Source organism: Rhinoraja longicauda, chromosome 9, assembly GCF_053455715.1.
Source record: "Rhinoraja longicauda isolate Sanriku21f chromosome 9, sRhiLon1.1, whole genome shotgun sequence".
Lineage (NCBI taxonomy): Eukaryota > Metazoa > Chordata > Chondrichthyes > Rajiformes > Arhynchobatidae > Rhinoraja > Rhinoraja longicauda.
In genome coordinates this window covers 50,378,398-50,666,755 of record NC_135961.1, presented here as the reverse complement: position 1 = coordinate 50,666,755, position 288,358 = coordinate 50,378,398, and the positions used below count along the sequence as shown (strand labels likewise).

At 44.6% G+C, this 288,358-nt stretch overlaps 2 protein-coding genes across 8 annotated transcripts in view; both read right to left on the bottom strand.

Annotated features, from left to right (window-relative positions):
- Positions 1-101,030: 101,030 nt before the first annotated feature.
- Positions 101,031-236,845, bottom strand: adgrg6 (adhesion G protein-coupled receptor G6). Of its 7 annotated transcripts, XM_078405462.1 has the most exons (28): positions 236,373-236,640; positions 236,105-236,197; positions 204,358-204,458; positions 196,113-196,457; positions 193,834-194,457; positions 190,820-190,885; positions 186,149-186,223; positions 180,369-180,443; positions 164,367-164,458; positions 162,906-162,958; positions 159,011-159,073; positions 158,001-158,143; positions 156,899-157,013; positions 154,057-154,139; positions 152,471-152,675; positions 149,975-150,140; positions 146,290-146,433; positions 145,588-145,701; positions 141,873-141,918; positions 140,399-140,505; positions 138,671-138,798; positions 134,048-134,316; positions 127,438-127,537; positions 123,110-123,393; positions 116,551-116,652; positions 115,474-115,623; positions 112,045-112,097; positions 103,674-103,728 (listed from the first exon to the last, which is right to left on the bottom strand). In XM_078405462.1, the coding sequence occupies exons 3-27, from the start codon at positions 204,455-204,457 to the stop codon at positions 112,093-112,095; spliced, it is 3,654 nt and encodes a 1,217-aa protein (XP_078261588.1). In that variant the 5' UTR covers position 204,458; positions 236,105-236,197; positions 236,373-236,640; the 3' UTR covers positions 103,674-103,728; positions 112,045-112,092. The 7 variants fall into 7 exon arrangements, with proteins under 7 accessions (XP_078261584.1, XP_078261583.1, XP_078261585.1 ...); XM_078405458.1 differs by lacking the exons at positions 112,045-112,097; positions 236,373-236,640 and adding an exon at positions 236,715-236,845 and having other exon boundaries at positions 101,031-103,728; XM_078405457.1 differs by lacking the exon at positions 112,045-112,097 and having other exon boundaries at positions 101,031-103,728.
- Positions 236,846-273,833: 36,988 nt separating this feature from the next.
- Positions 273,834-288,358, bottom strand: part of vta1 (vesicle (multivesicular body) trafficking 1) — a 167,930-nt gene continuing 153,405 nt past the window's right edge. The window contains exon 8 of the mRNA XM_078405455.1: positions 273,834-275,206. Coding sequence (XP_078261581.1) covers positions 275,061-275,206 — 146 coding nt within the window. The 3' untranslated portion in view covers positions 273,834-275,060. The remainder of the gene's footprint in view (positions 275,207-288,358) is intronic.

Below are 288,358 nucleotides of genomic sequence, written 5' to 3'. Positions count from 1 at the left end.
CTACATACCTGTACGTCTTTGGAGTGTGGGAGGAAACCGAAGATCTCGGAGAAAACCCACGCAGGTCACGGGGAGAACGTACAAACTCCTTACAGTGCAGCACCCGTAGTAATAACTATGGTAACAACAGCACCTGTTGGTGATAACCATATAACAACTACAGCACGGAAACAGGCCCATTCGGCCCTACCAGTCCACGCCGACCACTCTGTCTGACCTAGTCTCATCTACCTGCTCTCAGACCATAACCCTCCAATCCCCTCTCATCCATCTACCTATCCAATTTACTCTTAAATAATAAAATCGAGCCTGCCTCCACCTCTAATAAGGGAAGTGCCTCTAATAAGGGAAGTGATTCTATGTTCAGCGAATGAGAAAGACAAGGAAAAAGAAACTGGCATTAGAAATATCGCAAAATCCTATCAGCTATGATGGAAACTGTTGGAAATGATCAGCAGGCCGGCCAGCATTGGCAAAGAGAGGACTATTGTAAATGTTTTGGGTCTGGGGACCTTTTGTCAGAAATGGAAAAATAAAAAAGACAAGTTACTTTTTAATATTGGAGAAGGTAGAGAAGGGATGATAGGAATCTCGGCACGGTGGCGCAGCGGTAGAGTTGCTGCTTTACAGCGAATGCAGCGCCGGAGACTCAGGTTCGATCCTGACTACGGGTGCTGCACTGTAAGGAGTTTGTACGTCCTCCCCGTGACCTGCGTGGGTTTTCTCCGAGATCTTCGGTTTCCTCCCACACTCCAAAGACGTACAGGTATGTAGGTTAATTGACTGGGTAAATGTAAAAAATTGTCCCTAGTGGGTGTAGGATAGTGTTAATGTGTGGGGATCGCTGGGCGGCGCGGACTTGGTGGGCCGAAAAGGCCTGTTTCCGCGCTGTATATATATGATATGATATGATAATATCTCTGAGAGAGCGAGATCAGGTGGAATAATTAATATCTGTGACTGATCGAAATCCCGCTGTATCTCAACAGCTTTCCTTGTTGTCTGTAACTTCACCAATGTTGCTGTCATCTGTATTTTTCCGAATGAACCCATCCATATTTAAGCCCAAGACATTTACATTGAGATGCATTGAAGGAGGTGATGTATTCCATCAAAACTTATTTTTATTTCAAGGCTATACTTCATGCATAATATACATGGCAAATATAATTAGTGCACAACTTTTCACCTCAAAACATCCTCTTACTATCCAATTATTGACTTATTATTGTCATGTGCACCAAGATAAAGTGAAAACATATGTGTTATCCAGGCAAATCATACATACATGAGTGCAACAGGTCATGCAAAAAAAAAGAGAAACAGAGTGCAGAGTTTTTGTATTGCAGCTGAAGAAAAAGTGCAAGTGCCGAAATGAGCTAGATTGGAAGATTGGGAAGTTCATCCCGACCTAGGAGAGGTCCGTTCAAGAGTCTGATAACGGCGGGGAAGAAGCTGATCTTGAATCTGGTGGTACATGCTTTCAGACTTTTATATTTTCTGCTCAGCGGGAAAAGGGAGAAGAGAGAATAACCAGTGTGATTGGTCTCTGATTATGTTGGCTGCTTTGCCAAAGCAGCATGGAGAATAGATGGCTTGATGGGTTGGGGCAGGGTGGAGGCTAGTTTGTGCGATGGACAAGGCTGCATCATTTTTGAACCACCCTGCACAACTCTCTGTAATTGTCTGCAGCAGTCTTAGGCAGAGCAGTTGCCAAACCAGCTGTGGTACATCCCAATAGGATGCTTCCTCTGGTTTATCTATAGAAATTGGAAAGCATCTTTGGAGACCTGCCAAATCTCCTCAGACTTCTGAGGAAATAAAGGCAGCAGTGTGCTTTCTTGGACCAGGCCAAATTATTGGTGATGTTTACGCCCAAGTGCTCGACGTTATTGACCATTTCAACCCCACACATGTTTCTTCCTTAAACATCACATCCGTGAAGCTTTGGAGAGGCAATTCCGCTGGACCCAGTCTCTCAGTGTCCAGTGATGGCAGGATCTTCGAATATGGTCCTTTCACACTGAGCCTTTGAAGTGACTGCACCAAGCTTCAGTGTGTCGCCTGGTGCAAACTCCTGCCCTCCTGTATTAGTTTAGTTTAGTTTATTATCACATAAATTAGTGCAGTGTATGTATTAGTAATAGTTCACGTAATACAGTGAAAAGCTTTTGTTGCTTTTCACAGTATGTGCCTAGGCAACATTTCCTTGCAGACAGTTCTGAGACAGGGCCGTCTTAACGCATGGGCCTGATGGGCACTTGCCCGGGGCCCCACGAGCATAGGGGCCCCATGCTGATCTGTGTATGTTAAGTGACTTGCAATAAATAAATACTACTTTAAAAATGTAGGTTCAATAAGTGCTTTTTTCGCAACATTTTCGGTCCCTAAGTGCTTCTCACAGCAATCTGTAAGCGCTTTTCGCAACAATGTAGCACCCTATGTCCATCGCTAAGTGCTTTCCGGTAAGTGCTTTTTGCCGGCACGACAGGGGGGGGCTGGTAGGGAAAGGGGGGTGGGGGAGAGTAACGGTAGGGGCCCCAGTACACTGCTTTGCCCGGGGTCCCATAATGCTGTAAAAACGGTCCTGTTCTGAGAGAATTGCTTATTTTGTAAAAGTGCCAAGAATATGCTTTATTCATAATATACACACTAAATACGATCAGGATACATAATCAGATTTAGTCAATAGACAATAGACAATAGGTGCAGGAGTAGGCCATTCGGCTCTTCGAGCCAGCACCACCATTCAATGTGATCATGGCTGATCATTCTCAATCAGTACCCCGTTCCTGCCTTCTCCCCATACCCCCTGACTCCGCTATCCTTAAGAGCTCTATCTAGCTCTCTCTTGAAGGCATTCAGAGAATTGGCCTCCACTGCCTTCTGAGGCAGTGAATTCCACAGATTTACAACTCTGACTGAAAAAGCTTTTCCTCATCTCTGTTCTAAATGGCCTACCCCTTATTCTTAAACTGTGGCCCCTGGTTCCAACGTTGGGAACATGTTTCCTGCCTCTAACGTGTCCAACCCCTTAATAATCTTATATGTTTCGATAAGATCCCCTCTCATCCTTCTAAATTCCAGTGTATACAAGCCTAGCCACTCCAGTCTTTCAACATATGACAGTCCCGCCATTCTGGGAATTAACTAGTAAACCTAAGCTGCACACCCTCAATAGCAAGAATATCCTTCGTCAAATTTGGAGACCAAAACAGCACACAGTATTCCAGGTGCGGTCTCACTGGGGCTCTGTACAACTGCAGAAGGACCTCTTTGCTCCCATACTCAACTCCTCTTGTTATGAAGGCCAACATTCCATTGGCTTTCTTCACTGCCTGCTGTACCTGCATGCTTCCTTTCAGTGACTGATGCACTAGGACACCCAGATCTCATTGTACGCCTCCTTTTCCTAACTCAATAGTCAACAGTCGTTTATTTGTCACATACACATAAATGTGTAGTGAAATGAAACATTACCCGCAGTTCAACAATAAGACCAATAAGAATAATCAATAAAAATGCAATTTCACACACAATCATAAACTAACACCAAACAAAAAGAAACATCCATCACAGTGAGTCTCCTCCAGTCCCTCCTCACTGTGATGGAAGGCCACAATGTATTTTCTCTTCCCCTGCCGTCTTCTCCCGCCGTCAGGCTGTTGGAGTTGCCACGTCGGGGGGGTCGGGGCTCCCGACATTGAAGCCCCCGCACCGGACGGTGAAAGGTCCACCGCGGGCCGACCCAATCCCCGCGATTCGGGGCGGGCGAAGACGCTGCCACTGCCGGAGGTCCCGATGTCGGCCCCCACCCAGGGGCCTGCGGGCTTCCGACGTCCACGCGGCCCGCGCCGGAACCTCCGGAGACGAGTCGCAGCCGCTCCCGCAGCATCCGCAGGCAGCCAGCGCCGCAGGTGGTGAATCCGGGCCGCAGGCTCTGCGAACCAGAGCCCCAGGTGGTTCCAGGTACATGGCCGGTGGTAGGCCGCAGCGGGAACAGAGACACGACACAGAAACAAAGGTCGCGTCCCCGTTCGGGAGAGACAATGTTACAGTTCCCGTTCCCTCCCCCCCCCCCCCCCCCCCCCCCACATAACATACAAACACTACACCATATTAAAACTACAATTCAGACAAAAACAACAAAAAACACAAAAGACAGACGGACTGCAGGCAAGCCGTAGCTGCGAGGGCAGCGCTGGCTCCTCCTTGACACCATTCAGATAATAATCTGCATCCTTATTCTTACCACCAAAGTGGATAACCTCACACTTATCCACATTAAACTGCATCTGCCATGCATCCACCCACTCACACAACCTGTCCAAGTCAGCCTGCAACCTCATAGCATCTTCCTCACAGTTCACACTGCCACCCAGCTTTGTATCATCTGCAAATTTGCTAATGGTACTTTTAATTCCTTCATCCAAGTCATTAATGTATATGGTAAATAGCTGCGGTCCCAGCACCTAGTCACTGCCTGCCATTTATCCCCACTCTTTGCTTTCTGTCTGCCAACCAATTTTCTATCCATGTCAGTACCCTACCCCCAATACCATGTGCTCTAATTTTGCCTACTAATCTCCTATGCGGGACCTTGTCGAAGGCTTTGTGAAAGTCGAGGTACACCACATCCACTGGCTCTCCCCTGTCAACTTTCCTAGTTACATCCTCAAAAAATTCCAAAAGATTAGTCAAGCACGATTTCCCCTTCGTAAATCCATGCTGACTCGGAACGATCCTGTTACTGCTATCCAAATGCTCCGCAATTTCGTCTTTTATAATTGACTCCAGCATCTTCCCCACCACTGATGTCAGAATAACTGGTCTATAATTTCCTGTTTTCTCTCCCTCCTTTCATAAAAAGTGGGATAACATTAGCTACCCTCCAATCCACAGGAACTGATCCTGAATCTATATAACTGGGTCACGTGTGGCGGCGCCTAACAGCTGCGGCTCGCTGGCAGTCTGTTTGTCCTTTGTCCTTTTTTTGTTCGTGTGTTGGTGTTGGGGTGTTTTGTTTTTGGTTGTGTATGTGGGGGGGGGGGTGTATGTGTGGGGGGGGGGTGTATGTGGGGGGTGGGGGGTGGGGGAAATCTTTCTTTTTTTAGGTCTCTTCCTCGGGGCGAGGCTTGGCCGCGGGGCCTTCCATCGCCCGGTGCGGCGTGGCCGCGGGACTGAACAGTGCCCGGTGCGGCTCGGCTGCAGGGCCTTCCATCGCCCGGTGCGGCTCGGCCGCGGGGCCTTCCATCGCCCGGTGCGGCGCGGCCGCGGGACTGAGCAGCGCCCGGCGCGGCTCGGCCGCGTGGACTTTCCATCTCCTTGCGGGGGCTGTGCGGGTCGGTCGCCTCGGTAGGGGTCGAGTTGTCAGTACGTGGGAGGGGCATGGGGGAAGGGAGAGGGGAAGTTTTTGGCCTCCATCACAGTGAGGGGGTGTTTGGAGTCACTGTGATGGATGTTTGTGTTGGGGTTGTGTCTTGTGTTTTTGTACTGCTGGCTAAGTAATCTCGTTCGGAACGAATGACAAATAAAGCTATTTTGGATTTTTTTTTTTGGAAAATGATTCATTAGCCATAAAGTGTTTGGACATTTTAGATTATTTTCTCTGGAGCATCGGAGGCTCAGGGGCATACTGATAGTAGTTTATAAAATGATGAGACAGATAGGTGGGATAGACAGTCATAACCTTTTTTTTCCTGGGCTGAAATGTGGAAGACTAGAAGGCAACAGCTTTAAAGCAAGAGGAGAAATTTTAAAGGAGATGTACAAGGCAAGATTTTTACATTTCAGACTGAAGAAGGGTCGGTCCATTTCATTTCACTGATGCAGCCTGACCTGCTGAGCTCCTCCAGCCCTTTGTTATTTACTGCGGATTACAGAATCTGCAGTCTCTTGTGCCTCGGATAAAGGTTATATGAGATTATGAGAGGCGCAGATAGGGTAGATAGCAGGGCTGCAGTGTAGTGCAGTGCTGCCAGAGCTCACTGGAGTGCCGCTCCAGCACCTCTGTAAAAAAATAAAAAATAAACAGCGGGGAATTTTAACAGCCGCCACTCCGGCACCAGTGACAGCTCCGGCACCTAGAAAATTAGAACTGCATCACTGGTAGATAGTCAGAATCTTTCCTGCAGTGTTAAAAACAAGACAGCACTGGTTTAAGGTGAGGGGAAGGAGTCTTTAAGGGGATCAAAGAGGCAAGTTTTTTTTAACACACAATATGGTTGATAACTTCCACAGACGAGTTGGTGGAATCAGATACAAACACCACAGTTAAGAGGCATTTAGACAGGCACTTTAATAGGCAAGGCATAGAAGGATACAAGCCTAATGTGGGCAAATGAGAATAGTACAGATGGGCAAAAAGCTTGGCATGGACATGGTGAGCTGAAGGGCCCATTTCTGTGCTGTACAACTCTAGAACTCTATGAGTTTATGTTGTTAAAACACAGTAGAAATTGAGAAGAAACATCTTTATCCTGGGAATATGAAACACACTTCAAATGGTGTGAAAGAGGTGGACAGCAGCAATGAATTTAAGATGAAGTGAGCTGTAAGAGAAACACAGGTGGATGTGCTGAGGGCGGAAGAGGTAGAGGGGAAGGTGGAGATTCAGACACAGTTGAATTATCCATTTTGTGATTGCAAGGGACTAGTCACTAAATCCACTGTTGCTCTGTGCTTTGATGGTAATGGTGTTCTGCACCAACACCTGGTGATAATAGCAAATAGTTTTCTGGGCAGAAATATCTGGATAAATAGCTGGGATTATTGGTCTCTCTCTCTCAGCAGAGCGTGCTTTGACCTCTCCTTAACACACTCCTCTGCCATGTTATGAAAACTGCAGCAACTAGGGGGCTGATGGCTCACATTTAACTGCGAGCTTTGGCCGTTTTATCTTCTAGTCCCCTGCTGGGCTGTTCTCCCTCCAGCCAAGTTCAAAAGCGTATTTTGGATGCAGATGTTGAAACCTAACGGAGTTTATTATCTGAAGCATGTGGATGGGAAATTGAGAATGGTGCTCGCACAGCATAATGCACAGTGCTCTTGCCCGGTTTTCAGGAGTTTCTCTACATGGCTCGGCGGTGGATTCTCAACTCGGTTTAGAACAGCAAGCTTCCATAAGTGCTGACCACTATCCTTCCACTTCCTTCTCCCCTGAGATGCTGCTTGACCTGCTGAGTTACTCCAGCATTTCGTGAATAAATACCTTCGATTTGTACCAGCATCTGCAGTTATTTTCTTACACTATCCTTGCACCAACACGTACCGTCCTCAAAACGCAGGACAATCCCCCAGTTTGGTCCATCAGTCCCTCCGAAGCCCCTATCCACCATTATCACACCACAGATGGGTCCCCTTCCATCCTGACTTGCAAATATACTGCAGGGTCTTCATCAATATTAGTACTAGATCCTAGCAAGGAGGGAATCCTTTCATTTAGAAAGCTGCAGATGTCAAGATGCAGCTCACCAATCCCTTCTCAAGGGCATTTAGAGGTAGGTTGCGAATACCAGCCTGGCCAGTTATACACATATTACATGGAGGCAAAAAGCTCCCGAGAGCAATTAAATAAATAGTCAATCAAGAATTAAAATCTAGTATTGGTAACCGTGAAATAAATGGAAGATAGACACAAAATGCTGTAGTAACTCACCGGGTCAGGCATCATCTCTGGAGAAAAGGAATAGGTGATGTTTCGGATCGAGACCCTTCTTCAGACAATTCCCCAGTATGCAGGTGAGAGGTAGAATCTGGGGCAGAATTGAGGAGAATGAAATGGGATGAATGTAGAAATAGTGTAAATGCTTGTTCTCAGAGGGCCGAAGGGCTGGTTTCCATGCTCTATAACTTTACATAATCTAGGTACATCTAGAGCACGCCATAACTTCAGTGAAAGTGAAAGCTGCCGTGAAAACAATGTGTTGTCACTGCCTAAGTAGCTGAGTGTATCTATGCATCTGCAGATACAAGAAACTGGAGCTATTATGTTGTGTTCCCCTCTCTCTCTTCTTCTGATCCAACGCTGGTCCTTACATTTTTCTTCCCTTTCTCATACCCCTCTCCAGTCTAATAATACCCATTTTCTTCCCCTTCCCCCTCCTGATTCCATCCATTTACTATTCACACACTTCACCCACCAGATTCACACACTTCACCCATTTGGTTCCCTATGCCCTTGAATGCTCCACAAATGATCCTGAACCGAAACATCTCTTGTCATTTCCCCCACAGATGCTGCCTAACCCACTGAGGTCCCCCAGCTCTTTGTGTTTGGCTCAAGATTCCTTGTAGTTCCTTGTGTTTCCCCTAAGATGAGGAAAAACTTCTTCAGTCAGAGAGTTGTGAATCTGTGGAATTCTCTGCCTCAGAAGGCAGTGGAGGCCAATTCTCTGAATGCATTCAAGAGAGAGCTGGATAGAGCTCTTAAGGATAGCGGAGTCAGGGGGGTATGGGGAAAAGGCAGGAACGGGGTACTGATTGAGAATGATCAGCCATGATCACATTGAATGGCGGTGCTGGCTCGAAGGGCCGAATGGCCTCCTCCTGCACCTGTTGTCTATTGTCTATTGTCTAATGGTTCCCATTATCATCTTCCTTACCTATCATATTCCAGCGCTGGCGACCTTTCTGTTCCTGCTTTTCATGCTCCAGCAACTCACTTCACCTTCACCCTCCCCTTCCTCACCTGGATCCATTTGTTTTATGCAGGAAGGACCCGCAAATGCTGGTTTAAACCAAAGATCGGCACAGAATGCTGGAGTAACTCAGTGGGGCAGGCAACATCTCCGGAGAGAAGGAATGACGTCTCGGGTCAAGTCCCTTCTTCAGTCTCGACCCGAAACGTCACCCATCCCTTCTCTCCAGACATGCTGCCTGTCCTGCTGAGTTATTCCAGCATTTTGGGTCAATTTGTTTTAGTTTAGTTTAGTTTTAGTTTGGAGACACAGCTTAGAAACAGGCCCTTTGACCCTCCGCGTCCACACCGACCAGCGGTTACCCATGTCTCGGGTCAGGTCCCTTCTTCAGTCTCGACCCGAAACGTCAACCACTAGACTAGTTCTATCCTACACACTGGGAACAAAGTTATGGCATATGGACAGCAAAGAAGGTTATCTAAGATTTCCACGGGATCCTGAACAACTGGCTCCTCATGGACTGAGGAATAACAAATAGAGTTTAAATCAGGTAAATGCAATGTGCTGCATTTTGGTAAAACAAACCAGGGCAGGACTTTGAGTAAATTGTTGGGCCCTGGGGAATATTGTAGAACAGAGTGATCTAGGAGAACAAGTACATAGTTCCAGTATAGAGTGAATATGGTGACATAGATATGCAGTTAGTCTTTAGACTTTCATTTCGAGATACAGTGTGGAAAGAGGCCTTTCATACCACAAGAGTCTGTGCCGACCAGCTATCACCCCGTACACTCACACTATCCTACACATTAGGGACAGTTTACAATTTTACCAAATCCAATTAACCTACAAACCGGCATGTCTTTGGAATGTGTGAGCATTCTGGAGCACTCGGAGAAAATCCATCCATGCAGTCACAGGGAGAATGTACAATATCCGTACAAACAGCACCCGTAGTCAGGATTGAACCCAGGCCTCTTCCGCTCTAAGGCAACAACTCTACTGCTGTGCCACTGTGCCAGCCTGTTACTTTTTCTCTTGTCTTCTTCCACTTATGTCTCCTAACTCCATTGAAGAAGGGTCTCAACCCGAAACATCACCCATTCCTTCTCTCCAGAGATGCTGCCTGTCCCACTGAGTTACTCCAGCATTTTGTGTCTATTTTCCGTCCCTTCCCATCCTGGCTCCTTTCGCCCATCAACACTCACCCTCTCCTCAGTCTATCTATCACTCACTGGCCCACGTCTCACTCCCCCCCCCCTACCCCCTACCCCCCTTCCTCATCTATCTTTTCTCTCCATTCTCAATGTTGCAGGTTTCCGACCAGAGAAGTCAACAATTCTTACCACCACCACCCATCCCCACTCCCCACACCCCCAACAGATGCTGCTTGACTTGCTGAGTTCTTCCTGCAGATTCTGTATTTCTCCCATTGTTATGCTTACTTTCTGTAAATCAACACCGAGATTACCCTGGGGATATAACAAATTAATGTCAGTTTTCATGCTCTTGCCAACATCAGCCGCTTTACACTACAGTTTGCCAAGAAGATTACTTATTTGCCCAATAGTAAGGACGCAGTTTCTTTAGCATCTCGAGTGCTCTCTGGTTGACTGCTCTGGTCATTGTTATGATATGTGCAGCACAACAGGGTGGTCAAAAAGGCATATGGGTTACTGGCCTTCATTAACCGGGGCATCGAATATAAAAGTAGGGGGGTAATGATGGAATTGTACAGAACACTGGTGAGGCCGCAGCTGGAGTATTGTGTACAGTTCTGTTCACCACATTATAGAAAGGATGTGATAGCTTTGGAGAGGGTGCAGACGAGATTCACCAGGATGCTGCCAGGGATGAAGGGCCTCGGCTATGAGGAGAGACTGAGCAGACTGGGGTTGTTTTCCCTGGAGCAGAGAAGGCTGAGAGGGGACATGATCGAGGTGTACAAGATCATGAGGGGCATAGATAAGGTAGATGGCGGGGAACTTCTTCCACTGGTGGAAGGTTCAACAACGAGGGGACATAGATATAGGGTAAGGGGAGGGAGGTTTCGGGGGGATGTGAGAAATAACTTTTTCACCCAGAGGGTGGTTGGAGTCTGGAACGCACTGCCTGGGGTGGTGGTGGAGGCAGGAACACTCACAACGTTTAAGAGGCATTTGGATGGGCACTTGAAATGCTACAACATTCAGGGCTACGGTCCAAATGCGGGAAAATGGGATTAAAATTAGACTGTGTTTGGTAACGGGCGGCGCGGACACGATGGGCCGAAGGGCCTCTTTCTGTGCTGTGGGACTCTAGGACTCTATGACTCCATGAATAGATAACGTACAAAGCCTGGTTCTGGGGATCAATTTTCAGCCAGCGAGAAAGAGTTGATAGTGAGAGAGAGAGCGAGTGAGCAAAACTGAAAGAGGACAAAATAAAGGGAGATGGAGAAACGTAGAGAGCCAGGTAGCAGGGGTTAGAATGATAACAGTTTACAATGTTAGGATGATTAATTCACACAAACACTTAAATCCCCGCAGTTAGCTTTCCTGGCATTCAAAAAACTTTGGAAAAATTGACCAGCTGCGTTGCAGGAACAAGCAAGCAGCACATTATTCTCTCAAGATTTGTAATTGTACATCTTTTCATTACATATTAATAGCAGGTTGTTTGGTTTCATTACACTTAAGATTTATATATTAAACCCATCTGCCATTCATTAGTTCCAATGATTAATATGCCCAAAGCCTTTAAATACTTGTTCCCCCCTTTGTATTTTTTGGTTACGGTCAGGATAATTGAAAACAGTTCACCACTGATGCACATGAAGGGAAGAAACACGTTTTGGGGTAAAAAGTTATGGATTATGAAGACAAGTTGTGATTGTTTCCAGCAGCATTGTAATGCCGGGCAAAATGTTTCTTTTGAATATTCGATGGCTGCATTTAACCCTCGATGAAAGCAGGAGGCAAGGCAACGGCAAACTCATCACGTACAGTAGATATACAGTGGTGATACAAGAAACCGCAGATGCTGGAACCCTGAGCAAAAAACAAAGTGCTGGAGGATGAAGACACAAAATGCTGGAGGAACTCAATGAGTCAGGCACCATCTGTGAGGGAAATAGATGGTAACATTTTGGATCAGGACACTTCTTCAGACTGATTACAGTAGGGGAGAGAAACATGGAAATATAGAAACATAGAAAATAGGTGCAGGAGTAGGCCTTTCGCCCCTTCGAGTCAGTACCGCCATTCAATATGACCATGGCTGATCATCCAAAATCAGTACCCCATTCCAGCTTTTTTCCCCATAACCTTTGATTCCCTTAGCCCTAAGAGCTAAACCAAAGGCTGCAAAAGAGCGGTGGAGGCAAGACAAAGACTGACAAGTAATAGGTTGACCTATTACTGCTTCTGCCACGCACGACCTCGCGCCAGTATGGATACGCACATGACTTGGCCCTACTGCACTCGGACAGGAGTTGGTCAAATGTTGAGGATGTGCTCTCGGCGGATATGGAACTTGTTGCAGGCTACCTTAAGACCTGGAGACTAAAACTGAGTGCGGTAAAAACCACCACAACAGCCTTTCACCTGAACAACAAGGAAGCTCAATGCCAGCTAACAGTCACCCTCAATGGGTCACCCCTACCCTACAACCCATTTCCCACATACCTCGGGGTGAAACTAGATCGGCAGCTGACCTACAAGCAACACCTTGAAGCTCTCCGTGGTAAAGTCTCGGCACGGAACAACCTCCTGCGTTGCTTGGCCGGATCGTCATGGGGCGCCAGAACATCTACTCTTCGAACCAGTGCTCTTGCACTCATGTACAGCGCCGCTGAGTATGCCCCCCAGCATGGTGCCGCAGCGCTCATACCAGCAAGCTAGACGCCACCCTCAACGACACCATGCGGATCATCACGGGCTGCCTACGCCCTACTCCGATGGATCTCCTGCCGGTGCTCGCAGGTATCGCACCCGCCAAGCTTCTCAGAGAGTTCTTCACTCATAGGCTGGTGTGCAAGGCCCCATCGGACGCTAAACATCCTTTGCACCACCTCGCCCAGGATTCATAGCAACTGGTACCTCAATGCCTGTCATTTCATCACCCTTTCTCCGTCATGCAGTGACCCTCTGTGGCTCCGGTTTCAACATACTAGGAGCATGGAGAACCAGCTGGGAACAGACATCGCGACCTCCTCAATTCACTGTCACACCGAACACCACAGCCCCACCCGGCTCGGACATGCCCCGCAAAGAGTGGGTCACCTTGAACCGGCTCCGTACAGGGGTCGGCCGGTTCAACGCCAACATGCATCGTTGGGGGTTGCGTCCATCACCAGCCTGCGTGTGTGGAGCAGACCAGCAAACAGCGCAGCTATCCTCCGCCCCCCTGGTGGAGGGGTAGACCTCACGGCCCTCGACAACAGCACATTGCACTGGCTACAGTGCCTGGAGGGCGTGACATAAAGAGGAAGAGGAAGAGGAAGAGGAAGAAGAAGAGGAAGAGGAAGAGGAAGAGGAAGAGGAAGAGGAAGAGGAAGAGGAAGAGGAAGAGGAAGAGGAAGAGGAAGAGGAAGAGGAAGAGGAAGAGGAAGAGGAAGAGGAAGAGGAAGGAGAAGAAGAAGGAGAAGAAGAAGAAGAAGAAGAAGACGACGACCTATTACTACCACACTTTGTCCTGCCTTTACCATTTCCAGTTTTCTTCCCAGTCAGTCTGCCGAAGGGTCTCCACCCCAAACCTCCCCTATCCATGTTCTCCAGAGATGCTGCCTGACCCACTGAGTTTCTCCAGCTCTTTGTGGCCTTTCAACTCAAACAGTCCCTCTGGGAATGAGTTCTGGATTTTGCCACCCCAACGGTAAACAAAAGACATAGAACAGTACAGAATAGGAACAGGCCCTACGGCTCACCGCGCCTGTGCCGATCATGTTGCCATGTTGCCTGCTCATGATCCATCCTCCTCTAATCCCTGCCTGCTTAAGTGAATGCCTAAATGCTTTTAAACAATGCCGAGAACCATAATTTGCACTTTGTATCTTTCTCTTTGCCCTACCTTGTGTGCTTGATTGTATGTATATTATCCGATTTGATTGGATTGCGTGCAAAACAAAACTGTTCACTGTCTCTCGGTCCACGCAACAATAATAAATCTAAACTTAAACCTAAACCTATAAATGTTGCTGCTAATTCTGCTTCCACCACTTCCCCTGCCACCACGCAACTACCAATCTCTGTGTAAAAAACACACATAAATATTTACATTTTCCCCACTCATTTTAAAACTATGCCCTGTTGCATTTGACATTTTCACCCTGTGAAAGACTATTAATCCCATCTAAGCCCCTCATAATTGTATACACATATCAGGTCCCTCTTCAGTCTTTAGCGCTCAAGTGAAAATGTGTTCACATTATTCCAGCCTCCCCTTATAGCTAATTCTTCAGAATTCTTCGTTGGATAATTCCCTGTTTATTTACTTGTTGTAGTTGTTGTGTCTACTGAGCCTGTAAAGCTGCAGCAAGTAAAAAATTAATTGTTTCGGTTCATATCAGGTGCATCTTGCAAATGAAAACTCTTGAACTCTTGATGATTGTCTTAAATGGGTTCTATTTCTGCTCATTCCAAAAGGTAGAGCCATTCTCTCTGTAGCTACCAGTCACGCCTTCCATCATTCTGGAGATCTTTTATCCTTTCTTTACAGCTAACCACACATTTACAAAACATTCCTCACAAATCACTAAACCCTCATCAGTACCTCTGAGGGCTTTTTATATTCTGGTTTAGTGGCGGCGTGTTCTATATGATTATATTATAACAATTATGGTAACTTGCTTCATTATGAACCAATAAATATGATCAACTAATTCTAATTAGGTAATTTCTAATCATTTGGGGGTTTAAAACCTGACAGGCCTAATGGACAAAGGAAAAATGGGCAGTTGAGTTCCGGATGGCTTTGCAAACACTTAAAGTTATATGAGGGATGTCAGGTTGTAGCGTCTTGGAATTGTCAAGCCTTGAGACATCAACGGCAGGGCGGAGGGTTTCAGTAACAGGGATGCTGGACGGGAATGGACTCAAGCCATGTGTTGAGGAGCACTTTGGGTCTAGTGATCATAATGCCATTAGTTTCAATATCATTATGGAGAAGGTCAAATCTGGACCAAGGGTTGAGATTTTGGATTGGAGAAAGGCTAATTTTGAGGAGATGAGAAAGGATTTAAAAGGAGTGAAATGGAAATTGTTGTTTTATGAAAAGGATATAATAGAGAAATGGAGGATATTTAAAGGTGAAATTTTGAGAGTACAGAGTCTTTATGTCCCTGTTCGGTGGAAAGGAAAGAATAATAATTTGAAAGAGCCATGGTTTTCCAGGGAAAATTGGACACTTGGTTCGGAAAAAGAGGGAGATATACAATAAATATAAGCGGCAGGGAGTAAATGAGGTTCTTGAGGAATATAAAGAATGTAAAAGGAATCTTAAAAAGGAAATTAGAAAAGCGAAATAAAAGATATGAGGCTGCTTTGGCAAGTAATGTAAAAGTAAACCCCAAGGGGTTCTACAGATATGTCAATAGCAAAAGGATAGTGAGGGATAAAATTGGTCCATTAGAGAGTCAGAGTGGACAGCTATGTGCTGAGCCGGAAGAAATGGGGGAGATATTAAACAATTTCTTTTCTTCGGTATTTACCGAGGAGAAGGATATTGAATTATGTGAGGTAAGCGAAACAAGTAGAGTAGTGATGGAAATTAGGAGGATTAAAGAAGAGGAGGTACGGACACTTTTGAAGAATATAAAAGTGGATAAGTCTCCAGGTCCTGATAGGATATTCCCTAGGACATTGAGGGAAGTTAGTGCAGAAATAGCAGGGGCTATGACGGAAATATTTCAAACGTCATTAGAAACAGGGATGGTGCCGGAAGATTGGCGCATTGCGCATGTTGTGCCTTTGTTTAAAAAAGGTTCTAAAAGTAAACCTAGCAATTATAGACCTATTAGTTTGACGTCTGTGGTGGGAAAATTAATGGAAAAGATACTTAGGGACAATATATATAATTATTTGGATAATCAAGGCCTGATTAGAAACAGTCAACATGGATTTGTGCCTGGAACGTCATGTTTGACTAATCTTCTTGAGTTTTTTGAAGAGGTTACCAGGGAAATTGATAAGGGCAAGGCTGTGGATGTTGTCTATATGGACTTCAGTAAGGCATTTGATAAGGTTCCACATGGAAGGTTGATTAAGAAGGTTAAATCGTTGGGTATTAATAGTGAGGTTGCAAGATGGATTCAACAATGGCTGAATGGGAGATACCAGAGGGTAACGGTTGACAATTGTATGTCAGGTTGGAGGCCAGTGTCTAGTGGAGTGCCCCAAGGATCTGTGTTGGGTCCACTGTTGTTTGTCATTTACATTAATGATCTGGATGATGGTGTGGCAAATTGGATTAGTAAATATGCAGATGATACTAAGATAGGTGGAGTAGTTGATAGTGAGGTAGATTTTCAAAGTCTACAGAGAGACTTGGGCCTTTTGGAAGGGTGGGCTGAAAGATGGCAGATGGAGTTTAATGCTGATAAGTGTGAGGTGCTGCATTTTGGTAGGACAAATCAAAATAGGACGTACAGGGTAAATGGTAGGGAATTGAGGAATGCAGTGGAACAGAGGGATCTGGGAATAACTGTGCATTGTTCCCTGAAGGTGGAATCTCATGTGGATAGGGTGGTGAAGAAGGCGTTTGGTATGCTTGCCTTTATAAATCAGAGCATCGAGTATAGAAGTTGGGATGTAATGTTGAAATTGTACAGGGCATTGGTGAGGCCAAATCTGGAGTATGGTGTGCAGTTCTGGTCGCCAAATTATAGGAAGGATGTCGACAAAATGGAGAGGGTACAGAGGAGATTTACTAGAATGTTGCCTGGGTTTCAGCACTTAGGCTACAGAGAGAGGTTGAACAGGTTGGGTCTTTATTCTTTGGAGCGTAGAAGGTTGAGGGGGGACTTGATAGAGGTTTTTAAAATTTTGAGAGGGACGGACAGAGTTGACGTGGGTAGGCTTTTCCCTTTGAGAGTGGGGAAGATTCCAACAAGGGGACATAGCTTCAGAATTGAGGGACAAAGGTTTAGGGGTAACATGAGGGGGAACTTCTTTACTCAGAGGGTTGTGGCTGTATGGAATGGGCTTCCGGTGGAAGTGGTGGAGGCTGGCTCGATTTTATTATTTAAGAGTAAATTGGATAGGTATATGGATAGGAGGGGATTGGAGGGTTATGGTCTGAGTGCAGGTAGATGAGACTAGGTCAGGGAGAATGGTCGGCGTGGACTGGTAGGGCCGGACAGGCCTGTTTCCATGCTGTAGTTGTTATATGTTATATGTTATATGTTGTCACTTATCACATCTAACTAGTTGCCATCTTAAGTGCTTGCTGAACCTGCATGTTAACTTTCAGAGATTAACGTACAAGGACACTCAAGTCACACTGAACACCTACACGTTTCAAGCTCTCAATTATGGCCTTAAATGTATACTTTGCCAGTGACACAGACATCCTGTGTTTGACTAAATGAGATAATTGTATGTAGCCTTGCGCAGAAACAGATGGCTCATTAGACTCACTGCACTCAGCACCCTTCAACCCTTCCAAAGGGCGGTATTCCAATCCACTGCTGTGAAATATAACAGCAGGTGGGAGCATGCTCTCCCACAGTATACGATTCAAGAACTTCTCAGAGTAAAGGTTATCATGAGGATGTGGTTGTCAGCATCACCAGAATACCTCACTGCATTCAGCCCTTTAATTATCAAAGGAAAATAAAAATTGGATAATAAAACAGAAATTGCTTTCAAGATAATTATGTGGAAGCAACAAACATAAAAAGATCAAAGGCAAAAACAACACTCATTTGATTGGTCTCTCATCCCACAAATCAACCCACAGTTAAGTTATATGATTCACCAAAATAATATAAAGTCAATCACCACATCCATAAGTCTACAGAAGAAACATTCTGAAGGATTTTGTTATCTGCAGGGAGGAACAGCAGACGCTGGTTTAAACCAAAGACAGACAAAAAACTCAGCGGGCCAGGCAACATCTATGGAGAAAAGGCATAGTGACATCCTGGGCCGAGCCCCCTCCTCAGGCGCCTGGCAACTATGGCCAGGCAATACATCCGATTAGTGGGCTGCTCATCGACACCTCTCATTCAACTTCTACATTTTACTGAAAACAATGTATGCCAATCCTTATAGGTGACAGGATATCTGACAAGTCAAATGGAAGAGCGTTTTGGATCATCAGCTTAATTAATAGAGGCATAGAATGACAAAGTATTATGAAACATAGCAAAAAATTGTTCAAATTGAAGTGCTGTACTTCACTTCAATAGGGATACAATAAAATAGGCACAGGAGTAAATCTTCAAGCCTGCTGAACGCAACATGAAATCTCAAATAATTATCAGCCAGGGAGTATTACAAGCAGCCAGCCAATCATCTATCACTTACTGTAGCTGCATTTTCCATCCTGTCTGAAATGTGCACGTTCTCTTACCATTAATTTGAATGGGATGAAAAAATACCCAAAATTCACACAAGCAAGTCTTCAGAGGCTCAGACATGATAGTTGAATGAGATCAAACCAAAATCAATGCAAGCCACACAGTTAATTGAAGACCACTTGATCCAGCAAAGACTTGGTTCTGCTCATCGGAACGGAGAAGAAGCTTAAGGCTCAAAAATAGTCTAGGTAAGCAAACAGAATCCTGATTCCCCATAAGAAATGACTATTTGAAATATACAAAAAACAGAATTTAAAAAAACAGTCCTGTGTCTTTCTGCTACAATATTGTTGATAGGTACTTCTGATATACACACCCGCCAATTCATTAATTTAAGCTTGTGTTAGCTGGCAGGTTATTTCACGCTCCAAGAAGTTGAAAATGAAAGGAGATGAGCTAAAAGTACGGTGCAGCTTATCCATTTAAAACACCTCTATACAGCAAAAGCAACACATTTAATATGATGCACTACATTGCACAGTGATGGAAAATTAAATTTTTATTCATCACAATTACAAAACCTGCACAATTTACATAACATCAAATCTGCTTCATGTAATGAGTCCTCAAATCAAGATTTTCATACAAGACAGTTTCCCAAAGCAGAGCCTGCCTACTTCTGAAGTGGAGGATGATAGAAGAGAGTGTAAAACTGAATTGTCATTCACAATAAAATGGCAGTGTGTTTTGAATCTTGCCTCGCCATCGTTGTGATTCAGACCACATACAGAATGGTTTTGAAGTATTTTGTTTTGAGGGGGGGAGGGGTGGGAGTAGATCACATATTCAAAACCATGTAGAAATGTTTGACTCACCTTGGTTCTTCGATCCAAGCATTCCTCACCCACTGTACTTCATTACAAAGAAAAATCTCATATACAAGGTAAAGGAGGTTCTGCTTTGTTCTCCCAAACAATTAAATGACACAATTTTGAGTATTTAGATAAAACATAAACTAAAGTGATGGCAAATAAGTTGAATTGTTTTAAGTTCTCAAATCAGATGAAGCCATTCACAAGTCAGTATTGCTCATGAAGACTTACTGAAGTAATAAATATAAACAAGAGGAATCATTTCCTCCGATTACGATCAAACTCATTGTAACAGGTATCCACTAGTGCAACCAGAACGAAGTGTCATCGTTGACCCTGTGCAATCTAGAACGGTCAACTGTCTGCATGAAAACAATTTAAATCCACATGTCATTCACCAAACACTGGTTCCATCGCAGTCAGGTGCACTGCTTCTTGGAAGAACAGCACAGACTCATTGATGGCACCCCGACCACTCACCATAACCTAAAGCTCCATTTTTCCTGAGTTCCATCTTAATAGACTAAAGATTCATATCCAAGCACTTCACAAACTCTAAAAATAAAATAAACTAATCATCTAACACCTTTTGGGACGGAAATGTGCCATGTTTAACTGGTCAACCCTATAATGTTATGCCAAACAGGCTGGCACAGGGGCTTCCTCTGGGTGCTCCAGTTTTCTCCCACATCTCAGAGATGTGCGGGTTTGTAGGTTTGTAGGTTAAAATTACTTCGTTTGTAAGGAGTGGATGCAAAAGTGGGATGACATAAAACTACTGTTGATAGTCGGTGGGGATTCAGTGGGCTGAAGTGCCCGTTTCTGTGCCGTATCTCTACAGTAAACTAAAACTAAAACCCTTAGCAAAGTGGCCCACTATTAACTGCCCTATGAAATAGTTTATTAAACCATTTAGGGCTACAATAAATTCCAATCTTAACAACAGTACTTACATTTTGTGATTTTTAAAAAAAATTGTAAACTCCTTGTTAAGCTAACTATACTCAAGGAATAAACTCTCCATTATATCTCGACAGTGCCATTACAATAAACTGTAGCCAATCAATGCCTTAACTTGTTAAGCTGCGGTTTAATTCCACATGGTTTCACCTTTGCAATACAGCAAATCTCAGGTTTGAAATTTGCAGTTGATAGAACCTTAGATTTTCTGCGCAGATTGCTACAGTTCTACTGATAACTGAAAAGGTGCTTCATGGAAACCTTTGCCTGGTTCTTTGTTCCGTGTTGGTCATAGTTCACGGGGCAGCAATCTTGCCCCAGAGTCAGAAGGGTGTTGGTTTAGGTCCGTGTCGCGAGGCTCCAGTACAAAAATCAAGAGTAATCCTCCAGTGCTGCACCAAAAACATTGGGTTAAAACCTGCTGGTTAACTTAACATCCTAACACTATTCTGAAATAATGGTGCAATTTTTAAAATATTGATCACTCAACCCTTAAGCATCTGCTCATCATATTGCTCTCCACTAGGTTTATAAGCGTTGTCTCCATATGACTAAGTATATTTCAAACGGTTTCATCAGCTTGAAAGCTTTTTGGGATGTCTTGAAGTGGAGATCAGTAGTATTATATTAGTGTACATTTTGTGATCTATTTTTATTCTAGAAGCCCTGCTGGGAAATTATTTTAACACTACAAAAAAGAGTTTAATGACTTAGGTATATTAACAAAGACAATACTTAATGACTTCCGAGTAGTGTATTGGAACCAGACAAGCTTTTGCGGAACATCCTCAGCTCCCAAGCCCAATATGTTTCATCAGTCTAGAACTTGCATTCAATCATTATAAGTCACTGATGGAGTCTCAGCTATGTATTCTGTCTACCCAAGCATCAGATTTAGAATATTTCAGGACTTTAGGAAAAGGGCAGATTTGCTGAAATAGTTCCAGGAACTCGGGAATTCAGTTACAAGGAGAGACAGGGGAAGCTGAGGTTATCCTCCCTTAAGAATAGTTGACTTTAGGTCTTATAAATTAAGGGTTATTTCCTCAATAAAAATAAAATTGCATTGTATTGTAGTTAATTTATTAGCCAAGTATGTAAAAACATAAGGAATTTGATTTGCCATACAGTCATACCAAAAAAGCAACAAGACACACAACTACATAAAAATTAACATAAACATCCACCACAGCGCACTGTGATAGAAGGCAATAATGTATTATCTTCTTCACTCCTTTCATTTCTCCCAGAGTCGGGGCAGTCGAACCATCCGCAGTCGGGGTGATCGAAGCTCCCGCAGTCAGCAATCGAAGCTCCGGTGATCGGAGCTCCCGAAGTCGATCCCCAGCAAAGGGACCGACAGTTCCACGATGTTAGGCTGCAGTGCGGACAGAGAGACGATACGGAAAAAGTCGCAACTCCGTCGAGGAAGAGATAAAAGTTTACCCCACCCCTCCCCCACATAATACAAAACTAAAGATACACTAAAACATACATTTAACAACAGACTAAAAACAATAAAAGAAGTAAAGGACGAGCGAGACAGGCTGTTGGCGAGGCTGCCATCGTACGGCGCTACCCGATGGTATAAAATAAATAAAAAGCAACTGTGGGAGGACTATCCTTAATGATAGGGAATAGTTTTAACTGGTAAAAAACATGGCAAAGAAGATTGTTTTTAAATGGTATTGATATTGCTTTATTATGGTATGAGCAGTAGACATGGTCTTCTCCCTTCGCCAGCTGCAGGAGAAGTGCAGAGAACAGCGGATGCCCCTGTATATTGCTTTCATTGACCTCACCAAGGCTTTCAACTTCGTCAGCAGAGATGGCCTATTCAAGGCTCTCCCAAAGATCGGCTGCCCACCAAAACTGCAGAGCATGCTAGAATCCTTCCACATCAACACGAAGGGGACAGTGCAGTTCAACGGCGGTTTCTCAGAGCCCTTCGACATCCGCAGTGGCGTCAAACAAGGCTGTGTCCTGGCTCCCACACTCTTTGGGATTTTCTTCGCACTGCTCCTGAAACATGCCTTCAGCATCGCAACAGAGGGGATCTACCTGCCTACTAGAACAGACGGCAGGCTCTTCAACCTCACCCGCCTCCGAGTTAAGACAAAAGTATGTGAATCTCTCATCAGGGACATGTTGTTCGCCGATGACGCAGCAGTTGTGTCCCACACCCAGCAGGAACTAGTCACTGATGGACCGCTTCTATCGGGCTTGCAAGGACTTTGGGCTGACCATCAGCCTGAAGAAGACGAACGTCCTGGGACAGGATACAGAGGCACCGCCTGTCATCATCATCGACGACTACAAACTCGATGCCATCCATCAGTTCACGTACCTTGGCTCCACCATCACCGACAACCTCTCCTTGGACACAGAGATTGACAAGAGGATCGGGAAGGCAGCTACAACTCTCGCTCGCCTCACAACTCGAGCGTGGACCAATCCAAAGCTGACAGTGAAGACAAAGGTAGGAGTCTACAACGCCTGTGTCAACAGTACGCTGCTGGACGGCAGTGAGACATGGACTACATAGGCCAGACTGGAGAGAAGACTCAACACCTTCCACCTTAGAAGCATCCGCCGTATCCTGGGTATATCCTGGCAAGACAGAGTGTCCAACACCGAGATTCTGTCTCGCGCTGGCCTTCCGAGTATGTACACTCTACTCAGGCAGCGCAGGCTGCAGTGGCTGGGCCATGTCCACCGCATGGAGGATGGCCGTATTCCAAAAGACATCCTCTATGGAGAGTTAATATCTGGGAGGAGAACCATCGGCCGCCCCCAGCTACGTTACAAGGATGTCGGCAAGAGAGATTTGAAGGCGCTCAACATCGATGTGGAGTCCTGGGAGAGCCTTGCAGCTGACCGTACGAGGTGAAGAGGTACCCTGAACCAACATCTCAAAACAGGGGAAGAGAAACGATGAACACAGCGGCAGACAAGCGGGCACGCAGACAGGAGGGCAGCAACTTCAACAAACCAGAGACCACACACAAATGTGACCTTTGCGACAGAGACTGTCACTCCCGCATTGGTCTCTTCAGTCACAAGCAACGCTGCTCTAGCCGAGGTGTGGAGCAAGCAGCCAACTAGGATTCATCACCCATGGTCAGCCATGACCTAGGGGGCCGAAGAAGACGAAGAAGGTGTGAGCTGTTAGGATTGGGGTTGTACTGTTCCGAGGACTGTGGGAACAGAATCAATATCATCAAAATGGAATGGATTTAGCATGCAAGGTGCAAAATTTTAAAGGATATGACGAAATAACAGTGAAGTGTGTTTAATTCCATCGTGCCAACACAAAGAGCCACCTCTGGCACATTAGACTTTCTTCAATCCACAATTCCATCGTCAACTTGCCAAATTGGTCAGTCAGATGAGGAGCACCATCACCAATATGCCACACATATTTCTTTGTGCATGAGCACAATAAAGCCACAAGCCACTCTCATGCCCTTATTAATGGGAACTGAAAAACAAAATACTACAGATGCTGTTCTGATAAAAAAGATCGTAAACATGAAATATGTAGGAAGGAACTGCAGACTGAAGAAGGGTCTTGACCTGAAACATCACCCATTCCTTCTCTCCAGAGATCCTGCTGAGTACTCCAGCTTTTTGTGTCTATCTTCGCCAACATAAAATGTTGGCTCTATTACTCTTTTCACAGGTCCTGCCTGGTCTACTGCACTTTTCCAGCATCCTCCTCTTGTTCAGTGAAATACTATCAGCAATTGGCTCTTAAAAATGAACCAAGTAAAACTCTTAGCTGGCGGAACAGGGAGAAACAAAGAACAACATTAAGTCCGCACACTGTATTCAGTCCTCATCCATGCAACTTTCCAGTTTGCAAAATAACCATTTCCAGACATCATCTGGGGCAACAAAAGCTTTAGAGTAAAAGAACAAGCAATAATTTTTTTTTATGGGGTGCGTGTTGAAAGCAGGAATTTATAATATAGGTTTGGGTTGCTAAGTAAGCACTTAAATTGGCACCGGAATCACATTAGCCAGCAACATTTTTATAATGTTAAGAAGTATTATCCAGCAAATACACAAGGCAACAAACAACATTAACAAAAACCTTTTGTTCCTCCAAATACACACAGCAACAAACTCCATCAACAAAAGCCTTTTGTTCCTCTGAAATAGGATGTTATACAGACAGATTAGGTAGTAGTAAACAGGAAAAACAAATCAGGTAAAGGCAATTGATAAGCTTAAAGCTGATGAGAAATTAAAATTAAAAAATTTAAAATACATTGTAAAAATAAATTGGTGGTTTTGCCAATGGAATAAATATCTGCCACCTTATAAAGAGGTTCTTAAGTCCTGGGCATTTTTCCAGAATTGTGGTTTGATGAAAATACCACCTTGCAGATGGACAAGAGGGAAATTTTTCCCGTTAACTTAATAAAAAGGTACAAAACAGAAAGTTGTGCAGATTTTACTGATCTCCAACAAAGATGTGGAAACTGATTCCCTATATGTGTAGTTTGGGGAATGGCGGGTTGAGGCACGTTTAAACTAAGGGAAAATAAATTAATCCTCAAGAATCTCCCCATTGAACCAGAATCCAATATTTGATACTGTGTGGGGATAATGGGCAAGAAAAGTACCAGGCCTAGTTGTGAGCTTTGATGAGTGAACAGCCCATTTTAGCATCGCGTGCAATGCCAGCTGCATGGACTCTCAACAGAAAGAGGACTTTGATGACTAAGGAACCTCATGGAAGCAAGGCCAATCAGCAGGTCTACATGTAAATAATCAAATAAATTACGTTCATTAAATAGCTAAGTTCAATCAAGACAGACATGGAAGAAGATGTGCTGCAGAAAAGCATGTGGAAGCTAATGGAATCTCTCAAGACCCTCCAAATCCCTTTTCCTGCTTCAATTCAGTAACCCATTGTCCTTTTTGAACTGAATATTTCTGCAGAGCTTAGATACACCTGAGTGCCTTTAGCTACACCTTACCCAGATCATTGGCTCCCTCCCTGATGCACCAGTATCTGAAACTTGGACTCTGCCGTTTGAGGAACTTCTGTTCGGAGGTGGTACCCAAGATTCAAATGCTTTGAATTTTCCTAGTGCAACTCGTTCCACACTAACAACTGTGAGAAGGTTTCTCCTGAATCCCCTGTTGGGCTTATTAGCGACCTACTTATATTTATGGTCTCAAATTATAATCTTCCCCATCTTTCCAATAAATGGTAGCAACTTTTTTGCAGTCAACAGAAAGTTTTACAGGCTAGATGGAGAGGTGATGGTTTTGTATGAAAGGTTATCAGGACTTTATTAGGGCATGTCTATCTTTGTAAAAAGACTCTCACCTGCCCTCAAAATGTACAATCTAACAATTTTATATCAATCGTACAGATTTCCATCTTAGCTCTCACACGATAATTAGCCCCAGTTCAGAAATGGCAGAATACTCATTGTCTACAGTGGTATGCACCAAGCAAGACCATAAAGGACAAAAATTAAAAAGGAACACAGGTGACTGAACTCATTATAAATGTGAAAAGGTCTCTTATATCTAGTGATCCTAACTATACCTGGAAAGGATATCAGATATCATTTAATTGATATGTGAACCTCTTTCTTTACTCCAATTTAACAATTCAAAACTTTGCCATTCTGTGTGTATCGTTGTTGCCCTGAACTTCATCTGCTGCTCCAAGCTATCGCCATACTACCACACCTCCGTTACTTCTGAAATAATCCCTTACACTATGTTCCATTCCAACTAGAATCATTTGAACTCTTCCAACATAATCAGATCACCTAATGAATTCAAAATTAAACAGAAACACACAATTGGAAAGAACAAATTGTGGATAGAATCCAAGTCTATTATCTCTATTTAGGATGGATAATTATTCTTACCAATTGTAATTACGAGGCTCAAATCCATGCAGGAAGAAATGATTGACCCGAGAGGTGTACTGGTGAAACAGGGGTGTCACTTGCAGTGGTGATCAATTTATTTTAACATTTTCCTTTGTTAAACAATTCTAACATTAAATATTACACATTTTAATTTATCATTTAAGTGTTGACCAAACATAAAAGGCTCTGATTTTTTTTTTACCCTACCATCATCAGTTCGCTAACTCAACGGATTTTTCATACTCTAATTCAAGAAAGGATTCGAACATGAATTCAGAAAATATAATTACCTATCTACTCACTGAACTAGATATGGAGCACAGCAGATGGGCTTAGTTTTTACAATTGGTTAACTGTTTGAACTGCCACATCCAGTAATAAGGGAGGAGGATGCAATGTCATTTGCACTAATTTCTAATTAAGCGCCGTATCAGTTGAGGTGCTTGTGCATTCAAGAGTTTCCAAGCTTCAAGTTGAAGGCTTTATAATCTTATTGCTCAGTATAGAGACGATAAACACATTCAGATTTTGTTGCTCTCCATACAATCTTGTTACTCACATTTATTGTAACATCCTCATTCAACCAGCTCCACCACCACTTTTGGCATTCAATCTCTTCTGCCCTCTGCACTCTCATACAGTCTGTCCACTTCTCCCCCAATTCTACACAATTTGTTTTTATTGCTTTCTCTAACTTTTCCCAGTTTTGATGGAAGATCATTAACTTTTTCCCTTCCACAGATTACTGCCTGAACTGTGTAGTTTTCCAGCACTTTCTACTTTATTAAATAATCCATTTGTATTTTCTTTTGAAAGGCAACCTCATCAATCTGTCCAACTGCCTTAGGTGATCAGTAGATATGCATCCCAAGATTAATTTGTTCTTCTATATCTTGTATCCTCTCAGTTATATTATATTTCCTTGTTTGTTCTCCTCTAACACATTACCACACCCTTCATTAGAATCAATTCCATTGACTTTTTCCTGCCTATTTGACACAGTATGCCTATTCTCCTCTCATAATACAATATCCCTCCCATTCTCCCACCTCATGCCAGGGAGTGAATCTGGTGAATCTGCATTGTGATTCCTCCTTTGCAAATAAGTAGAGAGATGGGATCTACACACAATAAGGTGTGGTGGTCACTTTGCGGAACATCTCCACTCAGTCGGCAGGGGTAGACTGTTGCCTATCACTTTAATTCTCAGTCTTTGGCTTCCTGCACCATTACAATAAAGCCCAATGCAAGCTTGAGGAACAGCACCTCATCTTCCATCTGGGCAAATTGCAGACTTCTGGACGCAATGGTGAATCTACAGGGATCCCTGCTGCGATCTCGATTGTTTGTAATATCTATAAACAACTTAGACGTAAATGTGGATAGATCGGTTGATAAGTGCAGGTGACTCCAAGATTGCTGGAGTTGTGGACAGTGAGGAAGGTCATGGTATACAGCGGGATATGGATCAGTCACATAAGTGGGTGAGGTAATGGCAGATGGAGTGTGAAGCTTGAGGTGTTGAATGTAAAGGGGAAAGTATGTAGTTAATGGCAAGACCCTTAACAGTATTGATGTACAGGGCATCTTGGGGTCTAGGTCCACAGCTCCCTGAAAGTGGCGACACAAGTAGATAGAATGGTAAAGGCATATGGCATGTTTGGCTTTATTGGTCAGGGCATTGAGTAGAATTGTCAGAAAGTCCTATTGTAACTTAATAGGACTTTGCTTAGGCCGCATTTGGAGTGTAGTGTGAAATCGGGTCAGGCATTATAGGAAGATCGTGGAGGCTTTAGAGAGGGTGCAGAAGAGGTTTACCAGCAAGCTGCCTGGATTAGAGGGTATTAGCTATAACGCGAAGTCGCACAGACTTGGATTATTTTCCCTGGAACGATGGAGGGGAGGACCTGATAGAAATACATAAAATTATGTGAGGTATCGATAGGATAGACATAGAACCTTTACCCCTAGGTTGAAACATCAAAGAATAGAGGGCAGAGCTTCAACTTGACAGGGGCAACGTTTAAATGAAATGTGTGTGGCAAGATTTATTTTACATGTAGAGTTATGGGAGCCTGGAATGCGCTGCCAGCGGTGCTGGTGGAGGCAGATGTGATAGTGGCATTTAAAAGGTTTTTAGGTAGGCACATGGATATGAGGGAAATGGATCACATGCAGGCAGAGAAGATTAGTTAATTTGACATCATGTTTGGCATTGTAAGCCAAAGGGCCTGGTCCTGCGATGTACTGTTCGATGCTCTACGTTCTGTAACTTAAGAAAACTTGATTTCTGTCCGTATCAGTCATCCACTTGTGAAATTTGCTCAGCTTGTTTGTTGTTTTCTATTTTTCCTTTCTTTTCTCTCTTGGAGTTGTAGACATGCCCAACCTGGCCTGCTGGTTATGTCTCCCTGTGTAGGAAGGAATGTAGATGCTGGTTTAAACCGAAGATAGACACAAAAAGCTGGAGTATCTCAGCGGGACAGGCAGCATCTCTGGAGAGAAGGAATGGGTGACTTTTCGGGTCGAGACCCTTCTTCAGGTTATGTCTCCTTGCTCTGCATTTCACAACTCTGAGTCTTTGGTCTAAGTTTTCACTGCTCCCATTCCCCTGTTATTCAGATAATGTTTACAGCTCACTCCACATACACACATCCATCACCCACTTCCCCATCCTCCCTGCAGTTTAATTCGTTTCTGACTCCTTTCCAATTCGGATGAAGGGTCTTCGACCTGAAATGTTAGCTCATTTTTTTCTTCCCAAGATGCAGCCTGACCTGCTGAATATTTCCAGCATTTTCTGTTTTTATGTAATTTCTCCAGCATCTGCAGATTTTTTTGATTTCCTCAATAAGTTGTTTTAGTCTCAAACATGATGTACAAAAGGATGCTGAAAGCAGATTTAGGTATACATTTTCAATGGGAGAATACATATTTTTAAATAATATTTTTGCAGGGTAATGGGAGGGTAAATGGAGGTAAATATCCTTGTTTGCACATGATCCCATTGCACGCCATCACTGCTTGCTGACCTAACACTGAATGAAGCAATACCTCAGTTTCATCCTTCTGACATATCCTACCCCTTTTTTCCCCTAGTTCTGCTTTTGCTTATCTCTGTAATCCTGTCCTGATCCACAATCCACTGATAGCTCATTCAAAGAGGTTCCACAGGTATGATAGAATAAATGGTCCCCTCCTGTGTCTTTCCAAGTATTTCTATATGCTAGAGGGAAGAGAAAATGTACACATTTAGTCACTGAAACTTCTAAGTCTTCAAAACACCAAAAGAAAATCTCCCACTACAGGGAAAACATGGCAAAATTAAGCTCCATTCAGAACGCATCTCCAACCGAGAATGCAATTTGCTTGGGAATGGGGAAAAGAACAATTTTTAAATGTAGCAGTCTCTTGCAAGATATTCAAAGGTGAGGACATGCTGTTCCACGAGTTACTTTACCGTTCATAAGAAAATATAAATTCATCTTTTGAACTCCCTGGAATTGATTTATTTCAAGTTCCCAAAATGCTGTTCGAATACATACTTCAAACCCCAGCTTTGGGGAAACATTTCTGCTGAAGATATCTGCTTCCTCCATATGTTCACAGTAATAAAGTCGGAACAGTGGCATGTGTAACAAAAATGCCTTAAATAATGTATACTTTGATTCCTGCAGTTGAGCTTATAGGACTTAGTATTACAATCCCTACTGTAATCGGCACCTTCTTAATCTCTTGAGTAGGGGTAGGGGTAAAGACTTAATTGGGGTCATCAGGTGGGCACCCTCTTTCCTTAGTGTTTCGTTGATAGGCTCACGACACCTCCAGAGGGCTCAACAGCGATACCTGGCGTCCCAGGTGCGCTCCCCTCCGTTTTTACCCCTGTTGCTGGTCATTTTGCAGCCCAGTTAGAGTCTTTCCTCTTCAGCCACAGCCAGTTGCTGCTTCGCTCGGCAGCCTCTGACAGCGACCTGACGGCTTGCCGGAAGGCCTATCCTCGGACTCCCATTCCCTTCAGGAGTCTGGTTGTTGACATGGCTACAAACCCTCTACAACCAACCTCTACAGGGAGCACCTGGGCACGCCAGCCGCATTGTTTTGCCTCGGCTGCTAAGTCTGAATACTTCAGGCATTTGCGTTCATGCGCTTCACCAACTACAGCCTCCCAAGGCACAGTTAACTCCACGATGTACAGGGACTTCTGTGAGGTTGACCACAAGATTAGGTCCGGCCTGAGATTAGTTGTGATGATCTCTGGTGGAAATATGAGCTTCTGATCTAGATCAGCCTGCATTTTCCAGTCCCAGGCAGTGTCCAGGAGGCGCTTGGTACATGCAATGGTTTAGGTCAGGGTGGTCATGTCATCCATGTATGCGCGAATAGGAGGTAGCCGCTGCCCAGACTGCAGGCGCTCTCCTCCTACGACCCACTTGGAAGCTCGGATGATCACTTCCATCGTCATGGTGAAGGCTAGCGGGGAGATGGTGCAACCTGCCATTATTCCCACATCCAGTGATTGCCATGATGTTGTGTATTCTGTTGTTGTAATATAGAATTGCAAATCTTGGAAGTAGTTTCTGACCAGGTTTGTAAAGGTCTTTGGCACATGGAAGAACTCGAAGGCTGTCCAGAGGAGAGAATGGGGAACAGATCCAAAAGCATTGGCTAGGTCCAGGAATAAGACGTGCAGATCTCTTCCTCCCCTTCTTGCAGACTGGATTTGATGCCATATCATGCTTTTGTGTTCTAAGCATCCAGAGAAGCCTGGTATACCAGCTTTCTGTACTGACGTGTCAATCAAGTTGTTCTGTTTCAGGTAGGTTATCATCCTTTGAGCTACAATGCTAAAGAAGATCTTCCCTTCAACATTCAAGAGATAGATTTGCCGGAATTGGTCGATGTTTGAGGCATCCTTTTCCTTGGGGATTACCACTCCCCCTGCTCTTCGCCATGCTTTTGGGATGGTTTATTTTTTCCATACCACCTTCATTTGCCTCCATAGGAATCGTAGGACATTTGGAGCATTTTTGTACAGCCGGTATGGAACTTCGTTTGGTCCTGGACCTGAAGCTGCCCTTGCCTTCCTTACGGTTTTCTCGACTACGTTCCACTTTGGGAGGCTGTCGTCCAACTGGTCTTCTGGTCGAGGAATGGGTGGCATGTCTGGAGGTATCCCCCTCTGTTCAAATCTTTGGATGTCTCTGTGCGTAACAAAAATGCCTTAAATAATGTATACTTTGATTCCTGCAAAACCAAGTACAACAGATAGGCTGCTTCTGAAGGGATAATATTGCAGAAAGGAATAATCTCAAAACCTGTTTCTCAGGTCACTGCAACAAAAAAAATCTATACATTACATTTTATTATTAGCATCCTCACACTTTACAAGTGTTTTTAAAATGTATGAGTACGTCTTAAAGTCTCGATCATTTGGCCTAACAAAAACAAGTTACTTTATAGTAATCTTTCAATATTATCACCTTCAAAGAAATACATACCATCTTTATAGGCAACTAATTTTAAAAAAAATCTAGTCCTGGTTTAGTTCTGCACCTTGGAAAGCAAAATTAAACCTACATTCATATAGTATCTTTAACAAAGCAAAATATCTCAATTAAGTACACAGGTGCTTGGTCAAACAACATTTGACACTAAACCATGCATGTTGGACAAGGATTCTATAATTTACACAAAGAGCGAGATGCCAAAGAGTCTTAAAAGGAGAGAAAAGAGGTAGAGTGAAAGAGAGATTTAGCAGGTGAATTCCAGACCTTTAAGACTTGGAGGCATTACCATCAAATCATTTTCTTTCATTTAATCAATGGAATTTTGATATCATTGACAATATTAGCATTGAACATAGTTAGTCACCCCAGATTAGAAGCAGCATACAAATGTCACTAACATTGGTGAGTCTCAAGCCATATAGTCCAGAGTAAGTTTTCTCTAAAAGGCTTTACTGGACAAAATGGATTTTTTAATGACAATCCAATGGTAACATAAATTATTGTTACTGAGAAAAGCTATTTATTTGAAAAACATTTACAAATTGATTTACTTGCTTGAATTTAAATTCTCTAACTACCATGATGGGATTTGAATCTCTGTATGAATCAATGCTCCAGATCTCCAGCTGGCTGTTGGTTTATTAACTTAGTCACTATGTTATCACACTGTAATAAAGAGACCAGCTTTGCAGGAACACTTATCAATAGATTGTGGATCTGAACAGGATTGGAGAGATAGCGAAAGGCAAAACTATAGGAAGTGTCCGAATGCTAAAACTAAGGTATTCTTCACTGGGAAGTAGTGATAATCCAGGAAATTATCGGCCTCTCATCTGCAGTCGGAAAGCTATTGGGAGAGGATTCTGCATTTGCATTTGGAAGGAAATGGGATAATTAGGGATTAATCCACAACAGGTCATATTTTACTAACCCAATGACATTTTTTATGCGGTAACGAAGGTGATCGATTAGAGAAGGGCAATGAATGTCCCCCATGATAGGCAGATCAGAGATTAAGATGAATGGAATTCATCAAAACTTGAGGCCACATTTGGAATATTATATGCAGTCCTGGTCGTCTCATAACTTGAAGGATGTAGAGGCTATGGAGAGGATGCAAAGGGGTTTATCAGGACATTGTCTTGATTAGAGGGTATTACCTACAAGGAAAGGTTGGACAAACTTGCATTGTTTTCACTGGAGTGTCAGAGGTTGAGGGGAGGCACAATAAAAGTATACAAAATGATGAGAGGCATAGATAGACAGTCAGAACCTTTTTTCCCCAGGGTGGAAATGTCTAACACTAGACGGCTTTTAAGGTCAGAGGGTGAAAATTTAAAAGAAGATGTGTGGAACAAGTATTTGTTTATATAGATAGTGGTGAGCTCCTGGAATGCCCTGCCAAGGGTGGTGGTCAATACAGATATGATAGTAGCCTTTAAAAGGTGTTTAGGTAGGCACATGGATGTGCAAAGAATGGAGGAATATGAATCACATGCAGGCAGAAGGGATTAGTTTAACTTGTCATCTTGTTCAGCACAGACATTGTGAGCTGAAAGACCCATTCCTGTGCTGTGCTGTTATACACCGGTCAGCCAAAACATTATGACCACCTGCCTATTATGCTGTTGGTCCTCTGTGTGCCGCCAAGACAGCGCCGACCCGCCGAGGCATGGACTCCACAAGACCCCTGAAGGTGTCCTGTGGTATCTGGCACCACAACATTAGCAGCAGATCCTTCAAGTCCCGTAAGCTGCTAGGTGGAGCCGCCGTGGATCGGACTTGTCGATCCAGCACATCCCACAGATACTTAATCAAATTGAGATCTGGAGAATTTGGAGGCCAGGGCAACACCGTGAACACTTCATCATGTTCCTCAAACCATTCCCGAACAATATGTGCAGTGTGGCAGGGTGCATTAATCTGCTGAATGAGGCCACTGCCATCAGGGAATACCATTGCCATGAAGGGGTGTACCTGGTCTGCAACGATGTTTAGGTAGGTGACACGTGTTAAATTGATGTCCACATGAATGGCCGGACCCAGAGTTTCCCATCAGAACATTGCCCAGAGCAGCACACTCCCTCCACCGGCTTGTCGTCTTCTCAGTCGGTTTGGACCAGACGGGATAGCCTTCGTTGTCCTCACGCGTCGATGAGCCTTGGGCGCTCAACACCCTGTCGCCGGTTTGTGGTTTGTCCCTCCTCGAACCACTGTCAGTAGGTACTCACCACTACAGATCAGGAGCACCTCACAAGCTTTGCCGTTTCAGAGATGCTCTGACCCAGTCACTGGCCATAACAATTTGGCCCTTGTCAAAGTCGCTCAGGTCTTTACTCCTGCTCATTTCTCCTGCATCCAACACATCAACTTCAAGAACTGACTGTTCACTTGCTGCCTAATATATCCCACCCCTTGACAAGTGCCATTGTAACAAGATAACCAGTTATTCACTTCACCTGTCAGTGGTCATAATGTTTTGGCTGATCGGTGTATGTTCTCTATTCTATGAGACGCCGCAGCGAGACTCCTGACGGGTACCCGTAAAAGGGACCACATCACCCCGATTCTGGCCTCTCTCCACTGGCTCCCTGTACGGTACAGAATCAACTTCAAGCTCCTCCTATTCACGTATAAAGCCCTAAATGGACACTCCCCCCCCTACATCAAAAATCTTCTAACCCCCCTCTCTAACTCCAGGTCCCTCAGATCGGCCGACTTGGGGCTATTCACTATCCCGCGGTCTAGGCTTAAACTCAGGGGTGACCGCGCTTTTGCGGTTGCAGCTCCTAGACTGTGGAACAGCATCCCTCTCCCCATCAGAACTGCCCCCTCCATCGACTCCTTTAAGTCCAGGCTCAAAACATATTTCTACTCCCTAGCGTTTGAGGCTCATTGAGGAGGCGCTGTGAACTGTTTGCGTGCTACTGTATGTTTTTGTTTATTTATTTTTTTCTATTGGAACCTAATCAAATGTACAGCACTTTGGTCAACGTGGGTTGTTTTTAAATGTGCTATACAAATAAAATTGACTTGACTTGACTTGACTATGAATATCGGTCAGCAAGCATAGGAGTGGTGCACGAATGGCTCTATGTGCGAATAAGGACAGAGGAAACATTAATTTGGATGACATCAAGTTTAGGGAGGATATAACAAGGGAGACAGGTCACGTCTCTTTCAATAGTCCACCATTGAGGTATCAAAATCATTGAGAACTTTTGTAACAAATGATCCAAGATTGACCACCGGGTGGCGCCAGCAATGGCTGCCTCGTCAACAGTCTGTCTGTCCTTTGTGTTTTAATTGTCTGTGTTAAATGTATGTTTTTAGTGTTCTTCAGCTTGTTTTATTTGAGGGGTGGGGGGGGGGGTTGGGGTTGGGGGAAACGTTTTCTAATCTCTTACCTCGAAGAAGATGCGATTCTTTTCCGTATTGTATTTCTGACCGCACTGCGGCCTAATGTGGAGTTGGTGATCTTTTCTGGAGACCGACTTTTGAGAGCTCCATCGCGGTTGCCTGTAGACTGACCATTGCGGAGCTCGCGATCCCTTTGCCAGGGGTCGACCTCGGAGCTCCAACCGTGGGTGCTTGCAGATTTAACATTATGGAGCCCGCGGTCTCTGGTCAGAGACCTACATCGGGAACTCCAAGCCGCGGGAGTTCCGACCGCCCCGACGCGGGAGCTTCCACTGCCGGCTACGGGAGTTTCGATCGCCACGACGGATGGTTTGACTGCCCTGACCGCGGGAGAATAAAGAGGAAGAAGTTTGGATTTTTTTTGCCTTCCATCACAGTGAGGAATGTGGGGGATCTGCTGTCGTGGATGTTTATGTTAAGTTTTATGTAGTTGTTTGTCTTGTTTTTTTCTCGTATGGCTGTATGGTAATTCGCATATCACTGGACCTTAATTGGTACATGTGACAATAAAAGACCTTTGATACCTTTGAAACCTTTGAAGATCCTGAGTGACAGGCGGTCTTTGTGATGGTATGGGAATGTGGTCCATAGCTCAATGAGTCCAAGGACTGTAAACAGAAATTTCCCAGCCAGAGATTCCCACCCAGCCACTTCAGTGGAGAATATACACACTTTCTAACTATAATGCTATAGTGTTCTGCACTCTACTTTTTTTCTCTTTGTGCAACTTATGTGTGGCTTGATTGGACTCCTGTGTAGTATGATTTGCCTGGTTGGCACATCAAGTTTTTCATTGTGTCTCAGAAAGTATGTCCATAATAAACCAATACCAAAACCCAAATATACCATGGCAGTATTTAAAGAGCAAAGCAGTTCCCCTAAAGAACTATCCATCAACAACATTTAAAAACATGTGCAAATGGACTGCTATATTACAAGAGTGACTGCACTTCAGTGCTTCATTAGATATTCTGTGAAAGGTGCTACAGAAAATCCAAGTGTTCCTTACAATATACAAGTCTCTCTTTTTTAAACCAATTCAGAGTTACTGAGGAAAACAGTGTCTATAAATCACAGACTGGGTGTTCTGCAGCATTGCCAATTCAACCTTTGGCAGCTCAATATGTTTCTGCTTAGGTTAATCAATCTCACTTGGTCTTGGAAGTCTGGAAAGGGCTATGTTTGGCAATAGAAGATAGACACAAAAAGCTGGAGTAACTCAGCTGGACAGGCAGCATTTCTGAAGAGAAGGAATGGGTGACGTTTCAGGTCGAGAACCTTCTTCAGACTCGATCCGAAATGTAACCTATTCTTTCTCTCCAGAGATGCTGCCAGTCCAGCCGAGTTACTCCAGCTTTTTGTGTCTATCTTCGGTTTAAACCAGCATCTGCAGTTCCTTCTTACACACAATGTTTGACAATGTTGGTTCATAATTTGGAACACTTGGATCTGTTTGTAGAAATGCTCAAGATATTCATGGAGGTAAAAGCATTTGTCTTGGTTAAAAAATAAGCTGACAGAGTTGAGGTAATGGAGAGATATTCCCACCGAAAGAATATGACTTATGGATGATATAAATCACCCATACAAGGGCCTCCACTCGTCACAATATTTATTAATAGCCTGGGGTCTAAATACAAAACAATATAGCTTAGGATAAAGATAGACAGTATTATTAGCAGTGCACATGGAAGCATTAAATTAAGGAGTCAATTAGGAGGGGCAAAAGGGAACTATGAGTTATTTCTGGCAGGTGGAATCCTGAAAGATTCTACTGGCACATTAAGCAGCTGAAGCGCTAATGGTTAACTAAGAAAAGTGTAGCTCCTTAAGGATCATTGTGGACCCATGGGAGATGGGCAAGATCTTAAGTGAATACTTCATGTCTGTATTTACCATGGAGAAAGACATGGAAGCACTTGAGTTCAGGGAGAGAATACTGATATCCTGAAGCATATAGGCATTACAAAGGAAGAGGTGTTGGCAGGCTTGAAGCATGAAAAAGTGGATAAATCACTGAGGCCTGACTTGGTTTATCATAGGACATTGTGAGAAGTCAGAGAAGAGATTGCTGGGGCTCTGGTTTTCATTACCATGGGCAAGATGCCAGAGGATTATGGGATGACTAATGTTGTGGCTTTAATTAAAGAGGGCCAGTGAGCCTTATATCAGTATGTTACTCAAAGGGATTCTTAGAAAAAGGATTTAAGTGCATCTGGAAAGACAAAAACTGATTAGGGATTGTCAGCATGGCTTGATTCATGGAAGATCAATTCTCAGAACTATGAAAAAGTTTTATGTTGAGATGATCAAGGGAATTGATGAAGACAGGACAGTGAATATTGTACATATGGACTTTAGCAAAAGGCCTTTGAGTATGTCCTGCAAGGTAGACAGATCCAGAAGATTAGAATACATGAGATTCATGGTGAGATAGAAAATTAGATACCAAATTGGCTAGGTGACAGAAGGTGAAGGGGGGTTGTGGAGGTTACATAGATACATAGACAATAGATGCAGGAGTAGGCCATTCGGTCCTTGGAGCCAGCACTGCCATTCAATGTGATCATGGCTGATCATCCACAATCAGTACCCCATTCCTGCCTTCTCCCCACATCCCTTGATTCCATTAGCCCTAAGAGCTCTATCTAACTCTCTTTTGAATGCATCCAGTGAATCAGCCTCCACTGCCTTCTGAGGCAGAGAATTCCAAAAATTCACAACTCTCTGTGTGAAAAAGTTTTTCCTCATCTCAGTTCGAAATGGCTTTCCCTTTATTCTTAAACTGTAGCCCCCGGTTCTGGACTCCCCCAACATCGGGAACATGTTTCCTGCATCTAGCGTGTCCAATCCCTTAATAATTTTATATGTTTCTATAAGATCCCCTCTCATCCTTCTAAATCCACTCGGGAAGTTAAACTAGGCCAGGATACACACAGTGAATGGTTGGGCTCTGTTATTGAACAGCAAGGCCTTGGGGTACAAGTAAATAGGTCCCTGAAATTGACATCACAGGTAATCAGAGTAGTGATGAAGACTTTCAACACACTTACTTTCAGCGGCTGGGGCACATGGTACAGGCGTAAGAACGTCATGTTACAGTTGGTCAATCGTTGGTTAGGAAGCATTTGGAATATTGTGCAGTTCTGATCACCATATTAAAGGAAGAATGTAATTAAGCAAGAGAGAGTACAGAAAAGAATCACAGGAATATTGCCTGGACTGGAGGGCTTGAATTATGAGGAACAATTAGATAGACTTTTCCCTGGAGAAAAGGAGGGTCTGTGACCACCTATAAGGTAGATGGTATTTTTACCAATGCAGGGAAGTCTAAAACTAGAGAGTTCAAGTTTAAGATAAAAGGGAAAAGATTTAGAGTTTGGAGGGAAAAGTTTCAGACAGAGAGTGGTGGCATATGGAACCGGTTTCTCCCATTCTTCTCTGCAGATCCTCTCAAGCCCTGTCAGTTTGGATGGGGAGCGTCGATGCACAACTATTTTCAGGTCCCTCCAGAGATGTTCGATCGGGTTCAAGTTCGGGCTCTGACTGGGCCACTCACGGACATTCACAGACTTGTCATGAAGACACTCCTGCATTGTCTTGGCTGTGTGCTTAGGGTCATTGTCCTGTTGGAAGGTGAACCTCTGCCACAATCTGAGGTCCAGAACGCTCTGGAGCAGGTTTTCATCAAGGATCTCTCTGTACTATGCTCCGTTCATCTTTCCCTCGATCCTGACTAGTCTCCCAGTTCCTGCGGCTGAAAAACATTCCCACAGCATGATGCTGCCACCACCATGCTTCACCGTAGGTATGGTATTGGCCAGGTGATGAGCGGTGCCTGGTTTCCTCCAGACGTGACGCTTGGCATTCAGGCCAAAGAGTTCAATCTTGGTTTTGTCAGACCAGAGAATCTTGTTTCTCATGGTCTGAGTCCTTTAGGTGCCTTTTGGCAAACTCCAAGCGGGCTGTCATGTGCCTTTTACTGAGGAGTGGCTTTCGTCTGGCCACTCTACCATATAGGCCTGATTGGTGGAATGCTGCAGAGATAGTTGTCCTTCTGGAAGGTTCTCCCATCTTCACACAGGAACTCTGGAGCTCTGTCAGAGTGACCATCGGGTTCTTGGCCACCTCCCTGATCAAGGCCCTTCTCCTCCGATTGCTCAGTTTGGCCGGGCGGCCAGCTCTATGAAGAGTCCTGGTGGGTTCCAAAGTTCTGCCATTTAAGAATGACAGAGGCCACTGTGCTCTTTGGGACCTACAATGCTGTAGAAATTGTTTTATACCCTTCCCCAGATCTATGTCTCGACACAAACCTGTCTCAGAGGTCTAGGGACAATTCCTTCGTCTTCATGGCTTGGTTTTTGCTCTGAAATGCATTGTCAACTGTGGGACCTAATATAGATAGGTCCCCCGGTGCAGCTCGGCCGCGGGACTTTTCATCGCTGGTGCGGCTCGGCCGCGGGACTTAACATCGCCCGGTGCGGCTCGGCCACGGGACTTAGCTGCGCAAGGCTTGGTCGCGGGGCCTTCCATCGCCCGGCTCAGCCGCGAGACGTTTCAGCACCCGGTGCGACTCGGCCACGGGGACTTCCATCCCCTTGCGGGGACTGTGCGGGTCGGTCGGGGACAAGCTGTCTGTCCGTGGGCGTGGGGAAGAGAGTGGAAATTTTGTTGCCTCCATCACAGTGAGGGGTGTTTGGAGTCACTGTGATGGACGTTTGTGTTGGGGTCATGTGTCTTGTGTTCTTTTTTTGTATGACTGCTATGTAGTTTCGTTCGGTACCTCGGTACCGAATGACAAATAAAGCTCTGTTATACTGTATGCCTTTCAAAATCATGTCCAATCAATTTAATGGTAGACTCCAATCAGGTTGTAGAAACATCTCAAGGGTAATCAATGGAAACCGGATGAACATAAGCTCAATTTTGAGTGTCATAGCAAAGGGTCTGAATACTTATGTAAATGTGATATTTCAGTTATTTCTTTTTCATTACTTTGCAAAAATTTCTAAACACCTGTTTTCGCTTCTTCATTCTGGGGTATTGTGTGTAGATTGATGATTAAAAAAAAAGAATTTAATCCATTTTAAAATAGGGCTGTAACGTAACAAAATGTGGAAAAAGTGAAGGGGTCTGAATACTTTCTGAATGCACTGTATTTTTTCCCTACTTATCATGGAGCTTCAGATTTCATATATGGCACCCCTTTTGAGCTGTATATACAATCTCAGCAGCAGCACATTAAACTCAAATTGTATAAAACATGAAGATTTTCACATTTTCAGGCATGTTACATCCAGTTAAGTATTTTTGAAATCCAATCTCTGTTCATCCAATGCAGTCCATAAAGCCAAAGACTTGGTAAACCCCTGAACGTGAAGCAGATTGTGCACCAGAACATTTTTCTAATAATAATGCGAATTATTCAAATCCATCCATGCTTGAAAATGTGTTATTACACAAATGTATCTACCTTCAATAAGTAACACTGAAAGGAAGAGAAATAAAATACATGTACCCATTTCTGTAACCTGAAATTATGATTACATCTGTGAAATAGCATCAGTATCTGATTTATCTCAGGCAGAAAACAATGGGCTTTCCTTCCCTACCTTTCCACAAAATTTTCAGCTGATCATTTGGCAGAATCACAATGAAATGAAAAGGGAAGAAAATTCTGCCTTAATATATTTTTCATTACAAATATAGATTACTCCCAGGTCAGACAATATAGGGTCAGCAATATTGGTATATTAAACATCTTTTATTTCTAAGTCGCTTAATTCAAATAATCTGACAATTCAATTTTGTTTTTGAGCATTATATTCTGGAAATTCTTTTTTTTTAAATTTAGTTTTTATATATGGTGTACAAAAAAAATCTAACAGACTGAATTCTCAGGAGCAGACACCATCTACTGTAGCTTTTATTTCTTAACTATCTCCAGAGACCTCTGAAAACTAATTTCTGTCTCCAACCTTATTGCTCTTCAGATACAGAGCAAATTAACCCAAAGGACTGGAGAGGGTGGCAGCATCTGGTCACTCAGCATTGAAATTACTTGCATTCAAAGTGCTCTATTTTGAGGAGAATAATACACTTTGGGGGACAAAGTGAGGGAGGCCGGGGGTCAAAATAAAACCAATTCTCCAACTTGAAGGGAAGGGAGAAATATTCTCCCAAGACCCTTTAAATTCGCAACGCTCAGTTCAGTTCAAATTAAACTATACTTTTGTGGAAAAAGTAATAAAAAGGAACCACAGATGTTGGTTTATACCAAAGGTAGACACAAAATGCTGGAGTAACTCAGCGGGTCAGGCAGCATATCACACGGATAGGTAATGTTTCAGGTCGGGACACTTCTTCAGACTCCATTAATATTGTGGAAATGAGTTTAATGTCCTTCATGACGCTACCAGGAAGGGATTTTGACAGATTTATTATTCTCCTTTTCATCTCTCCCGAATCCCTTTTATTACCACATTGGTTACTAACCATACAAACCACAGGTAGACCTGCACACAAGCACAAGCCAAGATTCTGCACTGCAGTGTAGTTCAGTTCGACTTCCCCCATACAGTTGCTTTACAACACTAACAGAACAGGATTGATGGACAACAAAATACATCAAATCATTCAATCAAACAGAGTGGCAAGCAGAATGCTGCAACTGAGTGGGGTCTGCAGAACAGTATAGGTAGCCCTCTACTAGGCCATTATGTCCCTTGATAGAGGATACTGACCATTCAATTTGTTCGTGCATTTTCTGTAGCTTAATCTTCAGAGATATGCACACCCAGGAATTTGAAGCTTTTGACTCCACCACCATTGTTCCGTCAATATAAAGAGGATTGTGGATCCTTGTTCTTCCTCTTCCAAAGTCCACAATCAGTTCCTTGGTCTTATTGCTGCTGAGAGCAAGGTTGTTGTTCTATATTAGATTAATTGATCAATGTCCCTTCTATACTCCGACTCATCATCATCTATAATTCGTCCAACAATGGCGGTGTCATCGGCAAACTTGAAGATGGAATTCAAATTGTATCTGGTTACACAGTCATGAGTCTAGAGTGAGATAAGTGACACATGGCAATAATTTAGGCTTCCAGCGTGGCAATAATGAACAAAATACCAAACTGCTACCCATGTCGAGAGTTCTCTCCATTTTATTCAACTTCATTTATTACCATATAACATAAAGCATTCATCAATAGCCAGTTGCTTTTCTCATGTCATTACTTCTGTTGGGGGTAGGGAAGAGAAAAAAAAAACACTGATCGGTTAAACAAGGGAGGAAATACTCAACTGTCAAGCACCACCAGACAATTGCTCAAAATTTCACTACCAGCTCCAACAAAGAAGTGGCCACATGGTCAATTTGGTTTATGACAAGATGAAAGCTGACCTTATTGTTCTGGATGTTGTCCACAAATGAATGGGGAAGAGTGGAAACACAGTTAACGTTGTAGTGATTGCATCTAGCCAGTGAACTGTTCATGATGAGTTTTAACATTGGAGGGGACCAATGCATGGCCTAAACTTGCCTTTCTCACTCCAGAGGATATGTTGAGTAACATTGGAACCAAATTCTGCTTTGTCAAAGCAAGACAAGTGAGATACAATGGCACAGCAAAGGCACAGGCATCACACAGAGAATCCTGTAAGGCTTAGAGCTCCATTATGTTCCACCTTAACCTTCATGGACACGAGAGATAAATTCATATACACTGTACTCTTGCTGTTCGGTCTGAGTTGGTTAAAAAAAGGAATGAAAAACACATATGTTCACCATCATGCACATCTTTGTTATGCATTGTACCATATAAAATTGTCTCTTTTGCACAACTTGAACTCTAGCTTGGAAAGGCACCCGAATGTCGCAGTTCCATTTCCCAACTTGTTAGAGGGGAGAACTGCAAATTAATCCAGTAGAGGCCCATATTATAATATTTTCTTCAAGCCAAAGGGGAGATATATTTAACCCATCCGTTGTAGTTTAAAATAGACCTTGAATGCTGAACTACTGCAACAGCCAATTCTAACCTTCTTCTCAAACTTCTTATCTTCAATTATCACGCTGGAAGCCTAAACCAATATCTACTGCCAATTGGGATTGTATGCCTGTGATTTCAGCCCAGTACTAGCATGTTTGACACCCATTCGTCAGTCAAAACATATGCACACTTACTCACACACAGGCGATGACATCTAGACTGAAATGCAGAAGCCGCCATTTACAATTAATCTATAAAGTTGGCGAGGGATTAAATTTACACTTCCTCCCAACACTGAGTGTGCTCTTAATAAAAAGGTGTTTCCACAGGCAGAGCCTTCTCTACTGTGGAATCTGCAACTTTAAACAGTATAACACTTGAGTAACACTGCACAAAATTAACAATAATTCCTTCACCAAATGATATATGCATTGAGGAACACGAGTCATCCAGCATCATCTGCAGTTCAATTCCCAAAGCAGGACATTTACATTCAAGACTAAAACTAAATTGCTTCAATTGTAAATAAACCTGTCAATATATGGGCACAGCGAATTACAGATGTCTTGGTAACAAGAGCACAAAATTAAATTCCCTCGGTTGGACTATTAATTAGCACATGGATGGAACCAGCCACAATCTGATGCATGTAACTCTTTGAAGCTAAATTGCTGTCCTCTATCCACAGTCAGACCAAATTTAACACAGCTGACCATTTGTGCCAGATGCTTCATGTCAAAAGATAAAAAAATTATGTCTTCAGTTTTGATATTCCTCCAAGCACATTTATTGGCTCATCTGCCATTCAAGTTAATTTGTCTGTTCGTCTGTCTCAAACTTGAGACAATGTCTGTCCAAATAATAAAATATATCCTAATTAGTTTGCGTATGCAGAGTGGCACCTACATTAAGTAAAACCCACCCAGAGCCTCCGTGAGACACACAAGGACTTATGCTGTAGCCTGTTGAATGAAAAAACATTCATTTTCCACAAGATAGAACTATTGCAGTCACAGAAAATACCTCGACTACTCAAGATCTCCCATTGTGACCCATTTGGTAGAAATAATTTTCACCTCAAAAGGCATTGAATCTCAAGAAGGTGGAATGTGATTTACTATCATTACAAAAAGAACATTTCTATTCAAAGCTGTCATCAAAACATATCAACTTATTACAAATATTTAAAATATATCAACTACCTATAGGTGGCGCAGCGGTAGAGTTGCTGCCTTACAGCCCTTGTGCTTGCAACCCCGATTCGATCCCGACTACAGGTGCTGTCTGTACGGAGATTGTACGTTCTCCTCGTGACCTGCGTGGGTTTTCTCAGAGATCTTCAATTTCCTCCCACACTTCAAAGACTTACAGGTGTGTAGATTAAATGGCTTGGTAAATGTAAAAATTGTCACCAGTGTGTGTAGGATAGTGTTAATGTGCGAGGATCGCTGATCGGCACGGACCGGGTGGGTCAAAGGGCCTGTTTCCATGCTGTATCTCTAAACTAAACCAGCACTTCAACCAGTTTCACAATTTGCGTGTGCGTTCTTTCTTATTAAATAAACAGCTTACAGATGTCAAAGAAATGCTGAAGGCCATATAATACCACAATACCCTCTGGATGGGCACAAGATCATCTGCCAGCCTAAATTATTAACACATCAGATCTAGAACTGTTGCTAATGTGAACATTTGTGAGCTTAAGCACAGCCACAGTTCAACAACCTTAACAGCATTAAGAAAGACTGCAAATTTCAGAGATACTGCGGCACGGTGGCGCAGCGGTAGAGTTGCTGCTTTACAGCGAATGCAGCGCCGGAGACTCAGGTTCGATCCTGACTACGGGTGCTGCACTGTAAGGAGTTTGTACGTTCTCCCCGTGACCTGCGTGGGTTTTCTCCGAGATCTTCGGTTTCCTCCCACACTCCAAAGACGTACAGGTATGTAGGTTAATTGGCTGGGTAAATGTAAAAATTGTCCCTAGTGGGTGTAGGATAGTGTTGATGTGCGGGGATCGCTGGGCGGCACGGACTTGGAGGGCCGAAAAGGCCTGTTTCCGGCTGTATATATATGATATGATATGATGATAAAATGAAAGGGAAGAGGTTGTAGACAGCACAGAGGAACACGAGTTAAGTTTACAAAGCAATAAGTAAATAAAACGTTAATAAAAAAATTTGGAAGTGCTTGCAGTCTCACTACAAAAATTACCTGCTGGTAAAACTATCAAATGTTAGTGTCCATGAGTTAGGTAGAGGGAAAAAAAGACTTTAATCTCACTAGAATTAGGAGTGCACTGAATAAAGATATGAAACTACATCATTCATTATGCAAAACTGAAATATTATCTCAAATAATAAATTCATAGAATTTACAGGATTTGAGAGTTGAAGAAACTTTCTCTGCTTCCCCAATAACCTGGCACAATTGGCAATTCCCACAAGTAGACATCTGCCAATATCCAACATTGTTCCAATGAGTTCATTCCAAAAGGAGTTGCCAATAACAAAACATTTATTCCACTGGTTTATGAAGCTCAAATGAACTCATTGATTGAACTCGAGTGCCATCTAGAGGCATCAGTAACACTTGCTCTAAAACATTGCTAATCCTCAAGGCATAACATTGAGAGTTTTCAGAACTAAATTTATGATGGTCATCATCTACATATTGTAGTCTTATCAAAAATGCTACACTGAGCAACAAATTGAAAGACATAACTAAAACACAATTCAAAACTAAATCATGTCAGAATTTCCTAGTAATGATTTTATCTATTATTCTATTTTTTTAGCTTTTCAACTTCAGAAAAAGCAAAACCTACTAAAAAATAAAACAAAGTTTCCGATGAACAGAACACATCTTGGATAATCCTAACTCAAGTCTAGTTTCTTGCCAACAACAGGCGCAATAATTTGGTGTAATTATTATAATAATCCACTGCACCACCACATACAGTATGACAGAATATTCTTAAGATCTCACTTTGTGCAAATCTTCCTGAGCAATCCTACCGGGGGGAGGGGAGGGGGAGGGATCTTGAGAGACTCGTTTGCGCTCCAGGTATGTGGGTTCTGCAGTGTCTCATTTGCGATTCACAAACACTGCCAGAGATGGGATGAGGACGTAATTTGGGAGATAGTGTTTTTGTATGTGTCTGACAGATAGACTCAAGGCTATAAACGCAGGCCTGAATACTCTTCCCATTCTGAATAATGCAGCCTTACCCAGTTGTACACATGCTGGGTTAAGATCATGGTTTTATATAGCAGCTTGTGATGAAGACCAACTTCTGCCAAGAGAGACAAATTTGTGAAAGAAGCTCCATGATCCTTCTGAAATGCTTTTCTAAGGTAAAAAATAACTCCATAATACTATTCTCTATATTTCTTGTGGAACTAGCATCTGACATGATGTCCTCTGAGCCTTTTGGTGGATGGAATTCTCTGCTACAATTAAGGGAGGAGCTCTTCAGCCACCATGAGGAGGGAGTTGCAGAGGATGCTGCCAAAGATTTTCCTTGTGACAGACAACACTGGGATTTGTTTTGTTTTTTTAAACACAAATACAGCATCTCTTGGGTCTTGTTCTTATCTGTTCCTGAAACCCTCAAGTCTCTGCCATATTCATACATGACCATTCCAATGTCCTCTTGATTGACTTTCCCTTGTTCTGTGTCCAGTAAATCCGAGGTAACCAAAAACTCGGTAAAACCTTGTCCCAACCTGCATGTCCTTTTCAATCATTGCTCGTGTCAATAGCCAAAAGGAACACTCAGTTAAATATCTTCTCCTTTCCATTCCTAAACCCTCCATTCGCTAATCTGTTCCTACCCCAAACTCAGATCCAGTGCTTTCCTAAATCACCCAAATACAAAAATCACACCACATATCATTGCTACACTAGATTGTGATGTTAATAATTGTAACCCTAAACTTTCAAGATGCCTCCCAAGACATTTCTAACTCTATTCTTCACTTGATTTGGGATACTCCCTTCCTTGATCAAGCCTTTGGTCATATGTCATCACATGTTTTATTGTAGCTTTATATCAATTTATCTTTAACTTGTCACTCTTGTATAAAAATATTCTAGCATCTTTAAAAAGGTCTAAATAAAAGGTGTTGTTACCATCCAAAATCACCTGCTTTAGTCAAACCTTAAACCCAACAAGCATGTTGCAAGAAGACCAGGTTCTTCAGAAACTCAAAATCTTCAATTTGTGGTATCTCATTCAACACACAAATCATAACGGATTTGTTAGATTGTCTGTAATTATTTGCCAAAGCAAATTCTAGTGAGAAGTACTCCCAACAGTGATACCACTGCTGTTATTGCCAACCAGCTGTAACGTAAAGGCTTGAGGAATCATTTGAACATTACTGGCAAAGCAGTATAATTGTATTTGAAGTACCAATAATAATAATCAGTCAAGTCCTCAAAGGGCATTTTGTAGCCAAAAGAATATAACAGCAATAATTGTAACACCAAAAGGACGGGTAATATCATTCCCGGATGTTCCATTTCCCCTCTGTAGGGAGCAACTCTTTCATTTGTGAATAATGATTTAATTTGCCAATGGACAATGTTAACTTCAATCCAATTACATTAATTGGCAGTCACCCATGTTTAACTATGTTGCAGAACTAATATTGCAATATCCATCTGAGGTTAAAGAAAATATTGTATTTTCAAGTAAATGAATTTAATTTCCATTGCACATTTCAGCCAAGTTCATTTGTGCAGGGAACCAGCATTGAACATTCTGACAGCATACCCATGGCATGCTTAAGAAGAAACCCAAGAGAGTGGGGAAAATAGGGAATGTCAAGAATGTGTAATCATAATAAACCCCAACACCCAAATCACAAAGCCAATTTTCTAAAAAATTAATTTTATTTCTATATTCCTCCCTACCCATTACTATTTAAAAAAATACTCACCTTCTTCCTTGAACAGTTTACGGTGTAGTTGCAGAGAATGGATTGCAATGGGATTCTAAGATTGCTGCCATTTAACTAAAACTCTGGTGCATGACTAGCAATTAAAATCAGCAAAGCCAAAGTGAATGAAGACCCCAAAACATCATGAGGGCTATTCCCAGTTACCAGCCTGTTTTCACAGGATACATCAGTCATTAACAATGTCCCATTGCACTGCTCCTTTCAGTGCCTTGGCAGTGGCTATGGGTCCAGGTAGACCATCATGGTATCTAAGAGTTTCCGTCTTCCTGCTGTCACTTTCATTTCCTCCCGCCTAGACTACTGCAACTCCCTATACACTGGGATCAGCCAATCATCCCTGTCCCGCCTGCAACTGGTCCAAAACGCCACAGCAAGACTCCTGACGGGTACCCGTAAAAGGGACCACATCACCCCGATTCTGGCCTCTCTCCACTGGCTCCCTGTACGGTACAGAATCAACTTCAAGCTCCTCCTATTCACGTATAAAGCCCTAAATGGACATTCCCCCCCCTACATCAAAAATCTTCTAACCCCTCTCTCTAACTCCAGGTCCCTCAGGTCGGCCGACTTGGGGCTACTCACTATCCCGCGGTCTAGGCTTAAGCTCAGGGGTGACCGCGCTTTTGCGGTTGCAGCTCCTAGACTGTGGAACAGCATCCCTCTCCCCATCAGAACTGCCCCCTCCATCGACTCCTTTAAGTCCAGGCTCAAAACCTATTTCTACTCCCTAGCGTTTGAGGCTCATTGAGGAGGCGCTGTGAACTGTTTGCGTGCTACTGTATGTTTCATTTTTTTTCCCCTTAGTACCTAATCAGATGTACAGCACTTTGGTCAACGTGGGTTGTTTTTAAATGTGCTATACAAATAAAATTGACTTGACTTGACTTGACTTGACTTGACTTACAGCGGCACTTCCAGTGCTCCACTGTTTCTGATGCCCACCTTGCTCCAGCTGAATGGAATGCAGAATGAAATGGTAACCCCTTTTAAGTTTACCGAAGACAGCAGAGCCAATAAATCACAGAGTCATCATGAAAAATTGACATGAAGTAAAATGTCCGTCTAACAATTCCACACATTCAAAGAAGTGTATCTTTCCAAGTAACTAATTGTGCCTTTACCTATCCCAGACTAATTCTGTCTTTACCTATCCCAGGCTAACCCTGGGAAGCAGCATTTGTCGCACTCAGGCAGACTAGCATGGACTTGCTGCCTAAAGATGTCACAGGACCTTATTTAAATTAATTTAATTTGGAGTGTTGGGAAACCTACAATAAAATCTGAGCTTCAGCTAAAAATCAGAGTCACCTCTGGTGGTTCAATTAGTAATTTGTGCTTATGCTTTTATCTACCATTCCGTAAACTCAAAAACAAACAAGCCAGCTGGCACATGAAAATAATCCAAAGTTTTCCCTGCAGTAAAACAATCCTTCATAAATATTTAATATTGCACAGACTTTTACTAATTGTGCTCCATTCCGATTTTTGGCATCTGTTCCTGCAACTTCAACATCAGATGTGAACATTTTGTGCTAAAACTCGATTATCATCAAATTGTAGCGACCATAGGGATTGGTCCTGAGAGTCGAACCCTCGGATTGGCCAGCAAGGTCAGGTGGTGGTTTTGGCACCCAAAACCAGTCAGTGGGAAGAGAACTTCGAAGCGAACAGTTTGATTTAGTGGTTGTCTGTAAATCCGTTTGTTATACTTTGTAATCGAATATTGCTGCCGCAATAAACTTCTTTAACAAAGAACAAGCTTCCAGACTCGCCATATTGGTGACCCCGACGTGATCTAGCCGATCATCTACCATGGATGAACAAGGCGCTCCTCCTGCGGCTCCAGCGCCCGGCGTACCGCAGCTAAACGCGGTCAGCGTTCATCTTCCTCTGTTTTGGGCACATCAACCCCACTTTTGGTTTGCCCACGCGGAAGCCCAGTTCCACCTAAGAAACATCTCGGTGGATGAGACGAAGTATTATTACCTGGTCAGCGCCCTACCGCCTGAGACGTCCGCGCGGGTGATGCAGTTCATCACTTCCCCTCCTGCAGACAGCAAGTACGAGGGGCTGAAGGTACTCATGCTTCGAACCTTCGGATTCAGTAGGCATGATCGAGCTGAGAGGCTTATGCACCTACCGGATCTTGGAGATCGGCTGCCGTCTGCCCTCATGGCTGAAATGTTGGCGCTGGCAGGTGAGCACAAGGATTGCCTCATGTTCGAGCAGGCATTTCGAGAGCAACTGCCAGAAGATGTTAGGCTTATGCTCACGGATTGTTCTTTTAAGGACCCCGTGGCATACGCGGAGAAAGCCGATGCGCTTATGGCGTCCAAATCGAAGAAACATAGTTCGATCAACAGGGTCTCGGCACCATCGGGCAGCCCGCAGCGGCACCAAGATGGTGCCGCGACTCCCGCCATTTCTCCAAAACCCCGCCAAAAGGATCCGCACAAGCGCGGCTGGTGCTATTATCATCTGAGATGGGGTGGAGAAGCCCGCAACTGCCGCTCGCCTTGCACCTTCTCGGGAAATGCCTCGGCCAATCGTACATAGAGGCGGTTGCGATTGGCCAGAACCGACGCCTCTACGTCCAAGATCGATTCACGGACACAGAATTCTTGGTCGACACAGGACCCATAGTCAGCATCGTACCGCCGACCGACCTTGAAGCACGATCGGGTAAGAAAGGGCCGACCCTCATCGCAGTTAACGGTAGCCCCATCCGCACGTATGGTACACGGGCAATGTCTCTGTCCTTAGGCACCCGCACGTACGAATGGACGTTTATCGTCGCGGAAGTCGGTCAAGCGATCCTGGGCGCAGATTTCCTCTGGGCCTTTTCGCTAGTTCCCGATGTCCGAGGTGAAGGCCTTCGACCCTCCGCTAGCAGCGATGAGCCCGCTGCTCCACTGCCGGCCACCCCGCTCAGCCCGACTGTCCAGGCCGTCGTCGCGGCCTCCGACCCGTATACTGCGGTCCTGACTGAGTTTCCGGAGCTGCTCGTTCAGCGTTTCAACGCCCCTTCTGCAAGGCACGGCATTGTCCATCACATTCCCACCGAGGGGCCCCCCGTTTTCGCACGGGCCCGGAGGTTGTCACCGGACAAACTCAAGGTGGCGCGGGAAGAATTTCAGAACATGGAACAAATGGGCATTGTCCGTCGGTCCAACAGCCCATGGGCCTCTCCATTGCATATGGTCTCCAAAGCATCTGGGGGGTGGAGGCCATGTGGAGATTACCGGCGCCTTAACGCCGTCACCACGGCGGACCGCTATCCCATACCGCACATCCAGGATTTCTCGTCCGGGCTGGAAGGTGCCGTAGTGTTTTCCAAAATTGACTTGGTGCGGGGCTACCACCAGATTCCTGTGCATCCGGGAGACATACCAAAGACTGCCATGATCACTCCGTTCGGGTTGTTCGAATGGTTGCGTCTGCCTTTCGGTTTAAAAAACGCGGCACAGGCGTTCCAGCGGCTTATGGACCGTGTGGGTCGAGATTTGTCTTTTGTTTTCATTTATTTGGACGATATCCTGGTCGCCAGTCGCTCGGTGCGAGAACACCTAGTCCATTTGCGGACGGTGTTCAAGCGGCTCCAAGACCACGGGCTCATCATACACCCCTCCAAGTGTCAATTTGGCCTCCCCTCTATCGATTTCTTAGGACACCGGATCACCTCAGCCGGCGCCACTCCGTTGCCTGACAAAGCGGAGGCTGTTCGTGCCTTCCCGCGGCCCACCACAGTTAAGGGGTTGCAGGAGTTCGTGGGTATGGTGAATTTCTATCACCGGTTCGTGCCGGCAGCGGCACGGGCCATGCGTCCACTCTTCCAGTGTCTCGCAGGCAAACCTGCGGAGTTGGAGTGGTGCGCGGCCGCTGAGACGGCCTTTGAGGCAGCTAAAGTGGCTCTGGCAGATGCCACCATGCTTGTCCACCCAAGCGCCTCCGCCCCCACGGCCCTGACGGTCGATGCGTCGGACGTGGCGGTGGGAGGGGTTTTGGAACAGCATGTAGATGGCAGTTGGCAGCCCTTGGTGTTTTTCAGCCGACAGCTTAACACGGCTGAGCTGAAGTATAGCGCCTTTGACCGAGAGCTTCTGGCTCTCTATTTAGCTGTCCGCCACTTTAGGTATTTTTTAGAAGGCCGCCCATTTGTGGCCTTTACGGACCACAAACCGTTGACTTTTGCTTTTTGGAAAGTGTCCGACCCATGGTCGGCCCGCCAGCAGCGGCACCTGACTGCCATCTTAGAGTTTACTACCGATGTTCGCCACGTCGCGGGTAAGCTGAATGCCGTTGCTGACGCCCTGTCCCGGCCAGCCATTTCCCCAATTTCAGCGGTGGAATGCGAGGTGGATTTCCAGGAGCTTGCGGAGGCACAGCGCCTGGCAGACACTGCCTCAGCATACCAGTCCACCACTTCGGGGTTGAAGCTGGCCCAAGTGGCTTGCGGGCCTGCGGGTACAAAAGTCTGGTGTGATGTTTCCCTTCCCGCCCTAGGCTGGTGGTGCCGGCCGCCCTTCAGCGCCGGGTGTTTGATGCCATTCATGGGCTGGCGCACCCGTCCATTCGCTCCACCTCTGCCTTAGTTCCGCTAGGTTTGTGTGGCATGGCCTGCGCAAGCAGGTAGCCGCTTGGGCCCGTTCCTGTGTTCCCTGCCAGACCGCTAAAGTTCACAGGCATGTCCAACCTCCGGTGCAGGAGTTTGAGGTCCCTGCAGTCTGTTTTTTCCATATTCACATTGATTTAGTTGGACCCTTGCCTTTCTCCAGGGGCTACACTCACCTACTCACGGTGGTTGACCTATTTACCCGTTGGCCGGAAGCTTTCCCGTTGTCCGACACCTCCGCCGCCTCTTGTGCCCGGGTCCTGGCCCTCCATTGGGTGGCCCGCTTCGGTGTTCCGTCCATTATTACCACCGACCGGGGGCCCCAGTTCACCTCTTCCCTTTGGGCTACGTTAGCGGAGCTGTACGGTTCCCGGTTGCAGCAGACCACGGCGTACCACCCACAGGCTAATGGGCTCGTGGAGAGGTTCCACCGGCAGCTTAAGGCGGCCCTCAGTGGGCGGCTGGACGGCCCTGACTGGGTAGACCAGCTCCCCTGGGTCCTTTTGGGCATCCGTACTGCTCCTAAGCAGGACCTCGGAACTTCGTCCGCGGAACTGGTATATGGCTCGCCACTCAGGGTGCCCGGGTATTTCCTTCCGGAGCCCTCTGGTCAGCTGCCCTCGGTTCCGTTGGTTTTAGCATCCCTCCGGGCGCGAGTGTGTTCCCTGGCTCCGGTTCCTACTTCACGTCACGGGTGTTCCATGGTGCATGAACCGACTGCCTTGAAGGACTGTGAATTTGTGTTTCTGCGTAGAGATGCCCATCGTTCCCCGTTACAGAGGGTCTATGAGGGACCGTTCCGCGTGTTGCGTAAAGGGACGGTCACCTTCACCTTAGATGTTGGGGGCAGGAGTGAGCTCGTCTCTGTGATCAGGCTCAAACCTGCACACTTGGATCAGGACCTCCCTGTCCTGGTCGGTCAGCCGCCTCGGCGGGGCCGCCCTCCTGCAGTTCCACCTGACCCGGGACCCCCTGCTCCTGTGGTGCCTGCAGCCCCTCTCCTTACTCGTTCTGGTCGCGAAGTCCGGCTCCCTGCTAGATTCCGTACCTCGGGTTCTGGGGAGGGTCATGTAGCGACCATAGGGATTGGTCCTGAGAGTCGAACCCTCGGATTGGCCAGCTAGGTCAGGTGGTGGTTTTGGCGCCCAAAACCAGTCAGTAGGAAGAGAATTTCGAAGCGAACAGTTTGATTTAATGGTTGTCTGTAAATCCGTTTGTTATACTTTGTAATCGAATATTACTGCCGCAATAAACTTCTTTAACAAAGAACAAGCCTCCAGACTCGCCATAAAATGGAACTCAAAGACAGCAGTACAGAAGTTACAAGTTCTGGTCTTGCAGTTGTATTCTATGTGCTGTGTATCCTAATGGACCTCAAATGTGCTGCATGGAATGCAGAATATAGAATAGTACAACTCAGAACAGGACCTTTGGTCCACGATGTCTGTATTGGGCATAATGTCTACTTCGATTAATCCATCTGCCAGCACATGTTCCATATTCCTCCATTGCCTGCATATCATGTGTCTACCTAGAAACCTCTTGAACACCACCATCGTATCAGTGTCCGCCACCACCCCTGGTAGCACCTTTCAGGCACCTCCTACTGTGTAAAAAAAACCTGCCAAACACATCTCCTTTAAATTTTCTCCTCTAACCTTAAAGCTATGCCCTCTAGTTTTTAGTTTTGGAGATACAGCGTGGAAAAAGCTCCTTTGGCTCACTGTGTCTACGCCGACTGACGATCACCCAAACACGAGTTCTACCCTAGACACTAGGGCCAATTTACAGAATCCAATTAATCTACAAACATACACGTCTTTCGAATATGAGAGGAAACCGAGCACCCAGAAGAAACCCAGACAGCACCCGTGGTCAGAATCAAGCTTGGGTCTCGGGAGTTATAATGCCACCTCTACCTCTGCAACACTGTGCCGCCGTATGTGACATTTCCACCCTGGGGGAAAAGGATCTGACCATGTACCCTATATAATCTCTCAAATATGGTTCCATCAGGTTTACCCGCAACCTCCAATACTCCAGAGAAAACAATTTAAGTTTATCCAACTTCTTCCTAACAGTCTCTGATCCAGGCAGTATCCTGGTTAATCTCTCCTGCCTCCACATTCTGCCTGTAGTGGATGACCAGAACTGCACACCATGCATCCTTCAGTCCTTTTCAGAATGGCAGGCAGTGGGGTGCTGCTCGATGCTGGGACCCCAGTTGTTTACAATATATATTAACGATTTAGACGAGGGAATTAAATGTACCATCTCTAAGTTTGCGGATGACACAAAGCTTGGTGGCAGTGTGAGCTGCGAGGATGCTATGAGGCTGCAGGGTGACTTGGATAGGTTGGGTGAGTGGGCAGAAGCATGGCAGATGCAGTATAATGTGGATAAATGTGAGGTTATCCACTTTGGTGGCAAGAACTTGAAGGCAGATTATTATCTGAATGGTGTCGGATTAAGAGAAGGGGAGATGCAACGAGACCTGGGTATGCTTGTACATCAGTCAATGAAAGTAAGCACGAAGGTACAGCAGGCAGTGAAGAAAGCTTACGATATATTGGCCTTCATTACAAGAAGATTTGAATTTAGGAGCAAGGAGGTCCTACTGCAGTTGTACAGGACCCTGGTGAGACTGCACCTGGAGTATTGTGTGCAATTTTGGTCTCCTAATTTGAGTAAGGAATTATTGCTATTGAGGGAGTGCAGCGTAGGTTCACCAGGGTAATTCCCGGGATGGCAGGACTGACATACGAGGCAAGAATGGGTCGACTGGGCTTGTATTCGCTGGAATTTAGAAGGATCTGATAGAAACATAAAATTCTTAGAGGATTGGACAGGGTAGATGCAGGAAAAATGTTCCCCAGAACCAGGGGTCGCAGTTTAAGAATAAGGGGTAGGCCATTTAGGACTGAGATGAGGAAAAACGTTTTCACCCAGAGAGTATAGAATATGTAGAATTTTCTGCCACAGAAGCCAGTGGAGACCAATTCACTGGATGGTTTCAAGAGAGTTAGATTTAGCTCTTAGGGCTAAGAGAATCAAGGGATATGGGGAAAAAGCCGGAATGGGGTACTGATTTTGGATGATCATCCATGATCATATTGAATGGCGGTGCTGACTCGAAGGGCCGAATGGCCTACTCACACCTATTTTCTATGTTTTCTATGATCAAACCCCAATATACCCAACCTGAAGTTGTATTCTGGTGAGGAGTAGAGCCACATTGCTGGAGATGCCACTCTTTGGACTTATGAAACCATAGTCCAGGTCAGTCGACTAAAGATTAAGGCGTAATGAGGGCAATAAGAGCTAAATAATCACAAATTGCTACCAGTATCTGCAGTTATTTTCCCCTGAGATGCTGCCTGACCCACTGAGTTACTCCAGTATTTTGTGATACCTTCGATTTGAACCAGCATCTGCAGTTATTTTCCTACACAAATTGCTGGTAACCTGTACAGAGAAGGACAGATAAGTGTATGTGACACAAATTGTTACTGAGTAAATTTTCTTTAAAACAACAGGGAGAATGAAACTCAATCACATCATGAAGATAATCAGAAGTCAATGAGAAAGGGGAAACATGATAACAATTCCCTACATTGGTATTAGTTCAGTGATTACTTTAGTGCAAGCCCCAAATAGGCCAAGCCAAAATTATTTCCGGCTTCCAGTATTGCTTTTATATTATTTTGTTGATTTTTGACCTTGGATTGAAAGCTCCCATATATTTTTATTTCTTTACACGGTCACCTCCTTTGATATTTATTTTCTCATAGCGTACACAGACCTACTTGTATTTTCTTCTCCCAACTGCCAATTTCTCTGCATTTTAAAACATGTTTTTTTTTTCTATTCACATTTCTGATGAAGGGCCATTTGATATGAAACATCAACTCTGCTTCTCTCTACACAGAAACTGCCCTTCCTGCTGAGTACTTCCAGCATTTGTATTTCAGATTTCCAGCGTGCACAGTATTTTTCATGATAAAGAAACTGACAATATTAAAAAAGATTCAACTTGGAAATAAGATAATTTTACAAAATTATATTCAAACAAAAGTCAGCAACATCAGATTCTTAACCTGCTGCCCTTTAAAGCACAGAATAGAATATCTATTTTGCTCAGATTGTAAATCAAGAATGCAGATGTTCCTGCGCAATTTGTATCTTTGCAGAGGATTATTAGTACGGACATACGGAGACCAGGAAACTAAAAAGCAATCAGAACTGCTTTTCGTGACGTGGTATGTATTGGAAAGGAAATGATCAGCATACCAAACACCTATAGCTTGTTTAAATTGCTGCTATGACAGCGTATTGTTAAATCCACCAGCACCCGGGTGCTTGTTTCTGGCAACTTGTTCTTCATTCAATCAAGCATTAAGTGACAAGCTGCTCACAGTCAGAGGGGCAAGTGATCTGTGACTTTGTGAGAAAATGAACCATTCACTTTGCCTGATCTTAGTCTCTGAAGTGCAATGCAAGATCAATGGGCAGAATATGTAAGATCAATGGGCAGAATGTACTTGGAAAGGTCAGTATTAATCCTCATTAAAGGAGAACTATTTCAGAACTCCAACACAATCGCAGAAATTCCAAAGTTGGACCCTGCGAGCAGTTTCTCTGTTGTGCTACAACACTATGTGGAGATGGAGTGTGAACTTTTATGCTGATCAGTAGGGCCAGGATGTTTAGGCACTAAATATCTCTGAAATAGGCAGGCAAATAGGCATAATAAAATTAGAAAAAAGGCACGAAAAAGGCATTTATTGACAAAAAAAAGCCATTAAAGGGCATGTATTTCCACCACCAAAATATGGTTTAAAATGTGTTTAGCTGCCTGTACATGTTGGGAGACGAAATATTTCTTCTCATGATTCACACTGCTTTCTCGCATGCTTTGCAAAACAGCACACAGTTGTCTGTAGAGAATATATCACTCCCATATGCTCTCACCAAATCGTTCAGTTTTTTACAAGGCGTTGACTTGACTTTAGGCATTTTGACGCTTGCAGGGTAGATCCTACAGGAGCGGGGATGCAAACCTCAATGGGCAGGCCAAGTACTAGCTGAGAAGAGGAATCAGAGCTGCCAAAGAAAGGTAATCTGAGAAGTTGAGGAGCAAGTCCTTAGCTAATGACACTCCTTCAGTTTGGAAGGGCTTGCAAGAAATCACAAGCTGCAAGAGGAAACCATAGAAATGTGGGAATGAAAGGTTGACAGGCGCTGTAAATTGTTGATGTGTGTAGATGAGCGATAGAAAATCTGGGTGAGAATTGATAAGTGAGCAGTCTCGGGTTGAGACTGAAGTCGGAAGTTCCAAGCTACACGAGGTTCGACAAGCTTCAAGCCGAGGTAGATCGCCGGGCACAGGGGAGCCGAGATTTCCCCCCCCCCCCCCCCCCACCGCCAATGCAGGAGCTTGATGGCCCCAACGAGGAAGGCCCGCCGCCGGCTACGGGAATTAAGACCGTCCCGTCAATGGAAGGTTAGAGGCCCTCGGCCGCTGGAGGACGAAGAAGGGAGAGATTGAACTTTTTCTCGCCTTCCATCAGTGAGGAATGCGGAGGAGTCATTGTGGTGGATGTTCATGTTAAAATGTATTTTGTGTGTCCTGTTGCTTTTTATTGTTATGACTGCATGGCAAATGAAATTCTTGGCTAATAAAGTATGATTGTGATTATGGGGAGAATTTTTTCAAAGGAATCAATGTATGAATAAAGTGAACACTCAGTCTTTTTCCCCAGAATAGACGATTCACAAACTATAGGATGTAGGTTTAAGGTTAGAGGGGAGAAATTGAAGAGAGACCTTAGGGATAACTTTTTTCATTTGAAGGATAGTCCATATCTGGAATGAGCTGTGAAAGCAAGCTATAGAAGTGAATGCAATTACAAATTTTAAAAGACATTTGCACAGAAATAAAGAGAGGAACTAGCCCAGTATACCAACTTGTTCTGCATGGATAAGGTGGGCCGAAGGGCCTGTTTCCATGCAGTATAGCTCTATGACTACAAATGGATGCTCCATTGTCAGCAACGATTCAGGTGGGACAGAGGGGCCTGTTTCAGGATGAGCAGCTCCATGATTGCATGGCAACAGCTGTATTCCAATGGCGCAGTTGGAAAATTATGAATTTGATCTGCAAGTAGACCTCAAAAATACCAGCTGTTAAACGAATATTTCATTTTTTTAAACTCTGGGGAGGGGTTCTCTCTAGTATGCCTGACCAGTATTCTTATCCAGAGTTACCAAAGGTAAATAGATTACCTGGACACGGTCACAGTGCTGTTTGGGGTGCTTGCTCTGCAAAAACCTATCAAACTTTCTCCACTGTAACAACGGCTACACTCTCTATCCTGAGGCTGTGGAAGTTGCTTTGTAAACAAAACTTTAGCAATTTAATATCCCTTCATTATTAGAATCAGATCTGTTATTTTTCCCCAGATAAAGTAGATAAATTCTGTTCAGCTCCTTTGATGACATTCAATGCTATTGGTGCTTGCGCATCATTGAGTCTGAAGAAGGTTCTCGACCCGAAACGTCACCCATTCCTTCTCTCCAGAGATGCTGCCTGACCCGCTGAGTTACTCCAGCTTTTTGTGCCTTTCTTATTGCACATCATAGTTGTTTTCTTTCTTGCACAGCAGAGTATTTAGCCTAAATTCACACATTGCTGAGCATAATAAATCTTGTTGACAAGGTGAACTGCTATCCTGAAACAATTTATGTTAGATGAATTCCACAGTGCATGATTGGATTCCCCAAGCAAGTACCTGTACTGCAGAGTACCTGCATCACTAGCTCTTACTGCAGCTGGTGATAGAGATACATATACATCCAGAGCAACAACCAAAAGAGAGCAATAGGAAACCGGGAGACTTTAATGGGCATTTTCTGAAAATATTAGCTGACTTTCCCTCCCAATAATTCAAGAGGTGTAAAAGCACTACAGTATTGCAATGATACTTAGCTGAAATTCCCCAGTCAATCCACTTCTAAGTATTAAAAAATATCTTCATTAATTGGCATTGTTAGATGCAGAATTGCAAATACTTCCACTCTGCCAAGTGGAAAATTAAATTAATTTCAATTTTGCACCAGCATTAGCCTGTCTGAAACTGCTGTTTTAACAAGCATACATGCTGAATAAACCACAGGCAGAGAGATGCCAGTCTGATCCAGCTTCAGACTATTCATTCATAGAGAACTGGGAGAGGAAGAGTTACGTTCTGCCAGAGTGGGGGAAAAGGGGCGAGAAAAAAAATGTGATATAAAAATTAAAACGGCATGGTGGAGAAGATTAAAAAAATATTTTAATGGTCTACAACTGAGAAGTTGTACTTAATGAAGAAAAACTGAATTTGATGAGCCTTTTATTTGAACAAAAGGTTTAGGGTCGATTTAAAGGAAGTCTTTAAAATCATAAAATGATTTGACAGGACACACACAAAAATGTGTACACTTGTCCAACCACATGATCATAGTAGAAGGTGTCCAATTAATAATGCATGAGAGTTTAGGAGAAAAATCCATCACTTGTCGCAAGATGAAGTACGCTGGAAGATTAAGTCTGAACAAGGGTCCTGACCCGAAACAGCACCTACTCATTTTCCCCAGAGGTACACTGCCTGACTTGCTAAATTACTCCAGCATTGTGTGTCTATTTTAGCTGGAAGATGTCTGTGGCACATTGACAGCATCAGGACCAGTTGAAATGAATGGCTTTATTGCATGTTGTACACTACGGAGATACAGTGTCAAATCCAACAACCAGCTGGATACCCTAGGCTGCAATTGAGAAGCAGCCCTGAAAAAGTACCTGGCTTCCAACGATAACTAATTTTCTCCCTCTGTTGTGGCTTGCCCTCTCCATATAATCAAGATGAGAACCTCAGCAAACAAAAGCAGTCTCCAGAAAATGACAACATACATCACATCCCACGAATACTCAAATACAACCATGAACTGTAATGACATCTACATAACACGCTTGTTCCAGCATGATAACTACAAATTGTTTCAATCAAGTTTTTCTCTATTACTGTGCTTCCTTCCCGAAAATATGCATTAACTGCAATGTTAGTCTGCTACAATAAGTTGTACATCATATTATCAGTCATTATGGAACAGCAAATTACAGGCTTATTGTATCTTTGCCTATTCTATGAAAAACATCCCAATAGCCCCATTAGGCTATTCTTCTCCATACCCACAAATTCCTTAAATTAAATTAAATTAAATTGGCCTCCTCCACCTTCCTATGTCCAGATCAACCACACTCTCTTCAGCTCCAACAGAGGAATGCAAAGAATTACGTTATTTTTGCATAGAAAAGACAAGCTACCCTATAAAACCAGTGGACTTGACAATTTCTACATTTTAATCCTCAAGAGATGTATACTGGGTCTCATTTATTCCTTCCACAAGGACAGAAAGTAGAAATGTTGACCAACCAGACTAGTAGGAGCACATGGGTAGACTGATGGGACTGAAGGCTGATAAATCCCCAGGGCCTGATGGTCTGCATCCCAGGGTACTTAAGGAGGTGGCTCTAGAAATAGTGGAAGCATTGGAGAACATTTTTCAATGTTCTATAGATTCAGGATCAGTTCCTGTGGATTGGAGGATAGCAAATGTTATCCCACTTTTTAAGAAAGGAGGGAGAGAGAAAACGGGTAATTATAAACCAGTTAGTCTGACATCAGTGGTGGGGAAGATGCTGGAGTCAATTATAAAAGACGAAATTGCTGAGCATTTGGATAGCAGTAACAAGATCATTCCGAGTCAGCATGGATTTACGAAGGGGAAATCATGCTTGACAAATCTACTGGAATTTTTTGAGGATGTAACTAGGAAAATTGACAGGGGAGAGTCGGTGGATGTGGTGTACCTCGACTTTCAGAAAGCCTTCGACAAGGTCCCACATAGGAGATTAGTGGGCAAAATTAGAGCACATGGTATTGGGGGTAGGGTACTGACATGAATAGAAAATTGGTTGACAGACAGAAAGCAAAGAGTGGGGATAAATGGGTCCCTTTCGGAATGGCAGGCAGTGACCAGTGGGGTACCGCAAGGTGCGGTGCTGGGACCCCAGCTATTTACGATATACATTAATGACTTAGATGAAGGGATTAAAAGTACCATTAGCAAATTTGCAGATGATACTAAGCTGGGGGGTAGTGTGAATTGTGAGGAAGATGCAATAAGGCTGCAGGGTGACTTGGACAGGTTGTGTGAGTGGGCGGATACATGGCAGATGCAGTTTAATGTAGATAAGTGTGAGGTTATTCACTTTGGAAGTAAGAATAGAAAGGCAGATTATTATCAGAATGGTGTCAAGTTAGGAAGAGGGGATGTTCAATGAGATCTGGGTGTCCTAGTGCATCAGTCACTGAAAGGAAGCATGCAGGTACAGCAGGCAGTGAAGAAAGCCAATGGAATGTTGGCCTTCGTAACAAGAGGAGTTGAGTATAGGAGCAAAGAGGTCCTTCTACAGTTGTACCGGGCCCTGGTGAGACTGCACCTGGTGTACTGTGTGCAGTTTTGGTCTCCAAATTTGAGGAAGGATATTCTTGCTATTGAGGGCGTGCAGCGTAGGTTCACTAGGTTGATTCCCGGAATGGCGGTACTGTCGTATGTTGAAAGGCTGGAGCAATTAGGCTTGTATACACTGGAATTTAGAAGGATGAGGGGGGATCTTATTGAAACATATAAGATAATTAGGGGATTGGACACATTAGAGGCAGGAAACATGTTCCCAATGTTGGGGGAGTCCAGAACAAGGGGCCACAGTTTAAGAATAAGGGGTAGGCCATTTAGAACGGAGATGAGGAAGAACTTTTTCAGTCAGAGAGTGGTGAAGGTGTGGAATTCTCTGCCTCAGAAGGCAGTGGAGGCCAGTTCGTTGGATGCTTTCAAGAGAGAGCTGGATAGAGCTCTTAAGGATAGCGGAGTGAGGAGGTATGGGGAGAAGGCAGGAACGGGGTACTGATTGAGAGTGATCAGCCATGATCGCATTGAATGGCTCGAAGGGCTGAGTGGCCTACTCCTGCACCTATTGTCTATTGTCTATTGACTCGCCTAGAAGTACAATGCTGTAATGAAACAGGAAGCATCATTCTCCTCACCACACTCTGCACTGCTTTCAATCAGTACAAGGTAGAGTTTCATACAAGGTGCACTCGGTTATCATTGATATCTATCTTTCATAAACATACCTTCAGTAAAACACTGATAATCCGGCATCCAATTGTTCGAAAACTCTGATGCTTTAGCATGTGGCTCATTCATTAATCCAGAACATGGTCTGAGGGTCCAGAGTGAAAGCAGGGCATGGGGTGGCCAGAGACAGGGTTCCGAGTGCAACCAGGCCAAGGTACAGACAGTGGGCTGGGCTTGCCTTTAAAGCTGGGATTGGGGTTTCAAACAGTGATCAAGCAAGAGCAGGGGTCTCAAGTGTACGAATATTGCCCGCTCCCTTTTAATCACCTTGTTCACTGAAATCGAAATCTAACTCCCGACTTACATATACAAATATAAAATAAAATAGTGTTAGGGTAGGAATGACCACCAATTGTCCAGAAAGTCTGCCAGTCCAGCACAACCAAAGTCCAAAGGATGCCAAATTACCAGAGTTTTATTGTAGATACAACAAAACACAGTATTATCCTCGGCTTGAAAACAACATTTTTTTGGGGGGGGACTAAAAAAACAATTCCAGGTTAGATTCAGTAGAATTGCCAGCACAATAAATTAGCAGGGTAAATGGCCAGAAAGATGCCAAAAAAAGGAATTCAATAACAATACCCCATTGGCACAGAAATCCAGGCAATGGAATAATTAAAAAAACAAAAAGTGCTAGAGTAGTTCAGCGGATTAATGCAGCATACCTGGAATATATGAAAAGATGATATTTTAGGTTGAGACCTTCTTCAGACTAATTGTCAAAGGAGGGAGAAAGCTGGAAGGGATGCGGGGGCAGGACAAAGCAAGGCAAGTAATAGGTGGATACAGTTGAGGGGGTTTGATTGACAGATGGATGGGCAAAGGCCAGAGATGAAAAGAGGCAGGATAGTGGGAGAAATGGGCCATATTAACCCCTTCCCATACTAACCTTTCTGTCCTGAGCCTCCTCCATTGTCAGAATGAGGCCAAACGGAAACTGGAGGAACAGCACCTCATATTCCCCTTGGCTAGCTCACAACCCAACCTTATGATCATTAACTTCTCCAATTTTAACCAACAACCCTCACCCCCCTCTCCCCCCACAACCCCCTCGCTTTCCTGAATCTTACCATACCCATTTCTCCCACTATTCTGCCCCACCCCATTTCCCCTTACCCCATCCCTCTTATTTTTAAGATGTGCTATGATGAAATTGAGAGCTAACCTTTGACTTGGATGCACAAGATAAACTCACTATTTTCAAACTGATTTTTTGGAATTGTTTATATCCACAGAAGAGGGAAGAAAGGGTTTATGTTTAACATCATATTTGAAAGTCAGCATCTACCACAGTGTACTGCTCCCTCAATACTGCATCAAACTTTGATAGAATTTTGCACTGGAATAGAACCCATAATCTTTCCAGCCAAAGGGTAAAGTACAAACCTTCCCATCCCTCAGCATCTCAAAATGTAAAAACCCCAATACCAAAATGCTGTGGTTGGGTTATGAGTAAAGACTGGATAGGCTGAATCTCTCTTCCCTGGAGTGAAGGAAGCCAAGAGGTGGCCTTAGAGATTAATAAAATCATGAGTGCCATTGATAAGGGCATCACAGTCTTTCTCCCAGTAGGGGATTTTAAAATGAGAGGGCCTTGGTTTAAGTTAAAAGGAGAACGTTTTAAAGAAGACATGAGAGGATTTTTTTCCCCACACAAAGGGCGGTGGGTGCTTGGAATGAGTTGCCAGAGGAAGAGGTAGAGATGGGTACAATTATAATATTCAACTAGCATTTGGACAGGGTCATGGATAGGAGATAGACACAAAAAGCTGGAGTAACTTAACAGGCCAGGCAGCATCTCTGGAGAGAAGGAAAGGGTGACGTTTCAGGTTAAGACCCTTCTTCAGAGGGAGGTTTGAAGGGAAATAGTCCAAATGCAAGCAAATGTGACCAAATCAGCAAGGTACCATGGGTGGGGTAGACCAAAAGGCCTGTTTCTGTGTTGTACGTCTCTATTACTCTAAAAATTAAGAGTTACAACCAAACAACCAATAAAGAGTCATATGTAGAAACAGGTCTGCAACATCTCAAATTCAATGTGTTATTTAAATGCATGGCCTCAAGTCAAGAGGACAAATGCTTTTTACCTACAACACATTTACACAAATTACCACAATCAGTATTTATAGCAGGATACTGAGGCAATGGTTACTAAAATAACTTGTGCTGTAAAATGTTTACTGCTGGAATTGGAAACCAATTATGGCTAAATTAACTGTAAGCAGTAAATTGCCTTGTGCAAGAATAAATTACATTGTTGGAGAACTTGTACATCCACATCTGTGAAAGTTTATCCACAATCAGTATTTATAGCAGGATACTGAGGCAATGGTTGCATGAGTGAGGTGCGGCCCATCGTTACACAGGAAAACGATGCATGGCTCAAACGTTTCAACAGACCATCAATGGGTTGATACAAGATCATTTTACCATAACAGACAAGTCATTACTGACCCATCTGCGTCACATCAACATCTGATAAAATAGTAAGATTAAATGAGAACTTACCAGTTCGAAGTTTGATCTGTATTTTATGAGGAGTTACGATGAGGGACTACGTGAAGACCCCGTCCAGCACGCATGCGCGACATTCTTCAAAGCAGCGGTGTGGATTCACAGAAAAAACACAACGATTGAAATAAATATAGTAAAGAAAAAATAAGAACTTGATTACCAGTTGATCTGTATAAAAGAGGGTGGGAGCGGAGGGCACGTAGTCCCTCATCGTAACTCCTCATAAAATACAGATCAAACTTCGAACTGGTAAGTTCTCATTTAATCTTACTATTTTATTTCGGAGTCACGTGAGTGACTACGTGAAGACTTCAAAGCTCTGTGATTCCGAACCGTGTACCAGCTCATGCTTCACTCACTGTCTGAAGACCTTAGAGGGAGGAAGTATGTTATCGCAATAAAGAGCCTGTTTGTGAACAAAAAAGGTTTATTAATGACAACAAAAAACAGAGAGCTCCCCAGGGCTCAAATTAAATATTATCTGCAGACTCTAAAATTCTGTCTGCAAATGTAGCAGGTTGCGCCAGCGGTTTATTATAAAACCTTTGGAAAGTTCTTTCCGAGGACCATCCTGCTCTGGCCAGAATATGGTCCATAGGCACGTCCATTCGACTTGCCGCCGACGTAGATGCAGCCCTGGTGGAGTGAGATTTGAAAACATTGGTATTGACTCCCGCGGACTTAAGCACCTGCTTGAGCCACCTTGAAATGGTTTGGCTCGTCACCTGACCATGAGGCTTCTTGTGGCTTATCCATAAGGCTTTTTCTCTCCCTCTTAAGTTGAGTGTTGTGTCTATGTAATTGGCGAGATGGGTCTTGGCACACAGCCGTGGGTCAGATAAATATGTGCAGAACTCCATAACTGGAGGCGTGGTACCTGGTCTAGTTTGTTTGACCAGTCCCTGAATGTGGAATGTGAAACAGTCCAATGACTCTGTCATGCTGTCCAGCCTCAGAAGGTGGAGGGATTGTACCCTTTGAGCTGACACTAGTGCCATGAGCATGACTGATTTCAGTGTAAGTTGTTCCAGCGTGAGTGCCCTGGGTGGTGGCCATCCCCTAAGGTGCGTCAGCACAATGCTGACATCCCAGATCTGAGTGTACCTTGGTCTGGGGGGGTTAGTGTTAAAAATGCCCCTCATGATTTTGATTACTAGTGGATGGGACCCCAAAGCCAGTTGTCCTGCTGCTGGAACCAAATAAGCTGACAACGCACTCCTGGCTGTATTTATGGCGCTGTAGCTGAGTCCTTCCCGATGTAATCCAACCAGGAACTCTACAACACTGGTGGGTGTTGCTGTAGTGTAGGTAGTTCCTGTTTTGGAGCAATACCGTTCCCATTTTCTTATGTTGGTCAGGTATTGTCGCCTGGTGGACTCCCGGTGGGATGCGGTCATCATGTTGATGGCGTCCTCAGACAGTCCCAGGCCCAGTATAGGTCTTTTCAGAATCTGCAAGCCAGGAGATTGACTCTGTCATGGCACGGGTGACTAATGCCTGACACTGGGTGGATTAATAATTCCGGACTGCTGGGGAATTCCAACGGTGTTTCGACAGCCATGTCGAGGGCCACTGGGAACCATGGCTGTGTAGGCCAGTCGGGTGTTATCAAGATTCCTGAAGCGGAATCCAATTGAATCTTGCGTAACACCCGACTGATGAGGCAGAAGGGAGGAAAAGCATAAAAGAACATTTTCCCCCAATACAGCGTGAATGCATCAACTGCTGCTGCCTCAGGGTCTGGTTCCCAAGCGACATACGTTGGTACCTGGTGATTCAGCCTGGATGCAAATAGATCGATATCTGGTGTGCCATATTGTTTTGTAATTTCGGCAAATACTTTGGGATTTAACATCCATTCGATGTTATCGTTAAATTTGCGTGACCTGGTGTCTGCCACTGTATTTTGCTTACCTGGTAGGTAAGTTGCTGATAACCAAGTATGTCTTTCGACACACCATTGCCAGATTATGTTGACCAATTTGTCACACGATTTTGACTTTATACCACCCATGTGGTTGATATAGGCCACCACCGTGGTATTATCTAATTGCAACCGGACATGTGCATGATGCGTATTAGATGAATATGCTTTTAAACCATAAAACGCACCCAACATTTCTAAATAGTTGATACCCCGTGTCTGTAGGCAAGATGATTCAGAATTAGTCCATCTGCCCCCTGTGCTGGATTGCATGTTAGTTGCTCCCCAGCCCAAAGCACTGGCATCCGTTTGAATGGTTAATACTGGGTTAGTGATAATTATGGGACTGGAACTGAGGCTAATGTTCCTTGTCCACCATTGTAACTCTGTAATGGATTCAGCAGTTAAATACATAGCTCGGTCAAAGTGACCTGAGTTTTGCTTTAGTGCGTGCACTTTTGCTCTTTGTAAATTTTGGTAGTGCAAAGGCCCAAATTGTACAGCTGGAAAGGCTGCTACCATTTTGCCAATAACTCTAGCTACCTGCCGTATGGTTGGTTGACGTTTATGCATTAGTTCGTGGCATGATAGTGCCAATTGTGATGCTTTCCCCTTTGGCAGAGTTACAACCATGCGAACAGTATCAATCGTAAATCCAAGATAGTCCATGGTAGTGGACGGTGTAAAATTGGATTTATCTGGATGTATGACAAACCCCAAAGTTTCAAACAAACGTTTGGTGGCTGCTACTGCCAAAATAGCTGTCTCCAAGGTTTTTCCTACTATTAAAATGTCGTCTAAGTACGCCATGACTATATGCTTTTGTTTTCTCAATAACGCCAAGGCGGGTTTTAAGATTTTAGTGAACAACCTTGGAGCGGAGGTTAGTCCATTTGGTAAGACTTTAAATTGCCATAGCTGTTTCATCCAGATAAATTTTAAGTATTTACGGTGCTCCTTGTGTATGGGTACTGAGTAGTAGGCATCTTTTAAATCAATGCCTGCTAGAAAGTAACCTGTAGAAATCAAAAGTCTGGCGGTTTCAAAAGTTTCCATCTTAAAATGTGTATACTTAACTGAGTCGTTTAACGTAGTTAAGTCAATGATGATGCGACATCCACCATCTTTTTTAGTTTTGGTGAAAATATTAGACACAAATTCCAAAGGTTCATGATTTGTTCTTTCAATGACACCTTTTGCTAGTAGCCTCACAAGTTCAGCTTGACCCTCTTGTTTGTCTTTGACTGAGAGGGTGAATACCCTTTGGGGTATGTGCTGAACTGGCGGAACGTTTTCATGAACAAAGTCAATTTTATAGCCATGAATGCAGTTTAGTATGTATTTGTCATTAGTAATGGTTTCCCATGCATCCAAAAACAAGTGCAATCTCCCCCCTGATAGTATAGAGCCCCTACTGCTCATATGCCGAGAGGTACCAGACCCACCTACCTCCATGGTTATTGGTATTAATTTTTCTTCCGCCTCTTCGCTAAACGATGAGGTGTCTGCTGGGCTGTAGAGGGCTGCTGTTGACGTTGATGTTGTTGTTGTTGTTGTTGTTGGCGCATTTTCCATGGGGTCCGCTCTGGGCCCTGGCCTAAAAAAGGCTTACGGGGAATGGTTGCGGACCCCGAGCTTTCACCAGTCCCATATGGTGGTCTATGACTGGTGGACGCCGTGAGGTACTGCCGCCTGGGTTTGTTGGGTCTGCTCGGTCCCAAACCTGCCCTCACGAGACCAAAGGTCTTGGATTCTTCCTCTAGGTCTTTCACCTTTTTTGGAAGATCCTTTCCGAAGAGCAGAATTGGAGGTTCTGAACCCGGTGTTTTGCAGAGTCCCGCAAACTTAGGGTTGAGGGCAGGCTTGATGTTTTCCTTCCGTAAGATATTTATCTGGTATTGGGTGGTACACAGCAGAGCTAATGTGTCTTGCTGGTTTGTGGAAATGTCCACGCCATCAATGGACCGAGCATATGATGTTATCCCTGCAGTCAGGAGTTTAAGGATCTTCTGGAGCTTCAACTCCAGGTTCCTGATATTCTGACCCAAATGTCCCCAAATTTGGCTGTTTACAGCTGGTACATTTAATGATGTACAATTTTGTGGGGCAGTGTATAGCTCAAGGGCCTCATTGACCACCCGTTCTTGTAGGGGTTTTGAGGACAGGTGGTCAATGCTGGCTGCAAGTTTCGGCTCTAAAGGCCGACCCCCTCGTGGAATGACCACGTAGCGGTTGACCACACCCAGCAGCTCTTCCTGATCCTGTACACTCTGCGTACTCCGGACATCTTCAGCCAACAACTCCTCTTCTTGACCAGCCCAGACCTGGTCGCCAATGCTGCCTTCAAAAGAAGGTGAGGCAATGGCCAGTGCCCCTAAAGGGCACTGCGGGAGTGCCTGGGCGCTCTGAGCCCTCCCTTGGCGAGTTTGCTGCTCTCTTAGCAGATCTCGCTGGAGCATTTGCTCCATAAGCCGTTCCATTCGGCTTAGGCGGCTGCCAGTGCCGCTCTGTAGCGGTGTGACATCTTCATCCGAAACGTCGGACACTACCGCCCGGTTCTGGCTGCAGGTACCTCCAGCTCGCTGCTCAGGCTGCACTAGCGGTGCTGGGCTCGGCTCGGTAGTTGCTGCCGCCTCTTGCCCCCCCTCCAAAGAACGTTCCTGAACGGAAAACGAACGGGGGCGAGCTGCAATTTTCTTTGCTCTGGTCTTGCTCATCTTGGGGTCACCAATGCTTCCTAAAGCAGACCACAGAGAAATACTCACGGCCACAGTAGAACTTACCTGTCGGCCCGACTTTTTAAATTGTAGCGGGAGCACCTTGGACTCCCGTTCGTCGCGGGTGCACTGCATGAACGCTAATGTCGCGCATGCGTGCTGGACGGGGTCTTCACGTAGTCACTCACGTGACTCCGAAATAAAATACTCTGGTGGAAAGGAGTGAAAGCAGCTTTTAAATTTATGTGGGAGAAAAAAAAAGCAAGTCAAGTCAAGTCAAATGAACAAATAACTAAATCAGTAAGAGGTCAGTCATGAACTAATAAAACGATGGAAGAGATAGGATCAAGGGGATGAATAGTTTCCTCCTACGATGATCAATCCACAACTGAATTGAACCAAAAAATACCCCCCAACAGTATTGTTTTCTGCTTAATAAAAGAGGGTACATTAAAGTTTCAAGTAGTTTGATTTCTCCATCAGCAACTTAACTAAAATTCCAGTGACACTTCTGGAAAAAGAGAGAATTTTTTTTTAAATAAGAATAATCCACATGATTTAAAACAAAATATTCTGTAGGGATATTGTCCCAGCAGTTAAATGTAACATTTATTGCCCCTCATTAATTACTCCCAATAGTTAGTGGTATTTTCAGGGACCACATTGCTGGGGGTCCAGAAACATATGCAGAGCCAGAACGGAATAAATTTTCTCCCATGAAGTACATCTATAACTTACAAAACTGTAGTAGTTTTTTGTTGTCCTCTTAACTAATGATTGGTTATATTATTTTATTTAAAAATTCTGTGTTGCTATGGTAAAATTTGGACTCTGGAATGCTAGTCTGCCCTCCTGGATTAACAATCTAGCAATTTAATAACAGTGTAACTGTGATCAAAAGGCTACAGTGCCGATATCCTAGATGCTAACGGAGCTCAAGAAAGTTATAGAGTTAGAGCAAGGAAGATGAAAGCAGACTTTGGAGAGTTGGGAAAACAGCGGTAAGAAGTTTACAAACATAAAAAACACAAGATGTTGTTTAACCAAGAGCATGACGGGCTAACAAATTGTGATGAGAGTTCGGAAACTGGCAACAGTGCTTTATGTGACCTCAGATTAATGGAGAGTGGCACAAGGGAAGCCAGTCAGAAATGCACTGAAAAAGTTGTGTCTGGACACAAGGTGTTTATGGGGAAATAGAACCTGCGAACGGCTGGGGTGCAGTTATGCAGATGGAAATATGCAAATAGAGAGGTGGCATGGAAAATAACACCAAAATTGAGAATAATCTGATTCAGATTAAACTGATAGCAAAGAAAGGAATGGAGTTGGGGGGGAGACACAAGAGACTGCAGATGAACAAGGATGTCAACCTGAAGCGTCGTCCATCTATTTCCCTCCGCAGATGCTGCCTGACCTGCTGAGTACATACAGCACTTTGTTCTTGTCCTCAAGATTTAATTGGAGGTGTTCTGCTGAACCATGCAGACAATCTTGGCTGCAGTTCACAGATTTTGAACAATTAACCGTTATTGAGCAAGAGGAAATAGGTGCATGACTACTGTGGGAAACACAAGGTCAGTGGCTTAGTGAGCAGAGCTGTTGACCCACAGCTTTAGCGATCCTGGTTCAATCCAACTGTTGGGTGCCAATTGTGTGGAGTTTGCATATCCTCCCTGTGCTTGAGTAGGCTTCCTCTGAATGCTCTAGTTTCTTCCCTCATTCCAAAGTCGTGTCAGTTGGTAGGCTAATATACCACTGTAAATAGATAGACCTGGTGTGTAGCTGTGCGGTAGAATCTGGGGGAATTGATAAGAGCATATGGAGAATTAAATATGGGATTGGTCAAACGTACATACAAATGGATGCTTGATGGTATGATTCAGTGGTTCCACACCGACAATGCTTCACTGGAGAAAACCACATACCTGTAAAAACTGAAAAATTCCAATTGACAGTTCAAAGGACTATGGCGTGTGGTAACTAGCTGAGCGTCTGCCCATTTCAGATAAAAATGGTGAAACTGCTGTCCTTAAATTCTAGATGCATTGCAAACAAGATTCAAACAATTCCATTATTTCTAACTCATGGTAAACGCAGATGCAGTCAGGCTGGTTCTCTACTCTGGATTGGAACACAAACAACTAAAAACTCATACATCCGGCTGGTGTTCATCACCTACAGCTCAACTTTCAACAACATCACGCCTTCAAAATTCAGTCAAACTCAGGGAACTGTCTCTCTCTACAATTGGATCCTCGACTTCCTCATTGGCAAATCTCAATCAGTATGATAAACACCATCTCCTCACTGACTATCAGCACGGGGGCATCTCTGGGCCACATGCTCAGTCCTCTGCTCTACTCTTTCTATACCCCCATGACAGTTGCTAGACATAGGTCCGACGCTATCTTTAAACTCACCAACAATATGACTCTCATTGGATGAACAACAGGTGACGAGTCAGAGTACTGAAGGGGATTAATGTGATGAAGTGATGCCAGAACAACAAACTTGCTCTTACTGTTAACAAAACCAAGGAACTGGTTGTTGACTTCAAGAGAGGAAAACCGAGGAACCATGCACTTGCCATTATTGGTGGGACACCAGTGAAAATAGTTACCAGCTGCAAGTTTCTGGGCATACAGATGGCCCAGCACATTGATGTAATCACTAAGAAAGCTCACCAACCTCTCCACTTCCTCAGAGGTGTGAGGAGATTCAGCACGTCAGCACGTCAGCAAAAACTTTATTAAACATCTATAGATGTACGGTGGAGGTTTATTGACTGGTTGCATCATGGCCTGCTTTGGTAATTCAAACGCTCAAGAACGAAGCAGGATGCAGAAAGTGGTGGACATTTCCCGGTCATCACAGGTACCGACTCCTCACCTTTAAAAGGATCTACAGGAACCATGTATATAAGAAAATAACTGCAGATGCTGAAGAAGGGTCTCGACCCGAAACGTCACCCATTCCTTCTCTCCCGAGATGCTGCCTGACCTGCTGAGTTACTCCAGCATTTTGTGAATAAATACAGGAACCATGTCTCAAGAAGGCAGCTGATATCGCAGACTCGCACCACCCTGGCCCCGCTCTCTTCTTGCTAGCACCATTAGGAAGGTACAGGAGCCTTACAATCATTGTTCAAGAGTAACTTCTTCCCATCAACTATAAAGTTGTTGAACCACCCAACATAATCCTAAAGACAAACCCACCTCAGCACTGAATTTCCACGGATTTTGCACTACTATGGTTGCTCTACGTACTTTGTTCTTTACAACAACATGGTCTGGTCTACTTGGAATAACTGATAATATATTGTATATATATTGGTGCTGTTGGATCTAATGTCCCTATACAGCTGCAGCAAGTAGAAATTTCATTGTTCTGGATCATATCCAATGCATAAACACTCTCTTTTCTCTCAGATTGTTATTTTTGGACTGCATTTCCAAAGCAATATTCAGCCTCAAACAAACTAACAGAGCTATGTCAAGCGTAACTAATGAAAAGCAAATGCAGGGGTCATTTACCTTAGAATAGTCCTTGATCCATCTTCAAGTTTTAATTTAAACAGAGGACTTTAAGTTGCTTTCAATATTTACTTATTTTGCCCGAACAGCCTGCAGTGCCAACAATATAATTGGACAGATGCCAACTGCATGGGTTAGCTGACTATAGAAGACAAGTCTACAACTATATTCCACTCCTGTCAGGTAAATTTTACACAGTTTCAGAATGTTGGTAAAACATACCTTTCTAAACAAATGACAAAAAAAACCATAACTGTTCCTTTCCCACTCCCCCACCATCCAAGTGCCCAGGAGATTTGCCTTTTTAAGTCTAGCTTGATAATGCACCCCAAAAAGTCTGGTACCGTATTCTGAAAACACAATGGAGGCTCAGGCCAAAGCGTGCCTTGGTACTAAAAATGAGAAGACATCAAGATATGCTGTATGGAAACAGGCCCTTCGGCCCACTTTGTCCATGCTGTCCAAGTTGGCATTCTGGACCCGTCCTATTTGCCTGCATTTGGCGCATAGTTCTCCAAACCCTTCCTACCCATATATCTGTACAAGTGTCCTTAAAAGTCATAATTGTCTCCATTTCTACAGCTTCCTCTGGCAGTTCATCGCAGATATATCTTAGCAGGACTCTTCTTAGACAATCATATCAACAAAGAGAGCATCTTTTCTGGCAACACAAATTTGACAACATGTCAACTTTGCTTCAGTTGGCTGAGTAGTTCGCAAACTTTTCCAACATTTTCCACAAATTAGTCGGTGCACGCATGGAGGAAAGAATTTAGCATTTTTAAGAGGGGGGAAATCATCCCAAGGTACAAAGTCACACAAATCCATTCAGAGCAGTTTAGTCAATTGCATTGGTTTCATGGATGATCTTAAGAAGTAGAAAGTCAGAATTATAGATTTAAGGTTGAAGAGACACAGGAAAGGGCAGCTAGTCTTTGCAAATAGAAAGAACCGTGAAGGACATGAAAGCTCAGAGCATATATGAGGCAATCCAGTGAACATACTTTCCTAATCACAAACATACTGTAAATTGTGCAACTTCAAAAAGTCAAAATGCTGTTGTATTGTCTCATCCACCCAAGTGATAAATGTACTCCTCCACCAGTGGTGCCTATGTGGCTTCCTTTCCTCACTGTGTGCTTTGGTCCTCATGGCCTTGGGTAATCTGGCGATGGGCAAGAACAAATTTACAATTAAAATATAGTGCCTCATCTGAAAGGTCTCCCCAAAACAGATTTTGGCATCTTCGCACCAATTGGTATAGGTTTATTATTTTCACGAATACAAAGGTGCAGTGAAAAGCCAGTGAAGGAAGGGAGCCCCCGGCAGGCGCTGCACCCGCGCAAAAGGGAGTTCCCGGTGTACTGGACCGGGCCCAGCCGCTGGCGTGCGGAGCCATCCAGGACTGCGCCCGCCCGCCCGCCCGGCCCCCGGGGACCAGAGCCGACCAGGACCAGCCATGTCCACCAGCAGAGCGAGGAGAGAAGTCAGCGAGCGAAGGGACATCGGTGAGCAAGAGGGATGTCGGCGAGCGAGAGGGACAAAGGTTGGAGTGGAGGGCCGACGGAGAGCCATCACCCTTGTGATTGCCGGCAGTCGGCCGAGGTCCGGCCCGCTTGACTCCCAACAGTCGGTGGGGGAGGTGGAGCCAGCATGCGGGGGGCGCCGAGAACAAAGAGGGGCTGGGGGGGGGGGAGGAGGGACTATATTAAATTATTTTGTAACTTTGTCGGCGTCCTTTATGTGGCGACGCTTGCATTCTTTACTGTATGCAAACAAAGAATCTCACTGTAAAAAGTACATGTGACAATAAAGTATCAATCAATCAGATCAGACAATACTAAACGTATATACAATTGAGTCAAACTCAAGTACAATGATTAGAGCAATGGGAAGAGTGGAGAATATAGTTCTCAGCATTGTAACGCAACCATTCCACAGACAAAATCCAATGCACACATTGGGGTAGAGGTGAATCGGACACTACCTCAGCTTATGGAATGCCCACTCAGGTGCCCGATAACAGAGGGGGAGATGCTGTAACTGAGTCTGTTGGTATGTGCCTTCAAGCTTCTGTACCTTTTGCCTGCTGGAAACAAGGAGGAGGAGGAATGACCAGAGCGGGACAAGTCCTTGATTATGTTGGCTGCCTTTCCGAGGCAGTGTAAAGTGCAGATGGAGTCAATGGTGGAAAGGCTGGTCTACAACTCTCTGCAGTCTCTTGTGGTCTTGGGCAGAGCTGCTCCTAAACCAAGCTGTAATCTACACTATCGTTTTTACATAATGTACACTATCCTTTCTATGCTATATCTGTGGAAGTTTGCAAAATAGTCAATTGCTTAATTTGTCTGTGCAAACCTTGTGGTGGCATGGATCTATGGATTAAGGGATGATTGTGGAGGTGAAGAGGGTGATTTCAGACAACCCAGAAGGAGATGAAGATAGAGATGAAGCTCACAATGAGAATTTCATTTCACTTTATGCCACATCCACAATCTTGACAATCACATTGCAAACTCGTAAAGATTGAACTGAATACACATTTCACAAGTGAAGTTGATATCGACAGAGTAGCTGCAAAAAATCAACAATTCTTTCCTCTTTAGGGAACTGAGCCGCACAGATTTTGCCATTTACCCCGGAGTGGTTCGGATAAGGTGCCAGGCAAAGCCCAGTCTGCTCTTCCAGCTAGATGCAATAGAAGCCATGGGACTGTTTTGAAGGTAAAGGAATGCACATTGATACAGCTGATAGTCATAGTCATAGCTACACAGCATAGAAACATGCCTTTTGGCACATCTTGTCCATGTCGACCGAATTGGCGTACTGGGCTGGTATCATTTGCCTGCATTTTGCTCAAAGCCCCATCAACCCTTCCTATCCATATATCTGTCCAAATGCGTTTTAAAAGTTGGCATTTGTATCCACTTCTATAGATTCCTCTGGCAGCTTGTTCCAGATACAAATTATTCTCTGACTGAAATGGTTGCTGCTGAGGTTCCTCTTTTAAATCTCTGCTCTCTCACCTTAAGCCTATGCTCTCTAGTCTTCGAATCCTTTACCCTGGACAAAGACTGTGAGCATTCACTTCATTCATATCCCCTCATGTACACCTGAATTTTTAGATTTAGATTTAGAGATACAGCGCAGAAACAGGCCCTTCGGCCCACCGAGTCCGCGCCGCCCAGCGATCCCCGCACACTAACACTATCCTGCACACACTACGGACAATTTATTTTATATTTTACCCAGTCAATTAACCTACATACCTGTACGTCTTTGGAGTGTGGGAGGAAACCGAAGATCTCGGAGAAAACCCACACAGGTCACGGGGAGAACGTACAAACTCCGTACAGACAAGCACCCGTAGTCAGGATCGAACCTGAGTCTCCGGCGCTGCATTCGCTGTAAGGCAGCAACTCAAGGTCACCACTTAGCCTCCTGTGTTCCAAAGGAAGAATTCACACCCTATCCAACCTCTCCCTATAACTGGAGCCTGGGTCACATCCAAGTGAATCTCTTCTGCACCCATCCTGACCACTACTGCTTCGCAGCTCCAGCGATCCATGTTCGATCCTGAACTCGGGAGCTGTCTGTGTTGAGTTTGCACGTGCTCCCTGTCACTGTGTGGATTTCCTCCCTCGTCCCCATTGACAGGCAGGTTTGTAGGTCAATTATTCACTGCAAATTGCCCAAAGTATGTGGGTGAGAGGTAATATCTGGAAGGAGTTGATGGGAATGTGGGGAAAATAAAAAAATGGGATTAATTTAGGATTGGTGTAAAAAGAATGGGTGGTTGATAGGACTTGTGGTAAAGAGCCTATTTTTGGGCTTGTGGCTCTCTGACCTTTCCTGGTGAATTGGGCTGTAATGAGCTTCAGTCAACACAGCCCAAATTAATTATTCAATTTCATTTGGCTTTTTGAAATAAATTTTTGTATGCTATGGTTTTGATCATAGAGTAAACTCGGAACAATCCAAACCCAAGTCTGGTGTCAATGTTTACAGATCATGGTTTTCCAGTTTTTCGTGGGGCCTTGTTTGTGCTAACTTTGTAGCTGTGTTTCCACAAGACAAAGTATTCAGAAAGTACTTCATCGGCTGCCAATTGCTTTGGGAGCAGCCTCAAACATACATTAAAGTTACTGGGAGACATGAGGAAGGGTTCCGACCCAAAACGGCACCTATTCCTTTTGTTCAGAGATGCTGCCTGACCCGTTGAGTTACTCCAGCATATTGTGTCCGGCATATTGTATAAACCAGCATCTGCAGTTCCTTCCTGCACACTTGGAGACCTGAGAGAGTGAAGATGTTGGAAACTTGAGCATAAAATAAATCCCTGCAGTAATTCAGCGGCTCAGGCAGCATCTGTGGAAATAAATGGACAGACAACGTTTTGGGTTGGGACCCTTTTACAGACTGACTAAACCTTCAGATTAAAGGATACTTGCTTACGTTCGTAAGTGGAGCAGATAAAAGCTTGAAATTGAATGCATCTCACTGTGATACTGTGTGTTATATAGTTATTAGAAAGGAGCTTTATTCTTGCAATGCATGGCAATATCACCGTATCATCAGGGACAGCTTAATCTTGTAGCTTATTACAAATGTGGCCTTAATGTAAACTCAGGAAATGATACACAGCTGTTTACTACTGGGCAACTGTAAGCAGAAGAGCAATTGACAGTTTAAATAGTGTGTGTTAAATATATGTTTTTAGTGTTCTTTAGCTTGTTTTATGTGGGGGGTGGGGGAATTTTTTTCTAATCTCTTACCTCGATGGAGATGTGATTTTTTTCCTTATCATATCTCCGTCCGCACTGTGGCCTAACATCGAGGAGCTGGCGGCCTTAGCTGGAGACTGACTTTTAAAAGCTCCACCACGGGTGCCTATGGGACTTTAACATCGTGGAACCCACGATCCCTTTGGCAGGGATCGACCTCGGAGCTCAAACCATGGGTGCTTGTGGACTTTACATCACGGAGCCCGCAGTCTCTGGTCAGTGACCGACATCAGGAACTCCAAGCCGCGGGAGTTTCGACCGCCCCGAGGCAGGAGCTTCGACCGCCGGCTGCGGGAGCTTTGAACACCCCGACGGTTGGTTTGATTGCCCCGACTGCGGGAGAAATAAAGTGGAAGAAGATTGGACTTTGCCTTCCATCACAGTGAGGAATGTGGGGAATCCATTGTGGTGGATGCTTATGTTAACTTTTATTTATTTGAGTGTCTTGTTGCTTTTTTTTCGTATGGCTGTATGGTAATTCACATATCACTGTACCTTGATTGGTACATGTGACAATAAAAGACCGTTGAAACCTTTGAAACACTAGAGAAGGACTAATGGACCAACGGAGGACTGATAATGTTGGGGGGGGGGGGGGGGGGGGTGCGGTGAAGAGGGAACAGGCCTGAAAGAAGGGAGGAAGAGAGAGTGCAGGAGGGGGATGTGGGGGAGCGGGGAAGGGACCACAATAATTGTGGGGCAGGAGGGAGTGGAGGAGGAACGTAGTAGGTCATCTGAGAGGTGGGTGGAGGGGAACAATAGTGGGTCAGAGCTGTAAGGGGTTTCTTCGCCGAGCTTTCGCCCGACCTAAGGTCCCCGTGCCTTGCTCTGAGCCCTTGACCAGGCCGCGCACACTGGTTCCCCGTGAGTGGTTCGACCCACTCACCCCCTACGGTTCTAGACACTGGACTTAGATGCAGGAGCGTTGATAGTGCAGAAAAACTCAACCAGACCAGATTTGAAGACCAGGGTTTTAATGGAAAACGCTTTTATTGAGCGCTTGGGACTATTGTACATGAATGCTCTTCACAGTTCTATAAGACATATCTATAAGACACATACCGAATTACATGAATACTTTTGACTATGAATCATAAAACGTACAGTTCTACAAGACATATACATGAATACTTTTGACTCTGAATTCTAAAACGTACAGTTCTACAAGACATATACACGACTGTAAGATGGGGAACGTACGACACATCGCAAAATTGGCCAACACATATTTACTTATACACCCATGTTAATTAAACCACCCTCCCCTCTACACTAAACTATGTCCAGGATGTGCAGGATCGGGGTACATGCTCACCATGGGGCTATTACTGGGGTTACTGGCTGTTCGTGCTGCTTCTCCGCTGTTCTCCGTGAGGGTCGTGCTTGTTCCGTGAGTTTCTTCCTTCCGTTCTTCTCGGTGAGTCTCCGCTGTTCTCCGTGCCGTTTGTTGCCTCCTCTGACTTCTGTCTTGCGTGCCTTTCTTGCCTGTCTTTTCGTCTTCCTCCTGGCTTGCGTTCCTTGCAGGTTTTCTTGCATGAGTTTAAAACCCAAAAATCATGGCCAGTTATACTAATTCTGGTCCGTCCTATCTCCCGCCAGATCTCGGGATCTCTTTGTTTAAAAGATATCTATTGAGTTTTCCCTTTGTCCTGCGTTATGTCCGGGGGTACCGGGGATGGCCAGACGGTGTTAATTGGTATTTCGTTGCGAGGTGATGGGTTTAACTGGTTTCCCATCACCTACCAGGTAGTTTTCTATGGGCTATTGTGCCCCCTTAACGAGATTAACTGTGTAGGTCGGCTTGGGGCATTGTGAGTATGCTGATGTCAGCGCCCCAGTGTCTGGACTTCGACCTGGTTTCGCAGGTTTCTGCATGGCCAATATCCATCCATTGTTCTGGCCGTGGCTTTGCAGAAACCTAGAGACTGGGCTGTAAGGTTTTTGCTTTTGTGGCTGGTCACGAGGTCCCGCGGCCATCTTAGGACCCACAGATTGTGACATCCCTTGGTAAACTGACCGCAGCCTTTCTCCGCTATCAGCCCCAGTCTCCCGTTTAAAATGTCCAAACTGCAGCTCTTTGGTTTGGTGTTGTTTGCAGAATGAGGGTAAACTTCTCAAATCTTACAGAGCCTTAGAGTCATACAGCACCAAAATAGGCCCTACACCCTGAGGGAAGTGGATGGTATGGAGAAGGGGGTAGGGAAGAAGTGAAGGAAGTGAGGGAAGGGTTTAAGATATGTGGAGGAACACAATGGAGTGGGGGAGGTTTCATTTACTTTAGTTTAGAGATACAGCGCGGAAACAGTCCCTTAGGCCCACCGAGTCCGCACCGAACAGCGATCCCCGCACATTAACACAAACCTACACAAACAAGGGACAATTTACACTTATACCAAGTATACAAACCCAAGCCATTAACCGACAAACTGTACGTCTTTGGAGTGTGGGAGGAAAACAAAGTTCCAGGAGAAAAGTCACGGGGAGAATGTACAAACTCCATTGTACATTGGAGGGGGAGGGGGAGAGGGGGGAGGGGGGGGAGGGGGGGAGAGGGGGAGAGGGAGAGAGGGAGAGAGAGAGAGAGAGAGAGAGAGAGAGAGAGAGAGAGAGAGAGAGAGAGAGAGAGAGAGAGAGAGAGAGAGAGAGAGAGAGAGAGAGAGAGAGAGAGAGAGAGAGAGAGAGAGAGAGAGAGAGAGAGAGAGGAGAGAGAGAGAGAGAGAGAGAGAGAGAGAGAGAGAGAGGTCAACCACACAACTGAGCTGTTATCCTGTGAACATGTCTCAGACTAACTGCATGCAGCACTGGAACAAACAGCTCTCAGTGGGGTATTGTGGTTTGAGAAGTTGCGGCTTGTGGACAGAACTATCCATGAGGACGCAGAGAAAGTGGCGAGAGCAGGGACAGGCAGGAGCCAGGCCGCACTAAGGAAAGCTGAGGCAGCGAATCCTGGAGCAACTCTGCATTTCTGATGAAAAAGAAGCTTAAAAGGGCCTGGGCTGTGGAAGGTGAGAATCCGTTCAGAGCGCTGGCATTGGTGGTTAAGATGTCTTCTATTGATGCCACTCCAAGATGCACACAGTCATTGCGTTAGACAGCAGAGAAACAGGCCAATAGGTCCACCACGTCAAGGCTGACCATCTACACTAATCTCAATTATAGAACATAGAACAGTACCACACAACAACAGGCCCTTCGACCCACAATATATATGCCAAACATGATGCCAAAATCTCCATCCATATCTCTCCTTCCCTACATATCCCTATGTCAATCCAAAATGTCACTATTGTATCAGCTTCAACCATCACCCCCGGCAGTGGGTTCTAGGCACTCACTACCCTCTGTGTAAAATGTTTTCCCACACAACTCCCGTAAAATATTCGCCCCTTTCATCTTTAAGCTATGCCTTATAGTATTTGATTTTTCCATCCTGGGTAAAAGGCTCTGGCTGTCTATCCTACCTATGCTTCTCATTATTTTATATACTTTCTATTAGGTCTATCCACAGCCTCCGATGTTTTAGAGAAAACAATCCAAGCCTGTCCAACCTCTCCCTGTTACTAATAACCCTAATCCAGGCATCATTCTTGTAAACCTACTCCGAACCCTTCCCAAAGCCTCCACGTGCTTCCTGTAATGGGGTGATCTGAATTGCATGCAATACTCCAAATGCAACCTATCCATAGTCCTGTAAACCTGCAGCTTGATTTCCTCACTTTTATACTCAACTAGTCCAAGTGGGCCCATTGGGCCCAAACCTCTCCTGCATTGGTGCGGCACCCTCTCCTTCCCCCCCTCCCCTCCCCCTCCCCTCCATCCATCTCCCCCCTCTCCCCAATCTCCCCCCTTCCCCTCCCCCCTCCACCCCCTCCCCTCCACTCCCCTCCCTCCTCCCACTCCCTCCCCCTCCACCCCCTCACCTCCCTCCTCCTCCTCCCTCTACCCCCCTCCCCCCTCCCCCTACCCCCTTCCCCTCCCCTTCCCCTCTCCCCCACTCCATCCCTCTCAAACCCCCTTATCCTCCCTCCTCATCCCCTCCCACCCTCCCTCCCTCCCTCCCTCCACCCCCTCCCTCCCTCCTTCCCCCCCCTCCCTCCTTCCCCCCCCCCCTCCCTCCCCCCACCCCCCCCCCCCCGCCCTCCACCCCCCCCTCCTCCCCCCCGCCCTCCACCCCCCCCCTCCCTCCCTCGGAGATAGATTAAAAAAATTTAATGTGAATAACTTTAAAAATATAACACCGATTTCAATGAAACCTCTTCCATTAGCACCAAAGGGACGACGGTGAGTAAGGTGGGCCTAAAATTGTCGCCCTATCGTGTACCGTTTTGGCTGTAGTTCAGGAACCATGCCACTGCAAAATATTCTGTAGGTTACATCTGCAAGAAAATTGTGGGGTGACACTGACACAACAGTAGAAGTGGTCAAAATATAAGGACTCGTTTCTACCCCACAGATTCCTCAGGTAGCATGTTATAGTAGACATTCCCACGTCAAAGTCTTTGACTATATCCTGGGGTAGATTAAGTCCCCCAAAAGTGGCATGCTTAAGAAGAAACCCAAGAGAGTGGGGAAAATAGGGAATGTCAAGAATGTGTAATCATAATAAACCCCAACACCCAAATCACAAAGCCAATTTTCTAAAAAATTAATTTTATTTCTATATTCCTCCCTACCCATTACTATTTTAAAAAATACTCACCTTCTTCCTTGAACAGTTTACGGTGTAGTTGCAGAGAATGGATTGCAATGGGATTCTAAGATTGCTGCCATTTAACTAAAACTCTGGTGCATGACTAGCAATTAAAATCAGCAAAGCCAAAGTGAATGAAGACCCCAAAACATCATGAGGGCTATTCCCAGTTACCAGCCTGTTTTCACAGGATACATCAGTCATTAACAATGTCCCAATGCACTGCTCCTTTCAGTGCCTTGGCAGTGGCTATGGGTCCAGGTAGACCATCATGGTATCTAAGAGTTTCCGTCTTCATGATGATATTAGAGCTCGTGCGTCCAAATGATTGATCCAAATGTTCGATTATAGAGTCATACAATGTGGAAATGGGCCCTTGAGTCCAACTTGCCCACACCGACCAACCTGCCACCGTCTACCTGGTCCCACCTGCCTGTGTTTGGCTCACATCCCTCTAAACCTGTTCTAAACATATACCTGTCTAATTGCTTCTTATACGTTGTGATAGTCCCTGCCTGAACTACCTCCACCTGCAGCTCATTCTATACACCCACCACCGTTTGTGTGAAAACATTACCCCTCAGATTCCGATAAAATCTTTCCCCCTTTACCTTAAACCCATGCCCTCTTGTTCTTGATTCCCTTACTCAGGGAAGGAGCCTTTTCAGGTCTACCCGATCTATTCCTCTCATGATTTTATACACCTCCCTAAGATCACCCCTCATCCACCTCCAGGGAATAGAGTGCCAGTTTGCTCAACCTCTCCCGAAAGCTCAGATTTAGGTTTGCTGCGCAAAGTACTGGAGAAACTTGGCGTGTCAGGCAGCATCCGTGGAGGGGGAATGTACAGCCAACATTTTGAAATGGTGAGTGCCTCCAACAGTTTGTTTATGGCTCTATCAGAGGCAATTTAGCAGACCAAAGGGTTAATCTCTGGAAGTGAATGCCAACCAAAAAATAAAACTCAAGAGCCTTGCTTGTTTTAGAAATTAAAACAAGGTTTTCTTTACATTAATCTGTCCAATTCTTTTAACGGTGCACTAAATCTGGAAGAGGCAGTTAAATCTTCACTCTGTAAGTTAAGCCAAATGGCTGTCACTGCTTATTAAAAAAATCCTACCAGTTTGTTAGCTTGGGCTCAAAGTACATACCTGGTGTACTAACTAGTCTTGCTGCCTTAAAAATGAATTATACAATATTCCATCGAAATAATCCATTGCAAGTGATAAATAAAATTGCATGTTCATCTTTGTTTTATGGATGATCTTTGTATTAATCTGGTAATGGTTGGCTGGATTTTGTGGCCAGACCATGAATTATTTGCCACCGCCTGACGTCTCAGTGATCTGGATTCAGTTATTTTCCACTTCAGTTAAGAAGTCCAACTGAGAGACCATATCTGCAGGACACCAGCAAAGGCGGCTGTTGGAGAAAGCTACGGAGAGGTGGAATCAATCAACCATAGGGCCAGTGAGACAAACAAGGTTTTTACAGAATTATGCAGCGCATACATGGGCTTGACTAACTCAAACCAGATATTCATACGCCACTTGAACCTCATCACTATTCCTTTCAGCCAAGGCCTCTGTTCACACCTTCTTTGATTACTTAACCAGCATCCCCCTAAACATATCCATACTCCGTTCCCAACTTTTCGCTGTGGTAGCAAGATTCACATTCTCGCTGTGCTTTAATGGAGTAGGTTTAATCTGCTATTGACTATCCAGTTGCCTTCAGTTTCATTCTTCCTCCATTGCGATTGCTTTGTCTTTAACCAAACTAATCCCTCTCTAATTTTGAAGGTTTCTTCAAACCACGTTGAGCCAGTGAAGAGGCCAAGGCTTTCCATCTTTCCCTGTGGAATCGCAGCATTTTTAATACGTTTTATCTGTCTCCTCTCCAGAACCTCCAATTATTTTTTGTTTATTGACATGCCTACCAGATGTGAAGTTACAGATGTATAAGATGTTTGTGAGACTGCACCTGGAATATCGTGTGCAGTACCCAAAAAGACAAGGATCACTGGTCTTAATGACGACAGGCCTGTCGCACAGACCTCTGTAGTCATGTAGACCCTTGAAAGACTTGTGCTGGCCCAGCTGAAAAACATCACAAACCCCCTGCTGAACCCCCTGCAGTTTGCATACCGGGCCAATAGATCAGTGGATGATGCAGTCAACCTAGGTCTGCACTTCATCCTCCAGCACCTAGACCGCCAGAGGACCTGTGCAAGGATTTTGTTTGTGAATTTTATCTCTGCATTCAACACCATTGTGCCAGAGCTACTAAACTTCAAACTCTCCCAGCTGACTGTGCCTGAACCCCTCTGTCAGTGGATTACCAACTTCCCGACGGACAGGAAGCAGCATGTGAGGCTGGGAAAGCACATCTCGAACCCGCAGACCAACAGCATAGGAGCTCCGCAAGGCTGCGTACTCTCCCTTCTCCTTTACTCTCTCTACACCAATGACTGCACCTCCACAGACTCCTCTGACAAGATTCTCAAGTTTGCTGATGACACAATCCTGATTGGACTGATCCAGGATGGGGAGGAATCTGCCTACAGACGGGAAGTGATACAGCTGGCATCCTGGTGCCTTCGTAACAACCTGGAGCTCAATGCTCTTAAGACAGTGGAATTGACAGTAGACTTTAGGGGAGCTACCCCTCCCTTCCCCCCACTCTCCATCAACAACATTATAGTCACATCTGAGAAGTCATTTAGGTTCCTTGGAACCATCATCTCCAGGGACCTTAAATGGGGGGGGGCCACCATCGACTCCACAGTCAAAAAGGTCCAACAGAGGATGTACTTCCTGCGGCAGCTAAGGAAACACAATCTGCCACAGGCAATGATAGTCCAATTCTATGCTGCCATTGTAGAGTCTGTCTTCACCTTCTCCATCATGGTCTGGTTTGGCTCAGCCACCAAGCATGACATCCGGAGACTGCAATGAATCGTTCGATCAGCTGAGAAGATTGTCGGCTGCAACCTTCCCCCATCGACGAACTGTACATTGCAAAGGCCGGGAAGCGAGTGGGTAAGATCATCTCTGACCCCTCTCACCCAGGCCACAAACTCTTTGAAGCACTTTCCTCTGGAAGGCGACTCCGGACTGTCAAAGCAGCCACAGCCAGACATAAAAACAGCTTTTTTTCCCATGAGCAGTAGCTCTACTCAATAACCAAAAGTCTGTAGCCTCCTTTTGCTCTGGTATTTTATTCCACTCACATGCTTAAACTATAATGTTTTATTCTTAATGTTTTAATGTTTTATGTTTTATTCTTAATTGTTTACTGTATGTCGTGTTGTTGCTTGCTAGCGGAGCACCAAGGCACATTCCTTGTATGTGTACATACTTGGCCAATAAACTTATTCATTCATCCATTCATTCATTCATTCATTCATTCATTCATTCAGTTGTGGTCAGTGTAGAAGGCAAACAGTAAAGCTAGAGACAGTGCAAAAAAAGATTAACAAAGACATTGCCAGAACATATAAGAAAATAACTGCAGATGCTGGTAAAAATCGATTTATTCACAAAATGCTGGAGTAACTCAGCAGGTCAGGCAGCATCTCGGGAGAGAAGGAATGGGTGACGTTTCGGGTCGAGACCCTTCTTCAGACGCCAGGACAGGTGGGCTTGAGTTATGAGGAGAGACTGGAGAGGTTGTCTTTTTGCTTTGGTCAAAAAGTGTGGAAGGCTAACCCTACAAAGATTTATAAAACCATGAGGGACATAGATAGTGTGTATGTTCACAGTCTTTATCCAAGGATGGGTGAGTCTGAACGTAGAGGGCATAGGTTTAAAATGAGAGGGGAAATATTTAAACAAGAGGCAAGATTTTCACACAGGTGTGGTGGGTATATGGAGCCCAAAGGAAATGATGGAGACAGGTACAATTTCAATGATTAAAAGAGATTCAGATAGGTTCATGGATAAGAAATGGTCAGCAGAGTATGGGCCAAATGCAGGAAAATGGCAGTAACTCAGGAAAGCACCATGATCAGCATGGAAGAGTTGGGCCTAATGGCCTGCTTCCGTGCTGTACGAATTTATGATTCAATGACAAAATTATAAATGGTGGATCAAGATTTATTTATTTATTCATGTCATCACACAACTGTTTGCCAATAGCGAGCAAATTTTAGTGCCACGTCGTTGGCCTCTGCAAGATCCTTCACAGTGCATGTGTCATGCAGCATGTCACAGCTCAGGAGGTGTTCCATAGTCTGGAGGCCCCATCCCCACTCGCAGTCTGCCGCATCTTCAGTATATCCCCACTTCAGCATGTTTGGTTTGCTCCTCCCCATGCCTGTCTGCAGTCTGTTGAGACTGTGCCAGGTTGTCCACGGTTGGTCGGAACTTGGTGGGCGTTTCTCAGAGGGATCGATTGCCATGTGAATGTCTTCCAGAGATTTCTCTAGTCTCTCTTCCCAGAGTTTGAGCCCTCTGGACGATGCACTGCAGTCCAGGGGATGGACAGAAGAGGGGAAACTTCTGCGTGATTGCAAACGCTGAGGTAGCAAAGGGTGGTCATGTAGGGGGTGTCTTTCATCCTCTGATTGTCTGAGGTGTTCTTTTTAACTGGCTGCAGCTCTTCTGATTCCAGGAGGTGCAATGCCAGAGAGTAGGTAGATGTTGTCAGTCTTGGTAGGTTTCATGCATCCACTGATGCAGCGACAGCTTGTGTTTAGCACAGGATCAATCTTCCTTGCATGAGCTGAGCGCTCCCACACTGCTCCCATACTGATCAAGATGAAACATGAAAATATGGACTTCAGCAAAGCATTCAACAATAGACAATAGACAATAGACAATATGTGCAGGAGGAGGCCATTCGGCCCTTCGAGCCAGCACCGCCATTCAATGTGATCATGGCTGATCATTCTCAATCAGTACCCCGTTCCTGCCCTCTCCCCATACTCCCTGACTCCGCTATCCTTAAGAGCTCTATCTAGCTCTCTCTTGAATGCATTCAGAGAATTGGCCTCCATTGCCTTCTAAGGCAGAGAATTCCACAGATTCACAACTCTCTGACAGAAAAAGTTTTTCCTCATCTAAGTTCTAAATGGCCTACCCCTTATTCTTAAACTGTGGCCCCTTGTTCTGGACTATTGGGTGGTCTCTTGGCCATGTTGCTTAGGTGATGTTTTAACTCCAGCCCCATTGAAGTAATTGGCTCTTCAGACAGTTAGGGCATTATCTATCACACCAAAATCCCAGGAACAAATACAAAAACAATTAAATGGCTCACAATTTCTTTCTAACCTACTCAGCTGCACATTCAGATGCTCAAACCACCCTATCATCAAATAGAGAGCGGTCCTGATCTACCATCTCCGTCATTGGAGACTGCTGGACTATCTTTAATCGGACTTTACTCGATTGCACTGTGTTCTTCCCTCTTCCCTGTATCTGAACACTGTGGACGGCTTGATTGTTACATGTATTGTCTTTCCACTGACTGGATAGCACGTAATAAAAAAAGCTTTTCACTGTACCATGGTATACATGGTCACCTTGGTACACATGACAATAAAGTAAACCAAACGAAACTTTTACACTTCGTCCACTGACCATCTATTTCCCTTGACATCGATCTGTCCTGAAACTGCCTATTGATACCCAACATCCACATTTTTTCTTGAGGAATGTAGAGCATGAAAAGAACACAATGGATCTCCACAGGAAGAAATCTGGAAGACACTTAAGTTTGTAAATTAAGCCAGATGGCTGTTGCTGATTTTTTTTTTTTTTATTATTTTAAAATATATTTTAAAAATCCTACCAGATTGTTAGCTTCATCTCAAAGCAAGGCAGCGATATACATGTTTCACTGCTTTAAAAACCAAATGTTACACTATTGTCCTGAAAATAGTCGACTGCCGGTGATAAACTGAATATCACGCAGGACAAAGCAGTTCTTATCCATTGACACACACCGCAGCTATTCAGATGGAGAGTGGTTGATGGGTTGCCAATGGGCTAAGCTTCCTTTTTTAACTTGCCCAGGGCATGCCAACAGTGTTTCCCCAACCCCAACCTCTACTATCAAAAAGGAGAACAGGTGCTTGAGGATACTACCACCTGGAGACTTCCCTCCATCCGGATGTCGATGAGCAACATCGGCCCCTCATCCTCACTGTATCTACATTCTGGAAACCCTACCCCCAGTTGTACAGCAGGAGCACCTTCAACAAAAGAGCAGCAGTGGCTCATGAGGACAGCTGCCTTTTCAAGGACATTAAGTGCTGGCCTTGCCAGTGATGTCCAGATGAATAAACTGCTCTTTGACTATCTCCCACATTATTGACGGCACCTCTGGACCGATCTATGTGGCGCTTTGCTAATCACGGTCTTCCATCCCATAAATGACCCTTCAGTCCACAGCCACTCTTCACTCCACACCAATACCCCATCACATTATTGTGATCATACATCATCTCATATGTTCTAATTTTGTTTTACAGCAGGTAGTGTCTTATCAAAAGCCATATCTACTACATCCATCGCTTCTCAAACAGATTGGAGGAAATCCGTTACAGTGGCGTCACTGTTCTATTGCTAGCAATCCAAAGTGACTACAAGTTCCCAGTCTGGAAAAAGGTCCCGACTCAAAACGTCATCTGTCCATTTCCCTCCACTGATGCTGCCTACTCATTGGCTTGCTCCAGCATTTTTGCTCAGTAATCCAAAGTAGTCGTATCAATAACTTGGAGATGTGAGTTCAAACATGTGACAGGAGGACAACCGCAATGGAAGGGCAATAATAAATACTGGCCTTCGTAGTGCAGTTATCAGTCCCTGAAGGAAATTACAACTACTACATCCCTACTCATTCCATTTGTCCATCACCACACTCTTCCATTGCGTTCCCTCCCCCATTGTTCACATCCTCCCAACCCATCTCCCTTGTTTGGGTCTATGCTTCAAAATCCTTTCTTATCACATCTGCAGCACTTTGATGCCTCCTTCGATCAGTTGCCTGCCTCTGTTCATAATTCTGCCTTTCCCTCCCCCCACCTGGCTTCATTTGCCAATCAACCCCTCTTAACCTGGATCCAACTATTACTTGCCAGTGTCCCACGGCTCCACCTCACCTCTTTATACTGGCTAACCCCTCTCTACTCTTTTAGTCCAGCTGACCAATCCAAAATGTCAAAGGTCCATTTCCCTCCACAAATGCTGCATGAATAGAGAGTATTGTATTATATTCTGGGCACCATGTTACAGGAAAAAGTACAGAGAAGATTTACGAGGATGTTGCCGGGACTCAAGGGTCCTATGTAGGAGCTATAGGGAGAGGTTGAACAGGCTGGGAGTATTCCTTGGAGTGCAGGAAGATGAGGGGTGATTTTATCAAGGTGTATAAAATCATGAGAGGAATACATTGGGTAGATGCACAGAGTCTTGCCCAAAATTAGGGGAATCGAGAACCAGAGGACATAGGTTTGTTAAAGGGAAAAGATTTAACAGGAATCTGAGGGTTAACCTTTTTACATAAAGGGTGATGGGTGTGTGGAACAATCTGCCAGAGAAGGGCAGTATGGTGGCACAGCGGTAGAGTTGCTGCCTTACAGCGCTTGCAGCGCCAGAAACCTGGGTTTGACCCTGACTACAGGTGCTGTCTGCACGGAGTTTGTACCTTCTTCCCGTGACCGTGTGGGTTTTCTCCGAGATCTTCGGTTTCCTCCCACACTCCAAAGACCTACAGGTTTGTAGTTTAATTGGCTTGGTGTGAATGTAAACTGTCCCTAGTGTGCGTCGGAGAGTGTTAATGTGTGGGGATTGCTGGTCGTCGCGGAATCGGTGGGATGAAGAGCCTGTTTCCGTGCTGTATCTCTAAACTAAATTAAAGAAGGTAATTGAGGCAGGGACTGTTGCAATGTTAAGAAACAATTAGACAGGTACATGGATAGGACAGGTTCAGAGAGATATGAGCCAAATGCAGGCAGGCGGGACTAATGTAGATAGGGCATGTTGGTCGGTGTGGGCAAGTTGGATCGAAGGGCTAGGGTTTCCACGCTATGTGACTCTCTGACTCTGACTCTATGAACCACTGAGTACCTCCAGTGGATTGTTTGTTGCTCCAGGTTATTTATTGCTTAAGGGTCTCAAGACATCTGGCTTGGACTTGTATTTCATAACAGGTACAGAGATAGATTTCTTACCTTAAAAGACAAACAATCCTCAGGGATATAGCTGATTCACCTTTACTTTTATTCAGAATTTAATCAATTACTTGAATTTAAATTCCTTTGTTGCCAAGGTGGGAATTGAACTAAAGCATTCAGGCCATTATTCCAGAAGGAGTACGAAGTTCCAAATGAGTTGTGGTGCAAAGATACTGGTTCAGAGTAATGTGGCCTGATGCATCACCCATCTGTAGCTTTTTGAGGTCTTTATTACCTGTCTTACTCAGGGACTACAATAGACTGGACACATACCTTTGTCTGCCAGTAAGTTCATTGATGTGCTGCACTTTGACTTTGCAGTGTAAGGGGCCGCATCATGGCCTCATCAGCAGTGCATGCTAACCTGCATACAATCTGCTTCCAGTTAATCCGTGGCATTGATATTTCATTCACAGGTGGCTCGAATGAGGGCGTTCAGCTACAGATATCTCATCAAAGTCTTTCAAGCATTCACAGTAAACTCTACACCTAGTTTCGGAATGCTCCAATACTAAGGAGGATCAGATGTACTACAAGACATTCAGGCTCTCTGTCTCTCTGGCAATGTCTAGTTTAGTTTCGTTTTGAGATACAGCGTGGAAACAAACCCTTCAGTCCACCGAGTCCACGCCGACCACTGATCACCCGTACACTGGTTCTACCCTGTAGACTGGGGACAATTTCCAGAAGTCAATTAACCTACAAATCTGCAAGTCTTTGGGAAGTGGGAGGAAACCGAAGCACCTGGAGATCACCCATCTGGAGATAACCCTGCTCTCCCCCCCCCCCCCCCCCCCCTTTCACTCAGTTCCAGTTCTGCAGGAGGGCAAACCTTCTAATCTGGATAAGCCCCATCCCCACAGAGCTGGTGTCAGTGTCCCAGTACCACAGAGCACAGAATCAGGCCCTTCAGCCCAAACAAAATTAGAATGCTGGAAGAACTCGGCAGATCAAGCAGCATCTGTGGATGCAAAAGATATATGTTAACATTTTGAATCAAGACTCTTCCCTTCTGTGATCAGACGACTGAATAGTCCTTCCTGGGGTGTAGTCTAGGCTGTAGATCTTTCAACCTACCTCATTGCGATCCTTAAACTTTTAATGGAACTGGAACTTCAGCCAGAGAGATGTGAATCTGTGGAATTCTCTGCCTCAGAAGGCAGTGGAGGCCAATTCTCTGAATGCATTCAAGAGAGAGCTAGATAGAGCTCTTAAGGATAGTGGAGTCAGGGGGTATGGGGAGAAGGCAGGAACTGGGTACTGATTGAGAATGATCAGCCATGATCACATTGAATGGCGGTGCTGGCTCGAAGGGACGAATGGCCTCCTCCTGCACCTATTGTCTATTGTCTATTGTAATGCTGTAACACTGTGCTCTGCACTCTGATATTTTCCTCTTATGCACAACCTACTGCCTGAAGAAGGATCCCGACCAGAAACATCACCTATCCATGTTCGCCAGAGACGTAGCCTGACCCTTTGAGTTACTTCAGCAGTTTGTGTCTTTTGCTGTACATGTACATGGCTTGATTGTACTCATGCAAAGTATGATTTGAAAGGATCGCACGCAAACAAAGATTTTCACCATATCTTGGTACATGTGACAATAATAAATCAATCACCACGCTTTCATTCTAAATGGCTGTGACCTACTTCTTAATGGGAGCTTGAGAACACCTTCAGCAGCAGGATAGCAGCAGTTCAACAAGGTTCTCACCTTCACTTCCTGAAGGGCAATGAGGGATGGGCTATAAATGCTGGCCTTAACATAGCATCCAAATCTGTAAAGCAATGGAAAGAAACAAAGACCTCTCACACTCTTTCCACTCCTACTCACACTCTTTTATTCCATTCCCTTTATTAATCCAACTTCAGCTCAGATGCATCACTTGGTTGTATATTGACTAAAGTGACTCAGTGGCTATAGCTCCACCTTCAGCATCATAATACTATCCAAACTCATTTCCAAACTCATTGGATTTAGGAGTCAACACTGCTCTCTGCCACTGGATCCTTGACTTCCTGACCCATACACCACAATCCACACTGTGGCGCAGCGGTAGACCTGCTGCCTCACAGTGCCAGGGACACGGTTTCGATCTTGACTACAGGTGCTGTCTGTACGGAGTTTGTACGTTCTCCCTGTGACTGCGTCCGTTTTCTCTGAGTTATCCAGTTTCCTGCCACATCCCAAAGACGTGCAGGTTTGTAGGTTACTTGGCCCACTGTAAAATCTCCCTGGTGTGTAGGATAGTGCTAGTGTCTGGGGTGACTGATGGGCGGCGCAGACTTGGTGGGCCAAAGGGCCTACTTCTACGATGTATCTCTAAAATCTAAAATTCTGAATCAGTGAGGATCAGCAACAAAACATTGACCACAATGGTTCTCAGTACCAGTGCCCCGCAATAATGCGCTCTCGATCCCTGACAATGAAAATCTCTTATACTCCCCATACGCACGTGACAATGTGGCCAAATTCTGCTGTAACTCCATCTACAAATTTACAGATGACACCACTGTAGTAGGCCCGATCTCAAACAATGACGAGACCGAGCACAGGAAGGAGATAGAGTGCTTAATAACATGGTGTAACGGCAACAGCCTGTCCCTCAGTGTCAGCAAGATGAAGGAGCTAGTTATTGAGTTCAGGAAGCGTGATGGAGTACATGCCCCAAACAGCATCAATGGTGCTGGAGTGGAAATGGTCAAGTGCCCCAAATTCTGAGGTGTAAATATCACCAATAATCTGTCCTAGGTCAACCATATTGGACGGAAGGCCAAAAAAGCACACGAATGACTACTTCCTCAGGAGACCATGAAAATCTGGCATATCTCCAACGACTCTCACCAACTTCTGCAGATGCACTGTTGAAAGCACCCTATCGGGTTGCATCACAGCTCAGTTTAGCAACTGCTCTGCCCAAGTCCACAAGAAATTCCAGAGAGTTTCGGATGTAGCCCAGTCCATAACTCAAGCCAGACACTCCACCTTTGACTCCATCTACACTTCACGCCGCCTCTGGAAAACATCCGACGGCATCAAAGATCTTTTTGAACCCATCCTCTATCTTCTCACAGGGGACAGAATATACAAAAGCTTGAAAGCACGTTCCATCAGTTTAAGTTAGGGTTAACCGATCTTCCAGCTTACATTTATGGTGGACACTGGACCATTTCTCTGCAACTACAATGCTACAATCATGTTAGACTATATTCTGCACACTTTAATTGTTCTCTTTGCACTATCTGTTGTACTTGTGTATGGGTCAATTGTACTCATGTATTATATGTTTTAAATGGATAGCATGCAAACAAGGTTTTTCAGGTGTCTTGGTACATGTGGAAATAATACACCAATTCCCACTCTTTCATTCTAAGTGGCTGTAACCCACTTCTATAGGAACATGGGAGCACCTTCAGCTGGAGGAAAGTAGCCATTCAACAACGTCACCACGTCACAACGTTGGGATGGCACGGTGGCGCAGTGGTAGAGTTACTGCCTTACAGTGCTTGCAGCACCGGAGACCCGGGTTCGATCCTGACTACGGGCGCTGTCTGTACGGAGTTTGTACGTTGTCCCCGTGACCTGCGTGGGTTTTCTCCGAGATCTTAGGTTTCCCCCCACACTCCAAAGACGTGCAGGTTTGTAGGTTAATCGGCTTGGTATAAGTGTAAGTTGTCCCTAGAGTGTGTAGGATAGCATTATTGTGCGGGGATCATTGTGGACTCGCCGGGCCGAAGGGCCTGTTTTCATGCTGTATCTCTAAACTATACGAAACTAAACATTTTCACTGTATCTCAGTACATGCAACGATAATAAACTAATATCAATACCAATAACAGCCATTCCCTAATAAAAGGCTAATGCCGATATTGGAGGCATTAGTCAGGAACATGCAGAGGTCAGTTGGGGGAGTCTCTTTGCAGATAAGGGAAGCGGGAGACTTTCAGAAATGAGAAAGTAAGAGTACGGGTACAGCATGATGCTGTAGAAGCAAGAAACTGCAGATACTGGTTTACCAAGGAGAGACACAAAATACTGGAGTAACTCAACAGGTCAGGCAACATCCCTGGAGAACATGGATAGGTGACGATTTGCATCGGGACCCTTCTTCAGACCCGAATCATCACCTATCCATGTTCTCCAGGGTTGATACTGTTAAGGTGAAGGGCAAGGGTGGCCAGATTTGGCAACCCTGGTTGACAAGAGACATTAAGGCTCTAGTCGGGAAAAATAAGGAGGCGTTCATCAGATTTAGGCAGTCAGGATCACGCAAATCGCTCCACGTGTATAAGAAGTGTAGGTGTACCCTTCAAAAATCTATCAGGAGGGCAAAACAAGGATATGAATGGAGCTGGCAGGCAAGATAAAGGAAAATCCCAAGAGATTCTGCAGGTAGATTAAGGGCCTGTCCCACTTAGGCGATTTTAAGGCAACTGCCGGCGACTAGGCTGTCGCCGACAGTTCGCCGGGGTGTCGCGGGCATGATCGTGAGGAGTCTTCCAAGAATCGTAGTGGATCTCAGCGCATCGCTGAGAAATCATCTGGTTTGAAATTTCTCGCCGACAGCTGGCTTGTCGGCAGGTATCGTTGCTTATCGCGGGCGCTGTCGCCTGCTGTCCCCAGGTTCTCTTAGATGCTTTGATAGGTTCTCTTAGATGCATTTAGAAGCACTTATTAAAATAAGTAAAGTCATTTCAAAATACCATAAAATGCTTGTGTTTAACCAATTTATTTACCGTCAAGACATTTGACAGGTAGATTGGAGGCGACAGTTTGACGATCAGGAAAGCGTGGGAATTTTCGCGATGTTTATGGCCATCAGCCATTACATTTAAAGTGGGCTCCAAACCCAGATATGCAACACAGAAACCAGATATGCATCTCCCTTACATTTTCAAAGAATGCCCACACACTTTTCACAAAAATCCACTTAACCACTTTAAAAAAAAAAATTTTTAATACAGCTATTAGTAAACTGGAAGTAAATCCAGTTTATGCCTTGTTACTGTGAAGCTTGGTTTTCAAATAACCCGGGCAAGATGTTTTATTTCAAAACTCTCAAGTACTTACCGACTTGTCAGTGATTTCAGCGAAAATCAGGATGCCGCAGAAGCATTGACAGCGTGGGAATTTTGTGATGTTTCAGAAGACGCTGTAATCTCGACCTGACTCGGCATTGTCGTGGTCATTGTCGTCGGGTAAAAGAAAATTTTGGCGATCTGCTACGACTTTGACAGTCACCGGCAGTCGCCAAAAAAATTACCTAAGTGGGACAGGCCCTTAAGTGGGACAGGAAGATCAAGGCAAGAATGGTCCCCTAAAAGACCTGGCATATTGGTGTAGTACCAGAAGAGATGGGGGTGGGGGAATAGTAAATGAATACATCTCATCCAATTTTACTGAGAAGATTATGGAAGCAAAGACATTGAGACATAAGAAATGTGATGTCTTAGATCACATATAAATGACCAAAGAAGAGGACTTGATGTTTTTAAAGTGCATTAAGGTGGATTAAACCCCCAGAGTCTGACCAAGCTCATTGTTGGACCTTGTTGGGAGCTAGGAAGGAAATTGAGGAGGCCCTTGCAGAGATATTTGCTTCATCTTTAGCCACAGGTAAAGTTTCCAGAAGACCAGAGAGTGGCTAATATTATTCAGGAAGGGCAGCTGATGAGCCTGTTGTCAGTGGTGGGTAAGTTGTTGGAAGAAATTCTGAGGGACAAGTATCTGGATAGGCACAGACTGATTATGACGGGTCAAGCAGCATCTCTGGAGAAAATGAATAGGCGACGTTTTGGGTCAAGACCCTTCTTCAGACTGAGAGTCAGGGGAAAGGGAAGTGAGAGATATAGATGTCACATAGAACAAACAAATATGCGAAAAGATTCAGTAGATCAGCCATAATTGAATGGCAGAGTAGACTCGAAGGGCTGAATTGTCTAATTCTGGTCCTATTTCTTATGGTCTTATGGAATTGGTCTAGGGTCCACTGCTGTTTGTTATGCACGTTAATAATTTGGATGACAATGTCATTAACATTAGTGGTAAATTTCTGCTGGCAGTAGAGGAATCATGCATTGTTTGACCCATGTGTAAGAAGGAGTGTAAGGGGCGGCACGGTAGCGCAGCGGTAGAGTTGCTGCTTTACAGCGAATGCAGCGCCGGAGACTCAGGTTCGATCCTGACTACGGGTGCTGCACTGTAAGGAGTTTGTACGTTCTCCCCGTGACCTGCGTGGGTTTTCTCCGAGATCTTCGGTTTCCTCCCACACTCCAAAGACGTACAGGTATGTAGGTTAATTGGCTGGGTAAATGTAAAAATTGTCCCTAGTGGGTGTAGGATAGTGTTAATGTGCGGGGATCGCAGGGCGGCACGGACTTGGTGGGCCGAAAAGGCCTGTTTCCGGCTGTATATATATGATATGATGATGATGATGCTGGTTTAAACTGAAGATAGACACAAAAAAGCTGGCGTAACTCAGCGGGACAGGCAGCATCTCTGGAGAGAAGGAATGGGTGACGTTTCGGGTCGAGACCCTTCTTCAGACTGGATAGGGATAAGGGAGACGAGAGATATAGACGGTGATGTGGAGAGATAAAGAACAATGAATGAAAGATATGCAAAAAAGTAACGATGATAAAGGAAACAGGCCAATGTAAGCTGCTTGTAGGGCGAAAATGAGAAACTGGTGCGACTTGGGTGGGGGAGGGATATAGAGAGAGAGAGGGAATGCCGGGTCTACCTGAACTGAGAGAAATCAATATTCATACCACTGCCCAAGTCCAAGTCCCCCTGCATTTAGCCTCACTCTGACAATGAAGGAGACCGAGGACAGAAAGATCTGTGTGGGAATGGGAAGGAGAATTAATGTGTCCAGCAACCGGTTGTCTTGGTGGGCCGAATGGACAAATTCTACTCCTCTTCCTTATGACCTTACGACACACACACACACACATGCAGTTAAAATGTCAATGCTCATGACAGAGACCCTGCATTTGGAAAAAATAAGATTTGCCTTAATTGACAAACCTGAGTTATTTTTAAAAATATGGTCTCCATTTATTGAATTTTTAGAAAAGTAAATGGGTTTGGCACAGGACTAAAATAAACATTTTAAATTTAAAGTTGAAACTTGAGTTAAGGGTTGGATGTACAACTGTGGTTATTGTCTCCCGGATCTACTCCCTTTAATTTTTATAGTTATACATTTTTTTAAATCCTCTTATTCTCTCTTCCCAATAGTTTATAGTTTTTTTTTGTTGTTTTTTTTTGGGTTTTTTTCCTTTCTTCTTTATTTTTTATTTTCTCTCTTTAAAAATTTAAAAATTGAAGCTATGTAAGAACTCTGTAACAAATGTGTCTTTTATTTCTATTTGTACATATGCTTTTCAAAAAAAAAAAACAACAACAAAAAAATGTCAATGCTCACATTCTGCCATGGATGGGATGTTGGATGGTCATTTTTAAAGGAAGAAATATTTGCATTTCTATAGCACCTCCAACAACCAACCCACCCACCACCCCATTCCCAAGTAACCCACCCACCCACCCACCCACCCACCACCCCCCTCACTCTCACGCAAAAGAGAGGATCAAAAAGAGAAGGAAAATAAATTAGAGGAGAATGGATAAGAGGGCACTCAATTTATTAATTAACACTCATTTGTCACGGCTCGACAACTCAACAAAGCTGATTACTTGGTTTTCTCCTCTTCAGTGGAGCGGCTGGTAAATCTACTGGCAGCTCCAGCATCCCAGGTTCGATTCTGACCTCTGGTGCTGTCCATGTGGTGTTTGCACGTTTCTCCATATCCACGTGAGTTTCCTCCGGGTGCTCTGGTTTTTTCCCACTTCCCAAAGAAATGCAGGTTGGTTTACCAATGTTGGTAGGTTTATTTTAGACTTTGGAGATACATAGAAACATAAAAAATAGGTGCAGGAGGAGGCCATTTGAGCCAGCACCGCCATTCATTGTGATCATGGTTGATCATCCACAATCAGTAACCTGTGCCTGCCTTCTCCCCATATCCCTTGATTCCACTAGCCCATAGAGCTCTATCTAACTCTCTTTTAAATTCATCCAGTGAATTGGCGTCCACTGCCTTCTGTGGCAGAGAATTCCACAAATTCACAACTCTCTGGTTGAAAAAGTTTCTTCTCACCTCAGTTTTAAATGGCCTCTCCTTTATTCTTAGACTGTGTCCCCTGGTTCTGGACTCCCCCAACATTGCGAACATTTTTCCTGCATCTAGTTTGTCTGGTCCTTTTATAATTTTATACGTCTCTGTAAGATCCCCTCTTATCCTTCTAAACTCCAGTGAATACAAGCCCATTATTTCCAATCTTTCCTCATACGACAGTCCCACAGCACAGCATAGAAACATGCCCTTCGGCCCACTGAGTCCGTGCCAACCAACGATCGCCCCCTACATTAGTACTATGCTACACACTCGGGACAATTTACAATTTTACCAAAGCCAATTAACCTATAAACCCGTGCTTCTTTGGAGTGCGGGAGGAAACTAGAGAATCAAAAAAAAACCATGAGGTCATGGCGAGAACATAAAAACTGCTTACAGACAGCACCCATTGTCAGGATCGAACCCAGGTCTCTGGTGCTGTCAACAAGCAACTCTACCACTGGGCTACTGTGCCGCCCTTGTAGTTCCATTGATTATTTTTAACCAGCAGAATCATGGAAAAAACAAAATGATTAGGCAGCAGCTTTACCATTACACCACTGTGCCGCCCTTAATTGGTAATTAACTGGTTAATTGGTAATTCAGGACTTGCTCTGGTGTGGAGGCGAGTGGTTGAATCCAGGGAGGGGACAAGGTGGGGGGATGGGGGTGTGTGGTGGAGTTGATGAGAATGTGGGGAGAATAAGATGGGTTTGCAAGGTTCGTGTATGTAGCTGATCCTTGGTCATCCAAGACTCCGTGGGCCTGGAAGAGCCATTTCCTTCATGTTTGACTTTGGCTTAAACATTTACTCCCTCCACACTGGTACACTGGCTACAAAATTCCCCTCTGACACCAACAACCTCCCCACCCCACCCCCAAACTCACGATCCTTTTCACCAAGACAGGAACCTTGAAGGCATGCAACCACCACCACCTGCAGGTTCCCCTCCAAAGCACCATCATCCCGACTTGGAAACATATCCCCGTTCCTTCACTGTCAGTGGGTCCAGAGTCAGGAACTTCGTCTTCAACAGCAACACCTTCACTGGAAGAACGGCGGTAGTTCAGATAGGTGGTTCAACAATGGCTTCTGAAGGGCACTTACCAACGGATAATTAAATGCTCCGTGTCAAGGGTAAAAAGGTATAAAATAATAAATTCTGGTTTATCGTGAGGGTTTGGGTGAGAAACAACTGTATGTCAGAGTTTAGTTTAGAGATACAGTACGGAAACTGGCCCTTCGGCCAACCGAGTCAGCACTGATCTGCGATCCCTGCACACAAACACAATCCTCCACACACTAGGGGCAATTTACAATTTTACCATGCCAATTAACCTACAAACCCGTACATTTTTGGAGTGTGGGAGGAAACCGGAGCTCCCGGTGAAAACCCACATAGGTCACAGGGAGAACGTACAAATTCCAAACTCCAAGGTCATGGGGAGAAGGCAGGAACGGGGTACTGATTGTGAATGATCAGCCATGATCGCATTGAATGGCGGTGCTGGCTCGAAGGGCTGAATGGCCTACTCCTGCACCTATTGTCTATTGTCTATTGTCCATACAGACAGCACCCGTGGTCAGGATTGAACCCGGTCTCTGGCGCTGTAAGGCAGCAATTCTACCGCTGGGCCACCGTGCTGCCATTTATACAATGTGGTACCTCTGAGCACTAGTCTATTGGCCATGGCCAATTCTTCATGCTTCCCGGCAGGTCATGAGATATGAATGAAAGAGCCGCCGCACTTCTAAAACATCTAGGCCAAGAAAAATCCATCCTGGCCACCTCGTGAGCCAGTTTGATCGCCTTCCTTCGTTGCCCCACCTCCACCTCTCCCACCCGCAAATCCCCCAACCAGCCAAATCAAGAGCATCGCATTTGCACAACTAAAGCCTTACTTTATTCGCTTTCATGAAACAACAAATGGAATCTGATCCAACGCGGAAAAAAAACTTTCACTTAGTTACAGATGCATCGACACTTCAGAATGGAAACTGCAACAATTCAACAAGAGAGACAAAGACTGTAATAAATAAATATTTACAAGGCTGACTGGATTAACATCGGCAACAGTTTGAGAGAAAGCATGGGTGGGGTGGAAATAAGTCACATGGAAGTCACATATAAAAAAAACATATATATGCACTGTACTACACAGTAGTAATGTCTGAAAATAAAACATCCAGCTAATACAATGATTGTCAAATTAATATTTGCAACAAGGCTAGTTTGCTAATTCAACAATTGTGGTCACTAAATTCACGTGTTCCCAACATTTTATTCTAAATAATCACGTTCACAGCACAGAAAATTTGTTTTGGAGCGATAGATTGGCAATGGGAGAAGGGAAGGGTGACATACTGTAATTGCTTCTGCAAATTACACTTGGCGCCTGTGTCAAGACAGCCAAGGCGCATTGTCTGCCTTGCCCCCCCACCCCCCATTTCTCAGAGAGCAGGCGCACGTATCCAAAAGTATCAGAGGGCTCGCCTGCGTGTCGTAGCACGTTTATCGGTGAAATGGAACACCTGCTGCGGATAAGCAGGTTGGGAGGTGGCATTTTAATCCACGGTGCCACAGACCATTGATAAATCACTCCAAGGCATTCCACAAAATGTTTCCTCGCAAACATTTCCCAATCAGCAGTTTCTCCAGGCGTGAAAGAAAACAAGACAGGGAAGCAACACTAGGTGTGCCACAGCCTCCAGTCCCCACTGCTGCAGTCAAGTGATGACCCTGTCTTACTTCTACCTCATGGATGCAACCCATACAACTCCAGCTGATAATGGTGCGCCCCACGCACAACATGGTGAAATGTTTCACCGCCACCACCAGCCCTTTTCTGTGCACACTTCAAGCCTGGCGTCACTGCGTCTCCTGCTCTCCTATTCTACGGTATAACCTTCTGGTGATATCCAAGACATTGGGCCCCTAACTCTTGAATCTGGGTCCTCGACACAGCGTGGCAGCTGCAGTGCCAGACATCTCCCAAAGGTGGCACTAGTGGGTACGCAGATTGTTGAGAACGCAGATTGGGGAGGAGATGCACCCTTGGCTCCCAGTGCACCACTGCCACCATTAGATGCATGGTGGTATTGCAGATTTCTATTGCAGCCACAAGTACAGGTAACGTAAAAACAAGGAACACACATGCAGACAAATTACAATGTTTTTCGGAATAAATACATTTGCAAATATTAGTCACAGATTTAAGGCACTTTTCAGATGAAGGGGTGATTGTGATAGCATGACCCTCGGCCTCTGAAATGGCTCTAACGAGAGAAAGGATTGCCTATAATGTGTCAAAGTGCTTCACAGCCAAGGAAGTAATTTTGTAGAGTACTTGCTTTGTTTGGACACAGCAAGCTTCCCAAAATCAACAGCTTCATAATAACATGGTATTCTTGTTCTAATAAGTGTGTGTGAGGGTCTGGGGCAGCTTTCTTGAGTCAAACTAACTTGGCCTTCTTCAAACTATTGCCCATGGGATCACTTCCGTCATTTTGAGAGAGCAGATAGGACCTCACATTAATGCCTCATCCCAAAGAGAGCATCTCCAACAGCACTGGCCAATGGCCTCACGAGGACAGCACCATGTTGCAGATGGTAGAGCCATTATCTCACCCGTGTGGGACACTGACCTTCAGTGCTTTCTGTGTGGACTTTGCACATTCTCCCTGTGACCGCCCGTTTCCTCCCACGTCCCAAAGGCCAAGGGGTCGGTGAGTTAATTGCCCATGGTAAATAGCCCTATATGTACATGAGGGGTGGAATCTGAGGGTAAATGTAATTTGGAGAGAATAGGATTGCTGTAGGATCACTGTAAGTAGGTGCTCATGTAATGTCAATCAGTTCCTAAATAGTAATGAACACCAGGCTACCATGTCCCAGACCGTCGGAGTCTGAAGAAGGTTCCCAGCTCAAAGTATCCTCGGGCCATTCCCTCCAGATACTGCTTGACCTACAGAGTTACCCCTGCACTTTGTGTTTTCCCAACTTAAGTCAATCGGTTACTGAGAGGTGTCAATGGGTTCCTAAGTGCTGTCAATGGGTCCCTTGGAAGTGTCATTGGGTTCCTAGGAATTGTCAATGGGTCTCTAGGTCATGTCAATGGTTGCTTAAGTAGTGGTAGTGAGAGTGGATGAAAGACGACGATCTTCAGAGTTTAGATGACATCCATTAATGAGCTAATGACTACTCTGGCAGTGTACAATTTCACCTGAAGTCTCTGATTAAACGTACTCTTTCATTCACTCCCACGACCTTTTCCCAAACCACCGCACCCTTCCTCTTGCGGTGAGAGGCCAGCTACCCATTAACAGATTGACCGGCGCATTCATGAGAAGCCCCTCAGATTCCTTCCAGAACCTTTCCTCAGTTCCTTCTCTCTTTCAGCGGGACAGCTCAGAACTTTGTGCTGTGGCTGAAGTTTTCGGACATCATTATGTTCTTGTAGAAGTTGTCTGAGTGAGTTGGGTAGTAGGATGAGACCTTGTCCAACCCATTGTGGACGGGAACAATGGGATCCTGCCGGGCGTCCAAGTGGCCAAATTTCGATGACCTCACGGCTGCAAACAGGCCATCTAGCATGGGAAAGAAATAAGAGGCTGTTAACCATGGTATCAGACTGACATTGGTCAAGATTTATAGAGTGACCCAGTCTTGGAGTCATACAGCTCTGAAATACTCCCTTTCAACCTAATTCATCCACGCTGACCAAGCTAATTCGTCCATGCTGACTCTAAGCTAATTTAATTTGCCTGCATTTCACCCCTATCTCTCTAAACCTCGTGTAGGAAGGAACTGCACATGTTGGTTTAAATCAGAGATAGACTCAAAGCTGGAATAACTCAGCAAGTCAGGCAGCATCTCTGGAGATCAAAGATAGACACAAAATGCTGGAGTACATCAGCAGGACAGGCACCATCTCCGGATAGGAATGGGTGACGTTTCAGGCCGAGAACCCTTCTTCAGGCCAGAGATGCTGCCCGTCCTGCTGAGTTACTTCAGCATTTTGTGTCTATCTTCGGTGTAAGCCAGCATCTGCAGTTCCTTCCTGCACATCTCTGGAGATCAGTCTGAAGAAGGGTCTCGACCCAAAACGTCAACTATTCCTTTTGTCCAGAGATGATGCCTGACTGGCTGAGTTACTCCAGCTTTTTGTGTGTCAACCTCCCTAAAACTTTCTTGCCAATGTACCTATCCAAACAACTTTTTAATTTTGTTCCTGTACCTGCTTCAACTATTTCCTCTGGCATCTCATTCTATTTACCCACCAGCCTATGTGTGAAAAAGTTGCAGCTCAGGTTCCTATTAAATCTTTCCCCTCTCACCTTAAACCCATGCCTTCTAGTTCTTGATTCTCCAAGCCTGGGAACAAACCGGTGTACATTTATCTTGTCTGTGTCCCTCGTGCTATTATACACTCTAAGATCATCCTCGGTCTCCTGCACTCCAAGGAATAAAATCCTAACCTGCCCAATCTCTCCCGACAGCTCAGGTCTTCAAGTCCTGAGAACATCCTCATGACTTTTCCACAGCAGTCTTTCCAGTTTTAAGGGCATCTTACATCAGGGCGACCAAAACCGAACACACTACTGTTGCTGGGTAAGTCCACTCAGGTATGTGCAAGTCATTTAATGACCAGCTGATCAGAGTTCAGGACCAGCACGTTTGAGTAAAGACGAGGGATATGGATGGCAAGGTAAGGGAACTTTGAATGACCAGAGACGTTCTTAAGTTGTCAAAAAGAAAAAGCAGTTGTTTGTTTTAGGACAATTAAATCAGTCAGAGCCTTTGAGGAATATAAACCGTGCAGGAAAGAACTCAAGCAGACAATTCAGAAGGGCCAAAAGAAGCCAAAAATTGTAATTGCAAAGTCAGATTACAGAAAATCCTAAAGCTTTCAAATGTACAAAATTAGAGGGCAACTGGGGAAAAAGGTAAGACCACTCACGGTTAAAGGAAGTCATTTCTGCTTGAAGCCAGAGGATGTAGGCGAGTTACTAAATGAGTCCTTTGCATCTGTATTCACCAAGGAAAGGGGCATTGAGAAGAGTGAGATCAGTTTGGGATATACTAATATGCTGGGGCAGTTTGCGATCAAGAAGGAAGTGGAGTTTGGTCTCCTGAAAATAATTAAGAGTTGATAAATCCCCAGCGTCTGATCTACCCCAGCTTTAGATGCTGCACTTTGAGAGATCAAATGCAAGGGGAAAGTTTACAGTTAACAGCATTGATGTGCAGTGTGATTTTGGGGTCCAAGTCCCTGAAAGTAACGACAAGTAGATAAAGTGATAAATAAGGCATATGATATGCTGCCAATATCAGTCAAGGGTATTGAGTATGTCAGGAACACACTCACTCAACACTGATTGTTTCTGAGCTCCTTTGAGCCTCTTTACCATCTCAACTTTCCAGTATGGAAGCAAAGTTGGGTTTTTTTCTCTAACCCGCTACATTTTACTTCCAAGATTTTAAAAACACATTTCACCTCAGCATTACAAAAGCAATCACATGTCGGAACTACGATGTTTTCCACATTATTCCCTCTGTAGACCCAAATTAGCCTTTTTACAAAGCATATTGGTACTGGTTTGTTGGTGTTATGTGTGACGAGATACAGTCAAAAGCATTGTTGTCTCTGGGTCAGCCGATTCTGTAGCCAGATACTATTCCAGTGAGTTCCGAATTCTCCGGCTGGGGAACTGGTGTCCGCTCAGTCAGCCCAACCCAGAAACTTATCAGTTTCGAACAGGGATCTATGGAATTGAATATTGGGAAGCTTGATGTTATAGGTCATTTTTGGTTGCAAGTGCCCCAGGTATCAATACAATGTATCTACAAATAAGCATTTGGGAGACTAGCGGCTGAGGGGAAGCAGGCATCGTCTGACAGATGGGACCAGATCATTCCTTCACGCCTATTCTCCCCACACGAGCCACAAAAATCCAGAGCTGGGTTGAGCCGAGCAGAGCTGGGGGCGCTGAGCAGACGCGTTCGCTGGGTTGGATGAGGCCGGCTGGCGGCCGCTCTTCCCGCCTCTGCATCCTCTCCCATCACCACTGTTTCTGAGGCCCTCCCCCGCACACTGTCGTACACTAAGGACTGCCTGGAATAGACTTTTAGATAAAGAAATCAAGTGATAAGGGAAGCAGAAAGGGAAATGGACAGGCCATGGTGTTTCAATGCCAATGAGCCTCACGGGTGCTATATCTGGTACCATTTACTGTTGTACAATCGAAAGGTTCCACCCTCTAGGTTTGTATTCACTGGAGCGGAGAAGAATGAGAAGGCACCAACAAAGTTCTGACAGCGTTCAGCCAGAGGGTGGTGAATCTGTGGAATTATTTGCCACAGCAGGCTGGAGAGGCCGTCAGAGGATATTTTTAAGGCAGAGATAGATAGATTTATGATTAGTGCAGGTGTCAGAGATTATGGGGAGAAGGAGAGATGGATCAGCCATGATTGAATGGTGGAGTAAACTTGATTGGCTGAATGGCCTAACTCTACTCCTATCCCTTCTGACCTCATGAACATGAGGAGTATATTTCCCCTGGATAGGGGAGCTAGAATGACAGGTCACAGTTTCAGACTATAGCGTAAGATATTTCAGAGAGTGATGAAGTGAAATATCTTCACTTAGAGGCTGTTGAACCTTTGGAGTTGTCTGCCAAAGCGGATTCTGGTGGAGGCTAAGCCCTTGCATGTATTAACACAAATAGAAGGATTTCCAGAACACTCGGGACATTAATGGCATGGGAAGATTGCAGTAATGTGGCATTGGGAAAGATGACCAGCCATAATTGTACCAAAGATAATGGAAATATACCAGCAAGACTATCTGTGCAAAATCCTCCAAATTCGCTGGATGGATAAGCAAATCATTATCAGTGTGCTCTCCCAGAGAACTACTCCTTGTTACAAACAAGGAACAGCAGATGCTGGTTTACAAAGAAAATTACAAAATGCTGGAGTAACTCAGTGGGTTAGACAGCATCTCTGGAGAACATGGACAGGTGACGTTCAGGTCGAGACCCTTCTTCATACTGATTGTAGGGGGAGAGGGGGGTTAAGTCTGAAGGAGGGTCCCAACCTGAAACACAGCCTATCCGTGTTCTCTAGAGATACTGCCTAATTCACTGAGTTACTCTACCACTTTGTGTCCTAGTTATATGCAGTTAGGTACATTGGAAACATAGAAAATAGGTTGAGTAGGAGGCCATTCGGCCCTTCGAGTCAGCACCACCATTCATTGTGATCATGGCTGATCATCCACAATCAGTAACCTGTGCCCAACTTCTCCCCATATCCCTTGATTCCACTAGCCCCCAGAGCTCTATCTAACTCTCTCTTAAATTCATCCAATGATTTGGACAGGCATTGTTGTGGACACACCCAACACAATGCTCCCAAATCAGACACTATTCCAAACTCTGCCATGGGTTGTCAGATGGACAGAGAAAGAGATTCAAGAGAGCATTCAAAGCTTCCTTGAAGAAATGCAACATTCTGACTGACCTCTGTGAATCTCTGGCTCATAACCACACAAAGTGGAGAAGCACTGGGGATGGTGAGACCTTCAAGTCCATATGGTCTCTGAGGGCACATAGAAGCAACAGAAGGAGAGCAAAATCTCACAAATACCCACCTGCCCCATTCCGTCAGTCACCACCTGTGCCGCTCTCTCTCAGAACTGAAATATTACCTCTGCCTTTTTTCCCCACAGATGCTGCCTGACTTGCTGAGTTTTTCCACCAGTTTTATTCTATCCATGGAGGATTAAGCGGTTCCCACAATGCCCTCATCCGACTCCTCAGAATTCAATAGACTAGAGTGGAAGTGAGTTAAAGAACCGTACAGCATGCAAACAGGCCCTTCGGCCCAACTAGTCTACGCTGTCCAAGATGCTCCTTCTAAGCTAGTCCCATTTGCCGTGTTTGGCCCTTCTATATACTAAAACTCTCGTTTGTTTGTTTGTTTGTTTGTTTGTTCCTGAACTACAGCCAAAACGGTATACGATAGCGCAACAATTTTAGGCCCACCTGACTCACTGTCGCCCTTTGGCACTAATGGAAGAAGTTTCATTAAAATCAGTGTTATATTTGTAAAGGTATTCACATTTTAAAGTTTAAATCTATCTCCTCGGGAGGGAGGGAGGGGGTAGGAGGGAGGATAAGGGGGGTTGAGGGGGATGGAGTGGTGGGGAATGGGGGAGGGGAAGGGGAGGGGGATGGAGTGAGGGAGGAGGGGAGGAGGGAGGGGGAGTGAGGGAGGAGGAGGAGGGAGGGAGGGGGAGGGGAGAAGGGGAGGGGGAGGCGGGAGGGAGGGGAGGGGGAGAGGGAGCAGGGGAGGAGAAGGTGCTGCACCAATGCAGGAGAGGTTTGGGCTCAACGGGTCCACTTGGTCTAGTATCCCTATAAACCTTTCCTATCTATGTATCAATTCATGAGTGAAAAAGTTCCTACTAAACTTGCGTCTCTCACCTTAAGCCTATGGCTTATGGTTTTTGATTCCTCTACCTTGGGTAAAAGACTGTGCATTCACTGGATCTATTCTCCTCATGATTTTATACACCTCTATATGATCATCCCTCAGGCTCCTATGCTCCAAGGAATAAAGTCCTAGCCTGCACAACTTCTCCCTGTAGCTCAGGTCCAAGCACCATCCTTGTAAATCTTCTCCACAATCTTTCCAGCTCAATGATTCTTCCTACAGCAGGATGACCCAAACTGATCACAGTACTCCAAATTCGACTTCACCAACATCATACAGCTATAACATCATGTTCCAACTTATAAACTCAATACCCTGACTGATGAAGACCAATGTACCAAAAGCCTTCTTGACCACCCTACCTGTGACACCACCTTCAAGAAACTATGTACTCACACTCCTAGATCCCTCTGTTCTGCAATACTCCCTGGGCCTCATCATTCATTGTGAAGGTCCTGCCCTGGATTGACTTCCCCGAAATGCAATAGCTTGCACTTATCTACATTAAATTCAATTAGCTATTTTTCTGCCCACTTGCCCAGCTGATCAAGATTCTGCTGCAATTTTTGATAACCATCTTTACTGTCTACAATACTGGATAGTAGAAGCAAGTTATTGCATGCCATTAGAAGCAAGTTATTCTGGTCGCCATACCATGGGAGGGATGTGGAAGCTTTGGAGAGAGTGCAGAAGAGGTTCACTGGGATATTACCTGAATCGGAATGTGTTTAAATATCAGATGTTGGACAACTGTGTTTTCTCTGAAGCGTTGGAGATTGTGGGGAGACTTGACGGAATGAATGAATTAATAAGTTTATTGGCCAAGTATGTGCATATACAAGGAATGTGTCTTGGTGCTCCGCTCACAAATGACAACACAAACATACAGTTAACAATTAAGAATGAAGCACAAACACATCAAAACAATAAGGATACAACATTACGGTCTAAACATGTGGGTGAAAATAAATCAGAGCAAAAAAGAGACTACAGACTTTAGTTATTTAGTAGAACTATCACTCGTGGAAAAAAGCTGTTTTTATGTCTGGCTGTGGCTGCTTTGACAGTCCGGAGTCGCCTTCCAGAGGGAAGTGCTTTGAAGAGTTTGTATATAAGAGAAGAGAAGTATATAAAATTATGCGAGGCGTAGATTCATTTATTCTGAGACTTTTATTCAGGGCGGAAATATCAAACTCTAGAGGGTCTGAGAAAGGGTCTCGACCCAAAACGTCAACTATTCCCCTTCTCCAGAGATGCTGCCTAACCCACTGAACTCTAAACTCTAGAGGGCATTGCTTCAATGTGTGAGGGGGGAAGAGTTTAAATGAGAAGTGCAAGGCAAGTGTTTCACACAGAGAGTGGTAGGTATCTGGAACATTCAGGAGTGGCGGTGGAAGCAGATACAATTGAGACGTTTAAGAGGCATTTAGATGGGCACATGTATGGATGGGCAAGGTTAAGGGACAATGACCTGAGAATTACGGCATTATATCTAAGGATATTTTGTATGATTAAAGTTTTGTATTGTCTTAATGCTAACTAAAGAAGCACAAGCTTCTTTGCAAATCAACCTGCACATCCCCTAATCCTATCATGGAACACGGTCCATCTCTTCCACTACCATGGACATGGGTTTTTTTTCAAATTTTCTTTTTGTCACTAATGTCTGCTTTTTCTGCATGGTCTTCTTTCCTTTCGAAAAATTTCTGTGAAATTTATATATCATTTATATTTTTGTTTGTTTGGCAGAGTCCATGTGCCTGTGATGCTGCTGCGGGCAAGATTTTCATTGTACCTGTGCAGCTCACCGTACTTGTGCAGATGGCAATAAACTCAACTTAACATGACTTGAAGGCAGGGGGTGGCAACTTTTGTGTCCCTGGTTTAAAAAAAATAATCAAACGTAAGGCCGCGGTTCATGCTGTGGCCAACAACACCGGCAAGTTAGGCCTTGAATGGACAAATCTAGCGAAGGACCAAGAGAAAGGAACAGGGAAAAGTGGCAAATGGAGATAAGGGACCCAGTGGGGTACCGCAAGGCTCAGTGCTGGGACCCCAGTTATTTACAATATATATTAATGATTTGGACGAGGGAATTGAATACAACATCTCTAAGTTTGCGGATGACACGAAGCTGGGTGGCAGTGTTAGCTGCGAGGAGGATGCTAGGAGGCTGCAGAGTGACTTGGATAGATTAGGAGAGTGGGCAAATGCATGGCAGATGCAATATAATGTGGATAAATGTGAGGTTATCCACTTTGGTGGCAAGAACAGGAAAGCAGAGTATTACCTGAATGGTGGCCAATTAGGAAAAGGGGAGATGCAACGTGACCTGGGTGTCATGGTGCACCAGTCATTGAAAGCAAGCGTGCAGGTGCAGCAGGCAGTGAAGAAAGCATTCGTAGCAAGAGGATTTGAGTATAGGAGCAGGGAGGTTCTGCTGCAGTTGTACAGGGCCTTGGTGAGACCGCACCTGGAGTATCGTGTACAGTTTTGATCTCCTAATCTGAGGAAAGACATTCTAGCCTTAGAGGGAGTACAAAGAAGGTTCACCAGATTGATCCCTGGGATGGCAGGACTTTCATATGAAGAAAGACTGGATAGACTGGGCTTATACTCTCTGGAATTTAGAAGACTGAGGGGGGATCTTATTGAAACATATAAAATTCTTAAGGGGTTGGAGAGGCTAGATGCTGGAAGATTGTTCCCGATGTTGGGGAAGTCCAGAACCAGGGGTCACAGCTTAAGGATAAGGGGGAAGTCTTTTAGGACCGAGATGAGAAAACATTTCTTCACACAGAGAGTGGTGAGTCTTTGGAATTCTCGGCCGCGGAAGGTAGTTGAGGCCAGTTCATTGCCTATATTTAAGAGGGAGTTAGATGTGGCCCTTGTGGCTAAAGGGATCAGGGGGTATGGAGAGAAGGCAGGTTACTGAGCTGGATGATCAGTCATGATCATATTGAATGGCGGTGCAGGCTCGAAGGGCCGAATGGCCTACTCCTGCACCTATTTTCTATGTTTCTATGTTGTGAGAAGGCCTGAGGCATGCACAATACCTCATCCCCTCAACTCTCGCTCAACAATCCAACTCAAACATGCACACTGACTAAACAATGGTATGCTCAGCACAGAATGATGTGGAGTAGGAATTAGAAGTGTAACATCTCCGCACCTTCACTTTATGTCAAAAAGAAAATGGCCTCCCAGTACGGGTGAACCTGGTCATGCAAGAGTACCAACCCTTGGCCAGTGGCGTAAGGGAAAGTAAAGGGAATGCCTTGCAATCACATCACAATACAGCATGCGCGCTGTCTACACCCATGGCGCAGGGGACTGGAGTCACTTTGACGCATGGCTGCTGCAATTGCTGGCCAAACAGTGGTGGGTTATCCAGCATGCTTTACCTTTTAAGGGGAACTCATCTCTGCGCAGGGACAAGCTCTCAGAAGACATCATCCTGTTCCAAAAACACATCAACATTTGTTATTCAGAATGATGTGACAGTACATATAGAACCCGTGCTCTTTAAAGAAAGACATGCATGTATATAGCATCCTACACCCTACAAATATCTTTGCAGATTAATGGAGGTGCCATCTCTGTTGTATTGCAGGAAGCAGCAGCCCTTTCATGCACAGCAAGCTCCCATGTGTCAATAATGTCTGAATAATCCAGAATCGTAGAGAGACGTAGAACAGAAAAAGGCCTATCGGCCCTCTGAATTCCAGCTGACTGCCATTTTTGTTCTACTCTTATGCTCACCCATTTTATTCTGCATGAACTCTTGCCAGATTGTACTTTATGTCCTGGGATGTGGGAGGAAACTGACACACCCAGAGGGAAAACTCACATGTGCAGGGAGAAATCCACCAGAGTTTAGGATCAAACCCGGGTCACTAGAGCTGTGAGGAGCCAACTCTACCAGCCGCACCACAATGCCACCATTATTCGGAATGGTCTGCTGAAAATATCCAGTCTTTACTTCATTTTTGGTTATTATTAAAATTGTTATTTTAAAAAGTATTGAGTAATGACTTGCATATATTAATCAACAGCAAGTGTAGGATTGTACTTGTTCTCAATCGGCAGAAAGTGATGAATATTGCCCGGGGTTCATTACGGATAGTCATATCATATCATATCATATATATACAGCCGGAAACAGGCCTTTTCGGCCCACCAAGTCCGTGCCGCCCAGCGATCCCCGTACATTAACACTATCCTACACCCACTAGGGACAATTTTTACATTTACCCAGCCAATTAACCTACATACCTGTACGTCTTTGGAGTGTGGGAGGAAACCGAAGATCTCGGAGAAAACCCACGCAGGTCATGGGGAGAACGTACAAACTCCTTGACAGTGCAGCATCCGTAGTCAGGATCGAACCTGAGTCTCCGGCGCTGCATTCGCTGTAAAGCAGCAACTCTACCGCTGCGCTACCGTGCCGCCCTATTGACCTCCCTATCATTGAAATGATCTACAGGAGGTACTGCCTCGACGGCTTATGATATCATCAAAGATCTACACCGCCCTGGCCATACTCTCATCTCACTGCTTCCATTGGAAAGAAAGTACAGGGGCCTGAGAACCGTTGCCTCCATGTTCAAGAACAGTTTCTCCTGAGCAACCATCAGGTTCTTAGAACAATCTCACTCTTACTTATTTTCACTGCAACTTACTCAGGCTCATTAACATCCCACAATTTCTCCTCGTCTCAAGTTTTAAATGGTCACGCTCTTATCCTCAGCTTGGTCCTCTGAAATCTCGACTATCCAACCTGATGAAACAGCCTCTCGATTTCATCACTGTCCAACCCACTAAATTTGCAGCCATGTGCAGATACACTTCAGCAAGGTTGGTTAAGGGGTGCTGCCTTTGTTGGGTTGAACGGCCACCTCACCATGTTGAGATGCCTTTGAAAGGGAAACAAGTGAAGCCATTCCCCGTCAAGCTTTGGTCAAGTCGGGTCATCGGGCACAGAGGAAAGAATCACAACATGTTGGTTTTGGTGACCACTAGTCCAAAATTGGATTCTTATCTTCTGTTGCATGTAATCACAAGACATCGGAGTGGAAATGTGCCAATGGAACCCCACTTTAAGAAGCAGGCTACAACACACAAATACTGCTGTGCATTTAACATACACAGTCCTAACACTAACCCCGACTACAAATATATCTTTGCATTTCAAAATCACTGCACATTGGCACAAATAAAATCAGAAAACTTTGGGAAAACTGGATCTGCATTTAATATCCATCCCGAATTCCCCTGGAAGTATTTTAGGGATCGAAGAGCAAACTCCATCTGGAATCATGTATTGTATATTTATGGTAAACTTCCTCCTCAACCCTTTGCCCCCTCTTCTCCAACTCCATCTGCATTCACACTGCCTTGGAAAAGCAGCCATCATAATCAAAGACCATTTTCAACCTGGTCAATCCCTCTTCTCCCCACTCCAGTCAGGCCGAAGATGTTTAAGCTTGAAAACACGTATCGCCAGATTAGGAACAGTTTCTTCTCTACTGTTATCAGACTACTGAATGATCCTCCAATAAGCTAGGATGTAGTCCCGATTTCCCAACCCATCTCATTGTGGACTTTGCATTTTTTTGTATCTGCACTTTCTCTGTAACTGTAACCTTATATATAACACTGTGACACTATATTCTGCACATGGGTGTTTTACTCTTTGCACTACCTATGGTACATAAGTATGGCTTCCTTATACTCATGTACAGTTTGATCGGACTGAATAGCGTGCAAACTATGTTTTTTGCAGTATTTCAGCACAATAATAAACCAATATCCATACCAATAATGTTGAAGGAGTATCACCTTTGAAAAGTTCTAAACAGTATCAGCATGACTTCCTACGAGGAATATCATGTCAGTGAGGTTTATTGGACTTCGTCATGGAAGCATCAGCCGGAATGGAGAGAGTTGAATGAGTTTGACAAGTTGCTAAATAAAAGACTACTTCTCATGGTAAGAGTCCCTGATTTTGGGAGTAATATACTAGAGTGGATAGAGGCTCAGCTATCTAGCAGGAATAAAAAGTGATACCTGTGTATGGAGTTTGCACATTTCCTCTATGTCCACATAGGTTTCCTCCGGGTGCTTTGGTTTCCTCCCACATCCCAAAGATATGAGTGAGGCCTGGTTTATGGACTGTTCTAAATTACCCCTCATCCTGGTGGGGCCAACGATCCCTGCACAGTTTAAGAATAAGGAGTAGACCATTTCAGACTGAGAGGAGGAAAAACGTCTTCAGCCAGAGAGTTGTGAATCTGTGGAAATCTCTGCGACAGAATGCAGTGGAGCCAATTCACTGGATGTATTCAAGAGAGAGTTAGATGTAGCTCTTAGGGCTAACGGAATCAAGGGATATGGGGAGAAAGCAGGAACAGGACACTGATTCTGGATAATCAGTCATAATCATATTGAATGGCGGTGCTGGCTCGAAGGGCCGAAAGGCCAATTCCTGCACCTATTTTCTATGTTTTTATGTTTAACACTAACCTACACACACCAGGGACGATTTTACATTTATACCAGGCCAATTAACCTACAAACCTGTGCGTCTTTGGAGTGTAGGAGGAAATTGGAGATCCCAGAGAAAACCCACAGGAAGAACGTACAAGCTCCCTAAAGACAAGCAACCATAGTCAGGACCGAACCCGAGTCTCTGGCACTGTAGGGCAACAACTCTACTGCTGTGCCACCGTGCTGCCATTGGGATAAGGGTTAGGCTAAAGATTAGGTTGGGATAAGGATTCGTCGATAAAGTCCAGGATTAAACAAAGAGACAAGGAGTTCCTGAGCCTCACCCTTGGTGCTGCTTTTGAAGAGGCTGGAACCAGACTTGAACTTGCTGGTCCAGCTGGTAGAGTTGGACCCAATGGAGCTGGAGGAAAGGGACTTGCCCAGGTTTTCAGAACTGGCTTTCTTTGTGGTGTTTGTGATCGTTCTGCTCCAGTCTGGAAGAAAAAGTGATCATGAAGAAAGACCCGTTAAAAGAAGAACAAAATAATATCACGTGTCTTTAATAAAATCAGGGCAGCCATATTATTTCCAATATTTCATCACATTGGATGGCATTGAGCCATCATCTATGCTGGCACATGGAGGAATACCATTGCTTTCCCCCAGTTGTTTTCCTGCAGTTTATTCTCTCTCATCCTTCCCATCATCTCCTCTCTCCCTCCTCCCTTCCCCACCACCATCCCCACCCCTACCCCACGCCACCGATTTGCTAATCATTCACAGTGATCAATTAAACCACCAGCAGATATTTGACACATGATAGAAACAGGAGCACCCAAGGGAAACCCACATTGTCTCAGGGAGAAGGTGCAAACTCCTCGCTGCACCGGAGGGAGATCAGGATCGAACCCTGGTCACTGGAGCGGTGAGACAATGGCTCCCTCTGCTGCACCACCACACCTCCCACAAAACTGAGCAAAATAATCAGGAGAAGCAGCCAGAGCTGGTTTCTCCTGACACCCTCTCATTCCAAGGCTCAGGGCACCAAGACCACTCTCAGTTCCCTGACTGAGCCAAGCAAGACAGTCTCAGAGCAAGATTGGAAGCAATACCATTCCTGGCCTGTGATGTTTAAGACAGTGCCAAATGTTGTCATAGTTATAGAATTATACAGCGCAGAAACAGGCCCCTCAGTCCAACCCAGCCATGCCAACCTAGGCTGGTCCTGACTACCCGTATTTGACCATATCCCTCTAAACCTTTCCTTTCTATGAACCAGTCCAAATATTTTTTTAACTTTACACTGCTGATCAAGTTATCTACCCGAGCTTGTCCCATTTTTCTGCATTCGGCTCATATCCCTCCAACCCATTCCAATGTTGTGTCCATCTTAGGCAAAAATAGCTCTTTTTGGAACATACCTGAATTTTCAGGTAGTCTGAATCTGCCACAGCAAAGGTATCGTCTCCATTGTTTCTGTACATTTTCCTTCAGAGCGCAGTGGAAGACAAATATGAAGAAGCCTGTGTTGAATAAAATGAGAATCTCGGTTACACTGACATGCAACGAGCTTGAATGACACTGGGTATCTCAGTGCCCTGGAGATACTGACTCAGACTCAGGAACAGCTTCATCCCCAGGGCCATAGCTGCTATGAACCGGTCCTGCTGAGCCGGATGGCCACAACGCATAGATCAACTTGCACTTTACCCTGTCCAAAACTGTTACAACTGTTTCGTTTCGTTGGGTTGCTGCTGTCTAAATTACTTAAATTATTGCATCGTATGGGAGGCGCATTCCCAATCTCGTTGTACCCCTGGGTACAATGACAATAAAGATATATTGTATTGTATTGTATTGTATAAAGTTCATGTAGGATCCCATTACCAAATGTGATTCAGTAGATAAACCCATGTAGAGATTGGACACACTCAGATTCTTAAATCCATAATCCCTTCGTAATTCATGACCACTTCTGAATTACAGGATTCATAAATTAATGCTGAGGTAATAAAGATCAGCCCACGACCTTATTAAATGTGCAGCAGAGACAAAGAGCTGAATGGCCTACTCCTGCTTCACGCTCTTATGTTTTAACACCCCTGATTGTCTCTCTAGACATGGTTTTAGACCTTAGGAAAGAGAATCAAGCCTGCTCTATCATTCAACAAAATCATGGCTAATGAGACATCTATTACCTCAGTGCTGCTTTCATTCAATAACCTCTCCAATGCCTTTATTCCATTAATATCTAATAATCTGTTCATCATTTTCTTTACTATACTCAACAATTGAGCCTTCACAACTGTCTTGGGTTGACAATTCAAAAGCTGCACTCTCTTTTTCTAATCTCTATCCTGAACAGCCAACTCTTATTTTGAGATTGTGATCCCTGGTTCAAAACACATCAGCCTGGGGAAATATCATCCCTTCATCTAACCTGTCCGGTCCATAAGAATTTTGTAAAATATCTATGGGATTACCTTGCCTTCTAAACTCAATATAGTGTCGGCACAGTCTGCTTAATCGCTCAAGATAGACACAAAATGCTGGCGTAACTCAGTGGGACAGAATGAGTCTCAGTCTGAAGAAGGGTCTCGACCCAAAACATCACCCATTCCTTCTCTCCAGAGATGCTGCCTGTCCCGCTGAGTTACTCCAGCATTTTGTGTCTATCTACGATTTAAACCAGCATCTGCAGTTCCTTCCTACTGCTTAATCAGGCTGCAGGGAGACCGGATTGAAGTCAATAAAATTATGAGAGGAATAGATAATATTCAGACCCTTTTTACCCAGGGATGAAATGTAAAATACTAAAGGGCATAGCTTTATGGAGCTTTAGGGGCAAGTTTGTTTTTCACACAGAGGGTTGTGGATGCCTGTAACATTTTGCTAGGGGTGTTGGTAGAAGCAGATACGATAGTGGTGTTTAAGAAGCATTTAGACAAACACTTGACCAGGCATTAAATGAAGGAATATGGATCATGTGCAGTCAGATGGAAATAGTTTCATTTGGTGTCATGTTCGACACAAACAGACTGAAGGGTCTGTTCCTGTGCTGTGCTGTTGTGGTTTTTAATTCTTCACAACCATATCCCATAACCCCGGAACCATTCTAGTGAAGCTTTATTCAACTCTTTCTATAACAATTACATTGTAATATGTAGATCAAACTTGCACAAATATTCCGTATCCGGTCTCAATAATTGAAGCAAGATGTTTCCATTCTAACATTCCAAACCCAATAAACCATTAGCCTTCCTAATTGCTTTTTGTACAGAAATGTTAAAAGTCAGTGATTCATATACCAAGACATCCAGCTGAACACCAGCAACGTGTTATATATTCACCATTGGCCAGGGCAGCACTAATCTCCCATCGTTATTGGCCTTGAGAGGTTTTTGGTGCAATTCTCCTCATAGCAGCAATGGGTAGAGATACACAAAGATTCTGAGCCATTTCCAAGGGCATTTGAGGACTCCGGAGATAAGGTCAAGAGTCACACATAACCTAAACTAGCAACTTCCCTGAGGGACATTAATGAACCAAACATATGTTCAATGACCTTGCCATCATTATGTTACAGCTATAAGCTATTTTTAAGGATGGTTTAATTAATTGTATTTAGTTTCTCTCGCTACCTTGGTGAGATTTGTCACCGGTGTAGATTTTTTAATCCAGATCTCTAACTACAACAGCCTGACTGCGGGAGAAGACGGCAGGGGAAGAGAAAAGACATTCTGGCCTTCCATCACAGTGAGGAGGTGATGGAGGAGACTCATTGTGATGGATGTTTCCTTTTTTAAAATGTTTTGTGTTGGTTGGGGTTGTGTAATTTGCTTATTTTATTGCTCTTATTGTTGGACTGTGGGTGACGAAATTTCATCCAAAAAACTTGTTTTTTGGATGACAAATAAAGATATCCTGAATCCTGAATATTCTGAATCCTAGTAGTTTAACCTCTGAGCCAATACTCCTGGAATACAGATCAGGGAGATACTGGTATCTTTGGCAAGTGAACAGAGGGCAAAGGGAGCAGATGGAAAATCATTGGCCGGAGGGGAAAAGAGAAGCAACCTTGGCCGGGGTTTTTTTGCTAATCTCTGAGAATATAGTGTTATCGATTCACAGATTCGTATAGGACAGAAACAGGCCCTTCGGCCCACCACATCCATGCTGACCTTTATGCTTATCAACTCCAATCTCATTTGCTTACATTGGGGCAACATCCTTCCGTGTCTTGCCTATTTACGTGTCTGTCTAAATGCCTCTTAAACCTTAGTAGTTGGTATCTGATTCACCACCTCCTCTGACAGCATGTTAACATGCTCCAGATACCAACCACTCTCTGTCTAAAACATTTTCCACTCAGGTCCACTTCAAAACTCCTTTTCCTCACCATAAAAAATGTTATGATTCCATGGGAATTTTTTTTTGACTGCCTTCCCCATTTAAGTCTCTCATAAACTTATATACTTCTCTCAGCCTCATTTGCTCCAGGAAAAACAAGCCCAGCCGATCTGATCTCTCTCCATAACTAGTTCTCCATTCAAACAATATCCTGATGAATCTTCTCTGCACTCTCTGTAATGCATATTTAAAGAGACATGGACTGGGATTGCATTGGAACTTTGAAATAGGCGCTGGACATATCTTTAAAAGCTCATGAGGATAAACCAGGATGAGGAGTAAATAATGCACCTCCTTCAAACAACCAGTGGTCCTCGTACATTGTAAGTCCTGACAAACCAGGTTCAATTCTGCAATTGCAGCACAGCACAATGCGCAACTCAAGTTAGTATTTTTAATTCAAGGATGTGAGCGCAATGACATGTAGAAAGCAGGTAGGAATTAACCACTTGATAATGATTGCAGATTTTCTCTCTGGGCCTCAACATCAGGTAAAGGATACTGATTTTCCAGTTACTTTGGTTCTCCTTCCCTCTCCCACTCAAACCTATGGGTCTCCGGCATCTACAGTGTTCCAGTGAAGCCCAACAGAAACTTGAGGAAGAGCACCTCATCCTTCTTCTGAGCACATTGCAGTCTTCTGGAATCAATATTGAATTCAACTAATGCAGATAACTCCCAATTTCTATTCATATCAGAACTGCCTGTTTCTTAGCTTAGAGATACAGCATGGAAACAGGCCCTTCAAACTACTGAGTCCACACTGACTATCAATCACCCTTACACTAGTTCTATGTTATTCCACTTTTTAACTTCTGCAGACTAGGGGCAATATGCAGAGGCCCATTAACCTACACGCCTTTGAAATGGAGGAGGAAACCAGAGCACCCGGAGAAAAAGGAAGTGGTCACAGGGAGAGCATACAAACTCCACATAGACAGCACCCGTAGTCAGGATCAAACCCAGGTCTATGATGCTGTGAGGTAGCAATTCTACCGTTGCCCCACCATGCTGCCTGCTCTAAGGTCATCATTTGTAACATTAGCTGAGTTCCTCTCATATGAATATTTTTTTGTTGTTGAGAGAAATGGGTTAAACACAGACAAATGGGACTAGCATAGATGTGCATCTTGGTCAGCATTGGATTAGTTGGACTGAAGAGCATGTTTCCATGCAGTTTGACTGTTGGACTCCAAGACTCTCTCCACAGTCTCTGACTATCGTGCTGGCATGTCCCAGCATTTCCTTTTCAGTTTTCAGGTTTCAGCGACAATCTCCCTTTCTTCTCTTACTCTCGAGAGCTATAGTCTTATAGTCATACAGCAGAGAAACAGGGGCCTTCAGCCCACCATGTCCATGACACCCATTTCACCCATCTACACTAAAGCCTCTTGCCGATATTAGTTCCTTAGCCATCAATGTCTTGAAAGCAGGACATTTAAATTCCAAACAGACTCTGTGTGAAAGAATCTCCTCTAAACCTCCGCCTCTCACCTTACACCTGAGCCCTCCTGGTTTTGTCATCCCACCATGGCAAAACAATTCTTCTACCCTTTCTCTCTTACTCATAGTTTTATATACTTCTATCAGGTCACCATCATCCTCCACTCCAGGGAATCAAACGCAACCTACCCAAAACCTAGAAACAAGGAACTACAGATGCTGGTTTACACAAAAGGACATAAAGTGCTGGAGTAACTCAGCGGGTCAGTCAGCATCACTGGAGAACATGGATAAGTGACGTTTTGGATCTGAGTTTGGAGAAGGGTCCCAACCTGAAAGGTCATCTATTTGTGTTCTCCAGAGATGCGAGTTGACACGCTGAGTTACTCCAACACTTTGTATCTTATTTTGTAAACCAGCATCTGCAGTTCATAGAGTCATATAGTCATAGATTGATACAGTGTGGAAAAAGGCCCTTTAGCCCAACTCGCTCACACCGGCCAACAATGTCCCAGCTACCCTACTCCCACTGGCCTGCACTTGGTCCATAACCCTCCAACCCTGTCCTATCCATGTACCTGTTCAACTGTTTCTTAAACGATGGTTTAAGAAACAGTTCCTTTACCTCAAGGGCTAAAAATGTGTTAGTCACCCTGGAGAAGCTCTTCGTACTTTGACTGAGAGACCAAAGTATCTGCAGAGATGCTGCTTGACATGTTGAGTTACTCCAGCACTTTATGTCCTTCTATCCAAAAGCTTCTTATGACTGAAATGTTTCAGTCCAGTCAACATCCTGGTGAAACTCCCCTGTTCCCTCTCATATCTTTCCTACAGTATAGTGACCAAAAACTGCACACGGTTACTCTAGCCATATGTTTCTAACAACCCTCAGTAATCTATTAGGGCAGATGTGTCAGTAAATATTGGGAACATCTGAGCAACTCTGGACTGATCCGATTAGAGATAGCCCATTTGTCCTATCCCCCACCTCGCTCAGCAACTTAAAAACAACATTTCCTCTCCTTCCCTAATCTCTTGACAGTTGTTTCTCCTGAAACTGTAACTGTTACTCATTCCACAGATGCTGCCCCGGTGGTGTGGAGTTCTGTTATTATTCGTTAAACACATCAGTTTTTTTTTATCATTCAATAGTTTTGCAGTTTCAACATTACTGAAACCATCTTTTTTTTTAAATTCAAATACATTTAATTTTAATTCCCCATCTGGTACTTGAACTTATATCTCTGGATCATTTATTGCTGCCACTGGCTACAATTCCAGTGATTTAAACAGGATGCATTTGTACTCCATACAATACACCTTTTCTTATGGATACTACCGCATCCATTCCCTCTGGAATTATCTCCTCAAAATTAGTTCCTCATCCATCTTCAAACAGTCTTTATGCTAGGGATGAATTCTCGATCTTCCAGTCTAGCTCCATGCTGCCCTTACATTTTTTTTAAATCTACACCTTCTCTGCAGCTGTTACACAGTATTCTGCACTTTTTTTTTTTTTTTTTGCTTTACCTGATGTATCATGAATGATATAATTTGCCTGGATCGCACGTAAAGCATCATTTCTCACTGTTTCTCACTACACATAACAATAATAAACCCATACCAATATGTAGATCAAACTTGTACATACCAATACACTTAATTTAAAATATCCATCTGGTATTTGAACTTAGGACTATTCATCCTTGTTTCTGGCTACGATTCCACTGTTTTAAACACTACATCTTTGTGCCATATACAATGCACCTTTTTTTTAAGGACACAATCACATTCATTCCCTCTGAAATTGTCTGACGCACTTCCAAAAACTCCTCAACATTAATTCCTCAACCCATCTTTGATTCCTCTGAATGCCTATAGACACAAGCCATGCTCTTCAATTGTAGACATTCGGGGGGCACTCTGTTTGCTTGCAAGGCCTTTGCTTCAGTTGCTGATTGGGGTAAATATGCAGGACTAGAACGGGTGTCAGGGGTGATGGGGAGAAGGCAGGAAAATGGAATTAGGAGGCAGAGATCAGCCATGATTGAATGGCCGAGTTGACTCGATGGGCTGAATGGCCTAATTCTACTCCTGTAACTTGGGAACTTGTGAGAATGGCAATACCTTGCATCGAGTTGAAGATTGCGAACAGGTACATGAAGCTGAGGCTCACTGGGCCCCAGGTGAAGAATGCAAAGCCCCAGGTCATTCCCAAGAGGAAAGTCAAGCTGGCGGCACTTCGGAGATTGCGCAGGATCTCCTCCCTCTGGTTACGGTTGCTCTTCTTCCCATTCCTTCCGCAGATCTGGATTAATACCACGACAAACATGGAGATGTTCATCAGGAAGAGGATCACAAAGTAGGCGACGCAGGTCACGTAGAAAACCACCCGATCGTCGATCCAACAGCTGTAGGAGGAAGTGAGAGAGAAGCAGTTATGATTTCATACCAACTACAAGACGCACAAAGAGGCCATTTGGCCTGTCATGTTCATGCCTGCTCTCTACACAACATTCCACCAGTCCCATTCCCTTAATTTACTCATAGACCTGCCACCTACTCTCATTTAAAAGTCCATCAACTCCCTTTTTTGATACCTTTGACACTCACCCACACCGGGAGGTATTTACAGAAGTCAAATACCCTGCCAATATGTCTTTAGGTTTCCAGGAGGAAACCGGAGGTCTTAGAGAAAGGGCCACAAGGTCACAGCGAGAACATGCAAATTCCATGCACAGGTCATCAGAGGACACAGTTGAGAAGAGTTTCTGGACCTACGAGGCTACATAACTAACAGCTGTCCCACTACGCCACAACGATCCTACTTGAGATTGATGAAGGAAATCACAAAGCTTTAACAGAATAAGGCTGTTAACCCACTGTGTTCACGCCAGGCATGAATTGACTCAGTCCACTTCTTGATTTTTGAGCCACAGAAGTTACACGATGCAGGAGGTGGGAGTTCAGCCACTGTTTCCACGCTGGTCAAAACAGAGCTACCCAACTGAACCCTGCCTTCCCACACTGGGCCCTGCTTTTCAACCACCCATCCAAGCACCTTTTAAATGTGATGAAGATAAATGTATCCACTAATCCTTTAAGACAGTAGGTTCCAGCCTCCCAACACTCTCCAGGTGAAATTTAGATTTTCCTTATCTCCCCTTTAATTTTTCTCCCAATTATTTTAAATCCACATTCTTTGGTTTAGATGCCATTAAGCTGGAAAGAGTGCAGAAAAGATTTACAAGGACCTTGCCAGGACTCGAGGGACTGAGCGATGGGAGAGGTTGCACAGGCTGGGACTTTATCCCTTGGAGCTTAAGAAGCCAAGGAGGGGTGATCGTATAGATGTGTATGAAAGCATGAGAGGAATAGATAGGGTGAATATATCACAGCTTTTTTTCCCTCAGAAATGGGGGGATCAAAAACTAGAGGGCGTAGATTTATGGTAAGAGGGGAAAGATTAAATAGAATCTGAGGAACAATCTTTTCACACAGAGAGTGGTCCACATATGGAACGATTTGCCAGAGGAAGTGGTTGAGGCAGCTACAATATCATTTCAAATACATTTTGGATACAAAATGTTTAGAGACATATGGGTCAAATGTGGGCAAATGAAACTAGCTTAAATGAGCACCTTGGTCAGAAGGGCCAAAGAGCCTTTTCTGTGTGTTATGAATTTATGTCTCTCCATTCCCTGCTTTTAGATACAGATCCTTCCTATTTACTGAGTTTATTTTCTCCAACATTTTTTGTTGAGATTTCATATTTCTTTCTCAATAATAATTTTTTTTTTATTATTGAGGAGCGAATACTGTTTGTGGGATTAGCCAGTCAAGACACTGAAGTGTTTGCGGCCCTGGAGCAGAAGTATTGGCCGCTGGCCAGGAAAACTGAAGACTTGAGTCACCCTCTGTGACTTCATTTTTTTGTTCGGTTGAACTGCCGTAACTAAGGCGATATTTTGCAAACAATAACAGGCGTGCTGGAAGATAAAGCGGGTGGCAGGGTTACTTGGCTCTGACGCTCAGTGATACACAGCAAGAGAGTTCTGTAGCTCACGGCTTGATCCTTGCACCCCCTGCAAAATTCTCGGAGACTGCAGTTGGCTTCTATTCATCCGCTCCACCAGCTGTTCCCAGCCGAAACCTGAGCATCCAAACTCCCCTCCTCCAGAACTGTCAGCAACGATGTCTATTCCCAGATCTGTGACCAGAGCCAGGAGCGCTGGGTTTTAGTGTGCACTTGATTGATGGAAGTTAAATAAACAGAAGTAATAGATGAAGTGAACTGGCCAGTCCCTTGAGCAGTATTGGTCTTCAGACAACGCTGCAAACAGGTAAATTGGTTATTCACTTCATATTCACCTTTGGATGCTTGCGGCATGACAGCCTGAGCGTGGCAACCAATACACAAGAGCATAGAGTTCATAGGTTCATGACTTCATAAGTCATGGGAGCAGAATTAGGCCATTCGGCCCATCTAGACTACATCATTCAATTAAGGCTGATCCATCTTTCCCTCTCAACCCAATTCTCCTGCCTTCTCATAACCTTTGAACCTTTACTAACCAAGAATCTGTCAATCTCCACTTTAAAAATACCCAATTATTTGGCCTCCACAGCCGTCTGTAGTAAATAATTCCACAGATTCACCACCCACTAACTAAAGAAGTTCCTCCTTCTCTCCTTTCTAAAGGTACACCCTTTTATTCTGAGGCTGTGCCCTCTAGTACTAGACTCTCCCATTAGTGGAAACATTCTCTCTACATCCATTCATTCCAGGCCTATCACTATTCGGTAGGTTTCACTGAGGTCCTCCCTCATGCTTCTAAATTCCAGGGTGTACAGGCTGTCAAATGTTCATCGTACATTAACCCAATCATCCCCGGAATCACTCGCGTAAACCTCCTCTGGACCCTCTCCTACAGCAGAATACCCGTCCTCGGATATGGGGCCCAATGACTTCTGTAGAGCAGAGCATAGAATATTACAGCTCAGAAACAGCCCTTCAGCCCACTATGTCTGTGCCAAACATGGCGGCTACTTCAATTAATTCTTCTCTCTGCACATTCTTCCATTCTCTGCACAATTATGTGCATATCTAAAAGCCATCACTCCCAGTGGAAAAACCTGTCCTGCATATCTCCATTCAATGATTCCCCCCCTCACCTAAAAGCTGTGCCCTCTAATATTTGACTTATCCACCCTGGCCAGGAGGTTCTGAATGTCTACCCTATCTATGCCTCTCATAACATTATCTTCTGCATTTGGTTTATTTTCTCTTTCGCATTACCTGATGTACTGATGTACGGTATGATTTGCACATGAAATAAAGTTTTTCTCTGTATCTTAGAACGCGTGATAATAATAAACTAACACAAATATAAAATGACACAAATTGCTGGAGTAACTCAACGAGTCAGGCAGCATCTCTGGAAGACATGGAGAGGTGAGATTTTGGGGTCGGAATCCTTCTTCGGACTGGGTTTCTATGTCTTCTAGTTATGCATGTCTTCCAGAGATGCTGCCTGACCCACTGAGGTACTCCAGTACTTTGTGGGGTTTTTTATGTTGTAAATCAGCATCTGTAGTTCCTTTTGTCCACAACTTGCTCAATCATGGGAGGAAACTATCAGGCCGACAAGGAAAAGGTTCAAGAATATGCTCAAAGCAGCCTTGAGGAGTGCAGCATCCTCACTGACCTGCAATCTCTGGCCCATGTCCTCTCAGAGCAGAAAATGATTATTTGGGATGGTACTGAGAGTCTCGAATCCATGCCCTAGAAACTGTGGCAGCATAGTGGGGCAGCGGTAAGAGTTGTGGCCTTATAGCACCAGAGACTGGGGTTCAATGGATTGATTCATTACCGCTGCGCCACTATGCTGCACCAATTTCTGCACTGTATCTCTAAAGTGCACAGACCAAAGTAAATGTGCAGAGGGCATAATGCAGAGGAAGGAATACGCCACCTCATGAACAACATACGGGGGGTGTCAGACACCTCCTGCCCGTCATTGGCCTCACTGTGCCACCATAGACCCCACAGCATCAGAGTAGATGCAAGATGCAAGGCAGTCACGGTGGCACAGCGGTAGAGTTTCTGCCTTACAGCGAATGCAGCGCCGGAGACCCGGGTTCGATCCCGACTACGGGTGCTGTCCGTACTGAGTTTGTACGTTCTCCCCGTGACCTGCGAGGGTTTTCTCCGTGAGCTTCGGTTTCCTCCCACACTCCAAAGACGTGCAGGTTTGCAGGTTAATTGGCTTGGTAAATGTAAATATTGTCCCTAGTGGGTGCAGGATAGTGTTAATGTGTGGGGATCGCCGGTCAGCCCGGACCCGGTGGGCCGAAGGGCCTGTTTCCGCGCTGCACCTCTAAAATAAATATATAAATAAATAAATACAGCCTCAACCCTGGGAGATAGCCTCAGAAGAGGAGGGGAGACTCACAATTCGGAGCCATTGTCCATCTCGTCCTTGCCATACAGTAATACCCCGTAGAATCTCCTGTCAATTGAAATGACGATTATCACCACCAGTGCAGGCAAACCTGTGGACACACAACGGAAGGGAAATGTGAAGTCATAGCATCATAGAAACATACAACACAGAAACAGGCCCTTCATCCCAAGCAACACGTCCGTGCCGACTAAGGACCCCATCAAAGCTAATCCTATTTGGTCATATTTGACCGACATCCCTCTAAACATTTCTATCTATACACCTATCCAGACACCCATTAAATGTCGTTGTTATTATACCTGCCTCAATCACTTCCTTCAGCAGCTTGTTCCATATACAGTGCCCTCCATAATGTTTGGGACAGAGACCCACCATTTATTTATTTGCCTCTGTACTCCACAATTTGTGATTTGTAATAGAAAAAAATCGCATGTAGTTAAAGTGCACATAGTCAGCTTTTATTAAAGTATATTTTTATACATTTTGGTTTCACCATGTAGAAATTACAGCTGTGTTAATAGGTAGACCCACATTTCAGGGCACTATAATGTTTGGGACACATCGCTTCACAGGCATTTGTAATTGCTCAGGTGTGTTTAATTGCCCCCTTAATGCAGGTATAAGAGAGCTCTCAGCACCTAGCCTTTCCTCCAGTCTTTCCATCACCTTTGGAAACTGTTATTGCTGTTTATCAACATGAGGACCAAAGTTTGCTAATGAAAGTCAAAGAAGCCATTAAGAGACTGAGAAGCATGAGGAAAAAACTGTTAGAGACATCAGCCAAACCTTCGGCTTACCAAAATCAACTGTTTGGAACATCATTAAGAAGAAAGAGAGCACTGGTGAGCTTACTAATCGCAAAGGGACTGGCAGGCCAAGGAAGACCTCCACAGCTGATGACAGAAGAATTCGCTCTATAATAAAGCAAAATCCCCAAACACCTGTCTGACAGATCAGAAACACTTTTCAGGAGTCAGGTGTGGATTTGTCAATGATCACTGTCTGCAGAAGACTTCATGAATAGAAATACAGAGGCTACACTGCAAGATGCAAACCACTGGTTAGCTGCAAAAATAGGATGGCCGGGTTACAGTGTGCCAAGAAATACTTTAAAAAGCAACAACAGTTCTTAAAAAAGGTCTTGTGGAGAGATGAGGCAAAGATTAACTTATATCAGAATGATGGCAAGAGCAACGTATGGAGGAGAGAGGAATTGCCCAAGATCCAAAGCAGCCCACCTCATCTGTGAAACATGGTGGTGGGGGTGTTATGGCCTGGGCATGTATGGCTGCTGAAGGTACTGGCTCACTTATCTTCATTGATGATACAACTGCTGATGGTAGTAGCATGATGAATTCGGAAGTGTATAGACACATCCTATCTGCTCAAGTTCAAACAAATGTCTCAAAACTCATTGGCCGGCGGTTCATTCTACAGCAAGACAATGATCCCAAACATACTGCTAAAGCAACAAAGGAGTTTTTCAAAGCTAAAAAATGGTCAATTCTTGAGTGGCCAAGTCAATCACCTGATCTGAACCCAATTGAGCATGCCTTTTATATGCTGAAGAGAAAACTGAAGGGAACTAGCCCCCAAAACAAGCATAGAAACATAGAAAATAGGTGCAGGAGTAGGCCATTCGGCACTTCGAGCCTGCACCACCATTCAATATGATCATGGCTGATCATCCATCAGCTAAAGATGGCTGTAATACAGACCTGGTAGTACATCACCAGAGAAGACACCCAGCAACTGGTGATGTCCATGAATTGCAGACTTCAAGCAGTCATTGCACGCAAAGGATATGCAACAAAATACTAAACATGACTACTTTCATTTACATAACATTGCTGTGTCCCAAACATTATGGTGCCCTGAAATGGGGGGACTATGCATAAACACTGCTGTAATTTCTACATGGTGAAACCAAAATGTATAAAAATTGCCTTTATTACAATCTGACAATGTGCACTTTAACCACATGTGATTTTTTCTATTACAAATCTCAAATTATGGAGTACAGAGGCAAATAAATAAATGCTGGGTCTTTGTCCCAAATATTATGGAGGGCACTGTATGCACCAGCTTCTCTACGAAAATGTAGCAGGTGGTGAAGGCAGTGAAGTGAAGAAAGTTAATGGCATGTTGGCCTTCATAGCGAGACAATTTGAGTATAGAAACAAGGAGGTCTTACTGCAGTTGTACAGGGCCCTGGTGAGACCACACCTGGAGTATTGTGTGCTGTTTTGGTCTCCTAATTTGAGGAAGGACATTCTTGCTATTGAGGGAGTGCAGCGTAGGTTCACCAGGTTAATTCCCGGGACTGACATATGATGAAAGAAGGGATCGACTGGGCTTATATTCACTGGAATTTAGGATGAGTGGGGATCTCATAGAAACATATAACATTCTTAAGAGATTGGACAGGCTAGATGCAGGAAAAATGGTCCTGATGTTGGGGGAGTCCAGAACCAGGGGTCACAGTTTGAGAATGAGGAGTAGGCCATTTACAACTGGGATGAGTTGTGAATCTGTGAAATTCTCTGCCACAGAAGGCAGTGGAAGCCAATTCACTGGATGTTTTCAAGAGATAGTTTGATATACAGTAGCTCTCAGGGCTAATGGAATCAAGGGATATGGGAGAAAGCAGGAACGGGGTACTGATCTAGGATGATCAGCCATGATCATATTGAATGGCAGTGCTGGCTTGAAAGGCCGAATGGCCTACTGCTGCACCTATTTTCTATGTTTCTAAGGTATCACAAAATGTTGGAGTAACTCAGCAGGTCAGGCAGCATATAGGAGAGAGGGAATGGGTGACATTTCAGGTCGAGACCCTTCTTCAGACTGCAGGCAGCATATAGGAGAGAGGGAATGGGTGACATTTCAGGTCGAGACCCTTCTTCAGACTGCAGGCAGCATATAGGAGAGAGGGAATGGGTGACGTTTCAGGTCGAGACCTTTCTTCGGGCTATGTTTCTATGTTGGCCCTCAGGTTCCAACTAAATATTTTCCCTCTCACTTTAAACCTATGCTCTCTAGTTCTTGATTCACCTACACTGGTGCAAAGACTCTGTGCATTCTTCCTAACTATCCCACTCACGGTATCCAACACTATAATATCACCCCTCAGCCTCCTGCACTCCAACAAATAAAATCCCTGCCTGCCCAATCTCTCGCTGTAGTTCAGGCCCTCGAGTCTCGGCAATATCTTTGCAAATCTTTTCTGTCCCTTTTTCCAGCTTAAAGGCATCTTTCCTATAGCAGGGTGACTAAAGCTGGACGCATTACAGTTGTCTCACCTATGTACTGTACAAGTGCAACATAACATCTCAACTTCTATAATCAATGCCCTGACTGATGAAGGCCAGCATGCCCTTGGAGAATAATATATCCAGCCCACACTGCAAATCTGGAAGAACCACATCACTCCTTAAGATGAGATGTACGGTCATAGCACAAACTGGAACTGAGAAATCTGCATGAAGGTTTCACTCTCTGTCTGGGTCACCATGTCTTAAACACACTCAGTTATTTTTCATTCTCAGGATACTGGCAAGGCCAATATACATCACCAGTCCCCAGTTGCCATTGAGAAGGTGGTGGTGTCACTCTTTCATCACCCACTGCCCTCCAAATGGTTATAGACAATAGACAATAGGTGCAGGAGTAGGCCATTCAGCCCTTCGAGCCAGCACCGCCATTCAATGCGATCATGGCTGATCACTCTCAATCAGTACCCCGTTCCTGCCTTCTCCCCGTACCCCCTAACACCGCTATCCTTAAGAGCTCTATCCAGCTCTCTCTTGAAAGCATCCAACGAACTGGCCTCCACTGCCTTCTGAGGCAGAGAATTCCACACCTTCACCACCCTTTGACTGAAAAAGTTCTTCCTCATCTCCGTTCTAAATGGCCTACCCCTTATTCTTAAACTGTGGCCCCTTGTTCTGGACTCCCCCAACATTGGGAACATGTTATCTGCCTCTAATGTGTCCAATCCCCTAATTATCTTATATGTTTCAATAAGATCCCCCCTCATCCTTCTAAATTCCAGTGTATACAAGCCCAATCGCTCCAGCCTTTCAACATACGACAGTCCCGCCATTCCGGGAATTAACCTAGTGAACCTACGCTGCACGCCCTCCATAGCAAGAATATCCTTCCTCAAATATGGAGACTTCAAATATTTAGGCCCAAGAACCGAATCAGGATGAGGTGCGATGGTGAAATGGTGTGTGGGTGTGATGGTGTGTGGATGCGATGGTGTTCTTGTATGTGATCGTGTGTTTTAGTGAGTGATGGTGTGCGATTGTGTGCGATCGTGAGGAGTGTGATAGTTGTGATAGTGCGATGGTGTGGGATAGTGTGCGATAGTGAGGGTGTGTGAGGGTGCGCCCAGTGTTTCATAGTGTGATGCTATGTGATGGTCTGATGATAGGTGATGGTCTGATGATATGTGAAGGTGTGAGATAGTGCCTGATCATGTGTGGTGGTGTGATGGTGTGCGACAGTGTGAGACAGTGTGTGGTTATGTGTGGTGGTGGGTGATGATGTTTCCCTGTGTGATGGTTTGCAATAGTGTGGGAAAGTGTGAAATGGTGTGGGATTATATGGTGGTGGGTGCAGATATGTGATAGTGTGTGATTGTGTGATGGTGTAAGATAAGTGAGGGTATGTGAAGGTGATTGATGATGTGATCATATGTGATGGTGTGTTGTGATGTGTGATGGTGTGTTGTGATGTGTGATGGTGTGGACGGTGTATGATAGCATATGAGTGTGTAATGATGTGCCATGGTGTGATGGTGTGTGACGGAATGCAAGGGTATTTGATGGTGTGTTGAGGTTGTTTGATGCTATGACAGTGTGTGATGATGGTGTGTGAGGGAGTTTGATAGTGTGACGGTGTGTGATCAAGGTATGTGAGGGTGTTAGATGGTGTGATGGTGGTATGTGAGGGAGTGCGGGGAAGTGGGAGGGTGTAATGGTGTATGATAATGGTGAAGTGCGATGATATGTGTGGGTGATTAATGGTGTGATGGTGTGTGATGATGGCGTGTAATGGTGTGTGATGATGGCGTGTAGTGGTGTGTAATGGTGTGTGATGGTGTGTGAGGGTGTTTGATGGTGTGTGATGGTTTGTGAGGGAGTGCAGGGAAGCGGGAGCAAAGCAGCAATGGTGTATGATAATGGTGAGGTGTGATGGTGGGTGAGTGTGTTCGATAGTGTGATAGTGTGTGGTGGTTTGTGAGGAGTGAGAGAAAGTGTGAGCATGCAATGATGTATAATGATGGTGGGGTGTGGTGTGATGAGAATGGGGTGGGATGGTGTATTCTTGCAGCCACTTGTTAGCAAAGGTCACACGTTTGGTCATGCGATTGAAAAACCCTCAGCAAGTCACTACAGTGCACTCTGAAGATAGCACCATGCATTCCTGTCCTTCTGCCTTCCATTAAGCCTTTTGATTATTTCCTCCAACTATTCATGAAATTTGTTATGGTCATGTATGTAAACTTCAAAATCTTTCAGCACCTCCACTATATCTAGCATCTCACTATGCAGCAAATGCTTCAGTCCTACTTTGTCATCCAAGTGGAGGAGTCCATACCTCAAAATCCATTAGCCATTGTTTTGAGTATTTGCTTCATCCGAGGACATTGCATTATATTTTAATGTTTTCATCTACACCACTCACTTTAGTGCCTATTCTAGAATCTTCGATAAAATTGATCCATATTTTCAAATCCCGCTATCTAAGAATTTTAGAAAAATGGTGCAAAGTTGTGGCCCTGACAACATTTTTTGAAGATCAACAAATGTTGCATCTTGCCCATTATCCCAACTCTCTGATTAAACTCTCTCCTGTATAAGTATCATCCGAAACGCTGTTGCGTTTATGTGAAGCATGAAGTTTATATGAAGCCATGAGACATACTGTAGACCTCTGGAACAGTCCATTGCCTCAGGAGCATCAAAACAAAAAAACCTGTGCAGCAGCAAAACTGAGAAAAAATTGAAACAGGCAAAACAGACAAATGAATGAAAGTGGAATCAAAGAAACAGGTACAGCCCAGAAACAGGCAGACAGAGCAACAGGCAGAACAAAAGAACAGGTGGAATAGAAACAGGTAGGATAAAGAAACAGGTGAAATAGAGAATAGACAAAGCAAGAAACAGGCCAAACAGGGGACCAGACTGAACAAGGAAACAAGCAAAACAGAGGAATGGGCAGAACAAAAGCAAAGGTAGTTTGAAGAAGGATCTTGACCCGAAATGTCACCCATTCCTTCCCTCCAGAGATGCTGCCTGTCACGCTGAGTTACTCTAGTTTTTTGTGTCTATCTTCAGACTAAACAAAGAAGCAGGCGGAACAGAGAAACCACTGAGACAAATGCCGTGATTCAAGGCAATCTTCAGTGGATTATCGCAGCCTGGTTATCCTGGAGGTGGGAGCACAGTTCACTTTGTATTTCAGTCTTCTTCCTGACATGCGTTAACAGGTGGGAAGATAAAGGAACAGACAGAAGAAAGAAACAGGCGGAACAAAAACAGGAGTTAATGAACCAGGCGCAACAGAGACACAAGCGAGATGGACTTACCCCAGCCGATGATGCAGAATTTGAGCATATACTTTCTGATGTAGGTATTGAAGACCTTAACCAGGGCGATGTACATGTGAACTGCTTCGAGCCCCATCCAGGTGAAGGAGGCCAGCAGGAAGAAGTGAAGGAGAGCCGCGACAGCCACGCACAGCCCGTTGATGTTGAACGACGCCAGCCAGCCGTCGATCAGGAAGATAAAGTTCAGGAAGAAGAGCGAAGTGCTGAGATTCATCAGGATCTTTGACGGATAATCACGGCGCAGTTTCCTGGAGGAGGCAGGGTGATGGTTAATTCACTTCTTACTGTGTTATCTCCTCCAGCCTACTCATGTTTGGTGTTAATGTTACTGTTCTTATTAGATCGTAATTGTGACCATATTTCAGAGCACGACAGTACCTTTAGATATCCTAGATGAAACAAAGGCAGGAAGAAATGGGCAGATGCATTTCCCCCAGTGCTCGGGCTTTTTTCAAAGAGATACAGCACAGAAACAAACCCTGCGGCCCACCAAGTCCCCGCCGACCAAGATCCCAGCACATTAACACTGCCCCACACACACTAGGGACAATTTTACATTTATACAGAGCCAATTAACCTACAAACCTGTACGTCTTTGGATTGTGGGAGGAAACCGACGATCTCGGAGAAAACCCACGCAGGTCACGGGGAGAACGTACAAACCCCGTGCAGACAAGCACCCGTAGTCAGGATCGAACCCGGGTCTCTGGCGCCGTAAGGCAGTAGCTCTACCGCTGTGCCACCGTGCTTCCCGCTACTTCCCACATCCCAAAGATATGCCAGTTGATTTGTTAATAGGTCACTGTAAATGGCCCCTAGTGTAGGTGGGTGGTGGGTGATTTGGATACTGGTGGCAATTGATGGGTTGGTGAGCACTTGGCAGAGAGAATTGGTTGCAAGGAAATATGTTAGGAAGTGGGACTGATGGGATGGAGCCGAGAGCTGGCATAGATACAATGGGTCGAATGACCTCCCTCTGTTTTATAAGAACTAATAAAACAGAGATTATTTGGCCCTCATGCCTCCCTCTCCAGTCAGTGAGATCACAGCTGATGCTAATATGAACCATGATGGTTGGACACACACAGGCACGGCACGGCACAGCCACACACAAACACAATCATAACCGCATGTGCACACACTAGTGCACACACAGAAACAGAAATATACACACACACACAGACAGATTTGGTTTAGTTTAGTTTAGAGATACAGAGGGGAAACAGGCCCTTCGGCCCACCTGGTCTGCCAGGCCGACCAGCGATCCCCGCACGTTAACACTATCCTACATACACTAGGGACAATTTTTACATTTACCAAGCCAATTTACCTACAAACCTGTACGTCTTTGAACAGTTATTAATTCCGACATAGATGGACAGGAAAATGTGTGCATTGTAAGATTTGAAACGTTTTCCCTCATTCTGCAAGCAACACCAAACCAAAGAGCTGCAGTTTGGACATTTTAAACGGGAGACTGGGGCTGATAGCGGAGAAAGGCTGCGGTCAGTTTACCAGGGGATGTCACAATCCGTGGGTCCTAAGATGGCCGCGGGACCTCGTGACCAGCCACAAAAGCAAAAACCTTACAGCCCAGTCTCTAGGTTTCTGCAAAGCCACGGCCAGAACAATGGATGGATATTGGCCATGCAGAAACCTGCGAAACCAGGTCGAAGTCCAGACACTGGGGCGCTGACATCAGCATACTCACAATGCCCCAAGCCGACCTACATAGTTAATCTCGTTAAGGGGGCACAATAGCCCATAGAAAACTACCTGGTAGGTGATGGGAAACCAGTTAAACCCATCACCTCGCAACAAAATACCAATTAACACCGTCTGGCCATCCCCGGTACCCCCGGACATAACGCAGGACAAAGGGAAAACTCAATACATATCTTTTAAACAAAGAGATCCCAAGATCTGGCGGGAGATAGGACGGGTCAGAATAGTATAACTGGCCACGACTTTTGGGTTTTAAACTCAAGAAGAAATACTGCAAGAAAACCTGCAAGGAACGCAAGCCAGTAGGAAGACGAAAAGACAGGCAAGAAAGACACGCTCGCAGCAGGGACAGCAACGCTCGCAACGACTGGCCAGGCACGCTCGCAGCAGGGACAACAACGCTCGCAACGACTGGCCAGGAACGCAAGAAACGGAAGGAAGAAACTCAGGGGACAAGCACGACCCTCACGGAAAGCAGCGGAGAAGCAGCACGAACAGCCAGTAACCCCAGTAATAGCCCCATGGTGAGCATGTACCCCGATCCTGCACATCCTGGACATAGTTTAGTGTAGAGGGGAGGGTGGTTTGAATAAATGTGGGTGTGTAAATGAATATGTGTTGGTCAAGTTTGCGATGTGTCGTACGTTCCCCATCTTACAGTCAAGAATATGTCTAGTAGAACTGTGTCTAAGTATTCGTGTAGTGATGCATATGTCGTTTAGAACGGTGTCTAAGTATTCGTGTAATTATGCATATGTCTGATAGAAATGTGTATAAGTATTCATGGACAATAGTCCCAAGCGCTCAATAAAAGCCTTTTCCATTTAAAACCTGGTCTTCAAATCTGGTCTGGTTGAATTTTTCTGCACTATAAACGCTCCTGCATCTAAGTCCAGTGTCTAGAACCGTAGGGGGTGAGTGGGTCGAACCACTCACGGGGAACCAGTGTGCGCGGCCTGGTCAAGGGATCAGAGCAAGGCACGGGGACCTTAGGTCGGGCAAAAGCTCGGCGCAGAAACCCTTTACAGCATATATACAGTACGTATATACACACACACACACAGGCACACAAGACAAACAGACATATACACATGGACAATCACACACACAGGTACAGTTACACAGTGCTTTTTTGTGACAGTACATCTAGTCCGGTATACCAACGCATCTAAAAGGTTGAAAACTAGCTGTTTATACAGCAGTCAATTGTGTTGTGTGAACTATTTCATGCTTACCGGCACCTTAATAAAACCACTGCTGATTCAGATTTTATTTTTGCCATACACACCAGGGTGCAATGAAAGGCTTCGTTCACACGAAACTCATAGAGAAAACAGTATAAGTACGGCGATAATAAAGATAACATCAAGTGCAAGGCCGAGTACAAAACCGCAGAATGGTGCCAGGATTGTGGTGCAAAAGCCAAGTGGTGCAAAATATAATTAAAGTACGAATGAAGTAGAATTAAGAGAACTTCTGGGATGGTGGGGGTGAAAGAAGCAACTGGTTCAGAAGTCTGATCGCAGTGGGGAAGAAGCTGTTCTTAAGTCTGGATGTCTGAGCTTTATCATGTATCTTCTCCAGAAGGTAGAAGAGAGGGTACAAGAGAGACAAGGAAATGGCAAGTGTGAGAGGCATCCTTGGTGATACCTCCACGCTTCCTGATGTGATACGATACGATATGATACGATAGAACTTTATTTATCCCAGGAGGGAAATTGGTCTGCCCACAGTCAAAGATCTGTTTATTGTCACGTGTACCATTTAAGGTACAGTGAAACTCGAATTATAAAACACAAGATACATGAAATTTATCTTAAGGATAGCGGAGTGAGGGGGTATGGGGAGAAGGCAGGAACGGGGTACTGATTGAGAGTGATCAGCCATGATCGCACTGAATGGCGGTGCTGGCTCGAAGGGCTGAATGGCCTACTCCTGCACCTATTGTCTATTGTCTATTGAAACATGAAATTAAAGTGACGAGTGGAAAGTCCAGGATTTGGGATGTGCAAAGAGTGGGGAGGGGCGAGGGGGAAGGGGAGTCAGTCTACCCCACGACAGAAGGGGGGGGAGTTGTACAGTTTGGTAGCCACAGGGAAAAAGGATCTCCTGTGGCTATCTACACTATGAAGATGGACTGGATGGAAGGAAATGACGAGCCTGTGATGGACTGGTATAGACATTCAGAGACAGAGTCACACAAACGCACGCACGCACACACATACACTAGCATCCCCACTGATCCAAGCCTGTGACACTGGAGGGCATGAGGCAGATGGGGTGTACTTCAAGCTTCCGATGGTCAATGCCTCTCCACCCCTTACCTCAGCAAAGTTTCCCATGGTTTCACCATCACCCCTCCCCCACCATTATCACTGGGGGAAGCTTTCTAAATAATCTCAGCATATGGTGAGTTCATAGAGTCATAGAGTCCTACAGCACAGAAAGAGGCCCTTCGGCCCATTGTGTCCGCGCCGCCCGTTACCAAACACACTAATTTTAATCCCATTTTCCCGCATTTGGACCGTAGCCCTGAATGTTGTAGCATTTCAAGTGCCCATCCAAATGCCTCTTAAACGTTGTGAGTATTCCCGCCTCCACCACCACCCCAGGCAGTGAGTTCCAGACTCCAACCACCCTCTGGGTGAAAAAGTTCTTTCTCACATCCCCCCGAAACCTCCCTCCCCTTACCCTGTATCTATGTCCCCTCGTTGTTGAACCTTCCACCAGTGGAAGAAGTTCCCCGCCATATTCATCTATGAAGAACAGGTAGAAGGAAGGATGACCCTGTCCTCACCCCTTGACCCCCTTCCTTACGCTGACCCAAACCCGACCGTGTCACAGTGCCCCAAACTACAAAAGTCGAATTTCACTCACTCGAAGGCCACGTATGTGAGAAGGGTTGTTGCCGTGAAGATGGCTGAGATCCCACATCCTATGTGAGTGATGAAGGTCAGGATCTTCGTATTAACCGCGTCGATCTTCTGAGCCGTCCCTGAGATGTCCTGCAGGAGGATGAAACCGATGATGCACAAAGAATAACTGCAGACTGTAATTAGGCTGACACCCTGCTCTCTTCCTACAGGTGAAAGTGCAGATGGGAACTAGCGGGGTAAGGAGGGAGCGATATTTGAACAAAGAATGAATATCATGACATTGAACAGTGACTCTACACGGAGTGTAGAGAGAAGAAAGGCCATTCCTCCAGCTGACCAACTCTTGATTTGAAAGAAGGAAATGCTTGTGCAGATAACTCTCGTTATAATGGACTATAGGGAGGGGGGTAGTGAAATGTCCATTATTGCCGATTGTCCGCAATAACTAAGTAAGGGATTCACTCAAACCACCTGGAGGTCACTCCATGAAACGAATTGTTTGCAAATACAAAGTTATTTTTAACAGCTAAAATTGAACTTTTGTTACTGTGAGCTAAAAATATTAAAGGGGTTTGTTACATTGTTTAATCGAGTATCGTTGCACAAGTGACGATCAAAGCAATTGTTTGTCAATTTCAATAATCTCCAGAGTGTAACTAGCAACCTGTGTTCTTAAAGAGACAGTGGGGTCTGATTACTCTGGGGATGCTCCATCCACAATAACCAAAATCCATTCTAACCAAAATCCATTAATAATGAGGTTGAACATTATTTTAAGTACAACATCTAGGCAAAATAATGGCTAGTGAAGTACGATTCATATTTTCATGTTTTCTTGCAACCTGAAAGGAGGCTATTTGGCCAAAATGAGTTCAATGGGAAGGACGTGATTACATTGCAGAGAGTACAGAGGAAGCTCACTGAGATGCTACCTGGATTGAAGGACTTTTGTCATTGGAAAAGTTTGGATAGGCTTGTTTACCAAGAAGCGAAGGTGGCTGTCAGGTTTTACCTGACAGAGGTATGTCAGATTATAAGAGGCATAGAGTAGATAGTCAAAATCTTTTTGGTAATGGTATCAGGAACAAAAGGGCATAGGAATGAGGAGGGAGGAAGGAGTTTTAAAGGTAAATTGAGGGAAAGGTTTTGTTTTAACTTAGAGAGGAAGGGGTTGATGGCTGGAATGCACTTCCAAAGGAAATGGTGGAATCAAACACTATCATTATGTTCTGGAAGTATTTAGACAAGCACTTAAATAGGCAAGACTTGAGAGAAGGAACGGGTGTCATTTCAGGTTGATACCCTTCTGAAGAAGGGGCTTGACCCGAAACGTCACCCATTCCTTCTCTCCAGAGATGCTGTCTGTCCCGCTGAGTTACTCCAGCATTTTGTGTCCGTCTTTGGTGTGAACCAGCATCAGTAGTTCCTTCCTACACTGAAATAGGCAAGGCTGCTTTATTAAGAGGTCCATTTCAAGATTTTGATATCAGCGAGAATAAGCTTTGGGGTTAAGCTTTGGGAAAAACAAAATTCACACAAATTATGAAGTTGCGGATTCAGGATCAAAACACAACTCAGGACTTGATCGCCCAAATAGCCAATCAAAGAACCACTGATTAGTTGATCATTTAGCTTACACTGATAGTTTAATTGTCCTGCTGTTGCCATGGCCCATGCATGTAACCACACCAGGTATCTGGCATCCCTCGACATAAAAAGAGTTCCTTACCAGCAGTATTCCAAAGTGCGTGAGGTGGTTGCACAGGCAGATGGTTTCATTCACATTGGACCTTGGATCGGCGTGACATCCTTGGGTGCTCCAGCCACCACTGTCGTCTGCAAAAGAAGGAGTTCAAAGTTAAGGAAATGGTACAAAATTCCACCTGGGCTCGAGCAGCTTCCATGGAGGAAGGTCGTTGCCCCCGGTGAGAAGTCTAGAGCCCAGGATTGCAGTTATAGTACAAGGGATAGGACTGAGATGGTGAGAAATATCATCACTCTGGGGATGGCAAACCTGTGGTGTTCTCTACCACAGAAGGCAGCGGAGGGCATCAATAACTACATCGAAGAGGTCATCGCCTCAGTATTAAAAGACGATCTTTTAGGAAGGAGATGATCAAGAATTTCATTCGTCACAGGGCAGTGGATCTGTGGAATTCTTTGCCACAGAAGGCTGTGGAGGCCGTCAGTGGATATTTTTAAGGCAGAGATATACAGTTTCTTGATTTGTATGGGAGTCAGGGATTATGGGGAGGAGGCAGGAGAATGGGGTTAGGAGGGAGAGATAGGCCATGATTGAATGGTGGAGTAGACGATGGGCTGAATGGCCTAATTCTGCTCCTATCACTTATGAATTTATGAAAATGAGATGGATACATTTTGAGGCACAAAAAGAGTTGATGGAAATGTGGCAAGGAGTATGGAACAGCCATAATCATGTTGGATGGTGGGATGGGCTGGAAGGGCTGAATGTCGTGTTGTTCTATGTCACTGTGATCCTGCATCAGAACGTGACAGAAGGTTTAATCCAGCACCACCACTGGAACCTCTATGGCATATTGTGTGCAGTTGTGATTGTCTCATAACAGCTTCTCCCCCACTGTTTGCAGCCTTCAGAATATCAGCTACTCCACTTACCAATAAACCATTGTCTCAGTGTTTACAGACCTCAAGGTCATTTGGACCATGTCTGTTGACTGCACCATAGGTGGAGGGGAACACATGACCTAAATGGACAGGTTGGGCTGAAGGGGCAGGGTTTCTGCCTTACAGCGCCAGTGTCCCGGGTTCAATCCTAACTGTGGGTGCTATCTGTACGGATTTTTTATGTTCTCCCCGTGACCGTGTGGATTATCGCCGGGTGCTCTGTTTTCCTCCCGCACTCCAAAGACGTATAGGGTTGTAGGTTAATTGGCTTTGGTAAAGACTGTAAATTGTCCATAGTGTGTAGGATAGTGCTAGTCAAGTCAAGTCAAGTCAAGTCAATTTTATTTGTCACATACACATACACGATATGCAGTGAAATGAAAGTGGCAATGCCTGGGGATCGCTGGTTGGCACGGACTGGGTGGGCCGAAGGGCCTGTTTCCGTTCTGTATCTCTAAACTCTAAACAAAACTAACCTGGATTTGCATCTGCTGTACTAAAGAAACCATAGTCTTATTTCAGGACAGTTGTTAATTAAAACAATGACAAACACTTACTGTTCAATGTTAAATCCCAGAAGGCGCAGAGTGGCTTAAACCTCTCCTGTTAAAGAAACAAGAATTTAGAGGCAAGTTCCCACTTCTTTACAGTGTTGAAAAGAACATTAAACTTGCAATAATGTGGTATCTTTTTCAAGAGTATGAACAGCAAGTAAAGTATAGGCTTTTGGATGTGGAGAGGATGTTTCCATTAGTGAGAGAGTCTAGAACTAGAGTCTAGAACTAGAGCTTCAGAATTAAAGGATGTTCTTTTAGGAAGATTTAGGAGAAATTTCTTTAGTCAGAGGGTGGTGAATCTGTGCAATTCTTTGCCACAGAAGGCAAGGGAGGCCAAAACTCAGTGGATATTTTTTAGGCATAGATAGGTTCTTGATTATTTCAGGTTATGGGGAGAAGGCAGGAGAATTGAGTTAGGAGGGGGAGATAGATCAGCCATGATTGAATGGCGGAATAGACTTGATGGACCGAATGGCCTAATTCTGCTTCTATTCCTTATGACCTAATGACCTTATGACATGGAGGGCCTAACAGATGTTTCCAATGACGCGGGAGTCTCGCTTAAATGGGCATATTATTTTTGATAAAGAAACGATCGTTTAAAGCAGAGGTGTGTTGGACCATCGCAGTGGGCCATGAATCTGGAAATCTCTACCCCCAGAGGGTTGTGGAAGCTTAATCGCTGGTTATTTAAAGAGGAAGCAGAGAAGTGTTTGAAAGATCAGGGAATTGAGGGCCATGGGGAACTGGGATGGAAGAGAAGTTCAGACCAGCATAGGTCACCAACGATCATATTGAATGGTGGGGTGGGCTTGAATGGTGGGGTGGCCTACTCCTGCTCCTGGTTTCTTCCATGGGATAATAACTCCACACAACGTTCCCAAACAACACCAATATGATAATGACCTAATATCGGTTGGTGGACAGCACTGGCCAGAGCACTATGGGCCACTGCCCTGGTCTTCAGTGAACTCTCTTAGTAAAGTTACATCTGGAGATAACAATGGCAGGAGTGAGCCTTCAATAGACGTGACAATATTAACAACAGGAACGTTACACAAGAACACAAGAAAATATTATGATTAGGCCATTCTGCTCCTCAAGCCTGCCCTGCCCTACAATATGATCATGGTTAAACTTTGCTGGCCTCAATTCCTCTTCTGAGTAAGTTCCTGGTAACCTTCTATTCAGCCTTTCAGAGTGACCTTAGTATAGTATCAATTGCAAGGCCAGTGCCGGACAAATGTGTGACCAAGATTGGGAGCAGTCTGCTCCACAATCTGTGAGTTGCCAGGGGCAGTAATGAAGGCATTAGAGTGAAAAGAGTATTTATGAAGAAGGGTCTCGACCCGAAACGTCACCCATTCCTTCTCTCCAGAGATGCTGCCTGTCCCGCTGAGTTATTCCAGCATTTTGTGTCTCCCTTCGATTTAAACCAGCATTTGCAGTTCTTTCTTACACTAAGAGTATTTATGATGTCCTTTCTTCCAAGGCCTGAGCAAATCTCTGATCAATCAGTATTGGAACTCAGCAGGGCGTCTGGAACTCACACAGTTCACAATATAAGCTTGCCTGATTTTGGAGAACATCTTCAATGTAATAGTTTTTTAAGATTATATTTTTTTCCAAGGAACGTGTTGTCCCCTTGCATTTCAGAGAGGGAATGCTCTCGCTTGGTGAGGACATTTTCTTTTAAATATTGAGGGTCAGGGAAGTAATTTGAGGTCAGGAGAGAAGCATTGAGGGGCGGCACCTCAATGGACAGTACAACAAAGGGTGACCTGCAAAGTGTCGGACAAGCTGGGATTTCTGGAGGAAAAAAAGGATGAAAAGGAAGCAGTTGATTGAAGAGTGACAACTTTGCAGGGTTGTGTACATGGTGAGCAGGGCTGAGGGTTTCAAGCTCATTCCTGGCACAATTGCCCCAAAAGTGCAGACAATTATATAATCCAGCAGAACTCGGCCTGGAGATTTTGAAGACACACGGAACTGCAAATACTGGTTTACGGAAAAAAAAATGCTGGAGTAACTCAGTGAATCAGGCAGCTTCTTTGGAGGACATGGATAGGCGGCATTTCGAGTCGAGATCCTTCTTCAGACTGAGACTGAAGATTTTGAAATTAAGTATTGTAGCTCTGCCGATGAGCCACATATGGCAGAGGAGAGCTGTGCCACGTGATGTTTGACTGCAGTGACACCCGCTGATAGTTCCTGGTATTGAATAGCCAGACCTACAATGATGGCTCACATTAAGCGAAGTTAGGATCATATCATATCATATCATATCATATCATATTATATCATATCATATCATATATATACAGCCGGAAACAGGCCTTTTCGGCCCACCAAGTCCGTGCCGCCCAGCGATCCCCGCACATTAACATTATCCTACACCCACTAGGGACAATTTTTTACATTTACCCAGCCAATTAACCTACATACCTTATTAACCTACATAGGATGGAGAAGGTTGAATTTCCAATTGCCAGGTGAGTGAAGACTGGTGACTGAATAACCAGGCTGGTGACAGCTGGCTTACCGAACAAACAGGAGACCCAAGAGACTGCAGGTGCTGCAATCTTGAGCAATAAAATAAAGTATTAGATGAACTCAGTGGGTCAGGCGGCATCTGTGGAGGGAAATGGACAGGCGATGTTTCAAGTCTGGACCGTGCATCAGGACTGTTTAAAAATAAGGGAAAACTCACTTAAGAACAGCAATGTTCTTTCTTTCTCAGTTTTTGGAACTCACGTTGTCAAAGGACAGTGGAAGCAAAGTCCTGAATGTTTTTAAGGCAGAGTTAAGGAGATTTTTTTTAGAGCTGTGCAGAATGGAAACAGGCCCTTCGGCCCAATTCAGTCATGCTGAGCAAGTTGCCAAAGTGGCCTTGTCCCACTTGCCTGCGTTGGCCCATAACTCTTCCAACCCTTTCTTCCAGGTACTCATCGGTGTCTCAAATGTTTATGACAAGTATACTTGTCTCTACAGCTTGTTCCATGTACCCTCTGCCTTTCTATGTGGAAAAGTTGCCCCTCAGGATCCTTTAAAATATATATCCCCTCACCTTAAACCCTACGCCATCTAGTTCGTGATCCCCGACCCGGGGGGAAAGAAAAGGCTTGTGCAATTCGTCTGACCCTCTCCATGCTCCTCGTGGTTTTTTAAACCTCTGTTAGGTTGTCTTTCAGCCTCTTTCACTGCAGGTAAAATGGTCTAGCTTATCCAGCCTCTCCTGAAAATCAAGCCCTCCAATCCTGGTAACATCCTCACAGATCTTTATTTGCACCCTTTCCACTTTAATGACCTCCTTCCTACATCTGGGCAGCTCTTCATAAGCAAGAAAGTTAAAAGTAACTGGCAGTAGACAGGCATTGCAAAATTATGGTTACCATCAGGTCAGCCATAATTTGATTAAATAGCAGCACACGCAAGGGAGGCTAAATAGCTTGTTCCTGCTCTGAAGGTTGGTGTTCAAATCGAATCTGGATACACACTTCAAACACTGCTGAAGGAGTCTGGGGAGTGGGAGTAATAGGAGATTATATGAGTGTACGACGGACGGGCTCATCCATTGCGCTAGCGGGTGATGCATTAACACCTATAGCAGGTGAGGAGAAACATTACACAAAAAAATGTAAGATTGACAAGATTAATATCACAGGAATGAAAGGCGCAGCCTGTAACAAGTATCACTGCCAGAAGCTGCTCATACCTGAGGGTTCCTGTGCCTGATTCGGATCGTGACAGGTTCGGAGAGGTTACTGATGGTTATATTACCCATGCTGCTGGCCACCACAAAGCTCTGCAGAGAGAATCCTCGCGGGTCCTGTCAAAGTAGACAAGCCCCAGTTAAATGGCCGGTGTGATGCAGGATGTTCCCCACCGTGTCAGATAAAGATCATGCACAGGCAGGGTGGGGCAGGAGATGGTGAGACACCCCTCATGTGCCCCGAGACCAAGTTGGCAGAGACCGGGGGGAGGGGCACAGGGGCGAAGGCCAAAATAACAGCGGTGAGAAAGCTGACACTGAGAAATGCAGAGGATGCGAGGCGGGTTGAGAAAGATGGAGACGCTCCAAGAAAAAGAGAGGGGGCTTGGAAGAGGGTAAAGAAACAGAGGGAAAGAGAGAGAATGAGGTTGAGGGAGAGGGAAAAAGGAAGCGGGGGGGGGGGGGAGAGGGTGCAGAGGGAGAGGGGAGAAAGGGTGAGTGGGGAAATAGGAATGTAGACAACAGGGAACTAAGAGTGGGAGAGGTTGAAGGAGATAGGGAAATGGAAAAGAGAAAATAGAGAACAGAAATAGGAAGATATAGATAAAGAGAAATAATCAGAAAGAAAATTAGTGAGTAAGATAGAAAGAGAACAAGAGAAACAGGATTCTCTTGTATATATTTGCCCATACACTCGATGCTTACTTGGAAGAATCCTGTCCTGCTGAAGAAGACAAACTGGGCCCTGGACACGGCACTTGTCTCCTCCTCTGTCAGCTTCTCTAGCACACCAGGAGACAGCTCAACTTCAGCCAGGCTGTCAGTCCGTGCTTTCCCGTCGAAAGTAACCTGTGAGCCAGAAGGTGAGGGACATCAGTCATTCAATGACAACAGAGGGCAGGGGCGGGCAGAGGGCAGAGAGGCCAGTTCTCTCTGCCAAATGCTCACCAGCCCATCCATTGCCACCAGTATCCAAATCTCCCACCATCCACCACCCTCGGGGCCATTTACAGTGGCCTATTAACCAATCAACGGACATATCTCTGGGATGTGGGAAGGGGGCAGCACCAAAGATACTAGAGGAGCAAGATGAACCACTCCGTTGAAATTGCCTATACTGGTGTAGTACGCAAAGGAGGCTAACGTCTGCCATTTTAGTCGGCAAAACCCGCCGTTCGCTATGCCTCTCGCAGTGTAATCAGTGTTTTGGGGGAACAGTATGTGTGATGATACCATAAAAATGCAGAATATATTTCATCTAACAATTCACAGATTTTTGTTATTTTTCTTTTTAAATGTTTCTGCAAGTTTCTGCCTCCTAAAATGGCGCCATGACATACTACGGTTTTTAGGGTCGAGTGGTCTATCTTGCTCTGCTCTATTATCTTTAGGCAGCACGGTGGCACAGAGGTAGAGGTTCTGCCTTACAGCACCAGAGACCCGGGTTCGGTCCTGACTATAGGTGCTGACTATAGGTGTTTGTGTTTGTACGTTCTCCCTGTGCCCTGCGTGGGTTTTTTTCCCGAGATATTCGGTTTCCTCCCACACTCCAAAGGAGTCCAGGTTTGTAAGTTAATTGGCTTGGTATAAATGTAAACTTCACCCTAGTGTGTGTAGGGAAGTGTTAATGTGCGGGGATCGCTGGTCGGTGAGTGGATCCTGGTGGGCCGAAGGGCCTGTTTCGGCGCTGTATCTCTAAACTAAACTAAACTAAACTCATCGATCATCCATCCCAGCAATCTCCCCATCAAACAGGAGTCACCTGCTCTACTTTATTAAGCAGGGAACATTACCCTGAGGTAGGCATCTTGACTTCTGACCTCAATTTATCTTCCTAATCTCACCACTGTTCTATAGACAGAAAATGCTTGAGTAACAGCAGGTCAGGCAGCATCTCTGGAGAGAAGGAGTGGGTGATGTTTCGGGTCAAGACACTTCTTCAGACTGATGTCAGAGGAGGGGGCGAGACAAAGATAGAATGTAGTCGGAGACAGTCAGACTAGTCGGAGAACTGGGAAGGGGGAGGGGATGGAGAGAGAGGGAAAGCAAGGGCTACTTGAAATTAGAGAAGTCAATGTTCATACCCCTGGGGTGTAAGCTACCCAAGTTAAATATGAGGTGCCGTTCCTCCAATTTGCACTGGGCCTCATTTTGACAATGGAGGAGGCCCAGGCCAGAAAGGTCAGTGTTGGAATGGGAGGGGGAGTTGAAGTGCTGAGCCATCGGGAGGTCAGGTAGGTTTAGGCGGACTGAGCGGAGGTGTTCAACGAAACGATCGCTGAGCCTGCGCTTGGTCTCGCTGATATATAGGACTCCACACCTGGAACAGCGGATACAGCAGATGAGGTTTGAGGAGGTGCAAGTGAACCTTTGCCTTACCTGAAAAGACAGTTGGGGTCCTTGGACGGAGTCAAGGGGGGAGGTATAGGGCAAAGTGTTGCATCTCCTGCAGTTGCAGGGGACGTACCTGGGAAGGGGGTGGTTTGGGTGGGAAGGGACGAGTTGACCAGGGAGTTGTGGAGGGAATGGTCTCTGCAGAAAGTGGTGGAGGTGGGAAGATGTGGCTAGTGGTGGGATCACGTTGGAGGTGGCAACCAAGTCGGAGGATTATTTGCTGTATGTGACGGCTGATGGGGTGGAAGGTGTGGACAAGGGGGACTCTGTCCTTGTTACGAATGGGGGGAGGGGGAGCAAGAGCAGAGCTGTGGGATATCGATTTAGACCTCTATACCATGCTTGTCCATGTGTCTCCCTAAATGCCTCCTAAATGTCACTATCGTATTTGCTTCCACCATCTCACTTGGCAGTGTGAGTTCCAGACACCTACCATTCTCTGCGTGAAAAGTTTACCTCATCAATACCCTTTAAACCTTTCCCTTCTCATGTTAAAGCTAGGCCTTCTAGTATTTGACATTCCCCGAGAAAAAGAATGTCTACCCTATCTATGCCTCTCACTATTTTATATACTTTTATCAGGTCACCCCTCGGTCTCCAAAGCTCCAGAGAAGACAATCCAAGTTTGTACAATCTCTCCTTACAGCTAATGCTCTCTAAATCCAGGCGGCCTCCTGATAAACCACTTCTGCAGCCTCTTCTAAGTCTCCTGGTGTGATGACCAGAACTGCACACAATACTCCAAATCTGGCTCAACCAAAGTTTTATACAGCTGCAATATGACTTTCCTAGATTTATCCACAGATGCACCATAGAAAGCATCCTATCTGGGCGCACCACTCAAGACTGCAAAAAACTGCAGAGTTGGGGCAAAACAGCCTCCTCCCACCAACCCGTTGACTTCATCTGTTCTTCATGCTACCTCAGCAAAACAGCCAACATAACAAGGACTACATACCCCAGTCATTCTCTCTTCTCCTTTCTCCCATCAAGCAGAAAATACAAAAGCATGAAAGCACATACCACGTTCAAGAACAGCTTCTTCCCCACTGTTCTCAGGCTCTTGAAAAGTCCTGTCACTTACAAAGAATACCCAACCAACCTTCTTTGCGGCCCTACACTTTTTAAAATTAATCAGCACATATTCTGTAGCTGAAACGTTACAATACAGTAACACTATCCCCTGCACTGGTATTTTTCTCATCGCACTCCCTATTGTATGTGTAGAACTTGATTGTATTCATGTAGGGTATGATTTGACTCGAGAGCATGCAAACAAAGTTTTTCACTGATCTCGGTACACGTGTCAATAATAAAACCAATACCCACCAAACCAATAACCCCAATCTTTCAATCCACCCCTTGCAGCACTCCCAATTTTTTTCTCTGTGTGTTCTCCATCCCTGTAATTCTACACTCTGTCTTCTATGACCAAGCTCATTTTGGTTCCAATTTGCAAAATCACCATGGAATCCATGAGGCGAAATCTTCAGGATGAGCCTTCCTTGTCAAATGCTTTAATGAAGACTGTACCGACAACATCCACTGCCTTACCTTCATCATTCTCCTATTTAATTGCAGCAAAGCAGCGTTGTTTATTTAAAATGTATTCTGCCAAGTGCAGATTTCATTTAGAGATACAGCGTGGAAACCCGGCCCTTCGGCCCACCGAGTTCGTGGCGGCCAGCGATCCTTGTACACTAGCACTGTCCTACATACTAGAGAAAGATTGTTTTTATTTTATCCAAAGCCAATTAACTTACAAAACTATACGTCTTTGGAGTGTGGGAGGAAACCGGAGCACCCGAGGTAAACGCACATGGTCACAGGGAGAATGTATAAATTCCATTCAGACAGCACCCATAGTCAGGATTGAATCTGGTTACCTGGCACTGTAAAGCAGCAACTCTACCGCTGTGCCAATGTGGCTCCCATTACTTTAAAAGGTACGGGGGATGGTCTTCAGTGTCTGTTCCACCCTTTGCTGATATCTCACCTCCAGCTCGGACTCTCCATTCTGAGACCCCACTCGGAAGGAGGTCCCATTGTAGGTCTGAGCGTCGATGGCGGAGATCCCAATGGCCAGGTTGGGGGTGGTGATGTTCGCTGATGGTCCATCGAAGGTTATCTTGGCCGTCAACACGTCCAATGTCCTCAAAGCCCTGTGGGTGAAGAGAAAGCAAAGGTGGCTTTGAAGCAGGCACAGCCTGAGAGTCTTCAACCCAGCCGAGAGTTGGAGAACTGGATACTGGAGGAAGGTGGGGACATCAGGGTGGGCTCAGAACTGGGTGAGGTGTGGGTGCAGTGGTGGGAACGAGAAGCCTCTGCTGTGGACAGTCCGCTCAGCATCGCCAAAGAACTCAGTGGCTCGAGCAACACCCGTGAATGGGACATGAATTGACAGCATTTCAGGTCGTGGCCCTCCATCGTGACTATGTTGTGCAGCAACTGTGGGAGAGACAGTTGGTTATTTCCTCCAGATCCGCCATCTCTTGTGTCCCCATTAGAAATTTGATCTACATTTTAAGGAGACTATTAGAACTTGAGGTTTTCATATGGAGATGGGCAGGAGACTTAACATGGTAGATGTCGAGATGTATTCATTCGTGGGGGTGTCTCGAACAAAAGGACAAGATGAGGGAACAGCCCTTTACAAATGAGGTGCATAAGAAATTCTTCGCAGACAGTAGTGAGCCCTGGGAATTGTCTGGCCCGGTGGGGTTGTGGAGATTGGATAACTGGAGGTTTTTAAATAGAGGCAGATACATTTAGAAAGAACAGGGAATTGAGGGTTATAGGAAACTGGTACTGAAGAGGAATTGAGCCCAGCATAAATCAGCCATGATCACATTGAATGGCACGGCAGGCTTGAGGGACCGAGTGGCCTATTCCTGTTATCATTTTCGTGTACTCTAAAGAATGGCAATCTCACCTCGGGGCAGTTGATAAGCCCCACGGGAACACCTGATTTAGGTCAATTTAGGCTCCTCAGCAGTGCTCCCTGACTACTATTAGCTTCTTTAGATATTTTCAAGAGTAAAGAAGCACTCTCTGGTGTCTTGAGATTGAGCTTTGATTGAGACAAGTGTACGTATGCTTTGTGTCTGTGTGTTTGTTTCTGGTGTGTGTGTGCGTGTGTGTGTGTGTATGTATGCATTTGCGTGTGAGAGTATGTGTGTGTACGTATGTATGTCGGGGGAGTATGTGTGTGTGTGTGTGTGTGTGTGTGTGTGTGTGCGCATATGCATGTGTGTGTATGCGTGTGTGTATGTGTGTGCGTTTCTGTGTGTGGGAGGATGGGTGTGTGTATGTAGTGTGCAGTGTGTTTGTGTGTAATGTGATGTGTGCTTTGTGTGTGTGTGTAAGTGTGCGCATATGCGTGTGTGTGCGCGTTTCTGTGTGTGGGAGGATGGGTGTGTGTATGTAGTGAGCAGTGTGTTTGTGTGTAATGTGATTTGTGCTTGTGTGTGTGTGTGTGTGTGTGTGTGTGTGTGTGCGTGTGTGTGTGTGTGTGTGTGTGTGTGTGTGTGTGTGTGTGTGTGTGTGTGTGTGTGTGTGTGTGTGTGTGTGTGTGCCTATGCGTGTGTGTGTGCGTGTGTGTGTGCGTGTGTGTGTGCGCGCGCGCGTTTCTGTGTGTGGGAGGATGGGTGTGTGTATGTAGTGAGCAGTGTGTTTGTGTGTAATGTGATTTGTGCTTGTGTGTGTGTGTGCGCGTGTGTGTGTGTGTGTGTGTGTGTGTGTGTGTGTGTGTGTGTGTGTGTGTGTGTGTGTGTGTGTGTGTGTTTGTGTGTAATGTGATTTGTGCTTGTGTGTGTTGTGCATGTTGGCTCGCCTCTCACCCAACGTCATAAGCATGGCACAGCTGGTAGAGCAGATACAGAGACACGGGTTCAATCCTCACCTGGCCTTAGACATGTTCATGAATAGGAAAGGTTGAGAGTAATATGGGATTATATAGGCAAATGGCAACAGCTCAGGAAGGTATCTTGGTTGGAATGGAAAGTTGGCTGAAGGGCCTGTTTCCCTGCAGTACAACTCTATGACTCTAGATGTAGGAAGGAACAGCAGAAGCTGGTTTACACTGAAGATAGACACAAAATGTTGGAATAACACAGTGGGCCTGGCAGCAAATTTAGGGAAAAGGAATAGGCGACGTTTCGGGTCCAAACCCTTGTTCTGACGGGTTATTCCATCTGAAGAAGGGTTTCGATCCGAAACGTCACCTATTTATTTTCTCCAGAGATGCTGCCTGGCCCGTTGAGGTACTGCAGCATTTTGTGTCTATCGTTTATGACTCTATAAAATGGAATTAATGTAGGATTAATATGGGTGGGTGATTGATGGTCGTTGTGGACTCAAAAGGCCGAAGGTCCTGTTTAACTGCCAGGAGAGACTGCCTGCAACCTCCTCTGTGCCACTTACTCTTGACGTGTTCTCAACTGGCAAAGGAATAGCCGCACAATCAGAGACGCATCTACTGAGGGGCACTCACACTTGTGAAGATGTGGCGAGCACGGCGTCCGAACTCGAGAGAATATTGGACAGGACCGTCAGAACAGTGGATGCCAAGGACATGTTGATCGGAGACACGATGACGATTATATTCAGTGCCACCACCATCTTGTTCACCTCGTCCTGGGTGAGGTTCTTGTCAGTAGAGTAGTCAAGGAGCAGGTTGGCCACCTCGACTGCATTATCTACAAGAAGCAACGGCCAATAGGTTACACAGATTCCAGCGGGAGAACGCGGTGGAAGTTATGGAAAGGTCAGGGTGAGATCTTTAGGGACAAGTGTACAGGAAATGCGAGATCAAAGTGCGTCCATGGGAAATCAAAGCAGCATCAATGTAAGGGCAGTGTATGTATGCTTTGTGTCTGCGTGTTTGTTTATGGTCAGGGATGTAGTGTATTTTTCTGATGGTCTGGGAATGGAATTAATGTGGTTTATTTGGGGCACTACATCTCAGGGTGGACATTGTCTATGGACCTGATGCACTACAATGTGTTACAATGCTGAGAACAATATTCTGCACTCTGTATCTTCCCCTTTAGGTATTAATGCTTGAGTTTGACTTGATTGTATTTATGTAAGGTACATCAGACCTGTTTGAATAGCATGTAATACAAAGCTTTTCACAGTACACGTGACAAAAATAAACCTAAACCTCAACCTAAAGGCTCGAGAGTATTTTCTCATATTATTTTCTTATTCTATTACTTCTTTATATGTTATCATATTATTAATTTCTCATATTTGCCTGTGTGTTTGTTTATGGTGTGTGTGTGTGTGTGTATGTGTTGCGTGTGTCTGTGTGTGTGTGTGAGCATATGCATGTGTGAGTATGTGTGTAAGTATGGGTGTGGGTGTGTTTCTGTGTGTAGGAGGGTGAGTGTGTCCGTGGAAAATCATCCGCATTTTCCATAACGGAAACCCTTGACACAAATTGTCAACATTTGTTTCTTTCGCGTTTTATGTTTATTTAATTATTTTATTTTCTCATATAAATTCCATGACCACATTTTTATTTTGTATCTCAAAATATTTTGGTAGTAAATTCCACTGGGATTAATTTACATTAGCCAAACTGCCGTAATGCAGGGAACACTGTGATAAGATATCTACAAGCATGTCTGCATATTTACCCTTTTATTCTGGTCTGCAATTAGTATTGCATGTTGCACAAAATGACCTGGAAACTACTCTTATGCCTTTTTTTTGTATTGAAAGAGCATTGCGTATCACTCACACACTGTTCTGAAAAGTTCCACAGAGTGGTGTAGCTGTTTGAGCCATTGCATTACAGCACGAGCTTCTAACGAGATATGGAAGTAAACAAGAGCACACTGGGGAAACCCACACTGTCACAAGGAGAACATGCAAGCTCTACACCCACAGCACTGGAAGTCAGGAAAGACCCCAGCTCGCTGGAGCAGTGATACAGCAGCTCTACCAACTACGCTGCCCCAAAATCTGCCTTTGTACTTTCCACTTCGATAGCTCAGAGTTTGATGGCTCCCCTCTTACCCAGCATCAACCTTGCATGAGAGAAAGGACAGCGAAGGACTTCACTGGCATTACCTGCAGAAATCTCAGGAATGATGGAACAGTTGCTCAAGTTAGGTTCCTCCCAGTAAGACGTGTAATTCTGTATGTTTAAAACACTGTTGAGAAATAAAGAATTATAATTGAAGGTGCGTTCATATCAACAATGGATTGGAATGTTAGGCTTTACTCTTGATTCATAAAGTCACGTAGCAGGGACAGGGGTCGTTAAGACACAACTTTTCCATGCTGACTAAGTCGTCGAACTGAGCAAGTCCCACTTGTCTATGCCTGGCCATATCCGTCCAAAACCTTCCCATCCATGTACATGTCCAATTTCTTTAGTTGCAATTGTGCCCACCACTATCACATCCTCTGTCAGCTTTTTCCACGTATGCGTCACCCTGTGTGTGATAAAGTTGTCCCTCAGGTCACTTTTAAATCTTTCTCCATTCATCTTAATCCTATGCCCTTAGTTTGAGACTCCACTATCTAGAATGCCTAGAGTTTTAGACTCCCTTATTCTGCGAAAAAGACTGTGACCAATCACCAATTACGTACCCTAATCATAATTTCCTCAAACTTTTGCGCTCCAAGAAAAAAAAGTATTTCAGGGACTTTGCATACAAAGGTCAGGGATGTGGTGTATTTTTCTGATGGTCTGGGAATGGAATTACTGTGGTTACTTCTGGGCCCAACATCTCAAAGTGGACATTGTCTATGAACCTGATGCGCTACAATAGACAATAGACAATAGACAATAGACAATAGGTGCAGGAGTAGGCCATTCAGCCCTTCGAGCCAGCACCGCCATTCAATGCGATCATGGCTGATCACTCTCAATCAGTACCCCGTTCCTGCCTTCTCCCCATACCCCCTCACTCCGCTATCCTTAAGAGCTCTATCCAGCTCTCTCTTGAAAGCATCCAACAAACTGGCCTCCACTGCCTTCTGAGGCAGAGAATTCCACACCTTCACCACCCTCTGACTGAAAAAGTTCTTCCTCATCAATGTGTTACAATGCTGAGAACTATTTTCTACACTCCCTACCTTCCCCTTTAGCTATTATGCCTGAGTTTGGCTTGATTGTATTTATGTATGGTACATCTGACCTGTTTGGATGGCATGTAATACAAAGCTTTTCACAGTACATCGGTACATGTGACAAAAAAAACCCTGAACCTAAAGCGTTCACAGTATATTCTCATATTGTTTTTTTATACAATTATCTCTTCATATGTTATATTATTAATTTCTTGTATTTTTATCTCATATATTTTCTTATACTATAACCTCTCTATATAACCTCATATTGTTAATTTCTCATATTTTTATCTTATATTATTACAATTGTTAGAAGACATTTGAACAGGTACTTGGATTAATTGAATCATACAGCAAATAGACCCTGCAGTCATACTTGTCCAGGCCAATCTAGATGACCATCTGTGTTTGCCTTAATTTCCTGTGTTTGTCATATACCCTTCTAAACATTTCCTATCCATATGCTGTTATAATGCCTTTCAAACATTGGAATTCGACCCATATCAACCACTTCTTCTGGGAGCTCATACCATACACACAACCCTCTATGTGGAAAAAGCTGCCCCTCAGATCCAAGAATAGAAATGTGTAGAGAAATACAGGCTTAGATAGGCATCTCAGTTGCATGGACAAGGTGGATCGAAGAGCCTCCTTTTGTGTTGCATGATTCCAAGAATCTATGATTCGATTTTCGCATATTTCCATGATATAGCAGGAGGCCATTCAGCCCATGCCAGCACTTACAGCAATCCTCGCAGTTCCATTTTCCCCACTTATTCTTTGATGGATTCACCATACAACACGGAGCTTGAAGAGTTAGATTATTAGGACAGTTGTCCATTGCCGGTATTCACCCAATTAGAGGAATGTATAGCCATTCAGCCCATCACCCATGCTGGCCACCAAAGAGCGATTACTATACTGCTATAAATCTACTATAAAAACCAATGCGTTCTATTTTCTATGTCCTTTTTTGAAGCAGTTTGGACATATGTGAGGAAATATACACCACCATGAATGTGGCTTGGCACAATTTAATGGTTATATTTCAAATTTCTTGCTATTTTATACATTGTACTTGAAGCATCGAAATAGCAAAACAATGCATCACATCATCAAAATAAATATACAACAAAAATCAAAGCTCATGGGGAATGGCTCCAATTATGTGGGAAGGGAGAGGTGGAGGTGCAGAGGGAAGATGATGTGTTTAGTTTAGTTTAGTTTTTAGTTTATAGATACAGTGTGAAAACAGGCCCTTTGGCACACTGAGTCCATGCCAACCAGCAATCTCCATACACTAGCACTATCCTACATACTAGGGATATTTTACAATTCTCACCAAAGCCAATAAGTCTTTCAAATATGGGAGGAAACTGGCGCTACCCGGAGAAAACACACGTGATCATAGGAAGAACATAGAAATTCCTTACAGACAGCACCCATAATCAGGACCAAACCTGGCTATATGGCGCTGAAAGGAAGCAACTCTATCGCTGCACCACCGAGCCATAAGTAACTTTATGCAAAGCGTGCATTCTTTACTTACAGCATATTCCTCTCAATCTAGAAGAGTATGGGCTTGTCTGATTGAGTTTTTTAAAAACCTGATTCAGTCAAGACAGAAATGGTATCTCCTCTGATGGGGCAATTTAGATACATGTGTGAAAAACATCAGGAAACATGACTTTCCATGAAGGACAATAGAAATCAGTTGTACAATCTGTGGAGCTTGTAAGGCTGGTAGACAAGAGGAAATTGTGAAACGTTTGTTAAGAAAAGGCAACAGAAAAATTAGCCTTAAATAGGTTAAAAGGTTTCTGAAGACTATTACCACATCCTGCTGGCCAACTGGCTGGGATTGGAGAGACAGTGCAGGAACAGAGTAATCCTTGGTCTGGTGTCCGACCATATATACTGAGCAGGGTGTTCGTTCATGGAGCAGTTCACTGTGGATAAAGGACATTGAAACTTTGAAGATCCATTTGAGAGCAAAAGAGTGGGTTTAATGCATGCTTTACTGGTCCACCTTTATTGTTCTAGGTCAGCTGTAAATCTAATGCACAATGGGACTTGTATGTATCTAAGTCCTTCAATGCTATGCACTGCAACTCTGGACGCTACACATGCATGGCCTTGCCCAATCATTTTGACTTTACTTTAGACTGCAGAGATACAGCATGAAAACAGCTCAATCGGCCCACTGAGTCTGTGCCAATCAGCGATCGCCCCAAACATTAACACAATCCTTCACACTAGCAATAATTTTACAATTTACCAAAGCCAATGAACCTACAGCTGATGAAACCCTGAAAATGGAATGAAGGATCTCCACCATCTTCCTTTCTGCATAACTTAGTATGTACCTGCCTGAGCAAATCTCAGTCAATAGAGTTTGAGGGATGTCCCCTTTATAAAAAGCTATCACTCTCTCTTTGATCACTCACAATGGAACCTGACTCCTCTCCTTAATCTATCCCCACCCATCACAGGCAGCTGGCTCTAACCTCAGAAACCCTTCCTCCTTAGTCCATTTGATCTATGTCATTGTTTATGATTCACACAAGTGTCCAACTATTCCTCTTTATCTTTCCCTACCTCCATCTCCTTCAATTCTTTTCTCTTAATGTATATCCAGGTTTCCCCTTAAAAGTATCAGGTCCATAACTTTAGGAGCTTTTTCTTCTACATTCCCATTGTTTGCTGGCTAAATTTCTCCTAAATTCCTGACTGGATTCATTTGCATCCCACTTCATTTCCGACTTGTCGAGCCCCTTCAAAGTTCTAACATCAAGTCACAGCTCCAACTTTCTCTCTTGACAAGAAAGAAGTCCCGGCCTGTTCAGTATTTCTTGGTGGAAGGAGGATGGTTTAGCCCATCCCACCTAAGCTGGTAACCTTTCTAATAGAAACAATATCTCATGTGATCCACTTACTTATGTGTTGTACATGGATCGAGTCAATGGACAGGTTGTTTCCAATGACTGAAGCTGTATTGATCAGCCTTTCCTGGACCACTCGTTCCTCCAGGTAAATATTTTTGGTAATGTTGTAATAGAGGATTGCCAGGCAGTTGTAGCTGAGAAGAGAGTGATAACGCATTGTAATTTGGATCAGAACATAACTGAATTTACTGATGTGATTCAAACGTAGAGTCCTTGGAGATGAGTGAAGACTCAATCATGTAACTGATAGATCTGGACCCACACACAGCTCAGCTTGTCCAGGTATCTTTTCCTCAGGATCATTAGTTCACACTTGGGCTATAAGGACAATCAAACAGCTTCCCAGGCCCTTTAAATGACACTAGACTTTAGATTTTAGAGATACAGTGTGGAAACCGGAGCACCCGGAGAAAACCCATGCGGTCACAGGCAGAATGTATAAACTCCATACAGACAGCACCTGTGGTCAGGGTCAAACTCGGAGGCCAAATCACTGGATGTATTTAAGAGAGAATTAGATAGAGCTCTAGGGGCTAGTGGAATCAAGAGATATGGGGAGAAGGCAGGCACGGGTTATTGATTGTGGACAATCAGCCATGATCACAATGAATGGTGGTGCTGGCTTGAAGGGCCGAATGGCCTCCTCCTGCACCTATTTTCCATGTTTCTATGTCTCTATGTTTCTATGTCTCTGGCGCTGTAGGGCAGCAACTCTACCACTGCTCCAATGTACCACCCCAACTAGCTTTAGTCTCTCCATGTTTCTTTCAAACCACTTGTCAAACTATCTATGGTGGGTTTAAATTTCCACAAGGCATAGATGGAAGCCTAACTTTTTAATTCCAGATTTATATAATTCTTCAAATTTGAATTCCCATTGTTTCATTCAAAGTTATAGCTCTAAAACTTCATTTGAACCAGTTTATGGTGATACCTTAGTCAACATTTTTCAAAATAGGAATGTGGCATTGCAAAGACTGAGCATATTATCTATTTCTTACCTCTTTTGTTGCAGAGATCTGGCAGAGATCCTATGTGCTGAAGTAACATTGCCTTCAAAAATCCTGATCAACAACAGAAGAGAAAAAGCCAGTTTAAAATAAACTCTCGACAGTCCTCCCCACCATTGAAAACATCCTTTCTATGTATATTTGTGTATGTTGCGTATATAAGCAAAGAATTTCACGCTTACTTGTCACATGTGACAATAAACTACTCCATAAAGTATTCCATTCCATTCCATCCACATGAGACGCTGCCACAAAAAGATGGCTTCTATCATCACGGATAGATCACCATCTACCATAGTGCATTAGGTACAGAAGCCCCCTGCCCTTGGATTCCATGTGTCCTAATCATCCAGACTAGCTTATCATATGGGCCTTTGTCAAAGACCATGCTAAAGTCCATATAGACAATGATCATTACCCTGCCCTCATCAATCCTCCTTGTAAACTCTTCAGAAAACGTTATCAGATTTGTGCGTCATGATTTCCCACGCACAAAGTCATGTTGACTATGCCTAATCAGTCCATGTTTTCTAAATGCTGGTAGATCCTGTCCCTCAGAATCCTCTCCAACACTTTCCCACCACTGACATCAGGCTCACCAGCCTGTAGTTCCCTGGCTTGTCCTTGTTTCCTTTCTGAATTAACAGAGCAACATTAACCACCTTCCAGTCTACCAGAACTTCATCCGTGGTTAAAGATGATGCAAAATTCTGTGCTTACACAATCTCCACAATCTTTATCCCTATCTTCCAGCCGAGCATGTGCATTTGGTCACACACTGGAGATTTATCCGCCTTAATGGGCTATGACCACAAATGCCTTCTCTTTGATCATTTATATATGATCCAAACATCATAACTCCATAACCTACATTCTTTAACTTCCATTGTCTATTCCACTGTAAAAACGGATGAGAAATGTTAATTTATTTTCCCCCTCATCTCCTGTGGCTTTACACAGAGCCATGCTGATCTGTAAGGGTACTTATTCTCTACCTATCAACCCTTTTACTCTTAATATCTGTAGAATCTCTTAGGACTTTCCTTTACCTTGCCTGCCAAATCTATTTCAGGAACTCTTTTTGACCTTGATTGCTTTCATAAGTTTACTCCTACACTTATTTTACCCACCAGGGGATTTGCTTGACCTTGACTGTCTAAATCTGACCTATGCCTCCTTTTCCCTGGCCAGAGCTTCTACATCTCTTGTCACCAGGGTTCCATAAACTTGCTAGCCTTGCCCTTCAACCTAACAGGAACATGTTGCCCCTGTATTCTTGTTATGTCACTTTTGAAAGCCTCCCACTTGCCAGCCATCCCTTACCTACAAATAGACTCAACAAAGTGACCTCTGTAAGTTCCCACCTAATGGCTCCAAAATCAGCCTTGCCTCAACTTAGAGTCGAGAAGGTTTGAGTTACAAGGAGAGGCTGGATAGGTTGGATCTTTTATCCTTGGAGCATCGGAGGCTGGTAAGTGAATTTATAACTTACTAGACGGGGGTGGACCCGTTGGGTCCAAATCTCTCCTGCGGGCACTCCTGCGGGCGTGGCAACCCCAATTGGGTGCAAACCTCTCTTACGGGCCCGGCAACCCTCCCCCAACTTATCCAAAACTCTCCTGCGGGCTTGGCAACCTTCCGTGCAACCTCTCCTACGGGCGCGGCAACCCCCATTGGGTGCAAGCCTCTCCTGCGGGCCCAACAACCCTCCCCCAACTGACAATCCGTGGGCCCGTTGGTGGCCGGGGAGTGTCCCCTGGGGCCATTGGAGGGCGAGGGAGCCACTCACCTCGGCCCCGGGCGGCCAGAGCAAGCCGTGGACCCATTGGGTGGAAACTTCTCCTGCAGCGGCAGCATGGTGGCCCCGGCCATCTTGTTTGACCCTCGGCCGCCGCGCTGCTACACGGGAGGAAGGTCAGGCGCGAGGCACGCCAGAAGGGGCGCTGGTCCTCTCGGCGGGGGGGGGGAGCGCATGTATTAAAGTTTCATCTGGATGGCTCAACAGCCTCCCCCCCCCCCACATTGGCCACCACTCCCGTCACCCGGGCGGGTCCCATTGTGACGTCGAACACGGCTGACGGCCAGGGTGAATGGAAAGTGATTTTTTTAACTTTAAAATGTCAATAACTTTACAAATATAACACCAAATTGAATGAAACTTCGCTAATGCACACCCCAGGACAACGGTGAGTAAGGTGGGCCTAAAATTGTCGCGCTATTGTGTACCGTTTTGGCTGTATTTCGGGATCAAACGGTCACATATATACAAACATGATGAGAGTTTTAGTAATATATAGATAAGATTATAAAATCTTGAGGTTCCTCGGCCTCTGCAACAAGATATTCCTGAGATAGACACAAAAGGCTGGAGTAACTCAGCAGGACAGGGGCATCTCTGGGAGAGAAGGAATGGGTGATGTTTTGGGTCGAGACCCTTCTTCAGACTGAAAGTCACGGGAAAGGAAAACGAGAGATAAAGATGATGATGTAGAGAGATATAGAATAATGAATGAAAGATATGCAAAAAAGTAAAGATGATAATGTAATCTGGCCACTGTTAGCTGGTTGTTGGGTGAAAACAAGAAGCTGTTGCAACTTGGGTAGGGGAAGGATGAGGAGAGAGGGAGACCGGGGTTACTGGAAGTTAATTTCTAATACATCTGTTTCAAATAACCACTTCCTTCTCTTGTAACTATGATTGCTTGTTTGAGACTCCACCAGTAAAAACATCTCTCATCCATTCTGTCATGCCCCCATGGGGGTCTTTTATGTTTTTTATAAATTCCAGGGAATGTAGATCTGAACATCCATTCACATGAGTAATCCGCTCATCCTGAGAATTATCTTAATGAATCTCTTCTGAACTGCTTCCAGTGCTTGAATAGATGGTGCGGGGACATGGGATTAGTTTAGAAAGGCACTTTGGTCGGCATGGACGAGTTGGATCAAAGGGCTTGTTTCCATGCTGCATGACTCTATGATCTATACCTTATTTTTTTTAAATAAGAAGCCCAAAGCTGTCCCTAGTACTATAGGACTGATCTTTCCCACACACTATACATTTATACTATATTTTTCCATTTCCAAGCTTAAACCCACCCCCATCCCTTAATAAAAAAGGTCAGTGTGCCAACTGCCTGTTGACCACTTATCATATCATATCATATATATACAGCCGGAAACAGGCCTTTTCGGCCCACCAAGTCCGAGCCGCCCAGTGATCCCCGCACATTAACACTATCCTACACCCACTAGGGACAATTTTTACATTTACCCAGCCAATTTACCTACACACCTGTACGTCTTTGGAGTGTGGGAGGAAACCGAAGATCTCGGAGAAAACCCACGCAGGTCACGGGGAGAACGTACAAACTCCTTACAGTGCAGCACCCGTAGTCAGGATCGAACCTGAGTCTCCGGCGCTGCATTCGCTGTAAAGCAGCAACTCTACCGCTGCGCTACCGTACCCTTAAGAATATTGAATACCCTATTTCCCCAATACACTTGGAGTCCCTTTCCATTTAGATAGTAGTCTGCCTACCAATGTGCGTAACCTCTCTTTTTCCTACATTTTCCACTCCATTTTCCATCCACTCATTCCACCTATCTATAGCCTGTTTTAGTCCAAACATTTTCATCGCTGCAGGTCTTATCACCTATATATGTGGCCTCAACAAACTAAGTCATTTAACCCACTGCACTGGACTGTTCTAGTTTATACTGTAAGTTACAGAAAAAAAGGGGCTTGTGTTTTTGACATTATCTCGTGTAACGTTGCTAATAATCGCACAGCGTGAAATATTTCTGTTACCGCAGGTTTAATGGCAGGTCAGACCTTGTTATTCCTAAACGACCAAATCCCAAACTAGACATTCCATCTCCTCACCTGACAGTTTCGACGAACACAGTGTAATTCCAGTTCTGAAATGAGCTGATGAGCTGAAAGAAAATTCAAGGCACTTGGGGTTAATGCACAATCCAATCCAGTAACATCCAGCTACATGAGCGAGAGGCACTCAAAGATAAATGCATCAACTGGTTTAAACTACAACCTCTACTTGGCTTCCCTACACAGCACATCATTCCAAGCTCCTGCAAGATATCAACTTTTCAGTTGAATAAAAGTCAGATCACGGGGGGTCGCAGGGGTTGGTATTGGTTTATTATTGTTATGTGTACTGAGGTACAGTGAATGACTGTTTTACATGCTGACTAGGCAGATCATACCATACATCAGATAGTTCCAAAGAGAAAATAAACAGAGTGTAACATATTGTGTTACAACGACAGAGAAAGTAGAGAAAAAAAGTGCAATGGCCGCAATGAGGTAGATTGGGAGATCGGGAATACATTCCTAGATTATAACAGGTCTGTTCAAGAGTCTGATAACAGGTGAGTCATAACTTTCCTTTGTTTGATCTCTTGTGTGTTTCTCTAGTTTTCTCCAAATCCATGCCTGCACTTCACCTCAGTAACTCCCTGCACACATTGATCCTAATGTGGCATAACCAAAATTATACACAGCTGCAACTTGCCACTTCAACGGATCTTACGACTTGAATCCAAGATCCCTCCGTCCATCAATATTCCTGAGTGTCATGTTTTACTGTAAGCTTTCCATTTACATTTGAAGTGCATCACCTCACAGTTGTCCAGATTAAACACCGTCATCTATTTCTTTATTGTACCCTTTCACAACCTTGCTCACAATATGCTCCACTAACTTTTGTGCAATCTGCAAATGTAACTCTATCGCCCTCCCTTCCCTCTACTGGCTCCTCTCCTTCCTCCCTGAGCTCCCCCATTCTCTTTACAGATCACCTGGCTCCTGCTCCCCCATCCATCTTCCCTCTCGGACTCCTTCAAGATCATTTCTGGCTCCTCCTTTCTTGCTCTGGTTCTTCCTTCCCTCTCAAACTCCTCTCCTCCTTCACCTACCTCATTGGCTAACTCTACTGACCCCTTTTTTTCACTTGACTCCCTTTAAAGACCTCTCCTGGTTACTACGCCTCTCCTGGCCTCTTTTTCTTCTTTCCTCCCTCTCCGCCAAACATTATCTGGTCCGTCCCCTCCTGCACCCATCCCTCTCCTCTCCCTCTGCTGCCACCAGTTCAATCTCTTTCCCTACCTGTACTGACCCATTTCCTCCTCCTCCAGACTCTTCCCCTTCTACATCTGACCCCTCCCTTCCTTCTGCCCTGGCCCAGCAGAAAGTAAGAGACTCTACGCCTGGCTCTATTTATCTCCATTGCAACAGGCTGAGCAGTGGGAATGATGATCTCTCTGAGACAAAGGCGCGCAAGAAAAGATTAGCAATCACGATAAAAGACAAACTAGAACGACCTACCCATGTTGACACTCTTTCCTCGAGCTCAGTGATATTAGCATTTCCATTGGACTGATCGTGAACCAAAAACTGCGTCCTGTAGAAAAAGCCACCTGTGCGGAGAAAGTAGTGCAGAGTTACATGGCGGGTTATCTGCTCAAACCACAAGAGGTCAGGGCTCCTTCAACGTGCACCTGCGTCGCATTCTCACCAAAGGTTGTTCTCAGAGGAAACCTTCCAATTATGCTGCTCCCAAAGTGCCCAGAGGAATTCCTGGCACTGCTCTGAATAACCTCGGAATAACTCAATGAAAGTTACAAATAACTTTCATACATATCAGGTCTTTACCTGCCGTGTCGGAATTCACCTCAAATCAAAGCATGAGTACCGACCCGGGGTACAGGGATACATATAACACTAATCATATTAGGAATGTGCTATTTATGTGTTGAGTGTGCAGACTTCGCTGAACGGCCCCAAGGCCAGGTTTTGAGATCACGAGGAATAGTTGCCAGAATTCTTCGCAATTTACATGGAATCCAAACATTGGAGTAATAACTGGTTGCCCATCCCAGTCGGAAACGTCCGGGCTGCAGTGAAAGTGCCAGATGTGGGCAAGGAAATGGTAAAGATGACAGTCTGCTCACTCGACACTAGGTGGCACCTTCCCCATGCTGACGGGTGCCGTGTTAGTTATAATCAAAAGAGTGCTGTGTTAGTCTATGATGCTGTGGGTGTTTTCCTGGAGAAGAGAGAACAAAGTTATTTTCCAGCAAAGATCAAACGTAGGCGGACACAAAATTAGTCCTTGAGCAGGCAGTCATTGATGGCAAGAGTTCAAATCAGTTACTTGCTGTAAAATGTCTCTGCAACATTCCTCCCCAGAATCTTTATTAGATATCGTCCCTCATTCATTCAGCTCAAATCAATGTGGGTTTACATATGTACCTCTCTCAAATCAAACTACATTCAAATGGTTAAGTATTATGCTAAGTAACTATCTGATGGGTGCGAACCTGGCCGATTGTTAAGGTTCATTGAAGCAGTAAAGCGTGCGCTCCACAAGTTCTCAATGAAGTCTGCATATTCGGAGCAAAACCCAATACCAGCACCAAACGTGGGCTCTGCTCTGAGCTAAGAAGATCCCATTTTCCGTATTAGATTGGTCAACTGGAAACCAGCTTTAGCTGCACTCAATCAAAAATATGCAGAACTCAACCCGCTCTCCATGTGGAACCAGCCACAAGCCCACCAGGTTTATGATTCAAAATAGCCACAGGTACAGTCAGAGCAATGGAGTTCCTCCTCGAGTGAAGAGAGATTGGTCGTTCCTACTGTTAATGGTGCCGACACAACTGATGGCATTAAATTGTTGCAGTAAACGAGGAGATTTTGCTAACGTGCCGTAGAAAGTGCAGAAGGATTTTTTTTTTTCTCACCAGAAGAATAGGCTAGGTTTGTCCATTACCTTGTAAGGGTTGGGCACCAGAAGAGAATGTTCCCCTTCTGAAGCCCATCCCTTGCACGGAAATGAATTCCTGCATATTTTTGCCCAAGCTTTGCAAGGATTTAATCAATACTACTGAAACTACATGTTGAGCCATTTTGCAAGTGAGGGTGTTTTACTAACTGCAAAGCCTCAACAAAGCAATCACTTGTGTCCAACACCGCGCTTTTAGCTAAGTCTACACATTCAATCCGACTACCACCAACACCAGTGGGCCAGCTATCAGCAATGATTGTTTTTGGTGACATTTTTCGCTAGCTATTACTACAGATTCTCTGAAGACATACGGTTGACGATCAACACTCCACACAGGCAGCTGTTGCCAACTGTGGCCTCGCACAGACAGGGCAAAGAGGCTTGTTCAGAGGCGGCGGGCTGTTTCCCGCTGTCCGTGCTTGAGTCTAAGGTCACATTGAATCCAACAACATCATGGGGGAGCAGAGGAGATGGCGTAACTGTGGCCGATGAAGAGCTGGGCCGAAGGTTTGGTAGGCGCGTAGTGGAGGTCTGAGAGCTCTGTGGCAGCTGTTTGTAGGTCTCTGTGCTTGGCCTAATTTCCAAGGCTGGTTCACTCGTGGAAGGAACCACAGAAAAATCCATTGGCGAAGTAAGATCTGGAGATCCAGCACTCGGCTGGGTTACAATGGACGTTGCAAAGAACATTCCTGATAACCCTTCACTGAGTGGGAAAGATTGCAATCCCAGATTGTGACTGTGGCACTCTCCAACATGAAACTCTGATGTGAGCAGCTGCAATGTGTGTGAATACGTCTGGTCTGTTGAAGCCATGTTGAAGGTGAGCAAGTCATTTGATGAATGGACTGATCTACTGACCTGTCCGATTTCAGATTCTGCCCCTGTAAAAATACCACTGTATCCCACGAGTTGGGGTCCTTCTGATAGTGATGGCATAAGTGTTCTGAGAGGTGGCCACTTCACACTCACATCGACTGGTGTCAGAGTCATCACCCGCTGATGTTTTGAACTTTCAAGTATTGCACGACTCCCAAAGGTTTCCTCCGTGAGGCTATCAGTTCGATCCGGAGATGAAGCAAACAAGTTCAGTTCCATTTCCCTTTGTGTAGTTGAGATCATGAAGTTCTTTAGGGAGTAAGAACCAGTGATCACATCTGAGTGATTCTGAAATGCTCCTGGAATTGTCAGTGAAAAACTAGGGAACACTGTCCCACTTAAAGATCCATGCAGTAAATTAGGTGTTGAGGTTGGAGTTTGTTCCAGTCCGGGAAGGTGGTCAGGGTGAAACAAAGCTGTGTTTTCACTTCTGATACCTGCATCGTCATCTAAAGACTGGAACGAGACTGTCTCCTCTGGTCTCTGGTCCAACAGCACATCCCATGAGCTCCAAACACTTGCATTTGAAGTCTCCAGTGAAGACTTGAGGCGGCCAGCCACTATTAAGGAATCATTCCTCAGATGAAGACCATTAGAGTATAAAGAGTTATTCTTATCTTGACGGGTGTCAAAGGTTGAAGCCTCCTTCTGTGGATGAGGAATGTCAGAGATTAAGGATTGACTCCATGTATCTGTGGTGTCAGAGGATTCATTCACTTGATGCAGAGTGTCGGAAGTTAAGGATTCGTTCCATGGATGCAGACTGTCGTGGGTGAAGGATTCACTCCCTATATGAGGACTGTAGGAGGTGAACGATTTATTTATTGGATGTGGACTGTCAGAAGTGAAGGATTTGTTCCCTGGACTTGGAGCATCAGAGGTAAAGGATTCATTCCTTGGATGTGGAGTGTCAGAGGTTAAGGATGCATTCCTCAGATGTGGAGTGTCGAAGGTTAAGTATTTATTCCCTGAATTGGGAGTGTTAGAGGTTGCGGGTTCATTCTCCAAATAAGGAGCATCAGAAGTTGAGGTGGATGAAGTGTGCAAGGCCACAAGTGGGACCCGTTTACTTTTGGTCAACGATCTAGTATTTCTGATGGTCGACCTCTCCCATTTGTTTTCGGTCATGACATGTTGGTGGCTTTGTGTGATGTGCAGTGTGGTACCAGTCAGGGAGACCTGGCCGTAGTCTTTATCAGCAATCAGAAAGGAGGGGAGTACTGGTCTCCCTCGTGGACAATCTCCAACTATTCTCATTGTGTGAAGGAAAATCCAGCAGAGATTCTTGGACTCTTGTCATGACTGTTGCCCTATTCAATTCAAGGCTTGTTTCTAAACCTGGGTGTAACTCAATGGTTCTGGAATTTGCTGACTGCACGGTAGATGAAATGGAGAAATGGATTCTGGATTCAGGAGATCCCATTGAAAATTTCCCTGGCTTGGACTGTCGCTGAGTGATACCCACATTGAATTCAGATTTTGAAAGCCTCGGAGAAACGTCCAATAAATTATCTGGAATTGAAGAAATGTTTTGTTTATCTGACATTAGTGCTGAAGAAATAAACATCAAAGCATATGGATGATTCATTTTGATGTGCAGCCTGGTTGATGCATTCGGAGAGCCCACATCAACACCTTTGGCAAAACCAGGATTGCCATCTACTTGGTTTCTTACTGAAAACTGTCCAGGATGCAGCATAAACTCATGAGATTGCCTTAATTGATTTGCTACCTGGTCAGTGCTAATGAGCAGCCTTTGCTCCATAGACTCCCTGCCCATGTTTGCGAAGTGGAGCAACTCTATTGCATGTGTTAGTTGGGTTTCATTGACGCTGTTGTTCCTCTCAAAAGGCAGGCTTGATATGGTGGAACCAACTTGTCCTGGATCCAGCAATGAACTTGGCCAGCTGGATAAGGGACCGTTGGCTTCTGAAAAGGCAGTGCTAAAAGACTCGGTATTGGAAAGGTTGGAAAGGAACCTGGTTCCTTGGCGGTCCATAGAGGATTCAGTATTGCCAGGAAGAGACTGTGCTGAAGTCTCAGTGATGAACTGATCTCCCAGAGGCTCTAATGTATTTCCCAATTGCATCAGGTTATCGCTGGGTGTCCAGAGCGAGCCATATAAGAGATGTCCATGAGGCATAATGATGTCCGCACTTATTTCATGTTGAGACTCAATTGGAGTGGGATTCATTGGTTGGTACAACACTGGAAAAGGGGTTTGTGGTTGCATCTCTAGTATGTTTAAAACATCAGATGACCTTTTGGCAGGATCATGTTGGTTAGGTAATAATATAGAAGAAATACTTGGCTTCAAACTCAATGTTTCTATTCCAATGTCTCTTTCTTCATCAATCAGTGCCTCGTGACTTTCAAGATCAGCAGATGACATCTCATTGTTGTCCTCCGTAACCGTATCAGTTGAATTCTTCACACCAAATCTCAAGTCCCAGATCTGCCTCATCAGGTTTTTTAAAACACTGATGAATTCAGAAGTCAATCCAGTGGCATTATCACTGTTAGCATATTCACTGGCTGCGTTGGTATCTCTGGCAGTGTTGGGAAAGACACTTGGAGGAAGATGTTTTCTCTCAGTGACGTTACCGGCTGCCCTTGCCAAAGCCTTTGAATCCTTAGTAACACGTGAGCTCTTGGTGACCGTCTTGGCAATCGAAGCGACTTGCATGTTCGGCCGCCCAGGTTTCAAACTGTTGGGTCTGGGTCTCAGCGGGAATCTCAACGGTGTGGACATGATCCCCAATGGATTGCTGAACTTCCCCGATCCCTGCCTCCTGCCCGATGTAAACCCTTGCCAGAACTCAATTAACTGGCTATGGTTCGGCGGAACCTGGGACCTCTGCAAATCTGTGACGTTAAAGCTTCCAGCTGCTAGTGGGAAAATCATCTCATCATTAAATCACCACATTAAGCTTCGCGTCTAAATCTTAGCAATACCTCGGTGTGTCTTGCAGGACCCGGTGCAAGCTGAATTCACCCCCTCTCATCCTATAATGCAGGAAATGAAGTGGCAGTGGCCAGCCCGATCAGATGAGAGGCAGTGGAGATTTAACAGATGGGAACAAGACAATGAAAGGGTGAATAAGGATGATATATTTCCTTTAGCTGTGTGTGAACTCAAACTTACTTCTTCTCCATTCTCACATTGGGCAGAAGTTCCAAAAGCTTGAAAGCACATACCATCAGATGCAGGAACAGCTTGTTCCTTGCTGTTATCAGATTATTGAACAGAACTCTCATGGCCTAAGGGTGTAGCTCCCAATCACCTAGCCTACCTCATTGTGACCCTCGCACTTTTTGTTTTCATGTGAACTTTCTCTGTAGCTGTAATACTATATTCTGCACTCTGTTTATTTTCACTTTTGCACTACCTTGTGCACTCGTGTATGGCATAATTTGCCTGGAAGCACACAGATTAAGGTATTTATCAAGTACACATGAAACAATACCAATGCTTATGACAGAATATCAGAGGGAAGAAAGTTCCAAAGAGTGGTGGGAGTCAGAAACTCACAGCCAAAAAAAATGATGGAAGTAGAGTACCTTCTAAGTAGACTACGTTCTAATGTGACTGGGTGAGCAATTGTAAAACTGTACCAAGACAAGGGATAGCCTGTCTACCCAACTAGAATCTGACCAAACCCAACTATCTAAGTGTGACAGTTGTGTGACAGCCTCTTAAACCTTTCCTGGGTGTATAGTTTAAGGAGGGTTGTGAATGGCTCCTTAGATGGGAGGATGCTAGCGTGGTGACAGAGGTTGTGGTTCAGTTTAGTCTCGGAGGATGGAGAGAATACAGTTCTTTACCACACGCTCGTGCCAGCTACAATTATAAGAACCACACGGTAATAACTACAAGAATTTTATTGTATTGTTTGAAGAAGAAACAGTTGAGAAGATCGACAAGTTATGAATTATTCTGTTTTGTGCTACTTTAATAAAAACCAATTAATCAAGAAGCAGCGTTTGGAAGATTCGTTTTGTTATCTTCTGGTTCGGTGTGTGCGTAAGCTATACCTCCATTCCATCCCCGAGCAGTAATGGCTAACGAAGTTGGACTTTGAGAAGGTATAGAAACTGCCATTACAGCATCTTTCGAATGGATCCAATCACCTGTCTGGCTAGAATATGGTGCCTACTATGCAGATTTCACTAATAAGTCAGATTGTATGGTCAGTTAACAACAGGGAGGCACAGAGGGAGGCACAGAGGCCCGGGTTCGATCCCGACCACAGATGCAATCTGTATGGAGTTTGTACGTTCTCCCTGTGAACATGTGGGTTTTCTCCGGGTGCTCCGGTCAATAGACAATAGACAATAGGTGCAGGAGTAGGCCATTCAGCCCTTCGAGCCAGCACCGCCATTCAATGCGATCATGGCTGATCACTCTCAATCAGTACCCCGTTCCTGCCTTCTCCCCATACCCCCTCACTCCGCTATCCTTAAGAGCTCTATCCAGCTCTCTCTTGAAAGCATCCAACGAACTGGCCTCCACTGCCTTCTGAGGCAGAGAATTCCACACCTTCACCACTCTCTGACTGAAAAAGTTCTTCCTCATCTCCGTTCTAAATGGCCTACCCCTTATTCTTAAATTGTGGCCCCTTGTTCTGGACTCCCCCAACATTGGGAACATGTTTCCTGCCTCTAATGTGTCCAATTCCCTAATTATCTTATATGTTTCAATAAGATCCCCCCTCATCCTTCTAAATTCCAGTGTATACAAGCCTAATTGCTCCAGCCTTTCAACATACGACAGTCCCGCCATTCCGGGAATTAACCTAGTGAACCTGCGCTGCTCGCCCTCAATAGCAAGAATATCCTTCCTCAAATTTGGAGACCAAAACTGCACACAGTACTCCAGGTGCGGTCTCACCAGGGCCCGGTACAACTGTAGAAGGACCTCTTTGCTCCTATACTCAACTCCTCTTGTTACGAAGGCCAACATTCCATTGGCTTTCTTCACTGCCTGCTGAACCTGCCTGCGCCCCCCCCCCCCCCCCCCCCCCCACACTCCAAAGACGTACAGGTTTGAGGTTAATTGGCTTTGGTAAAATTGTAAATTGTCCCTAGTGTGTCGGATATTGTTATTGTACGGGGCGATCGCTGGTCTGCGCGGACTCGGTGGGCTGAATGGCCTGTTTCTGCGCCGTATCTCTAAAGTCTAAATTAATCTGGGGCACTGTGAGCCTACTTTGGCTCAGTACTAGGCTAGCTAGGTGATTATGTTACCAACAGGCTTCCACTGCCAACCACCTCGCTATCAAGGAGCTTCGCATTATTTTATCCCATCACCTTCCCTCCCCAATATCCAAGAGGATATTCCAAGTCTGGAAGGCTCCATCAAAGGCAGCCTCCTCTTTTGAATGCTAATTTCAGCACCCAGAGTTTTGTGCCTCTGAAGGTTGGATCATTACTGAAATGTTACTTCAACATATGCTTTGCAATGTCATTCACTGTGGGAACGAGCAACCAGGTTTCTTAATTACAACAGTGAATCTACTCCTAGGAGTTTTACTGGCTATAAGAGTTTTACTGGCAACATGGCCCAAGGTTGAGAAAGCTGATATACCAATCCAAGACACATCCCCCCTCAATGATCGAGATATACCCCCCCCCCCCCCCCCCTCCCTCCACTCCCTTCTATGTATTTATACATGAAAGGATCAAACATCCAATGACTTACTCAAATCTGTGGCCTCTCTGGATCCACTTGTGGTGACTTCAGTGACTGGAGTATTTGTGCCTTTGTAATGTAATCAAATGTGAGATATGATCACACAATTGATAAACTTTAAAATGGTCTGACTACTTCTTTCTAATCCTCGGAAAGGAAAGCCCCTCTCCAAGAGTCACCTGAGAAATCTCAGAAAATTCACCAGCGGTGAAAATTCAACAGACTTCGCAGAATTGTAGTCGAGCTATATGTCTTTGCTAAGTTTGCTGGTTCTCCAGTGCCCATTAGAAGCAAGGATGTCCACAGCGCAGAGAGGCCACTGAGCTCGAAATAATGTAAGAAAGAGATAGCACTGGCATTACTGAACAATTGAGGATGTGGAGAGAGGCATGCTTCTTCATCACAAGTGCCTCAGGAATAAGGATGACTTGGGAAGGGCGTTGCCAGGTGGAATTCAATCCCAACTCCAGCGAGGTGATGCTCTTTAGCAAACCAACTAGTAGGTGTACAGTAAATGGGAGAGCACAAACACAATGAGAACTATCTTCACCACCCTATTTGCCATAGGTGAAAAGGGTGTGATAAAGCTATACGGCATGCCTGCTTTGTAGGTCAACGCACAGAATACAAATGTTGGGATGCCCTGTTGCAACCTTACCAAACAATGGTTAGACTGGACTTGGAGCATTGCGTGCAGTTCCAGTTGCCATGGTGTAGGAGGAATATGACTTTGCTGGAGGGAGTGCAGTATTATCAGGAGTACTTTAGTTAATGGGTAAGATTGGATAGACTAAATTTATTTTCCCTGGAGCAAAGGAGACTGAGGGATGACCTGATAGATCTACACATAAATGTAAGAGGAGAAGTAAGGTGGATAGCCAGAATGCTATTCCAAGGGTGGGGGTATCAAAAACAAGACGGCATAGATTTTAAATAGGAAGGAGTTTTAAAAAGGATTTGAGAGGACTTTCTTTTGAGAGCGTGGTTAATATCTGGACTTCACTGCAAGAGCAGGTGGTGGAATCGGATCCAATTGCTATATTTATGAAACATTTAGATGCTGAAATAAGCAAGGTCCTAATGCAGGCAAACACGATTAGTTTAGATAGACACAGTGTCAGCATGGGCATAATGGGGTGAAAGCCCCTATCCTGCGCTGTGTAATTCTGTGACTCTACGACTAACGAGGTCTACACCAGATACATCGACTGGAGGAATGCATGCTGGGCTCGAAAATGAAGTTGTTTGGAATGAAATTGAAAAAGTAATCGAAAAAGAAAGAGGAACCTGCGTAGGTTTCATGGATGAGTTAGACCGAACAATCTATTTCCATGCTGTATCACTCTAAGAATCTCATGACTCTGTCTGCAGTTTTCTACCATGTCACAAAGATGTAAGGTTTGGTAGGTTAATTGGCCACGGTAAATTGCCCCCCGTTTGTAGGTGAATGGTAGAATTAGGGCGAGTACATTGGAGTGTGGAGAGAATAAAAAACAAGACGTATGTACGATTAGTGCAAATGGGTGTTTGATGTCCGGACACTCTTGGTGGGACGAAAGGCCTATTTCCTTTCTGTGTTTCTCAGACTCACTACAGAACTATTAAATTAATTATCAAGTAAAAGAAACCAAAGCAATTAAATATTTTACTGACACAAACAGAAAGCTGAAGTTGGGATGGACGAAGTTGGATTGGGAAGAGCTATTCAGGGAAAGGCAAGGCAACAGATGAATAATAATATATATAAGGGACTGCAGAAATATTAGACCATTACTTTAGTTCAGTATTTGCCAGGGTGACCTGAAGATGACATTGGATGGAAATGAAAAATGTGCATTGAAAGTAGGAAAGTAAGGTAGAATAAGTAAGATAAAGATTAAACTCCCATTCCTGATGAATGCAGGAAAGAAAATGCAGAACCATTGCCTCACATTCATCCAATGCGATAATACTGGAGAATTATACTGGGAATATGGGATTGTCAATGTGTAACAGTGGGGTGCACGGTATTGGCAATGCGGGAACTGAAGTAGAGCACTGGGAATACAGCACCATGAATGTACAAGACTGGAGTATAGTACAAGGAATAGATGTATGTTGAAGCTGGGGTATTGGCAATGCCAGATTGTCAGTGTATGATATAAGGGCACAGTACGGTATTGGGAGTACAGGATAGTGAATGTAAAATACATGGGGATACAATCCTGCAGGACTGTCACTGTATAACACTGGGGCATAATGCAGGGATGTTGGCATTTTGATTGTATAATGCTAATAGTATTGTGAATACAGCACAGTGAATGTAAAGCATTGAGGCAGAGTACAGGGGAACAGGTTTGCTATTGTCTGAAGAAGGGTCTCGACCCGAAACGTCACCCATTCCTTCTTTCCCGAGATGCTGCCTGACCTGCTGAGTTACTCCAGCATTTTGTGAATAAATCAATTTGTACCAGCATCAGCAGTTATTTTCTTATACTATAGGTTTGCTATTGTGTTGCACATGGGTACAGGATTGGTACCGTAGATTAGTTTACAATTCTAATGGTCAATATAGGGATATCTATTGAATTGGGTAGAATACGAGTGGGATATGGGGATGTTGGATTAACACGTGGTAAAATACTGGTGGATAGAGGGGTATTCGGGTGGATACGCTGGTTTTTGATTAGCTCTGAGCTAGAGTTCGTTTGGTACAGGTGTAATAGTGAGAGTTTTAACATTTGAAATATTTTGAGATATCCTAAGAGATATCTTTAGATTCTTTACATACGCACCCTATATCCACATATTCTGTGTTAATCAACCATCCCCATATGTTACAGTAACTCTCTTATATTCTTCCAATATTTTATACTACATCTAATATAAATGATAAGTACTATTTTATATTCACAATAATATAATTTATACTCTCCAATATGCTCCATTTGATAAATTGAGCTATGTATGTATGATATAAAATCTACCTGTAAAATGTTCCCAGTGCAGTACTATATACTTTATCTTATTTTATCCTCCATTCATTAACACTCAGCATCATGCAAAATAAAGTGCAAATGATCGACTATTCATCAGGTCTTTTAACCTACTGCATTCTACTACTTTTAATATACACTATAATGTATTGCATCTCATACTGTACACAAACTCCAATATACTATTCTTGCATATTGTGTGCAGCTTATTCAGTACCATGTTGCATCTTGTAACATAGATCTAATGTATTGTGTAGTACATTATAGCTTAAATCACTATAAATATATTTATGAAGCAACTTCACTCAAAAGGTAAATACAGTATGATCAAAATACAGCCATAGGTAGGATAATAACAATGTCTTAAACACACCAGAATGCTCTAGGGAGGGTTTAAACACCAGAATTGTGAAATCTGACGGGTCGAATGGCACGTTCCCATCCATGTATCTTATCTACATCTTAAATGGTCGGCTGTTGCACAACACCATCTAAACTCCACGAGAAGTTTTGAAAACGTTTTTACACAATGTTACATCCCAAGGTTCAGACCATGACATACTACTTGTATCATTTTGCAGAAGAGAGTAAAGTGAGTAGAGCAAAGTGAGTAAAGACTCTTGGCTCAAGAGTCTTCGGCGAGGAAGCTGAGGCAAGGAGGCTACACCTGATTCGAAATGGCACTGAAGAAATGGCAGGCAGGTTGGTACTGTGTGTTTGCTGCAGGATGTGGGAAGTCAGGGACACCGCTGGTGCTTCTGGAAACTACACCCGCAGAAATTGTGTCCAGATGCAGCTCCTGAATGAACGTGTTGGGGAACTGGAGCAACAGTTGGATGACCTCGGGGCCATCTGGGAAAACAAGAGTTTCCTGGACAAGACCTTCAGTAAGGTTGTCACACCACGGACACAGGAGGACCAAAGGTGGGTGACTGTGAGAAAGAGGAGTAAACATGGAGTGCAGGAGACCCCGGTGGCTGTACCTACTGAAAACAGGTACACCCTCTTGGGAGTGGATGACACGACAAGATTGAGTGGCAGCCAGGGCTCTGATCCCAACCCTGATGCCGAGGCTCAATGGGGAAGAGTTACATCAGGCAGAGCTATAGTGGTGGGAGACTCCATCGTCAGAGGTGTGGACAGGAGATTCTGCGGCAGCAGGCGAGACTCCAGGAGGGTGTGTTGCCTCCCTAGTGCCAGGGTCCAGGACGTCTCGGAGCGGCTGCACGGCATCCTCAAGAGTGAGGGGGAGCAGCCAGAGGTTGTTGTGCATGTTGGCACAAATGATATAGGTCGGAAGAGGAAGGTGGCTCTGCAACAAGAATTTACAGAATTGGGTAGAAATCTGAAAAGCAGGACCTGCCGGGTAACAATCTCAGGATTGCTTCCAGTACCTTGTGCCAGTGAAGGTAAGAATAGGAAGATAGGAGGAAAATGAATGTGTGGCTAAGGAGTTGGTGCACGGATACAGATTTCTGGATAATTGGGACATCTTCCGGGACAGAGGTGACCTGCATAAAAGGGACGGGTTGCACCTAAACTGGAGGGGGACCAACATCCTAGCGGGAAGGTTTGCTAATGCTACACGGGAACAGTTGGATGACCTTTGGGCCATCTGGGAAAACAAGTGTTTCCTGGACAAAACCTGCAGCGAGGTTGTCACACCACAGATACAGGAGGACCGTGAAGGTTTCAACTAAATTGGCAGGGGGGGGGGGGGGGGGGGGTGGGATCACATGCGGGACAGAGGCATGTGAGGGGTGAGAAGTTGGTATGGAGGGTGGTGTGGGAAAGGTTAATGGACAGAATAGGCAGGTGAAAGGTGGAGAGCGAGGAAGGAGGGTTGGTTTAAGCTGCACGTATTTTAATGCAAGGGGCCTTATGGGTAAGGCAGATGAGCTTAGGGCATGGATAGGAAGGGACAGGACTGGCAGCGCAATGTTCCGGGGTTGAGGAGAGACGGGGTTGAGGAAAAAAGAGGAGGGGGCGTTGTATTGTTGGTTAAGGAGGATGTCACAGCTGTGTTCAGATGTGGCATTACGGACGGTTCATCTCGTGAGGCTATACGGGTGGAACTGAGAAACAAGAAAGGGATGATCATTTTGTTGGGGGTGTAGATGGTTGTAGATAGTGAAGCTGGTTGTAAACGATTGCAGCAGGATCTGGATCAATTAGCCAGGTGGGCGGAGGAATGTTGATGGAAGGTTGATGGAATTTAATACAGAGAAGTGTGAGGTGTTGCATTTTGGGATAATGAACAAGGGCAGGACCTACACACTAAATAGTAAGCCTCTGGGTAGAGTTGTAGAGCAGAGGGATCTAGGAGTACGGGTGCATGGTTCCTTGAAGGTCGAGTCGCAGGTAGATAAGGTGGTCAAAAAGGCTTTTGGCATTTTGGCCTTCATCAGTCAAAGTTTTGAGTATAGAAGTTGGGAGGTCATGTTGTAGTTGTATAAGATGTTGGTGAGACCACATTTAGAATATTGTGTTCAGTTCTGTGCACCATGTTACAGGAAAGATATTGTCAAGCTTGAAAGGGTTCAGAAAAGATTTACGAGGATGTTGGCCAGGACTCGAGGGTGTGAGCTATAGGGAGAGGTTAAGTAGGCTGGGTCTCTATTCCATGGAGCACAGGAGGATGAGGGGAGATCTTATAGAGGTGTACAGAATCATGAGAGAAATAGATCCGGTACATGCACAGTCTTTTGCTCAGAGTATGGGAATTGAGGATCAGAGGACTTAGGTTCAAGGTGAAGGGGAAAAGATTTAATAGGAATCCGAGGGGTACCTTTTTCACACAAAAGGTGGTGGGTGTATGTTACAAGCTGCCAGAGGAGGTAGTTGAAGCTGGGAATATCTCATCATTTAAGAAACAGACAGGTACATGGATGGGACAGGTTTGGAGGGATATGGACCGAGCGCAGGCAAGTGGGACTAGTGGAGCTTGGACATTGTTGGCCGGTGTGGGGAAGTTGGGCCAAAGGGCCTGTTTCCACACTGTATCACTCTATGGATGCATCGTAACATGCTGTAACTAAGTATTGCAAATTGTTTAATATTATACTGTGCTCATATTGTCCAATGTAATGTATTAAAAAATATTCAAGAATATATAATTGCGCATCTGATGGTTTCAATAAATTCCATCCACAATACCCAAGAAAAATAACTTACAAAGCAACCTTATTTTTAAACACACAATTCTTCAATGGGTATATATAAAGGCAATTGAAGGAAGACACAAAATGCTGGAGTAACTCAGCGGGACTGGCAGCATCTCTGGAGAGAAGGAATGGGTGACGTTTCGGGTCGAGACACTTCTTCAGACTGACGTCAGGCGAGGGGTTGAGACAAAGATAAAAAGTAGTCGGAGACAGTAAGGCTAGTGGGAGAACTGGGAAAGGGGAGGGGATGGAGAGAGAAAGCAAGGGCTATCTGAAGTTAGAGAAGTCAATGTTCATACCGTTGGAGTATAAACTACCCAAGCGAAATATGAGGTGCTGTTCCTCCAATTTGTGCTGGGCCTCACTTTGACAATGGAGGAGGCCCGGGACAGAAAGGTCAAATTGGGATTGGGAGGGGGAGTTGAAGTGCTGAGCCACCTGGAGATCAGGTAGGTTAGTACGGACTGAACGGAGGTGTTCAGCAAAGCAATCACCAAGCCTGCGCTTGGTCTCGCCGGTGTAGAGAAGTTGACACCTGGAACAGCAGATACAGTAAATGATGTTGGAGGAGGTGCAAGTGAACCTCTGCCTCACCTGGTAAGACTGTTTGGGTCCTTGGATGGAGTTGAGCGGGGTGGTAAAGGGACAGGTGTTGCATCTCTTGCGGTTGCTGGGGAAAGTACCTGGAGAGGGGGTGGTTTGGGTGAGAAGGGAAGAGATGACCAGCGAGTTTTGGAGGGAATGATCTCCATGGAAAGCAGAAAGGGATGGAGATGGGAAGATGTGAGCAGTAGTGGGATCCCGTTGGAGGTGGCAAAAATTTTGGAGGATTATATGCTGTATGCGACGGCTGATGGGGTGGAAGGCGAGGACAGGGGGGACTCTGTCCTTGTTACGAATGGGGTGAGGGGGAGCAAGAGCAGAGCTGTGGGATATCGAGGAGACCCTAGTGGGAACCTCATCTATAATACAGCACCTCATATTTTGCTTGGGTACTTTACACCCCAGCGGTATAAACATTGACTTCTCTAACTTCAGATAGCTCTTGCTTTCTCTCTCTCCATTCCCTCCCCCTTCCCAATTCTCCCGCTGGTCTTACTATCTGGTCATACACTGGAATTTAGAAGGATGAGAGGGGATCTTATTGAAACATATAAGATTATTAAGGGATTGGACACGTATGAAGCAGGAAACATGTTCCCAATGTTGGGGGAGTCTGGAACCAGGGGCCACAGTTTAAGAATAAGGGGTAGGCCATTTAGAACGGAGAGTTGTAAATCTGTGGAATACTCTGCCTCCGAAGGCAGTGGAGGCCAATTCTCTGGATGCTTTCAAGAGAGAGCTAGATAGAGCTCTTGGATTGTGGAGTCATGGGGGTATGGGGAGAAGGCAGGAACGGGGTACTGATTGAGAATGATCAGCCATGATCACATTGAATGGTGGTGTTGGCTCGAAGGGCCGAATGGCCTATTCCTGTACCTATTGTCTATTATCTCCGACTACATTCTTTCTTTGTCCCTCCCCCTCCCCTGACATCAGTCTAAAGAGGCTCGACCCGAAACGTCACCCATTCCTTTTCTCCAGAGATGCTGCCTGGCCCGCTGAGTTACTCCAGCATTTTGTGTCTACCTTCGATTTAAACCAGCATCTGCTGTTCTTTCCTACATATAAAGGCAATTGTTTTTATAAACACGTGACACTGATTATATAGTCCTCCCAATAGAATGCCTGGTGGGAGTGTGTAATCATAACACTAAGTCTTCACATCAGCTGCCTCCACTATATTAAATTATGGCAAAATAACAACAGAATAAAAAGATGCATTGTTCTTACCATCAGTTGACGGATCGGCACTGTTAGTGACGTGCAAGTTAGTGGTAAGAGTGTTGGAGTTAACTGGTGTGGTGGCTGGGAATAAGATAAGGAAGAGCAAGCAAGTAACAATACATTATTACATGGTGCACTTGGTAATCGTTACATGCAGTTATCAAACATGGCTCAAGAAACACATGCTGTTACAATGTATACATGCATGAGAATTTTCAATTTTAATGTTCATCAAGGCTTGAGACAATCTTGTCCTCTGAATGGACCTGTGACCCCTCATCAGAGACGTAAGCACATGAATTACAGACTGTTCCCAGGGGTACATTCGGAGACGGACATAAAGTTCTGCTGGAAGATCATCAAATCGGTGAAAGATGTTCATTGGGCTGCCCGACTGTCCCATTCCAGACTGCAGGAGTAAGTACTGAGGGACTTGCTGAAGCTTGTGGGAGCCAACGCCAAGGCTCTGTGGGAGAGGCCTATGGTCCAGGGTCCTCCCCCAGTGGGATATTGGGGGGCAGGGTCTGGTGGAGCCACCCCCCAAACAAGGGAAGAGATATCAAACCATTGGGCCTCAGGAGTGGCAAGGATGGCTGGTATAAGGATAGATTGTGAACACTACTGAATATAGCACTGATTAATATACAAACGCCGGGAATGCCAGAAGAGTTTTTGGACTTTTCTTGTTTTGTACATCTTTTTTTATTATTCTAAATAAAGTTTGTTTTTTTGGGGGAAAAAACATGATGTTATCTGGCACTTAGTCAGAGTGCTCTACAATTGAAGGCATCTTCTCTTAAAGGAGGCATTAAACTGAGGCAAGATGTCAACGATCCTATCAAACTTTGTGTTGGAGATCAGTAAATGAGTTGTGTCACAGTGAATTACTGTGACTGGACCACAGGTATGTTTCAGGCTGGGGCAGTTGAGCCCCTCAGTTGAGAGTTCAATACTGCAAGTGGACCTTGCTACCCTGCAGAATAATGGAAGCAACTAGACTCACACCTGAAAGGGAAACACGAGGCACAAGGAAATACATCGATGGAATAACATTTCAGCTCCTGATGAGACCACCTCATCAAAACAAGAAGTCTTCTACCTGAGATGTTCTCTGTTTGTTTCTTGCAGATACTGCCACATGCAAACTGAAGGAACAGCACCTCATATTCTGCTTGTGTTGCTCACAACCCAATGGCATGAACGTTGAATTCTCCAATGTTTTGGAGCCCTAAAACCCTCACCCCTCCCCCTTCATCCCCACCTTCTCCCATGTGCCACACCTGGACTCGTACTTATTTCTCCCCTCCCCCTTTCCCTTCTGCCTACATTCCGACCTCTTATTTCACAATTCACTACGCTTCAATCCTTTTGTCTCGCATCTTCTTTCTTTGCATCGCTGGTCATTGTCCATCTATCTGCATTTCAACAGCCCCCTTCACCTGTATCCACCTGCTACTTGCATGGCTTTGGCCTCCCCCTCCTTTCTTCCAGCTCCCCCCCCCCCCAAGAAAGGTCAATAGACAATAGAAAATAGGTGCAGGAGTAGGCCATTCAGCCCTTCGAGCCAGCACCGCCATTCAATGTGATCATGGCTGATCATTCTCTCAATCAGTACCCCGTTCCTGCTTTCTCCCCATACCCCCTGACTCCGCTATCCCTAAGAGCTCTATCTAGCTCTCTCTTGAATGTATTCAGAGAATTGGCCTCCACTGCCCTCTGAGGCAGAGAATTCCACAGATTCACAACTCTCTGACTGAAAAAGTTTTTCCTCATGTTCTAAATGGCCTACCCCTTATTCTCAAACTGTGGCCCCTGGCTCTGGACTCCCCCAACATTGGGAACATGTTTCCTGTCTCTAACGTGTCCAACCCCTTAATAATCTTATATGTTTCGATAAGATCCCCTCTCATCCTTCTAAATTCCAGTGTATACAAGCGTAGTCGCTCCAGTCTTTCAACATATGACAGTCCCGCCATTCCGGGAATTAACCTAGTCCATTCCGGGAATTAACCTAGGTCCTGACCCAAAAGATCGCCTACCCACGTTCTCCAGAGATGCTCCAGCAATTTGTGCTTTTTTTCGTAATCCAGCATCTGCAGTTCCTTGTTGCGCAATGCAACGTGAATTTCAACTTGAGTATTTCCAACTTTTTTAATGTTTCTATTTCAAATTTGCAGCATCGGTAGTATTTTTTGATTTTCAATTTGAGAAGTTTAGATAACGTTGGTTTGAGCAGATTCCTGGACAGTGTTTCGTAGTTAAGCCCAAATAGCATGTTTCAGTGCTTTTATGCATAACATAACCCACACCCAGGTCTGCTGGTCGGGACAGGAGTAGGATTGAAATGGCATGAATCTCTGAATGAGAGCATGAGAATAGGAAATGGAAAAGCTTCACTCATTGGGAAGTATTTGCATTGGTTTAGACAAACACCTTGGGGCATTGGTAAGCTCCATGATTCCTCTTTCCCTCCAGAGAGAAGCAAAATGAATCAGATTCAATGGTGCAGGGCAAGAAGACGTGAGAGAGAGGACAGGGACAGATGGGAAAATAAGAATGAGCTGCTGCTCAGTGGAGAGGCAATCTTCAACAAGAGTGAGGGATAAACAGGTCTTGGGTTCAGTGGGACATGGGCAGCAGGGTTCCGCCTTCCATGTTTGCTCTCCACACAGAAAGAGGCCATTCAGCCCATCAACTCAATGCCAGCTCACAACCCAATCCCATTCCCCATACTAATTTTCCCTGTTACCCATTCTACCACTCACTCTACATATCAGAGGCAATTTACAGGGACCAAACCCATGCGCTATCGGGATCTGGGAGGAAACCGGAGCACTCGAGGCAAAACCACACAGTCGTAGGGTGAACATACAAACTCCACAGACTGGAGGTCAGAATCAAACTTGGCTCCCTGGGGCTGTTAAGCTGGCAGCAGCATTAACTCCAGCGTCCCTGGTCTCAAGATCTCAGAAAGTGGAACAAGGGAATAATCAGCTCTGGTCTCAGAGATAGTAAAAGTGAATAACCTTACTCATGAAACATAGGCAGTGTCTCAGAAGTGTTGTCCAGGCCTGACTGGACGTTATTAGTGATATACTGGGAGGGTTTGAGGACCCCTAGGCTTATTGCTTGACACATTAGCTGCCTCAAACGGGAGCTAGAGAGGAGTCTGCCAGAACTGGAAACAGCAACAAGAAGGGATTTGGCAGACTTCCAGTGTTTACTTAATAGCAAGCGACCAAACAGTAGTTAATGATTAAAGAGGAACTTCAAGATGAAGAGGGGCGATGATGCACAACTCCGGAACAAGACAGAGGTTTATGAAGCACCACTCCTTTCCAGATCACACCGTGTTTTTGAAGCCTTCACCCTCCCCAACCCAACACCAAGGGTTTCTTAAACCAGCTTCCTCAGAGAAAACAGAATCTCAACATCCCCCCACCCATCGATCACCCGTTCTCACTAGTTCTGCATTATCCCACTTTCACATCCATTCCCTACACACTTGGGGAAATTTACCAAAGACAATTAGCTCAATACTCCCCCCTCCCCCACTCCTCACCACCAAACCTGTTCCTGTGATAAACAGCCCTCCTCTGAGGATCCTCTTCATAGGGGCAAGACTGTATTCCTTGGAGTTTAGAAGGAGGGGTGACCTTGTTCAAACATGTCAGATACTAAAGGGGCTTGGAAGTGTGGATGTTGAGATATTTTCAATGGAAAAGTCACGAACAAGGGGACACTGCTACAAAATAAGGGGCTGGATATTTAATACTGAAGGGGATACAGTAGATGATGTTGGAGGAGGTGCAAGTGAACCTCTGCCTCACCTGGAAAGACTGTTTGGGTCCTTGGATGGAGTTGAGGGGGGAGGTAAAGGGACAGGAGTTGCATCTCTTGCGGTTGCTGGGGAAAGTACCCGGGGAGGGGGTGGTTTGGGTGGGAAGGGAAGAGATGACCAGGGAGTTTCGGAGGGAACGATCTCCACGGAAAGCAGAAAGGGATGGAGATGGGAAGATGTGAGCAGTAGTGGGATCCCGTTGGAGGTGGCGAAAATGTTGGAGGATTATATGCTGTATGCGACGGCTGATGGGGTGGAAGGTGAGGACAAGGGGGACTCTGTCCTTGTTACGAATGGGGTGAGGGGGAGCAAGAGCAGAGCTGCGGGATATCGAGGAGACCCTAGTGGGAACCTCATCTATAATACCGCACTTCATATTTTGCTTGGGTACTTTACACCCCAGCGGTATAAACATTGACTTCTCCAACTTCAGATAGCCCTTGCTTTCTCTCTCCATTCCCTCCCCCCTCCCAATTCTCCCGCTGGTCTTACTATCTGGTCATACACTGGAATTTAGAAGGATGAGAGGGGATCTTATTGAAACATATAAGATTATTAAGGGATTGGACACGTTAGAAGCAGGAAACATGTTCCCAATGTTGGGGGAGTCTGGAACCAGGGGCCACAGTTTAAGAATAAAGGGTAGGCCATTTAGAACGGAGATGAAGAAAAACTTTTTCAGTCAGAGAGTTGTAAATCTGTGGAATTCTCTGTCTCAGAAGGCAGTGGAGGCCAATTCTCTGGATGCTTTCAAGAGAGAGCTAGACAGAGCTTCATACCATAGCTAAAATCAAACCATTCCTCCAATTTGACGACATTGAAAAAATCATTCAGGCATTCATTTCCTCCCGCCTAGACTATTGCAACTCCCTATACACTATCAGCCAATCACCCCTGTCCTGCCTGCAATTGGTCCAAAACGCCGCAGCGAGACTCCTGACGGGTACCCGTAAAAGGGACCACATCACCCCGATTCTGGCCTCTCTCCACTGGCTCCCTGTACAGTATAGAATCAACTTCAAGCTCCTCCTATTCACACACAAAGCCCCCCCCCCCCCCCCCCCCCATATCAAAAATCTTCTAACCCACCACTCTATCTCCAGGTCCCTCAGGTCGGCCGACTTGGGGCTACCCACTATCCCGCGTCTAGGCTTAAGCTCAGGGGTGACCGCGCTTTTGCGGTTGCAGCTCCTAGACTGTGGAACAGCATCCCTCTCCCCATCAGAACTGCCCCCTCCATCAACTCCTTTAAGTCCAGGCTCAAAACCTATTTCTACTCCCTAGTGTTTGAGGCCCTCTGGGGGGGCGCTGTGAACTGTTTATGTATGTGCTGTTATGTTTGTGTGCCATTGTATTTTCGTTCTTGGTACCTGAACTGATGTACAGCACTTAGGTCAACGTGGGTTGTTTTTAAATGTGCAATACAAAAAAAATTGTCTTGACTTGACTAGAGCTCTTAAGGATAGCGGAGTCTGGGGGTATGGGGAGAAGGCAGGAACGGGGTACTGATTGAGAATGATCAGCCATGATCACATTGAATGGTGGTGCTGGCTCGAAGGGCCGAATGGCCTACTCCTGCACCTATTGTCTATTGTCTATTATCTCCGACAACATTCTTTATTTGTCCCTCCCCCTCCCCTGACATCAGTCTGAAGAAGGATCTCGACCCGAAACGTCACCCATTCCTTCTTTCCAGAGATGCTGCCTGTCCTGCTGAGTTACTCCAGCATTTTGTGTCTACCTTCAATTTAAACCAGCATCTGCAGTTCTTTCCTACATATGAAGGCAATTGCTCTTGTAAACACGTGACACTGATTATATAGTCCTCGCAATAGAATGCCTGGTGGGAGTGTGTAATCATAACACTAAGTCTTCACATCAGCTGCCTCCACTATATTAAATTATGGCAAAATAACAACAGAATAAAAAGATGCATTGTTCTTACCATCAGTTGACGGATCGACACTGTTAGTGACGTGCAAGTTAGTGGTAAGAGTGTTGGAGTTAACTGGTGTGGTGGCTGGGAATAAGATAAGGAAGAGCAAGCAAGTAACAATACATTATTACATGGTGCACTTGGTAATCGTTACATGCAGTTATCAAACATGGCTCAAGAAACACATGCTGTTACAATGTATACATGCATGAGAATTTTCAATTTTAATGTAGATCAAGACTTTACTGGTGAGACAATCTTGTCCTCTGCATAGACCTGTGACCCCTCACCAGAGACGTAAGCACATGAATTACAGACTGTTCCCAGGGGTACATTCGGAGACGGACATAAAGTTCTGCTGGAAGATCATCAAATCGGTGAAAGATGTTCATTGGGCTGCCCGACTGTCCCATTCCAGACTGCAGGAGTAAGTACTGAGGGACTTGCTGAAGCTTGGGAGTGCCAACGCCAAGGCTCTGTGGGAGAGGCCTACGGTCCAGGGTCCTCCCCCAGTGGGATATTGGGGGGGGGGGGGGGGGGGCAGGGTCTGGTGGAGCCACCCCCCAAACAAGGGAAGAGATATCGAGCCAGTGGGCCTCAGGAGTGGCAAGGATGCCTGGTATAAGGATAGATTGTGAACACTACTGAATATAGCACTGATTAATATACAAACGCCGGGAATGTCAGATGGGGGGAAAAAACATGATGTAATTTGGCACTTAGTCAGAGAGTCAGGGTGCTCTACTATAGGGCTGCACGGTGGCGCAGCGATAAAGTTGCTGCCTTACAGCGAGTGCAGCGCCAGAGACTCAGGTTCGATCCTGACTACGGGCGCCGTCTGTACGGAGTTTGTACGTTCTCCCCGTGATCTGCGTGGATTTTCTCCGAGATCTTCGGTTTCCTCCCACACTCCAAAGACGTACGGGTTTGTGGGTTAATTGGCTGGGCAAATGTAAAAAATTCTCCCTAGTGGGTGTAGGATAGTATTAATGTGCGGGGATCACTGGGCGGCGCGGACCCGGTGGGCCGAAGGGCCTGTTTCTACGCTGTATCTCTAAATCTAAAAATCTAAATCTGAAGGCATCTTCTCTTAAAGGTGGCATTAAACTGAGGCAAGGTGTCAACGATCCTATCAAACTTTGTGCTGGAGATTAGTAAATGAGTTGTGTCACCATAACAGTGAATTACTGTGACTGGACCACAGGTATGTTTGAGGCTGGGGCAGTTGAGCCCCTGAGTTGAGAGTTCAATACTGCAAGTGGACCTTGCTACCCTGCAGAATAATGGAAGCAACTAGACTCACACCTGAAAGGGAAACACGAGGCACAAGGAAATACATCGATGGAATAACATTTCAGCTCCGAGACCAACTCTTCAAAACAAGAAGTCTTCTACCTGAGATGTTCTCTGTTTGTTTCTTGGCAGATACTGCCACATGTAAACTGAAGGAACAGCACCTCATATTCTGCTTGTGTTGCTCACAACCCAATGGCATGAACGTTGAATTCTCCAATTTTTTGGAACCCTCACCCCTCCCCCTTTCCCCCCCCCCCCTTCTCCCATGTGCCACACCTGGACTCGTACCTATTTCTCCCCTCCCCCTTTCCCTTCTGTCTACATTCCGACCTTTTATTTCACAATTCACTACACTTCAATCCTTTTGTCTCACATCTTCTTTCTTTGCATCGCTGGTCATTGTCCATCTATCTGCATTTCAACAGCAGCCCCCTTCACCTGTATCCACCTGCTACTTGCATGGTTTTGGCCTCCCCCTCCTTTCCTCCTGCTTCCCCCTGCCCCCCACCACCCCCACCAAACATGTCAGATACTAAAGGGGCTTGGAAGTGTGGATGTTGAGATATTTTCACCAATGGAAAGGTCACGAACAAGGGGACACAGCTACAAAATAAGGGGCTGGATATTTAATACTGAAGGGTGTACAGTTCATTTTCTCAGAGAATAGTGAATCTCTTGGCATTCTCTGCCCAGGAGGGTGACGGAGGCCAGATCATTAGATATACTGAAGAAGATAGATAAATATTTGAAAAATGGAGGAAGTGAGGGTGATGCGGAACAGGCACAGCAGAGGAGTCGAGGCCCGCGTAGGCCAGCCGCGATCAAGTGGAATGGTGGGGCAGGCTTGAGGGGCCGAGTGGCCTACTCCTGCTGCTATTTTCTGCTGTCCTTATTCTTGCGTGACTCCTCGCCCCAGCCGAGCTTTAGTTGTCGGGGGGAAGAAAGGGTGCGGAGCTGCCTGCCTGGCGATGCGTGCCTGATGGACTCCTGTGCCTCAGCAAGATCAAACAAGGAAAGCAGGCCAGGCACTGCAGTATAAAGAGCTCGGGATTTTAATTAACAAGCTGTATCGTCGTGGCCTATTACCCGGGAAGGGTGCCAACGATGACTGAAGGTAGGCAACGTTTGTGGCAGCGTGGCTAGGGGAAGGGAGAACAATTAACCCCTTGAGTTTGGAGCATCCTGTGCTTGCTGTTCTTTCCCTGTCCGGGTTGAAGGCTGACTCATGGACTGCTTTCAGTGAGCGTGCACCAACCAAAGCCGAACCCAAAACTGAGAGCGCCCCGGGCTTATTGGGTTCAGTGGAAGATGCCAATTCTTCCACAAGCACCTTCCTGAGAATCATGGGCGGGGTGTGCTGATTCAGGACTTTCATCTTTTCACACAAAGGGTGGTGGGTGTATGGAACGAGCTGCCAGCGGAGGGAGTTGAGGGTGGGACTATCCCAACGTGTAAGAAACAGTTAGACGGGTGCATGCATAGGACAGGTTTAGAGGGATATGGACCAAACGCAGGCAGGTGGGACCAGTGTAGTTGGGGCATGTTGGCCAGTGTGGGAAAGTTGGGCTGAAGGGCCTGTTTCCAAGCTGTATCACTCTATGACTATCTTGTTAGTTCAGGGGAAGGGTGATGAGGCTGAAACAAGGAAATGAGGACTAATCTAAGTGATGAGGCCCAAATCCAAGAATTTATGACTAAGCACAGGTTAGGAGGCCAGGTATAGAATATAGAACAGCGCAGCACAGGAATGCTTTGGCCTCACAATGTTTGTGACAAACATGATGCCACGTTAAACTCATCTGCCTGTATCCCTCTATTCCCTGCACTTCCACAAACCTGTCCAAAAGCCTCTTAAATGCCACTATCATATCTGCCCACACCAGTACCACCCCTGGCAATGTGTTCCAGGCCCCCACCACTCTCTATGTAAAAAAACTCATTGGTGCAGGTTTGGGGTCACGTGGGGTCTATTTTAGGTCAGGAAAGTCAGTTCCCCTGGAAGGAATTAATGAACCAGTTAGATTTTTAACTAAAGATAGACACAAAATATTGGAGTAACTTAGCAGGACAGGCAACATCTCTGGAGAGACGAAATGGGTGATGTTTCGGGTAGAGACCCTTCTTCAGGGAAAGGGAAACTGGAGATATGGGCGATGGTGTAGTAGATATATATACAACAAATGAAGAAAGATATGCAAAAAAGTAACAATGATAAAGGAAACAGGCCATTGAAAGCTCTTTGCTAGGTGAGAACAAAATGCTGGTGTGACTTGGGTGGGGGAGGGATGGAGAGAGAGCGAATGCAGGGGTTACTTGAAGGCAGAGAAACCAAAATTCATACCCCTGGGTTGAAAGCTGCACAATCAAAATATGAATATCTAGCTACCTTTAAAGATGTTAACTTGGCCCGATTCAACCAAACTAACCAAATTTAAATTCACCATGTTGGATTTTCACTCATCGCTTCCAATAATGAACCCAGCCTCTGGATTATTTTCCCAGTCATATAAACACTGCATTCCCTTGTCGTTGAGTAAGGGAAGTGTGCACTTTCAGGCCTATGATAAAACAGCTGTGGAGATCGTTCAGAAAACCAGCAAATGCAAGATGGGCCAACTGGCCTCTTTGTGCTATATGATGATACTTTGATGAAGCTTTTGTTATGGATACTCTTCCCATGTCTTATTTCCGATGTGGAATACTCTCTTTGAATAAACCAAGGTCCAAGTTTTAAAAAAAGATATGTGTATTTTTTTTAATTTCCTTTCCCTTGGGCGAGAGGCTAATTATTAGTATGTCTGGAAGTTCCAACATCCAAACTCGGCAACTAACATTGGGCATGAATGAAACATGGAAAATAATGTCAACATTGTGCACGCTGAAGTAACTGCATCAACCTTTGCGAGACGAGTTTTGGCATTATTTGAGAAGGATCGTAAATCGTTGATTATGAATCAAGGCACAGACATCCGACATTATGCAGATAAATCTGTCTGACTGAATCTCGCTTTTGCTCCCCTCCGAACCGCTCTGGGAATTGGCTGTACAAAATATCACACTCCCAGAGCCAGGAAACTGGCTGAATCATAGAAACCACCTTTAAAATAGCACAGTCGGGTTGTTCCCTTTCTTAATGACACTGCAATCTGAAGAAGGCAACAGATTAGAAGTTTCTTGACTCATTCCTATCACCTCCGACCAAGAAGGGTTGTTTGAAACCGTCCAGAAGTGAACAATATTTCTGAAGGCAACTTAAGTTAGAAACTTGGTCAGCGAAGGTTAGTTACTCCGACAAAATAATAAGGACCAGTCACAGATTGATCCTGTTAATTATTACTTTAAAACTGACCATTCTGGTCACATTTGCGCTATCCTTGGCCCTACCATGACATCCTGATCCCAACGACGAACAGGTGGGCCGGACTGTCGGAGCAGTGGGAAGTGCGGAGGCTGGAAGTAAATTACAAAAACACATTAGTTAAATAGGCAGCAATGTAGGGCTATCAGGCCGTTCATTGTCTGTGCAGGCACATCTGTGCCTGTGTGTGTGGGAGGGGGGCAGGAGGGCATGCATATGTGTGCAATGCATACCATATGTGTCAGTGTGTCTGCCCACATGTGCACATGAGTTCTTGTGTATGTGCTCATTTACAGCACATTGGTTTGAATGCTTGCTAATGCAAGCAAATTTATGGACGTGCTTGTCTATTAGAAATCTGCTTGTATGTATGTGCACACATGCATATGCACATGTGCACACGTTTATGCACATAACTGTGGACATATATATGTGTGCATGAGTACGCAGGTGCTTTTGTATATCCTGGCAGGTTAGGTTTGTACACGAGGAAAAAAGTCAATTGGTATGGTGGGCCGAAGGACCTATTTCAGTGATGTACAACTCTATGTCAATAGACAATAGACAATAGGTGCAGGAGTAGGCCATTTGGTCCTTCGAGCCAGCACCGCCATTCAATGTGATCATGGCTGATCATCCACAATCAGTACCCCGTTCCTGCCCTCTCCCCATACTCCGCTATCCTTGAGCTCTATCTAACTCTCTCTTGTAAGCATCCAGAGAATTGGTCTCCACTGCATTCGGAGGTAAAGAATTCCACAGATTTACAAGTGAAAAAGTTTTTCCTTGTCTCCGTTCTAAATGGCCTACCCCTTATTCTTAAACTGTGGCCCCTGGTTCTGGACTCCCCCAACATTGGGAACATATTTCCTGCCTCTAGCGTATCCAATCCCATAATAATCTTATGTTTCAATAAGATCCCCTTTCATCCTTCTAAATTCCAGTGTATACCAGCCCAGTCGCTCCAGTCTTTCAACATATGACAATCCCGCCATTCCGGGAATAAACCAAGTGAACCTCCGCTGCACTCCCTCAATAGCAAGAATGTCCTTCTAACATATCATGTCATGATAGGTCTGGAGTCAGTTATGGGTCAGACCAGGAGGGTCTATCATCAAGGAACCCCACCATGCATGTCATGCTCTCCTCTTGCTACGAGGAGGAACAGAAGCCTAAAGTCCCATATCACCAGGATTAAGGATAGCTACTTTCCTACAAATGTCAGGTTCCTGAACCAATCTCCACAACCCTAATCTTACTCAGCAATGGAACACCGGACCAGTTCTTGCACTACCATGGACTTGCTTTCTAATTGTTTTTGCTCTGGCTTTGGTGTCTTGTTTTTCTTAGCTTTTTTTTTTCCTTTTCACGATCTTGTATAATTCATGTAATTCGCACTGCATTTATGTTTTTGTGTGTTTGAATCTATGTACCGGCCATGCTGTTTGAAGCAAGATTTTTCATTGTGGCTGAACCTCACTGTACTTGTGCATATGACAATAAACACTTGCCTTGACTTGAAAGATAATGAAGTTACTAATGCAGTGGGTATTGAAGCCAGGCCATGTGTGGGCTGAGTCAGATGCTGAATAGCATTATTTTGCAGAGCCACATCGCATTCTCTTCATGCCACTGGATATCCACCCAAATCTGGATTTTTCCAGACATCGGTCTCGTTTATTTTCTGACTGATATCTATCTTGCTTATGGCACTTGGTAATGTTTTACATTTCCTTTTCAGTTTTGTTCCAATCTCGTCACCCTCTTGAGCAGCTGGTGTTACCCTCAACCTATTGATCCTTACTTATGTTGTAGCAAGGCAGCAGGCAGTAGTGACAATGACATGCAGTAGATTTTCCATAGAAATGGAGTCACTGTGCAGGGAAGGACACAATTGCAGCAAATTGTGGATGCAAGCCCAGACTATCACACAAACCAACCTCCCTTCCATTGACCCCATTTATGCTCACGCTGCCTCGGCTAGGCCAACAGCATAATCAAGGACGAGTCGCACCCTGGCCACTCCCTCTCCTCCCTTCTCCCACAGAGCAAGTGTATAGAAGTGTGAAAACGCACACCTCCAGTATGTCCCAAATTCCAACTATTCTCAAGGTGAAAAAATCATTCCTCAGATCCCCTCGAAGTACTCCCACTGCTCATCTTCAACTTATACCCTCTGATTTCTGATGCCTCCATTATGGGGAAAGGGTTTCCTGCTATTACCCGATTAATCTTCCTCCACACCAGAAACAAGCCTGGCCTACTCATTGCTTCTCGCAATGAATACCTGAAGATGTTGAGCCCAGGGGGTATGAAGACAAAGCGGATAAACAAAGCTGTTAACAATACGACAGCCTTAAACTTGCAGTTATTACTAATCATTCTATTTTTAGATAACGTTTCTGGATTTCTGTGAGCAAATGGGAGACAGCATATCGAACAAGAACATAAGAAAATTGGAACAGGAGTAGACCATTCAACCCCTCAAGTCTGCCCTATCATTCAATATGATCGTGGCTGATCTAAGCTGGCCTCAACTCCTCTTCTATATCAATTGTCCACAACCCTCAATTCCTCAACCTTTCAAACACCCATCTCCGCCTTAAATATATTTAATTGTTTGGCCTCCATTTTCCTCAGGGGCATAGAATTCCAAAGATTCACCAGCCTCTGAGAGAGATTTCCAAGCATCTCAGTTTTAAATAACCAGATCTTTATTTTGCCTGTATGTACCTTCCTAGTGGATATATCGCAACATCTAACCTGTCAAATTCTCTTAGGACCTGATATTGTTCAATGCCGGTCTTCAATCTTCTAAACTTCAAGGAAAACAAACTAAAGGTCTAGCCTTGCTTGATAGAATGACCCTCTATTCCCAGGAATTCTTTGCCGCCTTGCTACCCTGCAGTAAGGTCTTCTCCTGTGCACAGATAGGAAATTAATGCCTACCATGTACAAGACATCTTAAAGAGCTAACAACGTAAAAAGAAGAAGTGGGCACAGGAGCAAGCAACCTCGTCCAACAGAGCATCACACTCACCACAGCTCAGTTCACTGTCCGCTTCCAACGCAGAGACAGGGATGTCCCAGAACGAGTTTTCCCAATCCACCACGTTGCCCACTTCTTCGCAGGTTAGGTCCACTAGCATCTGCCCAGACATGTTGAAGTTCCAGAAACGGAAGTTGTAGAGCTGGCCGGTGAAGGTTTTGCTGGCTTCTTTTTGTTCTGGTGCAAGTGTGAGGGAGCCCTGGGCTGCAATACTTTTCCCGATGGAGGCTGGGCAGGGATTGACCTGATATCTGTTTTGAGTCTGAGTGATGATATCGCCCGAGGCACCATCCCATGTGACACACAACTGGCGCCAAACGTCGGTGAATGCCTCGTTAGAGAAATTATCCTCCCAGAGTTGGCTCACGTCACACTCCACGTTGGAGATTGCCAGGAGGATGTCACCTCCCTGTCTCCTGAGGTCAATGAGCGGCAGGTTGTTGCTGTCCATGTATGACAAGAGGACCCAGTTTTTCTTCACAGTAGATGATTTGGCCTCCAGACACACGGTGAACTGTTCCAGTTCTGGGATGGAGACCGAGGAGGACACTGAAACAACCTGTCGACTAGATGGCCTGTCCAACACCACCTTTTGATTCCGCAGTGAGACTGCCACTTCACGATCATCCAAGAGGAGAAGAGAAAAGAAGATATTTTAGTTTCACAGAGGTGCAAGAGATAAGGAAGGGGAGCAGCTATCATTGTCAGGAGGACGCCATTTGGCCGAAGATGCCTGTACTGTCTCTGAAATGACAGTGACAATTATTTTAATGGCAAATTTTACTGCCCCAATACACTCCACCCTCGTTGTCCTGCTGCTTCCTTATGGACAAAATCCAATTTCCCTGTCGGAATTTAGCGTTCCGTCTACCGGAGGTCCCATGGCTTACGACAGGGTTCCGTTCCTGAGAACTGTTTGTAAGTCAGACATGAACGGTAACCGTGTGGGAGAGAGGGTCAGGGAGACAGCTGTGATGGGAGAGTGAGGAGGAGCTGGTCTCACTGACTCAGCGAGAGAATGAGTCTGCTCAACGCCCCCATCTCGGCTCGGCTCAGCTCCACACAGTCCCCGATTGTTGGGGCTCGAGTATGGTGGGAATGGTTGGGGCGAGAAAGCAAATAAAAGAACCCTCGTGCCCACCCGCCAAAAGAATCCGCCATTTCTACTGTATTATTCTACTTTTAGAAGACGAACATTTGGGAGTGAATTGCAGGTGAGAATCTCATTGCGGAGTTTGAATGGCATGCGATAAATGACAGAGTAATATACATTTGTGAATGAGTGTTTGGGTGGAATCGAAACAAAGGTTTTTGTGGTTCTTTATATATTTAATGGTGGATACCTGGGAGAAAATGAAGGCTGGAATATGATTAAAGAGTTCAAGCAATTTATATATATACTGTAACTTAATGGATATCTGGGAGAGAATTTCACCCTAAAATACATTTGAAGCATTCAGGTAGTTTATATATAGAATACCCGGGAGTACAAGTTCACTAAAACAGATTATATGTTTGTTGATGTATCCATCATTGTCAGATGTCAGTCTGCAGAAATAAGCAGATAGTCGTCTTTCCAAAACTACTGCCACACTTCATAAATACTTCTATTGGTTGTGAAGTACTTTGGGAAATCCCACGGTCACAGTACAACGTCCGTGCTCGCGTGTCCCTGGAGGGGGAACACGCGGTGTCCACGGGGACGCTGGAGGCCTTCCGTAAACGCTGGTTGCCGCGGGAGGTCGAATGTATTACTGGCAAAGTTGGCGGAATTTTAATTTGATCATTGTTTTGTTTGTAAACTGCCAATACAGGCAACTTTTGATTTGATCGCATTACTACTTTGTATGTTTGTTTTTGGAATAAAGTATTTGTAAAAGAAGAAAAAAAAGGTCACAGTACAACATCCAGATTTTCTTTCTTTGAAAGACACACACTCCTGGAGTAACTCTACAGGGGTCAGGCAGCATCCCTGGAGAACATGGATTGGTGAGGTTTCAGGTCAGGCAGCATCTCTGGAGAACATGGATTGGTGAAGTTTCGGGTTGAGACCCTTCTTTCGAGTCTGAAGAAGGGTCCCAACCAAAATGTTGCCTATTCATATTCTCCAGGGATGCTGCCTGACCCTCTGAGTTACTCCAGCACTTTGTGTCTTCTTTGTAAACTAGCATCTAGAGTTCCTTGTGTCTGCATTCTTTCTTTGAAGTTGTGATGGAAATATTTTAGAAAGCAACAGTATCGTTCAGCAAGCCATGCACATTATCACATACCTTGTTTGTAGGAAGCACTGAATCCTTTCGTTTGGATGCTAAAGTCGGTCTTGAACGTGACAACCATTTCATTCCTGGTAGAGTTCAATGTGTGACCCTTAGCCGTGACGCCGCAAAATTTTATGTTTTCAGCCCCATTTAGTATTGACACAAAGTCATAGTGGCATCCTTGGGCTTCCTCTAACTCGAAGTCATGAAAAGTCAGCTGTATGATAAATCCAGGAGGGGCCAGGATGGTCCACTTACAGTTTAAATTAGGGTTATAGTCCTTGGGGTAACATGGGGATGTGAACTGGCCTGAGAGACCGGTTAGAGTTTCTGTGCAACTTGAGCAGCACAATACTGCTGAATTTCAAAAGAAAGAGAAAATGGAACATTGCATTTATACTTGTTAAATTGATCTTGGAAAACTCTTTGTGACATACATTGGACAGAGTCCCAGCAAGATGAGAAGGAGGAAGAGTTGCCAAGCTTTAGCCCAGGCATGCAGTCAGTCTTGTCCCGGGTGGAAATTGTTTTAAAGTCAAGTCACATACAGCGCAGTATTGGAACATTAGCAGCTACAATCTGGACCACAGGACTGCACCTAAGGTATTCCAATGCCCAAAATGTTCATAATTTCCTTGCATTGAACTAGGGCGGCATGGTGGCGCAGTGGTAGATTTGCTGCCTAATAGCGCCAAAGACCCGGGTTCGATCCTGACTATGGCTCCTATCTGTACGGAGTTTGTATGATCTCCCTGAGACCTGCATGGGTTTTCTCTTGATGCTCCTGTTTCCACCCACACTCCAAAGACGTACAGGTTTGTAGGTTAATTGGCTTGGTATAATTGTAAATTGTCCTTATTGTGCGTAGGATAGTGTTAGTGTGCGAGGATCTGGGTAGGATGAAGCCTTTCATGCATTAGATAGGCCCAAGTTGTATTTTCCCAATCTAGCTTCCATTAAACTTGTTCACCTTATCTAATAAATATCTACCACTCTCAGTTTTTACATTATTATTTGCCCTTTCCCCAACCTGGTCCCAACAGGTTAGTGGGGGTGAGATTTACAGATTTCACTACTCTTTGGGTCAGAAGGAGATAGGAACAGGAGTTGGGCATCAAACTCTTCAAGCCTGCGCCACCATTCAACAGAATCATGACTGATTTCTGCTGGCCTTTACTCCATTTATCTGCACTCACCACAGCCCCCCGACTGAACCTTCAACTGCTGGATATCCAAATCCAGTGGTCGTTCTGAAAGGCGGCACATTTTACCAAAGGGATGTCATTTGCAGGAATCTTCTAGCTATTGCCCAGGCAGGAATGTGTTGGGACAGGATGTGGCTTGGATGGGGCTTCTTTCATTGCCTTGGGGTATCTACTCTACAGTGAGGAGTTGTGCTCCCTGCTAAATAAGGTAACAATTGAGTTTTCGTCCAGTTGCTGTAGCAGGAGAACGCTCCAATGCTGCGACCAGGTTAGATGGGATACGGAGAGGAAGCAGTGGTAGGACAATGGAAAGAGCATCGCAGAGAGAAAGCCAGAACTGCACAAGTCATTCCGACAAAACAGGTTTTTGCAGGAACTATATTAGTTATTTTTGCATACTTGCAACGGTTGGAGGTAATAAAAGCAAACCAATTGACATGGTAATTCACTGCTGATTAATATTTCTTTGACTACCGCAAAGTATATTTCTGGTCTCAAGCCTATCCCTTTACTCCTCAGTCTCTCTCCCAAGTCCTCATTAGAATTTGCCTCTTTAAACAAATCCAAAGTGATTTTTGTCTGGTACTCACATACTTTAATGGCATAAAGCTTTAGTATGAATGCAATCTTCTGTTCAAATCACCAGAGGTGGATAAACAATGAACGAATTATGACATGATTAGCAATGCATAGCAAGGGCAACGTTGCACAATCCATACAAATGCAGAACCCTGGAATTGTTTTAGTAACAAATAAGAACATTGAACACTACAGCCTATGAGCAGGCCCTTCCATCCACAATGTCCATTTCGGGAATGATATTAAGATGAACTAATCTTCTCTGCCTACATGTAATACATATATCTTCATTCCCTGCATATCTATGTACATATCTAAAATCTTCTCAAATGCCACCATTATATCTGCCACCACCAGCACTGACAGAGTGTTCCAGGACACCCCACCCTCTTTGTAAAAAAACTGCCCAACATATATCTCCAATAAAGGTAGACACAAAATGCCGGAGTAACATCGCGGGTCAGGCAGCATCTCTGGAGAAAAGGAATGGGTAACGTTTTGGGTCGAGACCCATCTTCGGTCTGAAGAAGGGTCTCGACCCGAAACGTCACCCATTCCTTCTCTCCAGAGATGCTGCCTGACCCGCTGAGGTACTCTAGCATTTTGTGTCTACCTTCGATTTGAACCAGCATCTGCAGTTTTTTTCCTACATATCTCCAATAAACTTTGCTCCTCTGACCATAAACATATTGTCTCTAGTTTTTTTATATTCTCAGTCTGAGACAAAGGTTCTGACTATCCTATCTCGGCCTTGCATACATTTATAGCCTTCTATCAGGTCTCCCCTGAATGTTCAACACGCTAGGGAAAACAATCCAAATTTGTCCAATCTTTCCTTATTGCTAAAACAATCTCATCCAGGCAGCATCTGGTCAAGATAGACACTAGGTGCTGGAGTAACTCAGCGGGCCAGGCAGCATCTCTGGAGAAATAAGATGGATGACATTTCGGGTCGGGACCTTCTTCAGTCTGAAGAAGGGTCCCGACTCGAAACATCACCCATCCTTTTTATCCAGAGATGCTGCCTGACCCGTTGAGTTACTCTCGTACTTTGTGTCTATCTTTGATATAAACCAGATTCTGCAGTTCTTTGTTTACATATATTAGCATCTAGTAAACCTCTTCTGCACCCTATCCAAAGAAGACCATTCATCCATCGAGTCACTGCTGGCCTTGCTGCATCAAACTATTCAGTTAAAACCCACTCATAGCCCTGAAGCTTGATCTCTCCCATATGCATATCCATTTTCCTTCTGGGGTATCACAAAATGCTGGAGTAACTCAGCAGGTCAGGCAGCATCTAGGAGAGAGGGAATGGGTGACGTTTCAGGTCGAGATCCTTCTTCATACTGATCCATTTCCTTCTGATCGCTCTGTATGATCCCAAAATCTCTGCGGACAATGAGCTCAAGATTGTCAACTGTCTCTGCTTAAGATGGTTGTGCCTCACATCTTGTCGTATCCCTTTGACTAAGTCTTTGAATCTGTGTTCAATGGTTCATGAATCAGCCACAGATGGGAACAGTATTTACCTTGCCTAAGCCAATCACACCTCCACTAAATCTTATCTCAACCTTCTTTGTTCCAAGCAGAACAATTCCAGCTTCTCCAGATCTAACCCTGTAACATTACAAAATTCTGGACCAAATTGAATACCTTAGGACATGTATAAGATTATCAAAGTATCCCCATCAGCGAGCCCTGCCTCTGCTCCCTGCTCCCATCAGACAGGAGGCACAGAAGCCTGAAGTCAAACATCACCAAAGTAAGGAAAGGACAACTATCAGGTTCTTGAACCATCCCGCACAACCGTGTCCTACCTTAACAACGGAACACTGTGCATACCAATGTACACACACAATCACACAATACAGTCTATCGTATACGATGAATAATTCACCATGACACAAAACGCCATTTAGTGAAGTCTATTTATTATATTTATCTCCTAACAAAACTCACATCAATACCATTAACTATCTTTGTAAATAGCACTAAATACCATTAACCACACATAAATTATCAACGCAAGTTTGCATTGTCTAAAACATTTCGCAATATTTACAGCAATTAGCAACAATGCCCTTGTCAAACCACCAGTATTAACATCCAGATCTTTCATAACATCCACCATCAATTTAATTATTTCTCAATACGAATCTTCCAAATAATGCCAGCATTCATGACGATCGATATTAGAAATGCTTTTGTGTTTGTCACTATTTGTGGCTTCTTGTACACCTGCCCCTCCCTCAAGCTGCCCTTGAGCTAACCCAAACTATCTCCTTCCCACCTCAAAAAATAATGCTCCAAACATGTTTTTCTGGACCAACCTATTCCATTAAAGTTCACAAGAGTGAAAGACATGTCTTCATCCTCTCCTCAGATGCTGCCTAACCTGCCATGAATTTCCAGCATTATTTGTTTTATTTATGCCATTATCTTGTTCTACCTCGGAATCCATTCTGCGTCTGCCTGTACTGAAATTACACTGGAGATATTTCCCTACATTGGGAAGATGCCTTATAAATACTAGTTGGTTTGCAGCACTAATAGCTCACTCTTGTTAACATGCACAGTTCTAGATCCACCACGGGAACAAAGAGATTATTGACGGTGCTTTGTATCCATTGTTGATTAGGACGTTACACAACGTGGTTCTGAATAAGCATATCTCCATTTACGTCGCAGTCAATGCTACTCCTTCCCCTCACTCCCATTCTGTGCTGATAGTTCTGATCCACACTGAGGGACAGTTCTCCTGCATCAATGTGGGTCTGTGCAGTGAATTTGGCAAAATCATTCCTCCACAAATGATTAACCCACCACCAAACTAGGGGAGCCTGGATACCATCCCTGCCTACACGAGTCGATGATATATTAGCAAATGCCCAGCACCTTTCGATTAGTTAGAAGAAGAGGCCAAGAAACACCTGTGGCGGTGCAGCAGAAGTTATATAAAATGAGCGCAAGAGCTGCAAATACCACCAGATTTCCATCTCAGAGAGCCCAGACATTTTAAAATATGCACATATGTTAGTTGCTGATTAGTCTTTTTTTTTTTAAAGCATGGTTGCCAAGAACAAAAGCAGGGGAATAAACTGGTAGCACCATGAGGAAAACAAGTGGAAAAGTACTAGCTCAAAATAAAATTACGCAAAATCAAAGCATATTGTGAATGGTGGCAATACCACAACGATTTCGACCAATGCCTTAATTTACGATCTGTTGTTGTTGGTAACAGTAAATGATGTTAATGCAGTGTTTCTTTGAAATTTCGCTGCCCAACCATTTACACAAGTGTTAACCCATCTGTAATCCATTAAAGTTCTTTCAGTGGCAGTCACCCTGTGTTCACGTTGCCTACAAATTTGTGTAAGAATTAAAAGCAAGAGTGAGTCATTCAGACTTTCAAGACTGTTCCACCATTCAATATGATTAGGACTCGTCTCTCACCTTCACACCACCATCCCCAAATCTTTAAAAAACTATGGACCTCAATACCAAAGAGGCTTAATGACTGTTCATCCACCGGGATAAATAGCTCCAAAAATTCACAACCCTTTGAGTGAAGGAATTTTGCCTCATCACAGTCATAGAGCCATACAATGTGAAAATTGGGCCTTTGTCCCAACTCGCCCATGCTGACCAAGCTGCCCAATCTAAGTTCATCCTATTTGCCTGCATTTCTCCAATAACGCTCCAAAAATGTCCTATCCATCTACCTGTTCAAATGTCTTTTAAATGCTGCTATGGTTCTTCCGGAAGTGGCGGCGCCTAACGGCAGCGGCTCACTAGCAGTCTGTTCGTCTTTTTTCCTTTTTTTTTTGTTGTGTGTCGGTGTTGGGATGGTTTTTATATATTTTTTTGGTTGTGTATGTGTGGGAGGGGGTGGTGGTGTGGGGGGGGGGGGGGGGACTTTTCTCTTCCTCAAGGCGCGGGGTGCGGCTCGGCTGCGGGGCCTAACATCGCCCGGTGCGGCTTGGCCGCTGGACTTTACATCGCCCGGTGCGGCTTGGCCGCTGGACTTAACAGTGCCCGGTGCGGCTCGGCCGCTGGACTTAACAGTGCCCGGTGCGGCTCGGCCGCTGGACTTAACATCGCCCGGTGCGGCTCGGCTGCGGGACTTAACAGTGCCCGGTGCGGCTCGGCTGCGGGACTTAACATCGCCCGGTGCGGCTCGGCTGCGGGACTTAACATCACCCGGTGCGGCTGGGCTGCGGGTCTTTTCATCGCTGGTGCGGCTCGACTGCGGGACTTAACATTGCCCGGTGCGGCTCGACCACGGGACTTAACATCGCCCGGTGCGGCTCGGCCACGGGACTTAACATCGCTGGTGCGGCTCGACCACGGGACTTTACATCGCCCGGTGCGGCTCGGCCACTGGACTTAGCTGCACAAGGCTTGGTCGCAGACCTTTCATCGCCCGGTTCGGCCGCGGGACGTTTCAGCGCCCGGTGCGGGGACTGTGCGGGTCGGTCGGGGACGAGCTGTCTGTCCGTGGGCGTGGGGAAGAGAGTGGAAGTTTTGTTGCCTCCATCACAGTGAGGGGGTGTTTGGAGTCACTGTGATGGACGTTTGTGTTGGGGCTATGTGTCTTGTGTTCTTTTTTTCTATGACTGCTATGTAGTTTCGTTCGGTACTTCGGTGCCGAACGACAAATAAAGCTCTGTTATACTGTTATACCTTAACTACTCCTCTGGCAGCTTGTTCCAGTTACCCACCACCCGATGTGTGCAAAATTTGTCTGTCAGATTTCTATCACATCCTTTTTCTCTCACCTTAAACCTATGTCCTCTGGCTCCTTGATTTCCCTACTCTGGAAAAAAAACCTCAGTGCATTCACCCTATCCATTCCCGTCATGATTTTATACACCTCTACAAGATCCCCCTCAGTCTCCTACACGCTAAGGAATAAAGTTTGAGTCTGCCCAACCTTTCTCAATAGCCCAGACCATCGAGTTCTGGCAACATCCCCGTATATCTTCCCTGCACTCTTTCCAGTTTTAGACATCCTTCCTATTGCAGGGTGACCACAACTGAACACAGTATTCCAAATGTGGTTTCACCAATGTCTTGTACAACTGTAACATGATGTCCCAACTTCCATAGTCAAGAACACCTGTGTTTAATCCTGATTTCCAGTGCTACCTGTGTGAAGTTTGCATGTTCTTCCTGGGACAACATTGGTTTCCTTTGGGTGCTTTGGTTTCATCCCAGATCCCAAATGTGTGTGGACTGTGACGTTAAAGGGCCACTGTAGATTTCTCCCAGTGTATGTGTAGGTAAGTGGTAGAATCTAAGGGAAGTTGATTGGATAGTTTAGGATTAGTCTAAATGGGTGTTTGATGGTTGGCACAAGGTCAGAGAGCCATTGAGTCATTCACCCGAAAACAGGGTCTTTGGCCCAAGTTGTCCATGCCAACCAAGGTGTTCATCCTCGCTCATCCCACTTACACGCGTTTGACCTGTGTCCCTAAAACCTTTCCTATCTATGTACATATCCAAACGTCTTTTAAGTGTCATCATTGCACCTGTCTCAACCACTTCTTCTGGCAACAGGTTACATATATATATATACATAACCCTCTGTGTAAAGGAAATTGCTTCTTAGGTTGCTATTAAATCTTTCACCTCACATCTTAAACCAACTCCCTCTAGTTCTTGATTCCCCAACCCTGGAAAAAAGACGTGCATTCACTCTTTCGCTGTCCCGAAGATTTTAAACACCTCGATAAGTTCACCCTTTTGTCTCCTCTGCTCGAAGGAATAAAGTCCCAGCCGGCCCAACCTCTCCCTCTTAGTCAATCCTTCGAGTCCTGGCAACATCCTCACAAATCGATTCTGACATGGGTCAGAGAGTCTGTCTCTACGCTGTGTGAGAATTCGAAGGGAGAGGAGCAAGAAATGGAAGGAAGAAAATTGGAAGACTGAGAAACAAACGCTGGAACTTAGATGAAAAAAGGAGACCAGTTCTGCTTGATGGCACATATGTAAATGCAAGTAGTTTCGTGAAAAAGGCGGATAAGTTGTGCATGCGCAGAGATGGATAGATACATGGAAGTATGCTATTACATATATTTTTGAAGAAATGCTGAATTGACTGCCTAATATTCCAGGTTAGAGATGAGGTAGAGAGAGGGTAAAGAGTAAAGGAAGCAATGTTGATCAAAAGAATAGTCACAGCTGTGAGAAGGCTAGAAGGCTCATCAAATAAGACTGTGTGGTCAGATCTAACTGCTTAATATAAACAGCTTAATCAATGGAATGGACAGTGGAATGTCATTGAAACACTGCAAACCATCACTCAGTTATATTACCAACCACATGTTTTTGGCTATTGGTTTTAACAGAAACAAAAAAAATAATTTTTAAACAGAAACCAAAGAAAATAAGTATTAATTTTTGTTGTTGTTGTAATATTCATGTAAAAATTGTAACTGTAATAATTTGCGTGAAGAAGCGATGCTTACCTGTGGGACAGAGACAGCTGGTAAAAACAGCTAGACAGCAGAGAGATCTCCAGTAGCTCCCTCCTCGATAGACACACCTCAGCCTGGCTTTATGGGACATCCTACAGCAGGCAATTGAGCACAAGGGGCACAGAGAAACAATTTGTTAGCAGAATGATTTGTTCCCATTCCCAGGCACGTTGACTTACATTTGCAGCCAAATATTCCACCTCACCCACTAATTCTGTGCATAACTATTCAGCCTAGTCAACAGTCGCTAACGTTGCCAACTTCAAAATGAGTTCTCTTTGAAATGCCAGTAGAAAACAATGTTAGAAATTCCAAAGAAAATCCAAACCAAGATTTGTCATTCTTTAGCTATTGTTAAACTGCAATCATTCACGCAAGAGAGTGGCACAGTGGTGCAGCAGGTAGTGCTGTTTCATCGCTACACCAGAGACCCGGGTTCGATCCTGACTCGGGCGCTGTCTGTGTGGAGTTTACATGTTCTCTCTGTGACTGCGTGGGTTTCCTCTGGGTGCTCCGGTTTCCTCCCACATCCCAACACATGTGGATTTCACTGGTCTCTGTAAAATTGACCGGCAGGGACATATTGCAAAGTTAAACTGATCTCTGCCTGCATGTGATCCATATCCTTCTATTTCCTGCATAACTGTGTGCAAATCTGAAAGTCTCTTAAATACCACTATTACATCTGCTTACATCTGCAAACACTCATTCCAGGCACCCACCATTCTTTGTGTAAAAAATACAAATCCTTTAAATGTTCCCTTCTGGCTTTAAGGCTATGCCCTCTTTTCTTTGCTGTTTCCACCTTGAGAAAAAACGTTCTTACTGTCTCCCCTCTCTATGCCTCTTTTAATGTTATATGATTCTATCAGGTCTCCCTTCAACCTGAGGGAGAAAGCAATCCAAGTTTATTCAACCTCTCCTTATAGCTGATAGATTCTGGTAAACCTCTACTGCACCCACTCCAAAGCCCCCATATCATGCCTGTGATGGACTTACTTTGGATATCATTATTAACACCCGAGTTCCCTTGAATCCATGCATTTTTCCATGATAAGTACAGATGAAAAATATTCATTTAAATTCTTCACCATCTCCTGTGGCTTCACGCACAGATGGCCTGGATGATCTTTAAAGTACCGTATTCTCTCCCGAGTTACACTTTTCACCTTAAAATACTCTTAGAATGTCTTTAGATTCTCCTTTACCTAACCTGCCAAAGTTATCCCTTGTCCCTATTTTGACCTGATTTGACTCTTAGGTGTACTCCTGCAGACTCTATACCCATCGAGGGACTCACCTGGTCACAGCTGCCTATACCTGACATAAGCCTCCTTCGTTTTCGAAGAAAGCCTCAGTATTTCTTGTTATCTAGGGTTCCCCACTCCATTCCCTTAACACTAACGAGAACATTCTGTCCCTGAACTCTCTCAGTAATGTACCTTTTAAACCCTCTTTCTTGCCAGGCGTCCATTTGCCTACAAACAGCTCCCCCAATTAACTTTTGAAAGCTCCTGTCTAATAGTCATGTTACATTCGTGATAAGAAGGAAAGATTATATAGATTCACTGAGATCTCTTGAAACGTAGTCATGAACTAATTCAACTTTTATGCAGAATTTCACCATGTTACCCCATTGACTTTCAAATTCACTGAAATATCACAGGAATATTGGAAACAATATTATGGCCCTTATTGGGTCAATTAAATCATCGTGGCATTATGGGCGGCATGGTGGTGGAGCAGAAGAGTTGCTGCCTTACAGCGCTAGAGACCCGGTTTCCAATCTGACTGCGGGTGCTTGTCTGCATGGAGCTTGCACGTTCTCCCCGTGAACTGCGTGGGTTTTCTCCTGGATCACCGGTTTCCTCCCTACTCCAAAGACGTACAGGTTTGCAGGTTACTTGGCTTGGTATAATTATAAATTATCCCTAGTATGTGTAGCAGAGTGTCGGTATGTGGGGATCGCTGGTCGGTGCGGACTCGGTGGGTCGAAGGGCCTGTTTCCGCGCTGTATCTCTAAACTAAACTAAAACTGATTTCTTTGTTATCCATCATTGCTCACCATTTCTCAAAATGTAGTAAAATCCATACCCTCAGCAGAGTGTTTCAATTATCCCACTGCATGAATGATCTTGTTCCATTGTCTTTTAAGTTAAAATATTTCCTGTTTAAGGGCTTCTGATCTCACCGTATTTAATCAATATTACTAAAAAGAAAGGGATTATTTGGTACTTGTCTTATCACTGTTTACACAGACTAATTCCACATTAATAGCTGCTGTGTTCCTACATGATAACAGTGGCTTGACTTTAAAGTTCTTTATTACTGTAGTGACTCTGCAAATTTCAGAGGCAGGAAATGTTTTTATATCTATAATTTGAATTTTCTATTTCCTCGTTAAATATGCCTAATTTTCCGTAAAAGTCAATAAATGAAAATTAAGTTCAGTATTAGGTTTGCCCCTGAAGGATCCAAGACACAAGGCAACCCAAACCAAGAAGGTCGGTTTCTATTAAAATAGAAACCAACACAATTTTCACTTCACTGATTCACAGGGTAAACTTACATTATGGTCATAGAATCACAGTCATACGGCATGGAAACAGGCCATTCAGCCCAACATGTCCATGCCAACTAGCAAGTACTATCTATTTTCTACCACTTGATCCATTGTCTTCCATACAATGGCGAATGCTCATCGATGTGCTTTTAAAAAAATCCCATTCGAGTACTTGCCTCCTTCACCCACTCAGGTAGTGTGTTCCCAGTCTCCTGAGATGTCTCCTCAGTGAACTGGTGAAACTTCCATCAACCAAAATTATAATAATAGATCGCTCGCCCATTCCTTCACTCCTGGTTGCTTGCCCATTCCATCACTCCTGTTTCATAGTCTTATAGCATGGAAACAGGCCATTCAGCCCACCATGTCCAGTGGCCACCCATTCATATGAATCCCATTTTCCAGCATTTATTTCCTAGATAATTCAAAAATCTCATCTAGGCACCTCTTCAATGCTATCAGCAAGTCTGCTCCCACTACTCTGAGCGACTAAAATCCCCTCTGAATCTCCCACCCTTTACCCCAAATCTCTGTCTTCCAGTTTTATCTGCTTCCGACATGGGAAATCCTTCCTGCAGTCTACCCTCTCTATGTCCACCTCAACCTGTTTGAGAAAGCTTATTGCGTTTACATTTCCGCATTGTCAAATCAAGTGTGGGCGCAACACTAATCTTTTCGCAAGCAAAGTCTACTCCACAGAGTATCCTGATGCTGATTTTTAATCCTGAGAACTATTTGTACTTTTGCTAATGTCCCAGGCTATTCCATGTTAAAGTATTTTGATTTTTAAAATGTTGTCTGGTGGGTTTTGTGCAAGACTCCTCCCAGGATGACATAATTGAAGCTGCTTTGTTGACGGCATTGGGGAGGAATGTAGCTCATTTCAGAGCACTCCTCAGCAAAAAATATTGCACTGGTTACAAGAGAGTTTACTGGCCACCCATTTATTGGTAACTTCACAGCGAAAAGCTGCTACAAGAAGTACAGTAAGTAGAGAATGCTCTCATTTACAATTGACAGAAGGGGCATTGATATTCAATTTACAAGCCCACAATGTAAAAGATTTTGGTTACGCAGATGGGCAGGGTGTCTGACAATAGACAATAGACAATAGACAATAGGTGCAGGAGTAGGCCATTCAGCCCTTCGAGCCAGCACCGCCATTCAATGCGATCATGGCTGATCACTATCAATCAGTACCCTGGGGAAGCACAGGCCAACGAGCTGAAGGGAGTTGGACGTTTATGAAAGGACTGCACTGTGTTTTTGTGGATAAATGAATATAGGAAGGAGTCATGCTCACGTTTACACACTTATGAATAAATGTGGGTTTCAGGAAGGTCTAACTCTTCCCAGAAATTAATGGGTTTCTCAAACAGACTACAAACCCTGGATTTGATGGAATAGTTCAAGGGATATGGAGTTGAAATGGCTAAGTTATTCATGTCGCATCATAGGCCTGGGTCTTTGAGGCAGAGTTGTAATGTCCCAACCCTGGGGACAGATGGGGAATTTGAATTGGAGTGAAAAAAACTCACTCCAGGATGAGTGGGAAGGAACTGCCGATGCAGGTTTACACCGAAGATAGACAGAAAATGCCAGAGTAACTCAGTTTCTCTGGAGAAAAGGAATAAGTGATGTTATGGGTGGAGACTCATATTCAGACTCAATAGGTGACGTTTCGGGTCGAGACCCTTCTTCAGACTCTGAAGAAGTCTGAAGAAGTGTCTCGACCTGAAATGTCACCTGTTCCTTTTCTCCAGAGATGTTGCCTGACCCGCTAAGTTACATCAGCATTTTGAGTCTATCTAACTCTAGGATGATATGGAAATGTCAGCAGCAATAACCCAAAAAATACCAAATTGTTGTAAAACCCCAAGCTTATTCGTGTCTTTCGGGAAAGAAATATCCTGTTATTTCCAGTCTGATTCTGCTGAGGCTTTATTCGGGTCATCTCCTTGATTCAAGGTGATCAGGGATGGACAATAAACAATGGCAATCCATTGATGTTGTTTTGAAGAAGGATGATCTGGTTGGGCTGGAGATTCCTTGTGCAGACTTCAGTGCTTTATGGAGTAAATGGGTCCCAAAAGTTAATTGGTTATGTAAATTGTTAGGTAAGAGGCAAAACAATTTAGTGTGGATGGGCATATGAGAGCAAAGGGGCAATAAAGGGAGGGTAAATCGAACTGTTCAATCAGGAGCTGACATGGATTTGATGGGCCGAATGGCCTCCTTCTGTGTTGTGGTAAGTAAGTAAAGCAATCGCACAAGTTCTCTTCCTTTTGAGAAGTGGCAGATTCACATAAGGAATGGCTGGTCACAGGGAGAATGCTCCACACAGACAGCACCTGAGGTCAGGATTGAACCTGGGTCTCTGATGCAGCCCCACTAGCTGCGTCATTCTGTTGTCCTGAAGAACAGTGGACGAGTAATACTTTAGAAAACATTCACAGGATCGCAGTTACTTTCATTTCTGGCATTTCTCAGTCCCAAAGAGATATTCTTCCGCCCCTCAGGTGCTGTCTGTAGGGAGTGTTCCCCCTGTGACCAGCCATTCCTTATTCACAAAATGCTAGAGTAACTCAACAGGTCAGGCAGCATCTCAGGAGAGAAGATTCCTTATGTGATTCTGCCACTTCTCAAAAGGAAGAGAAGCTGTGTGATTGCTTACAACTTCAGATAGTTCCTCTGTCCCTCTCTTTCCCCTCCCCCTTCCCAGTTCTCCCACTGTCTTCCTGTCTCCTACAACATCCTATCTTTGTCCCGCCCCCTCCCCGACATCAGTCTGAAGAAGGGTCTCGACCCGAAACGTCGCCCATTCCTTCTCTCCTGAGATGCTGCCTGACCCGCTAAGTTACTCCAGCATTTTGTGTCTACCTTCAATCTGAACCAGCATCTGCTGTTATTTTCCTATTCATCTGCATGTCTCAGTCATGAACCTGGGAAGGAGGTCAACATGGGGATAAGTTAAAAGGTTTCCCCGTTTCATTCTGGCACCAACTCTATGTTGAATGTGAGCAACAGGAGGAATGTTTATACTCAGTATGATTGATACCTGTGTGAGTTTAATGAAACATGACGAATCTTTGCAATGCCTTCACGGGCAACTTAGCACTCAAGCTACTTTCCGAGTCTCTGGTATTCTCACCCCCCTGATAGAGCTTTCAGATGGTTCATTGCAGTGGAACAAAGTCTTTGGGTGAAGAGGGAATAGAGGTAAATGCAACATTCTGAAATTTCAACATATTTGCTTATTCACAGACCAACCATTCTTGGCTGAAAATCAAAAGAAAAACTGCAGGAGCTGGAAATATGAACTAAAACCAGAAAACGCTCAGCAGGTCAGACAGCACCTCTGGAGAGAGAAGCAGAGGACTCAACTCAGGTGCAAGGTGCTTTTTCAGAAATTAGAAAGGTGGGTGAATGGAACGAGCTGCCAGAGGAGGTACACTCGCAACGTTTAGGAAACATTTAAACAGGTACATGCAGTCTCCCAGCAGGCAGGCCCGGCTTGCAGCCGCACTCCTGGGACTCACTCACTCACCACAGACCGAAGACAGAGGAGCTGCCCACCGAGGGTAGCCTAGCTCGCCCACTGCGGACCGACAACTCGCCAGTTGGCCCGGCTCACCCACCGCGGTGTCCAAACTTGGCCCTGAGCCGCCAATGTCGACAGGACCCACGCTGCCAAGAGCGAAAAAGGTCCCGCGAGCGAGGTGGACCACTGAGACCGTAGGGGGACCACCAAGAGCATTGAGAGCAAGGTGGAGCGTTGAGAGCGTAGTGGGAATCGCCAAGATGTCGAGAGGAAGGTGGAACACCAAGAGCGAGGTGGACCATCGTGAGTGCCGGGGGACCACCGTGAGTGTCGGGGGACCACCGTGAGTGTCCGCCAAGAGTGAAGTGGAGCACTGAGAGCGAGGTGGACCACCGTGAGTGTCGGGGGACCACCAAGATGTCCGCTGAGAGTGAAGTGGAGCACTGAGAGCGAGGTGGAGCGTCGAGAGCACAGGGGACCCGCAGCGCTGAGAACGGGGAGGGGACCCGCACCGCCAAGAGCTACCTGGCGGGGGACCACCGAGAACAAAGGGAGGATCCTGCGGGGCGCCAACGAGAAATGGTAGACCTGCTGCCTGCTGCCACGGGCGGTGGCAGGCAGAAGATAGGACTGTTCAGTGAACTTCTGTAACCTTGTCAGCGCCAGAAAGGTGGCAACAATGCCTGGGTGAGGTCTACTGTATGCTTTTACCGGGTTGGATGCAAAAGGAAGCATTTTACTGTACCTAGGTACATGTGGCAATAAAGCATCGTTGAATCATTGAATCATTGAATCTATGCCTTTCGCAATGTTACATACATCCATCAGGTTCCCCCCCTCAGCTTACTCTGCTCTGTGGAAACCAACCCCGCCTATCAGCCTCTCCTTGTAACTGAGACATTGTAACCCCCCACACCCCAGGAACATCCTGGTAAATCACCTCTGTATCCTCTTCAGTGCCATCAGGTCCCTATTGTATGTTCCCTCTACATGTTCTTATGACGCGATCCCTCAGATTTCAGAGTCAGGCACAAATGGTGCAACCAACAGCTGCCGCCTGCAAAATTGCACAACAGTAGTTTTGTGATGTAAATTCAGTCAATTAAATACAGGTTTCAGGGGGCGGCACGGTGGTAGAGTTGCTGCCTTATAACGCCAGAGACCTGGGTTAGATCCTGACTATGGGTGCTGCTGTACGGACTATGTATATTCTCCCCTTGACCGGTTTCCTCCCACATTCCAAAGACATACAGGTTTGTAGGTTCATTGGCTTCGGTAGAGATTGTAAATTGTCCCTATTGCGTAGGATAGTCCTAGTGTATGGGGTGATTCCTGACGGACTTGGTGGGCCGAAGGGCCTGTTTCTACGCTGTATTTCTAAACTAAACTAAAAATACAGGTCGTCATGGTATAAACCACGTTTCCATATCACATAATAGATATGCCATAATTGATGAAGCAGGGATCACTATTAGTAGTGCATGGGCCTAATTGTTTGTAATGTAATTTCAATTGTGAACTAAAGAACCACTTAAAAGTCTGAAGAAGGGTCTCGACCCGAAACGTCACCCATTCCTTCTATCCAGAGATGCTGCCTGTCCCGCTGAGTTACTCCACCATTTGTGTCTATCTTCGGAGAAAACCGCAATCTGCAGTTCCTTCCTACACTTAAAACTTACTTTGAAAATTGAACAGAAAAAATGCTGTTTCGTAAAATTGCTGTCAAAGGGAACAAATATTGCCTCCCACAGTAATCAGATAACATTGTCTGTTTCACGCAGTTAGCCACTGAAATTGAGAAACAGTTGTTTCCAAAGACACTTGTGCAATGATACTCTATTAAGCACCCTTTAGTATTTTTAGCTTGCAGTAACAAATATAAATTTAAAGCTGTTAAAAAACACATTGTTTAGAAAATCCTGCAGGGAAAAAACTTTGTTAATGCATGTGTGAAATTCTATAGCTCCAAACCCCCTTGTCCTCACTAACACGTGCCATTTTTAACACATTTTATTCAAGCACAAGGTTTCTTAGGAACACAACTATTGTGTTATAGTAGAACTGCCTATAATATCTTAGTTTAGAGATACAGGGCAGAAATAGTCCCTTCGGCCCGCCGAGTCTGCGCCGACCAGCGATCCCCGCACACTAACAAATACACGAGGGATAATGTAGAAATTTTACCAAAGCCAATTAACCTACAAACCTGTACGTCTTTGGAGTGTGGGAGGAAACCAGAGCACCCGGAATAAACCCCACATGGCCACAGGCAGAACGTACAAACTCTTTACAGACAGCATCCATAGTCAGGATCAAACCCAGGACTCTAGCACTGTAAGGCAGTAACTTTACCGCTGTGCCACCTTGCCACCCTAATCTGGAACAGGAAACATCAATTTGGGTTGGTCGTTAAGAAACCACTAGATTGTCTTGAAACAAACAAGTCGATAAATGTCCTTCCAGAAAGAAAATCTGCTGCACTTACTCCATCCGGACTAACTGCGGGTTTGGGCCCAAAGCAATGTGTTTCTCTTTGAACTACACTGAAATTGGCCACCAAGAAACCCACTTCAAGGACAATTTGGCTGGTCTCACCAGTAATACCCACACTCTGTGGATTATAACATATCCCCGTAATCTGTGTAGCGTGGGAAGACCCTCCATCCAGAACAACATTCTCCTCACATATTAAAAATTCCCAACAACTTTAGAAATATGTTTTGAACCTTGATATGCAACAATGCTCAATATTTTTATTAAGGACCACGCAAAAACTGCTAATTAATTTGAAGTTGCGGCAGAGCACAAAATTGTACCTGTCGTAACAAAGTCTTGTGCAAGCACGTCTTTAATGAAGTAACTAGACCGAAGATATTTTGCAAGAGCATTGTCAACCCAGAAAAGATAACATGTTTAAGGGGATAATAAGGGGGATGATGATGGTGATGGGTTTTAAGTGGTTTCATAAAGAAGGGAAGAGGAGTGGAGGGGATTCTGGACAGAATTCCAGACCTCGGGGCCTCGATTCCTGGGGGCTTTGTTGCCAGTGGTTTAGGAACAAGATTTGGAACATCTCTAAAAGATCCTATTATGAAGCCGGGTTGATAATGCTGCTCTGAATTATCTTTGGATGTCTTATTGCATCGAAGTAGCTGGATGCTCTTCTGTAGAGCCAGTATAGATTCAATGGCCCAAATGGTCTCCAATATTGCCATCAATCTGTAACATTGATGTAAACCCATCTATACTTCCCGGTAAAAGTCTGTATTACATGGAACATAGACTATCAAACTGCACAGCACAGGAACAGGCTCTTCTCCCCTGCAATATCTGTGCTGAACAAGATGCCACTAATCTCGAACCTTTAAATTGATCTCATCTGTTTACACATGATCTATATCCCTTCACGCTCTGCATATCCATGTGCCTATCTAAAAAGCCTGTTAAATCCCATTATCTTACCTGCTACCGCCTCCACCTCTGGCAATGCGTTCCAGGCACACCACTCCAAAGACGTACAGGTATGTAGGTTAATTGGCTGGGTAAATGTAAAAATTGTCCCTAGTGGGTGTAGGATAGTGTTAATGTACGGGGATCGCTGGGCGGCACGGACTTGGAGGGCCGAAAAGGCCTGTTTCCGGCTGTATATATATGATATGATATGATGTGTAGAAAACGTTTGACACGCACATCTTCTTTACACTCTGACCTTAAAACTACACCTTTAAGTCTTTGTATTTCCACTGTGGGAAAAAAAGTTCCGACAGTCTACTCTATCTATGCCTCTCTTAATTTTATATATTTCTATCAGAGATCTCCGCTCAACCTCTGATGTTCCAGAGAAAACAATCCTTATATCTAATTCCCTCTGATACAGGCAGCATTCTGCTAAACCTCTTCTGAACCCTCTACAAAGCTTCTACATCCTACTCATGAAAGAGCTTCCAGATCTGCCCACAATCCTCCCAATGTGGCCTTAACAAAGATTTATAACGTGGAAACAGGCCCTTCAGCCCATGGCGTCCGCGCCGACCAGCGATCCCCACACACCAGCACTATCCTACACACACTAGGGACAATTTACAATTTTACCAAGCCAATTAACCTACAAACCTGTACTTCTTTGGAGTGTGGGTGGAACCCGGAGCTCCCGGAGAAAACCCACGCAGGTCACGGGGAGAACATACAAATTCCATATAGACAGTACCCGTAGTCAGGATCGAATCCGGGTGTCTGGCGCTGTAAGGCGGCAACTCTACCGCTACACCACCATGTCACTCCCTGCTCGGATTACGTTCCATCTGCTATTTCTCCATCCAAACAGAGCATATTCTGCTGACCTTTCAATTCATTTACCCTGTCTTCACGCACCACACAAGGAATTTCTGAAACCTGATTGTGAAAACGTCAAAAGTGGATCACCTGTAATGCAGCCAAAAATAACTCTCGGTATGTACGCCAGTGGCAAATTTAAGCTGGTAATTACACCATACGTGCAAGAGGAAGTTGATTGGACTCTGGTAGTGACAATAACAATTTGCTGTTTCATAAGACTTTAACTTATTTAATAAGTATATGTTCCACTTTATGAGCCTGCTAGGATGTGACTGCATTGGAGAGAATGCCGAGGAGATTCTTCAGGATGTTGCCTGGATATCGGTTATGGGGTGAGATTAGATAGGCTGGGGTTTTACCAGGAGGAGGAGGCTCAGGGGTGACAATGGAGGTAAAAAAAAATTATAAGAGACACAGATAGGGTAGATAGGGTAGATAGTCAGAATCCTATTCCTGTGGTAGGAGCATAGATTTAATTAGATTTAAAGGTGATTTGAGAGCTGCTTTTTTTTCCCGACAGAATTGTTGATATATGGAAACCATTACCCGCAGAGGTGGCAATATATGGAACATGCTGTCAGAGGAGGTAGATGAGGCAGGGACTCAATTAGACAGGTACATGGATAGGACATCGTTAGAAGGATAGGGGCCAAACGCAGGCAGGTGGGACTAGTGTGGATGGGACATGTTGATCAGTCTGAGCAAGTTGGGCCGAGGGGCCCGTTTCCACGCCGTATGATTCTATGACTCTTATGACTCTAGGAGGTGGTGAAATCTGATACAATCAGTACATTTAAAAAGACACCGAGACAGACAATAAAATAGGCAAGGTATAGAATGACGGTGTTTTTGAGGTAAATGAGATTAGTCTCAATTGGGCAAAAAGGTCAGCATGGCCATTGTGGGCTGAAGGACCTGTTTCTTTGCTATATACCTGCGTGACTCCACAATTGCAGATCAGATCACCTGTTTTTTTTTTTAGCCTAGCAGCACTGTGCAGCATTGAGGAGCTGAACGGTGATGATTTACTGCCTCATCACTGGCTTCAGCAGGAGCTGGAGAGATAAAGCATCTGTGAGTCCAGTGGGATGAAGTGTTGAGGAAAGATTTACCTAATGCAAGACCATTCTTCCATGACTCTGTGTTAACAGTTTCACTTCCAGGCAAAAACATGATGGGTTCAAATCCCATTCCCCAGAGACATAAACCCAAAATATGTTGAGAAATACATGGGACAGTTTTAGATATGGTCACAAGAGGAAAGATAACTTAGATCACATAGTTAAGGATCATTTTGGATGTAGCAATCAGAACATGGTTGCATTCCAGATACAGTTTGACGGTCAGTTTGACCTCAGGTTCAAAACTGGTACCCCCAACTTAAATAAGAGCAACGAAGCTGGATTTATCTTGAATGGGCTGGTAAAATAGGTGAATGGAAATGTGAGTAAATGAGCAATAGGACTTGTTTCATAATCCCCAACAGAAATCTATGCTAATCCAAGAGAGGGATTCAATGAGAGAGATGAGTTGTTAACAAAGGAGGTTTAATTTAGTTTAGTTTAGAGATACAGTGTGGAAACAGGCCCTTCGGCCCACTGAGTCCATGCCGACCAATGATCACTTGTACACTAATTCTTTGTTATCCCAGTTTCGCATCCTACATACAAGGGGAAATATACAGAAGCCAATTAACCTACAAGCCTGTGCGTCTTTGGAACATGGGAGCAAACCAGAGAACCAGGAGAAAACCAACATGGTCATGGGGGAAGGTACACACTCCATACAAACTGTACCTGTCATCAGGATCAAATCTGGGACTCTGGCGCTGTAAGGCAGCAACTCTACCACTGTGCCACTGTGTGCATTTCACTGCGCACTGAGGTCAAGAATATAGTGCATCAATCTCTAAGCTATATAAAGTGGCAAAGTTTATTGGTTTAAAAAAAAGACACAACGTGCTGGAGTAACTCAGCGGGTGTGGCTACATCTCTAGAGTACATGGATAGGTAACATTTTATGATAGGTAACGATAGGTGCCGCTCACACACCAATGTGCTTGCTCAAACACAAGCACACATGCTCCCTATCACACACACATGCATGTGCACACTCTCACACACATATACATGCGCGTGCACACACACACACACCTTCTCTCTCTCTGCTGTGCTCTCTTGTTCTCACGCACACATATATACAGGACCACTACGAGAAATATTCCAACCCCCTTCGCAATGTGAACCATCGCCCAGCAAGCTGATGAAAGATGAATTACACAACAAATATGGGCGTTAATCTAGTTTCCAGATTTCTGTTCCAGCATCATTTTAAAGAGTTGGATTTCAGTAACAGTGATCCTGAGGCCAGTGGGTTATTGCCATAATCCAGCTCCCGCACAGTAATCCTTCGGTAGAGAAAATCTGCCATCTTTACCTGGTCTTGTGTGGCTCAGCGATGCAGCAGGTAGTACTATTGCCTCACAGCTCCAGGAGCCCAGGTTCAATCCTGACCTCAGGCGCTGTCTGTGTGAAGTCGACTGCTCTCCCTGAGACCGTGTGGGTTTCTCCCAGGAGCTCCAGTTTCATCCCACATCGCAAAGACGTGTGGGTTGGTAGTAAATGCAATCACTGAATATCTTGGGGGGAAAAAAATGTGTAAGCTGAGTTCAAGGGGGGAAATTAGGAATGGACAATGAAGCCATTCCTAATTTCCTCTGCCTCTGATGATCGCATCTCGTGAACAAATCAATAAAATAAAATTTATCCAAACCTGTCTCTAAAATATACCAGGAATGAAATGGGGAAACATGACGAGTACATCAGAAATCCAACAAAACACACTGCCCACATAGGTTCATAGGTTATCGGAGCAGAATTAGGCCATTCAGCCCACCAAGTCTACTCCACCATTCAATCATGGCCGATCTATCGTTCCCTCTCAACCCCATAACCCCTGACACCCATGTCTCGCTTTAACGTATATAATTATACTTATATAAATCTCCCTTACCAATTAACAATCTCTCAATCTCCACCTTAACAATATCCATTGACGGCCTCCACAACCGTCTGTGGCAATGAATTCCACAGGTTCACACCTTTGCATCACCAAGCATAAATATTTCATTGCAATAACCCAGTCATGCATATCAAGGCAAACTATTGACAGGCAACAGCTCTACCAGTTGTGCCATTGTGCTGCAAAGCTGGTAGAGCTGCTGCCTCGCTGCTCTTGCAGCCCGAATTCAATCCCGACCTTTGTTGTCTGTGAGGAGTTTGCACGTTCTCCCTGTGCGTTTCACTCCACATGATCTGATCTCCTCCTCCTTTGCAAAGACGTATGGATTGTTAGGTTAATAGGTCTCTGTAAATTGCCTCTGGTAGAATGGTAGAGTGGTAGAATCTGGCATGAATTGATGAGAATATGGAGAGAAATTTTGACTGGGAAAACATATGAGGAGGTGGGGGGTGGAGGGGGGAGAGGAATAGGGTTGATCTGTGAGCTGATTTAGACTTGATGGGCTGAATGTCCTCCTATGTCATATGGAAGTTCAATATGTGGAAATGAATAGGAAAATAAGAATGACATCTATGCTCCAAAACCAGAAATAATCTGCCCAAACACATGCAAACTGTAAGATTATACCCTTGAAAGATCTAATTACACCAATAAGCCACAAAAACAAATAATAAATCCAGACAAAAACAACAGGATGATTTGCAAAACCTTCCGTAAATCCACCAAGACACGCTAATGACACGTTAAACAGCAGCAACAATAAACCGCAGCAACCTTACACCAGAACCCTAAACCTATGTACGAAGACAGAAATGTTACCGGTCTGTCAGGATGGAAACATCTACGTTTCCCATCACTGTCACCAGAAGATCCCCCAAGGGCTTGGCAACATTAAACACTTCAAATAACACAATTAAGTTAACAAACAGGACATGAAACACAAAGTACTATATGGAGCCAACTAATACATGAAATATGGAAGCAGGGAAGGCAGGCAGTTTAGTGACCTGCAACACAATCCCTTTCATGTGAATATTTGAGGTCACCCCCAGGGACTCTGGCAGAGTTCAGCACAAATACTTGAATTCATTCTTTCCTGATTTGTGCATGGCATTCTGTTGATGCACCCAACATAGAATATCATCTATGGAATGCTGCTGGGCTCACCTTCAATCCCTATGCAAACCAATCCTCGGTTGCATTTTCTTGTGGAATGTTTCTCGCACTGATTGCATTTTTACAGGAGACAGAATTTCGAAGTTTGCCTCTGTTACCCATATCCATTCCACAGCTACATTAAATGTCTCGGTTTAGCTTAACAAACATGTTTATTTTTGTTGATCAACACAAAATGGTGGAGTAACTCAGTGGGTCAGGCAGCATCCTTGCAGAAAAGGATTAGGTGATGTTTCGGGTTGAGACCCTTATTTTGTTAATTCTATCAGTGCCCCCAGAATGGTCTGAAACTGTTACCAAGCAGTCTCGAAGCAGAGTTGCTCTCATTCATAGTTGAGCTAGCTGCACAGGCACAAAGCCAAAGGAACAGGCCTTTCATACAAGGCCTTCAAACCTGCACTTGGCACTCTGCATATTCCAGTCTCCGACATGTCTCAGCAGGTGGCACACTCTCTGAAATGTCAAGAGTTTTTCACTCCAAGTGAACAAAGGTCGATCACCCAAAATGTTGACGGCTTTCTCTGTCCACAGATGCATCTTGACGAGCTGAGTTCTTCCAGCATTACTGTTTTAGTTTCAGATTCCAACATTTGCTATCTGGTTTGTTTCACTTTCAAAGATACAAACTTACATAATTTCTTGCAGATAAGAAGGAAACTATTAGGTACATTGAGTCAAAACATTCCAATCATTCCCATTCCCCCACTCAAGTGAGTCATTCAAAGCAGAAAAGGGCCCTTCGTCCCAACTCGTCCATGCCCATTCTAATCTAGTCCCATTTACTTGCATTTGGCCCATATCCCTCCAACCCTGATTCATGTACCCATCCAAATATCTTTTAAAGGATGTAATTGTACCTGCATCAACCATATCCTCTGGCAGCTCTTTCCATATATGTACCACCCTCTCTGTGGAAAAAGTTGCCCCTCAAATTGCTGTGAAATCTTTCTTCTCTCACCTTAAACCTATGCACTCTGATTCTTTATTCCTTCACCCAGGAAAAAGACTGTGTGCATAGTAGCCTATCTATGTTCCTCATGATTTTATACATGTCTATAAGATGACCCCTCAGTCTTCTACACTCCAGGGTGCAACTTTTCACAGAGAGGGAGGCACGCATTTGTAACAAGCTGACAAATGAAGTAGTTGAGGCAGGTACTATAACAACATTTAACGGATATTTAGACTGTTAGAATGATAGGAAAAGTTTAGAGGGATATGGGTCAACACAGGCAACTTGGACTAGTATAGATAGGCATCTTGGTTGGGCACCTATTTCCAGTGATGCCCACGTTCCCAAAAGAAAAAGATATAAGTAAAGCATTGCTATGCATTTAATTTAGAGGCTGCAGATGCAAGTTTGTGGTGCAAAAAAAAACCTACTGGAGGAACTCAGCAGGTCAAGGAGCATCTGTGGAGGCAGAGAGATAGTCGATGTTTCGGATCAAGACCGTTCATCAGGGTTGAGAGTACAAAAAGATGGCCAGTATAAAGAGATGGGAGGGAGGGGTGATAGAGATACTGACAGGTGAAACATGAAGCCAGGTGACAAGGGAGATGGTGGGGGAGGGTGAGGGGATGAAGCCAGGAGACCATGAGTGATGGGTAAAGAGAGATCAGGAAAGAGATCAAAGTGATATACTGCCTCTCAGGCTTGCTCTGCCATAGAATCATAGTCATAGAATCTTATTGTGGAAACAGGCCCTTCGGCCCAACTTGCCAACACCGGCCAACATGTTCTATCTACACTGGTCCAACCTGCCTGTGTTTGGCCCAAATCCCTCTAAACCTGTCCTATCCCTGTGCATGTCTAAATGTCATTAAAATGCAGTTTAATCAAATCTGATTGTAACCGCATTGATCTGAAGGTAACCATAATTAGGTGATGCATATCTGAAGAACTTCATTGCAATAGTTCTTTGTAATCCCTGAGCTTTAGAAGACCTGGTGGGCCGTTTTCTTTTCCACAGAAGAGCTGTGAGTCACATCAGACAGTTGCGATGTTGAATTTCACATTTCCATGGTTCCGATGACCCTAAACATCCATTTTTATCAAATCCCTCTGTGAATTCTGACATTGCACCCCATCCTCTGGTGTGGGTGACACAAATACAAGCAGAAGTTTTCCAAATGGAAAATCATGGGATCCCTGCCAGGTCCTCTTGCCAGATGGAAGTCCAAGTGTGGTATAATCTGCCCGGATCGCATGCAAAACAGATGCACTGTATCTCAGTACATATGGCAATAATAAAGCAAGACCGATAAATCGATGGCAACGATACTGAAACTGTTCAAAACTACTAACAGCACGAGGAGACACAAGACTGCGGCCAACCATAGCATTTTATTCTGATTTTCCATCAGACTGTGCGTGGAAATAAGCAAATCTCCCTGTTGTCTGATTTTTTTTTGGATCTTTGCATGTGTTTCGCTGCATTGAGGGCGTGCAGCGTAGGTTTACTAGGTTAATTCCCGGAATGGCGGGACTTTCATATGTTGAAAGACTGGAGCGACTAGGCTTGTATACACTGGAATTTAGAAGGATGAGAGGAGATCTTATCGAAACGTATAAGATTATTAAGGGGTTGGACACGTTAGAGGCAGGAAACATGTTCCCAATGTTGGGGGAGTCCAGAACAAGGGGCCACAGTTTAAGAATAAGGGGTAGGCCATTTAGAACTGAGATGAGGAAAAACTTTTTCAGTCAGAGAGTTGTGAATCTGTGGAATTCTCTGCCTCAGAAGGCAGTGGAGGCCAATTCTCTGAGTGCATTCAAGAGAGAGCTAGATAGAGCTCTTAAGGATAGCGGAGTCAGGGGGTATGGGGAGAAGGCAGGAACGGGGTACTGATTGAAAATGATCAGCCATGATCACATTGAATGGTGGTGCTGGCTCGAAGGGCCGAATGGCCCCCTCCTGCACCTATTGTCTACTGTCTATTGTCTATTGTTTCAGGATGGACACAGGACTGTATCCCTTTCTTCCCTTCTCCAAAATGGCCACCAGGGACCATGCGTTCAGAATCTCAATCGACCAGTACACCACTGCTCCTTTGATGCCATGTCACCACCATGGCTTTGGCCCTTTAATCATATCCAGCATATTCTGGTCACCGCAAAAAGCTACAGCAGTTTACAATTATGAAGAAACGTACTCGGCCTGGACCCTGGAGGATGTTTTCTTTAGATAGAAACTTGTTAAAAAGAAAACAATTAAATTTGCAATGGCATCACATAAGTTAGAATTGTGCTGAGTTGGAGATACATAACTGGAGCATTATAAAACGCAATTGGTCTAGTCATAGAGGTTATTTCATAGGTTAATACAATGCAAAAAAAAAGCCATCTTGTTCTGGCTTCCTCTTGGTATTATTCCATGAATTAATTCGGGGACAGATACAAGAAAATTTATCAGGCATTTGAACAGGATAGGAAACGTTTAGAAGGATATAGGTCATATGCAGGCAAATGGGATCAGTGTAGATGGGTACTTAGTTGGCATAGATGAGTTTGGTCGAAGGGCCTGTTTCCATGCCGTATGACTCTGACGTTGTGCTGCAGCTGGTAGAGCTGCTGCCTCACAGTGACAATGTGTAGGTGGATGGATGAGAAAGAGGGTTAACATAGAGCTCATGTGAATGGGTGATTGACGGTCGGCGTGGACACGGTGGCCAAAGGGCCTGTTTCCATGCTGTATCTCCAAAGTGAACTAAGTGTTAGATCTAAATCCAGGATTGATTGTTGCTTTTGACCAAATGTACTTTGGGAAAGGGCAGGTGGATAGGCTTTGATCATAGATTAGCCTGGATTTCACTGAACGGTGGGGCAGAGACCTCTTCCCCATCATATGTCCAATACTTTGAAGTCCATAGCACTGGGAGAAGTGGATAGATCAACTAAAGGGATTAAGGAATACTAAAAATGATGAAAGGTTCCCTGAGCACCAGTGCTCACCAACAACTGCAGTGACAATCACCATTTGGCCAATGTTGCCAGTGATGATCACAAGGCTGGGATATCCAAGGTGAGGACCTCTTTAGCCAGAGGGTGGTGAATCTGTAGAATCCATTGCACAGGCGGCGATGGACGCCAAATCATTGGGTACTTTTAAAGCAGAGATTGATAAGTTCTTGATTAGTAATGGCATCAAAGAGCGGGAGATGGCAAGAGAGTGGGGTTGAGAGGGATAAACAAATCAGCCATGATCAAATGGCAGAACAGACTCAATGGTCTTATGGACAGAGCACTGGTTAATTCTTCCTTCAGGCTGGTGGAAGAATCTACCATCTCTTCTCTGGGCCTGGATTTATTTCCAGCAATCAAATGTGTGCTTTATTTAAATTTACAATGTTGGCTTATAACTCAAGCTAATGTGTTCCATATGCTGTACATTGCACTGCGAGTCTGCACATTAAAGTCCCCTTCTCGTCCAGCTTCACCCGACCTTCCAGTCCCCACGACCTCATACTCTCCCGGCTCCTTTCCCTAACCACAACTGAAGGCCTAGGTCCCAATTCAGTAACATGTCTGCAAATGTGTTTGAAATATTTTTATCAGATCCCAAGGCTCTCCAGCAGAGGCAATCCATTGATAAAAAGGCTTGACACAGTCCAGATGTTCGAGTGGCTAATTCCCTCCACTTATCCTCAGCGATGCTCTCATCAGATGTGCTATCCTCACAACTGCCAGGATCTCGTGACTACTGGGAGTACGTTCTTCTCCCTCTTCACTTTGGACGGTACAGTGGCGCAGCGGTAGAGTTGCTGCCTTACAGCGCCAGAGACCTGGGTTCGATCTGACTACGGGTGTAGTCCGTACGGAGTTTATGCGTTCTCCCCGTGACCACGTGGGTTTTCTCTGGGTGTCCTCCCATATTCCAAAGACGTGCAAGTTTGTAGGTTAATTGGCTTCTGTAAAAGTTGTCCCTTGTGTGCAATAGAACTAGTATAATGTGTGATTGGTGGTCGGCACGGACTCACTGGGCTGAAGGGCCTGTTTCCACGCTTATCTCCAAAACTGAAACTCAGGACTATGTTCCACAAATTGCTCCTTCGCCATTTAGAAAGGTCGTCTTTGACCCCTTGCTCTGTCCACCTTTCCTGTGACATAGAACATAGAAAGGTACAACACAATAGGCCCACAATATCTGTGCTAAATATAATGCCATAAAGGCACTGCATGTGATCCATATCCCTCAATTCCCCACATACCTATATACCCGCTCTAAAGGTCTCTTAAATGTCACTTTCGTATCTGCCTCCACCACTGCCACAGACAGTGAGCTCCAGGTACCTGCCACTCTCTTGTGTATAATAACTTGCCCTGCACATCTCCTTTAAACTTGGCCCCTCTCATCTTAAAGCCATGCCTTGTAGTCTTTGACATTTCCACCCTGGGGAAAAAGGTCCTGACTGTCTTCCCTGAACTTTGTCAATCTAAAACTCACTCACTGAGCACATACATCTGGCAAACGTACAACCCTTAACCAGGTCCTAAATGGTGGGCCATCACCCAAGAGTGTGAGGCAGCGGCTCGAACTGCTGGGACACCCAGTTGCGAGAGGAGAGAATTACAGAGGTTGCAAACTGAGGCCAGGGAAATAATCATTTCCAAACTATGTATTTACAGTTGTAATGAGTGGCTGTGAGTCTGGGGTTACAAGCAGTACGGTCCACCTCAAGGAACGTAAAATCACAAATCAAAAACTGATGTTGGCTGTGACACTGGGGAGGAGGTTTCTATTCGGTCTCCTTAAAGAGACTTGACTCCCTCACAGAACACAAATCACAGAACTGTACAGCACAGGAACAGGCCCTTCAGTCCACTGTATCTGAACCGACTATGACTCCAATCTAAACGAATAACTGCACATATCAGCTCCATTTCCTGCCTGTTCATGTGCCTGTCCTGATGCTTTTTAAATGTTTCCATTGTATTTATTTCCACCAACCCCCCTGCCAGCGTGTTTCAGGTACACACCTTTCTCTGTTTAAAAAGGAAACTTGCCTCATGAATCTCCTTCAAACTTACCCCTCTCACCTTAAATCTATGCTTAGTTTAGTTACTGTACTTTATTTTGCTTTAGAAATAGAGCAATAAAACAGCCCCTTTGGCCCACCGACTCCACGTAGACCAGTGATCCCATACACTAGATCTATCCTACATGCTAGGGACAATTTTACAGAGGCAAATTAAGCTTAAAAAAACTGCATGTCTTTGGAATATGTGAGGAAACCAGGGCACTCGGAGAAAACCCACGCGGTCACAGGAAGAACGTACAAACTCCGTACAGACAGCACAATGCAGTCAGAATTGTCTTCCAGAATTGCCCAATGTCCTCTAGAATTTGACCTTTCCACCCTGGGAAGAAGACTCTAACTATCTACCCTAGCTCATTACTTGATATACCCCACCTCAGAAGGCAAATCACTCCAACCTTCTACTCTTCAGCAAAAAAAATCAGGTTTGATCAATCAACCTAATCATGATTATTTATCTCGTGTCTGTCTGGTTGCAAGCAAGATGAGAATTGCTGTGTGTTGCTTGACAGATGGAATGTACAGGACATTATTATGATATGAGTGTACCCCTACCAATTTTCACTTGGGGAGAATCATACAGCACCTCACAGTATGGAAACAGGGCATTCTGCCCAATTGCTCCGTTTGGGTTTTCAAGATTTATCCTTAAATCTCTGCTTATCTGCCTTAACCATGCTCTGAAGGGATTGCATTGCATTCTGAGCGATTTATCCCAGCCTCCTTCATATATTTACTGGATGGTGGTAAAGAGTCAACAGCTTCAAGTCTGAGCTGTGCATATCTCTGAAGATTGATCCTGGACCCAGCACATTCTTGTAATCAAAAAGGAAGCTCGACAATGGATCTACTTCCTTAAAAGATTGAGGAGATTCAGTATATCAACGAATACTCTATTGAATTTCCACGGGTGTACAGTAAAGAGCACTCTGGGTAATATGGGTAAAATAGCAGCAATGATCCGTAGCAACATTATCCAAACACAAATTAAATAATTAGTTGCATCAGGGCCTGGTTTCCCAACTCAAACACCCAGAAACGAAGGAGATTACAGAGAATGGTAGATACTGTCTGCTCCGTCACAGGTACTGACCTCCCCACCACTGCCTCAAAACGACAGCTGATATCATCAAAGACCTACACCACTCTAGCCACATTCTCATTTCACCCCGACCATCTGGAAAAAGGTACAGAAGACTGAAAACTGTGACCACCAGATTCAAGAATAGCTTCTTCCCAACAACCATCAGGCTCTTGAACCCGACACAACACTAACCAGAACTATGAACTTCTATGGAGTATGTCTTTGTTGCACTATGGACCATTTGTTTTTTGGATAAATATGTTTATTAATTTATTATTTGTTTTGATTATTATATTTGTGTATTGTATTTATGGGCCTTTTAGACTACTGCAAGTGAGAATTTTATTGCTCTGTTTTCTGACATATGACAATTGAACAATCTTAGAAACATAGAAAATAGGTGCAGGAGGAGGCCATTTGGCCCTTCGATCCAGCACCGCCATTCATTGTGATCATGGCTGATCATCCACAATCAGTAACCTGTGCCTTCCTTCTCCCCATATCCCTTGATTCCACTAGCCCCTAGAGCTCTATCTAACTCACTTTTAAATTCTTCCAGTGAATTGGCCTCCACCATCTTCTGTGGCAGAGAATTCCACAAATTCACAACTCACTGGGTGAAATAGTTTCTTCTCACCTCAGTTTTAAATGGCCTTGACTCTTGACTATCTTGATAGAGGTGTACAAAATAACAAAAAGGACATGGATAGGGTATATATTAGGAAGGTTGGGCGGCACGGTAGCGCAGCGGTAGAGTTGCTGCTTTACAGCGAATGCAGCGCCGGAGACTCAGGTTCGATCCTGACTACGGGTGCTGCACTGTAAGGAGTTTGTACGTTCTCCCCGTGACCTGCGTGGGTTTTCTCCGAGATCTTCGGTTTCCTCCCACACTCCAAAGACGTACAGGTATGTAGGTTAATTGGCTGGGTAAATGTAAAAAATTGTCCCTAGTGGGTGTAGGATAGTGTTAATGTACGGGGATCGCTGGGCGGCACGGACTTGGAGGGCCGAAAAGGCCTGTTTCCAGCTGTACATATATGATATGATATGACCTAGGTTTAGGAATTGGGGGAAGAGCTTCTGAGAGATCGAAGGAAAAACTTTTTGCACCTGGAAGATGGTTATAATCTGAGGTACACTGCTGGAGGCAGTAATGGAGAAACGTATTCCTCGTAAACTGTGGCTTCCTCCCACATGCGAAAGACGTACAGGTTTGTAGGTTAATCGGCTTCAGTGAAAATTGCTCATTGTCCCTAATGTGTAGGATAGGGCTAGTGGGCTAAAGGGCATGTTTCCGCACTGCATCTCTAAACTAAACTAAACTAACTTAAGCCAAATTTCGAATGGGGTCTCCCGTCTGCCATCTTGGATAGACAAAATAGATCCCACTGTACCATTGTGAAGAACAGCAAGGGAATTCTCCTCAGTACTCGCCAATCCTTCCGTCATCAGCATCCAGTCATATTATTCAGTCATTTATTTAATTAGTGTTTGGATAATGTTGCTACGGGTAACTGCACTGCTATTTTACCCATATTTTAGCAGTAGCCGGGCCTCAACAGTTGGCTGAAAAGCACTTTGGGACATTCTGAGATTGTGAATGGGGAGATATATAATACAAGTCTTTCTTTAACATTGCAAACTGACCTCAGGCTAATTGGCATCAGAGTGCAGCAGTGATGCTCAGAGGAGGCCTGCTCTTTCAATACTGGATATTGTTCAAAATACTGGTTTGGGGATGTGGGTGTTGCAAGCAGAGTCATTGTATATTCCTCATCTTAATTGACCTTGAGAAGGGTGAGACCCTCCCCCTTGAACCATTGTTGCCTTCCCACGTTGCTCTTAGTTCCAGGATTTTGACCCAGCAAAGATGAAGGAACAATGGGCGACGTCAAAGTCAGGATATCGGTGAAAATTAGGGGGTGGTTGCACTCCTGAGTGGGAAAGGTCACATGGTTGCGGAGGGCATCATTTTAATAGCCGTCCAGGTTTGAATATGTAGTCATTGAAGGTCAAAGTTCTCCGAATTCCCACATCAGGGAAAGCTATGCAGGTCTTCCAAGGTGAACAAGCCAGACATTGTTGTCAGACAGAGTTTGAAGAACTGAAGAAGGTCCTCGACCCGAAACATCACCCATTCCTTCTCTCTTAAAATCAGAGATGCTGCCTGTCCCGCTGAGTTGTTCCAACATTTTGTGTCTATCTTCCGTCTAAACTAGCACCTGCAGTTCCTTCCTAGACATTGTTAATTGCCAGCCTCTCTCTAGATTGTAATGGAGAACAGGAATAAGCTATTCAGCCATTCACTCTTCTCTTTATTCGGCCATGAATGAATTCTCTTAACTCAATATTACTGTACCTTAACTGGGGCATGTGACAATAAATTGATCTTGATCTTGAAACCTTATATTGTCAATCCCCTTGCCAAACGGATACAAGGGGTAAAGATGCTGAAATCCTGAGCAAAAAAATACAAATTGCTGGAGGAACTCAGCAGGTCAGACAGCATTTGCAGAGGGAAGTGGACGGACGACGTTTCGAGTCACGACTCTTCTTCAGCCTGACGAATACTCCCTTATCCCGGGATCATCCCATGCCAAGGTGTCCCACCCCACAACTCCATCGGCCCCACCAGCTTTTTGTGGGCCAGTGATCCAGATTCCCACTGCCCCGCATGACGATGCTCTTCCTGACATCATACCCGGTACCCTCTCGCTGTAATGTTCAGGCTACTCGACTTCATTTCAGGCACCGAGCTGGGGGAAGAAGTCTCTTCTCGCCATGAATCAATTACTCAGGAGGATGCAGATCCAGTTTTTTCAAACTCTCCTCACAATTTTTGCTCTGTTCGCTTCATCCTCACTGACGACTTGCATTTGAGTAGCACCTTTAACAGAATAAAACGCCCTCCCCTCCCCTCCCCTCCCGTCCCCAGCATTTCACTGCACTTGGGAGTAGCAGTGCGACACAGTAGCAGAGCTGCAACCTCACACTTCCAGTGATTCGATCCTGATCTTGGGCACTGACTGTGTGGAGTGTGCACATTCTCCCAGTAATCCCAGGTGCTCCAGTTTCTCCCCACATCTGAAGGCCATGCAGGCTGCTAGGTTAATTGCCCATGCTAAATTGACCCTGGTGTGATTCAAGATTCAAGAAATCTTTATTTGTCATCCAAAAAACAAGTTTTTTGGACAAAATTTAGTCACCCACAGTCCAACAATAAAAGCAATAAAATAAGCAAATTACACAACCCCAACCAACACACAAAAAAAAAAGAACCATCCATCACAGTGAGTCTCCTCCAGTCCCCTCCTCACTGTGATGGAAGGCCAGAATGTAGGTGAGTGGTTCGATCTTGGGGGGTAGGGGGTTAATGAGAATGCGATAGGGTAATTTAAAAAATGGCGCCTGTGTAGGATTAGTGCAAACGTGTCGTGGATTGTCAGTGTGGACTCAGTGAGCCGATAGGCCTGCTTCTGAGAGGCAAGGCCCCAGGAGAGTTTTTACACTGATCTACACAGGGGGACGTCAAGTTTCCCAAAGCTTAGTCAAAGAGAAAGGCTTAAACGAGTGTCTTAGTGGGGAGAGAGAGAGAGAGAGAGAGAGTGGTGGAGGCAGAGAAATTTATGAAGGAAATTCCAGAGCCTAGGGCCCAGAAGAGCAAACAGAGCTACCTTAAGCAGACCTCAGATGTACAGCCAACATAACATGGAAAAACACACAAATCTGGGAGAAATTGAATTTTTAATGGACTTTATCTTGCACCCTTTATCGTGTATCTGTACACTGTGGACGGCTTGATTGTAATCAGGTGTTGTATTTTCACTGACTGGATAGCGCACAACAAAAAGCTTTTCATTGTACCTTAATATGTGTGACATTAATAAACTAGATTAAAATGAGCTCTTTGGAGAGATTCCAAAGGAGAGAGACACAGCGAGTGTGTGTGACTCTCAAGAAAGCTGGGGAGTAAATAATTTACAGAGGGGAGATGAATGCTCGGAAAGAAACCTTCTTCACATCCCAGAGCCAGATCAGGAGAAGGCAGGAACGGGGTACTGATTGAGAATGATCAGCCTTGATCACATTGAATGGCGGTGCTGGCTCAAAGGGCCGAATGGCCTCCTCCTGCACCTATTGTCTATTGACATGAAACCAAGAGTTTTTGCATCACCTCTCACATCCTTAACCTCTTACCTACAGGACAAAGTGCAGCACTAACGCATTGTGAAAAACCAACTCACTGGATACTTCAAGCAGAACATACACCATTACCTCCACATGCAGAAGACAACAAGAATGTGAACTTGTAGAAACAAGGAACCGCAAATGCTGGTTTACAAATAACGCACAAAGTGCTTAAGTAAGGCCAAGGAGCATCTCGAGAAAACATTGATTGGTGATGTTTCAAGTCGGGACTTCTTCAGACTACAATTCTACATTTTGACTAACCAGCACTTCCACTTCCATGTTTCTACGTTTTGACTGATAACAAACTGGAACCTGTAGTTCCTGGTTTCTACATTTTCACTAACGAGCACTTGCACTTCCTTGTTTCTACCTTTCAACTGTTCAGCATCTGCAATGCCTTGCTTCTCCATTTTAACTTGAGTCTGTAGATTGCTCCCGACCTGAAACATCAGCTATCTATGTTCTCCAGAGAAGCTGCCTGACCCGCTGAGTTACTCCAGCACTTTGTGTCTTTTTTTGTAAACCAACATCTCCAGTTCCTTGGTTCTACATTTTGACAGCTCCAATGAGAAATCTCCTCATGGTATGCCTACTTTGAAGAAGTTTTCCTTCGACGGGAGTTCTGTGAGACCCTCTCTCACTGCTCCCCCTCTGTGATTACTGTTTAGAGGGATATGGGTCAAATGCAGGCAAATGAGACTAGCGTTGGCAGCCATGAGTCTGTAGAAGGCTCCCAACCCAGAAAGTCACCTATCCATTTTCTCCAGAGATATTGCCTGGCCCGCTGAGTTACTCCAGCACTGTGTCTAAGAATGTGAACTTGTTGAATTCAAATCCAGAAGTGAATGAACTACCTTGGAATGGAGGAACATTAGGAACAAACTGGGGGATATCAGGTAACCCCTGCAGAATAAATATGGGCAGACTCCATAGCTTGTTTCAATGCTGCAGTATTCATCCATCCATCCCCACAGTAGTTCCACCTAACATTTCTCATTAAATCCAGTCGGTAGTTGAGTTTAAGCCTTTTGCACATAGTGCATGTGTATATATATTTTGTTTGTGGTTTCTATGAAACCAGAATAAAGTCCCTTCCACTTTCCCCAGAATTTCACTGGAGACAGATGCAATTACGACATTCAGAAGATATTTTGTCAGGTATCGATTGGAAATTCGAAGGATATGGTCAAATGCAGGCAAACAGGACGACGATAGATGGCTGTGCTGTACAACCCGATGTTTCCATGCTGTACAACCCGATGTTTCCATGCTGTACAACCCGATGACACTAATGACGTACTTTTAAAAGTTTTCACTGTTGTAAGGTATGAATAGAAGTAGCAATTAGCATTCAACAATCTCTCCAGAAAGAGCACACAGATCACAATCAGGAAATGTTTTTTTCAGCGATGTTAGTTGTAGGACTATTGGGAAGGATACCAACTCACCAGTTCTTCCAAATAATACACTGGGATATTTTATCCCCCCATCATAGACCAGGCATTGGTGATGATATTAGCTAATTATCATCAAATGCACCGAGGTGCAGCGAAAAGCTTTGTATGCATGCTATCCAGGCAAAACATTACAGCTACAGAGAAAGTGCAAATAAAAAAAGGCAGGGTCTGCAGTGAGGTAGGTTGGGAGATCTTAGTTTGTGACCCAGCTGAAATAAACCCACTCCAGCTAGGTGGAACTCCCTCAGTACAGTGTAGGAAGGAACCGCAGGTGCTGGTTCAAACGGAAGATATACACAAAATATTGGAGTAACTCAGCGGGACAGGCAGCATTTCTAGACAGAAGGACAATCCCAAAAGATTTTATAAATACATAAAGGGGAAAAGAGTAACTAGAGAGTGGGACTTCTCAGGAATCTATTCCTGGGTTTCTATTCCATGGAGCACAGGAGGATGAGGGGAGATCGCATAGAGGTATACAAATACAAAATGATGAGAGGCATAGATCAGGTAGATGCACAGTCTTTTGCCCAGAGTAGGGGAATCGAGGACTCGAGGACATAGGTTCAAGGTGAAGGGGAAAAGATTTAATAGGAATCCGTGGGGTAACATTTTCATACAAAGGCTGGTGGGTGTATGGAACAAGCTGCCAGAGGGGGTAATTGTGGCTGAGACTATTCCATCATTTAAGAAACAGTTAGACAGGTACATGAATAGGACAGGTTTGGAGGGATACAGACCAAGCGCAGGCAAGTGGGACTAGTGTAGCTGGAACCTTGTTGGCGGTGTGGGCGAGTTGGGCCGAAGGGCCTGTTTCCACACGGTATCACTCTATGACTCTAAGGAATGGGTGACGTTGCAGGTCGAGAAGTCTGAAAAAGGGTCTGAAACATCACATATTCATTTTCTCCAGATATGCTGCCTGACCCGCTGAATTACTCCAGCATTTTGTGACTATCTTCGCTCGGTACAGTATTGGTGTGTAAGAAGGAACTACAGATGCTGGTTTACACCAATGATAGACACAAAATGCTGGATTAACTCAGCAGGTCAGGCAGCATCTCTGGATAAAGGGAATAGGTGACGTTTTGGGTGGAGACCCTTCTTCAGTTTAGTTTAGGGTTACGAGGTACCGAGGTACAGTGAAAAGCCTTTGTTGCGTGCCAACCAGTCGGCCGAAAGACATGACATGATTACAACTACGGTCACGGTGGCGCAGCGGTAGAGTTGCTGCCATGCAGCGAATGCAGCGCCGGAGACCCGGGGTTCGATCCCAACTGCGAGTACTGTCTGTACGGAGTTTGTACGTTCTCCCCGTGACCTGCGTGGGTTTTCTCCGTGATCTTAAGTTTCCTCCCACACTCCAAAGACTTGTAGGTTACCCCTAGTGAGATAGTGTTAATGTGCGGCCGCGCTGTGTCTCTCTCTAATCTCTAAACTAAACTACAATCGAGCCATCCAGCCTGGGTTCTGAATATAAGGTTTGACCTCAGACGTGTTCTATCTACAAAAACATAGCCCCTTCCAAACATATGCACACAGATAGCTACGCAAAGGAAGGAGAGTGAGTCCCAGATGCTCGGACAGAGAATGGAATTGGCTGGGAAGGCGCTTGCTTCCCTTCCATTTAATGCACACTAAGAATGATTCAAATGGTTTCCTGCGCGTTGCAATATTCCGACTCATTTTAAAGATTCCATCTGGCCCTCGCCCGTTCAAAACAAAAGGGCTTATGATCTCACTGCCGAGAGGAACAATTCCTACAGGGGCCAAGAAGAAATCGGACCAATGTAGCCGTGGCAGCACTGAATGCGAGTATAATTTAAACCAGAGCGCTCTCGGAAAGCCACCCCAGAGACTGCATGTCGCGGGTACTCGAAGTACAATGTTACAAAAAATGCTCCCAACAACTTTGGGAGCTAATACCGCAGCGGCTTGGAGAGGTGTGGGGTGTGATAGATTAACTGAGGGAACCCACTCCTCTGCGATGCATTGGTCACGATGCGATGACTCAGAAATCGCTTGTAAGTCTGCAGCGAATTTCTACAAGTTGCAACCGGGATAAGATCGCGTCTCTCACTCGCCCGGGCTTACTGACACACGCACACAGAGAGATAGGGTTACTTACACACGCACACAGAGAGACAGGCTTACTTACACAAGCACACAGAGAGACAGGCTTACTTACACACGCACACAGAGAGATAGGGTTACTTACACACGCACACAGAGAGACAGGCTTACTTACACAAGCACACAGAGAGACAGGCTTACTTACACACGCACACAGAGAGATAGGGTTACTTACACACGCACACAGAGAGACAGGTTTACTTACACACGCACACAGAGAGACAGGCTTACTTACACACGCACAGAGAGACAGGCTTACTTACACACGCAGAGAGACAGGTTTACTTACACACGCACACAGAGAGACAGGCTTACTTACACACGTACACACACACAGAGAGACAGGCTTACTTACACACGTACAGAGAGAGACAGGCTTACTTACACACGTACACAGAGAGACAGGCTTACTTACACACGTACACACACAGAGACAGGCTTACTTACACACGTACACAGAGAGACAGGTTTACTTACACACACACACAGAGACAGGCTTTACTTACACACGCACACAGAGAGACAGGTTTACTTACACACGCACACAGAGAGACAGGCTTACTTACACACGCACACAGAGAGACAGGCTTACTTACACACGTACACACAGAGACAGGCTTACTTACACACGTACACAGAGAGACAGGCTTACTTACACACGCACACAGAGAGACAGGCTTACTTACACACGCACACAGAGAGACAGGCTTACTTACACACGTACACACACAGAGACAGGCTTACTTACACACGTACAGCGAGACAGGCTTACTTACACACGTACACACACAGAGAGACAGGCTTACTTACACACGCACAGAGAGACAGGCTTACTTACACACGCACACACAGAGAGACAGGCTTACTTACACACGTACACACACACAGAGAGACAGGCTTTACTTACACACGCACACAGAGACAGGCTTACTTACACACGTACACACAGAGACACACCCGGCCCGGAATCTTGTGCAAGTGTCAGTCTCCCAAGTTCCTTGTACAAAACGTGCCCGCACAGAGCCTGTTGTTTCCACTTCAACTAATCTTCGGGCAAAAGTTTGATCCAAAAATCCTCGTTAATCCCTGTGTTCCCCGCCCCGTTCGCACCGCGGACATGTTGGACGCGTGAGGTTCAATGAGTTCTGGGTGAACTTTCCAACCGACCAAAACACCCGATTTCGACTCCTCCACAGGGTATCTCGCCTCTCCCATCACGGGCTACATGGAGTGTGAACGGAGTCGGGGGGTATGGGGAGAAGGCAGGGACGGGGTACTGATTGAGAATGATCAGCCATGATTACATTGAATGGTAGTGCTGGTTCGAAGGGCCGAATGGCCTCCTCCTGCACCTGTTGTCTATTGAACGAATGAATAAGAGCGGCCGAGGGGGGCGAACAAACCTCAGTAACTAAAGCACATTTGCGAATCTGTGGAATTCTCTTGCACAAAAGGCAGTGGAGGCCAATTCACTGGATGTTTTCAAGAGAGAGTTAGATTTAGCTCTTCGGGCTAAAGGAATCAAGGGATATGGGGGGGAAAGCAGGAACGGGGTACTGATTTTAGATGATCAGCCATGATCATATTGAATGGCGGTGCTGACTCGAAGGGCCGAATGGCCTACACCTGTACCTATTTACCTATTTTTCTTTGTTGCTATATGAGCCCCCCAAAAAAACTTCCAAGTCAACACAAAACGAACCAAAGAATAAAAGAGCATCACGTGCCTTAACGATCTCGGTCCTTGGCATTATAATTTAAAAACAAAGTAAAACAAACTGCTGGAGGTACTCAGCGGGTTATGCTGCATCCGTGAATCCTGGTGCAAGTCTGGATCTAAAAGACAGACCACCCTGTATGCTGATTTACCCGCTGAGTACCTCCCAAAGTTAAGCGGGGTTTGTTCTGCTCTAGATTCCAGCACCTTGCAGTCAGCCAGTCTCGAGTCAAGAAAAGTCAAACGCGTTTTATTGTCTTAATATATGTCCCAGATAGAACAAGGAGATTCTTACTTGCAGCGGCAAAGCCGAGTATGTAAACACAGTACACTATAAGCAATATAATAAACGAGAAAAAATAAAGTTCACCGTGTGTATATATTACATCTATGCTCGTGTAGAGTTTAATTCTGTGGAGTATCAAATGTAAACCCACCCTTAATACCACAAACAATGTGCCGTTGTTAAACCCGAGTCTCTTACCTGGGTCTATATGAAGTTCTCGGAGCAGGGGAGATTCTTGAACGGCATTCTACGGATTAGTCCGGATTAGTCTCACCCTCTCTGACTTCCACGCTGTGTGTGTGAGAGAGAGAGAGAGAGAGAGAGAGAGAGAGAGAGCGGAGAGAATCACAACACACGCCCTGATTACACCACCCAACCCAATGTAACTTCCACCCGCACACACAGTAACTAACATATTTTAAACGAAACGGAGCAAGGAAGAAATATGAAGCCTGATGAAACTCACTGCCTCGTTGTCCTTCTTGTTCTAGGGTGGAGTAAACACACACCGTGAGCTGTTGGGACAGATCGCTGGGGGAGAGGCGACTGGAGCACGGACGGAAACCCCTTCTCGGTTTTGCCAGCGGGGAGTTCGCAGCCCACGCCGGCCACTGTCCAAAAAACTCTGACCAACGCTAATTACTAATTGCCCAGGCTCTCCCTTCTGAACGGGGGAGCGGTCTCTTCCTCCGATAGGTACGCGGGGCGACACAGTAGAATGGGACGTTTGAGACTCCAGCTCTCCCACCACCCCTAACCCAGCCCCTCCCGATGACAACATCGACAAGGCTGCTGCCCTCTCTCCCACCTTCGCTGGATTCTGGGTTGCGCCGGCGATGCTCCGTGATTTTCTTTCCCCACCACAACCACTGCTGTTCCCTGCTGCGATTCACATCAGCTCGGGGATCACGACCCTCTCATGTTCTCTTCGACCCTTGGTGCTTGTGGTCCGCGGTGATTTTGCACTGAACGAAGCTTAACAAACCCACTGCCACCTCTCTTCCCCTCCAGCTCACTGGGCGTCCCAACCACACATATTACCGCCTGCTCCCATGCACTTTCCTTTCAGATGTCCATTTCCAGTACTTATAGCGTCTCTCCCACCCCCCTGTAGCGTCCCTCCGCGAAAGGTCCGAAATATTAAGGTAGACACAAAATGCTGGAGTAACTCAGCAGGTCAGGCAGCATCTCAGGAGAGAAGGAATGGGTGACGTTTTCACCATCCATATAGTGTTCTTCAGTCTGAAGAAGGGTCTGGAGGTTTATGTTGGAGGTTTATGTTTATTATTGTCACATGAAAAACATTGTTTTGGGTGCCACTGAGTCACACATCAATCTGCAACATGACCTACATTACCCAAAACAGAACCAGCCGTACTTGTGGGAACTGGATGGGTGGCTATTGAAAACAACCTTGACCAGATCCAGAGAGACCAAGTTCTCTTGGGAAGCTGGTGGCGTGTTCAGTCTGAAGAAGGGTCTCGACCCGAAACGTCACCCATTCCTTCTCTCCTGAGACGCTGCCTGACCTGCTGAGTTACTCCAGCATTTTGTGAAATAAATACCTTCGATTTGTACCAGCATCTGCAGTTATTTTCTTACAGTCCTAAATATTAACTCAGGTTCTCTCTCCACGCGTGGTGCATGACTTGCTGAGCATTTCTTCCTCCTTCTTAAGTTCTTCCTCGTCAACACAAACCTCTCAGAGAGAATTTCACGTCGCCAGAGTTGCTCTCGAAAGTTGAGTTGGCCAAATGTGTGATCACATGAGACAATAAAAGATATTAAATATAGGATCTCGACACAAATAACTGCAGGTGGTGGAATCTTGGATAGAACACGAAGTCCTGGAGTAACTCAGCGGGTCGGCAGCATCTCAATCTTGAATATTGGATGTTCAAATCAGGAAATTCGGGAGTAGGGTAAACTCAGGGATGATGACAATCTGGAACTGGTTTCCAGATGGGATGGTTAGAGTTGTAGAGTTACACAACACGGAAACGGGCCCTTCGGCCCACCTTGACCAAGTTGGCATTCAGGGCTAGTCCTGTTTGCCTGCATCTGGCCCATAACCCCATGAACACTTCCTATCCATATTTCTGTCCAAATGACTTTCAACAGTATTTGTTTTTGTAGCTTCCTCTGGCAGCTCATTCCAGATACAGAGTACCTCCCGAGGTCCCTCTTTCTTATCTCCCCTTCTCGTTGTATTAACGATCCCATCTTTGGCAAATTAGGCAAGCATATTAAGGATATAAGAAGATCGACATATTTTGATGGAACGGGACAGAGGGTTAGAATGGTATGTGATTACAAATGGTGTTGGTCAAAAGATGCAACATGGGACTGTGGTTTCAGCATTTCCTGTCTTCACCACATTCATCATGGTTAGAATTTGAGAGATAAGATAAGCATTTCATTACAACAGGTCATTTCTATTTTTGGACTCACGGAGAATGCAAAGAATGACAAGAACAACAACTTGCATTTATAAGCACCTTTGACGGAGTGAAATTTCCCAAGTTGCATCACAGAGGATTCATCAAAGAAAATTCAATACCGAACCTGACAAAAAAGTAACCAGGAAAAATGGTGAAAGGCCTGGATGGAGTGCATGTGGTGAGGATGTGGGAAAGTATAGGACCAGAGACCATAGCCTCAGATTAAAAGGTTGTACCTTTACAAAGGAGATGAGGAGGAATTTCTTTAGTCAGAGGGTGGTGAATCTCTGGAAATTATTGCCACAGACGGTTGTGGAGGCCACGTCAATGGGTATTTTTACGATCGGGATTGATAGATATTTGATTAGTACAGGTGTCAGTGGTTATGGGAAGAAGGCAGGAGAATGGGGCTGAGAGGAAAAGATGGATCAGCCATCATTGGAAGGCGGAGTAGACTTGATGGGCCGAATAGCATAATTCTGCTCCTATCACTAATGAACATGTAATGAGTCACAGGTCAGCCAATAAATACATTTTTAAAGGTGGAGGTGAAGATCTAGAGAGGTTTATGGAGGGAATTCTAGAGCTTAGGACCATGGCAACTAAAGGCACCAGCTACTGTGATGGAGTGATTGTACAACTAGGGCAGATTTGGAGGATTGTTTTAGGACTGGATGGGATTTTAGTGAAAGAGTCTTTTGGAAATGGGTTACATCTGTATGAAAATTTAGTGCATGCACTAAATTCTCATTCCCTTAATTTTTCCCTTAATTTTTAATCTAATCTATTTACGGTACCCCATACAATGGGGGTAGTCAATAGACAATAGACAATAGATAATCACACCAGGGTCAATTTAGCATGGGCAATTAACAATAGACAATAGACAATAGACAATAGGTGCAGGAGTAGGCCATTCAGCCCTTCGAGCCAGCACCGCCATTCAATGCGATCATGGCTGATCACTCTCAATCAGTACCCCGTTCCTGCCTTCTCCCCATACCCCCTCACTCCGCTATCCTTAAGAGCTCTATCCAGCTCTCTCTTGAAAGCATCCAACGAACTGGCCTCCACTGCCTTCTGAGGCAGAGAATTCCACACCTTCACCACTCTCTGACTGAAAAAGTTCTTCCTCATCTCCGTTCTAAATGGCCTACCCCTTATTCTTAAACTGTGGCCCCTTGTTCTGGACTCCCCCAACATTGGGAACATGTTTCCTGCCTCTAATGTGTCCAATCCCCTAATTATCTTATATGTTTCAATAAAATCCCCCCTCATCCTTCTATATTCCAGTGTATACAAGCCTAATTGCTCCAGCCTTTCAACATACGACAGTCCCGCCATTCCGGGAATTAACCTAGTGAACCTACGCTGCACGCCCTCAATAGCAAGAATATCCTTCCTCAAATTTGGAGACCAAAACTGCACACAGTACTCCAGGTGCGGTCTCACCAGTGCCCGGTACAACTGTAGAAGGACCTCTTTGCTCCTATACTCAACTCCTCTTGTTATGAAGGCCAACATTCCATTGGCTTTCTTCACTGCCTGCTGTACCTGCATGCTTCCTTTCAGTGACTGATGCACTAGGACACCCAGATCTCGTTGAACATTCCTTCTTCCTAACTTGACACCATTCAGATAATAATCTGCCTTTCTATTCTTACTTCCAAAGTGAATAACCTCACACTTATCTACATTAAACTGCATCTGCCATGTATCCGCCCACTCACACAACCTGTCCAAGTCACCCTGCAGCCTTATTGCATCTTCCTCACAATTCACACTACCCCCCAGCTTAGTATCATCTGCAAATTTGCTAATGGTACTTTGAATCCCTCCATCTAAGTCATTAATGTATATCGTAAATAGCTGGGGTCCCAGCACCGAACCTTGCGGTACCCCACTGGTCACTGCCTGCCATTCCGAAAGGGACCCATTTATCCCCACTCTTTGCTTTCTGTCTGTCAACCAATTTTCTATCCATGTCAGTACCCTACCCCCAATACCATGTGCTCTAATTTTGCCCACTAATCTCCTATGTGGGACCTTGTCGAAAGCTTTCTGAAAGTCGAGGTTCACCACATCCACTGACTCTCCCCTGTCAATTTTCCTAGTTACATCCTCAAAAAATTCCAGTAGATTTGTCAAGCATGATTTCCCCTTCGTAAATCCATGCTGACTCGGAACGATCCTGTTACCGCTATCCAAATGCTCAGCAATTTCGTCTTTTATAATTGACTCCAGCATCTTCCCCACCACTGATGTCACAAAGCCCAAAGGCCATCCTCTTTGGGTGGAGCGGATGCAAGAGGCATGAGTATTAGCAGCACTATCACTGACAACTGCACAGTTTGATTAATAACCTGGTGACCGGAGCAAATATTGGGATATCATCTGTGGAATGTGATAAGGTCTGTTAGAGATCCAAAAAGGGATGGACTCTCTGGAACAGGAGTTAGAACCTTTCATGGAAATAGGAGTAGATTTCATCTGGAAAGGAGAGATGGTAGAGGACTAAGGATCCATGACCAGTTAATTAAAGTGTTGGAGGTTTATGTTTATTATTGTCACATGAAAAACGTTGTTTTGGGTGCCACTGAGTCACACATCAATCTGCAACATGACCTACATTACCCAAAACAGAAGCAGCCGTATTTGTGGGAACTGGATCCAGAGAGAACAAGTTCTCTTGGGAAACTGGTGGTGTGTTACCTTCTTGCACCACTCCACTGGTGGAGATGCTTCCACAGTGCTGTTGGGTAGAGCTATAATAGACAATAGACAATAGGTGCAGGAGTAGGCCATTGGACCCTTCGAGCCAGTACCGCCATTCAATGTGATCATGTCTGATCATTCTCAATCATACCCCGTTCCTGCCTTCTCCCCATACCCCCTGACTCCGCTATCCTTAAGAGCTCTATCTAGCTCTCTCTTGAATTCATTCAGAGAATTGGCCTCCACTGTCTTCTGAGGCAGAGAATTCCACAGATTCACAACTCTCTGGCTGAAAAAGTTTTTCCTCATCTCCGTTCTAAATGGCCTATCCCTTATTCTTAAACTGTGGCCCCTTGTTCTGGACTCCCCCAACATTGGGAACATTATAGAATCATACAGCACATTATAGAATCATACAGCACAGAAACAGGCTCTTCGGCTACCTGATTCATTTTGACAGAGATGCCCACTTATGCTGGTCCCGTTTGAGCCATCTTTCTATCCAGGTATCTATCCAAATGTCACTTAAATTTTGTTATTGTACCTGCCTCAACCACTTCCTCTGGCAGCTCGTCCATGTTACACATCACCCTCTGTTTGAAAAGGTTGCCCCTCAGTTTTCTATTCAATTTCACTTTAAATCTATGCCCTCAAGTTCTTGATTCCCCAACCCTAGGAAAAAAGTTGCATGCAATCATCTGATCTATCAAGATTCCATAGAAACACCCCTTAGTCTCCCATGCTCCAGGAATAAAGTCATAGCCTGCCTAACCTCTCCCTATAGCTGAGGCCCTCAAGTCCTGGCAACATCCTCATAATAGGAGCACCGGAGACCCAATTTTTGATCCCCACTACGGGTGCTGTATGTGCGGAGTGTGTGTGGAGTTTGTACGTTCTCCCCATGATTGTTTTCTCTGAGATCTTCAGTTTCCTATTACACACTCCAAAGAAGTACAGGTATGTAGGTTCATTGGCTTTGTGTATGTGTAAATTGTTCCCAGTGTGTGTAGGATAGTGATAACGTGCAGGGATCGCTGGTCGGCATGGACTCGGTGGACTGAAGGGCCTGTTTCCGCGCTGTATTTCTAAACTAAACTAAATTCAGTTTTGCACATTTTCCAGTTCAATAGCATCTTCCCTAAAATTGGTGACCGAAACCTAACACAAAACTCCAAGATAAGGTGTTCCAGGATTTAGTGAAGGTAAAAGGATGATAATATATCATGGAGAATTTGAAAAATAAGGGTGAATTTTTTTAAGGTTAAATGTTGCGTAACAGAGGGTCAATTTTTGGGAAGTGCAAAGTGATGGTTGAATGAGGCCTGATGAAGGGTCAGGGCACGAATAGCAGAGACATGATGACCTTAGATTTATTGAGTGGATTCATGGCAATTATCAGTAGGACATTAGAATAGTTGAGTCCAAAGGTTACAAAGGCATTGTTGATAGTTACACAGCTTGAAGGATGAAGGAGCAGCCTGTTAGGCAATACGACTGAGGTAAGATTAGATATTGGTTTGTTATTGTCATGTCCTGAGATACAGAGAAAAACTTTGTTTGTGTCCTATACAGTCAAGTCATACTCTAAATGAATGCAATCAAGCCATTACACAGGTCAAAGAGAAAAATAACCAGAGTGCAGAATATAATGCTATAGCATTATTGCTTTACAGTTCCAGAGAAAATGCAGATTTTTAAAAAGTGCAAGGGCTGCAGTGACGTAGGTTGGGAGATTAGGACTACACCCTAAGCTTATGAGAGACAATTCAATGGGCAGATAACAACATTGAAGAAGCTGTTCTTGAATCTAGTGGTATGTGCTTTCAAACTTTTGCATCTTCTGCTTAACATGAAAAGGGAGAAAGGGAATGTTTGGGGTAAAATGGTCGTTGATTATGCTGGTTGTTTTCCCAAGACAGCGAAAAGTAAATAGATGGAGTCATTGAGTGGGAGGCTTTGTGTAATGGATTGAGCTACATCCACAATTTTCTTTAAATTTCTTGCCGTCTTGGCAGAGTTATTGCCAAACAAAGCTGTGATGCGTCCCAATAGGATGCTTTCCATAATGCATCTGTAGAATTTGGTTGGGGTCATTGGAGACATGCCAAACCTCCTTAGTATTCTGATGAAATAGAGGTGTTGATGTGCTTTCTTGGTCATGGTTCAATGTGGTTAGTCCAGGACAGATTGTTGGTGATATTTACACCCAGGAACTTGAAGGTCTTGACCATCTCTACCTCAGCACCATTGATACTAACTGGGGCATGTACACTGCATTTCCTGACATCAATAACTACTCCCTTCATCTCGCTGAGTTTGAGGAGCGATTATTGCCTTGCCACCATGATATTAAGTTCTCTATCTCTTTCCTGTAATCTATCATTATTCAAGTGGCGTCATCTGCAAACTTGTAAAAGGAGTTAGAGCAGAATTTGGCCACACAGTCCTGAGCGTACCGGAGTATAGTAGAGGGATGAGTATAGTGAGGCACTTGTGTTGAGAATTATCATGGAAGATATGTGATCCGAAGTTTACCTCAGGGTCTCAGTGACTCCAAATATGAGACCAAGCCCTGGCACCTGAGATTGGATCAGAGTCAAACAGATTGCTGGGCAAAGGGATTGAGACAATGGTGAAGGAGTGGAGCTTGTGATGGGTATTGAGGACAATGGCTGCAGTCCTCTTGACACCTCTGATCATTCGGCACTGACACCAGTTGTCTGACGTTTCGGTGCCCAGGGCGGCTCGGCCGCGGGGCCTTTCATCCCCTTGCAGGGGCTGTGCGTGTCGTTTGCCTCGGTAGGGGTCGAGCTGCCTGTCCGTGGGTGCGGGGGGAAGAGAGGGGAAGTTTTGTTGCCTCCATCACAGTGAGGGGGTGTTTGGAGTCACTGTGATGGATGTTTGTGTTGGGGTCGGGTGTCCTGTGTTCTTTTCTTTTTTTGCTGTGTTTTGTGTGACTGCTGAAATTTCGTTCGGTGTAAAAAGCCGAGTGACAATAAAGTGTTGTTATGTTATGTTATGTTATGATAATTTAGAGACAGTGAACAGATGGTGAGGTAGAAACATTCATCGGAACATTCGCACATCATTTGTCTTATGTCTGTTTATTCTTCCTGAAGCCATTATACACTGAGTGGCGGTGGCCAAAGCAATGGTATGGGTCTACTTCTGTCCCATTGTCCAGAACCTAATCCATGTTGCAGATCTCTCCATCCTGGTGTGTGGTTCACTGGTACAGCTGTTGTAATGGGGCAACACAGGGCTCACCTCTGACACCCAGATTTGTTCCTCATGGCAGGCTGACCTTAGACTTTAAACTTTAGACTTCAGAGATATAGCGTGGAAACAGGCCCTTCGGCCCACCGAGTCTGTTCCGTACATCCGTACACTAACACTATCCTACACACTAGGAACAATTCACAATTTTACCAAAGCCACTGAGCCGACAAACCTGTATATCTTTGGAATGTGTGAGGAAACTGGAGCGCCCGGAGAAAACCCAAGCAGTCACAGTGAGAACGTACAACTTCGTACAGAACAGCACCCGTTGTCAGGATTGAACCCAGGTTTCTGCCGCTGTAAAGCAGCAACTCTACCGCTGCGCCACTGTGCCGCCCTGACCTTACATCTTCACAGCTTGTTGCCTCCCTCGCAACCAAGCCCATCCGCACACTCGTGCAGCATCGCAACACTCCATCCAAGGTGCCAACAGTGCAATCCTTCAACTTTCATAAACAAGGACACAAACATCCTCAAGACTGGTTGCACGGAATCGTTAATTTAATCCTCAAAATTTAGATGAATATTCATGGATGAATTTAATTTCTGAAACATCCTGGTGCATTGTTATTTTGGGCACACAAGAAACTACAGTTGCTCGAATCTTGAGTTAAAAACAAACCTCTGCAGATATACAGTGGGTCAGGCAACATCTGTGGAGGGAAATGGACAGAAAATGTTTTGGGTCGGGACCCTTATTCAGGTTGATGGAGGGGAGATAGCTGGTGGAAAGAGATGAGGTGTAGGGTTAAGACAAGATTTAGCAAGTGAGAGGTGGATCCAGGCGAGGAGGCTCACCACACCCCTCCCCTTACCTCTCCCTAGCAGCTATCGCCACTCATTATCACGCAGCCCACAGCCAACAATGGACCATTGTGGGCTCCACCTTTCCTTGATAATCATTACTTTTTGATAATCTTTTATTCATTTGTTCTACGTCTCTCTAGATCGCCATCTATAGCTCTCGCTTTAATTTTCCCTGACTCTCAGTCCGAAGGAGAGTCTCGACGAATAGTGAAAGGCATGGGTGTGGAGAGGATGTTTCCACTAGTGGGAGAGTCTAGGACCAGAGATCATTCTTAAAGGGCGTTTTTTTAGGAAGGAAATGAGGAAGAATTTCTTAAGTCAGAGGGTGGTGAATCCGTGGAATTCTTTGCCTCAGAAGGTTGTGGAGGCAAAGTCAATGGATATATTTAAGGCAGAGATAGATAGATTCTTGATTAGTAAGGGGGTCAGAGGTTAAAGGGAGAAGGCCGGAGAATAGGGTTAGGGGGAGAGATAGATCAGCCATGATTGAATGGTGGAGTAGACCTGATGGGCTGAATGGCTTAATTTTGCTCCTATCACTTATTAACTTGTGACCCAAAACGTCACCTATTCTTTCTCTCCAGAGATGCTGCCTGACTCGTTGAGTTACACCATCTTTCTGTGTCTATCTTTGGTTTAAACCAGCATCTGCAGTTCTTTCCGACACAGCTATCTCCTCTCTGCTCCGTTACCATTAGGTATCGACTCTGATTATGGTTTTTTTTTCATTCTTAAACTAAAAACGAATTCTGTTGTTGGACTGGTTGATTCTTGTTCCACCCCAGTGGTGGCACAATGGCGCAGCTAACTGGACCACTGCCTCACAGCTCCAGTATACCTGGCTTAATCCTGAGTTCTTGTGCCGTCTGCGTGGAGTTCACGTTCTCTCTGTGACCACATGGGTTCCCACTGGGTGCTCCGGTTTCCTTGCACATCCTACAAATATGTGTGTTAATTCATTAATGGGCTGCTGAACATTGTCGCTGGGGTGTGGATGAGTGGGAGAATTTGGGGAAGGGGGTGGGGGAGTTGATGGAAATGCAGGGAGAATCAATGAGGTTTATTAAACGATTAGTACCGATGGAGGTGAATGATGGGTATAGTCTCGGTGGGCCGAAGGGCCTCTGTGCTGAAGGGCGCTATGAGTCCATGAAATCTCCAGTCTCTGGTGTGCAGAACAAAATATCTGTGAGTGGAAATGATTAACTTCCCTGTGGATATCCACACTGGCCACATTTCAAGCACATTACCATGAATTAATTATTTTACACGTTTTTGACTTTTAAAAATCTCACTCTAAATCTATCCCAATAATTTAAGATTGAATAGAACATTTAAAACTACAACCAGCATCTTTAAACAATTAAATTTATGGTTCCTTCATACCCACCAAAACCTTTCTAAACAAAAATAGCTTAGTCCAGAGTAAATAAGAACGTAAAAACATTTAAAAAAACAGAGTGGAAACAGGCCACTCAACCCCTCAAGCCTTCCTGTCCATTCACTCTGGTCGTGGCTGATCTGCCCCAGGCCTCAACCCCTCTTCTGTGCCAGTTCTTCGTAGCTATCAATTTCCTCGATATTTCAAAAATGTTCCTGCCTCCTCTTTAAATACCTCCGTGCTGTGTGTCCAGAAGCAGCAAGAAGAACTGCAGAAGTGGTGGTGGAAACTGGTGTTAAGTGGGCTGAGGATCCGGGGATGGGAGATCACAGAAAGGTCAGGAAATTAGCAGAGGAGTGTCTGTAGCCAGAAGCTGGCATGTAGGTAGTGATGGCACTTGTAAACCATTGGTCGGCATGGACGAAGTGGGGCAAAGAACCTGTGTCTATGCTGAATGATTCAATGACTGTGACTAGAAAATTGCCATTAACCTGTTTGAGGCGACAGAGTCATTGATGTTTGTGCTGCTTAGTCATAGAAATGTAATTGTAGGAGAATTTCAAGGAATCACCCCTCCTAGTTCCAATGAACTCTCCAGACAATAGATAGATTAATGTCATTGCGTACAGCTTGCTGACTACTTCTTGGCTTATCTCCAGATGCTTCGGAGCCAATGAAGTGATGATCATTAAGAGAGGGTGTCCAGTGTTTTTGAAAGCAAGGTCAACGTAAATTATACAAACAAGGAACTAACTGCAGGTAGACACAAAATGCTGGAGTAACTCAGCGGGTCAGGCAGCATCTCGGGAGAGAAGGAAGTAAGACACTACAGATGCTGGTTTATAAAAATCAAGCACTTTGTGCTACATTGGCACTCCAGCACTTTGCGTCTTTTTCTGGTAAATGATCTGCTTTAGTGCGATTGATTTATAGTTAGTATTGGCCAAGTCAATGGAAGGAAAAACGCTGCTCTGAGAACACTACTGGGGAACTCACCACCCCTGGTAGAGGTATTGATTTAATACTGAGATACAGATGCTATCCAGTCAAATCATACTATACATGAGGACAATCAGGCCATACACAAGTATAACAAGTAATAAAGATGTAAAATAGTGTAACTGTTCTAGTGCATCATAATGCATTCTCCTCCCCGACCGACTCGCAAAGAGCTCCTGTGGTGTACTGGAAAGTGTGGTACCAGAACACCACCACATAATGTGGCACGTACTCACCTTGTAGTTCTGACGCAGATCATTAAATTAAATTCCAGACCAAAGTATGGTACAGACTTCTACTTCAGAAAGCAAGGAGCTACTAATTGAGTCACGCTGACTCAGTAAATGGAAAGGGAGTGCCTTGATCATATACATAAGTACACGTTTTGTCGAAGCAATGCATGATTTGGCAAATCTAATCACCAGTCAGGCAGAAATCCACATGGATGTGTTTAAATTACACGTGAAGATTGAACTCGCAGTCACCCATAAAATGCACATCAAAAATACATTTCCTCCAACTTAGATCCTTGCAGTTTTCACACAAAATGAACGTAAACCCTTCAGCAGCTAAAGTCACAGCCAACATGGATAGGACAATAGAAACCGGGGATACCCTGGAAGCCAGAAATAAAGGAACACATAGATCACCAAGGATTGCAGGTTTGCAGACATTACAGGCAAAGGCCAGGTCATGAGCATGTGGAGATCTGAATACAAACATGAGAAAGGTTTTGAACTGAAGAAGTGACTAAGCTAGAATGATTGTAAATCAGCAAGGACAGGGGTCGTATGTGGGCAGGTCTTGCTGAGAGGTTAGGCATTCTGGTCTTTGTCTCTGTCAGTGCCAGCTATGAATCTGCCCGTGGCAGCTTGGCATGGGTTTGGCAGAAGCTCTGTTTACAATGCAATTAGGTTTTCCTTCCAGATTACGCAAGCCATGTTCGAGACTTAGAGCGTGGAAACACGCCCTTTGGTCCAACATGCCCACATCGATCAATATGCCCCATCTACTCTAATCCCACCTGTGCTTGGCCTATAACCTTCTAAATCTATCCTATCCATGTACTTGTCCAAATGTCTATTAAATGTTAAGATAGTACCTACCTCAACTACCTCTTCCGGCAGCTCGATCCATATACCCATCACCCTCTGTGTAAAAAGGTTACCCGTCAAGTTACGATTAAACCTTTTCTCCCCTCACCGTACACCTATGTCCTCTGGTTCTCAATTCCTCTCCTCTGGGCATTTACCTGATCTATTCCTCTCATGATTTTGTACACCTCTATAAGATCACCCATCATCCTCTTGCATTCCAAGAAATAGAGTCCCAGCTTGTTCAACCTCTCCCTGTAGCTCAGGCCCTCAAGTCCTGGCAACATCCACATAAATCTCTGCATCCTTTCCAGCTTGACAACATCTTTCCTATAACATGCTGACCAAAACTGAACCCAATAGTCTAAATGTAGTCTCACCAACGTCGTATAACAGCAACATGACCTCCCAACTTCTATGCTCAATACTTCGGTTTTCTCCGGGTGCTCCGGTTTCCTCCCACACTCCAAAGAAGTACAGGTTTGTAGACTAATTGGCTTGGTAAAATTTTTGTAAATTGTCCCTAGTGTGTGTAGAATAGTGTTAGTGTGTGGGAATCGCTGGTTGGCATGGACTCGGTGGGCCAAAGGGCGTGTTTCTGTGCTGTATCTCTAAACTAAACGAAACAAGGATGCTCTGAAGAAGGGTCTCAAACCGAAACGTCACCCATTCCTTCTCCCCAGAGATGCTGCCTGTCCCGCTGAGTTTCTCCAGTTTTTTGTGTCCATCTTCGGTTTAAACCAGCATCTCAGTTCAAACCAGCATCTCAGTTCCTTATATGTTTCGCCTGCATTGTGATTTCATCCTATCTGTGCAGAGCCTCTGTATCTCAGTCAGCGCAAAGATTGAGATCAGTGAAAGACCTGAGGGTAGATGCAATAAACCCATTCTTCCTGCATAACCAGTAATCTCTGTATACAAATATGTGCAAATTTAATAAATTAGAGATTGACGTTCTGGGCATATTTCACATTTTAAAGTCAAAGATGTAGTTTTACAGAAATGCTGTGTCATAGAGGGTTATGGAGCACAGAAATAGGCCCTTCAGCCCACCTGGTCCATGCTGATCATCCCATACTCGTTATCGATAATCCTAATTTGCTTTCTCCACAATCCTATCAACTGCCCCCTTATTCTAGAGAGGGTGCAGTAAAGGTTCACAAATAATTCACAAGGATGTTGCCAGGGCTGGCAGGCCTGAGTTATACGGAGAAGCTGGACAGACTGGGACTGTTCTCCCTGGAGCGAAGGAGGCTGAGGGATGACTAAATAGAGGTTAATAAAATCCTGTGGGGCATAGATAAGATGGATTGTCACAGTCACAGTCCTTTTTACCAGGATTGGAGAGACTACAACTAGAGGGTATATATTTAAGGTGAAAGAGTTAATATCTAAAAGGAAGTAGAGAGACAAGTATTTTGTGGAGGCTGCAGTATGACAAAGGTTAAGATGGCTGTGGAGCACAATGTGGAAACTGCAGTATGACAAAGGTTAAGCTAGCTGTACAGCACAACAACCTTTAGGCATTCATTGATGCACATCAATGTTCCTGATAGGTATTCATTGAGGTACCCCAATGTTTTGGGATGGGTATTCCTTGACGCACACTACAAAGTTTTTAAATATTGGAAATTAAATAGCATGTAGGTTTACTCGTATTAGTGTTATTGCATTTGTATATTAATGTTTTGAGAACATATTGTTATTGATGAGACGAAATTAGAAAGTGTGCACAATTTCAAGGGTCAAAATCTGTACAAAAAGTTGACTGTTCTGATTGGAATTTCAGAGTAGCACAGTAGCTGCTCTCCTTGTGCACGTAAATAAAGTGTGTCTGGAAAATGAATGGAAGTCGTCAAGAGTCCAGTTGATCGGTGAAGGCAGTTTCATATAGACGGTGGAGACTTTGGACTTTAGAGCTACCGTGCAGAAATAAGTTTTTTGGCTCACCGAGTACGCACTGAACAGCGATCACCTGCAGACTAGCATTATCCAACACACGAAGGACGATCTTACAGTAAATGTTTTTATCGAAGCAAATTAACCTACAAACCTGTACATCTTTGGAGTGTGGGAGCACCCAGAGAAAAACCACACGGTCCACACGGAAGAACATACAAATTCCTTACAGAAAGCACCCATAGTGAGGATCGAACCCGGGTCTCTGGCGTGGTAAGGTGAGTCAATGGAACGAACAGTCAGAGGAAGTGAGTGGCGATAAATTAAAAACATTTAAAAGACATGGATAAAAAAGGCTCAGAGGGATATGTGCTAAACACAGGCAAATGGGAAGACACTTTTGGTCAGAATGGACGAGTTGGGATAAAGGTTCTGTTTCTGTGCTGTGCAACTCTATGACTCTATGTCTCTTAGACAACCTGATAATTCCAGGTATTCATAGTGTAAACCTTTTCTGAAAGGCTTCTAAATGCATTAAAACATCAATCCTCAAATAAAGAGACAATACTGTACATTATAGCCCAGATGTGGTTTCACCGTTGCCCCCAGATACCTGGTGTAATGTCTTTACCTTCCTAATCAGTTCCCTAGCAATAAACAATTATGTTTTTTAGCTTGCCTAATGCCTTGCAGTATTTGCAACTAGGCTTTTGAGAACTAAAAACATGAACACCCAGATGCCTTTACATTTTAAAGCTTGGCAAGCTTTCACTACTGAGATCAAAATCTCTTTTTATTATCCTTTTAAAATGGACAATCCCATATATTCCCACATCATGCTCCACATTACACTTCCCACACATTACGTATCCGTATCTACCTCAACCCCTCTCATTCCCTCTTAAAAGCATCCAGTTCTACTCATCTTTGTGTCATTATCAAATTTAGTTAAAAAAAATCTAGATGCACAGAGTCTCTTTCCCAAAGTAGTGAATCGAGGACCAGAGGACATAGGGTTAAGGTGATGGGGAAAAGATGTAATAGGAATCTGAGGGGTAACGTTTTCACACAAAGGGTAGTGGGTGTATGGAACAAGCTGCCAGAGGAGGTAGTTGAGGCAGGGACTATCCTAAAGTTTAAGAAACATTTAGACAGGTATATGGATAGGACAGGCTTGGAGTGATATGGATCAAATGCGAGCAGGTGGGACTAGTGTAGCTGGGACATGTTGGCCGGTGTGGACAAATGGCCTGTTTCCACGCTTTATCTCTCAATGACTATGACTATAACTGCACCCCTGCAGTTAAGATGGAGATGAGAAGGAATTTACTTTTGGGGTCGTAAATCTTTGGAATTCTCTACATATCAATGATATGGCCATAAAGCACATCGATGCCTCCATTTCCTCAGAAGACTAGGAAAATTTGGCCATCTCAAGTCACCTTCACCCATTTTATACAGCTGCACCATGAAAGCATTCCCTCAAAATGACACACAGCTTGGTATGGAAACTGCTTAGCCAAAGACAGCAAGAAACTGCTTAGAGACGCGAATACAAATAAGTTCATCGTGCAAATCACCAATCCCCATAGGGACACAACCTATACTTCACACAGCCTTTGGAAAGCAGCGAACAATTTCAAGGACCACTCACACCCTTGTCATTCCCTCTTCTCCCCTCTCCCACCAGGCAGAAGATGCAAAAGCTTGAAAGCTTGCACCATTAGATTCAAGAACAGCTTATTTCCCGCTGTTCTTAGACTTTTGTAAGACTTACTGCATATGCTAAGATGTATTCCTGATCTTCCGGTCCACCATGTTGCAGCCCTTGCAACTTTTCTACCTGTACTTTCTCTGCAGTTGTAACACTATATTCTGTGCTCTGTTTCCTTTCTCTTTTGCTTTACCTGATGTACTCATGTATGGTGTGTCCTGCCTGGATAGTACATAAAACAACGTTTTTCACAATATCTCGATACATGCGACAACATGGCGACACGGTGGCGCAGCAGTAGAGTTGCTGCCTTACAGCGAATGCAGCGCCGGAGACTCAGGTTCGATCCTGACTACGGGCGCCGTCTGTATGGAGTTTGTACATTCTCCCCGTGACCTGCATGGGTTTTCTCCGAGATCTTCGGTTTCCTCGCCGAAAGGGCCTGTTTCCGCGCTGTAGAATCTAAATCTAAATCTAAATCTAAAAACAATTAAACAATACCAATGACACTAAGTTATCAGGCTGAGAGAATCTGTAGAACAGTCAAGGATTAGTCATAGAGTCATAGAGAGATAGAGGATGGAAACAGGCCCTTCAGCCCACCAAGTCAATGCTGATTATCAACCTCACATTTACACAGTACTCTCAATTTTCATTCAGCTCCCCTCAGAATCTATCACTCACTTACACACTAGGAACAATTTACAGTGGCCAATGAACCTACCAGTTCCCACATTTGTAGGATATGGGAGGAAACCAGAGCACCTGGGGCAAACCCATGCAGTCACAGGGAAAACGTACAGATAGCACCCGGGGTTAGGATTGAACCCAGGCCTCGACCACTATGAGACAACGGTACTATCCATTGCGGCACTGCACTGCCCATGAATTGGGTTATTTGAAACAGGTAGGAAAAAGGTGTTAAGGCCAAGAGCAGATCACCCTGAATATTATTGAGTGGTTAGACGGCACGCAAAAGGTCACAGACCTCAGTTGCACCTGTTTTGTTATGCTCTTATGACAGGCAAATAAATATGCACAGAATAATAATATCTGTACAAGGATTAACAACCGGATAGACAATGTCTTGCCAAGTATTGCCAAATATCTTTTGATGGATTCGCACGGAATTTTGCTCAGGGTAAGTGAATGCATGAATAAGTAAAGCAATCTCGCATTAATTAGTAGGATATGGGTTGCAGTCAACACGCATTTATTCATGCACAAAGACTGAGCCTCAACTCTCATGTAGTACAGAGGGAGTCTTCCAGAATAGGAAGGATGTCATTAAAGGGTGCATAAAAGATTTATGAAAATGTTTCCCTGTCTGAAGGGTTTGAGCTATATGGAGAAGCTGGGTAGGCTGTGCGTCTTTTCCCTGGGGTGTAGGAGGCTGAGGGGTGATCTGATAGAGGTTTATGAAATGATGAGGTCCATAGATAAGGTGAATAGCCATAAGGTCATCTCCCCAAAGTAGGGGAGTCAAGAATCAGACGGCATTGGATTAAGGTGAGAGGGGAAGGATTTAAAAGGGACTGAAGGGGCAAACTTTTCTCAGTGGGTTATGCATACATGGAACAAGCTGACAGAGTAAGTGGTAGAGGCGGGGACAATTATTATTTTTAAAAGACATTTGGACAGGACAATGAATAGGTCAGCATGAAAGTGTTGGGCTGAAGGGCCTGTTTGTGTGCTGCATAACTCTATGACTCTGAGACTATATTTCCATGAGAGAGCCATTAAGGTTTTTTGGTGGTGGGAACATAATAGGTGGAGGCCATTCCGCTCCTCAAGTCTGTTTTGGAAACTGGCAAGGGATTATTTTAAAAGTGTTAAAGGGCACAGATTGTGTTGTAACCAAAAGGTCCTGCTTGTGGAGTGGAGTGGAAAATACATCTAACCAGGAGCATTGGCAGCCCAGAGGTGGGTGATAATGCCACAATGAATTTCCTTAACATAATCTCATGGGAAGTAGACATTACTGTCAAAGCTATTTATTCACAAAATGCTGGAGTAACTCAGCAGGTCAGGCAGCATCTCAGGGGAGAAGGAATGGGTGACGTTTCGAGTCGAGACCCTTCTTCAGACTGATGTCAGGGGGGGCGGATATAGGTGGAGACAGGAAGATAGGGGCAGATCTGGGAAGGAGGAGGGGAAGGGAGGGACAGAGGAACTATCTAAAGTTGGAGAAGTCGATGTTCATACCACTGGGCTGCAAACTGCCCATGGGAAATATGAGGTGCTGTTCCTCCAATTTCCGGTGGGCCTCACTATGGCACTGGAGGAGGCCCATGACAGAAAGGTCAGACTGGGAATGGGAGGGGGAGTTGAAGTGCTCGGCCACCGGGAGATCAGTTTGGTCAATGCGGACCGAGTGCAGGTATTCAGCGAAGCGATCGCCGAGCCTGCGCTTGGTTTCGCCGATGTAAATAAGTTGACATCTAGAGCAGCGGATGCAATAGATGAGGTTGGAGGAGGTGCAGGTGAACCTTTGTCTCACCTGGAAAGACTGTTTGGGTCCTTGGATGGAGTTGAGGGGGGAGGTAAAGGGACAGGTGTTGCATCTCGTGCGGTTGCAGGGGAAAGTGCCCGGGGTTGGGGTGGTTTGGGTAGGAAGGGACGAGTGGACCAGGGAGTTACGGAGGGAACGGTCTCTGCGGAACGCAGAGAGGGGAGGGGATGGGAAGATATGGCCAGTGGTGGGGTCCCGTTGTAGGTGACGGAAATGTTGGTGGATGATATGTTGGATCCGCTGACTGGTGGGGTGGAAGGTGAGAACGAGGGGGATTCTGTCCTTGTTGCGAGTGGGGGGAGGGGGAGCAAGAGCGGAGCTGCGGGATGTAGAAGAGACCCTAGTGAGAGCCTCATCTATAATGGAGGAGAGGAAGCCCCATTTCCTGAAGAAAGAAGCTTTCTTTCTTGAAGCTCTCACTAAGGTCTCTTCTACATCCCGCAGCTCCGCTCTTGCTCCCCCTCCCCCCACTCGCATCAAGGACAGAATCCCCCTCGTTCTCACCTTCCACCCCACCAGCCAGCGGATCCAACAAATCATCCACCAACATTTCCGTCACCTACAACGGGACCCCACTACTGGCCATATCTTCCCATCCCCTCCCCTCTCTGCGTTCCGCAGAGACCGTTCCCTCCGTAACTCCCTGGTCCACTCGTCCCTTCCCACCCAAACCACCCCAACCCCGGGCACTTTCCCCAGCAACCGCACGAGATGCAACACCTGTCCCTTTACCTCCCCCCTCAACTCCACCCAAGGACCCAAACAGTCTTTCCAGGTGAGACAAAGGTTCACCTGCACCTCCTCCAACCTCATCTATTGCATCCGCTGCTCTAGATGTCAACTTATTTACATAGACGAAACCAAGCACAGGCTCGGCGATCGCTTCGCTGAACACCTGCGCTCGGTCCGCATTGACCAAACTGATCTCCCGGTGGCCGAGCACTTCAACTCCCCCTCCCATTCCCAGTCTGACCTTTCTGTCATGGGCCTCCTCCAGTGCCATAGTGAGGCCCACCGGAAATTGGAGGAACAGCACCTCATATTTCCCATGGGCAGTTTGCAACCCAATGGTATGAACATCGACTTCTCCAACTTTAGATAGTTCCTCTGTCCCTCCCTTCCCCTCCTCCTTCCCAGATCTCCCTCTATCTTCCTGTCTCCACCTATATCCTTCCTTTGTCCCGCCCCCCTGACATCAGTCTGAAGAAGGGTCTCGACCCGAAACGTCACCCATTCCTTCTCCCCTGAGATGCTGCCTGACCTGCTGAGTTACACCAGCATTTTGTGAATAAATACCTTCAATTTGTACCAGCATCTGCAGTTATTTTCTTATATTACTGTCAAAGCTGCCATTTAATGACCATCCACATTTGTCCTAAAATGAAGTTGGTGATAAACTGTTGTGATATGTGGGTTAAAGGACAGTTGACACAACTGAACGATTGGTGGGTCAGATTTCGCATGGCGAGTCAAAGAGTTACATGGCGTGGAAACTGGTCTTTCAGCCTCACTTGCATGGCGACTAAAATATCTATATAAGCTGATTCCATTTGCCTGCCATATAATGAATTACATGTTGGTCTAAGGAATCAGAAAGGGTCCTTTCAGGCCATCTTATCCACGGCAGTTCCCAGGGGAGCGACATCATTCATCCCTTTCACCCTCTCTTTATTTCCCTGCAGCCCTACAATTTATAGAGTTGTAAAGTCGCACAGCATCGAAACAACCACTTCACTCCACCAAGCCAACATCCAAAACTCATTCCATTTCTTCTTCTCGCATCTCAATCAATGCTCCCAGCTTCACTGACTCTACTGCCTCCCTGCTGCTCTGGCAGCAATTTACAGCAGTCAATTGACCCGCCAATTCCCTCATCTCTGGGACGCGGAAGGAAACCAGTGCCCTGGGGAAACCAACGTGGTCACAGGAAGATCGTGCAAACTCCACATAGACAGCTTTGCAGGTCCTGATTGGACCTGAGCCATTAGAATTGTGAGCCAGCAGCATAACTACAGACCTGTGAGAAGTCTTTCCTGGAGATGGACACAAAAAGCTGGAGTAACTCAGCGGGACAGGCAGCATCTCTGGAGAGAAGCAATGGGTGATGTCACCCATTCCTTCTCTTCAGAGATGCTGCCTGTCCCGCTGAGTTACTCCAGCATTTTATGTCTATCTTCAGTTTAAACCAGCATCTGCAGTTCTTTCCTACATATAAGTCTTTCCTGGTTTGGGTTTGGCCAGATCAGCTTGATCTGGAACATTAACTCTGCTTTTCTCTCTCCATTGATGCTGTTTGACCTGCTGAGTATTTTCAGTGTTTTATGTTTTATTTCTTTACTCTAATTTTATTATCAGAGCCTGATCGATAAAACGATATACGGTACAATTATTTATATTCTACTGAAAATGATGAGTCATATTTCCCTATGACATGGAAGGCGGCCATCCAGCCTATCCAGTCGATGTTAGCTCACAGAGCAATCCCACTCCCCACTCATTTTTCATGTAACCTATCCTCCCCCATATTCCTATCATCTTAACCCTAGTCCCAACCCTCCATCCTATGATTTTAACACCCACCTGCACCCAGGAGAATTTACATTGACAAATTTACCTTCAAACTTGCACATCTGTAAAAAGTAGGAAGAAATCAGGGCAGTTGGGAGAAATCCCATGTGGTCACAGGAAGAGCGTTCAAACTCCACACAGACAGCAGCCAAGGTCTGAATTAATTGGCAAAATGCCACAAGGAATAGAAAATAGTGAAATGTTATGAGTGGCACAGTGGCACAGTGGTAGAGCTGCTGCCTTACAGCGCCAGAGACCCGGGTTCAATCTTGATCATGGGTGTATCTGTGCAGAGTTTGCACATTCTCCCTGTGACCGTGTGGATTTTGTCCAGCTGTTCTGATTTCCTCCCACATTTCAAAGACGTGCAGGTTTGTAGATTGTTTGGCTTCAGTAAATTGTCCCTAGTGTGCAGGGTTGAACTAGTATATGGTTGATCGTTAGTTGGCACGGTCTTGGTGGGGGGAAGGGGCTGTTTCCACGCTGTATATCTCAACTAAATTAAACCCAGGTCACTGGAGCAGTGAGTCAGCAACACTACCACCTGTACAACTGTGCTGCATATAGATTATATGGTTAGTTAAATGGCATATTCTGTCACATCCTACAGAAATTGCAGATGGCTTGTTATATTATAGAAGATAGTTCACAAGGGATTTAATTTGCTAATTGGAATAAGCTGTTTAGATTCACCAGTTATATTGGTGGCCTCAGAGGAGGATTACATGGTCAGTCAAGAGTTCAGTTGTTCAAGGTAAAAAAAACTTTAATACACAGCATCTTCAATTACCTCAGTATCATTGGATTTTTTACAGCTAATACAGTAACGTTGAATTGTAGTCAGTATTCTAATGGAGAAGAGGTAACAGTCAATTTGTACACAGGGAGATCCCACAAAACAATAAATGATTGGATAAACCATTTGAGTGATCATTGCAGATAGACACAAAAAGCTAGAGTAACTCAGCGAGTCTCTGGAGAAAAGGAACAGGTGACGTTTCTGGTCGAGAACCTTCATAGCAGTTTGATTTGGCAACACACAGCCCAAAACGTCAAGAATTGCAGTCATGGGTGAAGCCCTATCCATCATTCAACCAGCCTCCCCCCCATCGACCACCTACACTCACGCTGCCTTGACAAACCAGCCAACATAATCTAGAACCACACACATATTGGTCATTCCCTCTTCTCTCCCCCCCCCCCCCCCCCCCCCCCCCCCCCCCGTTGGGAGAAGATGCAAAAGCTTGAAAACACATACCACCAGATTGAAGAACAGCTTTCTCTTGCTGTGATCAGATTCTTGAATGGATCTCTCAAATGGTAACAACGTATTCCTGATCTCGCAAACTATCTCACTGCTGCCCTTGCATTTTTGTCATCTGCTCTTTCTCTGTAATTCTAACACTATATTCTGCACTCTTGTTTATTTTCTCTTCTGCACTACATGGTATGATTTGTCTGGATATGTGACAATCTCAAACCAATACCACTAGTCAATGGGCCAAGACACTTTGGGGGTGAAAATTTATGGGAATAATTACAAAGTTCTTGTGGTCAATGTACTGGAGATTCAGGAAGGCAGTGTGACCTCCAAGTTATAAACAGTTTCACTGGACAGTTGCACTGGAGTTGAGATACAAGTCCACTTGTAAACTAATTGAATGGTGGACCAGGGATGGAAACTAATCTCTTCTGCCTGCACATGATCCATATCCCTCCATTCCCTGCATCTTCATGTGTCTACCCAAAAACATCTTCAGTGCCATTTTCATATCTGCTTCACCCACCACACTTTTGTGTGAAAAAACCACACCCTCGCATCTCCTTTAACTTTACCCGTATCTTTTTTTAGATTTTAGATTTTTAGATTTAGAGATACAGCGCGGAAACAGGCCCTTCGGCCCACCGAGTCCGCGCCGCCCAGCGATCCCCGCACATTAACACTATCCTACACACACTAGGGACAATTTTTACATTTACCCAGTCAATTAACCTACATACCTGAACGTCTTTGGAGTGTGGGAGGAAACCGAAGATCTCGGAGAAAACCCACACAGGTCACGGGGAGAACGTATAAACTCCGTACATGACATTCCGTCATCAGAATCTTATAGACGAGCATGGGAGGACGAATTGAATCAAGTTATAATGCAAGATATATGGGGTGAAAGTTTACAACATATACATCAATGTTCATTGAATACTAGACATTCCTTAATACAATTTAAAATAATACATAGATTACATTATTCGAAGACGAAATTAAATAGGATTTTTCCTAGTATCTCTCCTATGTGTGATAAATGTCAATTTCAAGAAGCTAATTTAACTCATATTTTCGTAACTTGTATAAAAATGCAAAACTTCTGGTTGGAGATTTTTAAAATAGTTTCTAAAGGTATTAATAAAAAATTAGATATGGACCCAAAATTAATTATATTAGGATTATCAGAACATACTACAAATTTTACAGTAAGTCAGGTACATTTTCTTGATTACAGTCTAATAACTGCGAAAAAACTAATACTTAAATTTTGGAAAAAACCAATAACCCCCACAATTAAAATGTGGACTATGGAAATGACAGAGACCCTGCATTTGGAAAAAATAAGGTTTGCCTTAATCGACAAACCTGAGTTATTCTTAAAAATATGGTCTCCATTTATTGAATTTTTAGAAAAGTAAATGGGTTTGGCACAGGACTAAAATTTAAAAAAAATAAAAAAATTTAAATAAAAAGTTGAAACTTGAGTTGGGGGTTGGATGTACAGCTGTGGTTTTTGTCTCCCGGATCTACTCCCGTTAATTTTTATTGTTAGATCTTTTCTTTTTTTTAACCCTCTTACTCTCTCTCCCCAAGTTTATAGTTTTATATTTTTATTTTTACTTTCTCTCTTCAAAAATTTAAAAATTGAAGCTATGTAAGAACTTTGTAACAAATGTGTTTCTTTTAAAATTTCGATTTGTACATATGCTTTTCAAAAAAAATAAAAAAAAACTAAAAAAAAACTCCGTACAGACGGCGCCCGTAGTCAGGATCGAACCTGAGTCTCCGGCACTGCATTCGCTGTAAGGCAGCAACTCTACCGCTGCACCACCATGCAGGTATCTTAAAGCGATACCTGCAAGTATTTGGCATTTCTACTCCGGGGAAATGATTTGGTCGAATGTATCTATGCCTCACAGAATTTTAGAAAGCTATCAAGCCTCCCTTCAGCCTACGGCGCTCCAGAGTAAACAATCCAAGTTTGGTCAACCTCTCTTTCTAGCTAGTACCGTAATCCAGGCAGCATCTGAGTAGCTCCTACCACATCCTCCCCAAAGCTCCATCTCCTTCCTGTGATGGGACAGTGCGAACTGCACAAAATAATCCAAATGTTGATTAACCAAAGTTTTATAAAGTTGCAACATGACCTCCTGACTCATACACTCAATGTGACAAATTGATCTTTGGCACATTTTTGTGAGGTGAGTAGAAAATGGAATACCATGGGGAAACCAAGAGGGTCACAGAGGGAACATGCAAAGTGCACATGCTGAGCACCCAGCACAGGACTGAGGGAACGATCGACCGGAGTTGTGGAAAAGCAACACCAACCACTCTGCCACACATGCAAACTCAACAATCCTTTCTTGCATTGATGATGTTGCACCATGCACACTTTGTGGCAAGTGTTATATGGATGAGTTGGACACAAAATGCTGAAGTAACTCAGCGGGAAAGGCAGCATCTCTGGAGAGAAGGAATGGGTGACATTTCGGGTCAAGACCCTTGGATTAGCACTAACAGAACTCAAATTGACTATCATTGCAGTTCAGCAGCAACGGATGAGAAGTGAAACCACAGTGACCTGTGGTCACTGTCCATGTACTCATGATGTTAGCGGGCAGGTCACAGTAGTTTGCAGGTTTGGCAAGACGGGGATAGTCTAAAGGGAAATGTCGGCCTGACGGAAGTGTGGCTCGTCCTTGGGAACCGAGGCTCAAAACACACGTAGGTGTAAGAAGGAAGAGCGTTTCACACTTCTCTGACTGACAGAGACAGTTATTTATTTATTCGTATCATCACACAGCCGTTTGCCAATAGCGAGCAAAGTTTAGTGCCACGTCGTTGGCCTCTGCAAGATCCTTTACAGTGCATGTGTCATGCAGCATGTCACAGCTCAGGAGATGTTCCATAGTCTGGAGGCCCCGTCCCCACTCGCAGTCTGCCGCATCTTCAGTATATCCCCACTTCAGGATGTTCGGTTTGCTCCTCCCCATGCCTGTCTGCAGTCTGTTGAGACTGTGCCAGGTTATCCAGGGTTGGTCGGAACCTGGTGGGAGTTTCTCAGAGGGATCGATTGCCATGTGAATGTCTTCCGTAGACAGAGACAGTACACATTGGGCACAGAAATTACAGGGAAAAAAAGCCTGTAAGATAATTTCTGTCAATCTATCTGTTACCATTCGGAGGCAACTAAATTCTTAGATTGAGCAAAGCCTTATTGGAATTGCAAGTAGCAGCATTATAAAGGTGGTTGCATCAGAATTGAGACATGACCAGGCCTACAGCGATCTGCACTATCCTCTGGTCTGGCACTTAGATTGAATGCATGCTCATTATTCTTTCTCAAGTGACCAGCAATTATATCAGTCCAGAGAGCGGACCAGAATTCCTGGATCATCCATGTTCACCTCAGGATACACATGTTGGATGCGACCAACAATGTACATCATCCTCTCTAATAGTTAGATTTACATCACCCAGGTATCCATCTTTCTTCATGTATACAATCTGAGTTTTTAGTTTTCGACTCCTTTACTTTTAGAAAAAGACTGACCATTCACTTTATTTATACTCCTCATGATTTTATAAACCACTGTCAGTTCGCTGCTCAAGCCTCCTACTCTCCAAGTTAAAAAGTCCCAGCTTAACCAACCTCTCCTAATAACTCTGGTCCTCCAGTCCTGCTAACGTCCTTGTGAATCTTTCTGCACCCTTTCCAGCTGCACTGCATGGAATACTCCAGGTGTAAACTTTCCTTAGAGATGGTACCAACACACTATGGGTAATTTAACAGCGACCGGCTAATTAACCCATCAACCTGCGCTCCTTTGGGAGGTGGGAGGAAACCTGAGCATCCGAAGGAAACCCACATGGTCAGAGAGAACATGCAAACTCCTTACAGCCAACACTGGAAGTTAGGATCCAACACAGGTCCTTGAAGCTATGAAGTGTCAGCTCTACCAGCCGCACCACTGTGGCACATCTTTGACAAATGCTGCCTGATCATTTTCAAACAAGTCTCCCTCCAGACGCAGAGGTACGAAAATGACTAAACCAAGCCACTGCTTTCGTGATTGCAACCACTGAGTTACAGATTCATTCTTGTAAATCTTTTACAGTTTCTGCCACGCTTTGGATCCTTGCTAGTATTAGGCAGACTAGAATCACCCACAATAATCTGTGTGAATTAAACAAAGCTCGAAGGATTAAACAAATCTGTAGAAGGGTCTCGACACGAAACATCACCTATTCCTTTTTTCCAGAGATGCTGTCTGACCCACTGAGTTACTCCATCTTTTTCTGTCTATCTTCGGTTTAAACTAGCATCTGCAGTTCTCTCCAACACAAGGCTCGAAGGCCGCTGATTCCAACCTTCCAGGGATTGAGATTGGGCTGAGAGGATCTAATTTTTTTTTAATTATGGAAAATTCTGACATTTGTTAAAATGATTGACACATAGCCTTGCAGCAATTATGCAGGTTTGAGCACGCAAGGGACAAGTGGATAGACCAGTTGGGGCAAATACGTGTGTTTTTCAGAATATTCTCCTAAATATCTCGCCCTTTTAATTATTTCAAAGAGGAGTTCTTGCAATTTGAACTCAAGTATACAAAAGTTAATGGTCAAACAAGAACATTATATCTTCAGAAAAGTTCTCTCAAAAGTTCTTCAAGGACGGCAGGGTGGTGCAGAGGTAGAGTTGCTACCTTGCAGCGCCAGAGACCCGGCTTCGATCTTGACTAGGGGGGTTCTGTATGTATGGAGTTTGTACGTTCTCCCCGTGACCTGAGTGGGTTTTCTCCGGGAAGCTCCGGTTTCCTCCCACACTCAAAAGACGTACAAGTTTGTAGGCTAATTGGCTTGGTATAGATGTAAATTGCGCCCAGTGTGTGTAGGATAGCATGCGGGGATCACTGGTCGGCACAGACTCGGAGAGCCGAAGGGCATATTTCTGCGCTGTATCTCTAAATTAAACTAAACTAAATTAAATTAAGCTTTGAATGCTTCAAAACTTCAACAACATCTGGAAACTAACCAGACTCAACTGAAGAACAAGCGAATCCTGGTAAAATAAGTTGAGTGGCCTAAATTGCATGACCAAGGGCACTGCTGCTGTTTCCCTGAAAACGACAACAGAGACAGCCTTTAAAGTTGCCTGCAAAATTGCACCAAATCAGTCACTGATTGTGTTTAATTTGATTTCCATTCAAGGCTTTGATTTATTTTGTATTCGATGCTTCAATTCTGTTTAATCTGGCTTTTAATTTGTTGTATTTCATTTTGCGTTCAAGAATTTAATTTGAATGTTATTGCATGCCTTAATTTTGTTTACAATTATTTAATTAGATTTTTATTTAATGCTTTAATTAAATAAAATGCTTGTATGATTAATAAGCTGCAAAGCCAAAATAAAATGTCTTGAATCATTTTGACAGAATTTTCAATTCAGTTATTTTGCAATCTTAAAATATTAGATCATTAGACAAAATGTTTGATCAATTTTCAGCCACGGATGAAAACGTTTGGGACCCACTGCTCATCTAATCTCCAGTTTACTCTATTAAGTAATGAGTACATTGTTTTAAGGGTCTCAGAAGTACTAGGAACAGAATAAGTCCATTCGACCGATCGTCTACTCTGCCATTCAATCATGGCTGATCTATCTTTCCCTCTCAACTCCATTCTCCTGCCTTTGCTCCATAACCCCTGTCACCCTTACTAATCAAGAATCTGTCAATCTCTGCCTTAAAAATATCCATTGACGTGACCTCCACAGACGTCTGCGGTAATGAATTCCACAGATTCACCACCCTCTGATGAAATAAATTCCTTCTCATCTCCTATCTAAAGGTACATTCTTTTATTCTGAGGCTATGACTAGTGGAAACATTCACTCTATGCAGGCTTATTAATCTGGAATGTGCACTTTAATAATACTTGATTTGTTATTTCTTATGCTTGTTGCAAAAAAGATTCCTGAGGAAGACTGGAAATGTACTCCAAGCTATCCTCATGGTTAATGATGGCCTATCCTTTGAGTGTGCTGCACCTCCACTGACACGTAAAACACTGATAATCTCCTATCCGATTGTTTGAAATTGCTGATGGTTCAGATTCAAGCACGCGGGTGCTTATTCCCGTGCTCAAGTTTCAAGTCGAGGTTAGTGTTATATAGAAGCATCGAAACATTGAAAATAGGTGCAGGAGGAGGCCATTTGACCCTTCGAGCCAGCACCACCATTCATTGTGATCATGGCTGATCATCCACAATCAGCAACCTGTGCCTGCCTTCTCCCCACATCCCTTGTTTCCATTAGCCCCTAGAGCTCCATCTAACTCTCTTTTAAATTCATCCAGTGAATTGGCCTGAATTTAAAAGAGAGTCCATTGAGGGTCAGGTGTAATGAAAATCTTGCTTGCAACAGCAGCACAGGTATGTAGACTCAGGCAATAGACAAGAATAGAAATTATCGTATAAATTCTGTAAAAATTGCAAAAACAAGCCATTACTGCAACATAATTAGAAAAACAAGTCAATAGTAGTGCAATAAGTGATCCGATATGTTCTGATGCTGAGATAGAATTAGATTTGCACAGGTTGGTTCAAGATCCTGATAGTTGTAGGAAAGTCCTGTACCTGGTGGTGTGGGACTTCAGATTTCTGTACTTCCCGCCTGATGGTCCTCTTTAATGACAATAATGTATTCCTGATCTTGCAATCTACCTCATTGCGGCCCTTGCACTTTTTACCTCCACTTTCTCTTTAGTTACAACACTATATTCTGCACTCTGTTTATGTTCCCTTTTGCACTACATGTTGTACTCATGATTTGCTTGGAAATGTGACAATATCAAACCAATACCAATAGGTAATGGGCAAAGACACTGTGGGATGAGAATTTATGGGAATAATTATAAAGTTTTGTGGTCAATTTATTGGAGATGCAGTAATGTAATAGAGATCACACTGTGCTGCATTCTGTTTATAGCACTGGAGTGGAAATACTAACACTTGCAACCCAAGTGAATGGTCGAGCAGGGATATACACTAATCTCCTGCGCTTGCATGTGATTCAGATCCCTCCATTCCCTGCACATTCATGTGCCTACCCAAAAGCATCTTAAATGCCATTTTTGCATCTGCTTCCACCACCACCCCAGGCAGCACATTCCAGACAACGACCAATCTAGGTAAAAAACGTCCTCCCTCGCATCTCCTTTAAACTTTGCCTTAAAGCTATGCCCTCTAGTATTTGGCATTTCCACCCTGGAAAAATGATTTTGCCTACCATTTCTATGCCCCTCAGAATTTTATACATTTGTATCAGGTCTCTGCTCAACTCTCCGTAGCAAACATTCCAAATTTGTCGTACCTCTCTTTCGAGCTCATGCCCTGGAATCCAGGCAGCATCCGGGTTGCCCCTTCTCCAAAACTTTCACATCCGTCCCGCAAGGGGTCAATCAGAAATGAACAATATAATCCAAATGCCGCAAAACCGATGTATTATAAATATACAACATGACTTCTTGACTCTTACATTCAATGTAACACATGGACTGAATGGCACATTTTTGGGAGGTGAAAAGAAAGTGGAGTAGAGGGGGGAAACCCAAGGGGTCACAGAGGGAACATGCAAACTCCACATACTGAGCTTCCAGCACAGGACTGAGGGATCAATCTACCGGAGTTGTGTAAAAGCAACACCAATCACTCTGCCGCATTGCTGCCCTTTTCCTTGCATTGATTATGCTGCACCACAACACACCTTTGTGGCAAGTGTTAAATGGGTAAGGAGCAGATGAGCACCAACAGAACTCAAATTGACGATCATTGCAGTTCAACAGCAACGGATGAGAACTGAAACCAGTGACTTCACTGTCCATTCACTCGTGATGTTAGCAGGCAGGTCACAGTAGTTTGCCAGTTTGGCAAGATGTGCTTAAGGGAAATTTCTAGGCGTGACAGAAGTGTGGTTTGTCCTCAGGAACCATGGCTCGAAATGCACGCATTTATAGTTTATTGTTACGTGTATTGAGGTACAGTGAAAAGCTTTTGTGTGCTAAACAGTCAGCACAGAGACAATACGTGATTACAATTGAGTCATCCACAGTGTACAAATACACGATAAAGTGAACAACGCAAATAATGTTTAGTGCAAGATAAAGTCCAGTTAGTTCTGATCTAAGATAGTCCGAGGGTCTCCAATGAGGTAGAAAGTAGCTCAGTACTGCTCTCTAGTTGTTGGTAGGATGGTTCAGTAGTCTGGTAACAGCTGGGAAGAAACTGCCCCAGAATCTGAAGGTGTGAGTTTCCACGCTTTTATTCATCTTGCCTGATGGGAGAGGGGTCAAGAGGGAGTGGCCGAGTTGCGACTCGTCCTTGATTATGCTAGTGGCCTTGCCGAGGCAGCGTGAGGTGTAAATCAACAGTTCAACAGTTCAACAGAGCTTTATTTGTCATTCGGTACCAAGGTACCGAACGAAACTACATAGCAGTCACACACAAAAAAGAACACAAGACACATGACCCCAACACATAACGTCCATCACAGTGACTCCAAACACCCCCTCACTGTGATGGAGGCAACAAAACTTCCACTCTCTTCCCCACGCCCATGGACAGACAGCTCGTCCCCGACCGACCCGCACAGTCCCCGCAAGGGGATGGAAGTCCCCGCGGCCGAGTCGCACCGGGCGCTGAGACGTCTCGCGGCCGAACCGGGCGGTGGACGGCCCCGCGACCGAGCCGTGCGCAGCTAAGTCCCGCGGCCGAGCCGCACCGGGCGATGTTAGGCCCCACGGACGAGCCGCACCGGGCGATGTTAAGTCCAGCGGCCAAGCCACACTGGGCGATGGAAGGCACCGCGGCCAAGCCGCACCGGGCGATGTTAAGTCCAGCGGCCGAGCCGCACCAGCGATGAAAAGTCCTGCGGCTGAGCCGCGCCGGGTGATGTTAGGCCCCGCGGCCCGGGCACTGTTAAGTCCAGCGGCCGAGCCGCACCAGCGATGTTAGGCCCCGCGGCCGAGCCGCACCGGGCACTGTTAAGTCCCGCGGCCGAGCCGCACTAGCGATGTTAGGCCCCGCGGCCGAGCCGCACCGGGCGATGGAAGGCCCCGCGGCCAAGCCGCACCGGGCACTGTTAAGTCCAGCGGCCGAGCAGCGCCGGGCGATGTTAGGCCGCGCGGCCGAGCCGCACCGGGCGATGTTAGGCCCCGTGGCCGAGCCGCACCCCGCGCCGTGAGGAAGAGACCTAAAAGAGAAAGGTTTCCCCCACCCCCCCCACCCACACCACCACCACCCCCCACACATACACAACCAAAAAAAACAAAAACCATCCCAACACCGACACACAACAAAAAAAAAAGGAAAAAAGACGAACAGACTGCTAGCGAGCCGCAGCCGTTAGGCGCCGCCACTTCCGCTTCATGGGTCAATGGGGAAAAATAGCCTGTAAAATAGTTTCTGTCAATGTTTGTGGCATGCACAAATACATGTGTTGGACATAACCAAAAATCTTCACTGTCCTCTCTAACGGTTAGATTCATCTTACTCTCAGACTCAGACAACACAGAAAAATGGGAATTATACATGAATAATAAGACTGTGCAAAAACATGCCACGACTACAAAACATAATTAGAAAAATAAAGTCAATCATAGGGCAAGAGGCAGTCCGTAGTGTTCTGATGCCAAGGTAGAATTAGGTTTAAACAGGATTAACAATTAAGAATCCGATAGTTGCAAGAAAGTAGCTGTTCCTGAAACTAGTGGTGTGGGACTTTAAGCTTCTGTACCTCCTTCGTGGCAGTAGCAGCAAGAAGAGGCCATGGCCCAGATTGTGGGCAATACTGATGATAGATGCTGCTTTCTTGAGGCAGCACCTCATGTTGATGCTTTCAATGGAGAAGAGTGCCTTCGATGGGCTGGACTGAGTCCACCACTCACTGCAGTGTCTTACGTTCCCGTGCTTTGGAATTGCCGTGTCAGGCAATGATCTAACCAGTCAGGACATTTTCTCCTGTGTATCTGTAGAGGTTTGTTAAAGTAGTCGTTGACATCGCCAAATTTCTTGAAAACTCCTATGAAACTAGAGGCTTTTGAGTGGCTTCTTCATGATAACCTTTTTTGCGTGAGGCCCACCTGAGACATTAATGGCCAAGAATTTGAAGAGAGCGAGGCCACTGTTTTGGTGCCCCCGTTAGCACACCAGAGCTCTGTTCCCACACTAATATTAATTCAAGGGATTCATGGCCTTTGTGAGTCTGTGCCCCTTGGTTCTAAAGCCCAGAGTTTTCCTTTCCAGTTTTAATCTCTCCTGACACTGGACCCTTAGTTCTAGACTCTCCAGAGACTGTCCTGAGTTCAACATTCTCCTGACATTGTGATGTTTAATTCCATACTCTCCAGATACTTCCCTCTGGTTCTAGGTCCACCTGAGACTGTTCCCAGATCACATCCCCTGGTTCTCAGCTCTTCAGATCCCTATTTTCAGTTCCAGATTCTCCTGGGTGTGCCCGCTTGGTTCTTTCCCAGACCCTTTCTAAATTCCCTTGAGACTATCTAGACTCTCCTAAGCATGCTCCAAAGTTCAACGCTCTCCTGATATGGTCACCCCAGTTCTAGACTCCCCAGCCTGAGCAGCAGTCTCAGGGCCTGCCAAACCCCCTCACCAGTATTTCATGGCACTGTGGTGAGGGCAGTGGGTTTAGGATAGATAAGGTTGTTTTCCTGGTGAGGCTGATGCCATGCCAACATTCCCAGTCGGTGCGAGTCCAATTCGGAGACCAAATGTTATTGCCTCACTCTCTGAACTCCAGCACTTTCCTCTCTTAAAACAACATCCCCCACCTCCATCTTCTCCTCCCTCCACCCCCCTGCCTTCCTGCAGCTGTCTCTGTGTGGGCCTGGCATATCGAGTCCAAAATCACTCAGAGGAGTTCACCAGCTGGAAGGACCTTGGTGAGGATGCGACATAGATTGACTAGAATGATTCTGGGGATGTGGCATCACAGTTACCTCGCCATCCCGGAGTTGTCCTCAGAGCTGATGAATTTGCTAAAAATCTAAGTTCTCCAAATATATGATGCAAGCTCCCTATGATATCTCCATCGGTTGAACTGCAGAAACTGCACTAGTTTAAGGAATTAGATTAATGAGCATATTGGAAGGGGTGTGGGTGGAAGTCAAAAGATAATAATTCCATCTATTGTTCGTGAAATAATCACAGCCCAAAACATGAAGAAAATACAGCAACTGATCCTCCACAGAGATTAGCAATTTCTAAAAGGACATTGTACACATAGACACATCAGCCGTGTCCGTGTCAAGGCTCACTTTACACTAAGCACAACTCTTCATACTGGGAATACAACGATAACAAAGGAAAAGGGCAACATTGTTCTGTTTTGTAAGCACTGGCATACAAATTAACGATAGTGAGTTTTAGCACAATTGACCATACGATTACAATATAGCCACAAAAATAAAACAAGCTTCAATCAAGCTTTAAAACATTTGGAATTAACATGGATACCACAATAGTTACACTTTCGTACCTTGATCTGTGTTTATTTGTGGCAGTCTCCTTTTCTGTGCGCTACCAAAGCTCACGAGAGCACAGACCTGTATGTAGCACACAGAAAAGGAGAATTTACTGGAATAAATTTGATATCATGCCTTCTCTTGGGTCAGATTTCAAGTAAAGTGATCTCCAGAAAGAAGTGAAATTGTATGCGTACCGAGTACTGTACAAGATCATGAGACTCACTGTGACCCAGAAATTTTTTGAAATGCTGCAAATTGGCACAGAAACAGAAAACACTGGAAATGTTCAGGGTAGTAGAGGTGAGGTAGTGAGGGAGGAGGGAATGTTATTGTTTGCTTCTAATAGGCTGGACCATCCACAATTTGCAGTATTCTGCTCCAGATGCCAGTCAAACTGACCTTCCACACCTCAGATAGACATAAAATGCTGGAGTAACTCAGCGGGTCAGGCAGCATCTCCGGAGCAAAGGAATAGGTGACGTTTCGGGTTGAAACCCTTCTTCAGACTTCCACAGCTGTCTGACATTCCTTGAAGTGTTGGTTCCTGAGGCTGAACCTTGTGAATTTGTACAAAGGTTATGCATTTGACTAGCTTAATGACACAGCTGGTAGAGATGCCACTGCTCCAGCGATCCATGTACAATTCTGACCTCCATTGCTGCCTGCCAGGAGATTGCATGTTTTCCTGTTGACTGCATGGGTTTCCTCCCATACCGTAAATGTATGGCTTGGGTTGGTAACTAACCACTATGAATTGCCCCTTGTGTGTAGGTGGGGGATAGTCAATAGAAGCTTGATGCAGGGGGCTCGACTGCCGGTTGTGGGAGCCGATATCGCCCCGAGGCCGACCGCTGGAGAACAAAGAAGCGAAGAAGCTTGAACTTTTTTTTTTGCCTTCCATCACAGTAGGGAATGTGGGGGAAGTCGCTATGGTGGATGTTCATGGTAAAAATGTATTTGGGTGTCTGGTTGCTATTTTTTGGTATGACTGTATGGCAATCTGAATTTCACTATACCTTAATTGGTACATGTGACAATAAACTCACCTTGAAACCTTGAATGTGGGGAGAGTGCGTTATAGGAAATATGAATGGGAAATGGATGATATAGATGTAATGGGCTGAACGACCTCCACCTATGTCGTAAGGAAATGTGGAAAATTCCTATCAGTGTACTGTTCGTGGAAAAGGAAATTATATTAGGGAAGGCTTCGGGTCTCTGGTGGAACATTCTGATTTTCCTAGCTTTGAAATGTATCAGTATTAATGAAAGGAAAATTTGGCATTGACTGAGAGAATTCCATGACCACAGAACATCTGAAAGTACTCACAACTAATTCATCAGTGCTGGAATGAGGAAGAATGTAATTTATGCAAGTCAACATCCATAACCAGCAATGGGTTAATTCACCAATGTATTATTTTCCCTTCTGATGAGATTGATGGCCAGATATTGATTGGGATATCAATGAGGGATTCCCAAATGTACTTTTCATATTCTGAAAAGGCCATTCAACCCATTTTATCTAAACTGGCACACAGACCAATCTTATTCCCCACTAGTTTCCCTGTAATGATTTGCTCCACAACAACTCCCCAAGATTCCGAAAAGGTGCAGGGTTGGAAGGTCAATTGGCTGTTCTAGATTGCCTCATGTGTCAATGTTTAGTTTAGTTTAGATATACAGTGCAGAAACAGGCCAATCGGCCCACCGAGTCCGCACTGACTAGCCATCCCTGCACATTAACACTACCCTGCACACACTAGGGACAATTTACATTTATACCAAGCTAATTTACCTACAAACCTGTACATCTTTGGAGTGTGGGAGAAAACCGAAGATCTCGGAGAAAACCCACGGGGAGGCCGTACAAACTCCGTATAGACAGCACCCGTAGTCGGGATCGAACCCGGGTCTCTGGCATGTCTCCAGCAACTCTTCTGCTGTGCCACCGTGCCACCCTGTGGGGGGTAAAATCTGCAGGGGGGGGGGAAGATAATGGGAATGTGGGAGAGGAACCCAGCAGTATGAACAGTGATTTCTCCAACTTCAAGTAAACTCTTGTTTCCCTTTTTCCACTCTCTCCATCCCTCCCCATCCTAGTTCTCCAACGTTTCACTGTCCTCCTGATTATTTTTTCTGATTGTATACCTTATTGTCATCTTCCCCAGCTAACAATGAATCATTCCACATTTGCTTGATCGTCGTCTGCTTTGATCTGTCATTTTCACACCTTACCCTTCCATATCTCTAGTCTCCCTCTCCCCCGAGTCTGTCTGAAGATCGGTCTCAACCCGAAGTGTCACCCATTCCTTCTCTCCAGAGATGCTGCCTGTCCCGCTGAGTTCCATCACGGGCTCAGTCCTCCCACCATCTAAAGCACCTGCACAAACCTCTGCCGCAAAAAAGCAGCATTTTATCTTCAAGGATCCCCACCATCCAGGCCATGCCCTCTTCTCGCTCTACCATTGGCCAGGAGTTACAGCCCAAAGTCCCATACCACCAGATTCAGAAACAGCTACTTTCCTGCAATCATCAGGGTCTTGAACTGATTTGCACCACCCCAACAGAGACTCAAATTGCTGGAGCTGCTTGGCGGGTCAGACAGCATCTCTGGAGAAAAGGAATAGGTGGCGTTTCGAGTCGGAAACCTTCTTCGGACCGTTGAAGAAGCATTCCAACCCAAAATGTCACCGATTCCTTTTCTCCAGGGATGCTGCCTGAGCTGCTGCGTTACTCCAGCATGTTGGGTCTATATAAACCAGCATCTGCAGTTCCTTCCTGCACAACACTAATCCTTCCTTGGCAACTGAGCACGACGGACTACATCTTGCACTACCATGGTTGTGCATTTCTAATTGTGTTTTGCACTAAGATCTTGTTTTTTGCAGTCTTTTTCATTTCATTACCTTGTAGCATTTATGATCTGAGTCTATGTGCCTGTGATGCTGCTACAAGCAAAAGATTTCCATTGTATCTGTACTTCACTGTACTTGTGCATATTACAATAAATACGTGGCTATCTGCATTCTATTTTTTCTAGAATCATTCTACAGGACAACTAGATTCATCTACATCTCAGAAGTCAGATCATTTAGATAATATGACTTCTGACTAATCAGACTTCTGAACAGTCTTCTCATTAAATACAAACAATATAATTCAATATTTATGTAACAGGAATCAAGGCAACATGGTAACTTTGTACAATATCAGTTTGGTCTCTTTTGGAGGTTGCATCTGGACTCCTGTCACCCTGTTGTAGACAGAGCATTGAAATCACAGCCCAGGTTACACTCACAACACAAGCCATGTTTAATAAGAGGATTCATGATATTGGGATTTTTCTGTGTAACGGAAAGAATTAGATTGAATAGTTTTTGTTTCCATAGCGACAGTTCTAAAGGTATTAAGTAACAATCGTTAAGAAGGGTTTCATTTATTCAGAATTATTAGTGAGAAGGGGGCAAGATGTTGGAGACATTTACATAGGGTGCTGCTTTTGTTCAACAATATAATGGAAAAATGGATAAATGTAAGATGGATTGAGATTCCATTGGTAGGAGAGGATAGGTTATGACCAGAGTCTGACAATATCAAGTAGTGTTGATTAAAGAAGACATTTTCTTGCACGCAAGGTGGTGAATTTATAGTACATGATGGATCGCAAGTTCACAAATGTAAGTCAGCACAGAACAAGAACAAATCATACAGACATACTTTATTTCACATCAGTGATCAGTTTGATCAGTACAAGTAACCCAATGTGCCATGTGGGAGTACTTCATGTCAATTGCAAGTCAGACCTTGGAGATCTTATTGACCACGGGGGAAAAAGATAGATTCACTAATGATGCAATTTATTTCTCTTGCCATTCTTGTGTTATTTTGGCAAGGCCAAATTAAGAACATGTTAATGTTGTTGCGTAATGTGTTGACTCAATGTTTCAGTGGTTTATTTAAATGTAAATAATTAACAAAAGTAATATTAGATTCTTGTTTTAGCCACACATGCGCACACATCTAGTGCAATATGCCTCACCTCATCCCACAGAAGAAACAGACAAACAGTATATATCACAAGACATAATGTTAACAGGACTCATCCATGCATACCGACCATCTCTTCTGGCAACTGGTTATACAATTTTAAAGTTAGATTATTCCTCTGAATGGATATTTTAGATTGGACATTCGTTGATGCTTAGGGAGACATTGGGAGTATCAGCCTTGCGGCTCCAGGTAGCTTGGTTACTAGTGAATGCAATGTCTGAGGTATGGCTCTACGGCCACTGCATATCATTCATGCTCCCGTACAAATCTGCAATTGGATCAACTCGACCACATTGGCACTTTGCACAGCTTGTGGGGGAGGGCGCTCAGTGTACTCGTAATAAAGACGACAGAAGTCATCTGCAGCGAGTTAGCTGGCCTCAACAGTCAAACACACCTGCACGACGTATGGCTGAGAATCTGACTAAGCAGCACGGTTGTCAAAGGGTGTATTGGTTTGGTTTACAAGCTGCTGTAGAATGATATGGAGAATGTCGCACAATTGACCACCTGGGTATTACATAGTGGAATACAATCGTTAAAATATCCATTTACAGGGCAGTTACCTCACTGAAAAAGCAGCAGAATTGAAGAACCTCAATGCATCTTTCTTTAGCATTATTAGTATAGGTGCCCTTTCCTTTCTGAAAAGAATATTAAAACCAAGCTCTTTAATAGACACACCTGGTGCCCTCAGCCCACTCTTTCCTTCAGAATCGGAAAATGCGAACACAGTCTTTAGAATTAAGTGAGTTGGGGTACCGATAAGTTCACATCAGTCCCCTTTAGTTACAAACACAGATTGGAGTTGGGGACAAATAAGCTGTTCAGGCCAGTGGAGAGGACACGTTTCAGGTGGGTGTTATGAACAAGAGGACTCATTCACTCCCCGTGGTGAGCAACTTGAGGGCCTTCTGAAGATTCTCCACGGCCGTCCCCACATCTTCATATTGCAGGGCGCTGCCCGCATATTTGCAGTACTTCTGAGCTCTGGCGTAGTCTTCTGGGGTCAGGCGTATTTCCCCTGTGGGCAAAACAGGAATTCCAATGTCAAGGGAGTTCTAATTAGAATCATCATTAGTTCTGTCGACGTAAAAGTAGCAACGTGCCTGATCACTTCAGTCGAGAAATAAAAACAGAATTGCTGGAAATCTGTGCACAGTGGTGCAATGGTGGAGCAGCTGCCTCACAGTGCCAGAGACCAGAGTTTGATCCCTACTAAACTAAACTAAAAACGCTAAGAATATTTATTTGTCATTTGAACTGGAGCAATGTTACCCCTCAGACTCCTCTTGCTTCAACGTTGCACGCACATTAGATGCAATGACAACAAATAAATATGCAATACATTGTCAGTGAGGTCCACTATTGTGTATAAACCAAAGTATGTGGAGCCACAATCACAGCGCAAAGCACGTACTACAGTACAGGTTGATGATTAGGATTTTATTTCTAACATTTCAACATCGTTTTGTTTTTTCAATTTCAATGTAAATCGTGGTAGTAAATTCAAGTGTTTCTTTGTGAACTGTGCTGTGAACTCAAGTTGTGCAGCCATAGAATCATAGTCATACAGTGCGGATACAGGCCTTTCGGCCCAACTTGCCCATACCGACCTACATGTCCCGTCTACACCAGTCCCACCTGCCTGCGTTTGGCCCATATCCCTTGAATTCTGTCCTGTCTAATGTTTCTTAAATGTTGCAATGGTCCCTGCCTCCAGGACTTCCTCTGGCAGTTGGTTCCATACACCCAACACCCTTTGTGTGAAAATGTTACCCCTCAGACTCCTATTAAATTTTTCCACCTTCACCTTAAACCTATGTCCTCTGATTCTTGATTCCCCTCCTCTGGGCAAGAGACTCTGTACGTCTACCCGATCTATTCCACTCATGATTTTATACACCTCTATAAGACCACCCCTCATCCTCTTGCACTCCAGGAATAGAGTTCTAGCCTGCTCAACCTTTCCCAATTGCTAAGACCCTCGAGACCTAGCACCATCCTTGTAAAGATCTTCGTGCTATTTCACCAGAGTTTGAAGCATCACTGAAGTAGATTCATTCAAAAATTTGATCCACTTTCAGACTGCTTATAACAGTCATGGGGAACTACAGCATGGAACAAAGTTCCTGCAGTTCATCCAGCCTGCACCAACCTCAAAGGCATATTTTTACACTCTTTCTATTCTAACCCATTCTATTTTCACTACATTTACATGTCCTCAATGAAGTGGTCCTCCAACTCTCTACCATTCATCCAAAATCTAGGGATAATTTTTTGCGACCAATTACCAAAATGATCTACATATTTTTGGGGTGTTTGAGGAGGAAATCGACATGGTCACAGGGAAGATTTTAGTTTAGTTTAGAGACACAGCACGGAAACAGACCCTTAGACCCACCGTGTCTGCGCCGACCAGCGATCCCTGCACACTTACACTAACCTACACACTAGGGACAATTTACAATTATAACCGCTAATTAACCTACAAATCTGTACGTCTTTTGGAGTGTGGGAGGAAACCGGAGATCCCGGAGAAAACCCATGCAGGTCACGGGAAGAATGTACAAACAGCACAGGTGGTCAATCTCTGGCAGTAAATACCATTCCATCACCATGCCACCCGAAAAATGTGCAAACTCCACACAGATAGCACTGAGGGTCGGGATTGAACTCAAGTCGCTGGCATGGTGACGCAGTGGCTCCACCAACTGTGCCACAGTGCCACCCAGAAACATTGTTTCTGTTTCTTCCAGGGTAATAGAATCCAAGGTGTAGCAAATCCCTTTACTCCTCTGTGATACTGTTGTTTAAAGAGCAACAAAAGTTAACTAAAAAGGCAATACGGGGAGAAAAGATGAGGTACGAGGGTAAACTAGCCAATAATATAAAGGAGGATAGCAAAAGTTTTTTTAGGTACGTGAAGAGGAAAAAAATAGTCAAGGCAAATGTGGGTCCCTTGAAGACAGAAGCAGGGGAATTTATTATGGGGAACAAAGAAATGGCAGACGAGTTAAACCGTTACTTTGGATCTGTCTTCACTGAGGAAGATACACACAATCTCCCAAATGTTCTAGGGGCCGGAGAACCTAGGGTGATGGAGGAACTGAAGGAAATCCACATTAGGCAGGAAATGGTTTTGGGTAGACTGATGGGACTGAAGGCTGATAAATCCCCAGGGCCTGATGGTCTGCATCCCAGAGTACTTAAGGAGGTGGCTCTAGAAATAGTGGAAGCATTGGAGATCATTTTTCAATGTTCTATAGATTCAGGATCAGTTCCTGTGGATTGGAGGATAGCAAATGTTATCCCACTTTTTAAGAAAGGAGGGAGAGAGAAAACGGGTAATTATAGACCAGTTAGTCTGACATCAGTGGTGGGGAAGATGCTGGAGTCAATTATAAAAGACGAAATTGCTGAGCATTTGGATAGCAGTAACGGGATCATTCCGAGTCAGCATGGATTTACGAAGGGGAAATCATGCTTGACAAATCTACTGGAATTTTTTGAGGATGTAACTAGGAAAATTGACAAGGGAGAGTCAGTGGATGTGGTGTACCTCGACTTTCAGAAAGCCTTCGACAAGGTCCCACATAGGAGATTAGTGGGCAAAATTAGGGCACATGGTATTGGGGGTAGGGTACTGACATGGATAGAAAATTGGTTGACAGACAGAAAGCAAAGAGTGGGGATAAATGGGTCCCTTTCGGAATGGCAGGCAGTGACCAGTGGGGTACCGCAAGGTTCGGTGCTGGGACCCCAGCTATTTACGATATACATTAATGACTTAGACGAAGGGATTAAAAGTACCATTAGCAAATTTGCAGATGATACTAAGTTGGGGGGTAGTGTGAATTGTGAGGAAGATGCAATAACGCTGCAGGGTGACTTGGACAGGTTGTGTGAGTGGGCGGATACATGGCAGATGCAGTTTAATGTAGGTAAGTGTGAGGTTATTCACTTTGGAAGTAAGAATAGAAAGGCAGATTATTATCTGAATGGTGTCAAGTTAGGAGGAGGGGGAGTTCAACGAGATCTGGGTGTCCTAGTGCATCAGTCAATGAAAGGAAGCATGCAGGTTCAGCAGGCAGTGAAGAAAGCCAATGGAATGTTGGCCTTCGTAACAAGAGGAGTTGAGTATAGGAGCAAAGAGGTCCTTCTACAGTTGTACCGGGCCCTGGTGAGACCGCACCTGGAGTACTGTGTGCAGTTTTGGTCTCCAAATTTGAGGAAGGATATTCTTGCTATGGAGGGCGTGCAGCGTAGGTTCACTAGGTTAATTCCCGGAATGGCGGGACTGTCGTATGTTGAAAGGCTGGAGCGATTGGGCTTGTATACACTGGAATTTAGAAGGATGAGGGGGGATCTTATTGAAACATATAAGATAATTAGGGGATTGGACACATTAGAGGCAGATAACATGTTCCCAATGTTGGGGGAGTCCAGAACAAGGGGCCACAGTTTGAGAATAAGGGGTAGGCCATTTAGAACGGAGATGAGGAAGAACTTTTTCAGTCAGAGGGTGGTGAAGGTGTGGAATTCTCTGCCTCAGAAGGCAGTGGAGGCCAGTTCGTTGGATGCTTTCAAGAGAGAGCTGGATAGAGCTCTTAAGGATAGCGGAGTGAGGGGGTATGGGGAGAAGGCAGGAACGGGGTACTGATTGAGAGTGATCAGCCATGATCGCATTGAATGGCGGTGCTGGCTCGAAGGGCTGAATGGCCTACTCCTGCACCTATTGTCTATTGTCTATTGTCTATTGTCTATTGTTTCCTGGTCACTTGACCAAGATCTCTCATTTCTAACCACGTCTTAAATGCCTCTTATATTAAACACGTCGTAAATTAAATGACCTTTGAGTCGCTTTGTTCCTGTATCAAGTGCCAAGTTTAGAGATTTGAGCACAAAATCTGGATTGTCAGTCTTGGGCATTATCAAGGATGCAGAAATGAAAAGTTCACCCACTGACTCGTCTGCTCTCAGGTGAATACAATAAGATCACTATGCACAGATATGAAGTAGTAGTCAGTTAATGCCAGTGACACAAAAGACTGCAGATGCTAGAATCTTGATTAAAAAAAACAAAGTGCCAGAGGAACGCAGTGGAGAAAAATAAATCAACAGACGACATTTCGAGTCAGAAGAAGGGTCCCAACCTGAAACGTGTCTGTTTATTTCCTTCCACATGTGCTGCCGACCTGCTGAGTTCCTCCAGCAGGTTGTTTTTTTCATTCAAATCCTGGTTCAATATTTATCCTTAAATCATTTTTTGCTACAAAAATGATTACCTGGTCATTATCACATTGCTATTTATGGAAGCTTACGAACAGGCTTTAAAACACTTCAAAACTTCTTGAAAGGGGTGTGCAAGTCTTTTGTTTTAAACTTTAATCTGGATAAATGTTAACCCAGGGGAGAGTTTTGAAATGTTAACCCAGGGGAGAGTTTTGTACACTGAGGAATGTTGGATAGAGAAAGGGGCAGGTTGTCAGCTTCTGAATGTGGCTGGAAAAATGGCCAATACAGATAGAATCCCACCCGATATTTCGTACAGGTTCTTACCATCGTGACTTGGAAATAGTTTGGGTTGACACGTCTTTGTCATCGGATGAAAATGAGCAACCGTGCAACAGAACGGTTTTCATTGGAATGCCTCAAAGCAATTACATTTGCACAATCAACTCACCCCTGATTTCATGCAGTATTTATTTACTTTTGATGGAACAATATAAAAGACACAAGTAGATTAATGCCCAAAGTTATTATTACAAAATGGCTTCAATTTCAAATAGTCATTCCAGGTTACTAAAGTGCACGTCAAGCAAGATTTCTTGAAGTCATTGATCGGAATGGAGTTGGCTTTGGCTGGAAGTCATGAAAAGAATGGATGGTGGTCAGCTACTACCATGAAAGAACAGTAAATGTATGTGCGGAAGTATTTGTAGTCCCTTGAACCTGCTCTGCTATTTAGTACTTGGCTTCAGTAGCACGTTCCTCTTTGTTGCCTATATTTTTTTTTGTAAAATCACGAGAAACGTAGATAGAGTAGACAGTCAGAGCCTTAATCCCAGTGTGGAAATGTCAAATACTCAAGCATTTAAGATCAGAGGGAGAAAGTTTAAAGGAGATGTTGAGGGCAAGTTTTTAAAAATTCAGTTTAAAGGGCAGCATGGTGGCCAAACAATAGAGTTGCTGCCTTCCAGTGCCGGTTTAGATCCTGACTACAATGCTGTCTGTACAGAGTTTGTACATTCTCCCTGTTACCACAAAGGCTTTCTCCGGGTGCTCCGGTTTCCTTCCACAGCTCAAAAACGTACTGGTTTGTAGGTTAATTCACTTGGGTAAAATTATAAATTGCCCCTAGTGCGTAGGATAGTGTTAGTGTACGGGGTGATCGCTGGTCAGCGCGGACTCCGTAGGCCGAGGGGTCTGTTTCCACGCTGTATCTCAAAACTAAACAATGGTTCATGCCTGGAACGCGCTCCCAGGGCTGGTGGTTGGAAACAAATACCATCATGCATTTAAAAGTCTTTTACACAGGCACATGGATATGCAGGGACTGGAGGGATAGGTGAGCATGTGTATGCACTGGGGAACAGGCATCACAGTTGGCATAGCCATTGTGGGCTGAAGGACATGTTCCTGTGCTGTATTGTTCTAGGTCTTGCAATGACCAGAATTTTTTTAAATCTCTCAGCATTAAATATATTCTGCGCTTCACTCTCCAAAGCTCTCTGGAGAAGATAATTCCAGATTCACCAATCTCTTTCAAAATAAATTCATTATCTGCACCCTAAATGGACAACCCCATATTTTGAAATTATGACTCCCAGTTTTAAATTCCTTCCACTACCTCAACATTACCCAGCCAAGCTCCCTCTGATCTGTTTGAATAAGATCACCCGTAGCTAAGTCCCATCTCGGACCCACCATAAATAAGTCTATACTATAACAATTTTTTTAAAGACATTTGGATGGGTACATGGATAGGAAAGGCTTAGAGAGATATTGGCAAATGCAGGCAGGTGGGACTAGTGGGGATGGGGCATCTTGGTCACCATGGCAAGTTGGGCTGAAGAGCCTACATCCATGTGGTATGATTGAATGACTCACACAACGTACTCGCAGAAATGTATTATGCTTCCTTTGTTGAGCATCTGAAGCCCTCTTCAAGTTATTTCAAACACCCTGTATTTATTTCCACAGATTTTCCATTCTGTACCAGTTTTTTTTACCTTCTGAGCAATCTATCTCGCAAGACTGCTCGTCCACTGGCTGTCAAATGCAAACATGCAACTCGAATTAACCTTCACCTTTTCTATTTTTGTTTTTCCCAGTCATGCTAAAGAAGAATCCTTCTCTGAACTGCATTTAAAATTTCCAGTGTTTTTTGATACTAAGCCCTTTCAATTCTGGCAGGTATGCAGCTCAAAAGCTGGATGAGGCCTTGGAAATATAGTGAGCTGTCAATTCCAGTAAGCAATCAAACAGCCTCCCTGTATCTTGCTGAAAAGATAGTTTAATGCTTTGATTCACCTAATATTTAAATGTTAAAAGAAAATTAACTGATACTTTATTCCGCATCTGAAGTAAGTTTTCCTTACAATTTTTTTTTTTTCTTAAACATTTTATACTCCCTGAAGCAGTTTTACACGGTGCATCATGGCCCTCCTGAATGGGCACTTCCCAGGCCTTACCGAAGGCGATTAGGTATATTCGAAAAGTCAACCAGCAATACAATCTCACCTGCCTTCATGCACACTGTCCTCCATAGAAAGTTAGTCAAACAGCTCTGAAATACACCCTTCAGCCCATCTTCTGGCCCAACATCCATACCCATCTTTCTGCCCATCTATCCCATTTGCCTGTGTTCGGTCCATATTGCCTTTGATACCTTATGCCAAAATCAAACTCTTGGAAGAACTCAGCGGGTCAGGCAGAATCCGTGGAGTGAAATGAAAAGACGTTTCGGGTCCAGACCCTAAACTCCATCTATCCATTAGAGAAGATATGTTTAAAGAAGATACTTTTGCACAATGGCTGTTTTGTGCAGCTACTTGGTGACTTTCCAAAGTACTCATAATTGAGTCCATTGTAGTAAATAAGTAATATGAAACATTTAGGTGACTCAAACTTTTTTTTTTACAAATTACTGCATTTTTGCTATGCTCCACAGAACAAAAACAGCAAACCACTTGAACAGTGAACCTCCTTTGTAGAAAAGAAATACATTCATTCAGTCAGAATCATACAGCACGGAACAAAGAGCCTTAGGTTTAACTCGTCCACCCCAACAAAGATCTACACTAGTTTTCTTTGCCCATGTTTGGCCCATATCCCTCCAAACATTTCATATTTACTCACCTGCCAAATGTCTTTTACATGTGGTAATTCTACCTGCCTCAACCACTTACTCTGGCCGCTTGTCCACATGCTCACCATCCTCTGGGTGAAAACATTGCTCCTCGGTTACCTTTTAAATCTTTCCCCTCTCACATTAAATCTTGTCCTCTAGTTCTTCACTCCTCAACTCTAGGGGGGGAAAGGCTATGTAAATTCACTCTTTCTATGCCCCTCATGATTTTATACACCTCTATAAGATCACCCCTCAGACACACATGCTTCAAGGAATAAAGTCCCAGCCTGGCTAACCTTTCCCAATGACACAGGCCCTGGAGTCCTGGCAGCATCCAGGCAAATCCTTTCTGCACTCTTTCCAGCTTAATGGCATCTTTCCTATAGCTGGGTGACCAAAACCAAATTCAACACTCCAACACTTGGAGACAGAGTTTGTAGGTTTGGGAGTAACCTGGGAGAGTAATGACAGTACATTTTGTTACTGATATTTATTGCAGCCAGTATGCTTCAATGGTGAATAGAATGAGTTTTTAGGGTGGTGGTCAATTGCTTGGGCTATGTTGTCTTGGGCTACTGTACTCATCCACATGAGTGGAGAGTTTTCCCAATGTACCCCGGGCAGGACCAACTCGGCCTTTCGCTGCTGAAGCCCGAGTCCAGAAGTTTCCTCCTTAAATCCTCTACTTCTGAAGCTCCTTAAATGTACCTCATAGAGCACATAGATAGACACAAAACGCTGGAGTAACTCAGCGGGACAGGCAGCACCTCTGGAGAGAAGGAATGGGTGACATTTCGGACTGGTCTGAAGAAGTGCCTCAACCCGAAACTACACCCATTGTTTCTCAGTTCAGGTAACGCTATTAAAACAACACCAATGACTGCTCAAAGTGGAGGAAGAACATTCGGATAGTACTGAGAAACTTGAACTGAGAAGCTATACATCAAAAACACCCCAGGATAGGTGGCAGGAATGCATCACTCCTAAACTACACACCCAATCCAGCGGCCGCCACCTGCTTCATCTATGCTTCCCACCTCAGAACTGACAAAAAGAGTGGAAGTAAGCTATCAACGATCCAGAAGGCTCGAATTAGGGATTTGTCACATAAATAGTTATGTGTTTAGCTTTATAGACCAGGAACCCTGAAGCCTCCCATTTTATTTTGCATTAGATTTCTTTTTTCTGTTTTGTTGCTGTGCACCAAAAAAAACGTAGAACATATAAACATACAAAAGAAAAGCATGGGAACAAGGCGTGCGGCCCAGAATGCCTGTGCGGGGCCCGATGCCAAGTGAACTAATCTTATCTACGTATCTCCCTCAATTTCCTGTGCCTATTTTAAAGCCTTTTCAAAGCCACTATCGTATTTGCCTTCACTATCACTACCTTCTGCATGAAAAGAAAACTTGCCCCTCATGTTCCCGTTAAACTTTGCCCTTCTCAACTTAAAGCTATGCCCTCTAGTATTTGACATTTCTTCCCTCAGAAAAAGGTTCTGTCTACCTAACCTGCCTCTCATAATTTTTAATACTTCTTTCGGGTCTCCTCTATTGAGGTCTCCCCTCAACTTCTGGCTTTCCAGAGAAAACAATCCATGTTTCTCCCTGTAGTTGTGGAAACATTCTGGTAAACCTCTCCTGCATCCTCTTTAAAACTTCCACATCCTTCTTGTAATAGGGTGACCAGAACTGCACACAACACTCCAAATGCGGCCTAATCACTTTATGACTTCCTGATTCTTATACTTAATGCCCTGACTAAAGATGATGAGCATACCACATACCTTCTTTACCACTCTATCTAATTGTGTTGCCAATTACATTCAACCTCCCAAAGAGCAACACTTCACCTGCTCAGATTAAAAAACATCTGTCATTTTTCCTTCCATTTCTGAAGTTGATCTATATCTTGTTGTATACTTTGACAGCTTTGCTCACTGTCCGTAACTCCAACTACCTTGGTGTCTTCTGCAAAATTACTAGCTAATTACCCACCTATGCTTACATCCAAGACATTTATATACATCACAAACAAGGTCCCAGCATAGATCCCTATGGATCTCCACTGGTCACTTGAGTTTTGAGAAATAACCTTTCCCGAGTTGCTGGCAGGATTCTGCAAAATCCCTGACTTACTCTAATCGTTATTGTTTGAAATAGTCAGCTGAAATTAAAGAACAAGAAAGCAGAACCTGATTTGTTGTGGTCTGCGAATGATTGCCGTTGCCAAAACAAATGAATGAATGTTCTTCAACAGAGGGTGGTGGTTGATAGGAAAAGGGAAGGAACTCAACACAGTTTTTACTCAACAGCAAGTTTATTGCAACTGGCAAAATCTTTTTTTTGTAAACTTCTATTTCTGGAATCTATAGAGACACGTGAACAATCCTTTGTTTTCATTCTACTTTCCCCTTTACTTCATAACTGGTGGGAAGAACAACTGTGTCCTCTAGATTCCAGAAACACGTGACAATGGACTTTACAACTCACTGCTTTCTCTTGCTCTGCCTCCTCATGAATGAAGGCCAGGGGTAACGTTTGCCAATTTTATAGCCCTTAAAATTAGAACCCAAGTCTTCCTGAATGGATCGCCTTTTCTTGTCTGGAAAGCAAGTTTACTGAAATTGATCTTCACTCCTGAATGGACTGGATGCAGACCAGCTGAATCCAAAAATCAAAACTGTAACATGGGAAATTGAACAATAAGGGAACTTTCTCTTACGTGAAATGGTTCTCGTAAATATCTGGTATTACAGTGTACCAACAATTCCCATTCCTGGGCTAAATAGAATCAAGATTCCTGGTAAAAGCCCTGCAATTTTCCTGAATGTTTGGAAGGAAGTTAAGAAATAGAAACATAGAAAATAGGTGCAGGAGTAGGCCATTCGGCCCTTCGAGCCTGCACCGCCATTCAATATGATCATGGCTGATCATCCAACTCAGTATCCCGTACCTGCCTTCTCTCCATACCCCCTGATCCCTTTAGCCACAAGGGCCACATCTAACTCCCTCTTAAATATAGCCAATGAACTGGCCTCAACTACCTTCTGTGGCAGAGAATTCCACAGATTCACCACTCTCTGTGTGAAAAAAACCATTCTCATCTCGGTCCTAAAAGACTTCCCCCTTATCCTTAAACTGTGACCCCTTGTTCCCAATTTGCCTCCTCTATCCTATATATTTCTAATAAAAGTTAGCTTAAGCTCAAGGAAGGTCACCTCATCTTCCACCTTGTAGAAGGGTGTCAAACTCATTTTGGGTCACGGGCCGGAATGGGCAAAATGCGACTTCATGCGGGCCGGATCAGTTGTGCACGCGTGAACTTACGCTCGCGTGCTCCCACCCCAGCTTTCGTTGCCTTCGTTTTTTTCAACCTGCTCTTATGTGTCTCAGTCTCTGCTATAACTACAAAGTGTTTCACTTTAGGAATTTCGTTTCTTATGGAGTCCTGCTGAGTTACTCCAGCTTTTTGTGTCTGTCTTCGGTTTAAACCAGCATCTGCAGTTCCTTCCTACACATTGACAGATAGCAAGCAGGTGGGGGAGGGGAAGGATAGAGATAGCTACATAGGTTGGGAGGGAACAAGGACTCTCCAAAGGGTTGCATGTTGTGTAATCTGGTAAAACAGAGGTGAAAAGTAGAAGCAAACAAGGGCAGCTGGAAACGTTTGGGGCGCTACACTGAATGGATTAGAGTGTGTCTTCCCTACTTTTGTCAGCGGACCGGCCTCCCTGTCGGGGGGGGGGGGGGGAAGGGGGAAGGCATGACGCTCACACGCTCCAAAGCTGTCCTCCGTCGGTCGGAGGGCGCGGTTGTGCACGATCACTTCTAACCGCTTTCTCTTCTTCCCCCATTCTTTCCCTCTTTCCCGGCCATGTGCCACGGGGCACAGCATTGCCTTACCCATACGCACCGCTGGGTCAGAAGGCGGACTCGGGTCGAGGGGACCTGTCGGGTCAGAGCGCCGTGTCCGGCCCCACCTCACCCGTCCCGGCGTAGTGCAGCCCATAGAGTGCAGCAGCAGCACCGCCTCGCCCATAGCTCCGTCGGTCGGCAGCCCGGCCAGCTGTCCGACCTTCGGACCTTCGCTTAGCGGCGACACCACCACCCCTCCTCCTCATGGCCGATCATCGGTTCATGAGTTGGATGGGGTGTTGGACATTGCGTGCTGCAGAACACATACGCACACTCATATTACCCTCATACACGTACACATTCACATATGCACATCTGCATTCATACGGTCACGCGCACACACGCGCACTCACTCGTACACGCAGCAGGTGGCATGGACAGCGGTGGGAGAGAGAGCGGCGAGAGCGAAAGAGAGCGGCGAGAGAGAGAGAGAGAGCAGCGAGAGAGAGAGAGAGAGAGAGAGAGAGAGAGAGAGAGAGAGCGGCGAGAGCGAGAGAGGCGAGAGAGAGAGAGAGAGCGATGAGGGAGAGAGCGAGCGGTGAGAGGGAGAGTGCGGCGAGAGAGAGAGCGGCGAGAGAGAGAGAGCGGCAAGAGGGAGCGGCTGCCGTACAGGTACATAATAAATGGTCGCAAATATACTTTTTTCCCCCCAAATCATCCCACGGGCTGGATTGAACCCCTTCACGGGCCGGGTCATTAGTTTGACACCCCTGAATTTTAAATTAAGTTCAAGAACTTCAAATACCTCCCAATCTAACAATTTTATTTCAGATTTCCAGCATTCTTTCTTTAAATTTGTATTATCATTCTACTTTTGTTAGTTTACATGTATTTTTAACTGTTTATTAGAATCACAAATAAATTCTGACACTGGAAGAGATTTGGTGCAACGACCCACTCTAACCCTTCCTGCCTTCTGCTGTCTCACAGACTTTTCCTTCTGATCTTACCTCCCCTTTTTTTCCGGCATTTTAAAAACTGTTTTTCTCTAACTTTTTCCAGTTCTTATAAAATACCTTGGACTTGAATGGTTAAATCTGCTCTGGTCTCTCCACAGATACTGTTTGGCTTGCTGAGTATTTCTTGAGTTTCAAAAGAAATTATAAAACTTGGTGTATAGATTGAAACCACTGTATTTGCCTTGACTGTAACTCCTATTGTTTCTCCAAGCAATAACCTTTTAAGGTTCATTTTCTCCACATTTAGGTGCATCTGTTTTCTATCGGACTGGTTTTCAGTAAATGCAACAGTTGGCATAGTGTTTTGTTGAGATGCTGATATTTCCATTTATTGTTAATAAGGTCTCTGGGGCACCAGTAGTCTGACTGATCTCCATCCGGATTGAGGTGACTCTGAAAAATTACAGCCCCTAAAGGGAATAGAGAAAGAAAGTGTGCTGGGAGCAGAGTTAATTCTGTACATTAAAAGTATGGAGCCGGCACGGAGTCTGATGCCATTGACCAAGACAGAACTGAATGGATGATATGCAACCCTCACAAAGGGTAAATATGAACCTCATGCGAATAAATCTTGTAATGCAATTATAATACGAGGAAAAGAAAGCAAATGTATATGGAATAGAACAAAAGCACAATGTTTCGGTTGGGATCTCGCTTATGCCATAGATTTATTCGGCACGGAAACTGGCCCCTTCGGCCCCTACTGACCAAGATGCCCCAAGTTAGTTCCATTTGCTCAGGCCTGGCCCCTAACATTCCAAACCTTCCCTGTCCATGTTAAGTTAAGACGCCTATCCAATGCGTCTTAAATGTTTTTATTGTACCTGCCTCAATACTTCCTCTGGTAGCTCATTCACTCTCTGTGTGAAAATGTTGACCCAATTAAATTCTTCCTTTCTCACTTTAAACCTATGCCCTCTAGTTCTTGATTCCCCAACCCTAGG

Coding starts and splice junctions, on each gene's coding strand:
- adgrg6 (XM_078405458.1), bottom strand. CDS start 204,457: ATGTCCCATAAAGCCAGGCTGAGGTGTGTCTATCGAGGAGGGAGCTAC. Junction 162,959..164,366: donor AGGAAAGAGTGTCAACATGG/GTAGGTCGTTCT, acceptor ATTTTCTTTCAG/CTCATCAGCTCATTTCAGAA. Junction 146,434..149,974: donor ATGGAGAGTCCGAGCTGGAG/GTGAGATATCAG, acceptor TCTGGCTCACAG/GTTACTTTCGACGGGAAAGC.